A 288,358-nucleotide genomic window follows, 5' to 3' on the forward strand; every position below is an offset into this window, starting at 1 on the left:
GATTTCTTCTGCCCAGCGCATTTCTTCTGACAGTGGGTAGGATTGCTTTCAGTGTTTGTGGCTTGGTAATTTTTGGACTCATTTGCGAAGCAAATGCAGGCTATTAAAATTAAGTTTCAGTCATGTGGGGCGCTTGTTGAGGATATCTTTTGTTTGTTTTGTTTGAAAACCACAGCCTTGCTCTACAATATCATCTCAGATCTAGCAAGAGGGTCGATAGCTTTTATTCACCGTTCCCTGCTCCTGTCAGTGAAGCTTCCATGAACGTGTCCTAATAGAAGAGACCATTGAGATAGGGTGTTTGGCTGGTGGCATCTGAGTGCCAGTGCTGTTAGGGACAGGCCAGGCTGGAAAGTTGGCCTGGCCTAGTGCTGGTCTCGGTGCTAGTGTTATTGGTCGTGGTGCCCAGTGGGGAGACTCTGGGCTCTGATTCCTCCTAGTGCAGTGTTGAGTGTCTGTTCAACTTCAAGGCCCCATGCAGCTTCCTCAGATCTGTATTTTAGACACAACCCTAGTCTGATCCAAATGTGGAGGATCAGGGTGGGGCGGGGGTTGGAGGGGCACTGCCCTGTTCAACTTAGTTTACTCTTGGCAAAACAGATTCTTCCCAAGTCTCATGGGGGAAAAAGCAGCTTAGACAGACATAAACAGGCTCTGAGGCCCTCTGGACATCAAATAACACTAGCAAAACAACATTTAGATGAGTTAAGTGTAAATCAATCAGAAACATATGGACTACATTTCCCTGAAAATACACAGGGGTTTACAAATTACAGGCACAGGGTTTTGGCAAAATGCAATTCAGGTTTTGCCAAACCTAAAATGTTTGGAGAAGATTTAAAGAAAGTAGACTGACCCCAAATGCCTTCAATTCTGCTCATCCCTGACACTGATAATATCCCACACAACCACAAGCATTTAAGTGCATGGGTTTTAAGAGATTTATATGTTGAATAAACTTAGCTATTCACAACAAGCTGAGATTCTTTTCCATGTGAATGTTCACAGAAAGCTGAAACTGCCCAGTGACCGACTCAAAAGAGAAAAAACATCTACATTTTGAGTTGGGCCAAGGAGGTATACCTGCAGGTTTAAATTACCTACAAAATAGAATACTCTAGGCTTCACAGCCTTTAATTGCATATTCATGAAGCACAGGCTCTGCTTTTCCACAGCACAGGTCTGTATTTGCATGGCTTGTGGAATGTGTCCGTCTGTTGTGTAGGTGGATGCTGTGTTGATAAAAACACTAGTTACAACTTCCGTTTCATGGTGACTCTCCCACATTTGGCAGTGGGCCAGGAGGCATTCCTATCTTGAAGGAAGGTTGTTCCAGTGGAACCAGGGCAACCAAGATCCAAATGTTTAGGTTTTAAGACTCAAATGTGAAAATATAAAAGATTCAGTGAACCCCACGGTGAGATGATCAAGTCCCCAGACTGGATGGGGGACAAGGAGAGCAGAGGGAAAATAAGAAGACCCTGATGAGGGTCCTGCCTCTGAGATGTTGGATGAGAATGAAGGAAACCAGAGTGGTTCAGGAATGGAAGAACAGAGGACACCTCTGCCCTTCCCCTGATGCCCCAGAATAGCGACATCACAGGGGAGCTGCCCCTCCCTCCGCCCTGCATGCGCAGGAGCAACTGAGTAATTCCTAGAGCCCACAGATGGAGAGGACTGTGACTGCTCCCCGGAGGCCCCACAGCTCAGGAGCTCTATGGGAAGGAGGCGGAATCCCTCCAGTTCCTCAGAAGAGGCGGGCGGGAAGTAGCAGAAATGAGTCAACTCTGTACAGGTCTTGCTACAGGGAGTGACTTAGTGCCGCTGCAAACCTATTGGGTTGGTGACCAGGAACAGAGTGGGAACTTGGGAGGATGGCGTGGACAGCTGACCTGGGACAGAGGCCCCTTCTCTCCACTTTCTGCCACCACCACCCTCTACGCTACTGTGGCAATAACGAACCCTCCAGAATAGGGACACAATCTCCAAGGATAGGAAACAATCTAGAAGTAACCATAAGTGTCTGCCACCAAGCAGAATGGGAACTGAAATGGAACTGACATCGCACACTTAAGCTGTGGTTCTAGATTGGGGCTCTCTTCTCACGTGGGTGAGGTCACAACGTTGGGCAGAGGCAGCACGCCCTTCAGACTGTGCAGGGCACACCGTGACCTCTAGGGGGCAGTCAAAGCTTCCCCTACCTCCTTCCATCCCAAGGAAGAGAAGAAGGACTCATCTGGGTCCTGAGTGGGAGAGGGAGTAGGTATCAGCTGAGGACGGAGTGGTTAGCAGAAGGGGAGCATGTGGGAAACCCCCTTTCATCATTTCTCTCCTCGGGGAATCCCAAACCTCTGAGCAAGGGATGGAGGGAGGCGGGGTCCAGAGACAGGAGAAAGTCTCTTCCCACCCTCCGCGGAGAGAAAGTCTGGAAGCAACCCCTTCCCCACCCCCACCTCCTGCAGCACTCAGAGAGGCTGAAAAGCTGGGCGTCCGGTGTTTTGTCATTTCTTTGGGGCTGGGCTCCTCCTTCTGCCTCAGAGGCCTTCAAGGCTAAGGCTGGGCAGGGACTAGGAGGCCAGGAAGTGGCCTCCAGCGGGGGAGACCAGCACCTGACATTTCACTGAACAGGGAGGAAGTTTGGTTTCCGGGCAGAGAAGATGCAAATAACAGACATTAATAATAATAATAATTCAGAGGATATACATTTTGTGTGTGTGTCACTTAAAATCTCATAGTGGGGATCCCTGAGACCCGGTCCTGGGATTCCCCATAGTGACTCTCTGGGTCATGCAGGTGTCAGTCAAGTGTCTCCTCTGGTTCTGACCTCAAAGAAGCAAAGAATGTACTTCAGACTGGGGTTACAGGAGCAGAAAGTCTTCATTACTGTATAACTCTGGGACAACCACTTAATAGGAAACTACTTAAGAGAGAACATTTACAATAAACAGAAGGTGGGGGAAGAGGGTTGTTTGGGGCTTGAACTTGAAAAATAAAACTCAAAATTATGAAATTAAGCTTTTAAAATCTTATACTGAATGCAATTTCAGTTATAATTACAAATACACAATCTTAAACTGAAAAAAACGAGCCATTCATTTTGGGGAAAAAAATTTCAAAATACTTATACAATAGCACTGCCTTCTTTGCTTTGTATTTTACTTTTACAACCAATCTTACTTGAAGGGACGTTTATACAAAAGTATGCAAGCGCTTCATGAGTTTTCCCAAAGGCTTCTCATAGTGGTTGATAGGTGTATGTTTCCCTTTGAATTGTCTCTGGGGTCACTATCTCTGCTGATTCTTAATTTTTCCTGTTGTTAACTGGTGCACCTCCGTCATGCCCCTATTTTTCATTGCTATGATTTGAGCAATTTTCCAATTGCATTCTTCTTGATCTTTTGCAAGATTTGAAATTTGACTTTGGAATAGATTTGCATATCCTGCATTGTCCTGTCAGATGTTTGTAATATCCCACTCATCAGAAGACTGAGCCAAAAAGGGTTTCATGGGATTTATGGTGGATGTCCATGAACAAATATTTTTGTGTTATCATGGCTTTCATGTCCCTCCACAATCTTCTAACTACAGGGACTCCAATAATGAATATTTGGATAACCTTGATAATTCTATTATTAAATAAGGGGGAAAGCACTACATTTCCACAGGAAGAGCTGCTATTTTGTGGTTTGGTTTGGTTTTGAACTCTTCCCTTTCCTTGTTCCTTCCTCTCTTGGCCTTTTGGAGGAGGACCTCCAGCAGCTTCAGCCTCTAGTTGAGACCTTAAACTGGTAGTTTGGAATAAATTCCCAAGCATTTTCATGAGATCCAAGGAAGTTCACCAAGTAGGAGCTTCAAGGCTTCCCTGGTGGCCCAGTGATTACGAGTCCACCTGCCAGTTCAGGAGACACAGATTCGACCCCTGATCCGAGAAGATCCCACATACCTCCAGTCAACTAAGCTGGTGCCCCACAAGTACTGAGCCCATAGGCTGCAACTGCTGAAGCCCACAAGCCTACAGCCTGCGCTCCACAAGAGAAGCCACCACAGTGAGAAGCCCGCACCCCACAACAAGAGAAGCCACCGCAGTGAGAAGCCTGTGCCCCACAGCAAGAGAGTAGCTCCTGCTCATGGCAACTAGAGAAAGCCCTCCCACAGCAACAGAAATCCAGTGCAGCCAAAAATAAATAAATACCTTTTTTTTTTTTTTTTTAAAGGTAGGAGCTTGAACAATGATAGGAGGTGGAAGCTCTCATTGAAAAGAGCTTGTCTGGGTGTCCATGGACCTAGAAATAAAAAAAAAACAGTGAAGAGGACAGTATGAATAACATAGTCAGTATCTTTAACAAGTAAGAAATAAAGAGTGTCATTAGAAAATACTTGTATTTGTTCCTGCCTTGCTGCCCATTTAGGCCAACACTGTGGGCTATTGTCCCCTGCATCCCTGTGAAATCTCAGGCGCCCTAGAGCTTATCCTTTCAGCTGAGATAAGTCTCTGGTCACTTCTAATCACAGGAAGAGACACAGTCCAGGAATCGACATGTCTGGTTCCACCTAACAATTGAAAACACCAACTCACTTCTCCCCTCCTGCTTCCAGTGTTGGGAGATGGGGTGGAGGTGGGGCTAAGGGATCAAGGGCTCTTTGAGAGTGAAAGATGGGCAGGGAGCAAGGGGTTAGCGGGGGAACTGCCCCTGGATTGGGCGTGGTCATCTGTGACCGAGGGTGAGGGTGGTTCTGTAATTTCTTTTCCAAGCTGGACCTAACTTCAAGATCAGAAGTAGAGAGAGGGGTTCTGGCTTTGGCAGACTTCACAGCTTGGTCCTCTCCTGAAGCTCTGCTAACCCAGACCCTGAGTCCTCCTCTGCCCAGATGCTTATGCCCACCTGCAGCCCCTTCCTCACCCATTCTCTTATGGGGTCCCACTGATTCTCCAGAAGTTCCTCTTAGTCCTGGAAGACAACTCCAGGCCGCCCTTCCATGCAGCTCCTCAGGTCTTTGGGAAACTCCTCGGACCTGCTGGTGAGGGAGAGGGTGCCAGCGAACACACACAAAAAATTCTTTTGAAAGAATTTTTCTCTCTAATCTCTGCTACTTTTTTTGGCCTCTTAATCTTCTGATGATCAGTCAGCGAATGGTTGGAACACCAGTTGTGGGTCATCTTTGCATGTTCTGCTTTGGTGGCAAGCACCTCACTACGAAAAACTGAAGAAATTGGCACTTGTCTTAAGTTGAAACTATCACAGAAAGGTTCTGTTTTACCATCCTTTATAACAACAAAATTAATGGTAACAGTAGTAGTTGCTTTCTCCTCCCATTCTTATAAACTAGTGACTATGCCACGGGCTTATAGGATCATCTCATTTAATCCTTACAATTCCGTGAGCTAGGCTCTATTATTAACTATATTTTAGAGATGAAGAAAATGAAAGAGAAGTTAATTTACTGCACATCACACACTTGGTAATGAGCAGAGATTCACACTCATATTTCTCTCCCCATGAGGCAATGTTGGAATTCAGAACTCTGAGTCTCTCAAAGAGACTCTGCTCATGAGTAACTGTTGGGGTCAATTAATTGTACCCTTCTGCATAGTAGGTTTAGAACCAGTTGAGGGATCAAAACATCAGCTCTATTGCTGGAAAAGCTGGCTGGGGGGATGCGGCTGAGTTTATAACCAAAGGAGGCTTCCTACTCCTTTTCCTCTGAGTTGATCTTACTCCCCTTCCCCACCCAACCACCAGTCAGATGCTCAGTAATAGAGCCACTGAAGTTCACTTGCCATGAGGGTTGGAGCGGAGGCACGCACAGGGTGAAGTGCAGTCTCCTTGTGGTCCAGCAGATCTCAAAGGCAGACTGGTGTCCGCTGCCCCTCCAATAGGAATCAGCTTAGGCTGTTAGGCCAGCCAGCCACACCTGTCTGCTCTGGGAGGACAAAAGATGGGGTTGAGAGACGTGAGGAGTTCTGACAGGGTTAGTGTACTAGAACCGGGGCTCTGTTTGGAGAGGAAGAGTCTGAGGTCAAGACGGGCCTAGAAACAAAGTAAGAACTTGGAATTGTTCATGTATGTGCCATTGGCTTTAAAGGGCTGGCCTGCAAATGGGAAGTTAACCGGAAGAGTCAGCAGCAGCAGAAGAAAGTCTAGGTCTTTTCCCTGCTTCTGTGGAGCACAGGATGATTGAAGGGCCAGCCCAGATTGTTCCCATTTCCCCCCCCACCTCTTACCTCTTGGGTAGAATGTGGTACTAGGCATAGGGATTGGAGCCACTGAATGTTTTGTCTATGTTCACAAAATCACTCAGAGGTTTTATACATCTACCTCCTCAGCAGGAGGGGCCCAGTGAGCTAGAGAACCACCCTATCCCAATCTCTTCCCACCCCCATATTAGTCCTCTACAGCTGCCAAATCTTATTACCACAAACACAATGACATAACAGAGGTTTATAATTTTACAGTTCTTAAATTCAGATGGCTAAAATAGGTCTCACTGTGCTAAAATCAAGGTGTCGTCAAAGCTGTGTTTCTCTCTGAAATCCATTTTCTTACCCTTTTAGCCTCTAGAGGCTGCCCATATTCTGTGGCCCCCTTCTGACAAATCCAGAAACAGCAAGTTGAGGTTTTTTTCACATTGCATCCCCTGACACTGATTTTTCTTCCTCTTCCCACCTTTTAAGAAGTCTTGTGATTACACTGAGCCCACCTGAATAATTCAGGCTAATCTCCTGATTTTAAGGTCAAGTGATAAGCAAACTTAATTCCATCTGCAACCTTAATTCTCCCTTGCTATGTAGCATCGCACATTCACAGGCACTGGGGGTTAGGGCATGGACATCTTTGGGAGGTCATTATTCCCACTAGCATACTTCACTCAACCCTGCCAAGAATAGGCTGGAACGCACACACACACACTCTCTCTCTCTCTCTCTCTCAAAGAAGACATTTGAACAATGAGCTCACTCATATCTACTGGCTTCTGCATCTGCTATGTATGATCCCTCCTCTACATAAGGCTGATTTTTACTTCTTCAGACATTAAAGATTCATTGTTTGGTGATTTTTTTTTTAGTCTTCTATTAAGTTGGGGAGGCTTTAACCCAATTAGGAACAGCATGTCACATTCAGATGTGATCTCAAGCCAGTTCTTACTCTATTTCCATTGCCATCAGCTGAGCCCGTCCCCACCTGCTCTCCCCGGGAAGCATGCTCCAGAGAGTCTGTCCCAACCTCCACAGCCACATCTGCAGTTTTCAGAGCAGCTTCCTAGCCATGTAGGTGTTAACTGCATGATTAAAGATCATGAGAAGAAAGAAATATTTTATATTTTTAAAGCCCCACAGTTATCAATCTTTATTACAAAAAACATATGTGCCTCCCCTTCTGCAGTAGACGTGTTCCTCACTGGGTATATGTAAATCAAATTCTTTACAAATTGAGTCATATTTTAAATACACTAGGGGAGCTGGCTATTTAAAGGGATCCTGCTGTGAGTCTTTTTGTCAAGCCAAGAGGCTGTTTGTGATGCTAATTTTCACCCCTTAATTTGTCTGTTTTGTAGGTGCAGATTTTCATAAAATCCCCCCAATTCACAAACCAAAGCCAGACACACCTGTATCCTATATTTCAAGGGTATCTTTTTCATAAGAGCTCACAAAGCTGTCAGGTGGATTATCTCGTTTATCTTCCAACATTCTTCCAAAGGAGTTTGGGGCAGTCATTATTATCCTCAAAGGAGGTGTAACTCTCTCCCCAACAGCCACTGCCTTGCAGGGGGCCCCATGAAAGGAGAAGGCTGCTCAGCTGAGAGCCATTTATTTTCCAATTAACAGCAGGCTCCATCCTGGGAGGAGTGCTTGGGGAGGTTTTCTTCAGAGTCTAGCATGTTCTTTTTGGTTACTCATTGTCACTACGGTTCAGAGAGAGAAACTGAGGAACAAGGAAATCAAGTGCTTTACAAATGTCCGAAATGTCTCCTAAAGGCCCAGTATGCACGAGACACAGTGTTGGAGTTGCGTGGCCTGTCACGATGGCCAGCAAGGCCTGACCGAGAGCTGACCACTCGGTGGGCAACACAGTCAGGTTGAGAGCACCTGGAATGCAACATTAGGAAACATCAAGGCCTTCAGTTTATCCACGATTTTCTTCTCCCAATGATTTTATAGACAGGACTTCATTCAATCCTCACAGCACTATAAGGTAAGTTTGCTGTTGTTCAGCTGCTCACCTGTGTCCAACTGGAGTGGACTGCAGCACTCCAGGTAAGGTAGGCTTTGGTTTTACTTTTTGTAGCACAAGGAAACTTAATGATTTATGATTATCCAAAAGTCACACTGTTATAGCCACGCGTTCCGGGAAACAAACTCACTCAGAATGACAAGGCAAATAGTGGAGTGCAGTTTATTACAAGGCAGCGTCTGCTGTTAGCCAAGGACTCCGACTGACTTTTGTGAAAACCTTCAGAAGAGGTGGCAAGAATACACAGAAGAACTATACAAAAAAGATCTTCATGACCCAGATAATCACGATGGTGTGATCACTCACACTCACCTAGAGCCAGACATCCTGGAATGTGAAGTTAAGTGGGCCTTAGGAAGCATCACTACGAACAAAGCTAGTGGAGGTGATGGAATTCCAGTTGTGCTATTTCAGATTCTAAAAGATGATGCTGTGAAAGTGCTGCACTCAACATGTCAGCAAATTTGGAAAACTCAGCAGTGGCCACAGGACTGGAAAAGGTCAGTTTTCATTCCAATCCCAAAGAAAGGCAATCCCAAAGAATGCTCAAACTACCATACAATTGCACTCATCTCACACGCTAGTAAAGTAACGCTCATAATTCTCCAAGCCAGGCTTCAGCAATATGTGAGCAGTGAACTTCCAGATTTTCAAGCTGGTTTTAGAAAAGGCAGAGGAACCAGAGATCAAATTGCCAACATCCACTGGATCATTGAAAAAGCAAGAGAGTTTCAGAAATACATCTATTTCTGTTTTATTGACTATACCAAAGCCTTTGACTGTGTGGATCACAATAAACTGTGGAAAATTCTGAAGGAGATGGGAATACCAGACCACCTGACCTGCCTCTTGAGAAACCTGTATGCAGGTCAGGAAGCAACAGTTAGAACTGGACATGGACCAACAGACTGGTTCCAAATAGGAAAAGGAGTATGTCAAGGCTGTATATTGTCACCCTGCTTATTTAACTTACATGCAGAGTACATTATGAGAAATGTTGGGCTGGAAGAAGCACAGCTGGAATCAAGATTGCCAGGAGAAATATCAATAACCTCAGATACGCAGATGACACCAACCTTATGGCAGAAAGTGAAGAGGAACTAAAAAGCCTCTTGATAAAAGTGTAGGCGAGTGAAAAAGTTGGCTTAAAGCTCAACATTCAGAAAACTAAGATCATGGCATCTGGTCCCATCACTTCATGGGAAATAGATGTGGAAACAGTGTCAGACTTTATTTTGGGGGGCTCCAAAATTACTGCAGATGGTAATTGCAGCCATGAAATTAAAAGATGCTTACTCTTTGGAAGGGAAGTTATGACCATCCTAGACAGCATATTAAAAAGCAGAGACATTACTTTGCCAACAAAGGTCCGTCTGGTCAAGGCTGTGGTTTTTCCAGTGGTCATGTATGGATGTGAGTGTTGGACTACAAAGAAAGCTGAGCACCGGAAAATTGATGTTTTGGAACTGTGGTATTGGAGAAGACTCTTGAGAGTCCCTTGGACTGCCAGGAGATCCAACCAGTCCATCCTAAAGGAGATCAGTCCTGGGTGTTCATTGGAAGGACTGATGCTGAAGCTGAAACGCCAATACTTTGGCCACCTGATGTGAAGAGCTGACTCATTTGAAAAGACCCTGATGCTGGGAAAGATTGAGAGCAGGAGGAGAAAGGGACGACAGAGGATGAGATGGTTGGATAACATCACTGACTCAATGGACATGGGTTTGGGTAAACTCTGGGAGTTGGTGATGGATAGGGAGGCCTGGCATGCTGCAGTTCATGGGGTTGCAGAGTCAAACATGATTGAGCGACTGAACTGAACTATATACCTTAAGTGTACTGCTCAAGCCTACATCCCCAAATTCCTTAAACCTAGCCTGGAAAGTGTTAAAGGGAGATACAATCAGGTTACAGCCATGATTTATAATCAGAAGGGTCAGCTGGTTATACATTGTAGCCAGTGGGTGCCATAAAGATGACTACAATGTGATTGACTACAAGGGGATTATTACATTCTTTTTGGCAACGGGAAATCTTGGAATGGAATCTGGTGTTTATCATTCCAGGAGGCTAGTTCGGCCATGGGTATGTTATCCCCATTGCTACCAGTCACATAGTCCAAAGCTCACTGAAAGTGCAAGATGGAGTTTCCTTCTTTTTCAAGATGGAGTCAGCTCGGCCTATTCCTTTCCTCCCTCAACACAACAGGTCTGTCTCATTTCAAAGCATGAGCTTCACATACCACTGTTACTAAACAGGTACAACCAGTGGGTTGTGCAGGTATAGTGGCAGGAACAATCAATTCTAACCCCCAGGAATGCTATTTGATCCAGGCCTTGAATGGTGAGAAGGATTTCCGTATAGAATTAAGAAGAAAAGAAACTGGTCAAAAACATGAAAGTGTGTTTGAGTGGTCTGGTGTGCCCAGGTTACGAGAAAGCGCCAGTGCTAAACAAGGCTGAGAAAGAAGTTCATATCAGACATATCGTAGAAGGTCCTGCATGCTTCTTTACAGAAGCTGAAACCCCTTCCCACAGTGGTGGGAAGTGCTGAGACTTTTTCAGGGAGGGAGCAAATTGTCTGTGGAAGACAATTCTGTCATCGGTGTAGAGAATAAGGTTGAACCAGATCAAATCTTGACAGTTAGCTAGTATTCTCCCCCAAACCAACAGAAAAGAAACAAAACCTGGTAGATGTTGCCCAACCCCCCCACCCCCCGCCCCCGATGAGAAGAGGGGTGGTCAGAACTGGAAGTGACGTTGTCTGACTCCTAGTTCTTTGCCTGTCCTAAGCCACACAACAATAAGCTGGGCCCTCGAGGCACCAGAGGCAAATGTGAGCATACTGAACTTCATCTCCTCTCCCAAGACCAAGCCTGCTAGACCATCCACATGAAGTTCCAAGGTCTTGGAGCTGCCAAGCCCTAGAAAGAGAAGATGGAAAAGTGGGTGGGATCTGAGGCCATAAGAAGCCTCAGGTCTCCTTTCCCCATCCATACCCTCCCACCCACTCAAGTTTATAAATTTTTAACATCCACCTTCAAAGCAACTATACAAAGCCTTGAAGGAGGAATAGAATTTGAATAAGGTGCATGTTTTCTCTCAGTCTCTATTTTTTGGCCTGCAGCATAATTCTTGCATTTGTGAAAGAACTTTAGGCTCCTGGAAGAAAGGAAATTTAAGAATAAAAGCCATTGTAATCGTATTGCTATTAGTAGTAGTGGGTTTGGCATTAGGCCTGGGCCACCCGGACTCCAGAGGCCTAAGTGACTAAATAGGAGGCTCAGGCTGACTCACACGGTTGATCTGTCAGCCGGGGAGGTGCTGGAAAACCTCCCGGATACACAAAGGAAATGTTGGGGGTGGGGGAGAGGGGGTAAATTGCACAGTGGCATGGGGAGAAGCTGTAATAGGGGATATAACCAGATTCTCAGATCTCTGGAGAGTTCAGAGCAGGTACCACCTACCAAGAGAATTCTTGGCTCACTTGCCAAGGTGCCCCCTCCCTTCCCCAGGGTGCCAGACTCCCACAAAGAAGAGGTTTTAGTCCTTTGGCTTCAGGACTTGTATGCACTGCAGATTTCCAACTCTGCCCACTCTGAGAGGGCTAGACTCACTAGCCCTGGATATCTCCACACCCTTCTTTGCAGAAAGGCCCTGGGTATGTAGAGGGAAAGAGTGTGGGAGGGGGCAGAGACGCTGGGACAACCAGACTTTGCTGGGTCCCCAGGTTGAGTATGGACCAAGCCCACTCCAAGTAGCAACTGGAGGGAGGTTTAGCACCTTCCACCTCCCCAGAGCAGCCTGGACCACCTCCTGCCATCATGGCTGTTGGGCAAAGGCAAGGTTTGCACTTGGGGTCCAGTCAGAACCAGAGAACCTGGAAGAACTCTTAAGAGGCCCCAGGCTGGCCCAGGAACCCAGGACTGGGACGGCCTGCACATTAAAAGGCAGACCAAGGAACTTCCTTGGTGGTCCAGTGGCTAAGAATCAATGCTCCCAATGCAGGGAGCCCAGGTTTGATCCCCGGTCGGGGAACTAGATTCACATGTCACAACTAAGGGTTAGCATGCCACCTGTCTTGCAGATCACTGAACCCAGGGTAGAAAATGCACAAGCTAGGAAGCAGATAGGAAGAAGCTGGAAGAAGATGCTAGGAGCCATAAGAACTGCAGACATTCTTTTTTTCCGTAGCAGCAAGGCAGATATACTTTATTCTCTAATGGTTGATGCTGCAACACAACATCAGGAAGTTTTCAGGGGGTGCTTATATAGGTCCATATGCCCAGTGCTATAAATGATCTCAGCTGTTACATCATTATTTACAAAACATGTGGAGAGAGCGAGAGGACATGGGGCGAGAAAGCCTGACCGCCACCATCTTGCCTGGTCGTTCTTTTCCTACATCACAACTAAAGATCCCACGTGCTGCAACTAAGACCCGGCACAGCCAAAAACAAACAAACACTTGAAAAAAAATAAGGTGGACCTAAAGCACCTACAGTGATTTTCCTAACACTGAATCTGGGAATCTGCTTACTCACTAAATAGTAACAACAAAAAACTACCATTTATTTACAAATAACTTACAAAACAGAGACTCACAACATTAGAAAACGAAATCAAGGTTGTGGGGGTGGAGGGGAGTGGGAAGGGATAGCTAAGGATGTGGGGACAATGATGTACACACTGCTATATTTAAAATCAATAAGCAACAAAAACCTATTGTAGAGCACATGGAACTCTCTGCTTAATGTTATGTGCTCAATGTTGTCCCAGCCTGGATGGGACTGGGGTTTGGGGGAGAATGGATACATGTATACTTATGACTGAGTCCCTTCACTCTTCACCTGAAACTATCACAACATTGTTAATTGGCTATGCCCCAATACAAAATGTTTTTGTTGTTAAAAATAAAAAATGAAATGAAAAATCACCTAACAGATTAATAGAAACCCTCTGCCATGGTTAACTTCAGATATTGATCTGTTATTATTGTAACTAGAAATTATTTTGAACACAAATAATAAATCAGAAAGTGATTATTTGTTTTAAAAAAAAACAAAAACAACTACCATTTATTGACCAGGGTATGAGATATCAAGAAACAAAAACTCGGAGGAAGCATTTCAAAGCACCAAAGTGGCCTAAGCGTGCTTCCCCCAACTCCTAGTTTCGAGCCTCCCCGGTGGAGGAGCCCTTTGCTGAGTTACAACCACAGCTGCAGCCCACATGGATAGTGCCATAGCTCCAGGGTCCCACTTCTCCTGGTGCCAAGCCCTGTGGGACTGTAGGAAAGAGGCTGAAATAGACATGTGGCAAGACTTTCAAAACAGACCTCTCCCCTGCCATCCCATCTGTCAGAGCCTGTGTCACACGATGGTTGAGGCTAGAAATTTACAGTCAGACCTGGATTTGAATCCTACCTCCACCACCTCCCAGTCATGTGATTGTGGGAAAGTGGACCCCTGTGAGCCTCATTTCCCTCATCTGTAAAACAGGGCTAATAGTAGCATCTTCCTTGGAGTTTCAATAGGATGAAATAACACATGCAAAGCGCTGAGCGCCAGCATGGAGGAGCTCTGTACACGGACAGCAGTTTCCTTCTTTCAAGAAGAACACGCATTGCACCTAAGGGCTCAATCTGCCGCATTGCTGATCTCTAGAGCCTGTGGAGGGAATAGCCTTGCTATGCAGGGTAGGGATCAGTTCTGAGCTCCTGGAAGATCTTTGAGCTATGGTCTAAGCCTTGGTTTGGGCTCTTGCTTCAAGGAGGAAAAAAAAATGCAGATGAAATTCATGAGAAATAGGTGGGTGCTTTTGTTTACCCCACACAGCTAGAAGAGTCTACATGGGACCATAGCCTATGGATCTCAGCTGATGAGGAGAGCACTAGGGATTTCCAGGTAGCTGCAGGTACCCCCAGGCTGCTTCAAGCCGTAGCTGCACAAATATTTTGCAAGGCAGGGTGCAAGGAGCCTGCTGCCATGAACTCCATCACAGTGCAGTGTGGGGAGTAAACAAGGAGCTTGGGCTAGGAAAGGCCCAGTTCCAGTAAGCAACATGCTTACTGTGGATAGGAATTTTGGACCTTCTGGTTTATTTCTGGATATCCTGATTTGGACATTCTAGTAATCATTTTGAGGACCATCCCACCAGTTCATCTCATCCAGAAAACAAAAACTCACTAGATGGGGCAGAATTTGTGCCTTACTCCACAAGACATCCAGAGACTTTTATCTACTTATTGAACTGCCTGTCTCCCAAGGATTTTTCAGAAAGGTATTTACCAAAATGGAATATCTAAGATAGACTATAGTTGTTGTTTTAGTCGCTAAGTCTTGTCCAACTCCTTGCAACCCTATAGACTATAGTCTGCCAGGTTCCTCTATCCATGGAATTCTCCAGGCAAGAATACTGGAGTGGGTTGTCATTCCCTCCTTCAGAGGATCTTCCTGACCCAGGAATGGAACCCATATCTCCTGCTTGACAGGTGGATTCTTTACTACTGAGCCACCTGGGAAGCCTCAGACTACAATAAGGAACCCCAAAACAATGATGTTGGAGCCAGACAACATTCTGGCTCACAACCTTTTATTATGGGAGGTCTTATACAGGTTAACCTGAGTGAGCTTGCCCTCTCATCTTTGGACCAGTGCTCTAGTCCCATGGGTCTTGAATTTTAGTCGGTGTCAGAACCACCTGGAGGGTTAATTAGCATACAGATCACTGACCCCACTCAGAAGGTTCTGGGGCTAAAGCATTAGCCTTTCGACAAGCTCCCAGGTGATACTGATGCTGCTGGTCCAGAGATAGGACTACACTCTGAGAACCACTGCCACTGTTAATCTGTATCAGAGCCTTTGTTCGCTTGGAGAGACAGCAACATAGCAGGAAGGACATCAGAGTCTGGTGAAACAAGACTCATGGGGGACAGGTTAGACCCTCTTCCTCTTACCATGTCAGTTCCCTCAGTTGTAAAATGAAGACGATGATACCCATCTTTTAGGTGACAGTGTTATGTGAAGATAAATATGAAAGTGCCTTATAAACTATAACATTCTATACAATGATAAAGAACTAAACATGAGGATTATTCTAAGGGTTAAATTTCATAGTCCATGGAGGTTGGTGGAGCAGGGACTGGTGTATTGTGGGGCTTAATAGACATTAAATGGAAAAAACCCCAGTAAGTAAAAATAGCCACTGACTCCATGCCAGATATTTCGGTCTCTGTCATATGTTAAACAAAAAATGGTAATAAAGTTACAACACATGAAATTCATATTCCAGTCGTGGGTGGCAGAGACCTCCTTCTTGGCTTCTGATCCAATTCATTATTCAAACCCTTTTACCATCGAGTGCGCCGCGGCTTCATGCGGAACCAACTGTGGATCTTGATAAGAGGAAAAGACTGGGCTCTGTTTCTGCTTTGCTCTTGGCAGTCCTCAGGCCTGCAGGATAACTTTTCTTACAAAATGAATAGTGTTGGCTCCCAGAGAGACCAATCTAATCTCATCTTGTCCACTCAGAAGATCTGTATCAAACGTTACAGACTGTCTGACTGCAGTAAGGGGCATCTAATTCCATCTGGATTTGGACCAGTGTTTAAATGATCAAATAGGGAGCCATTAGCCTGGTAGAGACAGAGAAGCAAAATATAACTGGCCCACTTTTTCACCATTGCTCTTGTCTAAAGTTTGAAAAGCCCCATTTGAGAGTCAAAGAGAGAAACAGAGAGTGAGAAAGAGCAAGAAAGGAGTTGAAAGCCCATCACCTCCCTTAAAAACACTATGAATGAATCAATGTCCTACATTTTCAGTGTTTACGGGCATGACAGTCTGATCAGATAACCATGATATGCCAAGAGACCTAATTACCAATCCCCTGGAGATTTTTAAATTACTTTTAAAGGAAGAAAAAATAAGTCTCCAGTTACTCTTGGATGAATAAAAATGTCACTTATTTCCCCTCAGCCATTTTCAGAAAGGCGCTGCTCACTTCAAATAGAAGCTCACTTCAAATCACTGGTGAGCTCTGTTACCCAGAAAACATATACTTCACCAGTCAGTTTTGAGAGATGCTTAAAAAACATCAGTTTCTAACATGTAAGACTCTGAAAACACTACTTTTTTTTTTTTTTAATATCTCAGTCTCACCATGTTATTAAGGCAACACCCAGAATCTGTAAAACAGATACAAATTAAATGTTATTGTCACAAACACTGTAAGTAAATCTCTAGGGATGCTATGTGAAATACACGGACTTAGGCCAAATTGGCCCATATTTGTGAACTAAAACCAAAGTTTGGATGCCAGATCACATGGGGACTGTAGGTCTATCTTTGCCAGATTCTAACAATTAGATACAGGTTAAAGATGCAACTTGCTCCTTTAAAAAGGCACAATCTTTTAAAAAATCACAAATTGATTTAGTGTCAGGCTTTCTTTGATGTCAACTTTCTACCAAAACTTTGCAAAGAAAGAGAGGGAGAGGGAGAAAGAGCGAAACCATGGTTCTAGAATCTCAGGATAATGTCTTGAATCTGTCTGACTCCAGCCTCTCAGTGGACTGCTGAGAGAGAGGAATTTCTTAACATTCTTACAGTTCAAAATACACGTCATTATGTTTCCTGTTTACTGGGAGGGGTAGGGAGAGGTAGTACTTAACAGAAAGTCTGGGCAGAGTCAGTCTGCTCTTCAAGCTCATCCTGTTTCTTTTCCAGCATCACCGATAGGCTGACAGCTCTAGCAATCCAGTTGCCCAAACCTTTGACTGAAACCCTAAAATTCTGTTTCCCTGTAAACTCTCTCAAGCACTAATGATGTGAAACATCTCTAGGCATGACTTTAATTTTGAAGCTTCAGCTTTAGGGAAGTCACAAGAGATGAGGCTGAAGTGATTGGCATGTTTCACTAGATGTCTGACATCAAACCCAGGGCAGTAGGGTGTTTGAAGGAAGTTCTTTGCCAAACCCTAACCCAGGTCACAAAATCTGATCCCAAAGAGGCGTGGGAATGAAATACTTAATAGTGAGACAGTGAATCCTGTCTTTGTGGTCCTAGCTTCTCTGGACAGACACTGGTCTATTTTATAAATTTTTAGATGGAAAACAACCATCACTGCATAGCTGCGGCAAAGCAAAGGATGTTGAGCATCTGTATAGACACAGTGTTTTGCAAACCCAAATATTGCCCCCTCTCTCCATTTACTAATCACATCCCATCTGTCACCAAGTGCTGTGTCCTCTGTCCCTGAGATCCATCTGCTTCTCCCCAATGTTATCACCACTTCCTTTGACAACTGCAGTAACCTCCTCAGAGGTTCTGTGTCCCTAGCATTCAGCCCGAGCACACATTTTCTACACTGCTGCATCTGTTTTTCAAAACTCAGAAGCGATTACTTCATCCTCTGCTTACAAGCCCCACAGGTTAAAATATGAACCACTCATCTTTAGGGCTCAAGACTGAAAAATCTCATTGGGGAAAATGGCAGAAAAACTCATTTTTAAGTTCCCCAATAGGATACCACCCTCAGATTCCTCTGCTCTAACGAAGGGATAACTCCATTAATATTTAACTTCTGTGGATTAGGCTGGCCCACATGTGTAATATTGGTTCCACATGGATTTCAAACAACTGGTTTATAATAAATTCTGAGAATACAACCCATTTTTTAGATTGGGACTACAAATATAGCACTGCTTTGTCTTTCTCAATGTTTAAATGACTTTGGAATTAAAATATAATAGAACTAAAAATTACAACAAAGATCAACAGTGCCTCTCAGAGTAAAAGCTTAGCATTTTAACCCACAAACCCAACTAGGGATCTAGAGAAGTGGGAGGACAGATTTGTCATGAAATGAAGCCTGTCACAGAGATCAAGATGAAACTGCATTTTAGAGTGAAGTAATAGGTACTGTATGTTTAGAACTTGATTTCTTAGGCAATGTGGTGCTTCTACTATTTCAAGGTTAAAATTAAGAGATGAAACCGTTAAGTGTATTAAAAGGTCTGGGGGATAGAGGTGGGTTATGAAACCTTGTGCTGTGCCAAGTCGCTTTAGTTGTGTCCAACTCTGTGCAACCCTGTGGTCTGTAGCCTGCCAGGCTCCTCGCCATTGGATTCTCCAGGCAAGAATACTGGAGTGGGCTGCCATGCCCTTCTCTATGAATCCTTAACAACAACAAAAGGAGGTGGTTTATCAGTAAGGAAAGAGATTTTTGCATGATGCTTGGTATTTCTTCACCTCGTCTCTTATCAACAAATAAAAGTCATTGCTGTTTTGTTCATCTTGCATGTTCCTCATGCCCGCGCACAGCTCAATGAATGACTCCATGGATGCACACTGTGACACAGTATGTCCAAATAGATGTCCCTCCTCTTTTGCTTTCTTATTTATCCTGGCAGGTAATCTTAGCTCTTCTTCAGAGCTTACTCAGCAGTGGCCACAGGACTTGAAAAGGTCAGTTCTCATTCCAATCCCAAAGAATGCTCCAACTACTGCACAATTGCACTCATCTTATATGCTACTAAATTAATGCTCAAAATTCTCCAACCAGGCTTCAGCAATACGTGAACCATGAACTTCCAGATGTTCAAGCTGGTTTTAGAAAAGGCAGAGGAACCAGAGATCAAATTGCCAACATCCGCTGGGTCATCAAAAAAGCAAGAGAGTTCCAGAAAAACATCTATTTCTGCTTTATTGACTATGCCAAAGCCTTTGACTGTGTGGATCACAATAAACTGTGGAAAATTCTGAAGGAGATGGGAATACCAGACCACCTGACCTGCCTCTTGAGAAACCTGTATGCAGGTCAGGAAGCAACAGTTAGAACTGGACACGGAACAACAGACTGGTTCCAAACAGGAAAAGGAGTATGTCAAGGCTGTATATTGTCACCCTGCTTATTTAACTTGTATGCAGAGTACATCACAAGAAACGCTGGGCTGGAGGACACACAAGCTGGTATCAAGATTGCCGGGAGAAATATCAATAACCTCAGATATGCAGATGACACCACCCTTATGGCAGAAAGTGAAGAACTAAAGAGCCTCTTGATGAAAGTGAAAGAGCAGAGTGAAAAAGTTGGCTTAAAGCTCAACATTCAGAAAACTAAGATCATGGCATCTGGTCCCATCACTTCATGGGAAATAAGATGGGGAAACAATGGAAACAGTGTCAGACTTTATTTTGGGGGACTCCAAAATCACTGCAGATGGTGATTGCAGCCATGAAATTAAAAGACGCTTACTCCTTGGAACGAAAGTTATGACCAACCTAGAAAGCACATTAAAAAGCAGAGACATTACTTTGCCAACAAAGTTCTGTCTAGTCAAGGCTATGGTTCTTCCAGTGGTCATGTATGGATGTGAGAGTTGGACTGTGAAGAAAGCTGAGCACCGAAGAATCGATGCTTTTGAACTGTGGTGTTGGAGAAGACTCTTGAGAATCCCTTGGACTGCCAGGAGATCCAACCAGTCCATCCTAAAGATCAGTTCTGGGTGTTCATTGTAAGGACTGATGCTGAAGCTGAAACGCCAATACTTTGGCCACCTGATGTGAAGAGTTGACTCATTTGAAAAGACCCTGATGCTGGGAGGAATTGGGGGCAGGAGGAGAAGGGGATAACAGAGGATGACATGGCTGGACGGCATCACCAACTTGATGGACATGGGTTTGAGTGAACTCCGGGAGTTGCTGATGGACAGGGAGGCCTGGAGTGCTGCGATTCATGGGGTTGCAAAGAGTCGGACACGCCTGAGCGACTGAACTGAACTGAACTAACAGAAACCAAGTACTAAGTTTATACATATCTCACTAATCCTCAAACTAACTGTTGATTAATGTTAATCCCATTTTACAGATAAGATTCAGATGTAGGGAGGTTAATTTGTTCAAGATCAGTTAGCTAGTAAGTGGTGGTGCTCCAGAGCCCATATTCTCACCACCATACAAACTGCCTCTTTCTCAGTTAGTTGTAGAATTCTCTATAGCTTGTGATTGCTTCTTTCTTTTTCGTTGTCAGGCTAAGAGAATCTCCAGAAGCAGTATGTATATGATGAAGGACTAGGGGGAAAGGAGGCAGGTACTGACTCATATGAGTGTATGGGAAATCAAATGAAGTCTGAGACCTCAGTTGTCAATGTAAAAAGCAAAGATACTAAAGTTTACAAAAAAACATATGGTGATCTCACCAAGCTGGTCATCTGGTTTTGAACAAACACAGGACCAAAAGGCGTGAAGAAAGGAGCAACTAGCCAACTCTTAGGGATTATCTTTTCATGAATCCCCATTGTCATTGTTTCCAGACAAAAAAATAACCTATTCAAGGGGCTTAGTATTATCTCTTATAGAAGGAAACAGGTGAAAGAAAGAAAAAAGATCTTTTTTCCTGCTGTGTCTCCTCACAGGTCTTACAAACTAAATATATTATCTAGAAATCCATTTTACTTTACATAGGCCCTTGACATGTTTTTAAACTTTTAGTCTCATGCTACTAGAAGAAATATAGTAAGCCACAAAAACTGTGACTGTATAAACAGTTTTTTTTTTTTTTCCTTTTTTAATTTGTTCAACTGGTCATTCCTGAAGTAGAAAGGGGAAAATTTGCAATTTAAAGTCAATTTTGTTGTTGATGCTGTTCCTGTGTGTGGGCTCTGTGGTAACAAAGGTGAGACAGGGTATAATGGAGGCAAGGTAGGGTAACTGGTGGGCAGATGCCTTCACAGCAAGAAAACAAATGGACAGTGGTTTGCAATTTGCATTTTGGCACTTGTCACTACTGGAAGAACATTCAGAAAGTTCGAACTGCTGCTTTAAAAAAGAGCTAGTGATGGTAAGAGTGTGGTGAAAATATGTCAGTTTAGATTCATAGCAAGTTTATTTTTCAGATATCCTAAAAATGTGAAATTCTAAAATGATTAGTGAATTTATAGCCAAGACAAATGTCCTCTTTTCTTAGAGAATGGATAGTTTCCTTTCTGTTGAAAGAATGCCAAAGAATGCAAATTACCCCAGGTATCCTGAATTTTATGTATGTGCTACTTTACAGTCCACACTGTTCAAGAATATGTGAACACAGCCACTTCTGGAACAAGTCCTCCTTTAGGACAATCAGCAACCCCCCTTTTCTCACAGAAAATTTGTACATGCAAACAACAGCAGGTATCATAATCAGTACTAGCTATGCTATAGGATCTAAGTAAAAAAGGCATTAGTGTGCTGTCGACAAAAAAGTAAAATTCAGTAGTATTTAAAAACATTTATAAAAACATCTTCTCTAAAGCAACTCTACTAGTATTCTGCAGGGTCAGAAGGGCAATATTGTCAACTTCTTGACAATATTCTAACCCAGTACATAAAAGCCATACCAGTTATTGGTCTGCCCTGGGCCAGCACTCTGTATCTACCTTTTCCAACCTGTACAACAAAAATACTGTTTTCTTCACTGATGAGTTACACTGCTAAATGCAGGTCCATTTGACTCTCAAATTCATGCTCCCTGTTCTGCCTCTGTGAGTACAGACCAAATTCCCTGTTTAGACAATGTATTACTGAATTGGGTATTTATTCAACCCAGTATCATACAATACTTGCTTGGAACAATGAGCCAGGGCTGAGAACAGGAAATCTGTTAATTGAGAGTCTCTCCTTTAAGGGTGAAAAGAGAATCAGCAGACATGTGTATTCTCAAAGAAACATTACGGACACGTCTAAACTGTGCAAGAAATGTTAACCAGACTAAATTTTTCTTTCAAATTCCCTTTTTATTCTAAGCTGACAGCCCTTTTCTCTTCTAGTTATGAATATATCCTAAGAATACCTTGTAAATTTTCTGAAATTTCAGTACCAGTAATGAAGTATAAGGCAAAAAGCAGCAAAGGCCTGTCAGTTTGCAAGTCCCAAATAAACCCCCAAATCACGACAGACCAGTGATGACACGTACCTCTCTGCTGGCAGTGATATCTGAAGGTTAAGCTCATGACACTGAACACTGACTCCACTTGGAAAAATCTCCTTCAGCATCAAGGCCATGGAAGAAAATATTAAAACAGGACACCAAACCATTTTTCCCCTTCCCACCGAGTGTTTATTTTATAGTTTTTTCATCAGGTAATCAACTGAAACACTTGAACAACAGAGAGCTGGCAGAATGTTAAGGAAAAGGAGTGATTATCTCTCCAACAGATGTGACAAAATGGTTTAACTTGGAAACAGTATTGTGTAAATGAATCAAGTGAACAGCAGAGGGGGAGAAAGGAGAAAGCAGAGACAGAGGAAGGAGCAAGCATCTTCCAACATGGATCGTGAGGGGGGGAAAGGCACTCTTCTTCAGCTGTCTTGTGTATTTATAAAGTGAAAGTCAAAATATACAATCCATGTTTGCCAAAATTACATTCGACATTGCTTTAGAGATGCTCACACACCTGAGTGTCAGTAGAAAGCTTCAGAAGCTGTCTGAAAAATCAGATAGACAGCACCAGTGTGTCTAAACCATAGGCTTACCAGCAATGGGTTTTAAAAGAGATCATCACCATCAGGGTCCTTTTTATAAATAGTACTGCAAAGGTCACAAAGCTGCATGAACTTAAATTACAGGATAAATCTGACGAACTGATTGCCCATTTCTATCTTTACAGTTCCCTCTCCAGTAAATCAGAAAGCAAGCTCCACTCCAGAGGAGTTGAATTGGCAGTGCATCTCAAACGGGGTGCTTTTCCCCTCCAAAGGCTGCCTGAGCAGCAGGTTAGTTGGCATCATCCAGCAGCTTTGCATAGTGTAAATGGATGCAAAAACTTAACAGCAATTGCCTTACTTCCTCTCAAAGCAAAGAGCACTAACTTATGAAGAGGCAAATTTTCAACTCATGAAGTAGAAGCACCTGGACCTCTTAAAAGACAAACTTCATAAAAGGTTACAATACTGGGTGCCTCTCATAATAAAGGATTTTAGGGCCATAGGTGTGTTTGAGAATGATCAATGGGAAAAACCAGAGAGATGGTTTACACAGATGTTCTCTATGTAGAATTTGAATAGCAATTAAAATACCAGCTATGCATTTGGGAACCAGCCTTTAGTTCAATTCTCTAGTGCTTTTAGAATTTTTATTTCATTTTATTAGAAAAAGAGAATCATTGTCTACAAACTATTTTCTTTCTAACTATGCAAATACAATGAGCAAATCACCTGCAATATCAAAATACTGTTTGTAAATCACAGATGGGACTCACAATTTTAGGAATCTCTGATAGGACATATATTGAGAAAGAGCAACAGTGGACTTCAAATTATAGGCATTAACTGAATTTTAAGAATAGAAAATAAAATGCAAAGTTTAAAAGTCAGTACGTTTTTCTCAGATTTTCAGTCATTTAAATCCAATCATCAGGAATTCAGAAGCACCCAATATGTTCAAAGTTGCACAAATCCATATGGATGATAGAAAAGTAATCCCCATGCAATACTTTATGTGTTGCTGTCAGATATATTTAAGTGATACTTTACAGATTAAAGCTGGGTAAAACCAAAATATGTCCTTTCCATTAAATTTTAAAAGTCACAATAATTTATCAATAGTTGCCATTTCACAGCAATTAGAAAACAGGAGTTGATACAAGTTGAACAAAAAGGTACTTTTCCCTCTCTTAGGAAATAAACATATATAGATATATATATACACATACACACATAACATTATCTTTAAAATTCAAAGTGGTTAATTTGCTATTGTATTATATAAAAAAAAATTTTCCCCTATTTTCAAAATACTGAAAAAAGCGCAGAGGCTGAAAAAGAAAAATCACACTTGCCACTTTAAAAAAATACATTATCATCTCAGTGGTTCTGTTTATTTGATTATAAAGTTAGGTATTACAAGGACTCTGCACTTGTCAGGCTCCTAGGACTATATTAGACCACATGGGATTAAACCTAACCCTTTCTCAGTCTCCAGGAAGGATACTTCTCACCCACCCTGAAAGATGATAGCATAAATGCCCCTATTCTGAACAGCTAAACTGGGAAAGAAAACCTGCCCACCTGGAAGCAATCCAAGTTATAAAAGTTTATGAATCTGTGGGAGAGACCACCTGGATCAGAAAGCTATTCTTTGGATATAAGTTAGGAGCTGTTTTGGAAGTATATAAACTCTTTTAGGCCAGTAGAGTACAGATTCAAAAGTGATTTCTCCATAAATAATAACCTGCTACAGGGGTTGGCAAAGTAAAACCCAGGGTCCATGTTTGGCCTGTCAGCTGTTTCAGCAATAAAGTTTTATTGGGACAGAGCCATAACTCATCACTTATGTGTTGTCTGCTTTTATACTAAAATGGCAGAGCTGAGTAGTTGTGATGGAGACCGATGGCTTGCAAAGTCTGAAATTGCATGTACTCTCTAATCTTTTGACCCTAGATCTATGTGCTACTCTAGTTACCTAAAAGAGCTGATGCACCTTAAGATTTTAGCTGGACTCAGAGAATAACCTGCATCGTAGGGTTCCTTAGCAGATAAATGTCAGATGCCCCATCCCAAGGTGGTGCTTTACTTTTGGGCGAGGAAATCATTTGTATATATTTTCAACAAATGCCTGCAAAAGGTATTAAATACACAAAAAAGAAAGTCAAATAAGAAAAGTATGCCTGTTGATATACTTTTAATATTGTCCTATTATTAGGGGGGAAAGGGTGTTACAATGACTTTTCCTGTCAACTTCTTTTAGCTTTTCTTTAAATTTGTTCAAAATGTCTTTTGATAAGTTGCACTCTCTCCTCCTCCCATACAATCAACAACCTTTAAAGCAACCTCCCTGAAATGCCTACATGGTCTGGTGAGGCCTTATTTGGGGATATTTAAACTAAACATATTAAAGGTTACCCTTTTAGAAAATATTTCTAAAATTCTTTATCTTTGCTACTCTAAGAAGTGGAAGAAATAAAGAATGCACAGGGAAATAAAATTCTGCAACATATACCTTAAAAACCAGAGGTATAAAATAGCTACCATTTCTGAATGGTAATGTAAAATAAAAACAGAAAAGTCTTCCACATTTGAAGAGCAAATTTTCCTCTGCCCTGAGTCAGCTAATGAAATCTTTTTGCAAACAGGGAACAACCTCCTGAACTAAAGCAGCTGCTAGTGAATCTGTAAGAGTTCACAGGTGTTTCCATTTTCAATAGTTGTTGAAACAGGAAAGATAAAACACTGAGAAGATATTTATTAAACACAAATATATATCAAGATGAACTGCTTTTTTCAACCAGCTTATAAGTGAACTTTTCTCTCTGTTAAAAAACAAATGATATGAAACTATATGTTAAAGATGTTTCCATAATACCTTACATTTATATCGCGCATTACAATGTTCAAAGTGCTTTCACATGCCATCTCATTTAATCCTCACAACACCCCTGTGAGGTAGGTACAGCAGGTATTATATCCTCATTTCAAGATGAGGAAACTGAGGCAGAGAGAGGTTAAGTGACTTGCCCAAGGTCACACAGCTGATAAGTGGCAGAGCCGAGTCAAGAAATCAAGATTTCCGACTCCTCGTCCAGTACTCTTTCCACTATAACTACTGCCCCCAATTATGAATAATGTACTTCGTATCAAAATTGAAAGGTTATTGAAGTTCATTTCAGTGATGTCTTAACAGTAAAGTTAAATGAGAAATACAAGAACAGTAGATCTGATGGTTTTACTTGACGTAATAAAATTGGTGCAAAATCACTTGTCTAATTACTTATAACCTTTTGGTCCAAATACATAAAATATGCAATATTTACAGCATTTTCCTTTTTTTTTTTTGTAAATGTAATGCTTTAAAACACATTATAAAGCACCTTAGTAAAAATAGTCTACAAGGAAAAGTACAGAAGTAGGAAAATCCTACCCATACCACAGCTCACTAATGGAGATATAATATGGAGTCACCGATATCTCAGTTTACAGCTTTACAAATAACCCGTGGAGAAACAAACACTAAATTTACTTTTTTGATATTAGTATGTGGAAGCCTTAACTCAAACTTTAGGCAGGGGGGATCCTGGTGGTGGAGAGAGCAGCATGGAGCACAGTGCCCAGGGCTGTGCTTCTGGGGCCCCGGCCAGCGTGCCCCGGGCGCAGCGCTCACCCTGCCGGTCCCACCACCCAGCCCCTGCCGCCGCAGCCGCCCGCACGCTGCACCCGCTGCTGCTTGCCTGGCTGGCTGGCTGGCTGGGGGCCTCCCGCGGCTGCCAGCTGCCCTCTGAGGGGAGACCCCTGAGTGAGGGCTGCCACCCCAAGCAGGCTGAGATCACCGTGTACACCGAGGTGCTGGCGCTGTACCAGGACGGGCATGGCCTGTGCAGCTACCGCCTGCCCTGGCAGTAGGCGGGGCTCCTCCACGGGGCCCAGGTCAAGCAGCTGTGCAACCAGAGTGGGGCGGCATGCTCCAGGCTCAAGCTCACTGGCCAGGGCTACTTCTCCTGTCACTCCCACACTGTGGTCCAGGAGTACTCCTATTTCTTCTTCCTTAGGACAGATGAGGAATATAACCTCCAGCCTCATGGAGTCAGTTTCCAAGATGCCATCTTTCCAGACACTCAAGAGAACAAAAGGATGTTTTCCAGCCTTCAAATTGTTTGCAAGGGCAGCAGCTGGCGACCTTCTCCAATGACTGGGAGGTCCAAGAAGACACCAGGCCCAGGTACCATATCCGAAAGAAGGACCTTGGAAAGATCCACAAAGCTGCCAGCATGGGCAACATAGCCAAAGTGCAGCATATTCTCTTGCTTGGAAATAATGGCATGAAAGACAATGACAAGATGAACAGGACTGCCCTCCACTTGGCCTGTGTCAGTGGTCATTCAGCAGCGGTAACTCTCCTCCTGGAGAGAAAATACCTTCCTAACTTCTGTGACCATGAAAAGAGGACAGTGCTGATGAAGGCTGTAGAATGTCAAGCAGAGGAGTTTGCAACTATTCTGCTGGAACACGGTGCCCACCCAAATGTCACCAACGTCAGTAGCAGCACTGCTCTCTGCTATCTGCCTTTTGCCAGAATGTATCACTTGCAGCAGAGCTGCTTTCATATGACACCAATAACAGAAGCCAGGAACAAGGATGACCTCACACCACTGTTACTGACTATAAGTGAAAGGAAACAGCAAATGGTGGAGTTTTTGGTAAAGAAAGCTGCAAATGCACATATGGTTGATAAGATGAAAAGAACAGCCCTCATGCTTGCTGTCAATTATGAGTCAAATGCAGTCAGTCTTCTTCAGCAAGGTGTTTACATCTTTTCTCAAGATGTCTTTGGATGGACTGCTGAAGAATGTGCTGTTGTTAGTGGTGTTATGATTCACCAACTGATGACTGACTATAAAGAAAAGAGACACCTCCCCAAAATAGCAACTCAGTGGATGAGAATGCTGAGGAAGACTCTTTAAGCAGGTTTTCCAACAATCAAACCTGGTGTTGATTTATGGCCTACATCAGACGACAAAGTCTTAAGATTTTAAAACCAAGGTTGAAGAAGAAAAGCAGCAGAACAAAAGTAGTGAAATGCAAGTATCCAACAACATATGTGATGCTGCTAAAGACTGGATTCATTCAGCAGAGAAAGAGTAGGAAAAAATAGCAACCAGCTGCTTCGTGCTACTGAGAATGAAGATTCTGATAGTAGCGATCCTAGCATGCATATGAAGGAAGTAAAGAAAAAGGACAATGAAAAATGGTCACCAAAATAATGTGTGATTACACCAATATTCGAAATGACCGATTTACTGACTGGTGGCCTGCCGCATGTGAATGATGACAGTATTTTAAGTAAAGTGGATCAGGATGATGGCAAGCCTGCAAAGAAAATATCTAGTGAACAGAACAAGGTCGAAGAGCAAACTAATTCTGTGGATGACCCTGATGACTTAATTCAGTCATCTGAAACCGCTTCCAAGGATGGCGAGTTGAATTCCATGTTGCTAAGTGAACAATTTGGCAAGGGGTGTAAAGATTCTGGTAGCTTGTTGAAAATTCAGGGTGCAATTCTTTCTATGAAAGATTAACAGAACTTCAAAAAAGCCACTGTGAACTACTTAGAGGAAAAATTAAAATGGAAAGTAAGGTTAGTGGGCTACAGAAAGAGCTGTTAGAAACAAAAGAAGTAAAATCACAGAGCAACAGAAAGTGGAGTCGGAATGAGAGCTCCTTAGCTTAAGATTCACCTTAAAGCAAGAAGAGAAGAGAGGAAAGTCTAATATGTCATATGAAAAAATTAGGGAGCAGTTAACAAGAAAAGAAGACCAATATGGTAAGAAGTTGAAATAAAACAACTTGAATTCACTCTCAGAGCACTAGAAATAAAACTGAAGGCTGTGAGAAATAATCTGAATCAGGTTGTAAAAATGCGAAATGACATGAGAAGCAGCTTTCTTGAGAATGGAATGCAAGAATCTTAAAGGATGGAATCCTGACCTTGCCAAACGAAAGGAGTTAGAAATGGCTAATAAGGAAATTAACTCGAGTCTATGTCAGAGGATTCACCGGAAGTGACTCATGTTATTGTGCTAACTTAGAAGATGAGGCACAGGATTTAACGAAGACATTTGGTCAACTCACAAGTCAGATGCAAAAAGCACAGAATCAACATACAGAGGCCCTGAGATGTGCTGAGAAAACACAGGATCACATCCAAAAACTTGAAATTGAAAATGCAAGTTTAAAACCACAGTCAAAAAGCAAGCAGGCAAAATTGAACAGCTTCAGAAAAACCTGTTAAGTACAAGTTCGGCTGATGATCTTATAGCAGAGCTAGAAACTGCATCTTCAAAATGTCTGCACCTGGATGCAAAAAGTCAAGTTCTTCGACAGGAGTTATTATCTATGAAAGTAATGCAAAAGAAATGTGAAAAACTAGAGAAGAATAAAAAGAAGTTGCAGCAAGAAGTAGTGAACCTCAAAAGTCATATAGAAATGAATATGACAGAACACAGTCAAGCAGAGCAGTACAAACAGTAGATTGAAGAAAGAGCAAGATAGGATTTAGTAAACTAAAAGAAGCCAACCTATTTTTGTAGATACAAGCAGCATCTCAAGAAAACTTAGAGCAATCATGAACTTAGAATAATGCTTGAGTAAGAAGTCAGATCCTAAAGGAAATACTAAAGGAATCCCTCAATCAATCCTAAAGGAATCCTAAAGGAATTAGTCAATCCTAAAGGAAATCAGTCCTGGATATTCACTGGAAGGACTGATGCTGAAGCTCCAATACTTTGACCGCCTGATGCGAAGAACTGACTCATTGGAAAAGACCCTGATGCTGGAAAAGACTGAAGGCAGGAGGAGAAGGGGACGACGGAGGATGAGATGGTTGGATGGCATCACTGACTCAATGGTCATGAGTTTTAGCAAGCTCCGGGAGTTGGTGATGGACAGGGAAGCCTGGCATGCTGCAGTCCATGGGGTTGCAAAGAGTCGGATACGACTGAGCGACTGAACTGAAAAAGTCAGACGGAACTCAGAATTAAAGACTTGGAATCTGAACTCTCCAAGATGAAAACCTTTTAAGAAGTTTCTAATAAAAAGCAGAATTGGGAAAATATAAACAACTCTACCTAGAAGAACGAAAAGTTAGAAAGTCACTGGCAAACAAACTAGACAAAACTAATAAAAGGCAGGCAGAGGTCAGAATAAAACTAGAGAACTAGAAGAAGCTGCTGCTGAATTTGAATCTGGATCCCATAGAGTGTCTCCCCTGGGATCCACAGATGAGTCAAATCTATATCAGGACCTACTTTTGAAAACATCACAAGAACATGTGTAGATTTTGAAGAGAAAATATAAGTCAAAATTTCCCTATTGAACTGTTTATATTTCATTTTAGTTTTCTCCCATTAAACATGATGAGAAAATCTTTCTTAAAGGAAAATATTTTTGTGGGGGAAAAAAAAAAACTTTAGGCAATGTCAACATTCTCTGAAGTTTTTCCCCAATCTTAGATACTGGGGGAGACAGGAATAAGAAATACTGCTTTGATTCTTTATACAGTATTAATAATGATTTAAACTGGTTTTTAACACCAATAATCAACTTTTAAAATAAAATTAAAATGACCTACATAAATATGGGCAATTCCAACTACAGCAGAAACATTTTTAGCAACCGTGATCAAACATTCGAAAACAAGGCACACACTGCCAAACAGTTAATAACACTAGCCAGTAGAGGAGTACAACCCAAACCTCAGGCGAAGAAGCAGATGGAGTCATCTTCATTGATGGTTAGTTGAAAAAAATGCTTTATCAAAAACAGAGTATCACAACTTTTCTGTAACTGCTTTTAGCCTTCAATTAGACCTGCTAGGTATTTATTTTAGGTGATGGGTAGGTTTTGTCCAGGCAGAAGGTTATTACTCCCACCAAAATTTAACCAGAAAAAAATAGGCTGAAACTTAAACTTCCTGGACCACTGACGTATCAGCCAGAATCTACTTCCTCGACGTCACTGTCTGTATCCTAACGCAAAGTGTCTTATATATCCATCAACAATCCAAGTTGTGGAGCTGAGAACTAAAGCAAAGACAATGTCGAAGTTGTAGTTCAAGAATCTAACTGCCACGCCTTGTACTCAGTTCGATTTAGGGTAAATTTTTTCATAGAAAAAGTTCTGTGCGAGGATGTAGAGGTCTCCATCCTTTTCTCGTACAGCGTGGGCTCTGATGAACTGGAACTGCTCTAGTGCGAACTCATAGAACTCGTTCTCCATCTTCCAAATGTCAGACTGCTGTAGCTTTGCAATGGTTTGTTTAGTAGGGAGTTTCTTCTCTGTGGTTTTCCTAAGATGAGATTTCTTTCCTACTTACAAAGGCGAAAGAGAAAAGGTAAATAAATTCTGAGAACACACACAAATATCAATGCCTGTTTATTTGAAGAGATGACACGTGGAAAGCAGGTAACATAACTGTTTTGTCTTAAAATCATTCAGGCAAAAACAGTGTCCTAATCAGTGATTTGTTCCTTCATAAGACAAATCTTTATCCTCGTTAAAGATTTAATGAGATGTCAAATAATAAAAGAATTGCCACTTGGTAAAGCGTAGATGGTCACTGTGCATTTTATACTCTCAAATGCTTGGTGTTCTGACTAGTTTGTTTTTAAAGATATAAAATATCTATTTTTCAAACTTTGGACTGATCTCTCATAACCTCTATTCTGTATTCCTATGTATTAAAAGCTAGGGCATATGCATACTCTAGGGGAAAAAACAGAGTCCCTCTGATTGTATATTACCAAAGAATAGGGGGAAAAAAAATCAGGATTAGCCTGGACCAGCACAGTCACCTTCAGATTTTTAATACTGTCAAGGCCACTGGAACATACTTTTAGGAGCATTATAACAGACAAGAACACAGGACCATTACCAGCATGATTCAGTCTCCCAATCCTACCCCCATCTAAAATGGCACCAGACACGTCGAAAGGGGGGAATGCATGGCCAGCATTACTGAGTATCACACAATTTCTAAGGCTGGCACTAGAGTCTGTATCTTTCCACTATACCCACAATGCCTTTTAATTATCATCTCATGCATGTTTATTCATTCAAAAGATATTTAGTGAACACCATCTGTGTGCCATGTATTGTTCTATATTGAAAATGGTGAGGAGAAATGGACAATATACCTGCCTTTCTGGAGTTTTACTCAACAGACTTCATATCATACATATTTTGCAAGTGGAAAGTTAAAGTCAGCTTAAAAAAAACAAAAACAAAAACCATCCTTTATATACCTGTACGATAGAGTTCTGTAGCACCCCTGAAGAACCGGGGTAAAGCTGCCTCCAGTAACATGATAAAATCTTCAAGCTCTTCAGTTACTCCCACCAGAAAGTATTCATTAATTAGGTTATACTTGGCTTGATCCATAGCCCACCTGCTTCCCACATTCCTAAAACCAAAGAAAAAGAATAAAAAACCTGGTTGTAAAATCTGCTAAGTATTTTTGATGACTTTGACACTGTATATTATGGAAAAAACAGATAAACATGTGCTCATTCAAAGCCTTAATGCCCTTTTATTAACGTCCTTCGGGAGGCACACCTGTTCTTAATTTCCTTTGCCTCTGTCTCCAATTTCTGCTGAACCACGCAGGGCTAATTCAAATTTTACCAGGCAACACAACAGGAACAGTTAAAAAATATGTATATTTATGTATCCTCCTATCTGATCTAGGTATGAGGACATCTAATTTTTGTTTACAGTTGACACTTGAACAACATGGGTTTGACCTACACAGGTCCGCTTATATGCAAGTATCTTTCAATAGTAGATACTATTAATACTACATGAACCATGGTTGGTTGAATTTGCAGATCCAAGGAATCATGAATACAAAAGGCCAACTATAAGTTATACTGGAATTAACCCCTGCCTTGCTCAAGGGTCAACTGTACTCTAAACTTCATTCATTTTAAGAGCTCTCTAGGAAGGTCTAAGCAATTTTGTATAGTGGTTATCTTCATTTAATTTATGAATTTAGGTTTTTTTAAGGAATGGCTCTGCTATAGATCTTTTAATTTTTTCATTGTTAGCTAATGACTGTTAATAGAGATTTGGCCCTAGATAAACTACGCCTTTGGATTCTTTTCAGCATTGACATTTCCTAGTCCCAATTCCAAGCTCTGCCTTTAAGCAGTGTGATATTAGGCGAGTATCTTTCACCCTTCTAAACTTGTTTTCTCAGCCATTAAAAAGCTGGGGTGGGGACTTCTTTGGTGATCTAGTGGATAAGACTCCACATTTCCACTGCAGGGGGCACAGATTTGATTCCTCGTTGGGCAATTAAGATTCCCCAAGCCACAGGGTACAGCCAGGAGAAAAACCAACAAAAAAATACTAACACTTGTGAATTCCCTGGAGGTCCAGCTAGGACTCTGTTCTTTCTCTGCCAAGGGCAAAGGTTTAATCCCTGGTTGCGGAACTAAGATTCCACACTGCATGGCCAAGGGTTGGTGGCTGGTTGGGGAAGTAAACAAGTTGATTTCTAAGGTCCCTAAAGAAGTTCAGTTAAAATCTCAGTAACACCCAACAGAAAAATATATTATTGTTCTAAGGTGGGGGTGGCAAGCTTTTCCTATGAAGAGCCAGAGAGTAAAGCCCAAGATGGGCTTTACAGGTCATATGGTCTTGGTCACAATTACCTAATTCTGCTTCAGCAATGTGAAAACTGCTATAGATAATAAACAAATAGATATGGTTGTCTTTCAATAAAACTATTTATAAAAACAGGTATTGGGCCAAATTTGGTGTTCAGGTTGTAATTTACTGATTCCTGTTTTAAGGAAATGATTAAAAATTGAGAAGACATTCTTTCGAAGTGTCCAAGTCTTCTTATGTTATTATAGTTGATCTTTGAACAAGAGGGTTTATGGGTGCCAACCAGACTCAATCCCCCACTCCCCAGTTGAAAATCTTCTTATAACTTACAGTCAGCCCTCTATATCCCGTTTTATATTCAAGGATTCAGTAGTGCATGACTACAGATCATGCACTACTGTAATACATATTAAAAAAAAAATCTGTTTAAGCGGGTTCAAACTTGTGATTTCAAGTTTGAAATCAAAGTTCAAACTTGTGATTTCAAAGGGTCAACTATATTACGTGCTGATATAATCTACTGAGTAAGACCTTAAGGTTCACAGTGACCTAACATTACATTTCAGATGATGATGGAAAAAACAGAAGGCATTCCTTGCATCTCTCATGGTTTTAAGGAAGACACTAACTGCATGTGTTTCTTGTTTTTTTTCCCCTACTTTTCCTTTTAAAATGATTGACTAGAACAAATACATACCATTATTTTTATAAACTGAAAACTCAGCACATCCTGAAGAAATAAATTCTATTAAAGATAAAACATCTTTATTTTACCTTGGCTTCTCCCAAAGTCAAATCAGTTTAACAGTAAAACCAGGTGAATAATTTACCCACTAAGCCTCTTCTTGATCTAAAATGGGTGGCTAAAACAACAAGCTTAGGAGAAAACGAGGTTTATGAAAGGACTCCTGACTTCTAATTAAGAACACTGCTAGAATATAGCAGTACACATAATACCAAAAATCTTTAAAAACCAGCATCTGAGAAATCATGGCAAGCATCTTATACATGAAGAATCTTTTTAAGGCACTTCAAGGTAACTAAAAAACTAGGTATTACTTAATTACATGTTATTTTTGGTCTGGTCTTTCATGAACTTCCTTACACTGAGCCCTTGACTAATGCATCCACCTTTGTGAAATACAGATTATGGAGAAAAATAAGTAGATTATTGATTAACGCTAACTTTATCTCCCTACCAGCATTCCGAGCTGTGGCCACAGAAGAAGGGGATTTGAAGCCAGAGCTTCTCTGGAGCACAGTCTGAGCCTCCCTCGGCTACACATTCATCAAAGGTCTGGAAAAAATACAGAGCAGAACATGTGAGCCATAAACCCGAGCTTCACCTATCAATTATCTTAATGTGGTGAGTTATTAAATCGATGGCAAAAAAAAATAAATAAATAAATCGATGGCAGCAGAGTTGGATAAGATAGTGACTTAAAGTGATAGGTTACAAAAATATACTTGAGACACTGAGCAAAGTTAAATGTGGGCTTTTCTCATATTTTTGCTTCACACCAATGTTTAAGAGAATTCTTCTACCATAAGAATGGAACATCCCCAGATAATAATTTGTCCTTGAAATTAAGTACTGGTTTATGTCAAATCTGTGTATTTATATTTTCTATCCCCTTACCAAAGTAAATTAAATAAGACTCAAGATACTCTTCAGGAAATAATTATTTGAAAATAATATAAAGTAGAACTACACTTAAGTCCTTCTCTCTTTTCTCAGTAAAACGAACAAAAACATCATTGTACAAGCAAAAGTGACCCCAGATACTTAACGACCGATATGGCTCCCTCTCCAAATGCATCTGATTAAATTAATTAAAGGGCTTCCCAAAATGCTAAAGATGCGGGTTTGATCTCTGGGTCAGGAAGATCCTTTGGGGTAGGAAATGGCAACCCACTCCAGTATTCTTGCCTGGAAAAATCCCATGGACAGAGGAGCTTGGTGGGCTACAGTCCAGGTGGTTGCAAAGAGCTGGACATGACTGAGCGATTGAGCACACATACAAATTAATGAAAAGGGAAAGAGACTCACAGGTTATGGGTCTAAAATTAAATCAGCTTCACTTTCTTGAGAACTTACTACTATCTGTCACAGGCATTTTTACAGTGGGCTTTATCTATCTGAAATGATATTAAAATGCCAGAGAACAAACTTGGGAGCTCAGGCTGTTGCAGCAGTCATCTCTAAATACCACCTGTTAATTCTGAAAAGAGAGAGTATGAAAGAGTAGAAGGAGAATGCATCCAGAGTCCAGACTTCTGAGTTTCTAGAACCAGGTGTGACCTTATCTTGAGTAAGTCATTATGGCCTCTAAACCTCACTTTCTAATACATTTCATATAAAATTAGGTAAATTCAAAGGTCCCTTTCAAACAAAACTCTATTGAGAACAGGACCCCAAATCCTTAGATAAGACTATGAATAGAGGAATAGTGGGATAATTATCTTTATTCTGGCAACATTTAAGAGGCAACAGCAAACTGCAGTCCACAAATGATTTGTCCATTTCTTTTACAGACAGCCTTCACCATGATATAGGAAAGTTTTATGACTTGGGCTTGAATCTTGAACCAGAAAACTTAAGTTTTTTGTTAGTCTCTTCATCTAAAAACCAAGGACATAGTCTTATTTTGAGGAAGAAATAAAATGATGGATGTAAAACATCTACCACAAAGACTGGCTAGCTCATTATAACCATTAAATAAATGGGATGTATCCATGTCTGTCTCTCTCTCTCCCCCAACCTGTTCTCCCTAACAGTCAAATACAAAGTTTTATTGGTTCTTATTTTCCTTGACCTCCAGAGCATTTGTCTATTTCTTTGAACACTGCCCTTTTGGGCTTTTTGTTGCTTCTCTGTACCTTTCTAAACATACTATCATTATCTTCTTTTAAGGCATGTTTTGGTCCTTCTACCAAGTATGGAAATTCAGATGTCTTTTCTTACCTACACCTTTCCTTAGCTTATTCACACTTCCTTGTAGTAATTTATGATTTCCAGGCAGAAGCTTTCCAAATCTGTACCCCTAGATGAATCACTTCTTACATATCTTCTGATACCTAGTGTGCCTTTTCATTGAGTTTCCAGTATTACCACATATTTTGTATTTCTGGCAATACAACAATACTGCCCCTTGTAATTCAGACTCAAGATCCCGGAACATTTCTTAATTTTTTTCTCTCCTTCACTTAACTTCCTCGAGGTAATGTCTTTCCATCTTTTTTTTTTTCAATCTTACTTTCATCAGGATCTCATAATGTCATTTCTCCATCCTTACAATCACTTTCTAATCAGGTTCTGTTTCCTCTCTTCCTTCAATCTGTTCTTAGACCACCAGATAGTCTAAGTAGTCACTTGTACATCCTCTACTCAGAAAACGTAAACAGCTTCTAATATATTGAAAGAAAGAAGACACATACTCTTTATCCTGGCTTTAAAGAATGCTTCATACTCTGACTTCAATGTGCTAGTCTTATCTCTATGTATAACTTCTTTACCAGATTAACCTGTTCTATAGTTTCTCAAGCAAGTCATATGTTCCTGCAGATTTATATATTTTTGCTAAATACATTTTCTTCCTCTGAAAGTGCTTTCCTCTGCTAATCTAACAGACAAGACACTATCTTTCCAATGACTACTCTGACCTCAGGTCACTCATTCTTTTAAACTCATATAAATAAATTAATTATATATACTGCCCTGTAACAGTCAACTCTTAGGATCAGGTATGTGTATCTATATAGACATCTTTATCTAAATAACTTGTTTCATGTACTTTGAAAAAATATATATATTATGTTCACTCTTCCAAACTACAGAAAAACTTCTTGGAGGGATCATGCAGTATGGATTTGTGTCCTTCATAGCATACAATATATTGTTATATCAGTTGTTTGCACAATCAATATTTGTAAATGGCTGGGGAAGACTGCACTTCGGAGATTTTGCATGAGTATTAAAGGCACAATTCTGGTTGAGATGAAGACAGAGGCAGTAACATTTTTTCATGAAGCATTTTTACAGTTCCTTAAAGTTCTCCAAAATTATCTTAGGATTCCCTTCCCTGCCCAACACACCACACACCCCCACATCACTCTATTTTTTAAAATGAAAACATCTCAGTTTATACTTAAGACTCATACCCCATTTCCATGGCCATTATATTATTTCTGAAATTTACCAGATGGTCTATTTAGATTTGCTGGTCTAAGTCACTTTCTAAAAAGTGGTTTTATTATCCTTTATGCCAACTTGTAGCTCATAAAAACAAAACCTATGTATCTTCTCTACCATGTTCCAGGTTCCAATAAACCAAGTGATGATATATCAGAAGGTTTCTGATTCCAAGCCTATTCAATTTCAATTTTAAACGAATCCCAGATCATAGTATAGTTCCCTGAAACTCAGAAGAGGTGCTCTGCTTCATTATACCTCTGCCTGAATAGAGTCTCAGATAGAAAAGAAATGAGTTACTAAGGTGATTGTGGGTGAACTCATAAACTGTACCACCATTTTGTGTGTGTAAAATTCAAAGACATTAGAAAGATTTTGTTTAAATGTAAGAAATTAGGGTATTAAAAGAGGTTGCGGTATTAAAAGTTTCCAGAGAGTCACTATATAGACAAATTTGGGAATTAAAATATCCACTATCGGAATCAAAACTGATTAATGAGTAAGCATGTGGGATGGCTATTTTAACCCAAGTTCTCAAGTTAGCCAACTCCCACTTCCTATGTTCTAAACTGCTGAAAGTATTTGTTTTTCAAACAAAGCAAATGTGCTGATAATCTTCAAGTTCACTTTTGGCCAGTAGCTTAAAATCTGCTAAAAAGTTTCCCTGGTGGCTCAGATGGTAAAGCATCTGCCTACAATGTGGGAGACCCAGGTTCAATCCCTGGGTCAGGAAGATCTCCTGAAGAAGGAAATGGCAACCCACTCCAGTATTCTTGCCTGGAAAATCCCATGGATGGAGGAGCCTAGGAGGCTACAGTCCATGGGGTCACAAAGAGTCGGACACGACTGAGCGACTGCACTTCACTTCACTTTAAAATCTGCTAGCCTAACAAACACATGAAAAGATGCTCAACATCACTCATTATCACAGAAATGCAAATCAAAACCACAATGAGGTACCATTACACGCCAGTCAGGATGGCTGCTATCCAAAAGTCTACAAGCAATAAATGCTGGAGAGGGTGTGGAGAAAAGGGAACCCTCTTACACTGTTGGTGGGAATGCAAACTAGTACAGCCGCTATGGAAAACAGTGTGGAGATTTCTTAAAAAACTGGAAATAGAACTGCCATATGACCCAGCAATCCCACTTCTGGGCATACACACTGAGGAAACCAGATCTGAAAGAGACATGTGCACCCCAATGTTCATCGCAGCACTGTTTATAATAGCCAGGACATGGAAGCAACCTAGATGCCCATCAGCAGATGAATGGATAAGGAAGCTGTGGTACATATACACCATGGAATATCACTCAGCCGTTAAAAAGAATTCATTTGAACCAGTTCTAATGAGATGGATGAAATTGGAGCCCATTATACAGAGTGAAGTAAGCCAGAAAGATAAAGAACATTACAGCATACTAACACATATATATGGAATTTAGAAAGATAGTAACCACAACCCTTTATGCAAAACAGAAAAAGAGACACAGAAGTACAGAACAGACTTTTGGACTCTGTGGGAGAAGGTGAGGGTGGGATGTTGCGAAAGAACAGCATGTATATTATCTACGGTGAAACAGATCACCAGCCCAGGTGGGATGCATGAGACAAGTGCTCGGGCCTGGTGCACTGGGAAGACCCAGAGGAATCGGGTGGAGAGGGAGGTGGGAGCGGGGATCGGGATGGGGAATACGTGTAAATCTATTGCTGATTCATGTCAATGTATGACAAAACCCACTGAAAAAATAAATAAAGAAAAAAAAAATCTGCTAGCCTACTCTGAGACACAGATTTACCACCAACATCCACTCTTCCCTTCTTTCAAACCCAATGTTTAGCTTCTCCTGCAGTTAGGTGTGGCCATATGACTAAGTTCTGCCAGTCAGCTGGGGGCAGAAGTAATGTGAGCAAGTTCTGGGTCACTTAGTTAAAAGGAAACTGGTGGGCCTCTACTTTCTTCCTTCCCACGAGCTAGAAGGCAGATGCTGCGGTGACCCAAATTTAACCAAGCACGTAAGAGCAAGCCCCTGAAGGGCAGGAGTGTAACAATATGGCAGGAACCTCACTCCCTGAATGACAGTGCAGAGCAAAGCTGCTCTAAGATCCTGGGCTCCTCACCTTTAGGCTTTTATGTGTGACAGGAAAAAAATCTATCCAAACATCTGAATTTCTTTGTTTTTAAAGCTTAGCATTTACCCTAATTCACCTCCCACACATTTTATTAGACAATATAAAAGTGGAAAAACAGTTTGGGTTTTGCCTCCTTTATAGTTCCTTCTTATCATATGGCAGAGGTGCTTCACTCCTATCAACTTAAAAGAAACAACACCAAGAAGGCCAATAACAAGGAAGATATATAAAAAAAAAAACTATAAACAATCAGAAATTGGTGAACATACATGAGTGTGCCAGATCTTAGTGTACAACAGAAGTCCTAGCTCTTTTATCATTTATATTTTTTAAGCCACAACGTGTGTGGGATCTTAGTTCCCTAACCAGGTGTTGAACCCACATTCCCTGCATTGGAGGCAGAGTCTTAACCACTGGATTGCAAGGGAAGTCCCTCTGCTATTTCTCTATAAATATGTGATGAAAAAAGTACACCAAGTGAGAGAAATCAAGTTAACATAACTCAAAACCATCTTTACTATGTAAAACTTGAGTGAACGCACCGAGGTCTTAATCGAGATGAACTACTCCACCGACTCCAACAGTGACACTAGCCCTCGGGTTTCTCTACTCATATCACATCACAGAAGTTGACAGTCACTCAAATGCTGGCCACCAGAATTTTCCCATTGGTTTGCTAACTTCTATTAGCCTCCTCCTAAACATTTGGGCCACATTTCAGAAATGGAATTTTCTATAAATAAATGTTTTACTCTGATAAAACTTCAAGGTCTTAAAATACAAAATAAAAACAAATGAAACAAAACCACTCTAGTCCAGATCTCTTCTTCTCCCACAAAACTCAGTTCAGCATACTAGAGAAACAAAGTTATAATCACCTTTTTCACTTAAACAACTAGATGTATTTAGATTATTAGCTTAAATATTTAATTTCTATAATTGAAGGTCAATAATTAAACAAAATTTGATGCTTGGTAGTGATGGCATTTACATTCAAACCCTTTTCTACAAATGATCTTGCTTCACATTTTCTACAGAAAATTGGAAGCTGAGAGTGAGCTCCCCCTTGATTTCTGCTTAAAAAAAGGCTATCTGCATCTGTAGGCCCTACTGCTCTCGTATTTAAAACGTAAAATGGAGAAATAACAGCAACTATCCCATAAAATTATTCTATGGACCACCTGAAATGATATATGGTATGTGGCTTAAAAAAGAGCTTGAAACACAGTAAGCACTCAATAGATGTGAGCTGTTATTGTTGGCTATATTAAGTAGAATTATTACCTAATTCCCCAAATGAAATAGGATAGCAACCACAAAACCATGGTATCCAGGGCTGACATGACAAATGGTGGATGTAGGAACCTACGTGACTGTGAATCTTCTCCTTACCAACATTAACATTCCTTTAGTTGAAGGAGGGAGATGGATACTGACAATTACTGAGTAAGAGTTAGCGTAAATGATAGGGCTAAAATTAAAAAAACAAAGGAAGCAGTTGCCACTGAAGTGAATTTAGAAATAACTGCTGATAAATTTTAAAGTATTAGGTCACAAAAGAGTTATATTACTAGAGTTTACAAAATTTTGCAGACTTTCCATAGTAACATAAGTATATATTTTTCTAGAAGATTAAATAAAACTAAGAGATTTTTTTTCAGTGTCCACTGGGAAAAAAAGGGTACTATTTGGATCAGTACCTTCTGCCTAAAGCTTTGAGACCAAGGAAAGAAATAGCAAATTCTAAAAAACGAAAAGGTAAATCTAAAACAAAAAAATTCCACTGCCTTCTCATGCAACAGAGGGCACCGTTAATTTAGGAAAACATTAATTGTTGGATGTTAATTACTATAATACATCAAGTATCCAGCATCACTGCTATGCAACACTAGGTTTAAAAGGTGCAGAATTCTCTCACTGAGCCACTTGCTAAGTGTTTACAGACGACCTAAGCACCACAGTAGATGTGGTGTCAACAAAGGTGAATGAAGTATAATCCCTGCTTCCGGAAGTTCACAGCATTCTGGAGAAGACATATACGTAAACAAATAATTCAAGTACCACAAAATAAATATTTAAAAAATAGTGACACAAATGGGGTGCTCTGGGAGCACTGAAAAGGACATGGCTCTCTGCCAGAAAAGACTCTATGAAAGAGCTAACACTTGAGCTGGATCTTAAAGGTGGACAAAGAGTTTTCCAGAGTGAAGGAGAGACATTCTAAACACAGGGAACAAAACGTGTGCAAAAAGTACGAAGGGATTAATACATCTGGAGCAATGTGACATTTTAGGAGGCTGAGGCACTGGGCGCTTGAGGGGAGAAAATGAGGCAGGAGAGGGTGGTTGCAGGCTGGTCCCAACAAAGGTGCTCCACCAAAAAAGTGACAGAGTTTGGTTTCTTAGGAAAGCAAGTCTGGGGCTGCTCTGGAGGATTCACTTCAATAGAAGACAACTCAAATCTGAACCTGCTAAGTAAGAACTCTGTTGAGCTATTATTTTTGTCTTGCCTGAAAAAAACAGCGGTTTTAACCAAACAGTGTCCCCAAATAGATGAACACAAATCAGTGTCAACTCCCTTCATCAAGATTTAGAGAATCAAAGTATATATCAAATATGTCATACTCATGAACAGCTATAGTGAGCTCATAGAAAACTGTTAACAGGACTATATATAACAGGACTAATAAAACAAATATTCAGCCCTGGAACAAAAGTAAAATACTTTCTAAAAGGACAAAATACACATTCCAAAATATCAACTACAAAATAGTTTTATTTTTGCTTCTTCATACTTTTTTTGGTTCTTTAGAAATGTTCCACAATAAGTAATATATTTATAATCAGTAATAAATTTTAAAAGCATTCACTGTTCATTGCATGCAATTCATAAACAATTACCTTTATAAAAATTTTGAAGCTAAAATACTACCTTTTTGTCTCCTTGTTTTCGTCTTCTTAATCCTGGTCTATAATCATCTCCAAATCTCAGAAAGTAATAGTAAGAAACTAGCCTCTCAATAGGATCCCTTATGACATTAATGTAAATAGGCTTTTTCTTCACTCCAAATCTGAAATAGAATAAAATTTAAATGGTGAAATCAACACTTTCATTCTGTTTGTGATGTCCTGAAATTATAAGTTTGAGGTATTAATTCTGTATGGAAAAAATATGAATTAATTTAAATAGAGCACATGGAGACTGGGAAATATTTCATGATTATTTATATTACAATAAAGTAATATTAAAATTACAACTGAAGATACAGGAGAGAGGGGAAAATTGAATGACAAATAATCTTAAATTTTACTAGCAAGAATTACATAAAACATTTCAATTTTATATAGCAATGAGTTCTCATTTCTGGACCACCAAACTAAGTAACTATATTTATGGACACAGCAGAAGTTCATACAAGTGTGACCATTTGAGCTTACCCTCTGTGGTGCTAATTTTAAAAACTAGATAGAAATGAAAGACATTAAGTCTTCAGCATTATTCATTCCTTAGGGAATGAAGAGAGTTGAAGGAACACAGAAGGTGTTTACTTTAGTAATCCTTGTAGACCCTAGAATTGTCTAGCTGGTTCCTGTTCTCATATCCTCACTTATCTCAGCCTTGAACTTTAGTGTTACCCCAACTCTCCACTTTCCTTTATTCTTCATTTAACACAATTACCAAGTTCTTCTGATTTTTTCTTTTGTAGGTTTTCCACAGATTTGATCTGTCTTCATCACTTCCTTTCCTGTCATAACCGCCCTCTTCGCAGGCCTCTTGCTTAGAGTACTGTGATAATTGGTGGCTTTGTAATAATAATAGTTTTCTTGCATCCAATCTCTCTCCCTTTCAATTTACCTTCATGCCAATTCTCAACTGATATTTCCTAAAACACCACTGATTAGATCATTCTCCTTAGGAACCTGAGATACCACTGTTTATGTTGACATCAAACCCAAACTCCTTTGCTTGGTTGTTAACATCTGCTTGCCTTATGTCTTGGGTCCCACCTTATTGATCTAATTTTATTTTCAACTCTCCTCAAATAAGAAATCATCTATCGGTTATAATTAGGTCCACCTCTTCTACCTCCCACCAATATATCATACTTACTCCCAGTTCTCAATATATGCCTTTGCTCATTGTCTTCCTTAACTAGAATGCCATTCGCATTTCCCTATTCTTTTTATTAATTCAATCATTCAAAAAAATACTTTTTTGTGTATCTAATACATGCCAGGAACTATTTTAATATTAGGAAAACAATAATGGGGGGAAAAAAGACAATATTCCCTATCTTGCCAAAGTTAACATTCTACTTGGGAGAGACAGAATGTAAACTAATAAATAAGTAAATATCTTAATGGTAAAAATACTAAGGAGAGAAATGATGCAGTGAAAGAGAACAGGGAGAAGGAGGGACAGTAAAATTTAAACTAGGGTTTTCCAGGGAGGCAGCACTATTATTACATTTTTTTTATATTTGGCTTCCCTCATAGCTAAGTCAGTAAGAATCTGCCTGCAATGCAGGAGACTCAGGTTCGATCCTGGTTCAATCCCTGGGCAGGAAGATCCTTTGGAGAAGGAAATGGCAACCCTCTCCAGTATTCTTGCCTGGAGAATCCCATGGACAGAGGAGCATGGCAGGCTGCAGTCCATGGGGTTGCAAGAGTTGGACAAGACTAAACCACCACAGCACTATTATTATGTGATGAGAAGAGAGCCCCGTCAAGAGAGCACTGGGAGAAAGTGCTCCAGGAAGATAAGACTTCAAGCAGGAAGGCCCTAAAACAGCTAAGTGCTTGGCATTTTTGAGAATCAACAAGGGGGTCAAAATGGCTGAGGCAGCATCAGGAAGGGGTAATGACACAGCATGAGAGAGGAGAGAAATGGGGGTGATGGTGGGGGAAGTGCAGATCACGTGGGCTTTGTAGGGCACTATAAGCATCAGAAGGGAGCCTGAGTCAGCAGAGAAGTGTCACAATATGGAATCTAATGTACAGCATTGTGATTGTAATCAACAGTGTGTGTGTGCGTGCCCAGTCACTCAGTCATGGCCAGCTCTTTGGGACTCCATGGACTTATAACTTAAATTTCCCTTCTTACTAAAATTTAAAGGCACCCAAAAAGCACATAGCTAACCTAACCAGTTTCACATTTCCCACTTACTTTTGCCTGTTACAATAAATGTCTTACACACACACACACAAACATTCTATAAATATTTTATACTAAACTCTTACGCAAATAAGTAGTGAAAAGAGACCACAGAAGAAAAAAAGCAAGATGCCTAGATAGAACTTGCTTCTCTCAGCCTTTGAATAATTGAAAAGTAACTGAACAGGACATTTCTAATTTACAAACAGGTTGTGTTCTGTGAGAAATGCTTTGTATGTAAAAAAGGGGTCAACTCTGTTGAATTCCAGTCCTTTATCTCACTATTAAGCCATTTGTCTAAGTCATTAAAATCTTTTGTACATATGGAAATACCGAAAACTACAGAGAACTTTAGAGCCTCCTGATGAAAGTGAAAGAGGAGAGTGAAAAGCTTGGCTTAAAACTCAACATTCAAAAAACTAAGATCATGGCATCCGGTCCCATCACTTCATGCAAACAGATGGGGAAACAATGGAAATAGTGACAGACTTTATTTTCTTGGGCTCCAAAATCACTGTGATTGTAGAGATGCAATCACTGCAGATGGTGACTGCAGCCATGAAATTAAAAGCTGCTTGCTCCTTGGAAGAAAAGCTATGACCAACCTAGACAGCACATTAAAAAGCAGAGACATTACTTTGCCAACAAAGGTCCGTCTAGTCAAAGTTAAACAGTTTTTCCAGTAGTCATGTATGGATGTGAGAGTTGGACTATAAAGAAAACTGAGCATCGAAGAATTGATGCTTTTGAACTGTGGTGTTGGAGAAGACTCTTGAGAGTCCCTTGGACTGCAAGGAGATCAAACCAGTCAATCCTAAAGGAAATCAGTCTGAAATATTCATTGGAAGGACAGATGCTGAAGCTAAAACTCCAACACTTTGGGCACTGGATGTGAAGAACTGACTCATTTGAAAAGACCCTGATGCTGGGAAAGATTGAAGGCGGGAAGAAAAGGGGATAACAGAGGATGAGGTGCCATCCAACTTGATGGATGGATGGCATCACTGACTTGATGGACATGAGTTTGAGCAAGCTCTGGGAGTTGGCGATGGACAGGGAAGCCTGGTACGCTGCAGTCCATGGTGCTGCAAAGAGCTGGACATGATTGAGTGACTGAACTGGACTGATCAGAGAACTTTTTGGTAAAATATTATTCTATTAAATTTGTGAGTTGGTTGATCAGAGCTTGGGGTGTATTTTTTCAATGAGCAACTCATAAACCTATAAAATCAACAACAATGCAGTAAAATTTTTCCCACAATTTCTAGAAGAGGAAACATTGTCAAGTTAGCTATCAGAGTAGAAGCATATTATGGCATTGTCAAATTAGGTATCAGAGTAGAAGCTCCGTAAGGGCAGAAGACTTTCTTTCTGGTTCATAGCTTTATCATTAATGTTTAGCATGATATCAGACAGGTGTTGGATATTAGAATTAGGTTGAATGAACTGTTGTGAATTGGCTACTTACAAAGGCCTTTCTGTGGAACAGTGCACTCACTAGTGAGAAGAGGGTTGGAAGGCATTAGGGATAGATACATACCTGCTACCTTAACTGAGAGAGCCAAGAGTCTTATAACAGGAAAGGGCAGGACAGTGGGGCAATGACTCCATTCTTAGATTGTGAGATTCCCTGGGCACCTCCTTTGTCATCTCTATTATTAGCCACTGATCCACCTGAACTATCCCCTTGGGAATTACCTCCTCCCAGACTATCTCCTACCAATGCCTCCTCTTTTCTCCTAGTCCCTGAAACGTGGAACACATGGTGATTCTTACCAAGTAGAAGTGAAAGAGGGATATGGCATTTGACAAAATTCTTCTTGCTATCTGGGAAATGACTTTCTGGGGCATGGCTTTAGGTGGCATTTATCTGAGTGAAACATAATTTTAATGAGATAATCTATGTAAACTTATTCTGAAAATGGATAAGAGTTATTATTTATAAGTCAGAGTATGGGCATGTAGACATGGAAGCAAAGAATTATAACTGAAAATAGGCATGATAAAACAGCACTGGACCATTCAGCTCAACTAGTTAGGAAACAAGCATTCTCTTAAATTTGTACATTTAAACCTCTGGCCAACCAGGTAGTTTTATACCAGTGGAAAAATACGTTCTGTAGTTGTAGACTCAGCTTTAACCCTGGCCAGTCATCTGAGTAATTCCTCAGGAGGGCTCAGATGGAAAAGTAGAAAACTCATCTTCACTCCAGGAAACTAAACTATTACTGACCCATTAGAATGCAATCTTTCTAGGAAGAAAAGAACATATTTCATAAGAATCTGTCATGTTAAATGATGATCAAAAGGGAAAAAATATAATCTGAGCAGCAAGTTGGTAAGAAACCTTATTCTTGCTGTGTTAGCATCCATGGTATAACAATAAGGAAGACAAACCAGGCACATTTCTTTACACCCACACTCTGTATAGCCTGGACAGATGAATGAACATCAAGAATAGTTAAAAGAAGAAGTGCACACTCAGAACATTTGAAAGGAACGTTGACAACTAGAAGATGGTGAAGCTGAAGGAGCGTTGAAGAGTCTTCATGAAGTTATTACACTGAGATTTCTGCTTCACACTAGATTTAACATTTCAAGTTAAGTAGCAGTCTCACACAAGGGACGCTGAAATACAGTTGATCTGCAGTAAGATGAATTCACAGATGTGGAAACTGTAAATAACAAGGGAGGACTGTACACATTTATTCTGGACCCTCTTATCCCTAAAGCGTTCATAGAAACCTCCAAAATTTGCTATAGTAAATTCCCATTGTCTAGTTTCAAAAATAGTGAATAACCTGTTGGTATTTATTGGTCCCACAATGATATGAAGATTGGTCCAATCTCCAATGATATGATATTGGTCCCACAATGATAATGATATAAAGAACAAAAGATTTTTAAAATAACTATTTCTTGAAATGTGCATTCATCTATTAAAATGGCACAATTTTTTTAAAATAGGAGGGGTGGTCTAACACTACCAAATGCTAGTGAGGATGTACAGCAAAATAATAAAAGTCACTGGGAAAACTGCTTAGCGGTGTCTTACGATCTAGCAATCTCACTTCTAGGTTTTACAAAAGAGAAATGAAGACATTGTGTCCACACAAAACCTGTACGCAAATGTTCCGGCAACTTTACTCATAATCACCAAAAGCTGGAAAAAACCCAAGTGTCCAGAAACTGGTGGGTGGACAGAAATTGTTCTGCCTCCATCCCTACTCCTCAGTAAGGAACTAACCACATGCACCCAACTGGATGAGTATCAAAAGCAGTACACTAAGAAGCCATTCAAAGAGACTTGGTGACTGACTATGTCCATGAGGCAAAGAAAAGGGTGATTCAAGATGACTCTAAAGTTTCTTCTTTGGATGCTTTGATAAATAAAAATGGGTAAAATTCTCAAATGACAATACTGGAGGCAAAGACGGAATCTTGAGCAATGCCTGATTTGGAGCTGGAATAAGGAGGGTCAGCACAAGCTCAAAAAGGAAGAAGAAAACACCAGTAAGCCATCAGGTAACTGAACAAAATCAGAGTTTTAAGGGACTGGCTAACATGGCTCTGTGTGAAGTATAACTGCTTCATACTACACTTCAATACTCACAACCACCCATAGAGTAGTTAATTATCCTCATTCCACAAATGGGAAACTGAACATCTAAAGTCAGGTGTCTGAGACTGCTGAGCTGGGAAGGGACTGAGGGAGATTTAACTGCAGATCTGACTACAGGGTCACAAAGAGTTGGACACAACTGAAGTGACTTGGCGTGGCACGGCTGACCTGAGAGATTCCTTCTCAGCATCTACAGGATCGATGTCACAGAAAGAGCTAGTAATATAAGAGCAATAAAAAGGCAACTCTCATATATTACTTAGAATGATTAAAATAATTTTTAAAATGTTTCTACAGTGTTGTGACAGCTTTGCTAAAAGATGTAGAAGGTGGTACAAACTTCAACTGGTTCAGCAGAGAAATATAAGGCAAAAGGCACAATCGCACAGAATCTATATATTATAAACTCTTGGCCTAAAATACTAACACTTTATTACCCTCTAGTGAAGCATTTAATTATTTGTTTCTTATCCTGACATACCTGCTTCTTTACTGATTCATCTCAGTTGTGAAAAAGACAACTGAGGGGATACAGTGAAACCAAAATGATGGTGATGACAGCCCATACTCATTCCTGGGGATGACCAACAAAGGTACATACCTCACATGGGCCTGAATAAAACTGAATGCTGTATTAAAATTTTTTTCCAAATATCTTTCTAAGCCTGAATGATGATGTATGACCCTAGGTAGCTAGATTATTAAAAAAAAAAAAACAAACACAAAACAACTCAGCAGCGTCTGATCAAAACCAGCATTAGTTTCTTCAGCTGGACATTATTCTTGATAAGGGAAAATATTCTGAAAAAGGCTTTTGAAAAATGTTCAAATATTTTTCTTTGTAAAATATGAAGAAAATCAAAGTGGGAGTAGTAGATACTGCTGATAAATGAGTGATATAAATTTTAAATGGAGAATAATCTGAATATTTTCACTGTTTATAATGAACCATAATGAACTGATAATTACAGGAAAAAAAGGGGGCTTCAGTGAACTCACTGAGAATAACAACTGCAACTTGTTCAACTTTATACTGCCTGTATGTAACCTAGGACATTGTGTGTCCTAGGTTATGAAAATGTCTTAACCTATACAATTTTCTTTCCACTGAAAAATATCTAAATTCGTAGTTATTTTACATTATTTTAAAATGGTTTGTCCACCAATTAAAAAAAACAGTAATTAAACACTAAATAGAAAAATGGAAGGAAGAACTAGGAAATGTGCTTAAAAATATAAGAATAGGGTTAAGACAAACAGGAATGGGATAAGGTTAAGACAAGACAGGACAGGAACGCAACTATAACAAGAAGATATTTTTGTTCTTATTCTAAAGTTCTAAACAAAACCAGATAAACATAACCAAAATATAGCTTGAGCAGATATGGGTTTACAAATAAAATGTGTGCTTCCTGTGATCAGTCTAAATTAGAAAGCACTTTTCAATTTTTATTTGTCCATCTTACTGCCTAGGTTTCCTGGGTTTGTACTCTTTTTAGTGTTCCTGCTAAGGCAATTGAAAAGCTATGTGATTAAATATTTCTTTCATTGAATTTGACCATTTTTTTCTTGAAGGCAAGTATTTTAATGGACTCCACAAGGTACTATATCAGTCAAGAATACGTTTTAAAGAATAAAGTATTTTAAAAACTGGTAAGGTGATGTTTCTTTCCTCTTTTCCTTACTTGTGGAGAGTATGACAGTCAAACTAAAAATCATTTTAAAAGATACTAGTTATATCTAAAATAGTTTGTGACTATATACATCAAAATACATTTTCTCTAGTTGATTTTTTTAAGGTATTTATTTAAAATCTTGTAAAGGTCTATCAAAATTTTTCACAATACTTTTTGCTTCCAATAAAATGAAACATATTATGAAAATATTCAAATCCTTAAACGTTCATGTCAGTATTTAATACATGAGATTAATCTTTCCAAGAACTTTGTATTTTTTCAACTGTAAGAACCCTAGCATACACCAGAGCTTCATTCTAAGTATAAGACTTTTGCCAAAAGCAAAAGCACTCAATATTATTTTAATAATGAAAACCTCAAGTATGAAACCAAGCTATGTGTGGGAAAAAAATAAATCATTTAGGTGAAAGGGTAACAAACATTCAATTGAAGGATAATGCAGCCCTGAGGGAAAATATACATATGAATGAAGTTTATGAAATTGGTTCAGTGCCTCTGCAAAGAAAAATAATTAGTTTATTTTAAAGCTGCCTATAAAATGTTTTCAATATTGCTGTATGAATTATTTATAGAAAAATGTACATCTAATTTTAAAGCTAATATTTTACTGAAAGATCCTGAGTGCTGTGGAAGGAACTAGAAACAAGAATATACTGTTTTTATGTATGTAACATTTGGGAGATTCCCTTTAATTACTTGCTTTCCAAAAAAGTTAAGATTTATTATCAATGTGAATCTGTAATATTTCATTCAACTATTTTTCTTTTCAAATTTGAAAAGTTGAAATGATAGTGGGACATCAATTTAACTGTTGGATTTTATACAGAATGCTCTTTGAAGTTGTCAAATACAAGGGGATATATTACTCTGAAGTCATGACTGCTAAAGAAATGACTGAGCAAATGCATCTACGATTAAATAATTTAAAAGTAGGGGACTTCCCTGGCAGTCCAGTGGCTACGACTTTGCCTTCCAATGTGGGTTCAATCCCTGATCAGGAAAGTAAGATTCCACATGCCTCACAGCCAAAAAAATAAAACAGATGCAATACTCTAACAAATTCAATAAAGACTTTTAAAATGGCCCACGTAACAAAAAATAATATTTAAAAACATATTTTTAATGTTTTTGAAATTAGTTTTATTAGGGAAAAGATTTGCATTTGAGGTTTTCCAACAATAATATTCTATGTGCTACAAAAAAAATGTTTAAATAGATTTACCAAACTATACACATTTAAAATATTCCTTTTAATGAGTATTCTGATTAGTACTTAATGTGGCAAAAACTCTAGGGGGAGGGACATAGTGTTCGGATACTGTACAAAGGCCTATACTTTATTAACTTTTCTTGAAAGAGTTACGACAGGAATACCTTGATCCTGTGCTCCCCCAAAACCTGGAAAATGAGAGTTATTTATGTCCAGTTTCAGGCAAATCACTATAAAGAAAAATCACTTTTAAAAAAGTCTTTTTATATCTCAGTTGTAAAGCTAAAACAAGGTAGCCAAAGGGGAAGTGTGTCTTGGCTGACAAGCAGACACTTCAGATTATCCATAACTGAGTAATGGCTTCTTTGCTTTCTCTGTTCTTAGTCAATGATGTGGTAAGTCATAATTCGACTGGCTTCTAGGTTCAAACCTGGAACTCTCCTAAAATAGTGTCATTTGATTGCACATGAAGCAGAAACATAATGATAAATAACTTTAAAAGGCATTACCTAAATTTATCTACCTTAAATTTCTAACATTAATATGACAATAATCAATTTATGAACACTAGAGGGCAGTAAAACACTAGAAGGTATATTTAAATTACGTATCTAAAGTGGCAAACACAAGCCAGGACTTTTTTAAAAATCAAAATCACAATTATTTAATAACTCTATCCCTTTTTAGGTTGCTAAAGTACAAAACATTCTTTTGTGTATAACTCTGGGTATAACTTACTTTGCAAAATCCAAGTAAGAAATGTGCCCATGATAAAACCCTGGTTTCATCTCTTTCCAGGAAGTTATATTCTTTACAAAGCGCACCTAAAAAAGGAGAACATACTCATTACTTAAGCACAATTTAAGGAAAATGAAATTTGGTGATAGCAAAATGCTTTTCATTTAGGCATTTAAAACTGATCATACTACTTTGACAATTATGGAGCTTGAAATACAGGCTTCAACTAAGAAAAGCATAGTGTGACCTGTAATTACTAACGCATCATAGAGAAGCTACTGTCACCACTCTTAGAAAAGAGTGAGAGGATCTTTAAAACAAAATTGCACAATGCAACCATTTATAATACTGTACAGTGAGTACATTTATATAGTGGGGGGGAGGGTATACAAACACACAAGCTGAAGCAGGTAGCAATTCAATATGGGGATAGCCTATGCAAATCTTCTTCCTAGAGACTTGTTATTCATAAAAATTCACATTTATTAATGACTAACAAATAAAACAAATATCATTTAATCCTAAAACCAAATGAGTGAAGAAAAGATGAGTATCAGAAGACTTTAAACCACTAAGAGCAGATATGATATGGTTGAGCAGATATCATTAACTTGTTGATAAAAAAGCTAAAAGGTAAATTTTTTAAAATATATAAATATTACTATTTTAATCTACTAGAATTAAAAGTATACAAAAGATTAGTTAATACTACAATTTAAGTATAAATATAAAAGTTTCAAGAACTGGTTAATATAGAACTTGATAAACCAGCTACAAAATAGTGATACCTAATTCTTCAAAGAAAAATGATATAAATTTCTGATAATCAAATCTCTGCATGATCAACAGCAACTGGTTAAGAATCTCTTCTGGAGACTAGAGACAGGGTGGGGATGGCTGAGGGGTGGGGGCCCACCACCCTACACTGCAGGGGAAGCACCCGTGAGCTGTGACCTCAGCCCCTAACACAGAACTGTCAGTTGCATACTTCTGACAATTTATCAATCCTTTGCTTACATTTTACAATAGTTAGTCACATGGTGATATTCTGGAGCACTTCTTACCAGGTTAGTCAATAAATTAATAGCAATGGATGATGGCTCCTGGATAAGGCCCACTGGTAGGAACAGAATAGGGAAATGGTGCAGAAGCAGCCTTATGTTGGAGGATGTGAACTAAGGAAAAATGGAAGATTCTGGAAGTAGGATTTATAACTCAATTTATAACTCAAATACTAAGAGAAACAATGGAGTTTTTGGAGGGGAAATGAAAAGAAACTTATGTTATTATTTTACATATACACACACATTCTTAAAATCTGAAAATTGGATGTAGATAACAAAATTATGTTGTATTAGAGAATACACAATTATATTTCAGCAGATATTTACAATTTGTCTCCACCAAAACGAATGAGCCAAATAAACATGTGATTTGAGATCCTCAGGTTCTTTCCTATTTGGTCTTCAAGACATCAAATAGAATAAAAATATCAAATGGCAAATGAAAAAGAAATAGAAAATAAAATACTACTTAATCCATAAACTGAATCCTTAAAAAAGTTTACATGTTGAATATGAAAAATCCTTATAATTTCTACTTAATGGTAAATTATACAAGCTTTTGATTCTGTGAAAATCAGTTTCAGTATTTCAGTCCCAAATGAGGAAGAAATACAAGGCAAAGAGAATAGGAATGGGAAATGGTGGTTCAAGGGTGCTTCAGACACTTAACAGCTGAGCTCTTCAGAAGCTGAGATTTAAATGGGTGTGATGGTATAAGAGGGAAATGAAAGGAAATGACAGATTGAAACCTGAGAAAACAGAGTTATATAAGCCAAATGTTAGAGGATCATAGAACACTGTGATGAAAGACAGGTATAAGCTTCAAGTGTCCTTTTTTCCTCCACCCTTACAAAGGATGGTCAAGATCAAACTAAATTCTCCTAAAGACACACTCCATCTGCTGTGTGTCCTACACTGTGAGGTGAAGAGCCCTGGAAGCTGGGTGAGATCTGGACTGCTACTGGGCTTCCCAAACTCAGTGTATAAATGAATCATCTGGGGCTCTTGTTAAAATGCAGATTCTGACTCAGCAGGTCTGGAGTGGGGCCCAAGATTCTGCATTTCTAACAAGGTTCCACAGCATGGCCAGGCCAGTAGGTGACACTGAGGAGCAAGCCTTCAGCATGTGTGGACCCAGGACCTAGCTCTTGGTTTTACCAACATGAAGCTCCTTCTGCAGTGCCTGCAAAGGAGGCCTGCGGTCTATAGAGGCTTTTTAGCAAGGATATACTCTCAGTTACTGCTTTCATGATACGGGGAAAAAAAAGTATACTGAACTAGAACAGTGGTTTAAAGGTTATCCCATACATATACAATACACACACACACACACACAAGCTACCACAACATATAAAACAGAACGGGGGGGTGGGAGCGTAATGCCCCCGCCTACTCAGTCTTCTCCATCTGCCCACACAGTGATGCCTGAAGCACTCTGGGACCAAAGCATTCCAAGAAACACAGAAAGTAATAAAATAAGTAAAAGGGTTGTGCCTCCACTGGACTCGGGGAAGTTTGGTGAAGGCAGAACAGAACAAGGTATGAAGCATCCACTGATGTCTCAAACTTTCCTGTTTGCAGAATCAGCATTTTAGAGGTAGAAGGGGCCTAGGGTATCCTGTACTCTTTATGTTACAGATACAGAAACTGAAGTCCAAGGACCACATACCTCAGATTTTGGTCCAATCATCCTTCTATACTACTGGCTAATTTCTTTAATCCATTACTGTCCAATCTAAACAAGGTGGGGGGCGTGGGGGACCAAAAGGCTTGAAAGGATCAGACCAGATATCTTTCACATCATAAAACTGATCAACAGACTTGGACACTACGAATTTCAGGTTCTGTCCAATGCTCAGGAAATCCCTGAAATCCAGACATTCAAACCTCCAAGATCTCAAAGCTCTGTTGATATATCTCTCTCAACTGTTTATTTCCCTCCTTACATTCATTATAATCTCAACCTCCAATCTACCCTGTGCATTATCTCTTGTATTGAATAACCATTTTTCGACAATGGCCGCTGACTTATTCTTGCCTTTTTATTGTCCTGGGTAACCTCAAGGGTTGCTGAACAATGCAGGTCAAAACTAAGAGACCCAGTCTAAATGTAGGACTTTGAATCTTACTATACAGAATACATTCTGAGGCATATTCAGGTATGTTAAATTCTCTACAGTCTATTTTTTTTTTTTTTTTTGACCATGCTGCACAGGATGTGGGATCTTAGTTCCTAACCAGGGATCGAACTGGTGCCCCCTGCATTGGGAGCACAGACCATCTGGGAATTCCCTACATTCTATGATTGCTAGTCTCCAAACACACAGAATCTTTCTCTAATCTCCAACTAAGAGAATACTGAAAGCTACAAACTTAATATATATGTGTATGTATTTTTTTTCTTTCATCTAATCAACATTTAACTAAGGCAATCTGTTAAAATCTCATTAATAAAGCTGTGGCTGATTTGCAATAAATCAAAAGATGCTGAGCTGAGATTTACCTCCCCTTCACAGGGAAGCAAAAAGTGCGAAGTAAACAAATACTGTCAGTAAGGTTAAAGCGGTGCTTCACACTACTCTGGAGAAGAGTCTGAGCATTCAGAAGTGTCATTTACATAGGACTGAATTCTATACCATCCTAATCTCCTCTTCAAAAGTAATCTCCCAGGACACAAAAACCTAATTAATGCCCTTTGAAGAACATACTTTTTAAAAGTTTTCCTTTCAAAGTATTAATTTAGCAACATTTAATTTTTATCGTCCGAGTTCTCTAGAATTTCCCTGCCGCTCCTCGGTCACATTCTCCATGCCCTTTCATTTTCTGTGTTCTCGTCTCTTCTCTACCACTTGCCTTTCAGTTTTTCTTCTAATTTTCCTCTACAGTGGAGCATTCTGCCCAAGACTGTGAGATAAAGCTCTGGGATAGAGAGGAGTAAGGACAGAGGTAGATCAGGTGAGCAAGCTTCTACTCAGTTCATGTTATGGATTCTTACTGGCTACGATACTTGGCACTAATGAAAGATAAAGAGAGGGGCACAAAGGAGCAAAACTAATAGTATCAAATGAAGCTGAGTCTGAAGACACTGAAAACTACTGGGGAAAAGAAATACAGTCACCACAGCGACTTAAAGAGAATTTCCATACTCTGATTGCAAAAGGCTATCAAGAAAGATGTTTCAGAAATAGTAGTTAGATATAACACAGGAAAAAAAGATGTTTTATGGCTAGCCTGGAGCAGATTTTAAACTGTGATTTTTGTCAGATTTTATAACTCTTAAGCAGAGTTAGGCTAGCAAGTAATCAGAAGAGGCCTTTAGGGAAAACACAAGCAATGTAGTGAGTGGTGTTGTGATTTATTTGCTAGTTGAACCAGAATTGAACCAATGCAATAGGAAAAGCTGAGAAAGCACCCTCTCACTAACACTATATCTAGATTTATATTCTCAATAAGAGGAATCTCAACATTATGATTAAATGTGATCACAAAAGAACTTGTTTTCACTATCTAAAAGTAGGAATGTCATCCTGAACATCCTGGTCAAATTCCAACTTTGTAATTACTACCTATTGAGTGAACATTACTATTAACTTGGGTAATTATATATACCAAACTCCCACTCATTCATATACTTAAAATAAACATTCACTGTATAGCCGTGGGTAGTTTTATGAGACTAAATTGGAGAGGAAGTTTTCTATGCAGAGAGAAAAAATGAGTAATAATTGGATACCATATAAGAAAGGTTTAGCAGCAAAAGAACATAATATACTATCTGCACTAAAGCTCAGAATTGTGTTGTTCAATCCTACTACTATCAATCAGAGGCACTCCTTCTGCCAGTATTTACCACCATGGCACCAAGCTCAGCTTAGAATTACCTTCAGAACCTAAGCAGGTTCATTTGTTCATTCATTTATTCAACAAAAAATTTATGGAGTATCTACTATGTATCTACAATACATACAACATGATACGGAGCATCTACAATAGAATGGGAAAGACTAGAGATTTCTTCAAGAAAATTAGAGACACCAAGGGAACATTTCATGCAAAGATGGGCACAATAAAGGAATGAAATGGTATGGACCTAACAGAAGCAGAAGATATTAAGAAGAGGTGGCAAGAATAAACAGAAGAACCACCCAGATAATCATGGTAGTATGATCACTCACCTAGAGCCAGACATCCTGGAATGCAAAGTTAAGTGGGCCTTAACTATGAACAAAGCTTGTGGAGGTGATGGAATTCCAGTTGAAGTATTTCAAATCCTAAAAGATGATGCTGTGAAAGTGCTGCACTCAATGTGCCAGCAAATTTGGAAAACTCAGCAGTGGTCACAGGACTGGAAAAGGTCAGTTTTCATTCCAATCCCAAAGAAAGGCAATGCCAAAGAATGTTCAAACTACCACACAATTGCATTACTCTCACATGCTAGTAAAGCAACGCTCAAAATTCTCCAAGCCAGGCTTCAACAGTGCATGAACTGTGAACTTCCAGATGTTTAAGCTGGTTTTAGAAAACGCACAGGAACCAGAGATCAAGTTGCCAACATCTGCCGGATCACTGAAAAAGCAAGAGAGTTCCAGAAAAATATCTATTTCTGCTTTATTGACTATGCCAAAGCCTTCGACTGTGTGGATCACAACAAACTGTGGGAAATTCTTAAAGAGATGGGAATATCAGACCACCTGACCTGCCTCTTGAGAAATCTGCATGCAGGTCAAGAAGCAACAGTTAGAACTGGACATGGAACAACAGACTGGTTCCAAATAGGTAAAGGAGTACATCAAGGCTGTATATTGTCACCCTGCTTATTTAACCTGTATGCAGAGTATATCACGAGAAACACTGGGCTGGATGAAGCACAAGCTGGAATCAAATTTGCTGGGAGAAATACCAATAACCTCAAATATGCAGATGACACCACCCTTATGGCAGAAAGCAAAGAAGAACTAAAGAGCTTCTTGATGAATGTGAAAGAGGAGAGTGAAAAAGTTGGGTTAAAATGAAATATTCAGAAAACTAAGATCATGGCATCTGGTCCCATCACTTCATGGCAAATAGATGGGGAAACAGTGGAAATAGTGACAGACTTTATTTTATTGGGCTCCAAAAACACTGCAGATGGTGACTGTAGCCATGAAACGAAAATACGCTTACTCCTTGGGAGAAAAGCTATGACCAACCTAGACAGCATATTAAAAAGCAGAGACATTACTTTGTCAACAAAGGTCCGTCTAGTCAAAGCTATGGTTTTTCCAGTAGTCATGTATGGATGTGAGAGTTGGACTATAAAGAAAGCTGAGCACAGAAGAACTGATGCTTTTGAACTGTGGTGTTGGAGAAGACTCTTGAGAGTCCCTTGGGCTGCAAGGAGATCCAACCAGTCCATCCTAGAGGAAATCAGTCCTGAATATTCATTGGAAGGACTGAGGCTGAAGCTGAAACTCCAGTACTTTGGCCACCTCTTGTGATAACTGACTCATTGGAAAAGACCCTGATGCTGGGAAAGATTGAAGGCAGGAAGAGAAGGGGACGACAGAGGATAAGATGGTTGGATGGCATCACCAACTCAATGGACATGAGTAAACTCTGGGAGCTGTTGATGGACAGGGAGGCCTGGCATGCTGCAGTCCACAGGGTCACAAAGGGTTGGACACAACTGAGTGACTGAACTGAACTATGTCTTAGGCCCAGGGATACAAAGTGAACAAGACAGACAAGGTCCCTGCCCTTAAGAAACTTAAATTATAATAGAGAAAATGACAGACAGTAAATAAATAAATCAGTAATAGGAAAGATAGTGAAAGAATAATGGTATCCAGTAACCTGGAAGAAGTATTTAATAAATAGGATGGTCAACTAAGGCTTTGCTATGAGGATGTCAATAAGCTGAAACCTTAACGGATAATATAAAGCCAACTGTGAGGCAGGGAGAAGTGCCTTCTAAGAGGAAATGTTAAGTACAGAGGCCCTGAAGTGGTAAAGGCTTGGGGCATTCAACAAATCAAAAGTTCAGTGTGGCCAGCAAATAAAAGGTTGAAGCAATGGCCAATGGGCAAGGGTCTGATCAAGAAGGAGGACCTGCTGGCAGATTTTGCTGGGGAGGTAGGAATGCTAATTTAAAGATAAGTAACTCACCATCCTGGGAAGATTACAATACACATCTCGTATGATTCCATCACCCCACTGAGACTCTTGTTCTAGATCTTTGCTATTCAAACTGTGGGTCAAGGACCAGAAGTATCAGTTTTGGCATTAATAGGAAGCATCTGAGAAATTCAAGTATCAGGCTTTATCTCAGTCCTTCTGAATCAAAAACTGTACTTCAACTGGTATTCAGTATACACATTCTAAGTCAAGAAGCATTCACCTAAAGTGTTGTTCTGAAAAATCAGTATTTGCAACTATTAATATAAAACCATATGCTTTAATGCAAATAGCTAGAAGTTGGTTTAACAGTAAATTTTGTAAAAAAAAAAAAAAAACAATAATATACTGTCCTGTAAAAGAATACAAATTCTGGGTAATTCCAGAAAGGGGTTAAATATGATCAGACCAGACCAGATCAGAGATTTATTTATCTCAAATAAGTATATGAGAGGAGAAAAGAATAAAGAAGAATCATAAAAGATGATGCCATTTAAACCTATTTGACATAGTTAAAGACAAGATGTTCCATAATATAAAGATACTTTTGTGTACTAGAGTCAACTTCATTTTCCAACTAGAGGAGCTGATTACCTGTCTCCTGCTGATTCCTGTCTATTAACAGAGTAAAGCCCATCTCAAAAACATAAGCTACATGACTAAGTCTACCTCACACTTACCACTTAAGTCCTTTCATGCCTTATATTCTCAAATGATTACCTCCTAATCTCCTTGTTCTAACTGTTCCTCTTATTTTAGCCCAACTTCTTAATTCTGAAAAACTCTTATTAAACTACAGAAAGTTGAAAGAACAGTAGCCAGTATTTGTATTCTTCACCAAGAGTCACTGTTAACATTTTGCCACGTCTGTGATATATCTCTTTCTTTCCTCCCCTCTCTCTATGCACACACACACTTAATTTTTTTCTGAATCAAAGTAGCAGACATTTTTGCTCAAGGATCCAATCATGGGTCATGAATTACATTTGGTTTTCACGTCTCCTTAGTTTCTGCTAGCCCATCACTTCCCCACCCACCCCCCCCGCCGCCTTTGGTTGTCATGATATTGACACTAATAGTTCAGGACAGTTGTCCTAGATATATATGTTCTATATAACATTCAACAATATGGATTTGCTTGTTTTCTCAGGATGAGGTCCAAGTTAAACATTTTGGTTATACATTTTGGTGAGAACACAACTTGATGCTTTCTTTGAATAGTTCTCATAGTTCCTTCAACTATGTTTTATGTTTCCTAGTAAACTATAAATAAGCTCTTTTAAAAACATAGCCTTATTTTTAATTTCTTTGGTAATTCCCCAAGGAATGTAGCATAATCTCAGTATACATTACATGTTCAATAAAGGAAAACTTGAAAGTAGAGTTGAGAACAGTGTCTAAGAATACACATAACTGTTACATAGGGAATATTTTATATCAGACCAGAAATATTCTGTCTTTACCTCTAAGATTTTTGAGAAGAATGATTAAGCAGATAAAAAGTTCAGCACAATCTCCCATACAAAAATGAACTAGGAAAGAGCTGGGGATATTAAAGGCAGATATTAAGCAGACTGGACTGCTGAGGTTGGAAGATGACAGAATGGAGGGCATGGATCATCTACTATATCCCTAAGTATTTTGACAAGTAAATTGGGCTTTAAATAGAAGATCAGGACAATAGCAGATTTTAAAAAAACCTCATTTTTTAAATCTCACTTGAGTTAGATACTGATTAGAAACTATTTCTCAGAGAAGAAAGAAGAGCAAAATAGGTCATTTATTAATTCTTATTTAAATAATAGGGCAGTTCAGAACAGTTCACAAGGACAATAAAAATATGGTATTAAAATCAAGTATTATACAAGATGATTTTCAGGAAATATTTTTGAAATTATTTTCAAGGCATCTAATATTATAATTCAAAAGTTTACACTTAGAGGAAGCTTATACTAGGCTGAAAGTAAAATTAAAATGCTATCTAATATGTCATGCAAAGGGAAAGGAAATAGCACCTATGACTTGTTTGAAGAACTGTTTCAATTTAGAAGAAAAGATCAGTTAAAAAAAAAATTAGATATGGTGTATAGAGAACATTTTGTATATTAAGCCAGCCCTACCTAATTAACTACAGATACTGAACTACCAGCTGACATTGTAAGTATGTCGGCTGGTGATTAAGGCTATTCTTCCACTCTGTCCCCACAAATACATTTTAAGTATTGTTCATTTTGTAACCCAGTTGCCTTTAAGATAGTGTCTATGCATCTCTTTTGTTGCATAAACACATACACATACACACGACAAGCTATTGAAAGGAAAACAGAAGTTTTATGTCATCTAAATGCAACTGGAAAAATGTACCAGTACATGATGCCTATAAATGTCTTATATGGTGAGCTTTGGCAGATTTATATTTCATGGTCTGGGGTTGGGGGGGAGGTCTAAGTCATTATCAGATATATTACAGCTACAAGACAACTTTCTAATGCTGGACACATAATAATTCTAAAAATTTGAACAAATTAACTTTATTTTTCTAAACAATATTACTGAAGAAATGTAAAATTATTATGTGAGTGTTAAGAATTGTTCCTTGTAAACCAAGATATATTCTGAAAAGTAATCATGCAGATTTAAAATCTACTACACACTGTATAAAATCTGATAATTTAGGACACTTGCCCTTGAGATATACAAAATTACATAGTGAATAGTTTTTATGACCCACTTAGCTAAATAAGCTCATGTTTCTTCTCATTTACAAAAGAGTTATTTGATTTGGCTGATGAGTGTAGATTTTTGGTTCTATAGAAGAGAATAATTGAGGATACTGCAGAGAGCCAAGAATTATATGGGCACATGATATGCCATATACAATTAGCCTTTACAAATGGCTCTCTAGTAAGAAAGCGAACCTAACCGTGTGTGTCAATGTTATTCTCTTACTTCAATGAGAGGATTAAAGCTATGCTAAATAGTGGAATAACAGCAATTCTGTGACAATAAAACAAGGTCAGCCATTTTCAAACAGATAAATACATTTTAACTGCATGACTATCACAAATACCTGTCTAATAAGCTACCTCAGTATGGTATTTGATCCTACATAGTATTTTCAAATATTATCTTTTCTTATCATGGGGCTCAACTCCTATTCCCTTTAATATTTGTGGAAAGAACTATACTTATAATTATAGTCAGAACTCCAGGTGTGAAGAAAATATCTGAAGCTACTGCTAAAGAGGGGAGTCAGTTCCAGTTTCTGAGATAACTTCCTCCACTTTTCTTAAAACCATTTCATAAATTATCTACCCATCTGTTTATCTAAAGAGTCTTAACAACTTGAAAGATACTGCAACCCAATGTTCACTGCAGCACTTTTTATAAAAGGATACAAATTAACTTAATTATAAAACAGTTACAGATGTGGAAAACAAGTTTACTGGTCACCAGGAGGTAAAGAGAGAAGGGATAAATGGGAGATTAGGACTGAGAGAAGACATGCTGCCATATATCTAAAATGGGTAACTAATAAGGACCCACTGTAGAGCACAGAGATCTCCACTCAACACTCTGCAATGATCTACATGGGGTCAGACTCTAAAGTATACATGTAAATGTATAGGCGATTCATTTTGTTGAACAGCAGGAAATAACACAACATTGTAAATCAACTATACTGTGATAAAAATTTTTTAAAAAGATTCTCAATAACTTGAAAGGAAAGATTATATTAAAAACACAAGACATAATCCCTGTTCCCCAGAAGTTTATAGCTAATACTTACATGAATAAAGATAAGATTAAATTCAGGAGTCTAGTCACAAAACTGAGCTATATAGAATACAAGTATTCATCAAATAAAGATTTCTCAGTGATGACTTGAGACAATATAATGATTTTTATTGCAGGGCACCTGCTAAAAATATTTCACAGTTTTAAAGGGCTAGCATACTGAAGAGCATCAACTTTCTCTTCAAAAATTCAAGCTGTTAATTCATTTATTTCACAAGTATTTGAATACATATTGTAGGCAAGGAAATGTACCAAATACTGTGAAGAATGTAAAACTACAGAGAAGTTTGGTTGATCCATTCCTCCAAGAAACTTACAATCCACTGGGCTCAGCATACATATCCCTTAAAATGCTTTACCTTCTTGAAATGCAAAACTTGAGTTAGTGTCAGAAAACATTATGAATCCAAGTGGTATTTACCTGATCTTGCAGTGACATCACTGGATTATTTTTGGTAGTGTTGATGTGAAGAACGTGGTATTTATTCTTTGCACACAGGTCATAGGCAATATTGGTAAAAGAGGTGCTTGCAGTTTTGGGGACTCTGTTATAAATGATCACCATGTCGTCTTCCTCATCTAAAGCTACATCTTGCCGAGGGCCATCCATGGTATGTCGCTGCTCAATCTCTCGAACTTCATGTCGTGCAATAGCCCTTTCTGCAAAGAAAAATATGAACTTAGTTTCGAAAGACACTATAAAGAAAGTTGTAAAACACTGAAAATAATTTCCTATCCCTGGAACATAGTTCTCCTACTCAAGAACGGGGTTAAGAAATGTTTTAAGGACCAAAACTTCAGAATTATCTTGGAGAGATAATACGCATGCATATGAAGAACTAAAGAAAAAAAGTCATTGAGTTTAGAATACAACAGATTAGAGTTCTTTCATGTAGTTCAAAATACACTTTCCATTCCAATAGAATTTTTATAGCCTGAATTAATTCTCAAACACACAAAGACAGGTTGCATGGAATACTAAACTTCACAGTAAAAATACACTTAGGAAATAAATCACTTATAATTTAGGCAGTGATTTAGAAATTTACTACTTAGGATGTAGTTGTGTGTGTGCTGAGTTGTGTCTGACTCTTTGCAACCCCTTGGACTGCAGCCTGCCAGGCTCCTCTGTCCATGGGATTTTCCAGGCAAGAATACTGGAGTGGGTTGCCATTTCCTCCTCCAGGGGATCCTCCCCACCCAGGGACCCAACCTGCATCTCCTGTGTCTCTTGCCTTGGCAGGTGGATTCCTTACCACTGCACCACCTGGGAAGTACACAGGATGTAATAACCCCCTGCCTTATCAGAATGTACTAGGGCAGTGATTATAAATGCTTGTGTGATTTTAGGTAACAAGAATAAAGATGATATCAGAAAACCTTTTTCATTTTGGTGTTTTAAACTACAGATAAGTCCTGGCTATGTTTATTAATTAAACTCTATGGTGCCTCTAATTCAAATGACTGTTCACCAAGCAGTTTGAAAAGCAAGTTACATTTTTTTTCTTATTATTTATTTTTTAATTGAATGATAACTGCTTTACAGAACTTTGTTGTTTTCTGTCAAACCTCAACATGAATCAGTCACAGGTATACATATGTCCCCTCCCTTTTGAACCTCCCTCCCATCTCCCTCCCCATCCCACCCCTCTAGGTTGATACACAGCCCCTGTTTGAGTTTCCTGAGCCATACTATTCTCTATTTAATCTAAGCTTCAACTTCAATATTCTTTAGAATTAAGAAGCAAGAATATGGGAAGGAATGGTGGGGGGCGGAGAAGTAACAAGACTGCAAATTACTCTGCACAAAGACAACTGCTCACACACGGTAGGCACCCTCCTACCACCAGATCTCTGTGCCAGCTACCTTACCCTGCCTTGAACTCTCATTCATTCTCCCTCTACTCCAATTCTGCCTAGTGAACTCCTCAAACGTCACACTGAATTTAATCATCACTTGCAAGGGAAGCATCATCTAATCTCCCTAACTAGGTCAAACCTCACACATACACCTATGATGTATGTATATATACCTCATAATGCACATCTCATTCGTACACATAATTGCAATTTTACATTTTACGTGTATTAGCATCTATCTACCATACCAGCAACAATTTAGTAAAGTGACATAAAAAAGCAATGTGGTATAATTACAGTAACAAGTTCAGGCTTTTGACTATGCATCTTAAATTTTGATTCAGAAGATATGGCCACTACATTATAGAGTATGCTCTGAGCTGAGGATTCACCTTCAGAAGACTTGAAGTTCCAAGCCTGCTGCTTACTGGTGGTGGTTTAGTCGCTAAGTCATGTCTGACTCTGCGACCCCATGGACTGGAGCCCACCAGGCTCCTCTGTTCATGGGATTTCCAGGCAAGAGTACTGGAGTGGGTGGCCATTTCCTCCTCCAGGGGATCTTCTTGACCCAAGGATCGACCCCACGTTTCCAATGTCTCCTGAGTTTCAGGCAGATTCTTTACCCACTGAGCCATCAGGGAAGCCCTACTAGCAGCAGGCTTTCCAAAACAGGAAGAGAAGCACACATTTGAATACATACTATGCATATATACGTATCTTTTTTCAGGGGGGAGAGTTGGTTGGGAATACCGAGAAAACGAGATGAGCTTAATGTAGAACATATTGTTGGACTGCCTGGGATACCCAGGAGATGTAGGTAATTGGGCACACAGCTCAAGTGTTGAGAATAAACATTCATGTAGAAGAAAGACATCTGGGAAACCATAGGAATGATGAAACTACATAGATATTACAGAATATATAGCATATGAGGAGAGCTTAATCTTAGAACAGAATCTCAGGAAATATAAACATCTAAAGGCCAAGAAAAAAAGACAATCAATAGAAAAAGACTAAGAAGAAACAGAAAAAGAAACCTGGACAGACTTTTAAGAACCACATACCACACGTTTGGAAAGCACAATATTTCTCAAAATTTAAAGTAGTTTACAAATGAGTCTGTAATCGAGGTAATATATGATGCTCAAGAATCTACACAGGATTTGGAAGTTCTCTCACTAAATTCAGCATGTATTTATGGAAAGCCTAAGAATGTAATTATATTCAGTAATTTTAAAGGAATTTTATCTTCTAAGCAATCCCAAACTGTCACCATAATCCAAAACTATTACGGTACTGTTATGTCCTTGATCTCCCTTTTCCACTATGGGAAATAAAACAGTACTGTTGACATTTAAGTGCTGACAGAAGTTTAAGAGCTTGTTTCCTACAGCAGCTCAGATATATATGAAATTACCTTTACTTTTAATGGCTACACCAACAACCAATAATGCTGCATGCTTTCACTAGTTTTTCTGAACTCAGTATTTAGAAAAGAAACAGATTTTGTTATTCTTTAAAAGAAGCTATTATTTAGTTTATGGATTTAAAAAAATTTTTAAGGTGCTAAAACTCTATCTAGAGCATGAAACTAGCATGTTTTTAGAATTAATCATTATTCTTGGTTCATTATGTGTATTAAAGTATATGAACTGTATATTTGACATTTCCTAAATTAAAGACTAGAGATCTCTTCAGGAAAATTAGAGATACCAAGGAAACATTTCATGCATAGATGGGCACAATAAAGGACAGAAACAGTATGGACCTAAGAGAAGCAGAAGATATTAAGAAGAGGTGGCAAGAATGCATAGAAGAATTAAACAAAAAGATCTTCATGACCCAGATAACCACGATGGTGTGATCATTCATCTAAAGCCAGATATCTTGAAATGTGAAGTCAAGTGGGCTTTAAGAAGCATCACTATGAACAAGGCTAGTAGAGGCGATGGAATTCCAGTTGAGCTATTTCAAATCCTAAAAAAAGATGCTGTGAAAGTGCTACACTCAATATGCTAGCAAATTTGGAAAACTCAGCAGTGGTCACAGGACTGGAAAAGGTCAGTTTTCATTCCAATCCCAAAGAAAGGCAATGCCAAAGAATGTTCAAACCACCTACTGCACCACTGAACTCATATCACACGCCAGGAAAGTAATGCTCAAAACTATCCAAGCAACAGTGGCTCATGATGATTTTTTGGGTCCTCTGAGGATATGATGAAAACAATAGATCTGGTCTCCAGAACGGCTGATGCGTACATGTCAGAGCTTCCTCCTAGAGCCCAACCATGGGCAGGCAGCTCCATGACCCCAAGTTAACTATTTCCAAAAAAAGAAAAAAGGCTCATGGACATCAAGGCCTGATAGTAAACTGCCTAAACGTATTAGTATATATATCGAAAACAAGAGGTTACTCACAAATTAGAATTGCAGGCAAAGAGAAATCATAGAGGAAATAGGCAGTGATGATTAGAAAAATGTCCACAGCGAAGGCGCCTTATCACAAAATTTGACCTGTCGGAACTCCCTGGTAATTATGCCTTTTTCAGAGCCAGACAGGAACTAAGAGCTTGGAGCTATCAAACACCTGAGTTAAAGTGGATCCTTAGCACACTCTAGGGATAAATCCTCAGTTGTGTAAATCCCCAAATACTGTTCTGGTATAATTTGTTCCCCATAAAATGTGCACACAATGAGAAGTAGGAAGCAACAAGTGGATCAAAAGAAAGCTATTAAAAGGTTAACTGAAAAAAAAAAAAAAAAAAAGGTTAACTGATTTCTTTTCCACCACCACTTACTGTGAGTGAACTGTGTAGTCAGACAGTATCTGATCTTCATGGAAGTAGGATTTGGTAATGACTATGAATTAAACAAACTGGTTGTCCAATTGTATACATTGTTTTCTCACGAATATGTTCAGCCTGAGTCAGCTTCCTTGATTCAATCACCATGGGGACTGACAAATTCCAACATGGATGATTCAAGGCTGGACTCTCAACACTAGTAAGTGCTTTCTTGTGTGGTTTCCAGGCAGTGAGCAAGAGACGCACGTGTTGTCCTTAAAACTTACAAGTGGACTTCCCTGGTGGTCCAGGGGTTAGGATTCCACCTGCCAATGCAGGGGACGCGAGTTTGATCCCTGGTCCGGAAGATTCCACATGCTGCAGGGCAACTACTGAGCTCACGTGCCACAACCACTGAAGCCCACACTCCCTAGAGTCCATGCTCCACAACAAGAGAAGTACCACAGTGAGAAGCCTGCAATCCACAACTAGAGAGTTGCTCCCACTTGTTTCAGCTAGAGAAAGCCTGTGTGCAGCAACAAAGACCCAGCACAGTCAAAATTAAATTAATTAATTACTTAAAAAAATTCTGCATATACATTTAACTGGATCATCCTATAAAAAGGAGTTGAGACTACCTTCTACTTCAAGGAAGATGCTGTAAACTTATGTTTTTGCTACTCCTCTCATGAAGTACAACTAAAACCCTGGACATTATATACATGACAAACATGTAAACGTTGGAGAGAAGGAAACAGACTAGTTACAGCCCTTAAGATTCAAGGAACAACGTGGTGAGTTCCTTAAGTTTTCCTTAGCCTTACATATCCCAGTCTTGGAGCAGTAGAAGCTGGCAACCCAGGAGCAGGCATACATAAAAAGACGTCCAACAAAAGCCCTGCCAGGACACCAAGAAAGGGACAGCATGGTAAGACAAAAGCCTTTCGGACAATAATCACCCTGCTTTAGCTAAACTCCACAGAAAACCGGTGGCCCCACTTCCATGCTCACAGGCCAAGTAGCAAGCCCAAGACTTCTACCCTCACAAGGCTGGAATCAGCTGCCCAGAATCTCTGGTGGAATGGTGTCACAGGAGACAAGGTAGGGAGCCAGGACTTTTATCCTAGGCAACAGGTAGCAAAGCACCTCTGCAGAGTCAGTGAAGACCAAGCAAGGAACCAGAATGTCCACTTTCACACAGGGGTGATGACAGGCCCCCTCACCCCCGCTTGGTGCTGTCAGAGACCTAGGGGAGAATCACTCAGAGTGACAAGGCCATGCCCATCCCTGCCCGAGAGAAACAGCGAGCTCACCGGCTGTTGATGGCGGCCTATTTGGGAACCTGAACTCCTACCTCCACTTCTTAGTAACAAAGCAGCAACCCCTTCCCTTGCCAGAGCAGTACTGGAAAAAGTCAACTAAAACAAAAGGTATTTTTAAATAAGAGTCAGAGTACCCACAGATACAGAGAACAAACTAGTGGATACCAGTGATGAGAGGGAAAGGGGGAGGGGCAATACAGGTGTTGGGGGAGAAAAGGGATATTGTGGATTATATGACATCATGTGTATGAAACTTTTGAAAAGTGCAAAACCCTATAGAAGTTAAAGATTATTTTATTCAACTGAAGAAAAAAAGATCCAAAGTCTCACAACATAAAAATATCCATGTTTCAATTAAATTGTACTCAGGATATTAAGAACCAACAGGATCTCAAACTCAATGAATAGAGAAAAGAAATGACAATATAAAAAGGACAGCGATGTTAGAATTACCAAAGATTTAAAGCAGTCATGATAAAAATGCTTTCAAGAACAAGCTTGAACCAAATTAAAAAATAGAAGGCCTCAGAAAATAAGCTCAGTAATGAAATAAAATATATAAATAACTAAATGGAAATTTTAGAACTCAAAGAAAAACAAACAAACAAACCCAAAATAAAAATCTGAGTGAATGGGATCAACAGCAGAATAGAAAGGAAGAAAATATAGTGAACTGGAACATGGAACAAAAGAAATTATCCAATCAGAATAACAATGAGAGCATATAATAGGGAGAATAAAGCAACAGAGCCTTGGGGAACTGTGGGATATAACAACAGGATCTAAAACTGGTGTCACGGTGTCTTGGAAGGAAAAGAGAAAGAGAGCAGGGCTGAAAGAGTTCTTAAAGAAATGTGGCTGAAAACTTGACATCCGACAGAAGATAAAGACTTAAGACGCTGAACAAACTCCAAATGGCATAAACCAAAACCATCCAAGACAAGACACATCATAATTAAGCTTCTGGAAACTAAAAATGAAGAAAAAAAGGCTTCAAATCAGGCCAATAAAATGAAGCATACTGTAGAAAAAAACTGGAATAACAGCAGATTTCTCATCAGAAGTCAAAGAGCCAGAAGGAGGTGGCACAATTTTTCAAGTGGTGAAATAAAATAATCCTATACCCAGAGAAAATCATCCTCAAGAATGAAGGGGTATAAGATATTCCTATATGAAAGAAACCTATAATAATTTATTGCCACTATGATTAAAGAAGTTCTCTAGGCAGGAAAAAAATAAAAGAAGAAATCTTAAAACACAAGGGAAAAAAAAGGGAGCAAGAAAATAGAAAGAATAAACATATAGGTAAATACAATAAACTTTCCTTCTTATGTTTTCAAAAATATATTTGACATATAAAGCAAAAATTATAACACTGTGTGATATGATTTTAAATGTATGCAGAAGAAATATTTAGTACAATTATGTTGTAAGTGGCAGATAGTAAAAGTATGTAAATAGAGGTAGTTTCCATACTTCACTTGAATTGGTAAACTGATGACACCAGTAAATTGTGACAAGTGATATTTATATGATGTAATACATAAAGCAACCATGAAAAAATGCTGTATAAAGACTCAGAAACACATTCCAAGTGTTTTAAACTCAAAAACACTATGGATAAATCAAACTGTAACTTTTAGTAAGTATAAAAGTAATTTATAGGAATGAAGAGAAAAGAAAAGAGGTAAGAAGAAAAACAGAAAACAAAACTGAAAGAAATATCAAGGAAACTTAAATACATAAGTGAATAAAAATGAAAATAAAGTAAGAGGAATTCCCAAGACAGCAAAGACCCTGAGCTTACTTCCCCTCATAAGCACATCAAAATAACAACTATTTACAGAATAACTATTGATGAAAAAGATTTGAACCTACCAGAAAAGATCTTCTACAACTAAAAGTATAAAGAAGGAACCATAATGGAGATGGATAGGAGAAGTGGAGTTGTAGTAGAGTCAAACCTCAACCCTTGGGTTGGGTGACCCACAAATGGTAGAATTATTACAACTGCAGAGGTTCTCCCCCAGGGAATAAGGGGTCTGTGCCCCACAATGGGCTCTGTACCCCAGAGTCGTGTACCAGAAAGATGAGCCCCCAGAGCATCTGGCTTTGAAGATCAGTGATGCTTATTTTCAGGAGACTCAGAAGACTGTGGGAAATAGAGACTCCATTCTGAAAGGGCAGACACAAAATCTTGTCTGTTGTTGGAACCAGGGAAGATGGCAGTAAGGAGCCTGGGTCAGACCCACCTGCTGATCGTGGAGAGTCTCCCAGAGAAGCAGGAGGAAACCAGAGCTCACACTGAGGCAAAGACACTGGTGGCAGCCATTTTGGGGAGCCTGTCCTACCATGTGGACACTGGTGTTGACAAGCGCCATTCTGGAATACTCCCTCTAGCGTATTAATGTCAGGACCCAGCTCCCTCCACCCCCCACCCACCAGTGCTGGGACTCCTCAGGCCAAGCAACTAACCAGGTGGGACACAGCTCCACCCACCAGCAGACAGGGCACCTTAACACCCCTGAGCCCACAGCAGTCCCGGAACATGACCCTAGCCACCACAGGGCCCAGGACGCAGCTGCACATACCAGTGTGAAGGCACCAGAGCCAGATCTTCCAGAGCTTCACAGCCAGAGACACTGAGACCCAGCTTTGACCACCAGCAGCCAGGCAAAATCCCCAGAATCCTCTGAGACTCACACCAGCAAGCCTGCTTTAGCATTAGGACCAGCTTCATCTATTCTTTCTAAACTATTTCAAGAACTGCAGAGGAAGGAATGTTTCCAAACTCATTCTATGAGGCCAGCAACACCCTGATACCAAAACCAGATAAAGGTATCACAAGAAAAGAAAATTATAGGCCAGAATCATTGATGTACTTAGATGCAAAAATCCTCAACAAATATTGGCACAGCAAATACAAAATACATTAAAAGGAGCATACTTCATGATCAAATGGACTTCATATCAGGTATGCAAGAATGGTTCAACAGCCACAAATAAACTAATGCGATAAACATTAATAAAGTGAAGAATAAAAACTATATGATCATCTCAATAGGTGCAGAAAAAGGTTTTGACAAAATTCAACACCCATTTATGATTTAAAAAAAACAAAAACAAAAAAACAACGCTCCAGAAAGTGGGCATAGAGAATATACCTCAACATAATAAAGGCCATATATGATAAGCCCACAGCTAACACCATACTCAACAGTGAAAAGCTGAAAGCATTTCCTCTAACATTAGGAACAATACAAGGATGCCCACTCTCTCCACTTTTACTCAACATAGTATTAGAAGGCCTAGCCATAGCCATAGCAATCATACAAGAAAAATAAAAGGAATCTAAATTGGAAAGTAAAACTGTCACTGACTGCAGATGACATAATACTACATATCGAAAACCCTAAGGAAAACTACTTAAGAGGTTCATCAATGAATCTGGTAAAGGTGCAGAATACAAAATTAATATATAGAAATCAGTTGCACTTCCATACCCTACCAATGAACTATCAGAAAGAAACTTAAAGAAACAATCCTATTTACAATTACATTGAAAAGAATAAAATACCTATGAATAAACATATATAAGGGGTAAAAGACCTGTGCCCCCATATACAAGGACTCTTCTAGACTTTTGTAAATACATGGCTTACATATTTATTATGCTTGTGCATTAATTATATATTGACTCTTAAGATTAATGAAAATATATTACAAAATAAAAATCAAATTTTCTTTCCAAATTTCATCTCACTAATGAATTATGACTAAAAATTTATTGGTTAATGTTCTTAAGAGGATCTATTAGGTAAGAATATTAAAGTAGCTGATAAATATCCCAACAATCTGGTAACTACCAATATAATTATTTTCTTTTTATTGCTAAGGTTACTAAGTTAAAGGAATATGTATTATATTTATATTGGCTAGTTTTTTACAGTTATTACACAAATTTTAAAATGTGAAATTCTTATAACAATATTCCTTTATATTACCAATCTGAAAAATGCATTAATCACCTATATGAAATATAATATTGTTAATAGCTAACAGTGCATTCTCACTATGTGCCTTAAATGTATCATTCTTTATACGCATACTCTGTATTAAGTGTTTTATATGCATTATCTCAAGTTTGGTTCTTAAAACAACCCTAAGAGGCAATATTCTTCTTCTCATCTAGATGAGGAAACAGATTCTCAAAGAAGTTAATTGATCATAAGCTGAATACTAATGTTAGGATATGGTCTCAGGTCAATCTGACTCTAGAGGCTGTGATTCACATTATACTTGTCATCTGAGATTTAATCTGCTTCGAGAAGAGGAAGGAGTAGGGGTGCACAATTAAATACAGCAGGATATTATATAAAAGCACCACTTTTTTTGCAAGTACTCATTTTTAAAATATAGAATATTATAGTTAAAAATCACGGGTGAGCTGACTTCATTCTGTACATATTTCAATCACTTGAAAAGAATATTCTGATAGGAAATGGGGATTCCAACTAATATTCTTTTCCCTTTTCTCGTTCTACTAAGACATCTCAAACATCCCTCATACCTTTTTATACACTTCTCAAGTAATCTATTCGTATTTTAAAAAGCTGGAGCCCCTTATACAGAGTGAAGTAAGCCAGAAAGATAAAGAACATTACAGCATACTAACACATATATGTGGAATTTAGAAAGATGGTAATGATAACCCTATATGCAAAACAGAAAAAGAGACACAGAAATACAGAACAGACTTTTGAACTCTGTGGGAGAAGGTGAGGGTGGGATATTTCAAAAGAACAGCATGTATACTATCTATGGTGAAACAGATCACCAGCCCAGGTGGGATGCATGAGACAAGTGCTCCGGCCTGGTGCACTGGGAAGACCCAGAGGAATCGGGTGGAGAGGGAGGTGGGAGCGGGGATCGGGATGGGGAATACGTGTAAATCCATGGCTGATTCATATCAATGTATGACAAAACCCACTGAAATGTTGTGAAGTGATTGGCCTCCAACTAATAAAAAAAAATAAAAATAAAAAATAAATAAATAAATAAATTTACATCTTATACAAAATCAAAGAAACGCCATAACAGAGAACAAACTAATTCAGAAACCAAGAAGTGGGGTAAAAAAACTTACGGAGAAAGATACACTGGATAGGTTGAGCCTTGAAAAGATACTGGGTTTCAAAATACAGAGATGATCATTTGGGAAGCCATAAAGGCCTGCAGAGTGATTAAGTTGACAAGTAACACACTAGTAAAATTTGCTTATAAAATTATTTAACCAACAGTGTTCTGTGACAACCTAGAGGGGTGGGATGGGGTGGGAGGGAGGTTCAAGAGAAAGCGGACATATGGATACTGGCTGATTTCATACTACTGTACTCAGTTCAGTCCAGTCACTCAGTTGTGTCTAATTCTTTGTGACCCATGAACTGTAGCATACCAAGCTTCCCTATCACCAACTCCCAGAGCTTGCTCAAATTCATGTCCATGGAGCCAGTGATGCCATCCAACTATCTCATCCTCTGTCATCCCCTTCTCCTCCTGCCTTCAATTTTTCCCAGCATCAGGGTCTTCTCCAAAGAGTCAGTTCTTCACATCAGGTGGCCAAAGTATAGGAGTTTCAGCTTCAGCATCAGTCCTTCCAATGAATATTCAGGATTGCTTTCCTTTAGGATTGACTGATTTGATCTTCCTGCACTCAAAGGGACTCTCAAGTCTTCTCCAACACCACAGTTCAAAAGCATCAATTCTTCAGTGCTCAGCTTTCTTTATGGTCCAACTCTCACATCCATACAAGACTACTGGAAAAACCATAGCTTTGACTAGAGAGACCTTTGTTGGCAAAGTAACACTGCTGTATGGCAGAAATCAACACAGCACTGTAAAGCAATTATGCTCAATTAAAAGTAAATTAAAAATTATTTAACAACAGTAATGTAAAACAGCTTTAAAAAAAAGCTATGACAATTTTAGGCTATACTGATAAGCATATAATCATCAAAGTAACAGTTCTAAGTAACTGTTCCACTTATTGAGCCTTTATTATGGGCCAGAAGCAATGCTGCTATGTGTTTAAACATGTATTACTTCATTTAATTCTTAAAGTAACCCTATACCTATTACTTATAAGGTAATAATATGGAAACGTAGTGTCAGATTAGTTAGAGTTTTGAGGAACAGAGTCAGAACCCAAAACTTCAATCTGATACCAAAGCCTAACCAAAATGTAGTCAGTACTGTCTTAAACCACAGGAAAGCACTGTTCCTAGGAAATCCATATTTGTCACACATGTAATATTATGTATCATTTCAGGCATACACAAAGAATAGAGTACATTCAGGATGGAAAAGAGCTGGATAACCCATGCCATACACAAAATGGCTTTTAAAACACCCAGTACACTTAACTAGAGAGGAGAAATTTCATAAATGTACTAAAGTTATCTTGAAATATTTGAAAAGTTATTATGAAAAGGAGGCATCCTTTCTATAGAATCACTCTAGAAGACAAGATAGACTATGTCTCAAGACGAAATTATCTTTTTAAATAACTAGTAGTGCAAAGAAAAGATATGTGCAGTTTAGGGGGAGGTAAGCTGTCAATCTCCAGAGATACTCATCTAGAGGCTTCATGTGTCTTAGTCACTCACTCGGGTCCGACCCTTTGTGACCCCATGGACTGTAACGTACCAGGCTCCTCTGTCCAAGGGATTCTCCAGGCAAGAATACTGGAGTAGGTAGCCAAGCCCTTTTCCAGGGGATCTTCCCCACCTAAGAATCGAACCCAGGTCTCCAACATTGCAGGCAGATTCTTTATTGAACCACGAGGAAAAGCCCCAGAGGCGCTTCATGAGGACCCACCGAAAGATGTAGATGGGATTTCTGCACTGACGAGAGCTGAAACCATAGGACATCTGGCGTTGGTTAGACACTAGGTATCTAACTAGGTAAATACCTGTGCTTAGTTGCTCAGTTGTGTCCGACTCTTTCCGACCCCACTGACTGTAGCCCACTGGCTCCTCTTTCTACGGGATTTTTCAGGCAAGAATACTGGAGCAGGTTGCCATTTCTTTCTCTGGTGAGTTCAATCCATGTCTCTGGTGCCTCCCACATTACAGGCAAATTCTTTATCCACTGAGCCCACTGGGGAAGCCTGCCTGCTAGCATACAGATTGTTTGAAGGATTCTCTCCACTGAGCCTCTAACAAGGTAGGAAAGAGCAAAAATAAAGACAGAAGCAGGCTAGTGACAATTAACTAAGAAGAAGGAGTGGAATGCTGACACACTCTTTCCATAACTCTGTCTTGAATAAGACACTGAATAATGTTGTTCAGTCATGTCCGACTCTTTGCAACTCTATGGACTGGAGCATGCCAGGCTTCCCTAACCTTCACCATCTCCCAGAGTTTGCTCAAACTCATGTCTACCTTGAGAAAGACTAAGTATGTATCTCTTATGATTATGGCAAAAATTCAGATAATGAGCAGATTGATACTGCACTTTATGCTTTAAGTAATTAGAATATTGTGATAATTTATAACCTAGTTCTTCACACTAGATTCATTAACTAATTCCATTAATATTTACTAAGAATCTATTAATTTATAATTCATCTGGTCCTGGAGATAAGCCTAATCCTGGAGAGTTTGGTGGCATGGCATTATAATAAAATTTTATAAGATTCAATAGAGGTCCCATAAATGGGATGCTTAGGAAAGGATTCACAAAGAAGATTGAGAAAGAAAGCATCTCCTGAGTAGGAAAAAGAAAGCCATTCTAGGCAGAGAGAAAAACTTGAGCAAAACCCTTGGAGGTATAATACTGCATGATGCATTCAGATCCTAAAAGTGGTTCTTGATAAGTTCAGAATATGAAAGAATGGGTAGGGACAAAGTAAAACATGATGCAGACAAGAGGCCAAACACAGTGTCTTAATCACCATACTGGGATATGAACTGTAACTTGAAAGTCAACAATTATCAAACTCATTAAGCTCAGAACCTCTCTTTATACACTTAAAGATTAGGGACTCCAAAGAGTTTTCATTAGTGTAGGTTATATCTACCAATATCATATGAGAAATGAAAACTATAAAACTTAAAAATACTTATTAATTTAAAAATAATAATATAATAAAGTATGTTAGCAAAAATGACAGTTCTCTGAAAATACCATTTTCAAAAAAAAATTTAGTAAAAAGAGTGACTTTTTAACATTTTTGCATTTACTTTTATATGTCTAACAATGGAAGATAACTGGATTCTCATAACTGTTTTTCCATTCAAAATATTTCCACATAGTATTTGGGCTGGAGTCTATGAAGCAATCAGACACACATATTTTGTACAGACCCACAGATGGAAACTGGAGAAGGAAATGGCAACCAGCTCCAGTCTTTTTGCCTGGAAAATCCCATGGACAGAGGAGCCCCAGGGCTACAGTCCAGGGGTGCAAAGAGTCACACATGACTGAGCACACATGCACAGCTGGAAAAGGATTATTTTAATAATATTTTCTGAGAGTTGTTTGACACTACACTAAAACTCAACAAGTGTCATTTCTCAAAGGCTAGTTGTAAAGTGATAACCCATGTTAGTAAACTTTCTATACACTGTGTATTGATCTACCTTGTACCATCACTTAAAAAATACTGGTTTATGGAGTTACACAGATCCACCAAAGGTGGATCCATTATATCATCACCAATCTCATCAAAATACTCAGTATTGGGAAGCTCATAGTGACAAATACAAGTTTTCTTGAGTTTTCTACTGGGCAATAAGTATTATCAGCTGTTTTCCTTCAAGCAACAAATTTACTTTGTACACTTTGTAATTCAACTAAGATATTAATTTTGATATTAAACTGGCAGGAAGACTCAGAGACTTCCTCAACTTTTAGCAGAGGTTCAAACTGCTATTAAAATAGATGTGCTTTGATTGTTGAAATAAACGCCATACCAAAAAGATGAAAGCATTTTCAAAATCAAGAAAGAAATGCCAATATTGTCTACAAAGCTGAATTATTTTCACACTTCAACAGCTGCACCTGGTGCTTCATTGACTAGTAAGTAAAAAGAATATGGAGTAACTAGGCATCAACTCCAGCTGGGCTTGGAGATCATTAGCTAAAACCTACGCAGCAGCTGTTTGAAAATGAGAATTAGTGATGCTGAAAACTTGCCATTATTTCACTGGAGCTTGATATATATCATATTCAGAGCAGTGGTTTTCAATCTGAGCATGCATCAGGATGACTTGCAAGGTTTGTTAAAATACAGATTCCAGATTCCCCACCATCTCCAGTTGTTAATTCAGGGTCCAATAATTTTCTATCAAGTTCCCAGGTGATGCTGACATGATGGTCCAGGAATAATTTGAGAATGAATACTCTAGAGAATATTTCTACTGGTTTATTAACAAGATAGGTGGCGATAACAGTCTCTTTTCCATGTGACTAATTAATTAGTATCCCTATTAATTTGGAATTTACAGTAATTTTAAGTAGTTTAAATATGTAGAAAATAATGCTACTCAATTTCCTGGTAGAAACTAGTTGTGAGAGTGTTGTAGTCAGGACAAACTTTACCCTTTAACTCATGGCATTGATTCTGCTGGGCTGGGTGGGTGTCCCATCTCCTTCAAAGAGCTTTTTTATAAAAGCTACCTTGTTTCTGGAAAAGAATGGTGATGACCATTACCCAGCATAGAATAGGTATTAAATTTGCTTAATGAAAATAATATAGTATTATTAAGTTAATGGATACAGAAGATAAGAACTCTTCACTAAGCAATCTAAGAAAGAACTACTTTTTAAAAGAAGTGAGAATGTGATATGATGATTTGAACCCTTCTAACATAGCAATCAATGTTACACACAGCATAGTCAAAGCTGAAGCTCCATACATATCACACTTTTTCCTATAGGTTTGATATTCTAGGTATGTCAATCTTATCCTCAGGGTTTTTTTCCTCTAATGGTGTCAAGACTATGTGAGAGAGGATAAGGAGCAGGGAAGCTGAAGATTAAAGGAGTTAAAAAACAGGATAGGACTATAATTTTCAAGTCTAGATGAAGCCAAAAGTCACAAGGAGAGTTAAGTTATCTTAAATAGAATCCAGGGCATAATAGATTCTGCATGTCTGGGAAAGTACTAGGAATAAATACTTTTAAAAAGCTCTCAGGGTGAAATGAGTCTCAATGACCTGAAAGCTAAAGCAACTGGAGACATTACAAGGCATCCTAGAACAACACTGGAACCTAGCTAATACATTTTTGTTAACTCTGGTTTATGACTCTATAGGTATCATTCTCCATTTCGTACATAACTAACATTATGGAAGAATTCCCCATAGCATCATTTCTCATCTTTGGAGGCCACTGTATTTGTTACTGAGTTCCAGTTAGTTTCTCCATTTTGGCTTTTTTTGGGGGGTGGGGGTGGCCTAAGATAAATTGGAAATAATGAGTCTAAAAACAAGGTAGTTTAAGGAAAATTAAAATTTAGGAACAAGGCTACATTATAAGATGTGATAATTATAATCCTTAAAACCTTATTTATAACTACAAAAATTAATATTTGCACATTAAGAGTAAATGATCTATACACCCCAATGAAAAGACAAGAGATTTTCAGACTGGATAAAAAAAAGTATGATTCAACTATATCCTGCCTACAAAAAACTCATTTTAAGATGAAAGATATAAATGAACTTCAAAAATGGGGGAAAATGTATCATGTTAACAAAATTCAAAAGAAAACTGAACCGACCATATTAAACACAAAATGGATTTCAGAGAAAAAAATATTTCTAGGAATAAAAAAGATTATTTCATAATAGTAAAGAGGTCAATAGAATAACAATCTTAAATATTTGTGCATCTATAAGAGAGTTTCAAACCACACAAAAAGCTCAAAACAGACAAATCCACAGGTACAATCAGTGATATCACCATTATTCTCTCAATAACTAACTGAATACGTAGTCAGAAAATCAGTAAAGATACAGAAAACTTGAACAATACTATCAATTAATTTGGGTCAACTGGCCTTTATAGAACAGTAGAGAAGACTGATATACATTCTTTTCAAGTGCACTTGAAAGTTTCTGAGTCATAAAAAAGTACTTAATATATGTGAAAGATTCAAATCATACAAAGTATCCTCCCTGATTACTCCAGAATTAAATGATCAATAACAGAAAAGACATTTTAAAAGCTAACAAACATTTGGACTAAATAATGTTTCAAGTAATCCTCAGGACCTTTTACACAGTTCATGAGGTTCTCGGGGCAAGTATATCGGGTTGGTCTGCCTTCACATTTTGTCAGAACGCTCTGCTATGATCCATCCATCCTGGGTGGCCCCGCATAGCATAGGTCAGAGCTTCACTGAGTTATGCAAGCCTCTTTGCCACGACCAGGCAGTGATCCATAAAGACTCCTCAAAGTTCCTTGGGCCAGCAAGATCAAATCAGTCAATCTTAAGGGAGATCAACCCTGAATACTCACTGGAAGGACTGGATGCCAAAGCTGAAGCTCCAGCATTTTGGTCATCTGATGGGAACAGATGACTCTTTGGAAAAGACCCTGATGCTGGGAAAGATTGAGGGCAGAAGAAGAGGGTGTCAGAGGATGAGATAGCTGGACGGCATCACCAATGCAATGAACATGAACTTGGGCAAACTCCAGGAGACGGTTAGGGACAAGGAGTCCTGGCATGCTGCAGTCCATGGGATCGCAGAGTCAGACATGACTGGGTGGCTGAACAACAACAACCTACAGGACAGAGGAAAAATCTAAAAGGAAATTAGAAAAGCACTTTGAACCTAATAAACATGAAATATACCAATGTTTGTAAGACATAATTAAAGCAGTACTTAGAGAAAAACTAATACTATGATATGATTATTTTAGAATAGGTCAATATCAATGGATTAGGCCTCACCCTAAGAAAATAGAAAAAGAAGAGTAAACAAAAGCAGAAATCACTGAAATAGAAAACATAAAAACAACACAGAGAAAAATCAATAAAACCAAAGCTGGTTGTTTGAGCAAATACAATAAAAACTGATAAACCTCTAGCTAAATACAGAAAAAAAGAGAAAAGACACAATTATGAGCATCAGGAAAAAGGAGAAGGCACTATAGAAAATGGGGGTATATTATATAACAATTCTATGCCAATATACTTGACAACTTAGAAAAAATGGCCAAATCCCTTGAAAATCAAAAATTAACAAAGTTCACTCAAAAACAGATAACAAAACTAAACAACCTTTTAGGGAACCCTCTTACACTGCTGGTGGGAATGCAAACTAGTACAGTCACTATGGAGAACAGTGTGGAGATTCTTTAAAAAACTGGAAATAGAACTGCCATATGACCCAGCAATCCCACTCCTGGGCATACACACCGAGGAAACCAGATCTGAAAGAGACACGTGCACCCCAGTGTTCATCGCAGCACTGTTTATCATAGCCAGGACATGGAAGCAACCTAGATGCCCATCAGCAGACGAATGGATAAGGAAGCTATGGTACATATACACCATGGAATATTACTCAACTATTAAAAAGAATACATTTGAATCAGGTCTAATGAGGTGGATGAAACTGGAGCCCATTATACAGAGTAAAGGAAGCCAGAAAGAAAAATACCAATACAGTATACTAACACATATATAAGAAATTTAGAAAGATAGTAATAATAATCCTATATGCAAGACAGAAAAAGAGACACAGATGTACAGAACAGACTTTTGGACTCTGTGGGAGAAGGCGAGGGTGGAATGATCTGAGACAATAGCATTGAAACATGTATATTATCAATTGTGAAACAGATCGCCAGTCCAGGCTTGATGCATGAGACAAGTGCTCAGGGCTGGTGCACTGGGATGACCCAGAGGGATGGGATGGGGAGGGAGGCGGGAGGGGGGTTCAGGATGGGGAACACATGTAAATCCATGCCTGATTCATGTCAATGTATGGCAAAAACCACCACAATATTGTAAAGTAATTAGCCTCCAACTAATACAAATAAATGGAAAAAAAAAAAAGTAATAGGAATAAAAAAAATAAACTGAATAACCTTTTATATACTAAAGAAATTAAATTTGAAGATAAAAACCCTCCCACAAAACAAAGTACAAAAAGCTTCCCACAGGAAAAACAATAGGCCCAGGTGGCTTCACTAGAAAAATAGCAGTCCACACACACTCAAAACTGAAGAGAACACTCCCAAACCCATTCTATGCAGCCAGCCTCACTCTGATAGCAAAATGAGAAAGATATTACAACACTAGGTACCAAATCCCTTATGAACACAGAGGCAAAAATTAACAAAACTTAGAGAGGTGAATACAATATATACAAAGGTAATTATCATCCATATAGTTTATCTCAGAAATGTATGGCTGATTTAATATTCAAAAGTCAATGAAATTCACCATATTAACAAGCTAAAAAAAGAAAAACCACCTTAATATATACAAAGAAAATGTTCAACAAAATCCAACACCCATTCATGACAAAAATCTCAGCAAACTAGGAATAGGAGAAAACTTTCTCAAAATGATAATAGAGTATCTTTAAAAAAAATCCACAGCCAACATCATTCTTTATGGAAAGACTATATGTTTTCCCCCAAGAACGGAAATAAGGCAAAAAAGTCTACTCTCACCTCTTTTGTGCAACACTGGCCTACAAATTTTAGCCAACTCAGTAAGGAAAGAAAAAGCAATTAATAAGGAACACAGATTAGGGAGCAAGAAGTACACCTATCTTTCATCACAGCATGCTTGTCTGTGTAGAAACCCCTACGAAGTGTACAGAAAACCTACTAGAGTTAATATTTGAGTTTAGCAAGACTGCAGAATACAAAAATCAGTATACACAAATTAACTTATTTCTACATACTAATCAGAAACTTTAAAAAATTTAAAGACCACTTGAAACAATATTTTAACAAGGACAAATTCTCAAAAAGATATGCAAGACCTCTACAGTAAAAATTATACAACAGTGCTGAGAAAAAAAGTAAATAAGACCTAAATAGGAAAGTATATCATGTTCACAGGTGAAAGACTGTTGTTAAGAGGCAATTCTCCCCAAATGTACATAAAAGATGTCATAAAATTTCAATCAAAACCTAGCAGGCTTTTTTGGTATAAATATCTGGTACAATTCTATAATCTTTATACAAATGCAAAGGATCTAAAATAGCCAAAACAATTTTACTAAAGAACAGAACTGGAGGATTTCTACTACTTTATCTCAAGACTTATTATCAAGTTACAGTAATCAAAATGGTATGGTACTGGTGTAAAGACAGACATCAAAATCAAAACAGAATAGTAAATCCAGAAATATAACCACACATATATGTTCAACTGATTTTGGACAAAGTTATTTAGTATGACAATTTAAATGAACCTACATTTTTTTAAAAAAAGGTATCAGAATAGCTTGATAGCCATACATTTAAAAAAATTAAAAGGAACCTTCCATCTTACCTTATACCATGCTCAAGAAGGAATTCAAAATGGATCATAGACCTAAATCTAAGAACTAAAATAATAAAACTTCTAAAGGAAACATAATCCTAGCAATCTTGGGTTTGACCAAAAAAACACAAGAACTACAAAAGCAAAAATCAATATACTCAACTTCACTGAAATTAAAAGACACAAAAATCAGAAGGAAAGCCACAGAATGGGAGATTGTATTTATAAAATACATGACAAAGAAAAGCTTTGCATCTAGTATATACAGAAAACAACCAATATAATTTTTTTAATGGATAAAAGACTTGAACACTTACTCAAAGAAGAACTACAGAACGCAGATAACAATGTGAAAAGATGTTTGAAATTCCTCATCATTATGGAAAATTATTAAAAGCACAATGACATACCACACATATTGAATGGCAAAAATTAGAAACTGACGATACCACATCTTCACAAGAATGTGTACAAACTGGAATGCTTATGAACTGCTGGTGGGAATACAAAACAGGACCACCACTCTAGAAAAGTTTGACAGTTTTTTAAAAAGCTAAACATACATCTAACAATAAAACCTAGTCATTCCACGTCTAGGTCTTTATGCAAGGAAAATAATTAACAATATATATATTCATTTAAGTCATGTCCAAACATTCACCTTTATGGGAAACACCAATATGTCCATCAGCAAGTAAATGCCTAAACAAATGGAGGTATATACATACAATGGTTTACTACTCAATAACAAGGAAAGACTTATTCATATATATACACCATGTATAAATCTCAATATCATCACACTAAGTTAAAGAAGCCAGACCTTGTCTCCCTCCCCCACAATGAATACATACTGTATAACATTAACATAATATAGAGAGTAATGAACAACAAAGGTGTTAGTTTCATAAAGTTCACCTTTCAGTCAACTGTTTGCTCCCAAATTAGTTTAAACCAGTCATATTTAATAGTGTAATTGCATAAATCAATGATATATGCATGCAAAAAACGAGAGAGTTGTTGCTTTTGTAAAAATCAAGCTGGAAGACTGGGAAGACCCAGCAGATCTAAGATATCTCTTAGATCAGATATCAACAAGACAACACAAAAGACTTGAAGAAAAAAATCTAGAGATCTAGATTGCTTTGCAAAGGTCTTAATTTTCTTTACTACATTTTATAGAAGCCCAAAGTGGACATAAATTATTCCAGATGTGCTTTCTAAAACTGTTATAAGTAGACCCATATTTAAACAAATGCATACATGTATTTTGACTCAAAATAATTAAGGTACAATTCTTACATGCATCAAACAGAAAATAGGGGCTTAATCTCATTGAATAAGAAGGGTTCCCCTAGGGCCTTTTGAATTCACTTTTATTTAATGGAAAAGCTAACAAACTCCTGGAAAAGACAGATTTAAAGCATCAGAAAGAAGAGGAAAAATAATATATAATCTCCCCAGCCAAATGTAACCCTATGAATATCTGCAAACATTTCTTTACTGTCTTTTTTCCATACTTTTAAAAATAGTGATCATAACTTGAACATTTTCATATATTGCCTTTTTCCCCTTAACTTTACAAACATGATAGTTTTCCCCTATTATTGAAAACTTTTATTTGGAACAACTGCAGCTGGTACAGGCTTTGAAAAGTACACACACCAAGGATATACATATTGATGTCTATCTGTACTGAGGGACAAACAAAGTCACTCATTTCCCTTCTTGAGTTGAACAATAGGAATCAAAGATAATATGGATTAAGGAGAGCTACAAATTGGATTCCTTATGAAGATGCCATAGCTAATAAATAATTGCTTCCTTAAAAAAAAAGGCCTGACCTGACCTATTATTTCTCTTTATTCTGATTTATTACCTCAGCTTATTCATATCTATACAAATAGCTTCTCAGAGAAGACTAAGACAACCAGAAGATTGCTGTTACTCAAACAACCACCTTTGGCAATTATCAAAGCATTTCCCACTTCAAAGGAGAACAGTAAAAACAATTACCTATGTGGAGATTTTTAGATGCAGCTTCAAAAACATCTCTCACTTCTGTAAGACAGAAGTATATTCTGAAATTTCATGCCTGGTAGCTAGCGCCTGCTTTTCTAGCTTTGCATTCAAGGGAATCAATAAAATAAATACAATAAAGATGTCAGCAATGATAATGGTGTCAACTAGAAAGCTAAGAACAAGTAGAGCTGTAATGTCCAAAAATGTGAGCAATGACTTTAGCTGCTCTTCATTTTCTTAGTTTCTAGTTCCACATAACAAAAGTAATGCCACATTTCAAAATTATATGACTGAATACTGATATTAATGCCGCTTCTCCTGCTGAGTGTTTTTGCCTATTGATTGTTTATCAAAGATCTTTTCTAAGCCCAATTTTCAATGGTGCTACAAAAATTTTAAAGCATTTTACCTAAGTTGCTCTAAGACTTAAAAATACAAGGGTGCTTTTCAGCTATTTCCAAGTTTTCTAAAATAAATATTATTTTTGGAATCCAAAGAAAATTTCTTCTCAAAGAATGTATTATAGCACAAATATAGTCACCAGCTAAAATTTAAAGAAATACATTTCCATTCATGCATTTTGTGGCTATATATAGACATTTGTTGATAGATATTAAAGCTAATATATAGAAAGACAGAGCTGATATATTTAATAAAATCCCATTTTAAAAGCAGTTTTTATACATATAAACGTACACATCCACTTTTTTCAATGAGAAGGATATCAATTTGGTTCCAAGTGATCACACACAAAGCAATGGATACAGACTAACAACCCAGAATATTATACATCTGACTACTTCAGGATATAGTAACACCAAATTGCTGTTAGTTGGTTCTTCGAATAGGAGAAAAAAAAATGAATCTAAATTTAATAAATTTAGAATAAAAATTTTGATTAAATCATTTAAGCACTTTTATTTGATCTCATAAAATGGTTCAAATTAAAGGTTTAACTTAGAGTCACCTATAAATTAACCACATAGGCTATATTACAAGGCTAACCTTAATAGTTTGAGTTCTCAGATTTTCAGAATTTCTTGCTTTCTATACAGTATCATCAATGGGAAGTAGAATTCATTCTAAGGATACAGATCTAGGTTATTATCCCTTCCCATCAGCCTGTCTCTCCACAAAACGGTACTTAAATTATCACAAAGACACTGCCTTTCTCATATCACTTCTTTCTCTTTTAGTATATTTTGAGTTGATGGCATAATTAATGGAACTGTTTTCTATATGGAAAAATTTGTTACATGCATACCCTTATAAAAAATGGGTCTGCTATTCCATGGGCAAAATTTAATCTTGAAAGGGGGGGAGAGAAGGAGAATAAAATAATAACATGATTCCTCTTAACCTTCAATTTTTTGAGTTTTTTTGGCCACCAAGGAATTCCTTCACCTTCAGTTTAAATGGCCACCATGAAGACAGCACATTTCAGACTTGCTTTTAGCAAACATGTAGTCATTTAATTTTTCATGTGGCATTAAACTTTAAAAAAAAAAAATATGGGAAGGAAATTCCAATTAATCATATACTTTTTACACAGTATTTTATTTAACATATTACCAAACATAAAACATAGCCCATTTGAATCTATGCAATGATGACTACATAAATACACAATTTCAATATATTTGCCATCTTGATACTCCAGCAAAACTAAATACTATACCAACTCTCATAATTTGTTTTGAAGGAAAAAGTCTTATGTGTTTAGTGGGCAATGCAAGAGACACTTCCCCTCTATTTAGCATAGCTAAAATCTAACTACCCCAAAATATTAAAAGCATAGAAAGAAAATGGACTTTCCATGCCTATTTTTAAAATAAGTGCTATAAAAAGAAATAGCAACTCAAAATGGATTAGAGACTTCAATATAAGAATTAAAATCATAAAACTCCTAGACAAAAACACATAGAAGACATCTTCATGGTCTTGGCAATGACTTTGTGTATATAATAGCAAAAGCACAGGCAACAAAAACAGAAAGAGACAAGCAGGACGGCATCAAACTAAAAAGCTTCCATACAGCAAAGGAAAATGACATAGAGTGGGGGAAATATTTGCAAACCATATATCTGATTAGGAATTATTACCCATAATTTATAAGGAACTCCTATAACTCAACACCAAAAATACAAAAATCCCATTTAAAAATGGGCAAAGGACTTGAGTACATGTTTTTCCAAAAAAGACATACAAATTACCAATAGGTATAGGAAAAGACATTCAACATTATTCATCATGAGGGAAAAGGAAGTCAAAGTCACAACGAGGTATCCATACCTGATAGAATAAACATTATGAAGAAAAAAAATCTAGAAAATAATAAGTGTTGATGAAGATGTGGAGAAAATGGAACTGTTGTGCTCTGTTGGTGATGTAGCCACTTATGGAAAACAGTATTGAGGTTCCTCAGAAAAATATGGGAACATGGTATGTTCCACCAACCCCACTTCTGGGTATTTATCCAAAGGAATTGAAATCAGGACAGAAAAAAAGATATTTGTACTCCTATGATCATTGCAACGTGATTCACAATGTCCAAAAGGTAGAAACAACCTGAATGTCCAAAGACAAAAAAAGGGATGATGTGTGATACACACACCAAACTCTACCCACAGGAATACTATTTAGTCATGAAAAAGGAAATCCTGTCATGTGTGACAATATGGATGAACCCGGAGGATGTTACACTAAATAAAATAAAGGACAAATAGTCACAAAAGGACAAACACTACATGATTCCACTTACATGAGGCATCTAAAGTAGTCAAACTGGTAGAAATGAAAAGAGAATGGTAGTTGCCATGGAATTAGAGGAAGAAGAAATGGGCAGTCGCTGTTCAATGTGTCTTATTTCAGTTGTACAAGATAAAAAAAAAAAAGTCCTAGTAGAGATCAGGTGTAAAATTATGCTTATAGTTAACAATTAACAATAATATACTGTATACTTGTTTGCCATGGGGGCTAAAACAAGGTTCATGATTATTTTTACCAAATATTCTTTCCATCAGAAAATTAAAAACAATTTACAACTGTATGTAATTGGAATTATGTTAAATTTATACATTACTAGGAAAGGAAAAAAGCAATATATTCAAGTGATTCAAACATAAAGAAATATTTTTCAGACTATGCAACAAAAAGTCTCAAGAGGTCCTATATCTATCCACCCAATTTCCACCATTCACAATATGTAACCACTATTATTTGTTATCCTTTCAGAGATCATTTTATGCATATATGAGCTAAAATAACTAAATTTTTGACACCAATATTAGAATATATACCTTGTCTTTGTTTCTTTTAAATGTAAATATGTCTTAAAGATTTTCCCACATAGAGATCTTCCTTGTTCCTTTTTATTTTTTAAGGAGCAAGGCATTTTAGTGTAGACATATCATTATTTACTCAATCTTAATGATGAACAGTGAGCTGGTCTCTTTTCTTTGGCCATTAAAAATATTCTAACAACTGGTACATTAAGTTACGGAATTTTTCAGATGCTCAAGAAAAATAATGAGCACTAAAGTCTTTACTGAAACTTTTTTCCCCAACATGTTTGGCTGACACCCTTCAACAGAATTTTCACTTTTCTATAAAATGGAGGGTTAGGGTTAGATAATCTCTATGATCTTTTCTAACACTAATTTTTACCAGATTTTCCAGAACATGAAGTGAGCACAAGATGGCAGAGTATAAGGATGTGTGCTCATCTCCTGCGAGACTCCAAAATTGCAACTCACTACTGAGTTGCGATCCTAAAAGATGATGCTGTTAAAGAGCCGCACTCAACACATCAACAAATTTGGAAAACTTAGCAGTGGCCACAGGACTGGAAAAGGCCAGTTTTCATTCCGATCCCAAAGAAAGGCAATGCCAAGAATGCTCAAACTACTGCACAATTGCACTCATCTCACATGCTAGCAAAGTAATGCTCATAATTCTCCAAGCAAGGCTTCAACAGTACACGAACTGAGAACTTCCAGATGTTCAAGCTGGATTTAGAAAAGGCAGAGAAACCAGAGATCAAATTGCCAACATCCATTAGATCACTGAAAAAGCAAGAAAGTTCCAGAAAAAATCTACTTCTGCTTTATTGCCTATTCCAAAGCTGTTGACTGTGTGGATCACAATAAACTGTGGAAAATTCTGAAAGAGATGGGAATACCAGACCACCTGACCTGCCTCCTGAGAAATCCGTATGTAGGTCAAGAAGCAACAGTTAGAACTGGACATGGAACAATGGATTTGTTCAAATTTGGGAAAGGAGTACATCAAGGCTGTATATTGTCACCCTGCTTATTTAACTTCTATGCAGAGTACATCATGCAAAATGCCAGGCTGGGTGAAGCACAAGCTGGAATCAAGATTGCCGGGAGAAATATCAATAACCTCAGATAAGCAGATGATACCACCCTTATGGCAGAAAGCAAAGAGGAACTAAAGAGCCTCTTGATGAAAGTGAAAGAGGAGAGTGAAAAAACTGACTTAAAACTCAACATTCAGAAAATTAAGATCATGGCATCCAGTCCCATCACTTCATGCAAATAGATGGGGAAACAATGGAAACAGTGACAGATTTTATTTTCTTGGGCTCCAAAATCACTGCAGATGAAGACTGCAGCCATAAAATTAAAACACGCTTGCTCCTTGGAAGAAAGTTATGACCAACCTAGATAGCATATTAAAAAGCAGAGACATTACTTTGCCAACAAAGGTCCAGCTAGTCAAAGCTATGGTTTTTCCAACAGTCATGAATGAATGTGAGAGTTGGACCATAAAGAAAGCTGAACGCCAAAGAATTGATGCTTCTGAATTGTGGTGTTGGGAAGACTCTTGAGAGTCCCTTAGACTGCAAGGAGATCAAATCAATCAATCCTAAAGGAAATCAGTCCTGAATATTCATTGGAAGGACTGATGCTGAAGCTGAAGCTTCAATACTTTGGCCGCCTGAAGCGAAAAACTGACTCATTTGAAGACCCTGATGCTGGGAAAGATTGAAGGCAGGAGAAGAAAGGGACTACAGAGGATGAGATGGTTGGATGGCATCACCAATTCAATGGATATGAGTCTGAGCAAGCCCCGGGAGCTGGTGATAGACAGGGAAGCCTGGTGTGCTGTAGCCCACGTGGTTGCAAAGAGTCAGACAAAACTGAAAAGCTGAACTGAACTTCCAGAATATATCACGTACAATAGTCTTAGCTTCCACTTTCTAACTTTCAATTACTTTTATTCAACTTGTTTTCACTTGACATTTAATTTTGAAATATTGTCATGACAGTAACCCTAAAGGTAGATGTTGCTGCTGTTGCTAAGTCACTTCAGTCGCGTCCGACTCCGTGCGACACCACAGACGGCAGCCCACCAGGGTCCTCCGCCCCTGGGATTCTCCAGGCAAGAACACCGGAGTGGGTTGCCATCTCCTTCTCCAATGCATGAAAGTGAAAAGTGAAAGTGAGGTCGCTCAGTCATGTCTGAATCTCAGCGACCCCATGGACTGCAGCCTACCAGGCTCCTCCATCCATGGGATTTTCGAGGCGAGAGTACTGGAGTGGGGTGCCATTGCCTTCTCCAAAGGTAGATATTAGAATAATATATAAGAGTAAATAAATTACATACATTTATGTTGAGTTTCCAGGATGGAACCCCAAACTCAAAATGCATGAACTGTCAAATATTTCATTATACTTAAAATAATTATTTCATTGATAGTGATGGACTTTGCTCATCTGTACATTCATTGATACACTTCACTATTTTTCTTAGCAGTAAAAGACTCATTATGAGATAACTGCTGAGTGTTAAGGACACAGCATATTTTCAAAGAAGAGACCAAAGCCATCTTGATCAAATGGATGATCATGACCTAAGCAAACATAAATTGAAGTTTTTTAAACTGCAATATTATGAGGGAGTATAGTTAAGTCTATGGCTATTAATAGGTAAAATTCCATTGGTTAAAATATATTCATCACTAATTCTATAAAGTTTTTCATTGCTTCTTCTCCCATAAAAATATCCAAAATCAAATTCTTAGATGAATGAATAGAACACTGACCAAGAAAGAAGCTCCCAATAAAATGTTAAATGAGAAAAGAACCCACAAAAAGAATACAGACAGAGGATCTCGATTTTACTAAAAATAAAAATTACACACATACACACAAAGACACATAATATCTTGTGAGTAAAAACTGGTACTATCGCTCTGAGGGCAATTTGGCAACATAACAGCATAAGCCCCATGCCAAGCAATTTTATTTCTAGGTACCTACTAGAAAAGCATTTGCTTGTGTGTACAAAGAAACATGAATCATAATGTTGACAGCTGAACTGTTTATAATTTGTTTAAAAAAAAACTGGATAGAAGCTAAAAGTCCATTAGCAGAATAAATAAGTGCGTATATGCTACACAGTAGTTAAAAAAACTAGATTTAGAAATATCAACATGGCTAGATGTTAAAACTATTGAGTGAAAAATGCAAACTACAGAATCACAATACACTATGATAAACATCTCTGCAAATAAATATAACTATTTTTTCTATGGTTACATACATATGAATAAAAATATTGACCAAAATATACTAGATGAATATACATCCCATATATAATAGTTATGTTAGCTCTGTAAGAAAATTGCTTCCCAGGAGGCAGAACCTGCCTGCCAATGCAGGAGATATAAGAGATGCCAGTTCAATCCCTGGGTTGGGAAGATCCCCTGGAGGAGGGCATGGCGACCCACTTCAGAATTCTTGCCTGGAGAATGCCATGGACAGAGGAGCCTGGCGGCTACAGTCCACTGGGTTGCAAAGAGTCAGATATGACTGAAGTGACTTAGCACACACACAAAAGAGAAATAGATGAGAATTGGGATGGTGTCAAAATAAACTTTAGCATTATTTGAAATTACCTATATTTTAGGAATTATTTTGAAAAATGTAGCTATATTTAAAAGTCTGGAAGTAAACATGCCTGTTAATATTTGATAATTTTCACAGCAGTGATTTATCTCCTTCTTTGTACTTTTCTGTATTCTTTTAATTTCTAAAATGTTAAGAGAAAAATACTGAAGACAACTTATTGGACCACATTTACTCATACAAACATGCAGAATAAATGGAAAGAATAGATTACATTTTAACTTGTGTTTTTCAAAAGCAAGATACAGTGAGTAATTATAACAGTTACTCAACTCAAACCAACTTTGCAATCTTCAATGGTTAGCGCACATCACAGGGAGATATTTTTCATTTTTGAAGCAAAAGAGAACTATCTCCAAGACTTTTACAAATCACAATATAATTAGCAAACATTCAGGTACCTCTTTTACAACTAGAAAATGAGCACATTCAAATAACAAAAAAGCAAAAGTTTGGAGCTCATAAAGAAAATGTCAGTATATCCATGAATGTGATTAAATTAGACAATGAGGGAAACAAATACATTTATATTATTCATTTCACTGGAACAGGAAAAACATTTCAATTACCAAAATGAGTAACACTTCATTTAACAAATATTGTTGGGAAATGAAGTGACATATACAAGTGAATTTTCTAGATAACTGGAGCTTATCTGTTTAAAATCAAAACCTTTCAATTTAACCATTCAAATAAAAACCTCTCAAAAATCACATACTTCACTGTGGTTTAAAACACATATTGAATACATCCAAGGTTTTCCTTAAAAGATATAGGTCAGCATTCATTCATTCACTCACTCATTCTGCAAATAAGATTTGTTTCCAAGGAGTTTGCAATACAAATATTCAAGATTAAACAATCTAAGATAATTTTACAGTTAGTTCATCAACTGAAAAATAAAATTCTACAAAAAAATTAAATATCTAAGTACTTCATCCCTGTATTATCTCCCACTTCTTCCCTAAATAAACCTTCCAGTCAAACTATCAGTCTCCATCAGGTAGTCTATGTTTTTACATCTTTGAGCCTTTGCTCAGTATTCACTCCACTTGGAACATCCTCCCTCTGACAGCTATTAGAAACCTACTGATCCTTTAAAGTGAGTGAAGTTGCTCAGTCGTGTCCGACTCTTTGCGACCCCGTGGACTGTAGCCCACCAGGCTCTCCGTCCATGGGATTCTCCAGGCAAGAATACTGGAGTGGGTTGCCAGTTCCTTCTCCAGGGGATCTTCCCAGCCCAGGGATCGAACCCAGGTCTCCCTCATTGCAGGCAGACGCTTTAACCTCTGAGCCACCAAGCCATCTCAAATTTCAACTACATTGTGAATGGTATTTCTTATCTTCCCAATTAAACCAACTGTGCTAAAAATGTAAGATATTCACTTTCCTGAACAATCTGTTTTACAACAGTACTGGAAGTTGAATTTTATATCCTGCAGGAAGATGAAGATTTATACAAAAAGTATTAATTGAGTAACAGGGTCATACTCATACTCCTCACTTGTAAAATACAAGCAGCAGCAAACTTGCAAGGTTACTGTGAAATGTACAGCTTATACGGTGTCTATAAGCAATGGTGGATACACAGTAGATGTATGAAAAAAAATGCATAACTGCTCCTGAATAATTCGTCTCCCAGTATATACTGTATATTGGCTATTTTCCTATAATTCTAACATTTGCAGTATAAAGAATTTGCATTTTCATTTATCATGGCATAACTTACTATGACCTTCACTGGTATCACATTAAGCTGTCATTACCATAAATTCAATTTTTGTTTCAACACTTTCAAACAAATTAAAGGGTAGGTGGTCCACTCAATTTTTACTCTGATCAAGATTAAGAACTACTTCTTTATCTTTGAAAGCTAATAATCCTTTTATATTTGCCAAATACTACTCACTAGACAGGTAAAACAATCTGTTCAGCTACTGTGTCTCAACTGATAAACCACTTTTCCACTTCTTTGTTATACTTAAGCTCATAATTGCTCAATGTGGTACTGAATATTGCTATTCACTATAAGGAATTGTAAGTCCACTCAACACAGTACAATAATGGCATTATAGAAACTAAAAACTTAACCATTTTAAATTAAAATTAGCATTTAAGAGTCAGAGAAAGAAGATAAGTTCAGAGTTCTACTGTGGAGCTACTGGGAGGGCATTTCATTCTCATACTAAAGCGTCTTAGTAGTAACTGTGTGACAGTCTTGGAACTCCACGAGAAAACTCATATTCCCTTCTAGCAAAGATTCTTTATTACCTATTACTTCTGAGTACCCAACGGGGTTTTTGGACTTCATCCATTCTAGTTTGCCAATTATGTATCAGTCATCAGAGGAATATTTATGGATAAAATGATATGATGTCAGATATGCTACAGTGGGGGAGGTACAGATGAAGCAAGATTCTGTGTGAGCTGATTAGTTGCGACAGCTTAGTGGTATAGAGATTCATCTTACTATTATGTATGTCTTGTAAATGTCCATAATAATTCAAAAATATATATAATCTCAGCTTCCACAATTTATTAAAACATTTAAATAATGGCATTTATCATTATTTTTCAACCCAGAGGCTCATCATGATTAGAAGACTGGGTTTACAACACATTAAATGGATTAGAAAAAAAGCAAAGATTGGGAATGAGTCAGATGAAAGGAAGGAAATTATTTTTATAAAGGGCAGTAATCACAGATGGTCAAATTGAACCAGCTGTTCATCCAGAAAATCTGTGGGAGTTAATCTGGAGCCTATTCAAAGCTTAATTATACTGGTCTTTCATATATACATTTCATAGCTTTTTAGGCCAAGAATATCTGTTATTGGGACTACTTTCACTGTCAAAATAATTGAAAAAAAAAAAGGCAATAAAAGGAAAAGAAAAGCCAAATGCATTTTTTTTTATTAAAAACAAGAAGTCAGACTAGATAAATAGTAAGCAGGACTATGAATAAAGAGAATACTGATTACTTTGGAAATTAACCTCTGCCACTAAAAAGCTGTCACTGCCAATATAGAATAATCTATGAATATCTGCTCCAAGATAAAATAATTTGTCATAATAATTTATAAAAGGATCAAAATAACAAACAAGAAAGCCTCAAATTTATCAATAACATAAACAAAGATGTCTTAAATTTATCTTAAAAGTTAGTGGTTAAAATTAAACCTTCAATTAAATTAGCATTTTAATATTCAAGTCCATTTTTGACTTTTAACATATAAAATTATGCAGGGCTGGGAAAGAGAACTTACATACCACAGTTATTTCAAAAAAGATTAATTTTCATTCAATACTGTTTATAATGCTATCTTCAAAAACAAAGAAGTTTGTAAATTTATAAGCTTCTATATCATATAATCAATTCAAATGTTTCTCTATGATACTGAAAAATTTCTCATAAGCCTGATATTCTTAGTCCACTCATGAACAAACCTTTTCATATGAGCTATTTGCAGAACAATGTTTACTGATTAACGAATACATTTAAGAGCAACTATTTTCTTAATTTTCTCTAGCTATCATTACTGGAGTCTTATTTAAATAGGACTTTTTTACATTTTAAAACTGCTTTACAATCATTTTAAAAAATTAACCATGTGTAATTCAATTATCTCTTGTAACCATGAAAGAAAAATGGTGCACTGAAGCAGTAAAGTATGCCATAAAATATTGGAATTATAATATCATGGTGGTACAGTGGAACATTTTCCATCTTAGAAGAAAAGTGAAAGAAAGTGAAAGTGAAGTCGCTCAGTCGTGTCGGACTCTTTGTGATCCCATGGACTGTGGCCTACCAGGCTCCTCCATCCATCGGATTTCCCAGGCAAGAATAGTGGAGTGGGTTGCCATTTCCAACCAACACCTAAACTTTCTCATGTGTTCTTTAAAAAAATGGTCAGACAACGTTTTTAACCTTTCAAACTTTGTCATCTCCACTATCTAAGCAATATTCTTCTGTCCATTATCATCTTAAATAGTATTTCAATCGCAGTTTAAATCAGTAAATTTTAAACAAATTTATATTAAGTATTCAGTCAGAATTAAGAACTAGGAAAGATCTTAGAGAAGTGCTACTCAAAGTGCCCACCTCAGACCAAATAAGGACCTTGCACATGAGTGTAAATCAAATTCACTACTTCTTTAACCAAGTCTTCTACAAAAAAAAATTAGCCAAATTAAACAGCGTACTCATGCTTTAGCTGATGTGCATCCTGGCACAAGCTCCACATATCCTTGTGGACTGGCAATAAATAGTTCAAAGACTGGCAGACAGTCTGTAAACCACACTCAGAAGCACTGTCTTTGAGATCAACTGGTTCAGTAGATCTTAACCCAGGCTCCATATGAGAATTATTTGGGAAACTTTAGAAAATGTGAACACCTAGGATTCACCTTCAGAGATTCTGACTGACTTACTGGGTTTTGGTTTACGGTAGGGCATAACCAAGCCCACTGGGGCATATTTCTGCTGATCTAGACCCATTTCATTCTACACATGAAAACAGAAACTTAGAGAAACAAAAAACTTACTCTTAGTTTACAAGACCAGAGAACCAAAGAACCGACATTCAATACAAGACACTTTCCACTATATCCCATACTTAAGATCAGTTACAATTATTACAGCACCATTTTATATTCAGGATACTACGGGAACAAAAACATTAACTTTCTGCTGTCTTATTAATAAAGTAAGGAATGACAAAGTATAAGTATTACAGGGTTAAATTTAGGTCACTTGAAGAATTAATATCTTCCTCAAGATATTAATTAACTTCTGTTACTTAGGAAAAATTTAAAAAAAATTAGTAAGTTGTTTTAGAACAACTACAAATATTCCTTATAGACAAGAACATATCTCAGTGAAAAGGAAGGGTTAACAAACAACAGTGGCTTCAGTGGGAACTGCATAACTAAGTGAAGTTTAACGGAGAGGACTAGTTGTAACAGAGCTGTGTATCTTAATTATATCAGCACATCAGCTGTGGATACCAGTATCTGGGGGAAAAAATGACTTTTTTCAAAAATACCAAACTATTCTTAATAAAAAATGCAATCATAAACTATTGGCTCGCTATTGTAAAGGGGGATAAGAGAGCATCTTTTTTTAAACACGTTATCTTTTAAATCATAAAGACAGCTGTATCTCTGTAAGTCCACTGTGCTCTAACTGCAAGAAAAAAAACCCACACTAGTAATTTTACTCAAGTGATAAGGCTGTGATTGCAAAAACAAAGTCAAATTTTAGATTATAATTTTTTATTCATTTACATTCTGCAAATCTTAATACCTGAAGAATCACAGTTAATAAAGAAAGGAAAGGTTTTCAAGAGACTCATGAAACTTTAGGTTAAATTTTTAACAGAGAGTTGAGGCGTTGGGGGTGGGTAGTAAGTTGTGTGGAATTTTCAGTGAACTCAGTAATCATCCTGAAAAGAACACATCTTAAATCACTGATACAAAGTATATGCACAGTTAAGTCCCTTCTAGAGACAAAAGAATTTCAAAAATGCAAGTTTCTTTTTTTTCTCTTTCTTTTTTCATTTATTTTTATTAGTTGGAAGCCAATTACTTTACAATATTGTAGTGGTTTTTGCCATATATTGACATGAATCAGCCATGGATTTACATGTGTTCCCCATCCCAATCCCCCTTCCCGCCTCCCTCCCCATTCCATCCCTCTGGGTCTTCCCAGTGCACCAGCCCTGAGCACTTGTCTCATGCATCCAACCTGGGCTGGTGATCTGTTTCACCCTTGATAGTATACTTGTTTCAATGCTATTCTCTCAAAACATCCCACCCTCGCCTTCTCCCACAGAGTCCAAAAGTCTGTTCTGTACATCTGTGTCTCTTTTTCTGTTTTGCGTATTGAGTTACCGTTACCATCTTTTTAGATTCCATATATATGTGTTAGTATACTGTATTGGTCTTTATCTTTCTGGCTTACTTCACTCTGTATAATGGGCTCCAGTTTCATCCATCTCATTAGAACTGATTCAAATGAATTCTTTTTAATGGCTGAGTAATATTCCATGGTGTATATGTACCACAGCTTCCTTATCCATTCGTCTGCTGATGGGCATCTAGGTTGCTTCCATGTCCTGGCTATGATAAACAGTGCTGCGATGAACACTGGGGTGCACGTGTCTCTTTCAGATCTGGTTTCCTCGGTGTGTATGCCCAGGAGTGGGATTGCTGGGTCATATGGCAGTTCTTTTTCCAGTTTTTTAAGGAATCTCCACACTGTTCTCCATAGTGGCTGTACTAGTTTGCATTGCCACGAACAGTGTAAGAGGGTTCCCTTTTCTCCACACCCTCTCCAGCATTTATTGCTTGTAGACTTTTGGATAGCAGCCATTCTGACTGGCGTGTAATGGTACCTCATTGTGGTTTTGATTTGAAAAATGCAAGTTTAAACATGAAAGGAACATATAACTGTGATACTAAAATATAATAATAGAGATATTCCACAGCTTTCAGTGCCACCTCTTAAGCTACTGTCTCTTAATTCCAAATTTACCCTTCTCTACTCTGCCCTGTGATCCTGAGGCTGGAGATCTACAAATGACATTTGCTCATTCAACCCTCCAATACCTATGCAACCAATTACCTATATTAATTCCCTCTGTTAAAATGCATAGTGCATTTCTGTTTTATTGACGGAACCCTAGCTGGTACCATCTCTACTGTGATACTTGTAGCCATTTAACCTTAAGTAATCACCTTAATTGGAGAATATATCTTTCATTATTAAAATATACGTTAAGCATGATTAGCACACTATAGGGATATTCACTAAATGTATACCTAAAACAATATGTAAAATAAAACATACAAAATATCAGCTTTAGAATGAACGGTATAAACCAAGCAGTATAAAATAACACCATACTGAACAGCTCAGTTCAGTTCAGTAGCTCAGTTGTGTCCGACTCTTTGCGACCCCATAAACTGCAGCACGCCAGGCCTCCATGTCCATCACAAACTCCCGGAGTTTACCCAAACTCATGTCCATTCAGTCAGTGATGCCATCTAACCAACTCATCCTCTGTCGTCCTCTTCTCCTCCTGCCCTCAATCTTTCCCAGCATCAGGGTCTTCTCAAATGAGTCAGCTCTGGAGTTTCAGCTTCAGCATCAGTCCTTCCAATGAACACCCAGGACCGATTTCCCTTAGGATGAACTGATTGGATCTCCTTGCAGTCCAAGGGACTCTCAAGAGTCTTCTCCGACACCACAGTTCAAAAGCATCAATTCTTCTGTGCTCAGCCTTCTTTATAGTCCAACTCTCACATCCATACATGACTACTGGAAAAACCATAGCCTTGACTAGACAGATCTGTGTTGACAAAGTAATGTCTCTGCTTTTTAACATGCTGTCTAGGTTGGTCATAACTTTCTTCCCAAGGAGTAAGCATCTTTTAATTTCATGGCTGCAATCACCATCTGCAGTGATTTTAGAACCCCCCAAAATAAAGTCAGCCACTGTTTCCACTGTTTCCCCATCTATTTGCCATGAAGTGATGGGACCGGACGCCATGATCTTAGTTTTCTGGACGTTGAGCTTTAAGCCAACTTTTTCACTCTCCTCTTTCACTTTCATCAAGAGGCTCTTTAGTTCTTTTTTACTTTCTGCCATTAGGGTGGTGTCATCTGCATATCTGAGGTTATTGATATTTCTCCTGGCAATCTTGATTCCAGCTTGTGCTTCACCCAGCCCAGCGTTTCTCATGATGTACTCTGCATATAAGTTAAATATACAGCCTTGACGTACTCCTTTTCCTCTTTGGAACCAGTCTGTTGTTCCATGTCCAGTTCTAACTGTTGCTTCCTGACCTGCATACAGGTTTCTCAAGAGGCAGGTCAGTTGGTCTGGTATTCCCATCTCTTTCAGAATTTTCCACAGTTTATTGTGATCCACACAGTCAAAGGCTTTGGCATAATCAATAAAGCAGAAACAGATGTTTTTCTGGAACTCTGTTGCTTCTTTGATGATCCAGCGAATGTTGGCAATTTGATCTCTGGTTCCTCTGCCTTGTCTAAAACCAGCTTGAACATCTAGAACTTCACAGTTCACGTATTGCTGAAGCCTGGCTTGGACAATTTTGAGCATTACTTTACTAGCCTGTGAGATGAGTGCAACTGTTTCCTAGTTTGAGCATTCTTTGGGACTGGAATGAAAACTGACCTTTTCTAGTCCTGTGGCCACTGCTAAGTTTTGCGAATTTGCTGACATATTGAAAAGAGTTCCTATTTTAATGACAACAATGACCCCTAACTGAGAGCTCAATATAACATGGTGTTGGGTACTTTACCTTTTCTTAATCCTTATATCACCATTCTAAGATACATTATACTTGTTTTATAATTGAGGAATTTTTAAAGTTACTTTTTGCCCAAGGTTATAATAGTAGCACAGCATTCAAATTCAGATTTGAATCTTCTTGATGCTAAAAAAAGGAATAAATCTCTCCTTTTCACCGCTATTCCTGACAGGAATCTCTGTACAAACTCTTGCTACCAAATGTGTTTATAACAATGCTCTTTCAATTGTTAATAGCTATTAGCAAGTTGGTCTGAAATCTGTCTCCCTATATCTTCTATATCCATTAGCCATACTTTTGTCCTTTGGAGAAACACTGAACTTAAATTAATGCCTACTAATGACATCTCTTAAAATATTAAAGACTCAACATGTCTGCCCTTGGTCCTGTTTTCTCTTTCTCTAGTTTCTCCAGTGGCTCTTCACTTCTTAGCTTCTCAAAGATGGAAACGTCCCTGTAGTATGACCCCAAAGACACATTTAAATCAAAATCCTGGAAACGGAATAATGTCCTAAGTACAGGAGAATGCCTACTGCTTGAAGAAAACAGGAACACAAATATGTTAGTGATTCAATCATCCTTAGTCTGTTTTACATGTGGAATTCTGTATATCAAATTTTCTTACAGACATGCACGTTAAAAGGCCCACTCACTTATTCCATTCAACATATCCTTCTTTTGCACCTAGTAAGAACTAGGTATCATGCAAGCTGTTAAAGAGACATAACTAAGACACATTTCTTGTCTTTAAGAAATTCAAAGTCTGGCACTGTCAAGGTACTAGCATGTGTCTCAGTTTCATTCTCTTCATGTAAGCACAGGAACAGGCATTACTTTTTATGCAAGTAATAGCATATTATACATACTGTTCTAAAACCCACTTTTTAATCACAGCTTGACAACATTACACATCAGTTTGTGTAAGTGGTTATTCTTGACAGCAGCACAGTATTCCTCAGAAAGCATCAACTATAACTTATTTAACCAATGATCTGTTAATAAACATTTAAAGTGTCTTACAATTTCTTTTATGACAAACAATTGCTGCAATCAATAACCTTGTAAACACATCACTGCAAGGTAAGAACACACACATCACACATACCTCAGACATCAACCAGCTTTCTGAGTTTACTGCCTGTGTCACAAGACATACCCACTGATACCAGCTATCATCACATGTTTCCATCCCACTTCAGGTAACCTTCCTTCCACCACTCCACAGTAACTCACAGGGTACAACTCTTTTAGGACCCACTTCCACAAGCAAACTTCATCTTCTCTTCAAGGCAAAGTACTGTATTGATTTTAGTATAACTGTTTTACACACGTAACATATGTTACAATTTTATTAGAATCATATATTTTATGTGTGCCACTGATGGAAGTTTTTGAGCATTATGCCTCTAGCCTCATTTTTCTTGCAAGCCATGTTCGCCTAGTGCAGTGATTTTTAGGAACACATGCCAAATTATGGAAAAACTGACTGTACACTCTCAAAACAATGCATGAGGATAAAGTAGTGTACTGGAAATATTTTAAATCTTATTGGGTTGGCCAAGAAGTTTGTTTGGGTTTTCTGTAACATGGAAAAATCAGAGGGAACTTTTTGGCTAACCCAATAATATGATAGGCAACCCACCCACTCCAGTATTCTTGACAGGAAAATCCCATGGACAGAGCAGCCTGGCAGGCTACAGTCCATTGGGTTGCAGAGTTGGACACGACTGAGTGAGCATGCAAACACACAAAAAGTATCTTAGAGTTAGCTTGCATTTAAATTATATTTTCAGTATGAAGAAAAATTATCTTCAACAAATAAAAATATATATTATCTACTTAATGAAACTAGTTCATCAAATTAAAATAATCTCTGTCAAAACAGATCTATTGACTTTAGCCATTCTATTATTTTTCCTTTCTAATCTTTCAAAAGAATTTTGGAAAGCCTGTTTATCTCAAAGCACAAAACTGTGTTACCTATGGACAGTTCTATGATCTTGCACTCCACATGTTATAAGAAATAGGACACCATTTTCTTACTGGTTAAGTGAAAAGACAACTTTTGGTTGAAATATACAGAGTTGATGGATCTCTAATATCACCAATTACACAAAAATAATATGCCAACTATCAACTTCAGATTTTTTTTGTTTAAGAATTATGAACAGGACAAGCAAGCTAAGTACTCTGGCTTATAAGGCTATAATTCTTCATTATCCCAAATATGGATTCATCAAAGAAGTTGGAATTTTTGTAGAGCAAGCAATTATTGGCTGGGAGGACTCAATATCATGTAGTCTCTGAACAAGGTCTAAATTGTGTGCTTCTTGAAAACTCAAAACAAGCATGCTAGGAATGAGAGGAGGACATATCTATAAGGCTGGTGGGATGGGCCTACAAGGAATCTATTTGTATGTAATGAAAGAACATGCTACTAAAGACAAATCAGCGGAAACCTTCAGGTAAACTCTCCACTAAATCCCTTAAATTACCCCTTAAGTAACTTCCTAGCCAGTATGTGGGCGGCGGGGAAGCCACCCTAAATAGGCAGCAAGCTACAGTTAGGAAACAAAGGACCTTGATATTAAAGCTGGGGCTTGTGGGGGAGGGCAAGACTCTTGGGTGTATCTTTACAGAATGTTTATTGTCACATTTCATTTGTATGAAGTCTAAAGATCTTGTTATGGGCTTAACTGTGTCCTCCCTGTGATGATATAATTTATATACGATAAATTTAAATTCAATCGACCCTTGAACAACATGGAGATTAGGGGCACTGATCCTTATGCAGTTGAAAATGCACATATAACACAAAGTTGGCCTTTCTTTTCCGTGGTTCCTCTGTATTCACAGTTCTGCATCCATGGTTCAACCAACCATGAATTCTGTAGTGTTGTTATCATTCACTATTGAAAAAAACTGCCATATAAGTGGACCCGCTAGGTTCAAATACATGTGTTCAAGTGAAAAGTGAAAGTGTTAGTCATTCAGTCTTGTTCGACTCTTTGCAACCCCACAGACTGAAGCCCACTAGGCTCCTCTGTCCAGGCAAGAATACTTGCTCTTCTCCAGACAAGGATACTGGAGTGGGTAGCCATTCCCTTCTCCAGAGGATCTTCCCGACCAGGGATCTGAGCCATGAGGGAAGCCCTGTGTTATTCAAGGGTTAATTGTAAATATTTGGTCTTCACCCCAGCTCCTGGCCAGAGCTCCTAAAACCCTTATAATTTCCTAGGTGAAAAGAATGAAAGGAGCATCTTTTGTTAAAACATCTGGTCTTTTGTCCTCTATTTCTGAAACAGCTCCAGAACCTTAATAAAGGTGAAAAGAGTCTCTTATGTTATTTATAATAAACCCTTTAAAACCACATTTGAGTATTCGTTAATGAGGTGATTTTTGGAAAGCACCTAGGCAACCTCGGGACGGTGCCTGGTTGTCAGGGGAATCTGGGGAGGGCTGGAGGTAACCGCCGATGATTTAATCACTCATACCCATGGAATGAGGTCCACATTAAAACAAACAGAAACCTAACCGACGGGGTTTGAATACATGGAGGAGCTAGCTGGGTGGCTGGCGCACCTGGAGAGGGCATGGAACTCCACATGCCTCCCCATTCCTTATTCCATCCATTGCTTTCATTTGGCTTTCCTGAATTGTATCTCTTTCTAATAAACCAATAATCAAGTAAGTCAACATTTTCTGAGTTCTGTGAGCCATTCTAGCAAATTATCAAACCTGAGGAGGGGATGTGGGAACCTTTAAGGGTGGTGACAAGTGATCTTCTGACTGGCAGGAGGAAGGTGGGTGGAAGCAGACCTGTATGACTGATGCTAACTCCAGGTAGTTAGTATCATAACTGAATTTTACTACACCCAGCTGGTGTCTGGAGTTAGAAAACTGGCTGGTGTGGACAAGCTCACACACTTGGGATCAGTAGTGTAGAAGAGCAGTGAAGGCAGGAGAGCTGTCTCCTTTCACCCCTAAAATTTGTACGTTGAAGTTCTAACCTCAGTACCTCAGAATGTGACTGGGTTTGCAGATAGAGTCTTCAATTCAGTCACTCAGTTGTGTCTGACTCCTTGCGACCCCATGGATTGCAGCATGCCAGGCTTTCCTGTCCATCACCAACTCCCAGAGCTTGCTCAAACTCATGTCCATCAAGTTGGTGATGCCATCCAACCATCTTATCCTCTGTCATCCCCTTCTCCTCCTGCTTTCAATCTTTCCCAGCATCAGGGTCTTTTCCAATGAGTCAGTTCTTCCCATCAGGTAGCCAAAGTACTGAAGTTCCAGCATCAGCCCTTCCAATGTATATTCAGGACTGATTTCCTTTAGGATTGACTGGTTTGATCTCCTTGCAAGGGACTTTCAAGATAAGAGTCTTGAAAGAAGTAATTATGGTAAAATGAGGTCATCTGGGTGGGCCCTAATTCAAGTTGACTGGGATCTCTTTAAAAAGAGGAGATTAGGACACAGACAAGCACTTTCTGAAGACAGAGGGAAAAGACAGATATTGTAAAGATGAGGGGAGAGATCTCAGGCAAAAAATCAATGCTGCTAACACCTTCATCTTAGTTCTAGCCTCCAGAACTGTAAGAAAATAAATTCCTGTTGTTTAAACCACCCAAATTGAGGGAATTTGCTATGGCAGCCCTAGCAAACTAATGCAGACAATAAAACAAGGGACAATTAAAAATTAATCAAATTAACTACAGTATCTAAAATGTTTGAAACTCAGGAAACTTAGTGCTGTGTTGTGATTAAGAGTGCTGTAGCACACTGATTCACTTCAGCACTGCATCTAGTGGAGCAGGAAGAAAATTCGCAAATGACCAGAGAGCTGCTACTCAGACCTGAGAACAGGAGACACATCTGTAACAGTGGGCTAGAGGCAAACACACTCCGTGGGAACTAAAAACCATGGAATTGCCCAATACTTTATGACACAATAAGGACCATCGTTTTTATCTCCTTTCTTCTGCCCCTCAATTTTAGAGTCAAAGAGATTTGAAACAGCTATAGTTCCATGTGACAAGGAAAATGATTTCTATTTAATAAATGTGAACATACTCTCAGAATAAAATTTAGCAAAAATTATAATAAAAATCTCAAAACAGCCCGACCCCCAGAGTTAAGCCATACAAAATAATGTATGAAACAAATAGAAAAAAAATTTTTTAAGATATTCAAAAGAACTCTGTCTCCCTGACTGCTCAGCTTCCATTATTAGTATCCATGTGAGCAAACTGATCAATTTCTATGGAAGTCAGAAAAAAGCTTTTACTGTTGACAGCACACACACACACATTGAATAGCAGATGCTGTCATCAAATTGTAGCATTCAGTTACTCTGCTTTGAAATTAAGTGAAGTACTTGTTTAAAAATGTTTTCTCATTAGAATATACAATGATCATTTTAAATTCTATCTGCCATAATAGGACATTTCTATCACACTGCAATCTGGACTATGCTATAAACACTATTGTACTTGAACAGATGGAAATCATAAAGTGATATTTAGCTACTGATTTCCTGTCATATAGTTTTGCAAACTGAAAAAAAGAGAAATCAACATTTGCAATCAACTAAAAACAAAACACTATCTAGTACGCTAAAGACAGGCTAATGTGACATAAGAATATAAATGCTTTTAACTTAATGAACTGTGGCTTTCAAGGAAAAAGAAAATATTAAAGTGATACCTCACAAAGTTAGTCAAGACTGTGAGGTGTGGCAGCAGGGCTCAGGGAAGGAAAGAGGAGATATATGCCTGGTATTGTGCACAACAGTTTCAACAGATCAAGTGATAGATTGAATGTGTTCTAGTGAACTTACCATTAAGTTAAGAAATAGCCAAAGGTATTAAGGAATACTCTTTGAACTTTAGAGCTTTAATTTCTTTACAAATAGGGAGATGATACATACAACCTACTTTATAAAATCACAAAAGAAATTAATAAATTTATGCCCAGTACTATATAATGCCAAGTGATTTTAATTCCATGGAGGGTTTTTTTAAATCTCATTGGTAGATGAACATCTAAACTATTAACCACACAACATAAGTTCACACAGCAGACTGGCTACTAGGAAGTAAAGAAAACATAAATGAATATAAACATAGCAGATATAAGGAGCAACCACTACCCCCAGGACTGAAATAAAGAGACCAGAAAATAACCCCACATCCCATGGCTTCCTAAGATCTAGTGTTGGAATAAGGAAAGCCATTCATGGGGAGGTGTCTTACAGGAAGCAGTCCACTGTGAAACCACCCAGAAGCTGCTGGCTCCATGTACTGCAGAAGTCAAATGCAGTTACTGCAGCAAGGGTAGCAGCAGAGGTACTCTGCTAGGAAACAGCCAGATGTGTGGAGGTGGGAGTGGTACAGCACGCAGGAAGAAGCTCCCGGTTATCAGGTGTTGCTGACCAGCATGTACTGCAGAAGTCAGAGAAGCTGCAAGCACTCCAGAACCATGAAAGACCCCTTCCTCCTTCAGTGTGACTGTGCCAGCACCTTCAACCTGACAAAACCTGACACTGTGCTGGCAGGCAAAGGAGAAAACATCTAAAGGGTTCACCTCATTTTTTCCAGACCAGCCAATGAAGGGTGACTACAGAGTTGAGAGGTAAGAAATTGATGAGTGGGACCCTCAGCTAGAATTCCAAACTGCTGTACATTTCACCTTGAAAACTAAACACGTAAGTGAAAGAGTCAAGGATGGAAAACCCTAGATAGAATTCATTCCTTGAACCTCAATTTCCCTAATAATGAAGGAACAACCATTCATATTTGACTCCTTTGAGTGGGACAGATTAATAAAATACAAAATCTGAAGTTTCCAATTTGGAGCCTGTTTTCCCTCTGAAACTTAGGCTGAGACAGGGGAAAAGGATATACTAGTTAAAAAACACACAAACAAACAAAAACATGTACCTTATATCTAGTTACTATGCAAAGAACTGTTTTTACCAGGTCTCATTGAAACCTTTTGCTGACCTAATGTTTCCATTCCCTTTTGCCAAGCACAGCCAAGCAAGAGTAGTTAATGTTTAGAATATTCTCCTTGCCGAGTAGGTATAACACACTGGTTATAATAGTTCAACTCTAGGATACAATAAAAATGAATAAAATGATCATTTAAAATAGAGAAAAAGACATAGAAACTACTAATGAAAATTTTGTTACTGGTTCCTTTCACTCCCAATTTTAGACTCCTGGCCTAGAAACTTTATTCACTCCCACACTGATGACTAAATCTTTATCTCTAGCCTAACTTCTTTCCTAAATTTCAGGCTTGTAGATACCTTAAATACAACATATCACGTTGAAATGACCAAGTATCTAGAAAATGTGGTAAAAACTGACACCTCCACCTCCTTTGTCAAAGAAAGAAAACCTGAAAAAAGAAAAACAAAAAATGATAACCATGAAAGAAACTAAACTGGCAATGAAAAATTTCCACCATCTTTACATGAACACACACCTTGCCTCAAAAGTATTCTGAAAGATGACTTCCTCCCAAATAAACTTTTAGAAACTTTTCATATGTCAAATTATATATTGAACAATGTCCTCAACAATAGTTTTCAGGCAAATAAAGGGATTCACAAAGCTGGTTTTTTCCAAAGACTTTTAAAAAAAGTGGAAAGTAAAAAAAAAAAAAAGTGGGAAGTGTAAAACTGAGGCTCAGCTCAGTAATTTAATAGAACACCAGGATGATCTGGCCCAAGTATGTATTCTCTAATCAACCCAAATGGATCTAAGGAGAGTCTTTAGAGTGCCTAAAAGGAAGATGGGCTGCCTATTCTTGAGACAAAAATGTAAACGTGAAAGTATTAGTTGCTCAATCATGTACAACTCTGCAACCCTATGAACCGCAACCCGTCAGGCTCCTCCGTCCATGGGATTTTCCAGGCAAGAATACTGGAGTGGGTTGCCGTTTCCTTCTCCAGGGGATCTTTCCCACCCAGGGATCGAACCCGGGTCTCCTGCATTGCAGGCGGACTCTTTACCATCAGACCCACCAATTATCTTCTTCACCAACTTCATTCAGAAGTTGACCTAGAAAGCCAAAACAGGCATGTTGGTATGGGGCAACTAGTGAGAGAAGACAAGAGGATTCTAGTCCTCTCCTTTCTATGTTTACATACAAGCACTGAAGCTATTATTACAAGGTAATGAGGTCTTTCCTCAATAGCCTTGGCAGATTGGTTCCTGGACCCCCACAGATATCAAACCCGAGAATGTTCGAGTCCATCATGTAAAATGGCAGGTATTTGCATATAACCTACGCACATCCTTCTAAAGACCTTAAATCATCTCTAGCTTACTTATAATAACTGAAGTGAAGTCACTCAGCCATGTCTGACTCTTTGCGACCCTGTGGACTATAGTCTACCAGGCTCCTCCATCCATGAGATTCTCCAGGCAAGAATACTGGAGTGGGTTGCCATTTCCTTCTCCAGGGGATCTTCCCGACCCAGGGATTGAACCTGGGTCTCTTGCATTGCAGGCAGCGGCCTTACCCTCTGAGCCATCAGGGAAGTCCAGGGAAGTTATAATAACTAGAGCAATGTAAATATCATGTAAATAGCTGCCAGCACACTGCAAATGCAAGCTTGCTTTTTGGAACTTTCTGGAATTTTTTTTTTCAGACGTCTTTCCCTTCCTTGGTTGGCTGAATGCACAGACGCAGAACCCACAGATAAAGAGGGCAGACTATAGCTCCCAGGAAAAGCCTTGCATTCTGCAAAGGCACACATTATAAATAATTGGACTTGGAGGAAAAGCAGGGTTAGTACAGGCCACTCAAAACCTATGCAAATTGAACCAGAGAACTAAGAGGCACAACAACTCTAATAAAAAGATGTGTGAAGTTCCTAATAAGTAATCACTTTAGTAAATATACAGCATTATTTATAAAGCAGAAGGAAAGAGCGCTTGACAGAAGGGGATATAAGAACCAGTTGGGTTATGGAAAAAAGGTCAAAGTGAATGAAAATTGTGAAACGCAGAGAATAAATACTTCTAAGATAGTGTGTGTTTTCAAACAGAACCAATAGGCAGAATGAGAAGTGAATGGGCTGCAGTTTTCAACCTTTGGTCTGTTTTTTATTCAATTGCTCCAATTTGGAAGTGCTGGGAAATACCACTATAAACCAATTCTACTTCCATATTGTACTGACATCATTCCCTTATGTGCCAATAGCGTATAAGCCATATTATTCTCTGAAATGGACAGTGTAACAGAATAGATTGTGCTGTGTTTCTGTAATATTTTATTCAAAAAAGAATTCTACTGAAGAGAGGGAAGAGGGAAGTAGAGGAGGAGGACAGGAAAAAGTGAGAGGAAGTGAGGGGGAGAGGAAAGAAGAAAAAGAGGGTAAGAAAGAATGATGACTCTGTTAATTAATTAATTGACTGATTAATTTGGAAAGCAATTGCATTATGCCATCTTCCCTAAAAGTGACTTCTCCTATCCAGGTTTACAATGAGAGATGAAAGGTAATGACTTCAAGGTTAAGCATCACGAATGAGAAGCTATGATACTCTAAAATGCTGCCTTCTGTTTTTAACTGGTTCTGTGTGGAGTAGGCTGGCACATTTGCTTTATATTCTGAATTACATAAAGATGTAATAACTAGAAAAACCTACATTCTCACTGAGAAGAAGAGCTAAATGACTCTTCATGGCTTTGAATTTTCAAATTCAAAACTGTATCACTCCAAACCAGGCAATTTAACTTAGAATAAGATGGGCCACCCTAGGCATTTTCTTCCAAATGCCCTTCCAGAAATTATCTAACCAAAAGAAAAAAAAGTGATACCAAAGGAAGGTATTGCTGAGTTACAGAATGTTTACACTAATAGAAAAATTTATTATTTCAATACTAGTGTCAATAAAAAGGGAGAATATGATGGGGGAGAAATCCCCAAATGAAGAAAAGAAATGTGGAAAACGTCCAAACACTACTGGCAGTTTCTGTTCTCTGAAAGCACTGCAAGACAATATTGTGGAGAGGTAAGAATCAGTTATGAATAAATGCATTGCACACACACTGAAGAAACACCTTGATAATTACGTTCCTACGCAGATACAAAACATGAACTAAGAAAGAACTCAAGTGAGCCTTTCCCAGCCACTGAAAATATAAATTCCTATGTCCTAGGTATGCTATCTGCACCTCCAAAATCAGGTATAAAGACGAAAGTTACAGCATCAATTCCTCCAAGCCCATACTTGAGACCTAAATCTGTCATTTTGATAAACTACTTTTGGCTTTGGACCGTACTGTTACCAAGTAAGAAAAATTCTTGTCAACCCTGATAGAGGTGCTCAGTATCATATTAAGATTTAAATTATGCTGATTTTGCTAGATAAGACAGATGGCTGTCCTATAAAATAATGCCCAAATTCTATTACTGTTGAACAAATTGAGAAATGAAAGAACATGTTTATAGAATTAAATCTTTCAAATGGTATTAAGAACACTAGGGATATAACTTTTGTAAAGTAAACGTTAATAACTAAACAAAAATATAATGGAACAGGTGCCCTGCTGACTTGACAGAAAGAAAAAGTTCAGGATCTCTATTTCATGTTCAGAATGATTTGTTGTTCATTAATAAGAATATATCTCTTGAAAAAGCCTGAAAAAATACCTAGGTTATCAGACTGTCACTATCACACATCCTAAAATATTTTTATGAGGGTAATTCTTTATTTTACTTGGTCATCACAGGACAGCATCCTGCCTAAAAATTCCCTCAAAGATATTAACAAGAACACTACAAAGTATTACTGTTCTTATAGATGAAAAAATTATACCATGGAGAGGTTTAGGAACTTGTTCAAGATGACAAAGCCAGTAAGGAACAGAGCTAACATATAAGCCTAAGATAAAAAAAGTTTCTGGTTTCTATCTATCTTGTATAATTAATGTCAAGAGCAGTTACTTTTCTGGGTGAGCTGATACTGTTTATTAAATGCAATTTCCCTATGAAAATAAACTCTGAATTATAAATAAATAACAAGTCTCACAGGACAAGATCTTTTTTTTTGTAGCTCTGGAACTCATTCTGTATTTCATCACATCTGCTGTCTTAGATGTAATAACTATGGGGAGTGAGACACAAGCAGATGCCTGTAGGAACTTTAAAGAGCAGAGTCAGGCAGGATGGCATTGTAATATAACAAATGCTTTTAGGCTTAGCAAGCACATAATTCAATTAAGTTTGGCTCAAATATTAATTCACTTCATTTTGTTTTCTTTTAGCGTGAAGACTATACAATTTGAGAATTAGAGGAAGCAAGAGAACTGAGTTTTTCTGTTGTGTCTATCTGATATTTTAAAATCTCTGCTTTTTACTTTGCTGCTTTTTTATCCTTCATTTTCCTGCCTCTACCAATTGCCTATGGCTCTATAGGGTGCCTTTTTAGTATCTCCCACCTTACACTTTGATTTGGCTATTGATTCTTGTCTTCATCCCAGAAATCTTTGTCAAAGCCTATCTTTCCATCCACAAGGCCACTGACATGGTCTCAACTTTTTATCTTCCATTTTATTTATTTATTTTTTAGCTTATGGTCTCATTTTTTTTTTCATCTCCAACTTGCATGTTGCAACTGATTCCCCTAAATGCAGTATGCATTAGTTGTTAATTGTTGTTCACGTTCCACAAGGGAGATAGAATTTTATGAACAGAGACGGTGGTTATTATTTTATACTATTTTAAAAAAACTTCCTAATGTCCTAAGTTCAAACTCCTTAGGTTCACAAACAAAGCTCTTAGTAATCAAGCCCAGTTTTTTTTATGTCCACTTCCAGTTTTTTTCATGTCCACTTCTTTCTCCTTGGTAGAAACACCAGTTTAGCAACAACAAAAAGACCAAAATACCTTTATGAGATTTTCAAATTCCAGTTTAGAAGTTCCAGGCAGCACAAAGCCAAGAACAAACGCAGCAAAATGGGTAAGAGGAAAGCTTCACTGTACCAACAACAGTTCCTCCACCAAGTCAGAACAAATCAGTCTCAGGAGAATACCCTGGCTTGGAACTTCTGGTTGCGAGTAGCGGTGGGAGATGGAGTGTGCATCCAAGGTTCCGGCTTTATAGAAAGAAAACTTGAGGAACTCATTTCTGTCTTGCCCAACTCTTAACCAAGAAGCAGAAAGACTTGTACAAGGACAACTACAAAACAGTGTTGGAAGAAACTAAAGAAGATACAAATTAATGGAGAGACATCCCATGTTCATGAACTGGAAAACTTTATATTATTGAAATGACTCAAAGTGATTTACAGATTCAAGTCAATTCCTATCAAAACCTCAATGGCATTTTTTGCAGAAAAAGCAATTCTAAAATTTATATGGAATCACCCAAATAGCTCCCAATAGAACCCCCAATAGCCAAAACAAACATGAAAAAGAACAAAGCCGGAGGCCTCACACCTCCCAACTTCAAAATAAATTCTAAAACTACAATAATTAGAATAGTATGGTATTGGCATAAAGACAGACATATAAACTAATGGAACAGAACTGTAAGCCCAGAAATAGAGCACACATATACAGCCAAATGATCTAAGAGTGCTAGGATTACAGAATAGGGAAGGATAGTTTCTTTAGTAAATTGTGCCAGGAAAACTGGATATCAACATACAAAAGAATAAAATTGGATCTTTATTTTACACATGCAGAAAAATCAACTTAAAATGTATTAAAGACTTAAATGTGAGACATGAAACTAGAAGAAAATATAAGGCAAAAAGTTTCATGACAACAATCTTGGCAATGATTTCTTGTATATCACACGAAAAGCACAGGAAAGAAAAGCAAAAATAGAGGAGGACTACATCAAACTAAAAAGAATCTGCATAGCATAAGAAACAACAAAATAAAAGACAATCTACAGAATAATGGAAGAAAATAGTTGCAAATCATATGTCTGATAAGAGTAATTTATTACCCCAAATATATAAGAATATCCTACAATGCAATAGCAAAAATACAACTCAATTTAAAAATGGGCAAAAGACTTGAACATATATTTCTCCAAAAAAGATATGCAAATGGCATACAAAAGATATAAGATGTATCAGAAAAAAATGTTTAATATCACTCACCATCAGGGAAATGCAAATCAAAACCCACAATAAAACAATGTTACCTCACATCTGTTAGTATGGCTTTTTTTTTTTTTTTAATGCTGGTGAAGATGTCAAGAAATTGGAACTCTTTTGCACTTTTGATGGAGAATGTAAAATGGTGCAGGCTCTGTGGAAGACAGTGTGAAGATTTCTCAGAAAATTAAATACTGAAGTGCCATAATGATTCAGCAGTCCTACTTCTGGGTATTTAACTGAAAGAACTGAAGCAAGGATCTCAAAGAGATATTAACACTTCCATATTCATGTAATATGATTCACTATATCTGAGAGTGGAAACAACATAAATGCCCCTTGATTCCACTGATGAATGGACAAAGAAAATGTGATATATATTCATCATATATATATAATGAAATATTATTTGGCCTTAAAAAGGGAAACCCTATACACACAATAAAATGGATGAACTTGGAGGACATTATGCTCTATGAAATAAGCCAGTTACAGAAGGTCAAATATTTCATGATTCCACCTATATGAAGAATCTAAAGTAGTCAAACTCATAAAAGCAGAAAGTAGAATGGAGAATGCCAGGGACTAGGGAGAGAAGGAAATGGGGAGCTGTTGCTTAATGGGTACAGAGTTTCAGCTATGCAAGATGAGAGATCTACTACACAACATTGTTATTATAGTTATAAATATGTACTTCACATTTAACAGTTTGTTTAGAGAATAAATCTCATGCTATGTATTTTTTTAATCACAAAAATCAAACAGAAAAACCAACTACAATGTTCATGACTTATCTGTTGGAGTATCTACAAACTATCTCAGGAAAAGGCAAAGAGCCTGCTTTAGGTCAACTACTAACAGGTGGCTCAAGGTTGCTAGAACTAAAGTGTATAATTTCACCAGAAGAAAAACTGTAAGCAAACACAACTTCCAGAGTGGAAATACCATTCAGAATGGAGACTTTGTCCAGTTACTATCAAGGTAAGTTAGGATATGTAATCATAAGGAAGCATACATAAAATCTGAGCAGAGAGAAACTGGGAAGGAAAATTTATTTTGCTTGATAAGAGTTATCCATTTGAGAGGAGCTTGAGGCTCATTTTCACTGTGCAGTAACCACGAATAAGGAAGCTATAAATAAGACAGGGGTGAGGGGAGGATGGGAGGCAGGAGATAGGAACAAATATCCCAGATTCTGGATGGTATTTAAGTGAGCAGAGCCAAAGGCCTCTGTGGAATTTTTAGAAACTATTTCAGTATCTAAGCCAAGAATTACTAAAAAATTTGATTTATTGAGAACAGAGTAACCATCATGAAGCTTGAGGATATGAATTCTTAAGTGCTGGCAAGGATTCTCTCATTAAGAGAGAAAAAGTTAACTTGGGACCATACACAAACTATCAAACTCTATTCTAAATCCAACATTCTCTTAAATCAGACAACACATATAAAAGTGCACTGTAAACTATAAAGATGTATCTATATTTCTATATAATTTATCTTTAACTTATTATATCCATAAGTTAGTTACACAGATTTATAGTTAGACATTAACAGTTCAATAATATTCATATAACAATATTCATATATTGATAATTTCTAATCTAATTTGTGAGTTCCATTATTTTATGACACCTCAGTTTTAATATCATGCCAAAAAAACCATACTAATATGCTTACAGTTATTTTTGGCTTACTTAATAAAAAAGGTGAAAACTACCAGTCATTATAATACTACATTCTAGTTGAACTAACATTCTGTTTAGCTAGCATTTCATTATTTTTCTGTACCTTGCATCAATCTTCTGTACCAATCCTCCCAAAGTAGCTAACATAACACTAGATACAGGACTTCAGACAGGCAGACAGGCGCACGCACACAAACACACACCCTGTCATTCTCTCAATAGCATTTTGTAATTCCACATCCTGGAATCCAAAGTCCTTTACATTCATTAGGTGGCAAGTATTTGTTAAGGATATGTTTCTAATTCTAAGCAGAAAATACAGCATTGTTAATGACTTATTAACACAAAAGCCCCTTTTTTATTTTCAAATCTCTCTACATTAAGTAATGTAGCCTTCATGGGTTATACACATGTTCAGTCTTTTCATCTTTCTTTTCCTGTAATATAATTGTAATAATTTATAATTTATAATGTTATATTCATTTCTGCGTACAATGAAGTGAATCAGCTATATGCATACACACACCTCTCTCTATCAGCTGTCCCCTCCCACCTGTTCCCCACCCCACCCATCTAGGTCATCCCAGAGCACCAAGCTGAGCTCTGCTTTATAGCAGCCTCCCACTAGCTAGCTACCTCATACATGGTGGTGGGTATACGTCAATCCTATCTCCCAATTCATCCCACTCCTCCCTTCCCCCGTCTGTCAGACAGAGTGAGGTGAGTTGGAAAGAGAAAAATAAGCATCATATATTAATGCACATATGTGGAATCTTTATCTCTAATTTTTTTTCTAGTTCATAATGTTTCCTCCTGTAAATTGCCTCCCTATGTATTCAGGGAAGTTATACATGTTTTAAAATAGCATTTAAAAGTAAAACAAATTACATATAATTATTTAAAAATTCTTTTTAATGTCCACAAATATTTTGGATTAACTCGATGATATTCTGCAGTGATGCAAAATGAGAACTGGAATTTATACACCAAGTAAACCAACAATTCTGTTTCAATTACTTTAGCAACTAAACACGGCATTTATTATTACAATCACAACATCTGAAATGTGCTGACAACAGAAATCATCAAGGATCTTTTTTAAAAGGAGAAAAGCTATCTATTTAATATGTGGCTTATTAAGGTTTATGCTATCACTAATTTCCCGCTTTGCCTTCTGTCTATACCTAACATCTTAAGACCAATTTTTAATCTTAGGAAACTGCCTGAAAAACTAATCAAGAAGCAAAAGCACTGTTTTCTATCTGTTTTAGTAAAAGATGAGCAGAAGATCTGAAAAAATCTGAAAAAAGATCAATACCAAGTCCCAGTCACTTTAGGCTTTGTTGGACTTTGTTCCAATGAGATAATGTTCAGCTCAACAATCCCATTAATCTGTGTGGATAAAAGAAGCACTTTCCATTTACAGGGGAGAGAAATGTACTGAAAACTTGGTACTGTGAGAACACTGTTTCACTGCTTGTGTTCGTAAGTTCTTAATGAATCAGTCTTAGGAACGGGGCACCATTATAATGTTATCAAATTCTCAAAACAGTTTAAAAACTAAAATGGAACCTGGTTTCATTACATATAAAATCACTAGGACAAACCTCTACTATAGTACTTACATTGTGTATTGATCAATCAACCTTTCTCAAGACAACATCCTATGACCTAAAAGATTGTAAACAGCCAATAGTCTACTGAATGGATGAATGATTTTGCTTTTAAAAACACTTTTGAAAGAGACTACTTTCCAAAATCTACCAGTTGATTTTAAACCAAATAAATGCAAACCAAACAAAACTCAAAAATAATATTTAAAATTAAAAATAACAAATTCAACATACCCAAACCAGGTGGAGGAAATATAAAAAGAATCCATAGAACTATTTTGATATACTAAAAAGCAAAATTCCACAATCTACAAATGAAATGGGATTCAAAATATATTAAGATGTACCATAAGGTATGCTTTTTAAAGGACAATAAGGGCTTATAATTAACCCTGACAATTTTCAGGGTAGAGTGATTTGTATTTTAGACAGTTGGCTGCTAAATTTGTATGACAGATAATACATGTAGCCACTAAAATTACAGTACTGACCTTTTTCAAATGCTAATAAATGCTTGATTAGCATTATGTAACTATACCTCCTATCTGATCAGGACCAGGCAGAATATTTCATCAAAATATGCATACAATATACTGAAATCAGTTCACATTACCACAACGACATTCTACAGTATATAACTAAGTATTATGCAGACTGCAAGTTGGTCTATGGAGGGCAATACAAAAAACAAACCTAACAGCAAAAATAAGAAAATGTATATTACTTGTACTAAAGTGAAAGCATGGAAGTCTATTTTTATGTGCTTTTATTTTAAATAGTAAACATAAGAAACTTTACTGCAAAGGTTTAGAACTTCAAAATGTTTCAAATTATATCTATATGAATATAAGAGCAGAACATAAGATATAAAAATGTGCAATACAAACTAATTGGTTAATCTAAATTTCTCTACTGGTTCCTTAATCTCCTGAAAGGTACTCTAGCAAAAGAAAAGAGGAAAAGGTCATTTTTTCTGCATTACTGTCAGCTTTTTTTTTTTTTTTTTTGCAGTAACTCAGAAGAGGTCACCAGTATGAATATGAATGACTTGATATGCTCTGTAAACTAATGTCTCTACATTTACCAGTGTCACTGATTATACTAATATTTCCTAATTTCTATTCTATAATATATAAGTAGTAATTAAGAAAAAAGTCATTATCTATAAAAGCTAAAAAAAATTTCTGTACCTCTCCACCATAAACAGTAGAGACAAGGACGGTGGTTGGGGAGAGCAGGGAGACAGGAATGTTAACACCCATGTGATAGATTTTATTACTGGCCTCTGGCCTAATGTTACCAGGCCCGTCCCTAGAGGAGAGTTACAGTTCCTGCTTCCAGTTGAGCTGCTTTTCTACCAATGAACTGTAAAAGTGGCATGTGCCAGTTCCAAGCAGCTTTAGAGCCATCATACAAGTTCCATCGCTCTTTTTCCCTCTCCTTGTATATCTCAGGAAGAGGGCACAGAGCAAAGCCACAGCAGATCTGCAAAGTATTTATGAAAATAAAAAACCCGCTGAGTTTCTGGAGTTGTCTGCTATTACAGATCACCAAAAGCTGCACAGTATACCCTATCAATGGCAAGTGTGAGGTACCTAGTATGACAGACATTAGTCAAATGGTACACAGCCATGGCAGCCAAAAGGCCCTCTGGTGAACCTAAGTACTAGCCTAGTTGAAAGTCAGGAGACCAACATAACAAGGCCAGTAATAAAATTGGATATGTTATTCTTGGATTTACCTCTGTTTGTGATTGCATTTAATTTGAGCCTGCTTACCTTCTCTTTCCACTACCTTCCAGCCTACAATAGGGCAATGATCACACATTATTATTAGACACAGAGTAAGGGGATGGGAAAAGGAGCACGTCAAGGCTGTATATTGTCACCCTGCTTATAACTTATATGCAGAGTACATCATGAGAGATGCTGGGCTGGAGGAAGCACAAGCTGGAATCAAGATTGCCAGGAGAAATATCAATAACCTCAGATATGCAGATGACACCACCCTTATGGCTCTTACGGCAGAAAGTGAAGAAGAACTAAAGAGCCTCTTGATGAAAGTGAAACAGGAGAGTGAAAAGTTGGCTTAAAGCTCAACATTCAGAAAACTAAGATCATGGCATCCGGTCCCATCACTTCATGGCAAATAGATGGGGAAACAGTGGCTGACTTTATGTTTTTGGGTTCCAAAATCACTGCACATGGTGATTGCAGCCATGAAATTAAAAGACACTTACTCCTTGGAAGGAAAGTTATGACCAACCTAGACAACATATTAAAAAGCAGAGATATTCCTTTGTCAACAAAGGTCCATCTAGTCAAGGCTATGGTTTTTCCAGTGGTCATGTACGGATATGAGTTGGACTATAAGGAAAGCTGAGTGCCGAAGAATTGATGCTTTTGAACTATGGTGTTGGAGAAGACTCTTGAGAGTCCCTTGGACTGCAAGGAGATCCAACCAGTCCATCCTAAAGGAGATCAGTCCTGGGTGTTCACTGGAAGGACTGATGTTGAAGCTGAAACTCCAGTACTTTGGCCACCTGATGCAAAGAGCTGACTCATTTGAAAAGATCCTAATGTTGGGAAAGATTGAGGGCAGGAGGAGAAGGGGACGACAGAGGATGAGATGGTTGGATGGCATCACCGACTCAATGGACATGGGTTTGGGTGGACTCTGGGAGTTGGTGATGGACAGGGAGGCCTGGTGTACTGTGGTTCATGGGGTCGCAAAGAGTCGGACACGACTGAGCGACTGAACTGAACTGAAGGGGATGGGAAAATGTAAACAGGTAAAACATGTTGTACTCAACTGGCTGGTAGTGCCAGTCAGCTGGGCATTAGTAATATTGAACAGAATTGTTTTTTAATCTCAAACTCCTTCTCCATTTGGCTAGTTATAGAATTAGCACCTAGATTAACATTAGCTATGAGAAACTTTTACTATAAACGTGAGTTGCCTTACCTTCTTAAGGCAGAGTCAGCCAAACATAAATTACAACTATTGTCTTTTTAATTTTACTTTGCATTGTTTCCTAATAAATTCACCTATTTACCTTTTTAAAAGGCTTGTCAAAACATTAATTTATGTACTGGGTCAAAAATATTACTAACTGCTGAATTTAGGAAAATTCACTGAAGAACTATGTTGTAGCTTACAGATAACTGATAGTGGAGTAAATGCAATTAAGTAAGGCATTAGCATGTCATTTTTGCTAAGCAATTATATTTCAAAATATTACAGTGAATAAATGCTCTGCCAAAACATGGCAGAAGCAATCGTATTCATTTTTGTTTCAGTGCTAGATATGACTTAACCATCAATTTTCAAATATGAACCATTAACAAATGGTGTATGCCTGCAACTTGTCATCATTATTTTTCCCTAAAATCATGGGTTATGAAAAGAAAAATATGAAATGGATTTCCCTATAAGACTTATTGAACTTGTCTATTTTTTTAGTCACCCGATTATGCAGATTCTATCTACAGAAGATTTTAAATATGTGGACTTGGCTTCTCTGAGATTTAATGCAGGAGACCTTTGATTGAAACCACTTGTTAGGAAAACTAGACCTAAAGCAGGGCCCAAGAATGCCTGATTTAAGTAACCCTTTTTCTGATACAGTGTTATTTTCCTTTCTCCACATCTGAGTCCAGTTTTTAGCCATTACATGCTACAATTTAAAGAAGCAAGTTTTACTTTTAGATTAATTTTGCAAATCAGGTTAGAAGGTAGAATGGTTTATACTATTATGTTATTGAAAATAAATATAACATAGTTAAGATTGTTGGTGATTTTAAAAATGGATACATAACTATACACAAAAAAAGTCCTAAATATAGCATTTAAAGAAGAATTCTATGCATTAAGTTTAAATGAAAGAGAAGCAAGGATATGGGCACCAAGAGGGATGGCATGCATTAGTGTTGTGCATAAACGATAAACTGTCACACCATTAACATTCTACTCAAAGAAACACTCAGAAGTCATGTATTGTGCAGTAGGCTTAGAATGGAAAAAATACTGTGTAGCTGTGTGTCATTGGAGATGTCAGATGAGTGCCAAGTGTTTTGAGATTTAAAAAAAAAAACAACAACTGAATGGAACATAACAGCCAAGAAGTTAAACAGAAGTAGTTGTTTCTTCTATCACATTTTAACAAGACTTGCTATGATGGCCGTGCATGGGCACCACATTAACTGCCTCATACTTCTTCAGTTCAAGTCCTTCTGTGTATTCTTTACAATACCCAGAGGCACAAGCTCATCCTTGTGGGAATCTTGGCAGGATCTACAAATTAAACTTGGTAGATCTCTTTATTCACACACCAGGAAGCCAAGAACAACAAGATCTAAAGATGGAAAGATGCACATACACAGACAGTGTAGCTCTTAGGATTTTACATGAGTATGTGTGTAAGAGTGCTCAGGATTTTACATGGATATATGTGTGTAAGAGTAACGTGTATGAAAGTCTGTTCTAGAATATAACTTTTTTTTAAAGCTAGAACAAAATTATCTCATAAATTCTGATGAATCTGAGTTCCTAAATGACTTCCATCAACTTCTGGTGTGACCAAGGGCTGAAGGAAATAAATTAAGAGGTCGCTGTGCTGTGCTTAGTCGCTCAGTCATGTCCAACTCTTTGCGACTCCATGGACTGTATGTAGCTCGCCAGGCTTCTCTGTCCATGGGGATTCTCCAGGCAAGAATACTGGAGTCTTGTTGCCATGCCCTCCTCCAAGGGATCTTCCCAACCCAGGGATCAAACCCAGGTCTCCCTCATTGCAGGCAGATTCTTTACAGTGTAAGCCACCAGGGAAGCCCTTTAAGAGGTCATTTAGGTACAATTCATACAGAATTTGTTGACCAGCAAGCATTCACGTTGTTAGGAAAGAATTTAACCTTCCTACTGCAGAGAACAGAATTACCTGCTTAGTTGAAAACCCCTCCTTTAAAATGCTTTCTCTTTTACAAGATTGCTATTTCACTCAGTATACACTACAGAGGCAAAAAAAATTTTGAGTTAAAATGATACTGATAACAACACAATGAAAAGACTAGAGAAATTACACAACAGCATATTAATAATAACAACTTTAATTCAACAGCTACTGGTGGACAAAAATATTGCTAATAAAGACATTAAGCCAGTATCTTTCATTAGCAAAATATCTGAAAATCCATTTCAGATTAATATGTGTTACTATTAGAACTGATTAAAATCATTCAGACTTTCTTAGAACATTCATAGCATGACAACTTTAAGTAGTAATTTTAAGTTTTAATAAGTTCAAGTTGTGTAACTCAATATAATGAAATGATTCAATCCATTCCATTCAGAATTTTCATCCTGAACTTTCTAACTAACTAAAATCAATAATCATTTGGCTATTAATCATTTGTGCAAAGAATTACTGAAGTGTTGCCTATAATAAATACAATCTCATGATAACAGGCCTAATTAATCAGAAGGCAGGCATTGCCTATATATGCAAACTAGCCTCTCTTGAGGCTAATGCTATGCATGCATTATTTACCTTGATGCCCTTTGTTAGGGATTCCCTGCGTATCTGGGTAGTAGCATAAAAAGTGAACTACCTCAGCAACTCCTATGGCTCACAGCATTATATAAATGTCTTCTGGATATTTTGGCAGCAAAAATTTAGCTAAGTGTGTTAAGTCAATGTTTAAATTTTTCATTAATTCACTACTATCCCTAGACATTAATGGTACCTTTTAAGGTAAAAGAAAACTTCACAAAGAAAACAAATCTCACTGGGTTACTGAACAGCCTATGACAAAACTTGTCAGTACTCACAAGAATTCCATAAAACTATTTATTTAAAATTTCATTTTAATAGTAGAGATTAGACAAGACTTTCTGTTTTATCTAATATTTAAAATATTATAAAATATCACATTTTTATATAAAAATAAAATGACTCTGGAAATACATCTTTCTCTTCACTCAAAAATTTAAAGAAGATATTTTTCTTTATATGGGAAGAGGTACAGGCAACAGTAACGTACTTTTTCACTGCTCACAAAATTGTTACTAGAAATCTACTTTTCTCTGTAGCTACATTCATAAAATATCCTAATAAAAATGTATCTTGCTGGAGGAGAATCCTTCCAAATACACTAAATTTTAGTAATCTGACTAGAGGAGAACAAAGATTGGCATGTGATATAGTTCACTAATTAAATTATAATTAACCAATATAGTTCATTAATTAAATTTAGAAGCATCTCAGTTCTAACAAAAGAACTCTTAAACATACAACAAAAGTAATCTAAATCTCACATACCCAACAAGTATAATAAGAAGAGTATTAAAAATATTTATCTCACTTTTACTGTACAATCTATGATTGAGTGTGCTGGAAAAATGTACAGAACTTTGCTATTAATGCCTCAACACAATTTTGTTAACCATATTTTTCTTAAGATTCTTCTCTTTATAGCTACTCGGCACCTTCCTAGAATCTTTTCTCCCTAGTTTTCTTCATTAATGAAAACTAACAAAAATAAATATTCATGTAATCTCTAATTACTGAATACAAGGACAGCTACAGAGAAATTAAGTATAGTGTTAAAGTTTTGCCAACTGGAGTAAATCACTGACATCTACCTAAACACAGAATTTCTAATATCATTCAATTTTGACTTTTATTAATTTTTACAGATTAAACCTTAATATTCACTGTATCACTAAATGTAATAGTTTTTAAGTCAGTTTTTTTAAATGCATAAAAATAGATTAAAATATTTTCTTAGCCTAAAAAGTTATCAGGACTTATTTATTTGAACATTAGGAAAATTATAGGATCAGACACTCCCCCAAAATTCTCAAACTATCAATACATAAAACATAAAAAGCTCAAGAAAAACTGACAAAGCCAACATATACAGAAGTCTGCCTCTAAGTGAGCAAAAGAGAATTCATACATTATAAAATTATTCCTCTAAATTTGAGTTTTATGGCAAAAGAAATACACTAGATGTTAAGAAAAAAAAAAAAAAGCTTACTGAAGGAGCATGATAACTATCTTCAAACATGTCAACTGCCACGTATGGAAGGACAGATTAGATCAGGATTAAACTGCTAACCCCAGAGGTCAAAACTGAGACCAAAGAATGGAAAATAAGAAACACCTTTAGCTCAACTGATAAGGAATTTTCCAATCATGATAGTTACTTAAAACTAAAATTGATTATCCTTTACTTATGTTACTGTTTCCAGAAATTTTTAGTTGAAGACTGATGCTCACCTATCAAAAAGAATATGGAGTCAATTTCAATATTGCTTGACAGGGTAACCTCAGATGGTAAAGAATCTGCCTGCAATGCAGGAGAAACGAATTTGATCCCTGGGTTGGGAAGATCCCCTGGAGAAGGAAATGGCAACCCACTCCAGTATTCTTGCCTGGTCAACTCCATGCACGGAGGAGCCTGGCAGGCTCTAGTCCATGGGGTGGCAAGAGTCGGACACAACTTAGCGACTAAACCTAAGAGGGTAAACTATGTGGCTTTTAACTCCCATTCCAACTTTTGATATTCTTTGAAAAACTTGAAGCTCTACAGCATCCAGTGTTCACCATGAATCCCTTGCAGAAGGGGTTCCTATATAGAATATTCTTTCTTACATGTTCTCAGGTCAAACTGTGTATGTAGTTCACAGAACACACACATTTATTTTGTCATTCTTCAGATGACAGTGACTCCAATAAGAAGTAAATATTCCTTTATAAAAAGCCTGTAAACAATATTTGCTGTAAGATGTACTCCTCTGACAGAGAAGCACCTCCTTAGTCAATAATGACACATAATCACAGTTTAGGTCCTAAAGTTAAAAGTTTGAGATATACGGCTGACACTCAATAACTATTTTTTGATCAATAAATGAACTGCAAAAAGTCATTTGGAAACAATGTTTGGTGGCACAAACAAACATATTCCCTAGCCACACACTAAGAATTCTATCACCAAAAACACCAAAGGCTGATGACTAAAACACAAATACATACTTGACAGTGTCTATAAAGGTAACAGCATCAAGTAAAATCCAAGACAGGCATACAAGAAACTACAAAAATTGACTATTTTTGTTCTAAAACAAAACTAGAATATGCACCACTAAGCACTTCAATTAAATGGGTCAATGGTAATATACACACACACTACTTTACTTTATCATGCTATTCCATGAAAAGAGAAAAAAATAGCCTTTATTCATGAATACTATATGCATTCACAACTTATTTTTAAACTTTGGTTAACTGTATATAAAATCTCATCTAGTACAAACACTGATGGTGTTCCTATCTAACTTCAAAACTGGGTACACATTATTCTGTTTTTTTCTCCTGAACTTTTTCCTCAACTAATTTCATATCTAACACAAAACAGAAACAAAACATCCTAAACAGCTCTTGATTTAACCTGTGTCCCACTTCTAAGAAATCAACCATAACCAAGTATTTCCTCAAAACTTGAGGCAGCAGCATTTTGCTTTCCCTTGCCAAAGATCCTTCTTCACCTGACTCATCACTAACTAAAGATTCATTCCACAGTCTGGACCGGGATTCATGGAGCCCAAGGAGCTTGGGTCACACACTCATCTATGCTCACACAAGTTCTTAGGGCTCAAAGTCCACCTCTACAGCTACCACTTCAAAAGGACAATAATATACTTATGTACCTTACATTTATACATGCTAAGCATCCATGAAAGTTTTAATTAATTAATTTGGTCTTAGTTAATGCATGTGGGCTCTCTAGTTGTAGCACACAGGCTCAGCTGCCCTGTGGCACCTGGGACCATAGTTTCCTGACCAGGGATCAAACTTGTATCCCCTGTGTTCCAAGGCAGATTCTTAATCACTGGACCACCAGGGAATTCGCTCCATAAGAGATTTTAATTATAAAGTTCCTCTACTAAAAAGTCTGAAGAGCAGTTAGTCTATACACTAGCCTACTGAGCAATTATTCCCAAAAGAAGTAAAACAAGGATTCTTGGGATCTTTGGTGACCAAAAAGTGGACTTCACACAAAGTATTCAGTGGAAAATGAAAAAGAAATTAATATTTTGATGAAAAAGCAAGGAAAACAGTAAGAATTTTATATAATAAAAATATTACTGAGATTAAGTGAGATACACAGACTTAATATTTAAGACTCTGAATAATAGCTACCCACAAAGTTGTCACCTACCAAAAGATCTAGAAATGTTATAAAAAGAAAATAAGAATTGATATCATATTAAATACTTTTCTCAGTCTTTTTTAAATTATACTTTATGTTTTCAGTTTTTTTTTAATTCTAAGCCTAAAGTTCTAAAAGGCTCCTCCTCTAAATTTTCAGAGCATGACTGTTTTGGATTTTTCTTTAACCATTTAAAGGTAAATATTTAAAGTCACATTAAATTTAATTTCAAGTTTCCTCCTTTTCCTCCTTACAGACAGCCCATATAAAAAGGGACAAGATAAGGAAGATGTATAAAACAAACACCAAACAGATTTTTTTCCAAACAGAAATAAAGATCTGAAACTCACAATATTAACAAAATTCAACTCGGAGATTATATGACTATGTTTTAGAGAAAGGAAGTTGGTTCAAAAAAGATGAACAACATATTATGAAAAATAGCCTATTCATAGTAAATCCAAAGATATTCATATATAGCACCCCTCTTTTCCTGATTGTCCTCTCTAAACATTTGAGCATTTCAGGAAATTAAGTTTTTAAAAAATATTTCTACTCCAGCTTTTCATCTATTTTCCCCATTCCCTAAATTAATATAGTAACATTATCAGGGTTATGCCCATTTGAATAAAAACAAAAAATATAATGGGGGAACCCACTATAACTGAAACCAACTGTCTATGTACAGCTCAATGGGAACCCCTCACTGCCTTGGCCCTCCATATGTCTAGGTGGTGGAAGATCTAGATGACCATCTTCAGGTGGGAGTTATTGTGACTCAGGCTTGCGCTCATGTCGACTGCAGAAATCCCCTCCCCAGCTGGGGCTGAAAATTCTCTTCTTCTTCACAGTGTCCTATGCTCACATGGGAACCCCCACAATCCACCCACTCCACTAATGAAGGCCAAGGGACCTGGAGCTAAAAAGAAAAAAACAAAACCAAAAGCCTAGCAACAACAAAGGAAAAAACTCTGTAAACCAATATATTGTAGATATTAATTTTGATTCTGAGTTAGGGCTATTTTAAATATCTTTAAAATAGTAGTGAAAAGTGAAAGTCACTCAGTCGGGTCCATGGACTATAACCCGCCAGGCTCCTCTGTCCATGGGAATCCTCTAGGCAAGAATACTGCAGCGGGTAGCCATTCACTTCTCCAGGGGATATTCCTGACCCAGAGGTTGAACCCGGGTCTCCTGCATTGCAGGTGAATCCTCTACCACATGGGCCACCAGTAGTATGGGGCTAACGACTGAGGGTAAAATTGTTAAAATTATTCCAGCAGCTCTAACCCAGAAAACAGGGGAGTAGTTTCCCAAGACAAAATTGAATATATTAGCACTGTGCTATTATACAGTTGAAGTATACAAAAGCTATAAAAGATTAAATGTTTGCCATACATAAAGACAGTGAAAAAAATGCAGAGTCAAAATTGGCAAAATCTTACAAGCTTTTCAACACAATTTTAGATGTCCCAACAATCCATTAACCTCAAACTACTAAGTACCTCCTACTCTTGGATCATTTTTTTAGAACATGAAGTCTTCATGTTAAAGCTACTCACGTGCACAGTCTGATGCCAAATGTTGTCATTTAATCCAAGAGCTAACTTTTTATTCCAAATTGAAAGTGAACATAATTTAGAAATTTTATATTCTCAAGCTTCTGGAGTTTAGACTGAAACTCAAAAGCTGAGAGATGTGCTCTGCATGCTATTCTGACATATGAAATGTGAAGTGTTAAGTCGCTCAGTCGTGTCCAATTCTTTGCAATCCCATGGACTGCAGCCCGCCAGGAATTCCTCTGTCCATGGAATTTTACAAGCAAGAATACTGGAGTGTGTTGTCATTTCCTCCTCCAGGGGATCTTCTTGAACCAGGGATCAAACCCAGGTCTCCTGCATTACAAGGAGATTCTTTACCATCTGAACCACAAGGGAACAGAAGCAAACTCTTGTGTCAGTTTTCTTTAATATAAAATAAAGGGGTCAGGATCTTTAACTTCTATCGCCAAACTGTGTTTAAATTAGTATGTATTAGTTTCTACTTTCTGTATAATCTTATTCAGCCTTAAGAAATAACTGTCTCCCCATTTTATGCTAAGCAATCATATGGAAATATTAATTATTCTTCTTAGGTACCTAAGGGTGAGGGCACTGATTATTTGCTTCATAAGAACCATTCTATTTCAGGAGTTTTCAGTTAATTTTAGTTTTTGGTGAGTCAAAATGTGTTGAGTTCATTACTTCATAACATGGAAACCTTGCTAACTGTAAAAGACAGAAACTTAAAAATTAATATCCAGTCATCAATTGGTAAGACAGACTTGCTAGCATACTGTTTTCAACTAAATGATCAAAAATAATTTTTTTTTATTTAAAAAGGTGCATTCCAAATACTGCTTTCCGCCAGAAACTTTACTTATACAAGGATGTATATTGTCACCCTGCTTATTTAATTTATATGCAAAGTACATCATACAAAATATACAGCTGGATGAAGCACAAGCTGGAATCAGGATTGCCAGGAGAAATATCAATAATCTCAGATATACAGATGACACCACTCTAATGGCAAAATGCAAAGAGGAACTAAAGAGCCTCTTGATAAAGGTGAAAGAGGAGAGTGAAAAAACTGGCTTAAAACTCAACATTCAAAAAACTAAGATCATGGCATCTGGTCCCATCTCTTCATGGCAAATAGATGGGGAAACAAGAGAAACAGTGACAGATTTTATTTTCTTGGGCTCCAAAATCACTGCAGATGGTGACCGCAGCCATGAAATTAAAAGATGCCTGCTCCTTGGAAGAAATGCTATGACAAACCTAGATGGAGTATTAAAAAGCAGAGACATTACTTTGCTGACAAAGGTCCGTACAGTTAAAGCTGTGGTTTTCCCAGTAGTTATGTATAGATGTGACAGTTGGACCATGAAGAAGGCTGAGCGCTGAAGAATTGATGCTTTTGGAACTGTGGTGTTGGAGAAGACTCTTGAGAGTCCCTTGGACTGCAAGGAGATCAAGCCAGTTAATCCTAAAGAAAACCAACCCTGAATATTCACTGAAGGACTGATGCTGAAGCTAGTTCCAATACTCTGACCACCTGGTTTGAAGAGCCAACTCATTGGAAAAAGACCCTGATGCTGGGAAAGTCTGCAGGCAGGAGAAGGGGGCAGCAGAGGATGAGATGGTTGGATGGAATCATCAACTCAAAGGACATGAGTTTGAGCAAACTCCGGGAGATGGTGAAGGACAGGGAAGCCTGGCATGCTGCAATCCATGGGGTTGCAAAGAGTTAGACACAACTGAGCAACTGAACAACAACAGAAGCAATACAGAAACGGGGAGTTATGTTAAAGACATGAATTCCATCTCCATCTCTATAAAAGGGGTAAAAGGGGTTATAGCAATAAAGAAAGGGGGGAATCACTGAACACAAGAAAAGCTCTGAAGAGATTCAGAAAATAGGAGACTTCACTGGGTCTGATACAGATAGGTAATGAACAAAAGCAAGTTAAAAAAGAAAGCACAGTTTGAGAAGGATAGCGATACATCTATTTAGGACATGATGAATGTCAGAAATGTAACAGTCCAAGTGAAAAAGATAGGGCTGGTTATTAGTTTAAAAAGTATGGCAAAGAGCTAAACATGTGAGACTAGATAGGGGGGAAAAAAGGCATAATAAAATGACATAGTACAATCACTAGGGAAAAAAATTATTTTCTAAAAAGTACAGATCGTATCAGCCTCCAAGATACTCTTGAAAGCTTTTAAAATACCTTGATTTTTTTTTTTTTTTTTTTAGTAAGTACTAGTAACTTTATTATGGCATAAAGATCTATTTGTATACATTAACTCAATTTTACAGTAAAAACACTTTATGTACAACTGTAAAGAAACTGCTGCACAGATAGTTCCAACATAAAAACTGGTTGTTTTTTACAAGTTCATTGAGTTGTCTGATACATAAATTGCAAAATACTTTCTCTGTAGAAAATGGTAAAAATGGTATTATTTCCCAGGCTAGCCCAATAAGCCCATTTAAACCATACAGTAGTTGAATTATACATTTATAAATGTGGTTTGAATTCTTGGACCCAGGAGAAACTTTAGCTTCATTTATTAAGTCAGTCATGTTGTCCTAAGCCGTGTAAAGTTAAATTCCCATTCATCTTCTCCCTTACTCTCTTGAGTATTTTCTCCTAAAGGACAAGTACACTGTCCTACTTGATAAACCAACCCATTCCTATCCAAACTTAAATGTTTGGGTTGTTATTTAAGTATGCTCAGTATCTCAGCAAAAGCAGAATTTAATAAAACGTGATCCACAAGGCAGGAGTTGTCGGTCATCAACTACCTAACTCCCTCTGGTTTGAATGGGAAACCATGAGGAGGTCAAGCGATAAAACTGACAAGTGGATCAAAGAAGAAACCAAGAGAATGTAAGAACACAGACATCCAGTCAGGATTCAAAGAACTGAAATCTTAATAGAAAAAGAATGCTGTCTCAAGAACCAAGGAGTTGGTTATCTGAGAGCCCCTTACTGAAAAGGTGACTGAATAAGAAGCAGTTGGCTACAAAGACCCAGTCAGAGAAACCAGTGTCTAGCAAGATTTCAGTTGTTCAAAATAATTAAATGAAAGTAAGATAGGCCATGTGTTTGAATTCCTCAAATCATCGTTTATTTCCTGAAATTTCCAGTAAGTAATATCTAGGAATCAAGGCAGGAAGACAAAGCTACTTTTAAGTTTCTGTATCTTGTGCGAAGTTTCCCAGAGAAATAACACAAGACCTTGCAGCAATACTGGCCAGGGGCTATATTAGGTTCTTCAGTTCCCTCAAAGCAACAACTTAAAAATAACTATAGTTTGCTCTTAAAAAGAATTCTAGGTAGCTGCAACCTTTCAATGGAGTAGCAGTCTGATAGGAAGAGATTCTATACTGTGGCTATAGCAGCTAGGCTTTGAGAAACTAAACTGGATCGTTGTACCTAAAATCCCCAGCTTGCCCATTAGAAGTTAAACTCTAGAAACAGTAATGAACCATTAAGTTTTCACCGTTTAAAAAAAAGCTTTATCAAAAAAAAAAAAAAAAACTTTATCATGCACCTTCACTCATTCTTCTCTTTGCTCTCAATATACGTTTCCTTCTTGCATGTAGAAAATATTTTCAGTGGTTTTTTGACTCTTCAGCAATGCAAATCTCTGCCCCCTATTCCCCTAGTTCTTTCTTGGTAAATAAGGTTAATTTTCCAATAGGAGGTGGAGTACATTATCATCAAGCACCATTTATCTAGCCTCCTTACGCACGAAGCAAGTTATGGGGCCATGTTATACACCTGGAATTCCTTTAAGATACTTACTTTCTAGTAAAATACTTGTATTTACACATATACATTATTTTTAAAATCTGTGAGGAATTCACTGAAGCATGAAATCACCTTTTATTGAGAAGCTAAAAATGTATCAAAATGCATATAACAATAGCTAATCTAAATACTATCTCCTATCAAATGCATCACCATCCTCCAAATTTAGAGCATATGCAGGCATAAACTGTATTAATCACAGTTAAGTGTGAAACCTTGCTTCGAAACATTGCTATTAATTCTCAGAAGATATACACTAGAACCACAGGAGTAACTGGAAGGCAAGTGGCTGAGGAATACAGTTAGAAAACAAAGCTTTGAGTGCTTAAAGTGCTTCTCTAGAAACTACTGTATTCCCCACGGTATTCAGGAAGGGCACTATTAAGAATGAGTGTGAGTGATAGTTGCTCAGTCATGCCTGACTCTTTGCAACCCCATGGACTGTAGCCTGCCAGGCTCCTCTGTTCATGGAATTCTCCAGGCAAGATTACTGGAGTGGGTTGCCATTTCCTTCTCCAAATACCTTGATTTTTAATTGTGCTTTGTATACAGCTCTTTACCTTTAAGACTTAGGTAGATTAAATATAAACATTAGGAAATATGCTTTTAGATCAGTGCTTCTCCAACTTTTATGTATATAGATATCACTGGAGCTTATCAAAATACAGATAACAAATCAGTAAATCTAGGGTAGGGCCCAAGACTCTGCCTTTCTAATATGCTTCCAGGTGATGGCCAGAGAATGCTATTCTAAGGACCACAGTTTAAATAGCTAAGTTTTAGGTGAATTTCTAAAAATCAACCAAGACATTAGATTTTTGAGAAAGTAATAAAATACTTAGTGAATTTCACTTTAAAGTTCAATACAAGATGTTTGAAACATGGCAAAAATTAATTCTAATTAGAAAGAACACTTTTTAAAAGCTGTATTAAATTTGCGTGTATGCAAGAAAAAAAAAAAAAAAACCTAAGAAAATTCAAGACCCCAAGACCCAATAAAATCAATCTTATTTTTAAAAGAAACAAGAAATCAATAAATCCCTTTTAAAAGAAAACAGGAATGACTTTAGTGCTTCTGTGATACAGTAAGTAAAAGAGAGACATTATGTCACTTGAGAAAGTAACTATTTATTTAGTGTTTTGCTTTATGTATTGCCTGGCAACTTTCTAGTACTAGAGACTTATTGACTTAGACAAGCATATTAGAGAAGGTACTTTAAAAAATAATTGTCAGCAACAACTCTGTAGAAAATTCACTGACCTGTAAAAAAACATACTCCTGAATGCTGTATGTTCCTGCGAATGCTGAATGCATCTGGTCATGCATTAACTGTGCTGGTCAATCCTGAGGACATTTTAGAGCTTACAGCAAATCTTCCCAAACATTTAAAAGTAGGTTGTATATGAGAAGAAAGATAAACTGGAAACTGAGCTAGATTTTTAAAAAAATGACTGAAAGACTTACATACAGACCAACACAGCGGTATTCTTGACTTCTACTTCTCACTTCCTGGAGCAGTCAGTTACAACAAATCAAGTCAGTAGGCATCATACACCATACTGTTCAGATAATGCACAGTTATGACTAGAAGGTGTTTTGTTTCATAGACTACTCAAAGCAGCATTTGCATTTGGGACACAGCCTAACTCTTCTATATTTTATAAGATAAAAGATCACAACGTCTGGCTTATTTTCGTGTTTCTTTAAACAAATTCATTAGCTCTTAAACTATATTCACACAGCTGAATATATCTTGGAGGTGTACAGACACATATATATTAGCTAATGGCTTAAGTGTGCTTCTCACTAGTTTTTGACGGACTTGAATCCAAATATGTCTCCCCCAAGGTTGTGGAAACTTCTGCTTGGCTCTGTGTCCTCACAGCCAACATCGTCTGATGTCTGAAGTCCTGTCCTAGGTCTGGCAGCTATTAAACCACTACACTTGAGGGAGTTTATATGTGGGCACTTTATGTAGAATGTCCAGTTCTCTCTACTTCTCTCATCTCTAGGATCTGGTCTCTGACCCCAGCTTCTCTGTACCCTGAGCCCAGTAAAGCTGCCACTTCTGTTCTATCCGGCACTGAGAACTGGAAAATTCCCTCAAGGAAAAAACTAGATACAGAGATCACTTCAAAAGCTTTCCTTTTCTCAGGAATCATAGTTCCCCACCCAAGTCCAGCTTACACTGGTTGCTCTCCAGGGACTTCAACTGGTTGTTTTACAGACACGGCCCAGCTTTCATATTGGTTTCAACAGGAGGGTTCACTTGATACAAGCCAACTGAAAATGCCTGAACCAGAAGGCTCACCATCTTTTCACTGTGCTTTTCATTTCTGACGTATTTAGTTTGGTTCCTTTACAAACATGCTGTGCTGCTTTTCATGGTTTCCATGCAGATATGCCGTAACTTGTAAGCATTGTTGTTTCAATTCTGTGGCTAATAATTTCAGCATCTGAAGTCTATGAAGTTCTGCTTCTGCTGTTCATTTCCACTGCTTCCATTCATTGCCTGCTTCTTCTCATGCCTATTCTTTCACTTTTTGCTTGAAAATGTATTTGTAGGGGTTCACTGTAAGATAACGTGCTTCAGCTACAGAAGTTAAATTTTGCTTTAGGGGAACACCAGAAGATTGGACCATCTCCAGTCAATCGGGCGACACGTACCTGGAACACACACGTGTATGAAAGGCAGCCTGCGGCCATACTTCTCAGTTACTTCTTTAGAAGTTCTTTCATTGCTTTATTCTCTTATTCTGCTCAGCATCCAGTCCTATTAAGTTATAGGATGCTATGCAAAAAGTGGCTGGCTATATTTTTAGAGCTTAAGTATTTTTAAAGCATTTAAAAATATGCTCTATCCAGCATTTTTAAAATTTCACTGAAAAAGTTGATCTAAATAATTTAGCTCACCATTTTAAGAAACTAGACACCACAGGGGCCCTCTCATCACCTTAATTATCACATCTTCTGTGAGACCACCCATGAGCACTGAATTAAAATCCTCCCCTAATCCTTCTTTATCACTCCATCCTCTGTTGTTTCCTTCATAGCACTTATTACTCTATGAAATTGTCTTATTTTTTTTTTGCTACCCCTGAACAGAATGGAAGCTTGTTATCCTGGTTAGTACTGTTATCTCCAGAATGTATCTAGCACAGCTATTCATATACTATAGCTGTTCCAATATATATTAAAGGAACATGTTAAATCAATAACATAAACTAGGTAAACCATTTCAGTTCTCTCTTTAGACAAACTAATTGCTAACTGCTGAGTCCCAAATAGTCAAACCTAATCCCCTCTATCTTACTCTCCATGTTATCTCTATGTCTGCCATCGAACTGCTAAATACAGAGATAAATAAAATACTATGTTGGTGTTTTTAAAAGATTTCAAGTATCAGACTGTGAATTACTATAGATCATATCCTGGTAAACAGATTAATACTCACTGGAACTCTTAAACACCAAGGTAATCACGCACAAAGTTTAAGAGTAGCTATTTTTATATAGAGATGCTATTGCTTAGGGTAGTAAAAGGCTTACAAGAGATTTAAATGTTTATATTTAAATGGCTCTTTTAAAGAATAATTATAAAATCAATTGTAATTTTTTTTTTGTTTTAATTTCCCAGTCAGGAAATAAGAACTTCAATAGTTAAATATACCAGTAAGGTTTGGACTCTTTCATCTCCAAGAGTAATAATAAGATGCCAGCGCTGAGAGGAAAACCTCCTACAACCTTTATCAAATGGAAATTTACTGTCTTTAACACACATAGCACCTTTTATGTTTTAAAAAGCGTCAGGAGTAACTAGCTTTACTCTTCATTCTGAATTAGTATGGTTAATCTCCAGGGCTGCTGCCACGTGGTCCTGGCTCTGAGTCTGGGTGGCAGCCACAGGGCTCAAGGCTCAAGAGTGTCTTGAGCAGGAGCCTGCTTTTGTAGACAGCTCTGTGGTTTGAGAGGGTTTCCCAGATAGAAATGCAGGAGACAGAAGAGACAGTTTCTATCCCTGGGTTGGGAAAATCCCTGGAAAAGAGCACGGCAACCCATTCCAGTATTCTTGCCTGGAGAATCTCAGACACGACTGAAGAGACTTAACATTAACACAAAGAAAGTTTTGCTCCCCCCACAGCCCCCCCCCAAAAAAAAACAATCATTAAAATTTGAAATATTCACATTCCTATTCTAAGTACCCTTACTCAGTTAAGAGAATTCCAGAAAAATTCATTTAACAAAAGTATATACTTTACATTAACTGAAGATACATGAACAAAACACTGCACATCAGAGTGTTAAGAAACATGTGCATTTTCAGTTTGTTAATTCTTCAAGAAACAATACAGCTTACACTTTGTAATAAAAAACAGAGTCTAAAACATCAGCTTTACTTGTCCTGGCATTATGCTTAATCATTGCAAGCCCAACAAACTCATACATGTCACAGTCGAAGATTACAGTACACTTTCACATTTCCCCCCTGAAATCAGCACTACTATTAAATGATTTTTAAAGAAACTGAATCCTCCAAAAAGGGGTGTGGGACATACTTTGTCTTGAAAATTTCAATCTTACATTACAGTTCTTATCATCATAAGTACTTTAGTACTCTAGAATTAGCCAACAGTCAATCTGGAGCTGTTGTCACTATGGGACCTTAAGATGTAATAAAGCAAAGGAATTTTGTTGCCCATACTGAAGAGAAAACATGTAGCTCATCCAATTCTCTCCACACCATTCACATACACCCAACTGAAGAGCACTGAAAAAACATAAAACTGCATATTCTGTGGAATATTACTTTGTATCTATACGAACACCAGTTTACCAAATTGCATCAAGAGAAAATGCTATCATACTGAATAGATTATATGATTATGAAATGATTGTATTAAGTTTTCCCACTTGGTATAATTTGGCAAACGTACATTTATGTAAATGTGCAATGATGCTTCACAGGTAATGTAATTCACACAGAAATGGGACTAAGGTCTTTCCTTAACATAGTTCTTAACACACTACATTTATAAACTGTAAATTTCAATGTAGTTGTGTGTGTGTAAGTACTGTTAATATACAAGGACATGATTTATATAGAACCCAGATGGATCAAAGAGTAAGCATATACATTAGTAGTAAGATTGCATTTATAAGCCCCTATGAAGAAGGTATGTAACCAACTTTTAATTTAGAAATAAAGACAAGAAAACAAAACTTTAAAATAGTATGTTCTAGTAGACATATAAATAGAAGCAAAAAAAAAAAAAAAAATACTCCTGTATTTTCACCAAGGGAAAACAATTTTGGTCTAAGTACTAGATACACTCCAGTATTCTTGCCTGGAGAATCCCATGGACCGAGGAGTCTGGCGGGCTCCAGCTGGACACAGCTCAAGTGAGCACACACTAGATAAGCATGTAGCAGATACAGGGGCAAACACCACTCTCCCCTCTCCTCCACCCCATCCCTCAAACACTCTTCTTGGTTTTTAGATCTAAGTATGGCTGCATAAATTACCAACAGGACCTTTTGTATCAGTGTATGGACTGCAAGTAATATGAAGCAGATCTATCAATTTCAATGTATCTTATATGAATAATGCTTGAGATCCCCCCATGATCCCTCACAGGAGCCATGATACAGTCAAATCATGGTCCAAGCTTTCTTTATATATCATAAGCCATACCTATGTGGAGATACTCTTCAGGTTAATATCATCTAGTCTTGAAAACAGTGATGGGAACAAGGGAAAGACAGTTGGTGCTCTTTTCTTCTCTTACTAGTATGGGAAATATATAGCTTTTGATATTGAATGCTTAAATATTTGGTCTATGTAGGTGATTTAGGGAGATCTGGAATAAACTTGTTCTGTATCATTAATTCTCCTGGTTTATAAAGATCAGTACCACTTACAGGGTAAACAACATTTAGCAAAACAAATAGAATAAAGCAGACTATTCCTTCTACCAGAGAATACACATAAAAGACAAAAAAGACTGTTTTTAGTTGATGTACAATGTTGTGTTAGTTTCAGGTGTATAGCAAAGTGACTCAGTTATAAATATGTTCTAGTCTTCTACAAATTCTTTTCCATTATACATCATTACAAAACATTGAATATAGTTCCATGTACTATACACTAGGTCCTTGTTGTTATTTTATATACAGTAGTATCTGTTAATCCCAAACTCCTAATTTCCCCCTCCCCACCTTTACTCTGTGGTAACCATAAGGTTGCTTTTCTAAGTCTATGAGTCTACTTCTGTACTGTAAATAAATTCACTGGTAGAATTTTTAGATTCCACATATAAGTGACATGATATTTATCTTTCTCTTTCTTCACTATTAGGATAATTTCTAGGTTCATTCACATTGCTGCAAATGGCATTATTGCATTATTTTTTTGTGTCTGAACAATATTTCATTGTATATATGTATGCATGTATATATGTATACCTATATACATACATACACACCACATCTTCCTTCTCCAGTTACCTATCGACAAGATATTTAAGTGGCTTCCATGTCTTGGTTGTTGTAAATACTACTGCAATAAACACAAGAGTGCATATATCTTTTCTAGACATACCCAGTAGTGGGACTGCTGGATCATATGGCAAATCTATTTTTAGTTCTTTAAGGAACCTCCATACTCTTTTCCGTAGTGACTGAACCAATTTACATTCCCACCAACAGTGTAGGAGAGTTCTATCTTCTCCACAACCTCTCCAGCATTTATTATTTGTAGACTTTTGAACATTGCCCATTCTGACTGGTGTGAAGTGATACCTCATTGTAGTTTTGATTTGCATTCTTTTAATAATTAGTGATGTTGAGAGTCTTTTCACATGCCTCTTGGTCATCTTTATGTCTTCTTTGGAGAAATGTTGATTTTGGTCTTCTGGACATTTATTGATTGGGTTTGGGTATTTCTGTTTGTTGTTTTTTTGTTCTTATTTTTATGGATATTGAGCTGTAAGAGCATTTGTATATTTTGGAAATTAAGCCTTTGTTAGTCACCTTGTTTGCAAATATTTCCTCCAAGTTCATAGCTTGTCTTTTTGTTTTTGTTTATGGCTTCCTTTGCTGTTCAAAAGCGTTTAAGTTTAGTAAGCCCCATTTGTTTATTTTTGCTTTTATTTCCACTGCTTGAGAAGATGGATCAAAAAAATCTTGCTGTGATTTATGTCAGAGTGTTCTGCTTATGTTTTCCTCTAAGAGTTTTATACTATTCAGTCTCACATTTAGGTCTTTAATCCATCTTTTTATTTTTGTATATGCTGTTAGAGAATGTTTTAACTTCATTCTTTTACATGTAGCTGTCCACTTTTCCCAGCACAATTTATTAAAGAGACTGTCTTTTCTCCACTGTATATTCTTGCCTCCTTTGTGGTAGACTGACCGTAAGTGCACGGGTTTATTTCTGGGCTTTCTATCTTGTTCCCCTTATCTATGCATCTGTTGTTGTGCCTGTACCACATGGTTTTGATGACTCTAGCTCTGTAGTATAATCTCAAGTCAGGGAGCATGATTCTTCCAGCTCCATTCTTTTCTCTCAAAATTGTTTTGGCTATTCGGGGTCTTTTGTGTTTCCATATAAATTTAAATTTTTTTTGCTCTTGCACTGTGACAAATGTCATTGGTAATTTAATAGGGATTGCACTGACTCTGTAAAGTACCTTGGGTAGTATGGTAATTTTAACAATACTGATTCTTCCAATACAAGAATTTGGTATACCTTTCTGTCTGTTTGTGTTCTCTACAATTTCTTTCATCAATGTCTTATAGTTTTTGGAATATAGGCCTTTTACCTCCTTAGGTAGGTTTATTCCTAGGTATTCTTGATGTGATGGTGAATGAAATTGTTTCTTTTTCTTTTTGATACTGCATTGTTAGTGTAAAGGAATGCAACAAAATTTTGCATATTAATTTTGCATCCTACAACTTCACTGAATTCATTGATAAGCTCTAGTAGTTTTCTGGTAGCATCCTTAGGATTTTCTTAGTGTAGTATCATTCCATCTACAAACAGTGATAGATAATTTTACTTCTTTGTATTCCTTTTATTTCTTTTCTTCTTTGATTGCTGTGGCTAGGACAGCCACCACCACTAGCGAACATGAACGCAAAACTTCTCAACAATGTACTAGCAAACTAAATCCAACAATACATTGAAATGATCAAGTGAAATTTATCCTAGAGATGCAAAGGTTTTTCAATATCCACAAATCAATCAATGTGATATGCAATATTAATGAAGAATAAAAAAACGTGATCATCTCAGAAAAGCTTCTGATAAAATTCAACATCAATTTTTGATTAAAACAAAAAAACTCTCCAGAAAGTGGTCATACAGGGAACATTTCTCAACATAGTAAGGTCATATAAGACAAACACACAGCTAACATCATATTCAACAGCAAAAAGCTGAAAGCATTCCCTCTAAGCTCAGGAGCAACACAAAGACTTCCACTATCATCACTTTTATTTGTGGGTTGAATTTTAACATAGAACCAAGGAGAAAGCATTGGTATTTCTTACAATCTACTCAATTAAGTATCTGTGATAATACAGTATAATTGAAAAAACTGAAATATACAAACAAAATTCTCTAATCCTGATCAACATCTTCTAATTTAGCAGTCACAAACTTTTCTTCAGTTCTTAAGAAGTTGTAAGACTAATCTAAACCTTAATTACCACTCACTGATGGGCTTCCCAGGTGGCACAGTGGTAAAGAATCTCTCTGCCAATGCAGGAGATGTAGGAGATATGGGTTTGATCCCTGGGTAAGGAAGATCCCCTGGAGTAGGAAATGGCAACACACTCCAATATTCTTGCCTGGAAAATTCCATGGACAGAAGGCTACAGTTCATGGGACTGCAAAGAGTCAGTCACGAAATGCTAACAAACACATAAAGCCAGATAACAGGAACATGAAAGAGAGGTTCTGTTTTTTTTTTTTAAACACCTACATCTAGATAATGAATCTTTGGGTAAACAGACAGCTCATTTCACATGTCTACTATGAAATAAAAGTCAAGTATTGCTTGTTTTTCCTCTGGGCTAAGCAAACAATTTTTAAGATATCTGCATCTAATAATAATGGTCCCTCTGCAAAAATAAAAAATAAAGGTACCTTTTGGGATTTAAGCTCAGCTGCTCTATCATATTTTTGGACAAATCATATCAGTAAAAAGATTCTTACTGTATCATCAATGAACATTAGAATTTATACAATACTAATAACTGTGTGCAAAGACTGAAAAGTCACCTCATATTCTGTTAAACTGAAAGATTTAGATGTGCATGAAACATACATGTAACAGTAAATACAGTAGTATAAGAAAACTGAAAATAATTCCTGTAGCATAAAGGAACACTCCAGTAAGCTATTTATATTTTACAATAATAATCAGTTAGAGATTAAAGATTATTACAGCTACACATTCAGTGTTAAGTCTTATTTAGCATCAAAGAAACTCATGAGACAAAAAAAAAAAGGGGGGCATGATGAATACTCTAGTCTTTCCAGTACCTGCAAAACCAAAAGCATTTTCAGGAACATGTACTCATTTCTTCAATAAATATTTAAACACCCATAATGTTTCAGCACTGTTACCATCACTCTTAGAGATGTATCAACAGAGAAAAATAATTTCTCTATTGAGATGAAGCAGATAATTTTTTTCTATCCAAATGAGTAAATTCCATAGTATAGTAAAAAGTGATAAATATTAAGGAGAAAAACATAGCTAAGAGGATTGGATGTATTCAGATAGGTTAGGATTCCAAGTTTAAACTGGATAGGCAGGGGAAGGTCTTATTACAATAGTGTCATTTAACCAGAGTTGAAGGTGAGAAAGTAAATCATCCAAAGGTTCCAGGAAGAAGAGCAAATGCCCCACTCCAGGAGCATGCCTGGTATGGTCTAGGAACAGTAAGAAGACAATGTTTCTAGACTGAAGTGAATGGGGACAAAAGAACAGCAGATGAAATCAGAAAGGTAATGATAGGGTCGGACAGTTAATGGCAACGTGGGTCACAGTAAGATTTAGATCACGGCAGAGGAAAAATGCCACAGCAGTCCTTGTTGTTCAGTCACTCAGTCGTGTCCAACTCTTTGCAACCCCACTGACTGCAGCATGCCAGGCTTCCTTGTCCCTCACCATCTCCCAGAGCTTGCTCAGACTCATGTCCACTGAGTCGGTGATGCCATCCAACCATCTCATCCTTCGTTGTCCCCTTCTCTCCTACCTTCAATCTTTCCCAGCATCAGGGTCTTCCTCAATGAGTCAGTTCTTCACATCAGGTGGCCAAAATATTGGAGCTTCAGCTTCAGTAGCAGTCCTTCCAATGAACATTCAGGGTTGATTTCCTTTAGGATTGATTGGTTTCATCCCCCTGCAGTCCAAGGGACTCTCAAGAGTCTTCTCCAGCACCTCAGTTCAAAAGCATCAATTCTTCGGTGCTCTGCCTTCTTAATGGTCCAACTCGCACATCCATTCATGACTACTGGAAAAACCATAGCTTTGACTATACAACCTTTGTTGGCAAAGTAATGTCTCTGCTTTTTAATATGCTGTCTAGGTATGAAAATACCTAATATGACGATAGCTTTTCTTCCAAGGAGGAAGCGTCCTTTAACTTCATGGCTGTGATGGCCAACAGCAGTGATTTTGGAACCCGAGAAAATAAAGTCTGTCACTGTTTCCATTGTTTCCCCATCTATCTGCCATGAAGTGATGGGGCTGGAAGCCATGAGTAGCCTCCAGATTTTGTGGCTTCCAGATCAAACAAAGGTAGCAGCTCCTTATGCTGTCTCATTCTGCAGTGTCGTTTTGAGAGCCCTTCCTGGAAGCTCAGCCTGTTCCTATAGCCCTCCCAACAACTGCTTATATGACAGTCTTTCAAAAATTCATCTGTGCTGAAGTTAGCTGCATTGGATTCTTCTGTCTGAGACTAAGTACCCTGGCCAGTATAATCCTAATAACAGAAGGGAATCGAAGGACTGTCAAGCTGACAGAAAAAAAGTAGTCTAGAGAAGAATAAGGAGTCTCTAACTAGGCCTACTGTGAGTAATAAAAAGTGTAAGTCACTGGACTCAGATGTATTATTTTTCTGCAGATCCCATAACAAAGTACCATTAAATATAGTGGCTTAAGACAATACAGATTTATTATCTTACAGTTCTGGAGATGAGAAGTCCAAAACTGGTCTCAATGGGTGAAAATCAAGGTGTCACAGGACTGTGTTTCTTTCTAGAGTCCCAAGGCTCCAGAGAATCATTTTCTTGCCTTTTCCAACTTCTAGAGGTTGCTCTCAATGCTTGGCTCATGCCCCAGCTTTATCTCCCAAACCAGAAATAGACATTTAGTCTTTCTCATATGGTACAATTCTGACATTGACACTTCTGCCTCCGTCTTACATTTAAGGATCTCTGTGTTTATACTAGGGCTTCCCAATACCGGGCCCATCTATATAACCCAGGATACTCTCCCTATTTTAAAGTCAGTTGATAACAACCTTAATTTCACCTGCTACCTTAATTCCTCTAAGCCATATAAACAAACTCCAGAGATTAGGGCAGACATCCTCGGGGTACCATTATTACACCTACCACAGGCAAGAGAATCAGAAGATTTGTTGGGTATCAATGTATTTAGGAAAATTATTTAACAGTAAGATAACAATCTCATGAAACTAATTCAACTCTAAAAAAATTGACCAAGTATATAGCTAAAATAACTGTAACAAACATGGACCAAGAAGGAATTTTTGTTTTATGAATTTGTATACATACTTACATAGTCATTTTTAAAACCTATTAAACGATATAAAACTTAAATCACATATTAAATGAACCACTCAGTAAAAATAAATTAAGAAGTGAAATAATATTTAGTAAATACTTCAGAGATAATAATCTTTGTATGAAATTAGGGCTGTTCTGAAAAATCTGGGAGGGGATCAATTGTAAATGTGTACCAAGATTGGAGTTGGGATCATTTAATGTCAAAAATGTACATAAAATGCATATACTTTTACAAACTATTTGACCAGAAATATCAAAAACAACACTGCAGAATAGGTTTAAATGAACAAATTCCAACACTTTTATCTAAAGGGGATTGGAGCAAAAATAAAATCAGCTTAAGATGAACCAAGAACTGGCTTTACACAGATTTACAAACAACTTTGAGGAATTAATTCATATTAAGCAAACAGAGAGGAACCTAATTTATAAACCAGAATGCCAATTTACAATATTAATTAATGGATAAAGCTAAGACAGGGGTGTCTATATACCTATCTTTCAACGATCATTTTGATAACTATCTCCACACAAAAAATATTAGGCTGGCCAGAAAATTCATTCAGGCTTTTTCATAACATCAAATCAACTTTCTGGTCAATCCAATATACAGGTAAAATAATTTAACTGATAAGGATACTAGTAAGACAAAGTGAATGGATATCAACATATGGGAAACTATGGGAGTCTTATACATCTTTTAATTTCCTCCAAATGCTCATGGATACTTAATAAATAATTTAATCACATTCCATTAAACTATTATCTGTAAAAATGGCATACACATTTAACTCAAATAAAGCTACTAAAATTCCATAAGAAAACAGGACTAAGCTCAGCCTATCTTGTGTGCATGTGCTCAGTCACGTCCAGACTCTGCAACCCTATAGACTGCAGCCTGCCAAGCTACTCTGTCCATGGAATTTTCCAGGCAAGAATATTGGAGTAGGTTGCCATTTTCTACTCTAGCAGATCTTTCCAACTGAAAGATTAAACCCACATCTCCTGAGTCTCCTGCATGGGTAGTCAGATTCTTTATCACTGTGCTACCTGGGAAGCCCCATGAGGATATCTTAATCTCTCATTTTTCTTTGTTTTCAAGCCCTAATCAACTACCTTACTTCCACTCCTGTGATTTCAACGTGAGTGGAGGGGATGCAACATTCTATGAATGAATCAGAATTCTATGAATATATCTAATTGTAGGCCTTATTGGAAATTCTATCTTCGGTTTCTCAGTAACCATTCTTTCAAACCTGAAACACATTAACTTGTGACTTCAGAAAATATAGCACTGCTAAGGCCCCAGTTTTCACATATGCAATATCTACTTTTACAAATTTAAAGGGCATTGCATGCTACATGTTCAAGCAGTGCCTGGTAATTATCACATGCCTAATAAATGGTTATTACTCGGTTGAATTTTATTTCTAAAGAAGGTAGCATTCTATCTAGCAAGTAGAAAGGTACTCCACGGAGTTACACAAAAGGCAGAAGAGGAACACAGTGGATCATTTCAGACTTAGGTAACCTACCTAGGAAGAATGAAAAAGGGCAATGTAGCAGATTATCTCACTCATGCTGACCAGAAGATTCATTACTGACCAGTTAAGATTACATTCCTGGGGGAGGCTTAAAACTGCAATTAGGTGAGGTAGGTGTTGGTTTGCTGACATGGGGGTTAGCGAAAGTGACTTCATTTGAGGCCTGTCATTTATTTTTAATATCATATATTATATGGAAATACTGGGTTGGCCAAAAGTTTCATTCATATTTTTCCATAAGTTGGTACGGAAAAAAACAGAATGAATTTCTTGGCCAATCCAATAGCATGTAAGAAAAAGAATATTTATCAAGGATTTCACAACTGATATTCTAGACCTAAAAAGAAGAAACAAAAATAGAAAACTGCCCTTTATTAATATCAGGTATGCCCTACCTATCAGAGTAAAATCCAGTACAAACACATTTGAATTTGCTCCACCCTTTGACACTGACCAACATTATTTATTAAGACATACAAAGTATGTCATAGTTAATAAATTCTTAAAATTCTCTAAAAATTCTAGAATATTTATAGAGTTCTCAAAGATTTTTATTAGCTTTTATGTGTGTATGAACACAATGCTCTGAACTTTTCTTCAGCTCCTTTTCAATTTCTGATGTATACTTCTACATTTCTACATGTCTCAAAAGCAGGAAATCAGTGTTACCTTCAACTACCATATTCACTGTCTCAAGTACTAGGCTGCCAAAACAGTAACTGTAGTTTCAGACCATGAATTTTAAATCATTATAACTAGGCTCAAACACATCTTTATTAATAAAAATAAGAACCATTAAAATCAACACATTTTTACCAATGAAAAATAAGTTTTACTTCTGTAGCATAAAAATCCATGTTTCAGGATTTAACAAACTCTTGGAAAGAATTTTCAGCATTCTGCTGGCTGTGGAAGCATTTTTCCGCAAAAAGTTGTCTATATGCTTAAAGAAGTGGTAGTCGGTTGGTGAGAGGTTGGTGAATACAGCATATGAGGCAAAACTTCATAGCCCAATTCATTCAACTGTTGAAGCATTGGCTGTGTGGTCAGGTGTTGTCATGGAGAAGAACTGGGCCCTTGCTGCTGACCAATGCTGGCTGCAAGCACTGCAATTTTCAGTGCATCTCCTCAATTTACACTCTTTTCAGATGTAATGGTTTCATCAGGATTCAGAAAGCTGTAGTGGATCAGATGGGCATCATACTACCAAACAGTGACCATGACCTTTTTTTTTGGTGCAAGTTTGGCTTTGGGAAGTGCTTTGGAGCTTCTTCTTGGTCCAACCACTGAGCAGGTCGTGTGGGTCCTATACAGTGCACTTTTCATTGCCTGTCACCATCGGATTGAGAAATGGTTCGTTGTTGTTGCACAGAAAAAAAGAAGATAACACTTCAAAATGACAATTCTTTTCAGTTGCAATCAGTTCATGAGGCACCCACTTATCAAGCATTTTCACCTTTCCAATTTGCTTCAACTGCCAAACCACCACAGGATGGCTGACACTGAGTTCTTGGGCAACTTCTCATGTAGTTGTAAGAGGATCAGCTTCAGTAATCCTCTCAGTTGGTCACTGTCAGCTTCTGTTGGCCAGCCACTGAGCTCATCTTCAAGGCTCTCATCTTCTTTACAAAACTTCTTGAACTGCCACTACACGATACGTTCATCAGCAGTTTCTGGACCAAGTACATTGCTGATGTTGCGAGCTGTCTCTGCTGTTTTATGACCCATTTTGAACTCGAATAAGAAAATCACTCAAAATTTGTTTTTTGTCTAACATCATTTCCCTAGTCTAAAATAAATATAAACAGCAAGTAGTAAGTCATTCGGAGAAGGCAATGGCACCCCACTCCAGTACTCTTGCCTTGGAAAACCCCATGGATGGGGGGAGCCTGGTAGGCTGCAGTCCATGGAGTCACTAAGAGTCGGACACAACTGAGCAACTTCACTTTCACTTTTCACTTTCATGCATTGGAGAAGGAAATGGCAACCCACTCCAGTGTTCTTGCCTGGAGAATCCCAGGGAAGGGGGAGCCTCGTGGCTCCCTATGGGGTCTCTATGGGGTCGCACAGAGACGGACACGACTTAAGCGAATTAGCAGCAGCAGCAGCAAGTCATCAGCAAAAAAACACAAAGTGAGAAATGAGCATTAAAATGATATATAACATAACCATACTTATTTAGGAATGTATTCCAATATAAAACAGCAAAGCTCAACAATGCAAAACCACAATTACTTTTGCACCAATGTATAACTATCTTTAAAAACATTACCAAATGGCCAAGAGAATGGAGACAAGACTTGATAAACTGATGACATTGTCTTGACTTTCTTTTAGGCTTAAGATTAAAGGGCCTTCCTATTTGAAAGGTTTTGTAAGTATTTAGTGAGTATCCTCATTTAAATACAAGACTTTTGATATTTTATTAGATGGTCTTTCACATGCTCAGATAACCAAGAAATCATAATTCTGTCTCAGTAAATGTCATTCCAATAGCTATATTATCTCTGGACATGATATTACAAATACGTAGTATGTTTTAAAGCTGCTAAGCCCCAGGGTAACAAGAATTTTATCCATTTTACTATATATGTACTAACTTAAAATTTATACAATTTTGTATATTTTGTGTATTGAATATTTAAAATCTGAGATATATATATCACAAATTATTTGTGCTTTTCTAGTTCAGAAGCAATTATTAAGTTTTTCATCACTCTTTAAGTATGTATGAGGATATGATCGGTGAAATCCATAAGATTTCATAAACTCTGGGTCATTTACAAGTGACTATTTGGAGAACTGTTAATATTTAAGTCGATGTTAAGAGACTAATTTGTCATATTAATAAAGCTGACACTTAAAAAAGCAAAAACAAAAAGGCTGCTAAATCACTATAATGCAAAATATTTACTTCAAATTAATCAAAAGTTAATTTGGTCTGTTAGCCTCAAGATGCACTTAGACACTGCATATTGCTCAATCTGTATATTAAGAGTCAAAATCACATAAATTAAAGATAATGGCAAATAGCAAACAGTCATTTGCCAGGAAAGGCTTCCAGAATACACAAATGTTACTTTTAGAGGCACACAATCAAGTGAGATCTTCTCCAGCAATTCTACATCATCAAGAACAAGTAAAGAAAAAGACTAGGTTTTGATTGGGGCAGATAATTATTAGTCTGACAAGAGTTAAATTACTATACTTTCTATAAAAAAGAGCAACACAAAACCAAATGTTCAGTTGGTCTTCAAAAATCACTTGCACCAGCCAGATTATGATTTATGGCTTTCAAGTGAAAATGTGGAAAAATAAGGGGCCACGGGCCCAGGAGGCACTGTCACTTTCTTTAAAAAATATGGATACACAATTTTATAAAGATCAATGCTGCCTCATGCTCTAAAAATAATACTCATTCAAATAAAACCCTTTCATAATAGATAATTTGGATATGTTATTCATTGAATTAATAAAAAGTAATGTTAAATTAGGTTCACATTTTTCTCCTTTAAAAATGTTCTAGCTTTATCTTGCCTGTTTTAATTGAGAAGAATCAATTCTAATTATAACCTAACAAAGCCAATGGTTTCAGAAAGCTTTAGTGTCTCTAACTTATATCCCATTAGGAAGACTTCAGTTCAGTTCAGTCGCTCAGTTTGTGAGGAAGCCTTCAGCATTGTCCTAATGAAAGCTTTCCAACACAACACTTCATCCTTTCCACTCCTGGGAATGAGCAGCCAGATAGATCACTTCAATGGCAAAGATAAAAGATGAGATAGCAAGTTACTTTGCCATGGCAACAACTTTTAAAATTCTAAACAGATCACTTTCTCCTATTTAAATATAAATGCAGTCTAAAGCAGCTGCTACAATGACTGACAAGTTCTCAATCAAAATCTATCACCATGAGGATTTCCAACTTAGTATGTATAACAATTATTGATTACTGAACAGAAACAGAAGCTTAAAACATATCATGCCAAATGATGTTTCAAATACAGGTATTTAAATTACAGTATTAGAGTCCAATTTCAACATGTCTTTAATAAATGTATTTTGGTTTTATTCTAGAGAATCAGGACAACACAAAAAATCTTACATGGCATTTTAAGTTTGGGTTTGCAAACTACATCTCAAGAGAACTATTTAAATCCTCCAAAGTATTTAATCAAAATATACAGCCTGTAGAAATAGCTAGTGAAGCATGGTATTTTTTAATCTATTAGCCCTTTTATCATACCCTAAAATATTAAGGTTCCTACAGGAATATAACTTAGGAACAAAAGTTATAAGATTTCTCTACCAATAATACTTAAAGATTTACTTAATGTCATAAGTTACATTTAAAAAAAAACACAATTTTGGCAGAAGGTATAAAACATCCAGCAACTTACAAATGAACCTAAATCTCAGATAAAACTGTGTTAAAAATCCAATCCTGATTTTTTTTCCTTCAAATTTAAGCAGAACACATATTTGTAATTTATCCAGCAGTTCAGGGTCATCTTCATATCATCAAAAAAGTTTTTATTAAATACTGGCTACAAGAAGTGTGAGTCAAAAGCTCTGTCCTTGTCTTGAAGCAGTCTATTATTTAGTAGCTTATTACAGATTCGGAATTTCTATTTAAATGTATTACTACCTAAAAAAACTGTATGTCATTGTTTGTGCTTATCCTTTCAGCCTTTGATCTTTCCAGGGGAAGAGTTACCAACTAAGTTTACTTCAGTTGGGAAGAGCAAAATCAAGCTGCCTTTTCTACATGGGTAATTAGCATTTTGAACACCACCAATCCCAACAGGACTCCTTCCTTTCCTAGTAACAAAATAAGAAAAGCCAGAATTACAAAACACTGATATCCTTTCCATAGGATATGATTTTTAAATTATATGGAAAGCAACAAGATTTTAAAATACACATGTAAAAATTTCTCCATCAAAGTCCTTAAGTACTCTAGGAGAGAATAAATTAGATGTAAGGTGTACACATACACACACACACACACACACTGTTGTTCAGTCGCTAAACTGTGTCTGATTCTTTGTGACTCCATGAACTGCAGCACACCAGGCTTCCCTGTCCTTCACTATCTTCTGGAGTTTGCTCAAACACATGTCCAATGAGTCAGTCATGCCATCCAACCATCTCATCCGTTGTCACCCCCTTCTGCACCTGCCCTCAATCTTTCCCAGCATCAGGGTCTTTTCCAATTAGTCGACTGTTTCCATCACGTGGCCAAAGTATTGGAGCTTCAGCCTCAGCTGCAGTCCTTCCAATGAAGATTCAGGACTAATTTCCTTTAGGATTGACTGGTTTGATCTTGCAATCCAAGAGTCTTCTCCAGCACCAGTATTCAAAAGTTACCAATTCTTCAGCTCTCAGCCTCCTTATATGTGTATAAATAAATACACATCATACATACACACATATACACAGAGGTAAACCAACAAAATCAATCTTAAAAACCTACAGATTACCAAATAAGAAGTTCTGGGAGCTTGTCAGGATCCAGGTAGTTCTGGGGTTGCAAAGGGAAGGATAAAATTCTGTACTCAAAGAGTCTCAAGAAGTTTATTTCAGTCAATTTAACCTCTTAATCAATAATACCCCCACTGAATAATCAACTTGAAAGATTCTAAGAAAACCAAAGGCTTTGGAGTCAAAGAAAACCAAAGAAGATCCTAAGGGCTTGGAATCCACTTAAGAAAAATGCACAGTAGAATGAGTTTTGGAAAAGTAATTAAGATATAACATATTTCCTCATCTCAAAAAACTTCCTCAGTCCACTCTGAGATCAATTTCTCACTCATGGCCCTAGGCACTCTATACAATGTCAGTACAGATTAGTTTTGCCTTTTCTAGAATTTCATATTTATTCCTATTATTAATTCTGTGAGATAATATGTGGCTCAGTGAAGTTAAGCAATTTGCACAGTTTCACACAACTCTAAGATTCAAACGGAGGATTTGAAATCAATAGTCTTCATTTTTGCATTCCCAGCATTTTTGCATACCTCACCTCTGAAAAATGAAACAAAGGGAACTGACCTGAACGTGGGACTCAAGAATAAAAGGTCCATTTTGAAAGATAAAGCAGTAAGTCTCAATCAGTGTTTAAAGGGAAAAGAGAAAGATAAAGAGTCCTAGGAGGTTATTTAAGTATCTCCCAAGAAATTTATTAACAATGGGAGAGACAGTAACTTTCCAGTGGAGAAACCCAGCAGAAACCACTGTAACCAAAGGATCAAGATGGACATTATTAGTAACAAAGATATACTGCCTTCAGGAACACCACAATAAAAAGCATACACCATGGTAAAAGATACACATCACTTTTGTCAGTAAATAAGACATACTAACTTCATGAATACCAAGATAAAAGGCACACACCATTTCTGGATTCTTGGAAAACAAATAACTTTAGTCTACTCATGAGAAAAAGCTGGCTTGAAACTCAACATAAAAAAATAAAGATCACAGCATCCAGTCCCATCACTTCATGGCAAATAGAAGGGGAAAAGCAGAAGCAGTGACAAATTTTAATTTGGGGGCTCCAAAATTACTGCAGACAATGACTGCAGCCACGAAATTAAAAGACACTTGATCCTTAGAAGGAAAGCTATGACAAACCTAAACAGAATATTAAAAAGCAGAGATATCACTTTGCCAACAATGATGTGTACAGTCAAAGTTATAGTTTTTCCAGTAGTCATGTGAGACTTGTTTTCCAGAGTCATGTGAGTCATGGATGTGAGAGCTGGACCATAAAGAAGGCTAAGCACTGAAGAATTGATGCTTTCAAATTGTCAAGGTTCCGGAGAAGACTCCTCAGAGTCCCCTGGGACAGCAAGGAGATCAAACCAGTCAAACCCAAAGGAAATCAACTCTGAATATTCATTGAAAGGACTGATGCTGAAGCTGAAGCTCCATACTTTGGCAACCTGATGCAAAGAGCTGAGTCACTGGAAAAGACCCTCACGCTGGGAAAGACTGAAGGCAGGAAGAGAAGGGGGAGGCAGAGGATGAGATGGTAAACAGCATCACCAACTCAATGGACATGAATTTGAGCAAACTCCAGAAGACAGTGGAAGTCAAAGGAGCCTGGCAAGCTACAGTCCATGGGGTTGCAAAGAGTCAGACATGACTTAGCCACAGAACAACCACCATAAATCACAAGAAAACACTGGACAAACTAAATTGAGGTCATGAAAGACAAAGAAAATCTGAGTAACTATTGCAGAGTGCAGGATAATAAAGATGAAATAACAGATAAATCCGATGTGGGATCCTAGATTGGATCCTGATCTGAAAAAGGGCACTAGTGGAAAAACAAGTGAAATTCAAATAAGGCATATAGTTTAGTTTACTTTGCCAACAGAGGTCCGTCTGGTCAAGGCTATGGTTTTTCCAGTGGTCATGTATGGATGTGAGAGTTGGACTGTGAAGAAAGCTGAGCGCTGAAGAGTTGATGCTTTTGAACTGTGGTGTTGGAGAAGATTCTTGAGAGTCCCTTGGACTGCAACGAGATCCAACCAGTCCATCCCAAAGGAGATCAGTCCTGGGTGTTCATTGGAAGGACTGAGGCTGAAGCTGAAACTCCAGAACTTTGGCCACCTCATGCAAAGAGTTGCCTCACTGGAAAAGACCCTGATGCTGGGACAGATTGGGGGCAGGGGGAGACGTGGACAACAGAGGATGAGATGGTTGGATGGCATCACCGACTCGATGGACATGGGTTTGAGTAAATTGCGGGAGTTGGTGACGGACAGGGAGGCCTGGAGTGCTGCGATTCATGGGGTCGCAAAGAGTCAGACACAACTGAGCGACTGAACTGAATTGAACTGAACTGATAGTTTAGTTGACAATATTGCGCCAAGGTTAATTTCCTAGTTTTGATAACTGTACAATCCTTATGCAAAATGTTTACATCAGATGAGGCTGGTGACACATAGAAACTCTGCTACTATTTTTGCCATTTTTCTGTAAGTCTGAAATAATTTCAAAATAAAAAGTTAACAAAGGAGGGACCTTGAATATTTTCCTGCAACTTGTGAAAGGAACATAAAAAATGGGGTGGATATTGCCAAGAGAGCTCTCTACAATGGAGCTGGGAGGCAATGAAAAGTGTGGGTTATGCACATCTCAGTCTGGACAGAATCTGATCTTTAACCATTCACTGTCCTCAAGATACTCACCAGACCCGCCCTCTAAAATAATTCATGACAGCCTATCTACTTATCAGACCCCTAACCCAAAATAACTCATCATGATTCTTTAAGGACAAATATTCCCTGACTCGCACTAGAGTCAATCAAAAATCTCATCAGGCAACTTTAACAAACTTGGGGGTTTTGTCTTTATAAGCCCAATTCTTTGTCTTTCTCAGAACACACTTTCGGTTTTGCCCAAATCCATGTCTCAAAATGCAATTCTTAAGACCCCACATAAAGCTCTTTTGTTCTTTGAAGCCTCAGTAATGATCAAAACATACTTCATACTTGTTCAACATACTTCATAATCTTGCAATAATGAATACATTTAAACCAAACCTATGATGAAACTATAATATATATGGTCAATTTTTGTTCAATTCAAATCATGTCAAGATTTATTGAACATCATCTCTATGTAAGATAGTATAGATTGTGGTGACAGTGACTGTCCTCAAGCTATATGTGATATAATAGTGAGCTATGACAAATACAAAAAGTTGAAGCCCAAAATTTTGAAAGAACTAGTCCAAAACACAAAACCAGTTACTCTGAAAAGTATAGCTTTCATATCTTAAGACCAGAATATTTTTATCTTTTTCGTCTCTCAAGAACAAACAATTTAACCTCAGACTATTAAATACTAGATCTTCTCTTTGCACAAAATTCCACAAGTTCTTAATAAAAACATGATACCATGGAATAAAATTTGGAAGTCATAGCCAAGCACAACATCTATGATGGATATACACTGTTAGAGACATTGCTTTGTCTACAGAGAATAAAACAGTGCAAACTTCCTGCTGTGAAACACCCATTTCCCTAGGTTGAAATTGTAAAGAAGCTACCATTTGTATTAAAATCCTGACTTTTCATGGCTAGGAGTCTGGAGGGTCTAGGAGCAGACACCTGACCAAAGTTGAATCTATCATAAACCCCATCTGCTCTATGTATTAGTTAAGCTCTTTTGATTTAAAAAAAAAAAAAATCTGAATAAATTGAAAATAAGATTGGGAGAGAGGCAATCAGTCAGCTTTAAAGGAAAGCTGGAAGGATCCTGGAGTAGTGCCCAGAACTGAAGAATTAAATCATCAGGCTTTAGTATGGAAGATCCAGGGCAGCTCTGCAGAACTTAGCAGCCTATGGGCCTTCCCTCTTGGATGCCACCATCTCTATGTCAAGCCACAATCTATTTGTTTCAGGAAGATAAGAACAGGTTTTCCATCACTGTATCTCTAGCAAGTAAAACAATGTGTATCATATAATGGCCCTCAATAAACTTTTGCTGACTAAATGAATGAATAAAGTTAGTTTTATAAGTAATCCCTAGGTAAAAAAATGCAATTAGCCAAGTTTACATCAGGAATCTACTCATCAATCAATCAAGTGATCCAGGGAAGCTATATGAGGGTCTTTTCCATAAAAGAGAAACATGTAAATACTAAATGGCACTTAATTGACCTATATTTCTTCCAACTTCTTCTCAGTATTTAGACAAGAAATTGTACTAATCATAAATATGATAGATAATATGGTAGAACAAATAACCTAAACAAGACTTGATCATTCTATTATAAAATGTTAATGCTGTCTCTTTAAACACACTCTCTTTTTCTGAATTATCTTTTCTTAAAAATAAAGATTGACTTACAATATTATATTAGATTCAGGTGTACAACACAGTGAATCAATATTTTTATACATTACAAAATGATCACCAAGATAAATCTAGTTACCTCTGTCACCACACAAATTACAATATTATTGATTATATTTCCTTTCCTGTATATTATATACCCATAACTAAATACTTTTAATTAAAAGATTTTATGTGTCAGTCTTGTTAGTAAATAGGTTTAGTAACTGTTAGAGCTAAAAATCAAAAGCCAACTAAACAAAGAAAAATTTATCAGATTCTGTTTCTAAATTTATAAAATTAGCTCTTCTACTTCACCTGATCATAATTCTAACTTTTGATAATACCTATATAATTAATCTACTTGTTTATAGTTTTAAAATATAACACTATTATGACAATCTAACCTTTAGAAAAAACACCATTAAATCATCTCAACCTTGGAATTGAAAAGAATTATATGAAATTAACTAAGAAGGAATGATTTGCAGCCACAACATTCCCTCAACCTGGAATCTTTGTACACATACACAATTGTTTATAAAGCTTCTACAGCAAGTAAGAATTAAAGAAATGGGCTCCATTAGACAAATTAAGAGGTTTATTTCAGAAAGAAAATGCACAGAAAGAAAATTCATTCTTAAAAGAAATCCTACTTAAGATCTCAGAGGAACCTAACTAGATACTTGTAACTGGATATAGAATTAAATAAAATTTTAAACCTGAAAGACAATTTTAAACCTGACAAATTAATGTAACTTTGTTTATGAACAGGCTTTTAAGACAAAAACCTCATAGATCAAAATAAAATTGTTGCGAGTCAAGTAAGAAAAGTCCACTTTATACTTGTGATTCTGGAGTACAAAATGTGAAATCAAACTGACCTTTAGGTCCTGGCTGACCTTGTATCAGCTGTATAATCTGGAGGAAATTATTTCACTTCTCTATACCTCAGTTTCTTCATCTGTAAACACTTCTTAGATTTGTTGTAAATATCAACGTAATGACACAGCAAAAGGCCTGTAATGAGGTCTGGCATGAGCTCTTCAATACAGACTGGTGATTTTTTTCCTTGGTAGATAACGTAAGGGCTCCTCTGGCGGCTCAGATGGTAAAGAGAGTCTGCGTGTGATACAGGAGGCCTGGGTTCCATTGCTGAGTAGGGAGGAACCCCTGGAGAAAGGAAAGGCTACACATTCCAGTATTTTTTCCTGGAGAATTCCATGGACAGAGGAGCCTGACGGGCTACAGTCCATGGTGTCAAAAGACTTGGGCATGACTGAGCAACTAACATTTTCACTTTCAAAACAAGTGAAATTTTTTATATTATAAAAAGACGGTGCTGCTATATTTTTCTAAGAACCAATTTGTTGTCTCCACATAAAGCTCAAACCTGGAATAAAAATAACCACATTAACTTAACAAGATAATTTTCATGAGAGATAGTTCTCAGAAGTTCCTTTTAATGTTTACTCCCAACCCTAATTTATCAAATAAGATTAATGAGTTAATACTACTTCAAGGAATTGGAGAAATTTATAAAAAATTATGAAAATAAAGCAAAGGATATAGGGAAAGATAAAAAAGTAAACTACATAATGTTAAAGGATCGATACAAGAAAAATATTTTATACTCATCAACATATATGTACCTAATACAGGAGCACTCAAATACGTAAATACTAACAGACAAAAAGGGAGCAAAAATAGCAGGAGACCTCAACATTCCACTCATATCAATGGACAGATCTTCCAGACAGAGAATCAATAAGGCAACAGAGGTCCTAAATGATACAATAGAACAGTTAGACTTAATTGATGTTTTTAGGACTCTACATCCCAAAAAAAAAAGGCAGAACATGCATTCTTTTCAAATGCACAGGGAACATTCTCTAGGATTAACCACATCCTAGCGCACAAAACTAACCTCAACAAATTTAAGAGTATAGACACTATTTCAAGCAACTTCTCTGACCACAATGGCATGAAATTATAAATCAACTACAGGAAAAGAAACAAGAAAAACACGGAAACTAAATAAATAAATACACAAACAGCTCACACAACAACAACAACAAAAAATGGGCAGAAGACCTTAATAGATATTTCTCAATAGAAGACATACAGATGGCCAGTTGGCAGAAGAAAAGATGCTCAACATCACTAATTATTAGAGAAATGCAAATCAAAACTACAATGAGGTACCATCTCACACTGGTCAGAATGGCCATCGCTAAAAAGTCTACACAAAACTGGTGGAGAAGGCATGGAGAAAAGAGAACCCTCTTACACTGTTGGTGGGAATATAAGTTGGTACAGCCACTATGGAAAACAGTACGGAGGTTCCTCAGAAAACTAAAAATAGAATTACCATATGATACAGCAACGCCACTCCTGGGAATATATCCAGACAAAACTATAATTCACAAAGATACATGCACCCCTATGTTCATAGCAGCACTGTTCACAATAGCCAAAATGTGGAAATAACCTAAATGTCCATCAACAGATGAATGGATAAAGATGTGGTACATATATACAACAGAATACTTTTAGTGTTAGTCATTCAGTCGTGTCCAACTCTTTGTGATCCCTTGGACTGTAGCCCACCAGACTCCTCTGTCCGAATACTACTCAGTCATAAAAAAGAAAAAGATAATGCCAATTGCAGCAACGTGGATACCAGAGATTATCATACTAAACGAAGTCAGAGAGAGAAAGACAAATATCATATGGTATTACTTATATGTGGAATCTAAAATACGGCACAAGTGAACCTATCTGTAAAATAGAAAGAGACTCATGAACATACAGAACAGACGTGTGGTTGCCAAGGCGGAAGATGAAGACAGCGGGGTGGACTGGGAGTCTGGCAGATGCAAACAACAAAGTCCTAATGTACAGCACCAGAACTGCATTCAATATCCTGTGATAAACCATAATGGAAAGGAATATTTTAAAAGAATGGATATGTGTGTACAACTCAGTCACTGGGCTGTTCAGCAAACTGGCACAACATTGTAAATCAACTATATTTCAACTAAAGAAACAAAAAAATTTATGAAAATGGTTATCAGCATTATTTATAATTTTTAAAAATTAGAAATAATATTTCTAAAAATAGAGGATTAATAGTTAAAACTGTAATCAAAACTAATAATTATCACCATCAATACCATCACAATCACCATGGCTAATAATTTTCAAGTGCTTACTAAGATCCAGGCACTGTTTTAAGTGCTTCACATATGTCAATGCATTTAATCCATAACTCCATAATGGAGGTAGCTTTATTTCCTCCATTTTAGAGATAAAGTGATAAAATATTTTACCCTAAATCTAATGTCTAGGAAGGGAGGGAACAATTTAAGCCCATGTGATTCCAGGACCAAAACTCCCATTAGGCCATGAGACTAACTGCAAAAAAATTAGATTACTATCTTAATTGGATTGGACTACAAAGTCAATATTCTGGACAGCTTGTGCTTTGTTTTTAAATCTTTGCCTGCAACGTCGATTCCAAATGTTCACTCAAAACAAAGAAAAATAATATACAGAGATCTTTCATAGAACTCTGATATGATCAACAAATTTTATAATACCTGTTTAAGTCAATAGTTCTTAATCTTGGCTGAATGTTAAAAATCATCTGGAAAGCTTTTTTATTTTAACAATTTTTCATTTATTTATTTTTGGCCGTGCTGGGTCTTCCTCGGTGCGTGGGCTCTTCTCCAGCTGCAGCAAGCACGGGCCGCTCGCGAGCTGCACGCACTGCCCGTGTGGTGGTCTCCTGTCACGCAGCATCGCAGCCCGAGGACGCGTGGGTTCAGCAGCTGCGGTTCCCAGGCTCTAGGGCACCGGCTCAACCTGCAGCACACAGGCCCAGCTGCTGAGCGGAATGTGGGAATCTTCCCAGACCAGGGACTGAACCCTGGTCTCCTGCACTGGCGGGCAGACTCTTTACAACAAAGCCAATGGGAAGCCCCTGGAAGGCTTTTAAAAATACCAACGCCCAGTTCCCAAGCCCAGAATTCTAGTTTAAAAGTCATCCTTAGCCTAGTCCAATTAAATCAGAATCTCTGAGAATGGGGCTTAGGCAATAATATTTTTGTGAATTTCTCAGGTAATCCTAGGTGGAACCAAAGTTGAGAACCAGAACTTTAAGTAGTGAGGGTCTGGGGGAGGAGATAACTTACCTGAGTTTTTTAGCATTTCCTGTCAGCAACCATGAAAAATAGACATTCCTACCTAAAGGATACACATATTCAAAAAATCATATATCTGGAATATACTTATTTATGTGAAACTGATACAAAGAGAAATTTTATAATATCTTTATTCAATTTCTTCACAAAAAAAACCCATTTTTCTACACTATTCAGCTGAATGGCACTAATGATTTCATATTCATGCCTCTATGCAATGAAGAGATTAAAATTAGTTTACACTTATTTTTAACAAGGTTGAAACTGAATTTCCAAATATATGATTTCTTAAATCTTAAAATATAGCAGCATAATGTTTGAGTTTTGCTTTTTTTTTTTTAAGCAAACCAAAGACATCAAAGACATTTAAACAACCCACAGAAACAGTTAGAGAAACCACATATGTTTCAAAGACAAAAGAAACAGGTAAGCTGAAGATGACCTAAGCCAAAACCATTCAAATATCCACTGTTTTTGCCAGGACTTCACAAACTCTGCTACCAAATGCATGTATTTGCTTTGGGTATCATGCAAAGGTTACATCTGAATAAATGAATCCCACAGGAAAAGAAACACAGTAAAATGGTCACATATTGATGAGCTAGTTAATATGCCACTTAAAAAAAACCTAAAGACCCTAAGACTTATTTGAGGATTAAATTAAGAACTATAATCATATTAATAAACTTAGCAAATATCACAAGAGTTAGCTAACACTAAAGCTGTTAGCTTTAGTACTGTATTTTCAAGAACCCTAATGGTTTAAAAAAAAAAAATCAAAAGAATCAAAAATTTCTCAGTATATGCTTTAACAAATAAACCAATAAATTTTACTATAATCTTCCTCTGAAAAAAAAAGAGGTTCTTATTCAAATAACTCCCTTTTACACTAGAGTGCTAATCCTAAATCCCTAAAGAATTAAATACATTCTATTATTTTAAAAAATAACCCAAATTTAAGTTTAGTAATAGAGATTTAACAGATAAGAGAAATTTGTACCATGGGCTGAAATGTGAAAACAAGAGAGATATCAAAAGTATCCTTAACAATGTAATTACTGGAGAAGACATTATTAATAAGATGCTAATTACAACTTGTATGTAACAACAAATTTCATTTAAGAAATCGTGATGCATATATATTTCCCATCAGGTTTCTAACCCAAGTAAGAAGTATAAGGGTTCCCCCTACACTTATGAGTATCTTCCAATGGCCAAATCCAGACAGAAGCCTCAGGCTGAACCCCTGAGACAGAAAAAAGGAAGTGAAAATTGAGATATGAATCTTAAAGCAGGAAAATGATAGAAGAGAGTACACTCCAAAACTTCTTCTAGTATTAGATATTATACAGATCTTATATTTTATAAAGTCTTATCCACATCATATCTTTATCTAAACCATGACTCTTCTGAAGTCCTACATTCCTCAATTTAAATTCTTTAATCTACTATGATACCTAAAAACATAAGGACTATATCTAAGTAGTTCAAGTTGTACAGGATTCCAAGGGGCATCTATTCCAGTGGTTAGATTTTAATCACTAGCCAGAGATTTTAATCATCTGAAGCAGGGGTTCACAACTCCCGGGTCACAGATGGTACGAGTCCCTGGCTTCTTAGGAACTGGGCTGGCAGCAGGCGGTGCTTCATCTGTATTTACAGCCAATCCCTATTGCTCACATTACCACCTGAGCTCCACCTCCTGTCAGATCAGTGGGAATAAAATTAATGTATGCACTTGAACCATCTCGAAACCATCCACACCATCCCTAACCCCCATCTCAGTCTGTGGAAAAACTGTTTTCCACAAAATCAGTCCCTGGTGCCAAAAATGCTGACGACTGATTTAAAGAAGTAGAAACAAAAACCAAAAACACCAACACCCAGCCCTGCCAAACACACCCTCAAAATCAATTACACCAAAATCTCCAAAAGTGAAGCCCAGGCACTGGTACTTTTTTCTAAAAACTTCCCAAAGTGATTCTAATGTGCAAATAATCTTGAGAGCCACTAATCTATCCAAAATATTGCTAGAATTCTAAGGATTAAAAACTAAAACATACTCAATGACAAACTAAAGCCACAGCCAGAAGAGGGCAGTAAGGAGCTATTTTGGAAAGCCACAGATGTTAAACTAGGTACTACGGGAGCCTTCCTCCGGGAAAGACCACTGGGAGATTGACAGGTTCAGGGAGAAATGCCATGCCTCAAGTGGGAACCATGAGCAGTAGGAGCCAAGCAGAGATAAGCCAGCAAACAGAGTGAGCTGAAAGAACAAGAAAAAGCCTGAAAATGAAGTACCTAGCACAAAAAGGACCACACAATAGATAAAGAGGCTAAGATACATTGGCAAGCAGAAGGAAATTCTCCAAAATAAGAAGGCACAAGTTAGAAGAGTCTCTTGAAGCCTCCATCTTCAAATATAACAACCCCAACTGAACTGAAAAACAGTGTGAATCATGAGAGGTGGCTTTGGTATTCACAAAAATATAATAGGTTTAGCATAAAATAAGTAGCTTAAAAACAATACTGGACAGTATAAGATAAAGAACCAATATGAGATGTCAGAGGGACCCACAATAAAAACATATCTTCATTTTAAAACTGAAACTACATATACTAATAGATGATCTTATTTGCAAAGCAGACATAGGGAACAAACTTATGGATACCAAGTGGAAGGGCACGGTGGCATGAACTGGGAGATCGGATTGACATATATACAACATTATGTATCAGATAAATAGCCAATGAGAACTTACTGTAGAGCACAGAGAACTCTTCAAAGCGCTGTGGTGACCTAAATGGGAAGGAAATCCAAAAAAGAGGAGATATATGTATGCGTGTGCTCAGTAGCTTCATGTCTCACTCTGCAACCCTATGGACGGTAGCCCATCAGGCTCCTCTGTCCGTAAGACTCTTCAGGCAAAGAATATTGGAGTAAGTTACCATGCCCTCTCAGGGATCAAACCCACATCTCTTGTCTCCTGCATTAGCAGGTAGATTCTTTACCACTAGCGCCAGCTGGTAAGACTGGATATACGCATGCTGTGCTATGCTTAGTCACTCGGTGTCGTTCAACTCTGCAACCCACAGACTGCAGCCCGCCAGGCTCCTCTGTCGTTGGGGATTCTCAAGGTAAGAACATTGGAGTGGGTGGCCATACCCTCCTCCAGGGGATCTTCCCAACCCAGGGATCAAACCCAGGTCTCCTGCATTGCAGGCGGATTCTTTACCTCCTGAGCCACCAGAGAAGCCCAAGAACACTGGAGTGGGTAGCGTATCCCTTTTCCAAGGAATCTTCCTGACCCAGGAATCAAACCAGGGTCTCCTGCATTGCAGGCAGATGCTTTACCAGCTGAAGGGAAGCCTGGAAATATGCACAGGTATGATTTATTCACTCTGCTGTAGAGCAGAAACTACCAGTATAAAACAACTTTACTCCAATTTTAAAAAAACAAACTACAAAACTTACGACCTTTAGCAATGTGTGATTTCATAATCCTCTTCTACAGAACAAGTAGCTGTTCTAATTTAGGCACTTATCTCAACTATTTAAGACCCTTAAGTATTTTTTGGCAAAAAAAACCCCCACCACTTCTCTTTTAAACACTAATCCCTCTTTTCATTGGCCATTTGGAAACTCGAGGATTTTAAGTCTTTTTTTCTGAGTCTTTTAAGGCTGCATGTCATAGCATACATTTTTGAATATTCATTTCATCCTTATAACTACTTATATTCTTTATGCTCCAGTTACCCAGATTTCCTTAGCCATTTACATTATCTTACTATATCACTGAAGAATGCATACAATTCTCTTTGCAATGAGACCGAGATTAAGGGAATCTATTAAAATATGACCCAGACTCACAGAACCTTAGCTATTTAGTTCATTTAGTACTTTACAAACACTATCATTAATACTATAAATATATGGCATTCCAAAGGGGTTCTACTGTGAATGTAACAGTATAAATCCATCATGACTACTAAAAAAAGCAGCTTTAAGCACACGGTAGAGTTTCTCCTCCTTTATATATTAAAATATCACTATCCATATCTCTGCTACTAACCCTGTAACAATAAAAGCAAGACTGGGGGGTTCAAGATGGTGACGTAGCAAGAGCCTTACTTCCTCCCACAGACATAACCAGGTGGCATTAGTGGTAAAAAGCCCGCCTGCCAAAGCAGGAGAAATAAGAGACGTGGGTTTGATCCCTGGGTCTGGAAAATCCGCTGGAGGAGGGCATGACAACTCACTCCAGTATTCTTACCTGCAGAATCCCCATGGACAGAGGAGCCTGGCAGGCTACAGTCTATAGGGTCTCAAAGAGTCAGACAGGACTGAAGTGACTGAGCACATACACGTGGATTGATAGTCTATGAAAAGAAATTGAGAACTAGCTGAACACCTATGCTACAAGAAAGGAGAGAGGACCACATCAAAATGGGTAAAAGCAGCAGAGAAACACGCTTGCCAAAACCCTCTCATCTGCAGCTACACCCAGCAATAGGGGATCTCATTAGGTGGGCACTTCCCCCCGAGGGGTGAAGGGTTGGCACACCACATCAGGCACCCCAGTCGCTGGGATCTATACCAGACAGACAAACTTTTAAAATGCCTGGCTTAAAATTGCAGAAGAAGGTAAACTTCCAAACTCATTGTATGAGGCCACCGTCACCCTAATTCCAAAACCAGAAAAAGATGCCATAAAATGCCTGGCTTAGAAAACCAGATGCTAATATCCAAGGGTCCCAAAGTGCTATAGGAAGCTGAGAATCTCCCCTTAAAAGGCTCTCATGCCCTGAAACGCAGTGAAACAGCAGTTTTAAAATGTGCCAAGACCGTATGAGAAGGAGAGGAGTTTTTCAAATCTAAAAACTTCAGCTGGCGGGGTGGGGGGTGGCATGGAAACGCTCCCTGTAGTGTGTGGCACTATCTCGTCACGTCACTGAAACTGCAGAGCTCCAGCGTTGGACGCAGCACTCCCCAGCGCCCCTGGTGAGAAAAGAAAGGGTCCAAATAAAACCAGAAATGAAAGAGAAGTTACAATTGATACCACAGAAATACAAAGACTCGGAAGAGACTGCTAGTCACAGTCATATCCCAATGAATTGGACAACCTAAAAGAAATGGATAAATGTAAGGAAACAGACAATCTTCCAAGACTGAATCATTAAAAATCTATATACAAAACCTGAATAAACCAATTATCAGCAATGAAACTGAATGAGTAATTTAAAAACTCCGAACAAAAAAGTTCAGGACCAGACAGTTCACAGGTGAACTCTACCAAACACTAAAGAGTTAATATGTATCCTTCTTAAATTATTCCCAAAGAATAGAAGAGGAAGGAATGCTTCCAATCTCATTTTCAAAGGTCAGCATAACCCTGATGTCAAAACCAGACAAAGACACCATGACAAAAGGGAATTACAGGCCAATATCACTGATAAACATAGAAGCAAAAACTCTCGATATTAGCAAACCAAATTCAACAATATAGTAAAAGAATCATATACCATGAAAAGGCGGGATTTGTTTCAGGGATGTGAGGATGGCTCAACATCCTCAAATCATTCAATGTAATATACCACATTAACAAGGTAAATAATAAAATTCATATTATCATCTCAACAGGTACAAAAAAGCTTTTGACAAAATTCACCATCCATTCATGATAAAAATTCTCAACAAAGTAACCTCAACATAATAAAAGCCATATATGACAAACTCACAGCTAATCTTATACTCAATGGTGAAATGCTGAAAACATTTCCTCTAAGACTGAGAACAAGAAGGGCCACTCCTGACACTTTTACTCAACATAAATCTGGAAGTCTCAGCCACAGCAATTAAGCAGGAAAATTGGAAATGAAGAAGTAAAACTGTTTATATTTTGTAGATGACATGATATATATAGAAAACACTAAGAACTCCAACAAAACAACTATTAGAACTAATAAATGAATTTAGCGAAGTTGCAGGATACAAAGTTAATATACAGAAGCCCGTTGCATTTCTAGACACTAATAACAAGATACCACAAAGAGAAATTAAAAAGAAAATCACATATACAACTGCATCAAAAAGAAGAAAATACCGAGAAATAAATTTAACCAAGGAGGTGAAAGAGCTGTACTTGGAAAATTGTAAGAAACTGAAAGTGACATAAATAACAAAATCAAACTGAAACAGACTTACAGGTACAGAAAGTAAACTGCTATTTACTACAGGATAGGGAGTTGGGGAAGGGGTAAAATAGGTAAAGGGAATTAGTAGTATAAACTTTCAGTTATAAACAAATAAATCATGGAAATATGGAGTATACCGTAAGGAATACAGTCAATAATACTGTAGTAACTTTGTATGATGACAAATGGTAACTAGATTTACCAGAGTCACCATTTTGAAAATGTATATAAATATCAAATCACTAACGTACACTGAAACTAACATGATATTGTATGTCATTTATATTTCAATAAAAAATGAGTAAACTGAACTCAATATATACCTTTTATATATATATACCAATACATACACTCAGGATGGCACTGAATCAATGGTTACTTTTTCATTACTAAAAAAAAAATACAAATTTATCGAAGAGTATTTTATTTTATTTGCATTCATTTTCTGCGGCATTTATTCCCGGGCCATAAGTTTCTTGTTTCTTCAGTTTCTTCTGGGATATCTTTTTCTTCTGTGCAACCCCCTCTTCTGGTTTAGGAAGCATCTGTTCTTTTTCAGTAAGGATCATCTCAATGTGGCAGGGAGAGCTCATGTAGGGGCTGACTGTGAGCTCTTTAAGTCCTGCGCCGCGTCTTGGGGGCTTTGTTCACTTGGATGTGCTCAATGACCAGAGAATCTACATCTAAGCCCTTAAGTTCAGGATTACTCTCTGCATTTCTGAGCACGTGTAGTAAAAATTCAGCACTCTTTTTGGGCCACCGACCCTGCATCCAGCCCGTTTGGCCTGTGCACACCTACCAACTCCACCAATGTAACGAAAGAATGGCACATTTGCTTCTTTAAAGTGACATCCTTCAGATACTTGGTGGCTTTTCAGATATGCATACCCTTTATGGCCTGGGCAGTTTCACGAGTGTTCTTAAAGTGAACACGAAGATTTGAACCTCTTGATTTGCATGATTTTGTGGGGTTTTCTGGGTCAAGTGAATAGCACACCACGTTTAGGGGTCAGCTCAGGCTGCTTACCGGAAAAGCGAAGAGTATTTTAAAAGATACTTTGCCTTAGGATTTAGTAAACACAAATTTTCTCATTTTCTGACAGAAAAGAATATAGAAAGGTATTCAGAATTTCTCAGAAATTTCTTTAAGGTAAAAACTGAGGCCCTACTCTTTAGTTTGTTCAAAAATAAACACAACAAAACCACCTTTTTTTATACCACCTCATTTTTCTACAGTTTGAGGAATAGAGAAGAATCACAACCTTGGAAGAGAAGAAATGAATTACCACAGATTTTCACTTCTAATTCACTTGTAATCACAAATGCCTAACTGATCACTGTATCCAGGTGATCTTAACATCAATCAACTGAGTACAAACTGTATGTGTTATAACTATATTAAGTCAATCTCAATTACCTTAAAATCACTCCATCAGTTCAGTTCAGTTGCTCAATCATGTCCAACTCTGTGAGTGGCAGCACGCCAGGCCTCCCTGTCCATCACCAACTCCCAGAGTTCACCGAAACCCATGTCCATGAGTCGGTGATACCATCTAACCATCTCATCCTCTGTCGCCCCCTTCTTCTCCTGCCCCCGGATCCCTCCCAGCATCAGGGTCTTTTCCAATGAGTCAGCTCTTCGCATAAGGTGACTAAAGTACTGGAGTTTCAGCTTCAACATCAGTCCTACCAATGAACACCCAGGACCGATCTCCTTAGGATGGACTGGTTGGATCTTCTTGCAGTCCAAGGGATTCTCAAGAGTTTTCTCCAACACCACAGTTCAAAAGCATCAATTCTTCGGCGCTCAGCTTTCTTTACAGTCCAACTCTCACATGCATACATGACCACTAGAAAAACCATAGCCTTGACTAGACGGACCTTTGTTGAGAAAGTAACGTCTCTTCAATATGCTGCCTAGGTTGGTCACAGCTTTTCTTCCAAGCAGTAAGCATCTTTTAATTTCATGGCTGCAATCACCATCTGCAGTGACTTTAGAACCCCCCAAAATAAAGTCAGCCACTGTTTCCCCATCTATTTGCCATGAAGTGATAGGACTGGATGCCATGATCTTAGTTTTCTGAATGTTGAGCTTTAAGCCAACTTTTCACTCTCCTCTTTCACTTTCATCAAGAGGCTCTTTAATTCTTCACTCTCTGCCATAAGGGTGGTGTCATCTGCATATCTGAGGTTATTGATATTTCTCCCAGCAATCTTGATTCCAGCTTGTGTTTCATCCAGCCTGGCATTTCTCATGATGTACTCTGCATATAAGTTAAATAAGCAGGGTGATAATATACAACCTTGACGTACTCCTTTCCCAGTTTGGAATCAGTCTATTGTTCCATGTTCAGTTCTGTTGCTTCTTGACCTGAATACAGATTTCTCAGGAGGCATGTAAGGTGGTCTGGTATTCCCATCTCTTTAAGAATTTTCCACTAAAATACCACAAGAAAAACCATGGTATTTTTCCTGGTAGGAAAATCTTTGTGGCACTCTGTAAAGACACCAATCCTTTACACCTAAAGGATAGTTGTTGTTTTTTTTTCCCCCAAATCATAACTCAAGACAGCAGAACAAAAAGTAGAATCATAGAAACTGACTGGAAGTAAAGGCATCACAAGAGGATAATCTGAAGCAAAAAAATTTCCTTTTACCACCAATTCTCTTTCAGTAGGATCACACAGTTCAACACCAGATTTTTATGGGAGCATTACTGACATTTTTCTAGCCATGATGACCAACTGGGAATATTTGTTTGAAACTATCTTCCAGCCAGAAGTATCTAGGCCATCTATGTTTTAAAGAACTTTGAGGACACTAAATCAGACAAAGAACTGTTCCCTCAGAACAATCCTGGCTTTACCTGCAGATTCTCTAATGGCCTACTTTCCTCTGAATGTGGGATGACTTTGGATTCAAAAGGGAAATTTTAAAATTTTGAATTTCCAGAAAAGGAAATTATCTTATTTATTTCTTAAAGCAATAAATTCACTCCTAGTTTACCCAAAATAATTGTACTCAATTTCCTTGCCCAATTCTTATCAAAGAGATTTAGTGAAATTATATATATATATATATGTATATATAATAAATATTACACAAACCTTTATATATACATATATAAGAGAATGTATGTGCATGTATGTACACAAACATACAGAGAGAGAGAGAGGTATCAACCATTTCTTGATATGCTCTAAGTTTTATTTTTGAATAACGATTACTTATTTAGGTCCCAAACCTTCACCCCCAATAAAAAAATTACACCTAAGAATCATGACATTAGCTTTCACTAAAGATGATGTAAGAAAAGAGCTTTGTGAAACCCACCACATCACTCAATACTCCCTTTATGAGACTCCATTCAAGAAGTTTCTTTCAGAAATACGCACAAGGAAAAATTCTGCCCTTTCCAAGGAACTAGTGCTTTTTATTTTTGGCTTCAGATAGAAGGAAATTTTCAGAATCAAATTCCCAGCCCCAAATCCTCAAGCTGTACACTCAAGCTGTACACTTAAGATTTACACATTTTACTATAAGTAAATTATAACTAAAAAAAAAAAAAAATTTCCAGCTCAGCTTTAGAAATGTTCAAGAATTCTAACATGTGTTCTGTTACTATAGTCTTGACTTTCTAATTTATATTGTACCTTGATCCTAAAACTGTATTCCTTTTTCATCTATTTTATTTTCCATTAAGATATCCATGCGGGAAGCATGAAAATGCCTTTCAACATACATAAGAAGCAGCAGAATAAAACAAACTAGGTCTTTGACACAGCCAATCCTACTAGTGAAATTATCATCAATTTCCTAGAGAAGGGGGATTAAATATATACTGTTTAATGTGTATATTTATAATTAGTTTAACAATGTATAACTAACCAATTTAGCAAGCCTATTGACCCAAGTATTTATGGATACATTATTTTGAAATAAATGTATTTTTATCTTAAAATCCCAATTCAGAAACTTACCCAAATATTATTTGCTACAAAGCATAACATATCTGAATCTAGGTGGTCAACAAAACGCTAAAAAGGCTGAAAACAGGCAACCCCTAATTGATTCTACCTGCAGCTGCCTACCTGTTAAGACTCCGAGCATCTGAGTCACTGGAAAGTCACTATTAAGAGAACTGACGTACAAATAGTTCTTACATGCACTGCAATTTGCCCTAAAAGGAAAAGAACAAATCTGAATAATCTACTGTGAATAAATTCTGGTGAAACAACACCAAAACATACAAACTGCATATAAACATATATGTAATATATAAACGAAAATACTTTTACTTATAATGCTTCTTTGCTTGAAATGCCTGTCTTCCTACTCACTGGCTGAATCAACTTACAACTCATCTGAGGTTCAGTTCAATACCACTTTCCGTTGAAAGGACTACTGAAACTTCACAAATCCATTCCATTGCTATCATAAAGCAGAAAAGACAGAGGGGAATTTCCTGGAATTGTCTGCTAAACAGACAAAATAAGAAGCAACCTTTTTTACTCCAACTTTATATTTTTAAAAAATTCAAACCTAGAAAAAAAAGGTTGTAAGAAAATATGATGATGAGCACCCTTACAACCTTTATTGAGATCATTCAGTATCAGTGGGGGAAATATGACCCCAAAAGGGCAAAATCAGTTCATGGGTTGGGGGGGTGGCAGTGAAAAAACTCTCTGAACATTACAAAAAGGTTGAGTATTCCACACTGACCAACTGTTAACATTCTACCACATTTGCCTTCTCTTTTTATACATACATACTATTTTTCTTTTTGGCTGAACCATTTTCAAGTTAGTTGCAAATTTCATGACATTCACCCCTAAATATATCAATATGTACTTCTCTAAAAGCATTTTCTTCCACAGTCATAATAATATTAAAATCTATTATTACCATCCATTCTCAAATTGGTCCAATCAGTCCAAATTTGTCCTTTATGTTTTATCTTCCAATCCAATCTAAAATGGGCTCAGCACACAACATGGTTAAACTGTCATGTCTCGTTAGTCTCCTTTAATTGCCCTATTTATTTAATCTTTCATGTTACCAATATTTTTTCACGAGTCTAGGCCAATTGTTTTGTAGAAGATCCCCTATTTGGATTCCCTGGGTTTTTTTCTTCATTAAATTATCATTTTTAAAAAACTGGCAGAAATTTCACCCAAGTGAAGTTTTATTCTTCTTGGTGCATCACATCAAGATGCATATAATATCAGTTCACGCTACAGTGTTTGATTGTTTGGTTGAGTAACCAGTAATTTCTCCATATCCTGTCCTCACAATCTTTCATCCAGTGGTTTCAGCATCTTCTCTGAATCAATTATTTCTGTAGTGTATATTCTACTTACAGATTATTCTAGTTCTATAATTCTTGACATATTAGTTGGATTTTAAAAAAAAGTAAATAACCACTTTCCAACTATGTAACCTGCGTTGTGAGGGCCAAGGAGAGGTAAAGTGAAGTAGTGGAGTGATTCTTAAATCTCCTGAAGGGCATCTCTGCATCTCACTACCTTTTATATGGGATTCTGTTTAAAATCTCAGGAATAAAGGGTTCAACTAACTGGCAGAAAATCACTATTAGAAGAGCACCGTTCAGTACAACTCTCTGCAACAATGAAAAGGTTCTACACCACCAATATTGGCTACTAGCCACAGGCAGCTATCAAGCACTTGAAATGTGGTTAGTAGGAGCAAAAAACAATTTTACATTAAATTTAAATTTCCATATGTGGCTAATGTACTGTATTAGACTATGCGTGCATGCGAAGTCACTTCAGTCATGTCCAACTCTTTGCAACCCCATGGACTGAAGCCCGCGAGGATCCTCTGTCCATGGGGATTCTCCAGGCAAGGATACTGGAGTGGGTTGCCATGCCCTCTGCCAGGGGATCTTCCTGACTCAGGGTTGTAACTCACGTCTCTCATGTCTCCTGCGCTGGCAGACAGGTTCTTTACCACTAGTGCCACCTGGGAAGCCCAATCTCTCAACTTTTTATCACATTCGCCACTTAAATCCAAACACATGCAATGCAAACTTTTAAAAAACAGTAACATGGCAAGAGAAATAGTAACTATCATTTGGGAACTTTTTATATTACATAAGGTAATTTATACACATCTTCATTTAATCCTCACAATGACCCTCTAATTGAGAGTATACCTTTCTGAGAAAGGTTTTATGATGAAATTAACCCTGTAATAAGAGCAGAGTTCTCTTTAACAAAATACACTTAGAAAAACTAGGGTCAGCTAAACTGTTAACTGAATCACTTTTTAATATGCTAAAAATTTTAATACTACATTAAAAGCATTAGTTGGAAGAAACCAAATAGCTACTGAAAACCTCTAACAGCTAGAAGCTTTTAAAAAGTTAGCAACACCTTTACTGCTGCTTAGTCGCTAAGTCGTGTCTGACTCTCTGCAACCCATGGTCTGTAGTCCAACAGACTCTTCACTAGCCTGATTAAAAATAAATGGCATAGGGAAACTTTATTTAATCTCTACTGTCATGGATAAATATATATGAACTATATTGTATCTGGAGCAAGTGATAAGCCTTTCAAATGAAAAACAAACCACAATTCTGGTCAACAGGCAAATATAGAGGTCTGATTGAATAAAGCTATTTTGAAAATTCTGCAACTGATATACAACTATACAGGAATGAAAACTTTCCTTTAAACAGCAAACTCATAAGCAATCTTATCCAAAAACTGATACCCTTAATACTGCAGCATTCTAACACTAAAAGATATATAGTGAAATCTCTCTCCCTCCCCCATCCTCTCCTCCCAAAAAAGAGATTTTAAGAGTCTGCATGAAAGGTTTCATATACGACAAGCACAACCCACTGAGATCCATAAAAGCAGAACTTCACTCCCTAACAGAATACAATTTGCAAAGACCTCAACAGGTTTGAATTTGAAACTCTTTAAAAAAAAAAAAAGTATCAATATCATGAAGTACTCACAATTCTACCTTCTCTCTCACTCTCCTGGACCTTCACATGTATTACTCTTTTTGAAATACTCTTTTGCCTATTACCTGTCTTTTCCAACTCCTTGAATATTTTTCACTCTCCCAGGAAAACCATTCTGAACCTTTAGCCTATACATCTCCTTCCCTCAGCTGGTGCAGGACTGGTGTGAGGATTAAATAAAAACAGAAATAGATGGCATGTAACAGTTCTGAATAGAGAACATGCAATCTTCTATTGTATATTACCCTGCTAGCATACAAGTATCTTGTCCATGACAGGCACACAAGTATTTGCTGAAATAAAACAAAACAACACAGAGGGAAACTGTTTCAAGATAGAGAGAGAGCGGGGAGATAAAAGAATCAGGTGTGCTCTTTTGGAATAAAGGAATGTGAATATTTTAAAAGAAAATCCAATTAACCAGAACACCCTTCATCAAAACTAATAGAGTTAACTCTCTGGTTATTATAGTTACAAGGGTATGTAACATGCAAACAACAAAAGTATCTCTTCAAATAAAAAGAAAGTCAACAACAACAACAAAAAAGTGAACAGAGGTCACACTTCTGAAACTTTATTATTTTTTTTTAATAGCCTTGGAAGATAGAGTACGTTTCTCTAAAGCAAAATGTGTGCTCCCTAAGTTAAGGGGTCCTCTCCACTTCCTGTGCACATGTCATTCAGCCCGCTTCATGTCACCTATGGCAGGTGGAGCTCAACAAACTCGTGCAAAAACGCTGATACTCACGTCTTCTTACCAGCTTCCATAAAACTCCGGCAGGCTAATTTGTTGGTTTACAATGAAATCTCAGAATCTGTATATCCATAAAAGAAATCATGTGAAAAAGTCAAAGGTCTCACAAGTCTATTTTTTTTACTTAGGTTTTCAGAATATATATGATAATCCAATCAAATGTCTTGTGAGCACTGGAAAGGATAATTTTATGGCATCTGTCTACACAGCTACCATTAGATTTTTAAGCTACCTGGTTTCTAGATACCTACTTCCAAAACACAGTAATAGTTTCCATTTTTCTAGCCACAGAGATATGCTCAATGATTAAAGATGCTCTTGATATGATGGACTCTCTAGCCAAGTGGTTTTCGAAGAGCAGTCAATATATGCAGTTTGTGAAAGATGCCCAGAAGAGTCTGATATAGCAACCTACATCTCACCCAGGTAAAACCATTGCTTTTGGAGTCCATCCTCATGAACAGTAAGAGACTTCTACCATTAGGGTGACAGTCTACATAACACCCTGTTATAAACACTGGAGGCAGTACAATTTGATAAAAAGAGTTGTAATTCTAGTTCTAATAGCATTAAATGAATAAGTAACTTCAGTCACATCATCTTGTTTCCATGCTTCGTTTGCCTGACCTGTTTAAGAAGACTCCACTGGACAATTACTAAGATCCCTTCACCTGTAAAATTCTTTAACTCACATGCTACCAGTTACTAAAACTGCTGTGATTCAATGGAGGATATTCACCTACTACAATAACAGTAACAAAAATAGTTTGACATCCCTTTAATATGCAAACAATGCTACCTCTGGGTTAGAAAACAAAACAAACACATATAAGTCAGCTCTATATTCACCGAGCTAAGAGGCAGTTATTAGACACATTATTAAAACCTGATCCTTTTCAGCCCAGACCTAAACTGTCAAATATTTGTGGACAGACAAATGAGGGTATCCCTGAACATACCAGTCTGACCATTTGTCTCAGACTTTCTTGTTTGTTTTTTTGTTTTTTGAAGAGCCTTGGCTACCAAGAGGGTATTTTGTTATCCAAAACAGTCTCCTCCTGTGGGCCATCAGTTCATGTTCATGTTCCTGCAGCAGTGTATCTGTGAAGCAGTGTAGCAGTGTATATTTGAAGTTCTTCCAAAGCTAGGCATCTTAATAATCATGGTTCTTCCCTCAGGCCAATATGTCACCTAGTCTATAAGAAGTTCAAGATGTTGCAAAGTTCTTGTATAAAATCTACAGGTCACTGCAAGGCAACTTTACCTAGAGAGGACTAACATGGCAGCATATTTTAAGAGACATGTAGATTCAAATCTAACTTATTAGCTGTTTGAGCCTTTTCAACCTAGTTAAAAGGCAACACAGGACTGTTTGTAAGAATTAAATGAGACTATTTCATAAAGGGCCTAACAAACTTGGACACATTTAAATGTCCAATAAATGATAGGTAGTATTATTAAATGACCTGGAATTTGTGATATTCCATGATCGTTTCCTTTAACTTCCCGCTTGTTTCCCACTATTTCCTAACAAAATTATACATTCTTAACATGCCACATCACATCTCACATGTTGAATATACCTTAGGTGCCTTATGTTCATACCTTTGATCACGTCATTCTCTGTGCCTGAATTTTCCCTGGCAAATTCTTATCCATTCTTAGAACTATTGATCAAATCCCATCCCCTTTCAAGAGAACTTCAAATACCTACTCCTTTCAGAAAGTCAGTCAGACCCCTGGGTACTTGCAGCTGGGGCTCAAAGGGAGACAAATTATTAACCCCTAAGAAAATTTAGACGACTATAAGAACAGGTGCTGGCTTTGTAGAAAGTATAAACTATCAACTCAAACATTAGTAATAGGCTAAAAGAAAAAAAATCTTCATTGTGAAACTAAACTTATATTGAAAGCAGGGCGAAGACAGCAGAATATCCAGAATGTCCACAATACAGACAGGAGTTGCCTCATGACTACTTGAATTAATGAATTTATGAAAAAAGCCTGGGGAATTAAAAATATTATTTTGCATGGTTCCTGATAGCTATGTTGGAGGAAAAGGCTCACAAGAGTGTTCAAGCAAGTATGCTTCCCACATTAAAAAATAAATAAATAAATAAATTTTTAACAATGCTTCACTTTTTAAAGCACTAGGTCAAAGTTATGTCATTCTGGCAAGTTTGCACCATTTTGGTTTATATACTCAACTTTACCCCCCACCTCAAAAGTCAAAACCTCAGAAGCTACCTAACCTCAAAATTTTTTTTATGCTTCCTATAATCTCTCCCAGACATCTCCTTCCACTAAAATTTTTTTTTTAATTTTCTAATATTTGCATTAAGGCCAACCTAGAGAGTCTCTTTTAATAATTTAGGATCCCCCCAAAAGAAATGACAAACATTAAATTTTTCAAAGTAATTTTTGAAATCTTTTGTAAGAAGTGTTCAGAAATAAAAAGTCTGAATTAAAAATTGTTATCACTGGGTACATACCGATGGTGTGATCACTCACACTCACCTAGAGCCAGACATCCTGAAATGTGAAATCAAGCGGGCCTTAGGAATCATCATTACAAGCAAAGCTAGTGGAGGTGATGGAATTCCAGTTGAGCTATTTCAAATCCTAAAAGATGATGCTGTGAAAATGCTGCACTCAATATGTCAACAAATTTGGAAAACTCAGCACTGGCCACAGGACTGGAAAAAGTCAGTTTTCATTCCAATCCCAAAGAAAGGCAATGCCAAAGAATGCTCATGCTACCACACAATTGCATTCATCTCACACGCTAGTAAAGTAATACTCAAAATTCTCCAAGCCAGGCTTCAGCAATATGTGAACCGTGAACTCCCAGATGTTCAAGCTGGATTTAGAAAAGGCAGAGGAACCAGAGATCAAATTGCCAACATCTGCTGGATCTTTGAAAAAGCAAGAGAGTTCCAGAAAAACATTTATTTCTGCTTTACTGACTATGCCAAAGCCTTTGACTGTGTGGATCACGATAAACTGTGGAAAATTCTGAAAGAGATGGGAATACCAGACCACCTGACCTGCATCTTGAGAAACCTGTATGCAGGTCAGGAAGCAACAGTTAGAACTGGACATGGAACAACAGACTGGTTCCAAATAGGAAAAGGAGTATGTCAAGGCTGTATATTGTCACCCTGCTTATTTAACCCAGAGTATATCATGAGAAACGCTGGGCTGGAGGAAGCAAGCACAAGCTGGAATCAAGATTGCTGGCAGAAATATCAATAACCTCAGATATGCAGAGGACACCACCCTTATGGCAGAAAGTGAAGAACTGAAGAGCCTCTTGATGAAAATGAAAGAGGAGAGTGAAAAAGTAGGCTTAAAGCTCAACACTCAGAAAACTAAGATCATGGCATCCGGTCCTATCACTTCATGGCAAATAGATGGGGAAACAGTGGAAACAGTGTCAAACTTTATTTTTTGGGGCTCCAAAATCACTGCAGATGGTGATTGCAGCCATGAAATTAAAAGACGCTTACTCCTTGGAAGGAAAGTTATGACCAACCTAGACAGCATATTAAGAAGCAGAGACATTACTTTGCCAACAAAGGTCCGTCTAGTCAAGGCTATGGTTTTTCCAGTAGTCATGTATGGATGTGAGAGTTGGACTATAAAGAAAGGTGAGCGCTGAAGAATTGATGCTTTTGAACTGTGGTGTTGGGGAAGACTCTTGAGAGTCCCTTGAACCGCAAGGAGATCCAACCAGTCCATCCAAAAGGAGAGTGATGTTGAAGCTGAAACTTCAATACTTTGGCCACCTGATGCGGAGAGCTGACTCATTTGAAAAGACCCTGATGCTGGGAAAGATTGAGGGCAGGAGGAGAAGGGGACGACAGAAGATAAGATGGTTGGATGGCATCACCGACTCAATGGACATGGGTTTGGGTGAACTCCGGCAGTTGGTGATGGACAGGGAGGCCTGGCGTGCTGCAGTTCATGGGGTCGCAAAGAGTTGGACACGACTGAGCAACTGAACTGAACTGAACTGAACATACCAGGTTCTCTCAGCATCAGTGGCTGGGAAGTCTAGTCCCACCTACCTGGATGCTGATTTATTAAGAATCTAAATTTACTCTTCTTATTCAGTAAGAACTTTTTTCTTGAGAAAAAGTTAGATGTAAAGCTCAATATTAAACATTTAAGCTCCACTGATAAATATTCAATGATTCATATGTAATTTTAACACTAAGACTCACACTAAGTACAAATTTCTAAATGTTTTTATTCTGAAATTTTAGGATACTTTAAGAGGAATCTGATCTAAAATCTGTAGTTTTTATTCAGAATTATTATTAATATTTCTTCAAAAAGGCTTTAATACTATACTTCAACAGTTAATTTTAGATATTAAGGGTCACCATAGTATTTTAAAACTGGAAGAAACCTCAAACATCTCTTGATTATAAAATGTAAGGCTAAAATATAAGACTGGAAAAGACAAAGAAGTAGAAGCCACAAAGTTTGATGACTGACTATATGTAAAGGGAAAAAGTCAAGGATGACTCCTAGTTTTCAAGTCAACATAGAGTTTAGAAGGGAAACCAATTGGGAGGGCAGGAAGAGGGGAATAAGAGAAAGGTTATTTTGCTGCTGTTTTAAATAGAGTATGACACTAATCTTACCTTATCAAATGGAGAAAAGCTCATTCTTCTGAGATGAATGGGAGGGGTGTGGAGAGGGTGGGAGCTAATCACTGCCTCAGCCTGAAGTAGGAAATCGCTGCCTTCAGCCCATACACAGATCCTTTTTCATTTCCCACAAATAAATACCTAAGTTAGTGCCCAGAAATATAGCCCTCACAAAAGCACTCGGTTCTCTTATAAATAATACAAAATATTTCCATTATTTCTAAAATAATTTACTCATATTTTGAACTCTAAAAAGATGTTCAATCTTTGTTCTACCCTCTTTAGTATTACTTCAGTCCTTTTCATGTGAACCAAACAGAATAGCATGTAGAACCAAGATAATCCAATCAACAATACCCTATTTTAATTGTGCACTGTAAATTAAAGTCTAAATGAATTCTATTCATTATCTAAAATTTAAAGGGACTGATCTCTTATTTGACAGAGAATTTATTAAAGATAAAAGAGTTGGCTGGTTTCGGTGGTGTGGGCACCGTTAATTGTGCCTGCCAACAAGTTAGTCTCATAAACACTGGATTCTGTTCATCCAATGTTCCTTGTCAACAAGCCATAATCACATTTCGACACACATTAGTAGATTTTAACAAAGTAGAATTAATCCTTTGTGTCTCCTTAAAGTTTAGGTTCTCAAGCTTTTACAATTTTTTAACAGGAAAGCCTTTAACAATCAGTACTGAATGTTCATATACAAAAAGATGAAAAAAGTTTATATGCAGAATTGGTTTCATCACTAATTAATAACCTCCAATGGGGTATCAAGTTTCTGCTCATAAACATTTCTCGTCTAAATTTCACCTCTTTTATTACTTAAGATTTATGAAAATATTTGGTTTATGAAAATATTTCTGGAAAAGATAAACCCCACACAGTGGTTACCTCTGCAGAAGAACAGAGGGAAGTAAGTTCAGTGAAAAGGCTTTGACCTATCTCTAAAGCTTTATTATGAATGTGAAAATAAATGACTGTTTCAATAAATCCAAGTGGTGTGTACACAGGCTATAAACTAAGTATATGGTTGGGAGGGAAATGACAAAAATTACTTTGTCTCTCAACTCACCTATTCCACCTCCCCCACGCACTGCTCCCCACCCCCCCCCCCCACCACAGAAAACTTTATAGCTATAAGCAATCTGGTCAAAGGGAAAGAAGACATAGTTTGATAGTATTATACATTTCATAGGAAGGTAAATCTTGGGAGTGCAGAGAAGGAAAGATTCCTGAAAACAGGCATCCAAATACAAATTATGACATATTTTTGCCAAGAATTACCTTATCAGTAACTGTCTCTGGACACACTTCTAAAATTATCTTTAGTATCATTTTCTTTACAGTTTTACAGCAGATTACCAATGTTTGGGCCACAAACTTTTGATTATCGTGGGAGCAGCTTTTCTACCTTTTGATGTGTTTTTAACAGTCATCATTTTCCAAAATCATGAGAATTTTAGTTTAATTTTCTCATAGCCAAATATGCTGAAATAAGACTGCCAACAGCCTTTACCCAACTGACATCAATTACTCTGAATAGAACTTTAAATATAACTTTAAATCTAATTGGACTCTCTAGTATAGCCTACTGAATCTGAATATGAGAAGTTACCTACACAAGAAGTTCTTTAACACATACCTTTAGTAAGCAGTAATTATTAGAATGATGAACTTTTTTAGTAATGTTCGCACACACAACTTCAAAAATCTCTGTTCAGATTTTGAGACCGAGGGAAAAACGATTAGAATACACATAGTGTATTTACAAAATCCTGTGGAAAAAATACTGCCAGCAAGAAATGGACTGACTGGGATTTTATTCATCTCCCTGAATTACATAAGTTGTGGGGCTGACCATGAAAACAGTTATTTCTCGGCAGATCTTATTTCCCATATTTTGAAGGAAATAACAATTCACTATTAAAGTTAACTGTTAAGCCTTTTGGTCTTTTGATCAAACCTGGCAACCAATATTCAAAATTTGGGCAATAAGAATGCCAATTTTAAGGTGACCATGGTAAACTCAAAAACATAATTTAAAATATTCATATTAGTGTTATAACTATGACAAGAATTCTGAGGAGCTTAAAAAAAATGACAAAAACTATTATACATCCGAACTGAGTAGATTCAGAATGAGTCCCTAGAATAGAGTCTTTCAACCTTATCAACCTCACCTGCACAAGAGAATCACATCACTGGGGGAACTGAGGCGCAGGCCACACCCCAAACCAATCAAATGAAACTTTGAAGGGTGGGACCCAGGTATTAGCATTTTTTAACATTTCCAAGGTAATTCCCACAAGTAATTAAGGTTGGGAACCACAACACTAAGATTCTAACAGTATAAACCTGATTTTGGTACCCCACTAAATCACAAACACACATGATATGGAGCAAAAAAAATTAGGCAGTCTGCTTTTTTTGTGGTACAACAGACAGGAACTTTCGTGCCCAGGATCCTGCTGCACTTGAGCTCAAGTGAACTTCCCATCACAAAAACAAACACTGCAAATGCGTCAGATACAGGAGATAAGCCAGAGAAGGGGATGAAAACACCTTTCTATACAACTGATGACTGCACACACCTGCAACTAGTTTTTACCCTGAAATAAGTGAGAGATGAAACATTTACTTTGCCTAAGGCTTATACTTCACGCCTGTCCTTAACGAAAATAAAAGTCCAAGCGATAATGATGAAAACTCATCCCTATCAATGAAAAAAGCAGCACATCTGAAAGCAAACCTCAAGAAGCCCTCCTACACATTTTATATGGCAAGAAATTTCAATTGAACCTACTTGCATAAACACTTCACAATTTTGTGTATATATATATCTTTTTTAAAAACCAACACTTAAGTTTTACATATATTCAGGTACTAACTAGTATTACAAGGAAAAAACCATACAGAAATTCAAATGCAGTTTCCTCTTTAAAAGAGGAACAAGGTACATACATACATACATGTTGTATGTTGTACTACATACAACAAAGTAGAGGCTGGTAGCCTGCATTTATACTGTTCTGACATTTCCTAGACTCTCTAAGAAACAAGCCATCCAACATCTTTGTGAGATGGAAACTAATCAGTTACCCACACATTATTCTCAACTCCTTATTTCTAAGACTGAAAAACTTAATTCATAAGCAGGTACTTAACCGAGCCAAGGTGACTGAGACCAAAAAAAAAAAATCTGAACACTTGCCAACATTCAGACTGAGACCAAAAAAAAATATCTGAACACTTGCCAACATTCACCGTTCCGTTGTTCTGTTTTGTCTTACTAATCCACACCACCTCAGCCAAAAAAAGGGAAGTTATAACATGTGAACATTTATCCCACTGTTTTTCATAACTGGGGTACCACAAAAGCTACACAGGGAGTCCTCGCTTTCCAAAAAAAAAAAAACACAAAAAAAACCCTGTCGAAAGAGAGCAAGTATAAAGAACTCAATAGGGAAGAGAATGAAAAAACTGAAAAGAAATGGACAAGAAGAATTATTCACAGCAACTTAATTGAAGGTGATTGATATTTTAACTATTAAGAAAAAAGATTCTCATTAAAAAATTAAGCAACAGTGCATTAATCAAATCTAGAAGATATCCCATTCCCATATGAGTCTATATACACTTTAATTTCAAATTTTCAATTTGTTTACAATAAGCTCACCCAGTTTCTCATTAACTTAGTGCAGAACTTCTGAAAAAAAGATGTCTCTACATACAGTTTATCTTTAAAAATAAAACAGAATACACTTTAGATACACTGTTCCACCAACGTACCTTTCATTTGACTGGAAGAAATCAACATATAATCTTACCTTTCCTTCCAGAAGATTTCAGAGCAGTATTACCATGGCAACAACTCAGTATAAGGAATACAAAACTAAAATCATTTAACAAGTGACCTAGGTACATCTCAAGAGAATGACTGCTGTTTGAATGTACATGTAGATGAGGTTAATGACAAAAACAAAATGCATTTTCAAAGGATTCGACACATTAAGATCTAGAAGCACAAGTCTGGTATTCACAGCTTCTACCTAATGAAGTATCTGAAATAAAATAAGAAAGAGGAGAAGGTATCAGTGAATGCTAAAGCAATAGACAAAAGCACTCAAAGAAAACAATACAGCTACTAAAACTAACTGATCAGCTCAGATTTGAAAGGGATATATAGGCACAAGGTAACAGGAAAGGCAACCTGACAAGGACAAATATAAGAATGACACAGAATTAAGAAAATTGTTAAAGACTGCAACCATGGTTAAAAAATTAACCACTTTCCCACAAATAATATACTAAAAAAATGTAGAAACTTCCAAAATGTAAAAGAAGACCTGACTAAATAAAAAGAAATAACTTTCCAGATGCGGAAGTCCAAACACAACATTATCATTCTAATCATATTATTAATCTTAAGGAGTTTTGCTTATAATACTAATGCTTTTTTCTTTTACTTAATAAAATGATTCAGAGGTTCAAATGGAAAAACAAATAGACATATAAAGCAAAGAGCCATGCAGGAAGGATTAACCCTAAAGACTAAAAGGCTGTTAAGAATGCAAGTAACATAACCCTAACACAAAAATTATTAGATAAAGCAGTGTAACAGGATGGCCCAGAAGCACACCCTATTCCTTACACCCTTACAAACTTAAAATCCAAAAAGAATGGACTGAAAAATAAAAGCCAACAAAGAAGTGAATAAAATTACATCACAATTCATAAACTATCACTAAGGGTTTGACATGTAAGTGCTTATAAGTCATTACCACTGTTCTCACAACAAGAAAAAATCTGAACAAACTGAAAATTAACAATGGTTTTTAGGTTTCCCCTAACACACATGGGTGATTTTCATTTAAGACATATAACTAAAGGCAAAAAACCCAAAAGATAAATGATTTTGACTATCTCAAAACCAAATTTATTGCATATATAAAAATACTACGAACCAAATTAAAAAGCCAACCACTATCTAGGGAAAATTATGAAAATAGTCTTATTACTTTTTTTTTAACAAAGCATCTAGGGAGAGCATGAAGGATTGATTGCTTTGAATATAAAATAAATGAGTTTAATTTTATGTACTATACCATGGACAACCAGAAGAATGTTTGGAGAAAAAAAAAAAAAGACACCAGCTCTCTTCAAAACTATCTTTAATTTAAGCTTTGGCAATTTCACATTAGACTTTAATATTAATCTAACAGCACTTACTTTAAATCACACATGAATGCAGTAGTTCAGAAATGTCAACTCAATCCACGTTTTTCTTATTTAAGCAGGCTACATTAATCAGCCATAAACGACTTGATCAGATTTTCTTAAATTAAAAACCATCAAAGAAAAAGATTACTTACATACAATATACAAATTTTTCTTCAAATAATTACATGGCTTCAAATTCTCTGTCAAAATGTAATTAGTAATCAATATGTAAAGTTCTACCTTGATGGATTTTACATTGGAAACAAACTTAAAGCACAGTTGGAGCTTCCCAGTAAGAACAGCATTATTACAAATAATTTCTGCTACAATATCCTGGTCTCAGTTCTCATGACTAGACTTCTAATTTTCCCAAACTGTCCAAAAGAAAATGGGCTAAGAAACCTAAAATGGCAGTTAATATTTACACAAATACCTTCTCCTACTTCATTCTGCCTTCTTCCCTCATTCTGTATTACATGTACATCTGGAAATCTCCTCAACAATTTTTCAGGACAAGATAAATGAATAATAAATGTGGAAAAAGTGTATAATATAACTCAAATTTAGAAAGTCAGCTGCAAACATTTAACTGTATTCAACACTATTTAAGTAAGACTTAGTATTCTTATTTAGAATTACCTCTCTTCTCAAAGAACATTTTTAAAAGAGAATAACTCCATAAGAAGACAGGGGAAGGTTAGGTGAAATGCAAATGGTTTATGGAGTTCTTCAATTCTATCATCCTCAATTCTAGATTGGCAAACTCACTAAGAAATAAATTAAGTCTTAAAGGTACAGCTACAATATAAGTAAATAGAGCCCCTAACAAATGCAGCATCTTGGTCAAAATATTTTCACTGCCAGTTAAGAAAATAAAGTCTTATGTTTCATAAACATAAAAGCTACTATAATATGCAAATCAAAAATCACTGCTTATTCACGAACTTGTATATCACAATTTTATATCAAACCTTCAGCAATGTTGACCAATACTTAAGAACAGCATGCTAATGCAAGAAAAAAAGAAAGTAATAATATATGATCAAAGAGGTGATTGCACTAGTTTGTTTCTCACAGCCTCTATCACAAAGGCCTACCAAATTTTCTGATTGCAGAGTGGGAAGTAACGTTGACCTGAGTTAAGGAAAAAAAAAAACCTTTGAAGCTGGGTAAGAGCCAAGAATTCTGTTCTTTGGAATTCTCATAATCCCAGCAATTAGTATAAAAGTACAACCTATTCTATTCTATTCTACATCCAAGTGAAAAGAAAAAAGAAAAAATGGAAATTCCTAAGTAAAAATTAAGGATTCAAAACAAGTGTTTTCTCTCTATTTGAGAAGATGACAATGAATCACTGTGGGAAAACTGACAATAAAGGAACTACCACAGAAACTTTTTCCATAGTGGAGAAATACATTTTTTTTCCTTCACTAGTTTGATCATCATTAATGCTTTTCAAAAAGAAAAGTACTTAGAATCTAAGGGGTAATTTTATACATACATGTGCATACACACACACACTGAAATTCCTCTCATAATCCAAATTTAATTAGCATTTTTAAAAAAACAGACCTTTAAACAGCAAAGTTGGCAAGGATCAGTAGGAAAGAGGGAAGGAAGTCTGGTCATGTTAAAAGGCCAGGACTTTTCTATAATTTATAGGCAAGTAAACAGATTTATACCTTTAAGAGAAAATAATGATATGAATTGATAGAGATTTTTACTTCATCCTAAGAGGGAAACAAAACGAACAGCTAAACTGAATGTCAAATCTATAACTCATGTAACATCATCATTTATCTGAACCGTTATCAGACAAGTGTGATCCTTTGAGATAAGCCTACGGCAGGAAGAAATGAAGTCTAAACTACATTAAACCAAAAGAGAACATCAAAGAGCAAGCAGATGTATTATTATCACTACTAATAACAACTTAAATTGTAGTTTTTATAGTTTACAAACCTTTTCATATTCTTTCTACCATTTGAGGATTAACTGTTCTTCCCAGTATCTCTGAGGATAGTACACACCCTTCATATTAAATAAGTTCTGTATTTATAAAACACTAAAAATATGCTCAGTACACGGTCTGATACAGTAGGTTTAGAGATCATGACGACTTGCCATTGGTAGGGAAAGGAAGAAAACCACATAAGAAACACTGGTTCATGGGCAAAACAGGGAAAGATTCTAAACAAGTAAAACAAAAGACCAAAGGGAAGCGCTCATGTGCAAGACTAGATTATAACTAGTCACAGGCTTAATCAGTCACAGAATTCCAACCAAGGGCAAAAGAAAAAAAGGCACATAATGACATCTCTTGCATCAGACATTCCTGGACAGGTTCACCCCAAGCCAAACAGAAACTATCATCACTAACAACTCCCAGGTTCAGAGGCAAAAGTCATACATACCCCTAATTTTCCTCGCTGGGAAACCTATTTTGAGAACTAAAATAGCATCACAAGTTTGCTTTTTTTCTGTTTTAACCTTCAAAACATGAACAGAAGATATTTACGTTCTAGAGGACAAAACTGAATGGTTTTTATTCTATCCTCTTCAACAAAATGAAGAAGTTGCCTACAAAAACATACCTTAAGATACATCAAGTCAGTTTTTCTAATCAGCTCTTCTATGGGGGAAACAATTTGAACTAAGTTGGTTTTCCGCCAGATGTATAACACATTGGGAACAAGCAACACTTTACTACAGAGATGGGTGCATATGATGAAATAAAGAAATGCTGGCAACTGGAAGCAGCTTTCTAACATTCAAATACAAAATTATCACGAATTTCTCAGTCATATTTAAGAACCACTGTGTCAAAACTGATTGCTGAACTAGTTTCAATAAGACACAGGCAAAGCTGAAATTACTAACAAATACAAGGCTGAGGGAAGATTTTATTGATTTTATTTAACTCCAACAACTTAATTTACTCAAAGCTCCAATATTCCTCTAAATACTCTAAATATATTTATCACTAAATTTTTAAGATATTGTCCCTTTATATTACACATCTTAGGAATCTGAAGAACCATAAATAGTCCTAATTAATCACCAAGCTCTTTGGAGGAAAAAAAAAAAAAACAGCAATAGGGAGAATTTACAACTCTGTTTTTTTGATGTGGACCATTTCTAAAGTCTTTATTGAATTTGTTACAATACTGCTTCTGTTTTTTATGTTTTAGATTTTTGGCCCCCCAAAATGTGGAACCTTAGCTCCCCAACCAGGGATTGAACTCATACCTGCTGCACTGGAAGGCAAAGTCTTAACCACTGAACCATCAGTGAAGTCCCACAACTCTCTTTATTGAAGAATTCTGGCATTATGATTTTAGTTACAATGTTTATGCTATGCAACTAGGTTTTTTTTTTTTTAAGACTTTATATTTTTTTAAGTTACCATTAACTAAAATAAAAGTATACTGTAACAAGGTATTATTTTGAAAGCACAATAGTAACAGAAAACAATACAAGAGTCATTGTTTAAAGACAAGTATGGAGACTCAGATACCAACCTTTTGACTTATTTACCAGGAAAAAGAACTACATTGATCTGTTCATTTCCTATACTCTTTTGCTTGAAAGCATAAAGAGAATATATAACAAGAGGATGTTATCAATGAACCAATAACAGCCCTAAATTACATTCATTAATCAACTCAAGCATAATTTATAATTAGAAATAAATATGCCAAGAGCCAGTCTGCACCTGCATAGCCCCTTTGCTTCATTCTGCAAACATACTGAGCAAAAGTTTAAGGTATTTTCCAACTTAGACAACATATAATGAGTCTGTAAATTCATTTCTCTGTGCTTAACTGTACAAATCACTTATTTTCAGCTATGTTACAAACATAAGAAATAAATAACAGAAACATATAAGGTGCTATGTGATAAGGTGACAATGGATGATTTCTAAATTCTATTGGAATTTAGAAAAAAGGGCATTTCTTTCCCTCTAAATTCAGTTTTAAATTGCTACATAAGTACCAAATTGATTTTCAAATTTTCAAACCACTATCTCCCAAAAGGAGAATCCAACAATTTCAATTAAAAGCAGTTGTTCCTCACAGTGGGGGAAGGAGACCACGGGAGGAATTGAGAGAATAGCACTGACACATATATGCTACCGCGGGTAAAACAGAGCTGGTGGGAAGCTGTCTATAGTACAGGGGGCTCAGCTTGGTGCCCTGTGATGACGGGTGGGACTGGGGGTGGAGGGGCGGAAGAGAGGCTCAGGAGGGAGGGGCCTGATGTATACTTACAACTGATTCACACTGTTGTACAGCAGAAACTAACATAATAATAGAGCAATTATTCTCCGATTTAAAAAAAAAATGGTTGTCCCTGATATTTTATAGTACCCATAAGGATTCGGTACAACCTAACTACCTTTAGCAAGAATTATTTCATGAAAAGTTGAAAATCTGGTAACTATAATAATAATGTTCATCTTAAGGTAAACTAGGTCCATTTTCTGTTGATGCAACATAATGACCAGGCTTCCCAAGTGGCGCTAGTGGTAAAGAATCCTGCCAATGCAGGAGATGCGGGTTTGATCCCTGGGTCAGGAAGGTACCCTGGAGAAGGAATGGCAACCCATTTCAATATTCTTGCCTGGACAGTCCCAAGGACAGTGGAGCCTGGGGGCGCTATAGTTCCTGGGGTCACAAAGAGACATGACTGAGCACACACAATGATTACAGTTACTACTGGTATCAACATCCCTTAAAATTTCCTTCTCTACTGTTTTGCTTGCAATCAGGGTATTACAATAGGAATAGAAAAAGAAGCCTATGAAGAGGACTACGCATCCACCCACCCCAGCAAGGATATGATCAATTAGCTCCAGAAGCATACTGATAGGAAAAGTAGAAAGCTCTTCCAGAGTCAGAGATTTCACTGCCCAGTTTGAAAGAGCCTCCACTGGACTCAGCTGTACCTCAAGGGATGCAGTAAGAACTGGTTTCTTGAAGTTAAGTAAAATTGGTAACAAGCAAAAGATATAACTGACATCCACTTGAAACTTCAATGGGGACGTGAGGAGATCCAGCTATTGGGACTAAAACTTGCCTCTAACTTGGAACAAACAATTTACTAAGGGCCTGTGTGCAATACCATGCTAGAAGTTATGAGGAAATAGAGAAAAATAAAACATTATTTCACCCTTAAGTTTATAATATTAGCTTTAGTTGTCAAATATAATTCAATTTATCCAACTTTATTACTTTCCCCTAAGTCAACCTAGGGACACACAATCAGAGATAACTAGGCCACCTGGCTTCCATTTCCAGCCAAGATGGAGTAACAGGGGATTTATCCTCCCACCTGAAACAACTGAAATACATAAAATATATAACAAAAGGCTTTCAGACACTGGACACTAGACAGGAAATCTGTATAGGATGGGGGTCACTGCAAGAGAGAAAGGAAATGAATTGAGTCATATGACTCTCCAAAGAGAGTTTCCAGGCTAGAGTACAGAGAAGGGGAACTCAGACTCCAAAAGTCTCCCTGAGTTAAGGGGCCAGGATTGGGAGTTCAGGGAGGCCAAGGCAGCTGGCTTATGCTGGGCAGAATACTAAAGAAGACAAAGCTGCAAGAAGAGAATTTTCAGCCAAGTACCAATCAGTGCATATGCGTGAAGAAACTAATAGGCCACCCAAAAGAGACAGGTGGAAAATTTTCTGGGGTTCATTCAACCAGCATTCCCACTAGCCAGGATGGGGAAATCTTAAAATACACAGGGTACTGGGTGGAGTACTCTGAAAGGAACTGCAAGGTTACTGCCTCAGTGGTAGGGCAAAGTTAATCATACATTCTGATCCCATCTAACAAACATAAAAGCAACCCTAGAAAGATCAAACTGTTTCTAGGAAACTTGAATGTGTCCCAAATCAAGGCTTACGAATATGTTTAAGAATCTGAAAATATCTAACACCTAAATACCAGGCATATAAAAAAGAAGGAAAATATGGTCCACAATGAAGAAAAAAGCAAACCAACAGAAAAATATCCAGAAATGACACAGATGATAGGATCAGTAAATAAGAACATCAAAAGAATCATTATAACAATATGTCATTTGTTCAACAAAATAAAGTAAAAGCATGTTAAGGAGACAAACAGAAGTTCTTTGTTGCTTTTGTTTTTAAAGATCCAAAATGAACTTCTAGAAATGGAAAAAACAACTGAAATGAAAAATACACTGAATGGAATTTAAAGCAGAATTGCATACTACAGAAGAAAGGATTGGTGGATTGAAGACACAGTAATTTTTAAAATACCAAAAAGCAGAAAGACTGGGAAAAATAAATATCATTGTACTGCTATGACAAACTAAATGTAGGCAATATATATATGTGACCTGAATTTTTGAAGGAAAAGAAGTACATAAAAATTATATGTAGTATACTACTTAAAACCGAGTGAAAATCTCATAGGCAGTCAAAGGAAAAGATATTACGTACAGTTGAACAAAGATAAGAACAATGACAGACTTCTCATCACACAGAAGGCAGGCCAAGAGATAATGAAGCAACAGCTTTAAAGTACTGAAAGAAAGAAAATGTCAACCTACAATTCTATACCCAACAAAAATTTCTTATAAACATTAAGGTAAATACACACCTTTTATACATACAAAAGCAAAAAGAGCTCACCACCAAACTTTCAGTACAAGTAATTCAAAAGACATCCCTGAGGATGAAGGAAAAGAGTACCAGATGGAAATCTGCACCTCCACAAAGGAACGGAAAGCATTAAGAATGATGCATGTATGAATAAGTTCTCTAAAAAATGTTTTAATCTTTTTAAAAAGATAACTGGGGGAGGAAGAAAAAAAAAAAAAAAAAAGATAACTGATTGCTTAAAACAAAAATAACAACAGTGTATCATGCCTTGTTGTTGTTCAGTTGCCCAGTCATGTCCGACTCTTTGCGACCCCATGGACTGCAGCATGCCAGGTCTCCGTGTCCCTCACCATCTTCTGGAGTGTGCCCAAGTTCATGTTCACTATATATCAGTGATGCCATCCAGCCATCTCCTCCTCTGATGCCCTCTTCTCCTCCTGCCCTCAATCTTTCCCAGCATCAGGGACTTTTCCAATGAGTCATCTGTTCACATCAGACGACCAAAATACTGGAGCCTCAGACAAAATACTCGAGCTTCAGCATCAGTCCTTCCAGTGAATATTCAGAGTTGATCTCCCTTAAGATTGACTGGTTTGAACTCCGTGCTGTCCAAGGGACTTTCAGGAGTCTTCTCCAGTACCACAGTTAGAAGGCATCAATTTTTTGACATCCTACCTTTATGGTCCAGTTCTTACAACCATATGTGACCACTGGAAAGACCATAACTTTGACTACATGGACCTTAGTCATCAGAGTAATGTCACTGCTTTTCAACACAGTCTAGGTTTGTCATCACTTTCCTGACAAGAAGCAATCATGTTCTGATTTCATGGCAGCAGTTACCACCCGCAATCATTTTGGAGCCCAAGAAGAGGAAATCTTCCACCTTTCTGTCACTACTTCCACCTTTTCCCTTTCTATTTGCCATGTAATAATGGGGCTGGAGAGCTTCCCTGGTGGCTCAACCAGTAAAGAATCTGCCTGCAATGAGGGAGAGCTGGGTTCAATCCCAGGGTTAGGAAGATGACCTGGAGGAGGGCATGGCAACCCACTCCAGTCTTCTTGCCTGGAGAATCCCCATGGACAGAGGCACCTGGCAGGCTATAGTCCATGGAATCGCGAAGAGTTGGACACAACTGAGTGACTAAGCACAAAGGGGCCAGATGCATGATCTCAGGTTTTTTTTAATATTTAGTCTTAAGCCAGCTCTTTCACTTTCATCAAGAGGCTCTTTAGTTCCTCTTCTCTTTCTGTCATTAGAGTGGTATTATCTGCATTATCTGAGGTTGTTGATTTTTCTCCCACCTATTTTGATTCCAGCTCGTAACTCTTCCAGCCCAGCATTTCTCACGATGTGCCCAGCATACAGGTTAAACAAACAGTGACAGCAGATAGCCCTGTCATGTTCCTTTCTCAATATTAAACTGATCAGTTGTTCCACACTGGGTTCTAACTGTTGCTTCTTTACCCACACACAGGTTTCTCAGGAGACAGGTAAAATGGTCTGGTATTTCCATCTCTCTAAGAGCTTTCCACAGTTTGTCATGATCCCCATAGTCAAAGGCTTCAGCACAGTCCAAACAAAGACAGGTATTTTTCTGAAATTTCCATTTTCTCTATAAGCCAGTCAATGTCGGCAATTTGATCTCTGTTCCTCTTCCTTTCCTAAACCCAGCTTGGACACCTGGAAGTTCTCAGTTCACATAATGCTGAAACCTAGCATGCGAGATTTTAAGCATGACCTTACTACTAGCATGGGAAATGAGTGCAACTGTCTGATGGTTAGCACATTCTTTGGTACTACCCTTCTTGGGGACTGGGATGAGGATCGACATTTTCCAGTCCTGTGGCTACTGCTGGGTCTTCCAGATTTGCTGACATAGGGAATGCAAAACCTTGATGGCATTATCCTTTAGGGATCTGAATTGTTCTGCAGGAATTTCATCACATGCACTAGCTTTATTAACAACAGTGCTTCTTAAGGCCCACTTGAGTTTGCACTCCAGAATGTCTGGCTTTGGGTAACTAACCACACCATCATAATAATTCGGATCATTAAGATCTTTTTTTATATAGTTCTTTTGTGTATTCTTTCCATCTTTTCTTGATTTCTTCAGCGTCTACTAGGTCTCTACCATTTTGATCCTTTATTGTGCCCATCGTTGGGCAGAATGCTCCCCTGAGGTTTTTAATTTTCCTGAAGAGATCTCTAGTCTTTCCCCTTTTGTTGTTTTATTATTAAGCACTGTTCATTGAAGAAGGCCTTCTTGCCTCTTCCAGCTTTTTTTTGGAACTCTGCATTTAATTGGATGTGCCTTTCCCTCTCTCCCTTGCTTTTCACTTCTCTTCGTTCTTCAGCTACTTGTAAAGCCTCCTCAGATAACCACTTTGCCTTCGTGCTCTTCTTTTTCTTTGGGGTGGTTTTGTTAGCCACCCTATAGAAGCCCTATAGGGCTTCCCTGGTGGCTCAGAGGGTAAAGCGTCTGCCTGCAATGCGGGAGACCTGGGTTTGATCCCTGGGTCGGGAAGATCCCCTGAGAAGGAAATGGCAATCCACTCCAGTATTCTTGCCTGGAGAACCCCATAGACGGAGGAGACTGGTAGGCTACAGTCCATGGGGATGCAAAGTCAGACATGACTGAGCGACTTCACCTTCACTTTCACATAGTATTATGGACCTCTGTCCATAGTTCTTCAGGCACATTGTTAATCAGATCTAGTCCCTTGAATCTATTCATTACTGCTACTACAAATTCATCTGGAATTTGATATAAGTCATACCTGGCTGGCCTAGTGTTTTTCCTGGTTTTCTTTAGTTTAAGCTTGAATTTTGCCATGACAAGCTAATGATCTGAGCTACAGTCAGCTCCAGGTTTTGTTTTTGCTGACTAAATACAACTCTCCATCTTAGGCTACAAAGAACATTGTCAATTTGATTTCGGTATTGACCATTTGGTGATGTCCATGTGTAAAGTCATCTCTTGTGTTGTTGAAAAAGGGTATTTCCTATGACTAGTGCATTCTCTTGGCAGAATTCAGTTAACCTCTGCCTGGCTTCATTTTGTTCTCCAAAGGCAAACTTGCCTGTTACTCCAAATACATATTGACTTCGTACTTGTGCATTCCAGTCCCCAGTGATGAACAGAACATCTTTTTTAGGTGTTAGTTCTAGGAGGTCTTCTAGGTCTTCACAGAACTGATCAACATCAGCTTCTCCGGCATCAGTGGTATGGGCATAGACACGGATTACTGTGATGTTGAATGGCTTACCTTGGAAATGAACCAAGATCATTCTGTTATTTTTGAGGTTGAGCCAAGTACTGTATTTTGGACTCTGATGATTATCAGAGCTACTCCATTTCATCTATGGGATTCTTGCCCACAGTAGTAGATATAACGGTCATCTGAATTAAATTCGACCATTCCTGCCCATTTTAGTTTGCTGATTCCTAGGATGCTGATGTTTGTTCTTATCTCCTGTTTGACCACATCCAATTTTCCTTGAGTCATGGACCTAACGTTCCAGGTTCCTATACAACACTGTTCTTTGCAGCATAGGATTTTACTTTCATCACCAGACACATCCACAACTGAGTGGCGCATCTGCTTTGGCCCAGCTGCTTCATTCATTCTGGGGCTATTGGTAATTCTCCTTCGCTCTTCCCCAGTAGCATACTGGACAAGTTCGACCTGGGGGATTCATCTTTTGGTGTCATATCTTTTTGGCCTCTTATATAGTTCATGTGGTTCTCATGGCAAGTATACTGGAGTGGTTTGTTATTTCCTCCTCCAGTAGATTGCATTTAGTCAGAACACTCTACCATGACCCGTCTATCTTGGGTGTCCCTGCTTGGTATGGCTCATAGCCTCACTGAGTTACACAAGTCTCTTCACCACAAGGAGGGATCCATGAAGGGCACAAAAAGACACAAACAGATTAATATTATACTAAAAGAATGGGAAGGATACACTATGCTAAAACTAATCAAAACTGAAGTGACTAAATAAATAACAGACCAAGTAGGTTTCAGAGCAAAGAATATCACTAAGGATAAAGAGCATCATCTCATAATGAAAAAGGGGTTAATCAAAAGGATATGACAGTCCTAACATTCATGCAACTAATCACAGTAGTTCAAAACACATGAAGCAAAAAGTAACAGAACTCTAAGGAGAAATAAACCCATTATCACCACCAGAGACTTCAAAATCCCTCTCTATATAACTGAAGAAAGGAGTAGGCAGAAAGAAAATCAAGGATACAGAAGATACAGAAGACTGGAACAACTCGACCTGATAGTTACAGCACACTTTACCCTGTAACAACGGAATATACATTTCACATGTTCACAAAGAACATTAATCAAGACAGTTTATATCGAGTCACAAAATATTCGAAAGGATTCAAAAGATTCAAATGTATGCTCCCATCTTCCGCAGTACACAGCCACAAATGTTAAAGTGACTGCCAGCTAAGAAACCCACTTTCCACTCCCTCCCCACCACCCTTGCATAGAGATTATAACTAGTCCTCATCCATGGCTTCCCTGGTGGCTCTGCGGTAAAGAATCCGCCTGCCAATGCAGGATACAGGTTCCATCCCTGGTTTGCAAAGATCCCTTGGAGAAGGAAATGGCAACCCATTCCGGTATTCTTGCCTGGGAAATCCCATGGACCAAGGAGCCTGGTGGGCCAGTCTATGGGGTCACAACAGAGTCAGACAAGACTCAGCAACTGAAACAACAAAATCTCATCAATAGACTGAGGGTAAAAGAGGTCAAAAAAGTTGAGAAAAGGGCACTTGTCTCACCTTTCTCTTGCCTCTTCCCCAGACTGACAGCAGAGAACTTCAAACCAGAGGGGATGGCATAACTAATAACAGAAAGTACCCAAGACCTTGAATAACTCATGAAGGGGAAAACCATCCACCAAAATGATCACCTAAAACATGATGGGGAAAAAAAGAGTCATTTACTATGTTTGGCCAGTAAAATTGTGGACTTTGTTTTAAAAACAGCTAGCATTACTCTAATTCAGGAAGCTTCCGAAGAGCTTTATGCAAAGGAGTGACATGATTTTTTTACATTTCAAAAGGCTCACCAAGCTGTTATATTAAGAATAGTCTGTAGGGAAGCCAAGTGCAGAATCAAACAGACTAGTTAAGACATGGCAGTGATCCAGGGAAGAGACTATGGTATCCTGAATTAGGGTGATAAGAGTGGAAGTGCTGAGTAGTAGTCATAGTCTACAAATATTTTGAAGGTAAAGCTAACAAGATATTTCTGAAAGATTAGATGTAGAGTGTGAGAAAAGAAAAGTCAACTAGCAAATGGAAGGCTAAAGCTACTATCAACAGAAATAAAGGTCAGATAAAATTATTGGGGGGGTGTACTGGGTACTGAGGCATTATACAGAAACATCAGAAGATTCATTTTAGCCACACTGAATTTAAGTCCATTAATTGTTCAAGTGGGCAACTCAATTACATGAATCTACACAAATCTAATGTTTAGGAAACAAGTCTCAATTAGAAATACATATTTAGAAGTCATCAGCACATAGGTCACCAACGAAGGAAGAGTAGAGAAGAGTTTCAAGGACTCAGCCCTTTGATATTCTTATGTTAAAGGGCTGAAGAGAGTGTTAAAGAAGAATCTAACACAAGAGACAAGAGAAATGACCACTGAGGGGGGAAGAAAGCCAAGAGTATGATATATTGGAAGCCAAATGAAGAAAATTGCTCAAAAGGAAGAAGTGATCAACTGTGTCAAATTCTGCTGACTGGTAAAGTAAGATGAAGACCAAAAACTGACTGTAGGACTGAGGGAAGTTACTGGTGATTGTGGCAATTAGCAACAGTGAAAATAGACAATTTTTAAGTTTTACTGCTAAGGGAAACTGAAATATGAAACAGACATTGGCTGAGAAACAGAAGTCAAGAGAAAAATACCATTCTGTTTTTGCTTGGGAGAGATAATAGAATGTTTACATGCTAATGAGAAGAATCCAGCAGAAAGGGACTACAGGAGAATGAGGGAAAACTTCTGGAACCACATCTTTTAAGTCGATGAGGAAACAGGATCAGGTACACAAGTGGTCCAATAGGCAGTTAATCTATAATTAACAGGCAGAAAGGCAAAGTACATAAACACAGTTACTAGTAGTTGGCCAGATAATTATAAATAACTGGACTATAGTGAACCATGATTATAAAGTCCATCTATAGAAACATCTCTCAAAAGTAGTCATTCTGGAGAGCAGTGTTTGAATACTTATTATTTCAACTTCACTAAGTGCCCAAAAAGCTCTTAGAAGGCTTAGAGAGGTAGAGAGACCGCCTATTATCACTTTAATTGAAATCAACCCTTTCACTTAACTGACTACTCTATGGCACTAGATATCCTATCCGGGACTCAAGTGAGACACCAATTAGCAATTCTAGAATAACTGCATTCCAATTAAACTGTTAAGTCCTCTAAACACTAACTACTGTAAACTTTGCAAACAATTTTATAAGTAGAGAAATCTATCATTCTTGGGAACATTTTACAAGTATGTATGGTTTCAGGTGGGCTTTCCTGATGGCTCAGTGGTAAAGAACCTGCCTGCCAATCAGAAGACATGGGTCGGGAAGATCCCCTGGAGAAGGAAATGGCAACCCACTCCAGTATTCTTGCCTGGGAAATCCCATGGACAGAGGAACCCAGTAGGCTATAGCCCATGGGGTTACAAAGAGTCACACACAACTTAGCAACTAAACAAAAAGAACAGTGGCACTTGTAAAACCTACCAAATTTCAGAGAGGTTAAGTCCCAAGCTTGGCCCTGGAAGTTGGTTCATTAGTTAAGGAGGGTTTCAAGAACATAGAGATTAACATACTTTTGACCAATGAAGACAGCTATATAATCCATTCTGAGTTACTGTCTTCATTGAAAACATTTGGTCCTAAAGCATTCATTTATTTAGTGGTGTTACAAGCATATGAACAAAAAATATTATTTTAAATGTTTAGGCCCTATAAAAAATAAAGTTATCAAGCACATAATTCTGACATTTATATAACAAAAGTTTCATTGACTGTTCCATCAGTCAAAATTAACAAGTGTGCTCTTGACATTCAGAAATAACTACTTAGAAAAAGCAATAAATTCTGTAAAGCAGAGTTCTAACAGCTAAGTAACTAAGCAGTAACCTAAGTAAGTTTTCATTTTGACTCCATGTTATGTTCTATACCTCATTAGAAAATTTAAGTTTGTATACATTTTAATACTTTTCTCAATGCAATACCCACATTAATAAGTTTGCAATGTAACACCCACATTAATATTAATGTGCTTGCATCCTAAATTTAACTCACAAATTGCATGTTGTAATAAGTTAATATTAAAAACAAAAAACACGCTCACTCTATTAAATATAAACCATCTACTGAAAATCAGTGATTCTTACCATTAAGGGGATTGTGTACTCCTTTGCAAATGTGATAAAAGATAATGTATATAATTTCAGGGAATTCATAGATGCCTTGAAGCCTATATATGAGTCCCTAAGACCAAAAGAATCTCTGATTAGTGAAAAATAATGGAGTCCCAAATTTATCCAAGAACACATGAAAACTTAATATGTGACTAAAACAAGAACTGTAACATACAGAGAAGGAAAAAAAAGATGAATCATTAATATAATATTTGCCATAAGTGGCCATTCACTGAGAGAAATTACAACAAACATATGACTGCTTTAAAGAGCTAAATGTAAAAATATAAGCTATAAAACACTAACAAAATATAGAGAATAATAACATAATCTTGGTTGGGGGAAGACTTCTCAAGCAATGTAAGGCACCTACTTGCCTAAATTGATAGATTTGACTACATAAAATTTTTAACTTCCATACACCATAAAGTCAAGGGACAAATGACAGAACTGGAGAAAAACAGATACGACACAACAGATAAATGATTACTACATCTAACATCCTTTTTAAACCCTAAAAATTGGTAAGATAAAATACTACCGAACAGACATGAAAATGAACAAGTAAATTATGTTCAACTTAATTAGAAGTCAAGGAAACATAAATTAATACAACATACTATTTCACAGCTTTAGGAAAAAATTAAGCGCTAGCAAAAATTAAAAGCTGACAATATCCTGTGCTTGTGTGTATGCTGACAGTACACATTATTATAACCCTTGGGAAATAAATTAATAAATTTTGGGGGAAGTAACAGATTTTAAAATCTGTTAAATTACAAAATATATATATCTTTTGTCTCAGTAATCCCTTATTAAAATTTATCCTACTGAAAATAGTACCAACAAATAAAGAATTAAACTAATATAAGCATGTTTCTTGTAACACTGTTTTATAATATTAAGAAATAAAACAGTTTAAAAAAAGTGTGAAGGGGGATAAACTGAATGTTCACTATTGGCATAATGGCTTAAGAATTTATGATTCATGCATACTGTGGAATGTTATACAGCTATTAAAATGAGTAAGTCAAATGTATATTTTTTGACTTAGAAAGATGTTCTTTGACATTAAATGAAAAAAGCAAGATGCAAAACCAGTATTACGTATACTGTCATTCAATATTCACTGGGGAAAAAAAATAACTCTATTATGTGACACTGGTTTTCAGGAATTCCTGTTGATATACTTAATGATGTTTAAGTTTTTGACACTGGTTTTTAGGAATTCCTGTTGATATACTTAATGATGTTTAAGTTTTTCTTTTTTTTAAGCCATAAATGCAAGATTTAATAAATACGACAACACTTTAAGTCAACATTCTGTGTGACAGATGACACCACAAAAGTTTCTGAAAAGTGAAAATTGTGTGTTTAAGCTTTTCTGATGGCAAAATAAAAATGCTTTTATTGTTTGTGATTTGACACTTACAGAACACAACAACAATCTTTTTTTTCCCCCTGTAGCAAAAGTAAGCTATTTCAGTCCTTTCATTAGATAATATAATTATGTTCATTACATGGGTATAAACAAGCCACAGACATTACACTAAACTAATTCCTTTGTGGCAGAAATTGAATTTTCTAAGAATGATATTCATTCTTGGCAATAAATGCAATTAAACATTGGTGCTAGTTTAAAAATTCTATTCAAACCACTACATCTTAGTGTAATGTCAATATAAAGTCCCAAGCAGCCTGGTACAATTAAAGGGGAACATGATTTGAAATCAGACATACCTGGGTTCCAAGAATGACTTTGCCACTTACTAGGTATGTGGTCAAGTTATATAACTTTTGAACTTGTTCCCGCATTTGTGAAAATGGCTTTCTATGGTGTTCTCGGAAGATCTAATAAGAATAGCAAATATGAAAGGGTCTAATACAGAGTCTGATTGTCAAAATACGCCTCCTTCTGTGTTCCTTTCCGAAGGAAGATTACTTACATCTGCTTTAATACAGCCCGTTTCAGAAGACTTTTTTTAAGTCAAAAGACTGCTGATGTGAAGCTATGCATTTTATTTGCCATAATTTTACATCTGGAAAAGAAAATGGCAACCACTCCAGTATTCTTGCCTGGAGCATTCCATGGACAGAGTGTGGCAGGCTTACAGTCCATGGGGTCTCAAAGAGTCAAGTACGACTGAACGACTATCACTCACTCAATTCCACATCTCTATTATTAGCTCCTTCTAGCTTTTTGTATGAGTCTCCTTTTCAAGAATTATTTCATTTATTCCATATTTACTATTTCTAATAAAATGTAAGAGTTTCTTTCTTGTAAAAAGTCTTAAAGAATCACGTCATCTACCTAGCCACTACCTGTGGCTTCCTACATCCTCAAATAAATCTTTTTAAAATCATTCAGGTTGTGCCTATAGAAAATAATTTAAATTATAATGGGAAAAAATGTTAGACAAGGAAGGAAAATTAAAATCTGAAGTTATCCCAACCCACCATAATATGTATAAGAAATTCAAAGAGCAATACAACAAAGAACAAATATAAAGTTTAATTTAACATAACTTTCAACTTTCTTGAAGAGGAGTCTTTTTTTCTGTAAAGCTGGATCATTAACCAGACTAGAATATGACCATGAATGCTGCTAAATGGGTACAAACAAAAAGAGTATATTGGCCAACCTTCAAAATTTAAAGTAAACATTTTTCCATCGTATACTGCACACATTAATAAAATCATAATAAATAAATTTGGTATCTGTTCAAAATTACACAGGGCAAGTTTTACCTTAGAGTTGAAGAGTGGAATTATCCCTATCTTCAAATTTATTTGCACTTGTTGGTTTATTTGATATTCTTTGATAAACTGCACTTTAAAATAGTCTCCAGTGCTTTTTTCAAAGTATAAAAACTACAAATGGCTAGCTATTATTTGTAATATTACAATTATTTTCTGATAGATTTTTCCAAAATATTAATCATCACAGCAGCATACGTTACTTCTGAGTCTAAATTATAACGCTCCTATTTGTTTGCATTTCAAAACTTATTTTAAATGATGCGGCGGTGAAAGTGTATAAAATATACTTACTAAACATTATTTTCCACATTCAAATTACAGCCTCTTGGGCTGATTTTTAAGTGCCATGTACATTTAAAAATCAAAATGTATTGCTGACATTCTTTTAACACTCCCTCCCCATTCAGACTCTTCCCAAATGCCACAGTTCCTTACTGCTCTGAAAGTACATATCTGTGCATTCGTCTGGTCTTTCACAACATCACACTCCAACTTTTTGTACTTCAGATCTCTCCCCCAATTAAAGCAACAACTGTTAACTCTTTAAGGTACTTAACCATATGGCAAACTTTCTGCACTTTTCCTTTCGTTAACTTTAAATCTCATTATAGCAATTCCCCCTCAACGTTTCCTCCCCTTCTAAATTCACTACACCAACACTGCCGCGAAGCAACATACACACACAACTCCGTTCTTAAGCTCAAAATACCAGTTTAGCGCCACTAAAAAACAATTTAAATGCCTGAATACCTCGTTTCAGAACCTCACGGGAGCTTTTTATTTGCTTTCCTGTCCTACCTGGACAGTCTATATCTCTCATCAGTTGTGCGGTCCCTTGCTGCCCCCAGCTCGAGTGCAACTCACTACAATGTAATTCTTTTACACACCATCACTCCAGTATCTCCCCTCCATTTCAGCGCATCTGTCCCTTCGCGAACCTCCCCATTCCCAAAAGATTCAGTATCGAGGTGCTCACATCTCAAATTACAATACCCCTTGCCTGACACTGCTGGAGCTTTCAATATGACTTCTAAGAGAACAGGCAAGCCTGACCGTTTCGGTCTCCTCCAACAGTCAGTACCGGCTCCCCAACGAATTCGATCTTCTCTTGCTCTCTCCGCGTGGAATGCCTACTTCAGGGTAACCCTTTGGCTCGAGGAAGTCCAACCTTGCAACCTCTGCCCCTTGACCTCATGAACCCAGCATACCACCCAAGCTTAATTCACCCCCATTCCAGGGGCTTGTGTTCTCTTTCAGCCTCCAGCCTCCAAGCCAGATATCAGGTTAGATAAACGCCCACTTGCTCGGCTTGCAGTGCCTCCCCAGCCTGGCCCCTTCCACACACCACTCAGCCCGGAGTGACCCGGCTCCTCACCTAGCTTCGACCGGGACTCCTCCAGTTTCTGGATCTGGTTCTCCAAGAAGAGCATCGCCACCGCGAAGGCCACCACCGCCAGCAGCTGCAACTTGGGCGGCATCATAATCCTGAGGAGCCCCATGAAACCCGCTGCTCGGGATCAAGACATACCGCGGGGGGCGGGGATCGGGGACCCGGGGGCGAGGGAGACGCCGGGAGGAGCCCACGGAGCCGGGAGAAAGGCAAGAAGAGCGCGACAGCGAGAGAACCACCGCAGCGACCCCCCTTCGCGCCTCCCCAGTCCCCCGCCCCCAGGCGCCAGCAGCAACGCCGCCGGTGCCCGCTTCTCCTCGACAGACTCCACGGCCGACTCCCTCCAAAAGCCCGTGCAGCAAACACAGCGCGAAGCAGCTGCCGGGCTCTCGCCTCCTTCTACTGCCTCAGTCCCCGACCCCGGCGCCCGCCTGCCTATCCTCCTCCTTCTCTTCCTTCCTTCCCTCCCTCCTTTGCTCTCGGCCGCGCGCTTCTCCGCCAGCTCTGCGGCTGCGGCTGCGCCGCCCTCGGCCCCGCCCCCTACCCATCCCTCTCCGCCTCCACGCGCACGCCTCCACGTACGCTGCTCGGCAACCAGAGGCTCCGCCCTCTACTCCCTTTCGGTTGAGCTTATTGGACCGAAGAACTCCAGCACTTCGCTTGTGGTGCGTGTCACGGTTGGTTTCCTTTGCCGTAGGTATCAACCAAGTCGGCATTCGATTGGGTAAACTTGGAGAAGGAGGCAGGCCGAAACTGGCGAAGGCGGGGCTTCTTGACTGCTTAAGGAAATGTCGTGAATGAAAGGATGGAGCCCGGGAATCACAGATTTGAGGAGTTTAGGGAGATGCCTGATGTGAATTATCGAAAGGACCCCGTGACTTCATATTTACACCAAGTGTAAAGTTTTTGATCACCTTTAAGCTTACATATGCCCGTAGTTAATGCCCGTCTCCTCAGAATAAGAGACTTGATGGCAGCAGCCTCTAGCAGCCTGTTTTGGATCAGGCTCTGGAGTAGACGCCCCTAGCAGAGGGGTCTTCTGGGCAGCCGGAGACCTACGGAAGGTGGCAGTGATGGCGGCCCGGCCGTATGGATGGCTTGGCGCGGCGTTTGTGCTGCGGCTGCTGCTGGCCACCGTGCTTCAAACGGTGAGTGGAGGTCACCTCTGCTGCAGCCCCAGGGCGAGCGACAGGGATTGCGCTAAGGAAAACGGAATATTCGGTCCCTTTTGGGAGACACAGCTGAAAAGGGCGAGCTCCCCCAGCGGTTGCTGCGGCCGGCGTGCGACGTGGCTTTATTCCGGGTTTGACGATTATCTTTCCCCGCCCTGGGTTCCTAGCGATTCCTTCTCCTGACCTGAGTCTATCTTGAGTACAGTCTGTAAGACACGCCGTAAAAGCGGGTGAGGGGGTGGGGGACGGGAAAGGCACTAAGTTTTGCAAAGGAATGAAGATTGTTACTAAATTGGCAGAAATGCAAGGAACTGTCGTCTTTATGACAAAGCTTCCTTTCAAGTCTTAGAGGAAAGCCCTCAAGACTTTGGTCCAGGGTACACTTCCTTTTTACTTCTTTCTGTCATTTGTTTGTGGTCTCTGTGTCACTCTTACTTTTTTACCTCTGTTCTCTGGCACTCACAGGCCGCTGGGTACACCTCAGCATCATTTGTGGTTTTTAAACAACACTGTTGCAATAAAAGGAACTACTAAAGCATAATTTATTCTTGAAATTGATTTTCTAAAATGATAGCTTTCATCTCGCTTAAAATCGATCGTTGTCTAACCAAGTTTTCTTTTTTTTTTTTCGTTTTTATCCATTAACAGAAGAGATACCTTCTTTACATTTGAATGGGAAGAGGCTAGTTTCGACTTACTTTCCTATTCACTCACAAACGACTTATTAGAAGTTTTTAGTTCGTTTAACTGTGCATAATAAAACTTTTTAATAGGCACCACACTTGGAGTTTTCACAAGTGTCTTTTATCAGCCTAATTTTTCAAGTGTTCTCTGTTTTGAGTCTGCTGAGTATTCTCCTAGAGATCTGGTTTAATTAATTTATTCAAGGTTTGGAGGATTGAGGGTCTATACTGAAGGCCTCCACAAACACCTGGGCTTTTCTTTCATTAAGGAGTTTAAAGATCTGGCCTATTTACTTTTACAGCCTTACCTAAAAAGTGGATTATTTACTTCTCTCATTAACTTTATAGTACTTCATTATTCAGTCATTTGGTGCCTTAGAAATTACTGGAAGACCCCTTTCTAAACTTTGTACTCAAGAATTTTTTGTCAGTCTTAGATAATTTGTACTCACCACCATGAAAATATAAAGAGTAACATTTCAAGTTGACTTCTTCTGATCTCATTATCTCTTCAACTGTTTGATTATCTGTGGCTGTGTAAGCACCCCCTACACTTAATGGCTTAAAATAATGATTTCTCATGATTCTATGTGTCTGTTGAGCAGTTTCCCTGTTGATTTCCTTTGGCCTCATTTATACCTTCCCTGGTGCCCTGGTGGCTCAGACGGTAACGTGTCTGTCTACAATGCGGGAGACCTGGGTTCAATCCCTGGGTCAGGAAGATTCCCTGGAGAAGGAAATGTCAGCCCACTCCAGTACTCTTGCCTAGAAAATCCCACGGACGGAGGAGCCTGGTGCAGGGTACTGTCCATGGGGTCGCAAAGAGTCGGACACGACTGAGTGACTTCACTTTCTTTCATTTATACCACTTTACTGAGCCAGTAGGTCAGCTGAACTGAAGGGTTCTAGATGGCTTCATACTTAGTGGTGCTGTCAGCTAGGGTGACTTAGGTCTCCCTCATGTGACCTCTCATTCTCCAGTAAGGCCAGACACAGAGCAAAAGTGGCATTGCCTCATGAAGCCTAGCCTCAGAAATCACATCACTTCCACATCCCAATATTTGCCAAAGCAAATCACAAGACCAATCTGGATTCAAGGGTAGGGAAATAGATTCCATCTCTGCATGAGAAGAGTGACAGAGTCACATTGCAAAGAAGCATACATACAAGGTAGGAGGAATTTATGGTTATTAAACAATCTTTCGAAGTGATCATCCACAGAATTCACGCCAAAGAAATTTGGGTGTCATCTTCATTAAGGCCACCAACCTCTCTCTCCTTATATTATAGAAAACTTAACAAATTTCGTAAAAAAACATACTTACCTATTTGTCTGCCTCGGATCTTACTTGCCGGATGAGGGCTCAGTAGTTGAGGCACCTGAATGGGCTCAGTTGCTCCTCGGGATGTGGGATCTTAGTCTCCTGACTAGGGATCTAACCCAAGTGCCCCGCATTGCAGGGCAGATTCTTTAACCTCTGGGCCATCAGGGAAGTCCCTAGAAAACTTATAAACTTTGGCCTAACTGAAAAGCTTATGACATTTTGACTCTACTTGTTTGTCTTAGTATGAACAGAATGCTAAGTTTCTAATTAAAAAAAAAATAGATATGCAACAAGCAACAAAGGTTTACTGTATAGCGCAGGGAACTATAGTCAATATCTTGTAATAGTCTATAATGGAAAATAACCTGAAAAATAATATGTGTGTGTGTGTATTTATATATATATATATATAAAGAACTGAATCACCTTGCTGTGCACTTGAAACACTGTAAGTCAACTATACTTCAATAAAACCTATTAATTAAGGAAAAAATACAGTTAATAGCAGCTCATGGTTATCAGCATTCCAATGAAGTGACAACTGGGAGGATATAAAATGATTTAATCTGAAAATACATTCTGAGTATGCTTACGCATTAAAAAAAAAAAAATAGCATAGCCTAAGGGAGCTGTTTTCTAGAGTCTCCAAGAACTAAGTGGTATTCATTTTTTCATTCTGCTTGTATGTAATATTACTTTATTCAGAAAGGTCCTGTACTGAAAGCAGTGAGTATAAAATGATTTTCTGTTTCACAGATTCTAAGACACCACACTCCATCCCCTTTTCCTCACAGATTATCATCTGGATTGCTCTTACTTCAGTCAGTGGCATAACTGTCAGCGTGTTTGTTGTTTTTAGTAGTACATACAATAATGGCACATCATGGATTCTGTGAAAGGTGGTAGTAACAGTGGTTAAGGGTTTTGAGGGCAGGCTGGAATTAAAGCTTTTGTTTCCTTCTTTATAAGGTGAGGATAATACCTCTTTCATAGGATAAGATTAAATGAAATAATGATGTAAAGTGTTTAGCAACACTTTACAAAGTATCTGGTACCGTGTAAGAGCTTGTCATTATGGCTTGTCATGTTTCTGGTACTTATTTTCTTGGGGCTAATCTGTAAACCCATGTATTTGCTTTTATCTCAGATTTGAACCTTTTCAGAATTATGTGAGAACCCTGTGAGTTTTCTGAGTAAAGAGACAACCAGTCATGTGAATGTAGAAGTGGAGTAAAATGAATAGCAATACCAGACTTTTGCCCAAAGGGGTAATGTTCCATTAAAGTTATTACAGTTTCTCTGCCAACAACCCTCATGTTTTTAAAGAACACTAATACCAGAAAAATAAATGAATGATGCATTGTCTTTTAGCCTGTGAATCCTACTTAGAATTGGAGAAAGTTGTAAACTGTTAAGTAGTTATCTCAATCAGGGTTATCCCACCCTGCCCTTAAAATCCATGTCTTTCTTACAAGGGTGGCTAATTATTAGAAAATTCAGGGGATTTCCCTGGTCATCCAGGCCTCCATGCTTTACTGCCAAGGGTGTGGTTCAGTCCTTGGTTGGAGAACTAAGATTCCACAAGCACTATGGCAGAGCCAAAAAAGATGTGTGGGTGTAATTTATAGTTGAACTCTCCAATATTATTTAGCATTTTGTACTTATAAAGTGCTTTAATATATGTTCTGATGTTCTTACTTGAGTCAAAGCCTTAAGTCTGCAAAAAACGAATTATGGTAGGAAAAAAGATTCACTCATGAAACTCAAGATACCTTCTATCTCCCCTACACTTACCTCTATCCCGTGTCTATTATAATGATTTAAATATAAATAGTGTTTTTGTTTCCACAGTGGAAGGTAAGAATAATTCTAACATTTATTAAGTACTCACTGGTGGAGCCTGGTGGGCTGCCGTCTGTTGGGTCGCACAGAGTCAGACACGACTGAAGCGACTTAGCAGCAGCAGTGTACTGGACAGGTTACTAAATGCTTTCTGTACTTTTTCTCCTTTAATCCTCCAAACTCTGTGAAGTAAGTGGTAATTATTCCTATTCAGAAATTCAGAAATAAGGTTGCTCTGAGTTGGTATTTGAATCACGATGTCATCAGACTCAAATACGTTTTGCATGTTCACTCTGCCTGTCAGTAGGTGCTCAGTAAATGCCAGAATAAAACCAAGTATTATGATCCCATGATTTTTCATTTGAGATTCTTGTTTTGTAAAACATGCTTTGGTAACAGTTTCTTAACATTTGTTTAGCAGTTCACTGTTTCAAAGTGATTTTACTTTTATTGCCTATTTTAGTTACCATGGCTGCAAAACAGATCACCCTGAAATTTAGTGGTATAAAACCATTGTTTATTTTGCTTTCAGATTCTATGGGTTAGCAATTCAGACAGGCACGACAGCGTGGCTGTGTGTTCCACGATGTCTCAGACCTCAGCCTGAGACTAAAGACTAAAGTGTGAAGGCTTTTTACTCACACATCTAGTAGTGGATGCTATTTGTCAGCTGGAGGCCTCAGTTCTCTGCATGGGCCTCTCCACATTCTCTCTGTAGTTTAGGCTATCTTACAGCATGGTGGCTAAAAGTTGAGTATTTTAGAGAAACAGAGACACGGCACCTGCAAGCCCTAGTCAAGCAGAGATGGCTTTCTTTTTTATGGCCTACCTTCAGAAATCACATAATTATCACTTCTTGACACTCTGTTTGAAAGAATAGTCACAAGCCCCTGCCAGTCACATTTGGGATGATGTATATATTTTGGTATGGCCATCTTTGGAGAAATAGAAATTAACCTGTGAAATAGATGAAGCAGATCACTTTACAAGTAAATAAACTGTATTCAAAGTACTAGTATGGGAGCAAGGTTCTTAGATCCCTATGGCTAGACTGGTATACTTGATATGTTTTGATACATTATGATATATCCTGCCCACTATTACTTAGATAAGGTAAAGGATGTTTGTATAAGGGATCAAATTAGGATGTTGACTTAATGTAAGGCCAGTGGGATGATTAGTATTTGGAAGAGTATGCCAGCAACACTTTTAAAGTTTTTTTACAACGAGATATGCCATTTGATTTTATCAACTTGATTAATTAGCTGGTGGGCCAAATCCAGCAAGCCTTGTTTTTGTAAGTGAAGTTTTATTGGAACACAGACACACATTCATTTATTACTGTCTGTGACTGATTTTGTGCTGCAATAGCTGAGTTGACTAGTTCAACGGAAACTATATAGCCACCCAAGCCTCACACAATTACTATGGGACCCTTCACATAAAATCTGCAGACTCTTGGTCTAGATCAACCCATTACAGTCAATCTGAAATTCCCCCTACTTGAGTCTGGTTTTGACCAATTCATCTGCTTAACACGCCTGAGAACTAGCATGTACCTGCGTGCAAAGTCGCTTTAGTCGTGTCTGACTCTCTGCAACCTTATGGACTGTAGCCTGCCAGGCTCCTCTGTCCATGGGATTCTCCAGGCAAGAATACCGGGGTGGGTTGGCATGCCCTCCTCCAGGGGATCTTCCCAACCCTGGGATCAAACTCCCATCTCTTAAGTCTCCAGCATTGGCAGGCAAATTCTTTACCACTAGTGCCACCTGGAAAGCCAAGTGCTGGAAATACAAAGAAATAATTTAATGCTTGCCCTTGAAAGAGTTCACAGCATTATTGGGGAATCAAACAATCATAGGTTTACATAGTGCAGTGTCATAAGTGTGCTGTTTTACAGCTATGCTTAAGTTTCTTAGAAAAGATAGTGGCTAAAGATTGGAATCTGCTTTTTCTCAGAGAAGGCTTCCTAAGAAAACTGATACTGATCAAGTTCTTGGAAAGAAGTAGAATTTAACAAGGTGGAAAGGTATAAAAGAGCCTAACGTAAAAAAATATGAGCAAATAAATGTATGTTTGAGTAAGGGTTTTGTATTTTCAGGTACTATAGGAATCCATTGTAGCTGAAAAGTAGAATGGGATTGGAGGTGTAGTGAGAAGTAGGACTAGCTGACCATTTAAGCCACTGAGGCAGGAAAAGATTTGAGAGTTCTTTTACAGACTTGAGGCTTGAGAGCTCTTCAAATTGTCAAAACTTAATTGATTGGTTCTCAGTTCAGTTCAGCCGCTCAGTCGTGTCCGACTCTTTGCGACCCCATGAACCGCAGCACGCCAGGCCTCCCTGTCCATCACCAACTCTCGGAGTCCACCCAAACCCATGTCCATCAAGTTGGTGATGCCATGCAGTCATCTCATCCTCTGTCGTCCCCTTCTCCTCCTGCCCTCAATCTTTCCCAGCATCAGGGTCTTTTCCAACGAGTCAACTCTTCACATCAGGTGGCCAAAGTATTGGAGTTTCAGCTTCAGCATCAGTCCTTCCAGTGAACACCCAGGACTGATCTCCTTTAGGATGGACTGGTTGGTTGGATCTCCTTGCAGTCCAAGGGACTCCCAAGAGTCTTCTCCAACACCACAGTTCAAAAGCATTAATCCTTTGGTGCTCAGCTTTCTTTATAGTCCAACTCTCACATGCATACATGACCATTGGAAAAACCATAGCCTGGACTAGACGGACCTTTGTTGCAAAGTAATGTCTGCTTTTTTTGGTTCTAAGAATGGTGAAGAATGTGGAGTCTAGGTTGACTGACCTGGACAACTGGGTAGTCAGGGCAAATGGTACCATTTTGCTAAGATATTCTGAATATGAATACATTGGAAGGAATAGATTTTTAAAAGATGTTTCACTGTTGGAGAATTTGAATTTACAGTGCCTATACATCTAAATGAGAAGATGTTGGAAGCTTGATGCTTAAGAAAAAAGACTTGAGAGTTTTTAATAAATGAATATTTGAAGCCATGGAAAAGCCATAGTTCTCCATGGAAAATATGCAAAGAGAGGACTAAAAATAGACATGGGGAACATTTAGGAGACGCACAGCAGAAGGAGGAGAGGGCAAGCAGATCCTAAGTTCTTGAAATGAAAATTCATTTTTCTGCAAGATATATATGTATGTATATCACAAAGAAATAATATATGATCTTTTTTGTGAATCCATGTTTTAGCCAAGCTGCAATATGACAAGTTTTTAAGAAAAAAAAAAAATTGGGGGAGATGGGAAGAACCAAAGACTCAAGGTTACAGAGTTTTAAAATAATTTTAAAATTGTCTCCAAATGAGGTGTTTCACTAACTCTCTAGTATGTGTGTTAGATTTTGACAACTCTAGCTTGTTCTTTTTGGAAGCTTTGTAATGTAAAGATGACTTTTTTCCCCCCTTATTTTTTGTTTTCAGGTCTCTGCATTGGGAGCAGAGTTTTCCTCAGAGTCTTGCAGAGAGTTAGGTTTCTCCAGCAACTTGCTCTGCAGCTCCTGTGATTTGCTTGGACAGTTCAACCTTCTGCAGCTGGATCCTGACTGTAGAGGGTGCTGTCAGGAAGAAGCACAATTTGAAACTAAAAAGGTACTGCTTTCTAGTATCTCTTTTCCATTAGATGATTTAGTTGAGATGAGGTAAAATGTTAAATTGCTTAATCAACTTAAATACAAAGAAGTCATTAGCTTCTGCATTTTGTAGTTTTAGAAACTGGACTGATTTCTTGCCTGGGGCATTAGATCCATCAAAGCAAATGAGGGGGAAAAGTATGGTTATAGACCAATAGACCATCGTACCATGGCTGTGCTGTCCACTCTTCCTTACTTCTGGCCATCTGAAACCAGAGAATAATTAACTAGATGGTTTTATTCAGTTACAATAAGAACCCAGTCTTACAAATGAAATTTGAGATGAAAGTAAAGCACCTACATAATTGTCAACAGTAACTTATAACTTTTAATCTGGTTAACTAAAGAATATGGTCGGTTAATTTGCACACCTGTGACTAATATTTCCTGATACCTGCTCTCACCTTTAACACCTGAAGACAACCAGGACTAGGTAGTTCTAACTATCTGGTAAAATCTGCTATGGTTTTACCCACTGTTCAAATTAATAGTAAACTTGCTCAATTTTTAAATCTTTTCATTAGACCTGTAGATTAATTTAAAAATTATCCTGAAAAGGTCGTTTATATCATCCAAATCAAGCTGAATTGATGAAGTCCCTGTGTTTGAGAAAAAATGTCAGCATCTCTCTGCTTTCTTTCCTTTTAATATTCTTTCAGTTTTACTTATTGAGTCCTCTTTGAGGCATTATGGTTTGTAAAGCTTTCACACAGTAATTGTATCTTCTCATTACTAGGTAGTAAAGGTTTATTTCTAACAATGAATACAGTTTTATAGGTTTGTAAGAAAAACAAGCAGACACGCTTTAATGTCAGTATTCAACTGAAAGTTACACTTGATTTCTCAGTTGAAAACCTGAAATTCCTGTGTCCCAGATGTGGCTTCCGAGTCTACCATGGTTTTCATTTTCTTGGTTCACATACACCCATAATATATTTTAATGTTTAGAAGATTCCCATATATAAAAGTTAGTCTTTATTGCAAGTAAGTAAAATCTAAACAGATTTTTAAAACTTGATTTTAAATAGACTTAAGACATAGGACCTAATTCGTAGGCTCCTTCTTTCTTGTTTTCTGTTTTGTTTCTTCATTGATATATTCACATGAGTCAGGTGGCTGCAGTGTGATTGATCCTCTCATCTTTAAGCTGTTACTCTATGGTCTGTACACTCACTCGGCCAACAGTAATTATTTCTTGAGACACCAAACAGATGGATTGAACAACAAGGGGTGTTTTAAAAGAAATAATCTTTATCACACACCTCCTTTGTAATCACGGGTAAGCTGAGAAAGTCTAGCCTTTGACTAATATCAAATATGCCTAAACTATAAACCAAGTGCATATAAAAGCTGTTTTTACTTAATTGCCCTTTCTCAGTAATTCTTTATAATATACAAATTTTGTGAGTTTTTTTTTTAAGCCACACTGTGCCACATACAGGATCTTAGTTCCTCAGCCAGGAATCAAACCCATGCCCCCTGTAGGGGAAGTGCAGAATCTTAATCACTGAACTGCCAGGCAAGTCCCTATGATATAATTTTAGTAGAACCAAACTTCAGTCACATGCTTCTTAAATTAATCATATTCCTGTTCAGTTTTCATTATTAATTGAGCTCTGTTTGATATCTTGACACGTTGCAGCAGTTACAGCTCAGCATTATCCAAGGGGAAATAGCCCACTGTTTAATACATGCCTAACTAATCACACAAACTGAAATGTTTATTATATCTAAGTGCAAGTGAGCCTGTATCCTGATACACCTTTTATACTGTACTTGTTTTTTCTCAACTCCTTGCTTATAATCTGTAAGATGTACTTCTCATTAAGTATTTGCTCAGACAGTATTGCACAAAATCAGTGAATGATTTTCTTTAAGAGGCCTGGTGGAACCAAAATACTTAAAATAGTAGTATAAATATAAAAGTATGGCAGGTCAGGCAAGCCTCCATGTAGATATAAACCACATTCTTATATAAAAGTGGTAGACTTCAAATTTAATCTGTGCAGTACTGCTCTCTGGATTGTTGGTACATAATCATAGGTGGTCATGTATGGATGTGAGAATTGGACTATAAAGAAAGCAGAGTGCCAGAGAATTGATGCTTTTGAACTGTGGTGTTGGAGAAGACTCTTGAGAGTCCCTTAGGCTGCAAGGAGATCCAACCAGTCCATCCTAAAGGAAATCAGTCCTGAATATTCATTGGAAGGACTGATGCTGAAGCTGAAACTCCAATACTTTGACCACCTGATGCAAAGAACTGACCCATTTGAAAAGACCCTGATGCTGGGAAAGATTGGAGGTGGGAGAAGGGGATGACAGAGGATGAGATGGTTAGATGGCATCACTGACATCATCAATGGACATGAGTTTGAGTAAACTCCGGGAGTTGGTGATGGACAGGGAAGCCTGGCATGCTGCTGTCCATGGGGTCGCAAAGAGTCAGACACGACTGAGCAACTGTACTGAACTGAACTGAATCATAGGTAACAATATACACAATAGCTTTTCTGTCTCATTCAACTCTGACTTAAGGCTTAATTTTAAAATTATAGTTTAATTTAGTTCTACTTTGAAAGTAAAAAAAAGCAATATATAGACTAGTTTGTTGTCGTTTAGTCATTAAGTCACGTCTGACTCTTGAGACCCCACTGACTGTAGCCCACCAGGCTCCTCTGTCCATGAGATTTCCCAGGCAAGTTTACTGAAGTGGCTTGCCGTTTCTTTTTCCAGGAGATATTCCAGACTTGGGGATTGAACCTGCATTATAGACTAGTGCCTTATGTCAAAAATATTAAGAATACTTAAACATGGCTATGTGTAAATCATTGGGAATATAAATTTTTTAGAAGAGGAAATTTGTAGTTTATTTGCAAGAATGTCTTGGCAATTTATAATAAAGAAATGTTACCTGAGTACTCATTTTGGCTCTTATCTTAGTTGCATGCTTTATAAGTCTGTTCAGGGATGAAGCTAATCATTTTTCAAATGCATACACTCAAGTCAATAGGCTAAATTTAGCCTTTGATAGGCAAAAATATAAAATTCGCTTTTAAAAAATGTATTTATTCCCAACAAATGCAGAAAATATCTTCTAAGCCCCTTATTCTGCAAGTAGATATTCCTATATTTGTTTGTATTTGGTCTTGTTTCTCCCCCACTTTTGATCGTAAAGGACCTAAGTAAACATCACAGATAAAACTAGAACAAGATTTTTTGGTTAGCTGGTTTACTACTGTTTTAACTAGTTTTGCTCATAACTGTGTACCTAGGTACAATTTACAAACATTCATAAGGATATTGACTGAATTATTAAGAGCATACTAATTTGTTGTTGTTTAGTCAGTAAGTCATATCCAACTCTTGCGACCCCATGGACTGTAGCCCGTCAGGCTCCTCTGTCCACAAGATTTCCCAGGCAAGAAGACTGAAGAGAGTTGCCATATTCCTTCTCCAGGGATTGAACCCATGTCTCCTGCATTGGCAGGTGGATTCTTTACCACTGAGCCACCAGGAAAGCCTGTGTACTAATTTGTAACTTAAAGTAAAAAAACGGTAAACTAATGAAAGAAAAATGTTTAAATCTTGGTGCTATTAGTATTTACTAAGTAGTGTAAGTGACTTCTGCTTTTTGTACATAGAATCTTATGATGGAAGGGAAGGAACTATTCTCTTCACTACTGACTGACTCTCTGCTTGTGGTGGGAAAACATGTAACTGCCGGTTCTTGCTTGTTGTATCTTACAGCTTTTCCCACCAGAAAAGGACTAATTCTTCTCCTGTTAGGTCTTTGAAGTATTTTAGACAAGGACTGTTACTAGCTCAAGTTGGGTCACTAACCAGTTATTAGCTAGGATTGTGGAATAATGTAAGAACTGCCACAAAAGCTGCCACAGTAGCCATGTGAGAGGTTACACCAGGGAGCAGATGGATGATGCGCTCTTAGGTAAAGAACAGACTGGTTTTTCCCCTCAATTACTAGAGTATACCACTTCTACTTAAGCTGTTTTAAAGATTTAGCTCAAGTGTCCCCTTTTCTGAGAAGTCTTCCCCAATTTCTCCTCCTTAGCCACCACCACTGCCACTTGCAAGTTACATTAAGCTACACCTAGGTCTTCCCTCATAGCTCTGTCAGTAAAGAATCTGCCTGCAGTGCAGGAGACTCAGGTTTGATTCCCGGGTCAGGAAGATCCCCTGGAGAAGGAAATGGCAACCCACTCCAGTATTCTTGCCTGGAGAATCCCATGGACAGAGGAGCCTGGCAGGCTACAGTCCATGGGGTCGCAGGAGTTGGACATGACTTAGCAACTAAACCACCAACCACCACTGCATTCCCAAAGCACTTAAACATGCCTGTGGTGTGCAGTTAACTATGTTTCTGAATCCCCAGCCTTTAGCTTACAATATAAGTTTTTGCCCTTGAATAAGGCTCTTTTTACTAAGAAATAATACATGAAATTCTGTAGCCAACTTCACAGTAATTTAGAAGTCAGCTTAAGCAGCATTATTCAAAACAGTGGCAAATTTTAAGCTTTAGCCTATCAGAAGCTGAATGCTACTTGTGTGTAAAGCATAGAAGGATGAAATGGAGGTTGGGCTAACTGCGTGAAATTGTAGTCCCTAAAGAGATTTCACCATTGCTTAAAATAGATTCACTTTTGTAGTGCGTGTAGCATCAAAACTATGAACTGATTTCTTCAAAGGAAACAAATTTAATTCAACAGGTTATTCTAATATAATATAAAAACACTGTTCAGAAAGTTTTTTTTTTTTTAAAAACTAAATGTGTAGCAACAGTTCAAATTCAAGACTTGTGAATAGCAACAATACTAAATAAAGAAACAAATTTACTTAATAATAGCTTCAAACATTCATTAAGTTCTTATTATATGAAGGTGCTCTTCCAAGACTTTATATGAATTAACTTATATAATCCTCACAACAACTCCATGAGGAAAGTACCATTATCATCTCCATTTCATAGCTAGGTCTGAGACAAGGAGATCTTGCCTAAAGTCATACAGCTAACAAGTGACAATAAAGATGTATGTCATATATTTGTGTAAGAAAAGTTTACAAGTTTCTTTTGTGCAGTTATTCAGTTGAACTGAAAATAGTTTAAATTTATTTTTTATAGTCTCTATATGTGGCATTTCATCTGCCTTTAATATGAAAATTAAATGTGGTGAATTTTCTTAGGTATTTGCAAATCAGAATCAGCTTCTGTCTAAGCATGTTAAAACATTCTGTCACATTTACAGATTATAATATTTATAAGGAAAATAAAACCTTAAAGTAATCATAATCAATTTCCAGGCTGTCTTAAAACTGCATTTCTTAGACATACCTTCTTCAGAGTCAAAATAAACTTTGTTTATATACTAAATATTACTTCATACTGTAGGCTCTGAAAATGCCAAAATAAGACAAAAGTCACTGTCCTAGAGGACTCAAAGAAATAGACATGGAAATTGGACTACTGGAATGCATTTGGCAGGATATTCTGTTAGGATGAAACATAATATCCACTAATGTAGCTGCTTAAAAAAAAATTAGAAATTAAATAAAAATCAGAAGGAGGAGGGAATCAATAAATTTCTTAAAGTTGACATAATCAAGAACTATAGATACAACCGTGTTAATCACTATGGAAGTGACCAACAGAAGAACTAAAAACAGACAGTTTAAAAGTTATTGAATGAGAGATAGGAGGCAAAGGAAGATTTTTAGTTGTTATTTTATACCCCTCTGTACAATTTCTTTTTTGTTAATTTTCCAGATGCATTGATTTCTTTTAAGCATTCACAGAGATAAGTTCTGTAAACAAAGTAAATGGTATAAAAGCACCACAGAAGGAAGGATATAACCATCTGACAGGTCAGATAAATGTTACCCCTTGCTTATGTAGAAGTTGATGCTTAAGATAAGTTGGAAAGTGATTAGGAGAACGTCATCTCTGGCAGAAGGAAAAGTATTTGAAAAGGAACAGAGTCGTCATGAGGGAGATGACCATCTAAGATGAATCAGATAGCTTATTATGAAGAGAGAGAACAATAGGTAAGTAAGTAGGGCCTGTGTGCCTTGATGGGAAGTTTGAACTCTACCCTATAGGCAGATGATGACAGATGAGGACTATAAACAGTAAATTGGCATCAGATTTGTGTTTTAATAACTTTTGTTGGTGTTGTGAATGATAGTTGACAGAGCAGAGAGGAGTACCGTTGCCAGAAAAAGAACTTAGGATGCCAGCTTCCAAAAGAAAGATGCAGGAAGGAGCTTAAACTAACACACTGTAGTAAAAATGGAGAAGGGACAGATCTGAAATAGATTTAGGCAACAAGAAACAGGATTTGTTGACTGACTGGATTGAAATGTGGAAGGGAAGAGTGAGGACACTTTCCAGTGTTTTTATTTCAGAAACTGCTAACCTCAACACAAGGCTGCAAAAGAATTCCATCTAGCTACAAGGTAGCCCCTGAAGGCAATGATGGTGGATGGGAAAAGAGGCAGCGACAGAGGATAATTTTTAGTAAAGTATACATCCCTTAGTTCCAAACTGCCTTTTCAGTTTTCTTTTTGAAGATAGAAGTGTTAAGTTCTACTGTAGCAGGCCATGAATTTTATCTGGGTACCATAATAAGTTCTAAAATAGATAGTATACTCCTCAGAGAGTAGGCAAAAAGTAAAAATGTGTAGACTGGCCTAATTTCTTTTTTTCTAATTTCACATTGTTGCTCTTCATTTTTGTATCCTGTTTAACTTTTGAATTATTGCAGCTCTTTTGGTATCAGTTTTTAAATTGAAAATACATTAGTTGATTAATTTTAATAGAATGAAATCATTTAATTTGAGCCAGCTCTTGTTTTTTATTTCAGATAATTGTAATCTTTCTTGCAAATGATAATAATTGCCTCCTTTTTTATGACAGTGGTGTTCACTATTGGATGGTAATGGAAACACACGAAGAGTTGAATTCTCTTTTGAAAAGCAGCTTTTCCTGCTTTATCTTTAATATGTAAAATAAATGTAGCCAATTTTTTTTTAGATATTTACAAATCAGGATCCGCTTCTAAGCATGTTAAAACATTCTGTCACATTTTCAGATTGTCATATTTAAAAGGGAAGTAAATCCTTAAAGTAATTCATAATCTATCTCCAGGCTGTCTTTTAGCCACATTTCCTAGACATACCTACCTCAGAGTCATTTTGGCACTTTCATGTTCATTTTTTGAGACTATTGAATGGATATTGAATTGTTTTTTAATAGGATCTCAATCTCAGATTTTCAAATTAACAGAATTCTAGGTTACACTTTTCAAACACTTAGGAGCAAAAATTAATTAATTTTTTATTAAAATTTTTTATGTATATTGATTTTTTTTATTGAGTACTTACATTAAATTGTTTGCCATTTTTGTTACTTATACATATTCCCAAGGGGCTAGTTGGTTTTGTTTTTAAAACTACTTACCTTTAAGATATTCAAGCTTAGGGTCATTTTTACCATTTTCTGGATATTTTGACCTCAGGAAATATAGTGGCATTGTGTCATTATTCTTTACGTTGTGTGATATTCTTTAGGTATTAATAGGATTAAATATATTGTTCCCAGACTATACCCTGAATTATTCATACTTACAGCTGAAGTGTGTATGAGAATGTGTGTGCTCTGTATCTATGAATATATTTGCTTCTAGGTGGAAATCTGATCGTTACAGTCTTAACCTCTTGGTAATGAAATTCTCTTTGTTTTAGGTATACATGCAAATTCTGTTTCTTACCACAGTATTGAAAGAAGCCTTGTTCTTTTCCTCAGATTTCATAGTTGGAATGGTCTAATTTAGATTGTGGTGATGTCAGAGAAACATTTTTTTTTCTTTTTGTACATTTTCGTTGAGCTTTTTAGTGGAACAGTGAAAGACTCCCTTAGCGTACTCTTACTTTCTTCAGAGCCTAATTTAAGGTAGATGTTACCTTGCTTGTTTTTAACTTAGAGGAAGCTTCCTTAGACACAGTGATTGTTTTATATTTTTGCAGAGTTTGGTAGAAAGCACCTAAAAATGAATAGTTTGATCTCAGGCATATGATTTTAGAGCATTATATTTACCAGGTTGGTTTGCTAAAATTGTAAAACCCAATTTATTTCCCTAATCCTTTGTATTCGTTCATTGTTCCTATACAAGAATGCCATCAGTCAGAGTGTGTATGAAAGTGTTAATAAATACACAGTTTGCCTTATACATTTAAACTGAATCTTGACAAAAGCTTACTATAAGATCACAAATATTTAGTACTCTAGTTATTTGCTTATGTGTAGTTGTAGCTTTTTGTTTCTAACACTACAGGCACTTTAAAAAATATTAGGAAATGTAGGAATGACTTTGATAAATAATGAATTAAAATTTAAAACATCAGCAGATCCCTAGACATAGTTTTAGTTGTAAACATTTTCTCTGAGAATTAACTGACTAAATTTTGCTGAAAAAGAAATAGCTTCTGCTTAATATTTTTTTCCTCTCCAGATGTATGTGAAACGAGTAAAGTTGACTTTAAGAAATAACGTTTGTGTGTACTACGTTGCCTCAGTCATGTCTGACTTTGTGTGACCTTATGGACTGTAGCCCACCAGACTCCTCTGTCCACGGGATTCTCCAGACAAGAATACTGGAGTGGGTTGCAGTGCCCTTCTCTAGGGGATCTTCATGACTCAAGGATTGAACTCATATCTCTTAGATCTCCTGCACTAGCAGGCAGGTTCTTTACCACTAGCGATGTAATTAATGTTTTAAGAGGGTCACATATACTTAAATGTTATCATAATAGTTTTTTCATTTAAGATCTCTAAATATTATAATACTTAGATTTCATCATTTTATAGCCATGCTTCCTTATTTTTTTAAACTCCTACATTTTAATTAAGAGCAGGTAAGCCTTTCTGCTTTATTGACTATACCAAAGCCTTTGACTGTGTGGATCACAATAAACTGGAAAAGTCTAAAAGAGGTGGGAATACCAGACCACTTGACCTGCCTCTTGAGAAACCTGTATGCAGGTCAGGAAGCAACAGTTAGAGCTGGACATGGAACAACTGACTGGTTCCAAATAGGAAAAGGAGTACGTCAAGGCTGTATATTGTCACCCTACTTATTTAACTTACATGCAGAGTACATCATGAGAAATGCTGGGCTGGAGGGAAGCACAAGCTGGAATCAAGATTGCTGGGAGAAATATCAATAACCTCAGATGTGCAGATGACACCACCCTTATGGCAGAAAGTGAAGATGAGCGCTGAAAAACTGATGCTTTTGAACTATGGTGTTGGGGAAGACTCTTCAGAGTCCCTTGGACTTCAAGGAGATCCAACCAGTCCATCCTAAAGGACATCAGTCCTGGGTGTTCATTGGAAGGACTGATGCTAAAGCTGAAACTCCAATACTTTGGCCACCTCATGCAAAGAATTGACTCATTGGAAAAGACCCTGATGCTGGGAGGGATTGGAGGCAGGAGGAGAAGGGGACAACAGAGGATGAGATGGCTGGATGGCATCACCGACTCAATGGACATGAGTTTGAGTAAACTCCAGGAGTTGGTGATGGACAGGGAGGCCTGGCGTGCTGTGATTCATGGGGTCATGATGTACTCTGCATATAAGTTAAATAAGCAGGGTGACAATATACAGCCTTGATGTACTTTTCCTATTTGGAACCAGTCTGTTGTTCCATGTCCAGTCATTGCTTACCTGGTTTACCTTTTAGAATTAATTTAACTAGTCTCTTAAGCAAAAGTCTACTACCATTTGATTGTTTTGTAATTTTGCCTCATTAATAGTTGAGGGTAGTCCAAGGCATCCCCAGCTGCACATTACTTTAAAAGTAATATATGTTAACTAAAAACCTGGTGCCTAGACCACAACCCAGCTGTCCTGATTTACTTGAACTGGGGTAAGTTCCAGGGATCAGTAAATTTCAAAATCTTAGATGATTTAAGTGTATAGTTGTACAGAAAGGCTTGAAAACACTACTCTAAGGTCATTTGAATTTGAAAGCTTGAGAAATTTTGAAGTGGAGAGAAAATTTTGAAGAAATTCTAATAACGGGAACAATGAATAACATCCTTAAACAGGCTATTAGGGCTTCTATGAAAATGGATACACGCCTTAACCATAACCGATAGCGTCAAAGAAAATATTCACTATTCTTACTGTTGAGCATCTAAAGAATCCAGGCTTTTTGTGTGTCTTGTGATTTTTTTTTTTTTTTTTTGCTTTGTTTTAGCAACTCTGAAAGGTAGGGAATATTTCTTTTTTTTTTTTTTTTTTTCTTTTAAAGGTTTATTTTGTTTTTTGGTCATGCTGGACCTTCCTTGCTACAAGCAGAGGCTTCATTGTGGTACACAAGCTTCTCACTGCAGTGACTTCTCTCATTGCAGAGTACAGGCTCTAGGGCCCAGGGGCTCCAGTAGTTGTGGTACATAGGCCTAAGTTGCTCCAGGGCATGTGGGATCTTCCTGAACCAGGGATTGAACCTGTGTCCCTTGCATTGCAAGATAGACTGTTAATTACTGGACCACCAGGGAAGCCCTGGGAATATTTCTTGTTCAGACGGTAAACTGAAGCCCAGAGAGAATGACTTGCTGTCTGTAACTAGCAGAAATACAACTAGACCCACATACACATTTGATTTTTTAACTTGAGCTCTTTTCATTATACTCTTAAAAGATACAATGAGGCCTATTAAAAATTTTAATGGTTTAAGCATAAATCAATTCAAACTGGGTAACACCCAACTGGAAGTAGTTAGAAATGCCCCACCAACAAGGAATTAGGGATAGAACTTAGAGATGTGGAAGCAAAGCAACAGATATTTTTGATTGGCTATAGCTTAAGAAGCTACCTTATTTGGGAAGACCTAGTTGATGACTGGTAATTTTAGGTTTTATTTCTTAACTTTAAAGCATTTATAGGCTTAGGGTTTGGTTACATAAGTCACTCATGCCCTAGAACCACCTCTGTGTGATGGCCTCCTTGTTTAACAATACCATGCTGTATGAAAATTTGATAGTTTGACTTAGTTTAAATAGTTTATTTTTTCACTGTAATGTTTCTTCAGAGCCATTGATACCATCACCAACAAAAGTATTAAGTATTTAGTGTTGAAAAGTAGCAGAATATTTCTGACTTGGACAAGGTTTATAGGTTTGTTGTAATGGTGGTGATATGATGGTGGCAGTAAAAGTTAAATGCAGTACTTTTTAAAAATTCTTTAGAAATTTTACAAAACTCACATATGTTGCCTTAACTTACCTAGGAATCTAGCTGTCTGGTAGAAAACAGTATAGAATGATCTTTTTGTCTTACTATTAATCTGATCCATTTTATAGCGACATAGTAAAACTTTAATTGTGGCAAAGTTACCACCGCAAAGTAAAGATTTCAGCTGTTTTTGTATGAGAAACCTCATTTTAGGCCCTAACTAAAATTTTGTAACAAGAGGTTGGTCAGGTAGGAAAGAAATCATTATATTTCAACAGTAAATAAATTACCAGGGAAGTCTTTCAATAGTGAGGGGAGTACATTGTCTCAAAATATTAGGAAAATATATGAAATGTACAGAATTTAAATTGAGGTAGCTTATAAATAATAGTCTTGGTAGTTCTCAAAATATATTTAAATTGCAAAAAATTACTTAACTGCAAAGCTGAAATTTATTTTAAGAATAATAAAAATCACTTATTTTTTAAATGAAAGGGAAATTGGAATATTCAAAATTCCTGTTACAAATAAGGTAAATTAGTTATAGAGCTCAATTAGTTAGATATTTCCACTTCCCATTTGGAGGATGCTATTAGAAATTTAGGAGAACTAGCAATAAGAAGTAATATGGAAATAGGTACGGATGCCAAAAGGGGAAGTGCAGTTTTGTGCATCATTTTCATATTTTTCTAATTTAAATTATTTTTCCATTTAAAATATTTGGGCCAGTGTAATATAATCCTAATGGAATAGTGCCTAGAGTTAGATTATCAGCGCAAATAAGGCTTCTCTCTAATGCATATAGAAGAAAGGCCTACCAACTTGGTGTTGGTAATAGAAACAAATAAAAGCTTGTATGTAGAAGTTATATAACTTGCTTCTTTGATTTTTCTTCAACTGGTATTTTTCCACAAATGTTTGAAGGTCAGTTTTTATATGTTTATGATGTTACTTTAAAAAGTAAAAACACTAAAGGTGAAATTCAAGGAAGTTTCAAATTTTAACTTTTTTTAATCCTTTCATACTTCATACATTTGATAAATTCTGAGTAGCATATATTTCCTCGTATGTGAATGAATGTGTTGCCAAAGATTCTTATGATTACTAAATAAGGCATTGAAAATTTACCACAATTTGTAGTTAATTTACTGTATTTATTCACCACGAAAAACATATTTTCCTATGAGCACTGCAAATTCTTAAATAAAATACCAAACTAGCATCACAAATTAATGCTTTAAGCATTTGAAATTTTCCTTGAGAAGCTCACATCTGAGCTTGCGTAGTCATTAAAAAATACGTCTCTAATATTTTTCATTTATCAGTTCATGTTTTGTGGTGCAGAAAATGGGTTACAAGAGTGCTCGGATCCTTCAGTCCTTTGGGACAACCAAATGGGAACTCAAGTGACCAGAGGTCCCCAGGCTGCTGCTGCTCTTAAGTCGCTTCAGTCATGTCCGACTCTGTGCGACCCCATAGACGGCAGCCCACCAGGCTCCCCTGTCCCTGGGATTTTCCAGGCAAGAGTACTGGAGTGGGGTGCCATTGCCCTCTTCGGGCCCCCAGGCTAGTCATCTCCAATTATAAGCAGCAACTTCCTTTTACCCCAGTGCTCCAAACAGTTGTTACTGTTTTTGCTGTGTAATGATACAAAGAATTTAGGGAAACAGTGGTATAGAGGAATGCCATCATATAAGGTAATGGAATCTCCACTTAGAGTTTCCAGGGGATCATAAACTTGGAAGCAGAAGATAAATCTAATAACCAAATTTGTATATAGCCTTGTTTTTTTAATTATGGTAAAGTGTACATAAAATTAAGTATTTTAACTGTTTTTAAGTGTTCACTTCAGTGACATCAAGTACATTCACGTTGTAGTCCAAGCTTCATCACCATCTATCACCAAAACTTTTTCATCTTCCCAACATGAAACATAGTTATTAAACAGTTCCTCCCTGCCACCACCCATCAACCCCTGACAACCACCATTCTGCTTTCTGTCTCTGAATTTGACTACTCAAAGTACCTCATAAAAGTGGAATCCTATAGTATATATACTTTTGTGGCTGCCTTATCTTAGGATAATAATGCTTTCAATTTTCATCTCTGTTGTAGCATGTGTCATAATTTCCTTCCTCTGTATGTATATATACTGCATTTTGGTTAGCCATTCATCTGTTAGTAGACATTTAGGTTGCTTCCACCTTTTGGTTATTGCGAATAATAACACAAATAACTATCCCAGTCCCTGCTTTTAATTCTTTTGGGTTTGTACCTAGAAATGAAATTGCTGGATCATATAATTATATTTTTAATTTTTAAAGGAACCACCATTCTGTTTTCCATAGTGGTGGTACCATTTTACATTCCCAACAGCAGTGCACAAGGATTCCATTTTCTCCACATCCGACTCAATCACTTTTTTTTTTTTTCTAATGAGTGTGAAGTGGTATCTTATTGTGGTTTTGATTTAATTTCTGTATTGATTAGTGATGTTAGAATCTTTTTATGAGCTCATTGGTAATATGACCTTATACTTTTAAAGATTTGGGGTGCAGGATTAGCTAACCAAGATTAACCAAATCTTATTTAAGAATCTTAGAGATCATCAGAGTTCTTAATCTGAAATCATCAGTGGTTCAGAGAGTCCATGAGTAGTGTGAAGGAAAACAAATTCAATCAGACTCTCAGTAGCTGTGCCCCTCAAAAACTTAAGAACTTTATTGATCCAACCCAGAATCACCAGAATGTTTTTTTAAAGCCATTATGTTGGGAGGAGTTGGAATTAAGGTGATTTTTTTTTAATTTCTGTTTTGTGCTTTTATTTTTTAGTGTCTGAAAAAAAAATTCATAGTGCACATGATTCTGTGCTATTTTAGAACTTGAAAAGTAAAATTTATCTTTAGCTCTTGGACATACAAAAGCTCTTGGACATGGAAAAAAAAAAAAGACTAAAAGCTAAGAAGTAAAATGGATGTAGTATGTTCTTATAATTGCCTGTCTTTTCAGAGTCACAGCATTCCCAAGTCACTACCAGAAGAATGGACAATTCTCTACAGCTACAAAAAAGTGATCTTTACTATTGAATCCATTTCAGCTGAATTCATTGCAATAAAATCATTGCATTTGAGTTTTTTATAATAAGCTTTTTATTATAAAGAGAATGTATAGGTAGAAAAGCAACATTTACCATTGAATTCATTTCAGCTGAATCTCATTAAGGGAAATATTTGCATTTAAGTTCTTTATAATGAGATTTTACTGAGTTTTCAGTAATATCTTTACATAGTACTCTAATTACTTTTTAAAGGTATTGATTGGGGTTTTGTATTATTTAATTTTAGAACATTGATCACTTAATTTTAAAAGCAACCAAAAGGAGTTCTCATTAAATATTTTTGTTGAATAGATGATGGATACACACCTGGATTCACCTTAGCATCCTTAAAAGAAAAACTGTAGGAAATCTTTAAAATTTTGTAAAAAACTTCCTAGGACAGCTTACCTATTCAATTTCATTGTCAAGTCTTCATATCTTCTTCAGTCTTTTTTAATAAGTTTGAGTGTACTCCAGGAAGGGCTTGAACACCTCTACTGTTTAATACCCTTAGGCTTTCATTTTCTCTTCTGATGTTTGTTTGATATATATATCTGCTTAACTGGAATGTTTATACTATGAAATTTTATATTTATTTTATAGCTACATTTTTAAAATTTATACCAGTTTTTTAAACTCCTGTTTTTTCTTTTGCAGCTGTATGCAGGAGCTATTCTTGAAGTCTGTGGATGAAAATTGGGGAGGTTCCCTCAAGTCCAAGGTATGTAAAATTAACTCTAGTATAAATTTTAGTTAATAACTTAAGATCAACATTTCACAAAAATAATTTCATTAAATATTTCAAAGAATAAGAAACTTTAAGGTTATACTTTCTAAAAAGTATATGAATATTTTTTCTCCATTTGTTTTCATGGGGAGGAGTTTTATAATAACTGTTAAATACTAGGTTACTTTAAGCAAGCATAAAACATGAAATTTAGATTTAAATAAAGTACCTAATGAGATGATTATTTTCTTAAGAGACTTTACTGAGTACACATTTTATGAGAGCCTTTCTTTTACCAGGTGTAATCTTTCTAAATAATATTTTCAGTATAACTGAATTATATAAAACTCACAAGAAACAATTGCATTAAGTGAAATTAGACTTGTACAAAATAAAAATAATCAAGAAGAGAATTAAATACCATAGAACTTGAGGTGTAGAAGAAAGGAAATCATACAAGTATATCTTCACAGGAATTAAAGATAAGTATGTGAAAGGATAATTGTGAAAGTGTATTCTTTTGGTTGACAGCTAATAGTAATGGAGATTTGTATCTCCAAAAAGACTTGAACCTTTTCTATTCCATCCTTGCATGTCACTTGAAAATCAGTTTTATGAAGGTAATGAATTTTTTTTTTAACTGGAATGCGTAAGTGCTGTATTTGTATACCTCATTCTGTTTTTGTTTCTGCTGCCTTTCCTGTGGTTTCTTGACTTGTTTACTCAATGGCAAGAGAATTTTTTGGGTTTAGTATTTTGTAAAATTGCCCATGTTAACACATGCCTTTTATTGCTGGCCTAGAATTACTTATAATAAAATATTGCTCCTTTTGGCACAGAAATGTAATCAAACAGTTTGACTTGGGGACATTTTATTTGAGACCCAGAGCAGATGCACATCTAATTAAATACATTCTTTATTAGAATAAGAACATATTCTGATATAACACAGAATATAACAGCTTCTACTTGGGGAGAAAATTCCTTGCTCTTAGGATTAATTTTGCCTCAAACACTTAAACTCAGAATTGTACCAGAGTTGTTTTAGCTTTTTTTATATCAGTTATCTGAATGATAAAGTGATCATTCTTATTCCTAAAATGTTTTGACATTTGCTCTTCAATTGTATTGATTATTCATATTTACTGACTTGTCATTAATAATCTTTTGTGACTCATGAGGTCAAGAGTAGCTTGCAGTTAGCGCTTCTATTTGTGATATCAGGTTTTATCATGTCCATGATAATAATTTCTACAGCTGCTAGTTCAGTCTTTAAAAGAGTGAGTGTAGTTTATTAATCTTTGGATTACAACTTAATTATATATATATTTCTTATGTATAGTTAAATTATCAAACTTGTGGGTATATGTGGTAATACTGTCTTTTCCTTTTGAAACATTAGGTTTTTAATTCTGTGTATAAATATCTAGTACAAACCGATTTAAATTAAAATGATTGTATAATTCTATAATCCATAGCCATATTTAATAATATTATCAATATTTTCTGAGCCCATGAGAAACTAATACATTTTTTAAGTTTATTTAATTTAAATTAGCCATGTCATGAAACAGAAGGAAAAAATAATGTTAAACTATTCTAGAAGAGAGAAGGATTAAAAATTCAAAATGTCTTATCCACATTAATTAACTCAGGTTTTGTGAGGGGAAAAGAAGTCCCAAATCATATTAGCTAATTCCAGATATACCTCCTAAAATACTTTGGTTTTTCCATGTTATGGTTGCTTAAGTAGGAAAGTCTATATGTATAAAAACTTCTCATTGTATGTTGGATCTAGTGTTTTATCACTTACAGTGACATCAAAGCAATGATGTTAAGTATGTTTTCCTTCTTATGCATGAGTCTTACCATGATAAGGATGTGTCTGCAGTCTATCTCTCTCCAAAATAAAAGATGTAAATTTCCCCTGATTTTGTAGGTCTTAGCAGACATTTTCTCTAAAAGACCAGATAGTAATGCTTTTCAACTTTAAAGCCAACAGTATCTCCATTGCAGCTTTTGAACTTTGCTTTTGTAGTACAGAAGCAGCCATGGAAAATATTTAAATGAATACATATGGCTGTGTTCCAGTAAAACCTTATTTATAAAAGCAGGGAGGCCAGTGTGGCCTGTGGACTACAGTTTGCCAGCCTATGTATTAGAATCATAAATCTTTGGATACAGAAAGGAATTTTAAAATAATGTACAACTGAGATAGCAAATAGATTTTCACTTCTTGAGTGATGCCTAGGATTATGATGATACCTCGGAGTTTTACTGGAAGGAATACTGATTGATTAGCACTAGCTTCATCAATTTACTCATTTATAAAATGGGTTAATAGGTGGTATAAAATCAGTTAATATCTACCTTATTGGACTGTTTTGAGAATTGAATAACAATAACTTTCTAGCATTTGACTCTCTCTTCCCTTCACTTGTGTGAACAGGTTTTTTTATTCTCCTTTTTTGGCATCTCATCTACCACCCACACTTCAAATATTGGTGTTAGTCACAGTCTGTATTCTTATTTTCTCTTTTTCTTACTTTCTTGAATGGTGTCCCACTCCCTCAGTTTCTACTGCAGTGTTCACCTGGTAACTCCCAGTTTATGTCTTTAACTCAAACTGTTCTTTTGTTTATCACCACATTTCAGACTGTGAACTGACATTTCCACTTAGGTGGTCTTAAACCAACATACATATATGTCACCTGGGGATCTTGTTAAAATGCAGAGTATAATTCTGTAAATTGGGTTTATATCCTGAGATTCTGCCTTTATAACAGTTGTGTAGATTGTGGCCTACATTTTTAGTTGTTGTTCAGTTGCTCAGTTGTGTCCTACTCTTTGCACCCCAATGGACTGCACCATGCCAGGCTTCCCTGTCCTTCACCATCTCCCGGAGCTTGCTCAAATTCATGTCCGTCGAGTCAGTGATTCCATCCAACCATCTTGTCCTCTGTCATCCCCTTCTCCTCCTGCCTTTAGTCTTGCCCAGCATCAGGGTCTTTTCTAATGAATTGGCTCTTCACATCAGGTGGCCAAAGTATTGGCACTTCAGCACTTATGAATATTCAGGATTGATTTCCTTTAGGATTGACTGGTTGGATCTCCTTGCAGTCCAAGGGACTCTCAAGAGTCTTCTCCAACACCAGAGTTCAGAAGCATCATTTCAGCATTCAGCCTTCTTTATCATCCAACATCGATACATGATCACTGGACAAACCATAGCTTTGACTAGACAGACTTTTGTTGGCAAAGTAACGTATCTGCATTTTAACACACCGTCTAGGTTTGTCATAGCTTTACTTCCAAGGAGCAAGCATCTTTTAATTCCGTGACTGCAGTCACCATATGCAGTGATTTTGGAGCCCAAGAAAATAAAGTCCATCACTGTTTCCATTGTTTCCCCATCTATTTGCCATGAAGTGATGAGATGGATGCCATGTTCTTTGTTTTATAAATGTTGAATTTTAAGCCAGCCTGTTCACTCTTCTCTTTTACCTTCATCAAGAGGCTCTTTAGTTCCTCTTCGCTTTCTGCCAGAAGGGTGGTGTCATCTGCATAACTGAGGTTATTGATATTACTCCCAGCAATCTTGATTCCACTTTATGCTTCATCCAACCCAGCATTTCACATGATGTACAACTGTTTGAATTTGTTAAAAACCCATATTTTGGAAGCCTCATTATCTTAGAGGCTGAAGTGGTCCAAAGGGGTTCCTGAGAAAAGGACTGCCTGATTGGTGGGTGCAGATAGTGGGCTGACAATAGAACTGCTTTGTACTTTATAATTAAGGTCTAGAATGATCGATTTCTTAGTAATTTTGAGTTTATTTTCTTGTGCTTCCATGTGGAGGAGACAGGAATCCTGACCTCAACAAGGAAAGATAGCTCCATTCAGTCCTGCCCACAGTTTGAAGGACACACACTTTAATTTCTCATTTCCACTTTTCCAGCCCCTGGTGGCCACTAATCTGCTTTCTATTTCAGTGGATTTTCTGACTCCAGATAAATGGAATCATAATATGATGTCTTTTTTGACTGATTTCTTTCACTTAACGTGTTTTTAAGATTCATCATATTGTGTATTTCAGAACTTAATTCCTTTTTATGGCTAAATAATATTCCATTATACAGTTACCCTGGGGGCTTCCCTGGTGGCTCAGATGGTATAGAATCTGCCTGCAGTGGAGGAGAGCTGGGTTCAACTCCTGGGTCAGGTAGATCCCCTGGAGAAGGAAATGGCAACCCACTCCAGTATTCTTGCCTGGAGAACTCCATGGACAGAGGAGCCTGGTGGGGTATAGTCTGTGGGGTCGCAAAAAGATGGACACACTGAGGCATGACTAACACTGTACACTCTGCATGTAAGTTAAAAAGCAGGGTGACAATATACAGTCTTGATGTACTCCTTTCCCAATTTGGAACCTTCTGTTGTTCCATGTCCAGTTCTGTTGCTTCTTGACCTACATGCAGGTTTTGCACGAGGCAGGTAAGGTGGTCTGGTATTCCCATCTCTTGAGGAATTTTCCACAATTTGTTTTAATCCACACAAAGGCTTTAGTGCAGTCGATGAGCAGAAGTAGATGTTTTTCTAGAATTCCCTTTCTTTTTCTATAGTCCAGTGGATGTTGGTAATTTGATCTCTGGTTCCTCTGCCTTTTCTAAATCCAGCTTGTACATCTGAAAGTTCTCGGTTCACCTACTGTGGAAGCCTTGTTTGGAGAATTTTGAGCCTTACTTTGCGAGCATGTGAAATGAGTGCAATTGTGTGGTAGTTTGAACAATCTTTGGCATTGTCCTTCTTTGAGATTGGAATGAAAACTGACCTTTTCCAGTCCTGTGGTCACTGCTGAGTTTTCCATATTTGCTGGCATATTGAGTACAGCACTTTCACAGAATCATCTTTTAGTATTTGAAATAGCTCAGCTGGAATTCCATCCCCTCCACTAGCTTTGTTCCTAGTGATGCTTCCTAAGTCCCACTTGACTTCACACTCCAAGATGTCTGGCACTAGGTGAGTGATCACACCATCGTGGTTATCTGGGTTGTTAAGATCTTTTTTCTGTAGCTCTTCTGTGTATTCTTGCCACCTCTTCTTAATATCTTCTGCTTCTGTTAGATCCATACCATTTCTGTCCTTTATTGTGCCCATCTTTGCATGAAATGTCCCATTGGTATCTCTAATTTTCTTGAAGAGATCTCTAGTCTTTTCCACATTGTTTACTGAGGAAGGCTTTCTTATTTCTCCTTACTGTTCTTTGGAACTGTGCATTTAGATGGATATATCTTTCCTTTTCTCCTTTGCCTTTTGCTTCTCTTCTTTTCTCAGCTGTTTGTATGGCTGCCTCAGAAAGTCATTTTGCCTTTTTATATTTTTAGTAGAGAGGCCTTAAAGCCAGCACATTCAAAAATTAAATTAATCCTCTTCTCTAAAACTACACTGTCTTCTTCACTATTTCCACAAATGGCAGTATCATCAAGCAAAAGTGTTAGCATGAAACCCAAGACTCATGATTACTATTTCTTGCATACTTTATACGCAGCTAGTCATCAAGTTGTGTCTCTTCCTCCTCCTTAATAACCTTCATATCTTACTCCTTTGGCCTATTCTGTAGTTTTAATCAGCCCTTAGCATCTTTATCTGAAAGAATTAGTTACTTGTTATCTAGCCTACCTGTCTTTTCCCTTTTCTTGCTTCTATTATCTCTCCTACACAACTACCAAAAAGACCTTTCCCATAAGACAGATTTTATTATGTGACCCTGTTATTTAAAATTCTCTGTGGTTCCCCATCACATAGAGAATAAATGTCAAACTCAGCATCATATATAAGACCTATCGTGGCATGGACTCTCTTTTCTAGGTTTATGTCTCTAGTTTATGTGCAGAACTCTTGCAATTCTCTGCACTCTGACCGCTAAGTCTTGGCACACACTGCATGTTTTTCCTGACTTGTGCTTTTTGCCCATTCCTGTGATGAACCCCTATTCATTCAAAATTCAGTTCAAACATTATTTGGGGATTACTTTTGCACAGGATTTTTCACTCTCCGCATTGTGTTCCATAGCATTTCCCGCATAATATTTTAATGTATTTATTTGCCTTACTGGTCTCCTGCCTCTACCAAACTTTGTTGTTCAGTCGCTAAGTCATGTTTGCGACCCCATGGACTGCAGCTCCTCTGTCTTCCACTGTCTCCCAGAGTTTGCTCAAATTCATGTCCATTGTGTCGGTGATGCTATCTAGCCATCTCATCCTCTGCCGCACCCTTCTTTTGCCTTCAATCTTTCCCAGCATCAGGAGCTGTCTAGTGAGTGGGCTATTCACATCAGGTGGCCAAAGTATTGGAGCCTCAGCTTCAGCAACAGTCCTTCCAGTGAATATTCAGGGCTGATTTCCTTTAGATTTGACTGGTTTGATCTCCTTGCAGTCCAGGGTACTCTCAAGAGTCTTCTCCCACACAATTCAAAAGTATCAATTTTTCAACACTCAGCCTTCTTTATGGTCCAACTCTCACATCCATACACAATTACTGGAAAAGCCATAGCTTTGACTATATGGACCTTTGTCAGCAAACTGATGTCTCTACTTTTTATTACATTATCTAGGTTTGTCATAGCTTCCCTTCCAAGGATCAAGCATCTTTGGATTTCATGGCCTCAGTCACTGTCCACTGTGATTTTGGAGCCCAAGAAAATAAAATCCATCACTGCTTCCACTTTTTCCCCTTCTATTTGCCTTGAAATGACGGGACCAGATGCCATGATCTTCATTTTTTGAATGTTGAATTTCAAGCCAGCTTTTCTGCTCTTCTATTTCACCATCATCAAGAGACTTTTTAGTTCCTCTTCACTTTCTGCCATTAGAGTGGTATCATCTGCATATCTGAGGTTGTTGGTATTTCTCTAGGCAAAATAGGTTGGTCTGGTATTCCCATCTCTTTAAGAATTTTTCAGTTTGCTGTGATCCACATAGTCAAAGGCTTTAAGCATAGTCAGTGAAGCAGAAATAGAGGTTTTTCTGGAGGAACTCCTTAAAGTTCAGTTTTTAAATTTTTTAATCACTAATATACTCCCAGTCATCCTAACACTGTACCTCATATTAACAGGAATTCAGATATTTATTGAATGAAGGAGTGTATTTACTAGAGTTATCCAATTCAAGGGTGGTTCCACTTTTGACAAATGGAAATCTGGTTAAAAGTCTATGTTTACGTTGGTTATATACCTTTTATGAATATACAGTCTTCAGTGGTCCTTTCCTGACTTTTTCATTCTGATCTGAAAAGGGATCATCTTTTTAGTTTGTCTTGTCTTCGGTATTGTACCTCTAGTCTTCTCAGATTCTTTTAATTATTTAAATTGCCATTCTCTGAATGTTTTTAAATGCTTTTAAATTGTCTTGTTGGAAGGACCAAAATAAGTCATGGTTTTGCACTCTAGATAGTTTGTATACAATAGTAAATGTTCTTATTTTAGAATTATATGGATACCCAGTAGTTTTCATTGAAGACACTTCAGAATTCAGTTCTCTTGTTGTTGTTGCTGGTGCTCTTCTCTTTGTATTATTGTTTCTGGATATGATATGAACTTTTTGTTTAGAATATATACTGATTCAAATGTACTTATTTCTAATCAACAGTAAAATATCTAATTATCATTACATGTAACTTTGTATGGCACTTCACAAATCTTAATTGTACCTGCTGTAAGCCTATTTATTAAATCTTTAAACCAATAGAGTACATTGTATGACTGCTTCTAATGTGATCAAAGATATATCACTAGATCTCGCCAAGTATATTTTGCTTCTGTATTTTCACTTGTTTATGATTTTGAAAATAATAGTTCAAACTTTATTTCTAGACATATCCTTCCTATTACCCCTCATCCCCATTTTCCTCTTTTGGAAGATAGATTTTTATTTTTTAATACTCTTCAAGACTCTATGACTTTCTAAGCAGTGTATGTAGTAAATATTTACCCTGCACAAATCTAGGCAGCTGCACAAATGCCGTGCTGATAAGAATCTTAACTGAATCATTTAACCTGTTTTCTAATCATTTCTATATGTTTGATCACTTTAAAGTGTTATTTGCAAATCTGCCTTCCTAATTGACAAATAGTTAAATTGGCATAAGGACATTTTCTTGAAATAGTGACTGAATTAATCTCTAGGATTCTTCAAGCTGATATCATTTAGTTAGTCATTTTTAGAAGAGCAGAGGGCTTCCCTGGTTGTGCGATAGTTAAGCATCAGTGTGCAGTGCAGGGGACACCAGTTCAGTCCCTGGTCTGGGAAGATCCTCCATGCAGCAGGGCCAGCCAAGGCTGTGTGCCACACCCGCTGAGCCCACGCGCTGCAACTGCTGAAGACTGCGCGCCGGAGAGCTTGTGGTCCACAACAAGAGTAGCCACTGCTTTGAGACACCCGCACACCGCAGGCAGAGAGGAGCCCCCGCTCTCCGCAGCTAGAGAAAGCCTGCACACAGCAGCAAAGACCCAGTGCAGCCAAAAATAAATAAAAGAAAATTTTTTTAAGAAATTAAAACAAAGTACAGTAGAAAAATAAGTTACTCTGGGATGTTTTTTGCAAGTCTCATATTCTCATATAGTCTATCCTAGTGCTGTGTGTATATGGTGAATATTCAAATATCTTTTAAAAGTTTAGTTTACTGCCTGTAAAATGTGTTTTGGCACTACAGTGTATTTAATGGATATTCCCTTCATTCAAAATTAGGAGCTTGTGGATTTATACATAGCAGAGAGAAGAGAAAAGAACAGATGAAGATAGTCATTATTTCACCCTCCATGAGTCATTATGTAACTCATCTTAATATTTCTTTTAAATTTATTTCTCATTCCAGCCTGTTAAAAATCTTCTGAAAGACAGTTATAGTTGTTGTTATAAATACGAAAAAGTATTTAAGAGTAGTTCTTTTCTCTAGAGATTTTTTTTTTGTAGTTGTGAATGATGTGTTAAATGATGCTTTACACAAGTGTGCATTATAACATTTGCCAAAGGAGTGGTATAAAACCCATAGGATATCATAAGCTCATTTTCATTTGGGGACTCAGGAGTTTTTGGACAAATCTGAAAGGATAAAGGTAATAGAAAAGACATTCTAATAAGCCAGAATAGTAGAATCAATTTTATTTTGAACTAAATATAGTAGGGGAAAATCAGATGGGATATCTAAATCTCTTCCAATAGTTCTGCAAAACCTTGAAAAGAAAAAGTATTTATTAATTTTTGTTTTGTTGTCCTAGATGCACATATATAAAGATCTTCATAGTGAAACATGTCTATAGTTCTATTGCTAGTTGATTGTTAGTTTAAAAAATAAGTTCTCAGGACTTCCCTGGCACTCCAGTGGCTAAGACTGCACTCCCAATGCAGGGGGCCCAGATTTGATCCCTGGTCGGGAAACTAGATGCCACATGCCACAATTAAGACCCAGTGCAGCCAAATAAGTTAAAAAAAAAAAAAAAAAAGTTCTCAAAAACATGCCTGTCACTATAAAATCTAATTGGAAACTAATGCAAATGATTACAGAACGGGTATTAAGAACTGTCTGTTATCTAAATGAAACATGTTACTTGTATTTTTTTTTTAATATATTGTAAAATTTTCTAACTTGGACAGTTAAGATATGATCATTACTAAAAACTTGCTAAAATGTAGATCAACAGTAACCCAAAAAGGAAGGCATTTATTTAAAACTTCTCCAAACCCTGTGCTCCAGATATAACTCCTATTAAAATAATAGTTATTGTTTTGAACTGTTAGGAATATTCTGCTAAGTATTTTGTATTTTCTCACTTAATTTTTTTTTAAAGATTTCATTGAATGCTTCCAAGCTGTTTCCTTTGCAAATATATATTTATAGATAAATATATAAATATATTAATGTAAATATATAAAAACAATGTATCTGTCTTTTTTTAACAACCATGGAAAACAAACTGATCTATAAACCTTTATATGCATTTGTGTCTATATCACTAAATATAGATTAATACAATTTTTAAATGATTGGATGTGTCTCGTAGTGAGGTCGGTGTTAATTTATTTAACAAGTAGCCCTTTACACACTTAGATTATTTTCAGATTTCCAGACTTGGTTAGCAGGACCTTGTATCTGTGTTTGCCTTTTATAGTGTCATTGTTTCCTCAGAATAAAGAAATTCTGAGAAAGATACTTGCAGGTCTAAAGAGTATGCCCATTTTGTTAAATACCTTTCAGGAAGGATGTGTCCATTTATATTTCTCCCACAGCTAACCCTCAGCAAAATGTTCTGTACCCCTTCTCTAACCTTAAATAATCTTTTTAATTTTTGCCACTCCAAATAAGGTTACCTCGTTGTTTTGACAGTTCTTGGATTATTTTCTGAGGTTGAACATTCATTTCAAATGTTTAGTGACCACCTATATATTTGTATATTACATGTTCCTGTCCTTAGTCCATTCTAGTACCTAGTATTTTTTATTATTATTAATAGGAGCCCTCTTATATACTGCTAGAAATAATTTTCCCCATTTGTCATTTTTACTTTTTTAACTTTGTTTCTAGTGATGTTTTGCTGTACTGTTTCCATTTTTATAGAGGCACATCTAGAAATCATTTTCTTTAGAATCATTTTAGGAATGATTTAGGAAATCATTTAGGAATGTAGGAAAATTTTATTTTCTTTATCCAGGTGTCTTTGTTAAATGCCATGGTAATAATCCAAATCTTTTTTTTAAACACTTATCACAATTCAGATTATCAGTTAGTTACATGATTACTTGTTTAGTATCTTTCTTCCCCACCAGACTATAAACTCCCTAAGACCAGGAGTCCTGTCTGTTTTATATAGCTTTATCTCTGCTGTCTGGTATACAATAGATATTCAAAAGTATTTATTGCATAATACACACACACACTCCCAGACACATGCATACATAATCTCTCTTTTTCTCTCTCTCTCTCTGGCTTGATATCTTTACCATATAAAAAAATAGAGGTGGTTTTATCTCTCTGGTTTTCCTAATCTGTTTCTTTGTCTTATCCATTCTGATAATAAGTATCACATTGTACATTAAATAACAGTTGAACAAATTCTCCCATATTTTACTTTTTATAAACTGCTCTATTCTCAAACATTTACTCTTATATACTCTTATAGAGTTTTGTTGTCATTTTGTCAAGCCCTTAAAATCCTATTGTAATTTGGGATTTTTATTAACTTGAAATGATATCTTAAAATATTTAGTCTTTCCATTGAAGAATATGGGAAGTCTTTCTACTTATAGGTGTTTTAACTTCCTTGGTTTTCCCATATAGAAAAGAATCTAATTTTTTTATTTGTTGCATTTATTTCTCCTTTCTATATTGATGTTTATAGTCGCTTGTATCTGGAAGTGAACAATTTGAATGTTTCTTTTCTTTTAAGCTTTCGTCAGGAGTGATAAACCCAAACTATTCAAAGGACTGCAAATCAAGGTAATGTAATTTTAATGTGATCCTTTTTTCCAGCGTTTTTTAAAATTAAAAAATTACTCATTTTAAATTAAATTTATGTTTTAGAACAATTTTAAGTTTATAGAAAAATTGATTCTAGAGTTCTCACATACTCCCATCTCCATCCTCCAGTTACCGTATTAACATCCTGCATTGATATACATTTGTTATAGCAGATGAACCAATATTAATACATTATTAACTAAATTTCATAGTTTGCATTAGGGCTTATTCTCTGTACAGTTCTAGGAGTTTTACCCAATGCATAATGTCATATATCCACCATGACAGTATCATACAGAAGTTTCACTGCTCCCAAAACTCCTTGGTGCTCCGCAGCCTACCCCCTGCCAAACACCTGGCAACTACTGACCTTTTCACTGTCTCTATAGTCTTGGCTCTTCCAGATTATCATATAGTTGGAATTACACAGTAGACAGTTTTTTCAGATTTCAGACTTAACTTGATGTAGGTTTACATTTCCTTTGTGTCTTTTCTGTAGCTGGACAGCTCATTTCTTTCTAATGCCGGATAATATGAACAATATTCTGTCATATCCTGGTTTGTTTTCTCTTCACCTCTGCAAGGGCATGCGTGGTGGTCGCTTCCAGTTTTTAGCAATAGGAGTAACAGTGCTGTGTACTTTTTTATGTAGACACAAGTTCATCTTATGGGTAATTGCCTGGAAGCACAATTACTGAATCATGTAGTAAGACTGTTGGGCACTTCTTACAAAGCTAAACTGTTTCCAAAAGTAGCTATATCATGTTGCAGTCCCACAATAATAGATGAGAGTTCTGTTAATCCACATTCATCAGCATTAGTTAATGTCAATGTTTGAATTTTAGCCATTCTAATAAGTGTGTTATCTCGTTTTCATTTACATTTTCCTAATTGAGCATCATTTCACGTGATTATTTGCCATCTGTATATCTTCTGTGGTGAATCTGAGATCTTTTGCTCACCATTTAAAATTTTAATTACAGTTAAAAAATTTTTTTAAGAAATTTCCCTGGTGGTCCAGCACTTAAGACCCCATGGAGACACAGGTTTCATCTCTGGTCAGGGAACTGAGATCCCACATGCTGTGCAGTCAAAAATCTAAAAACTTAAAAGCAGTTAGGATGGTAAGTTAAATGTTAAGAGTACAGTTCAATAGTGTTAAGTATATTCACACTGTTGTGCAATAGATCTAGAATTTTTTTGTCTTGCAAAACTGAAACTCTATAACCATTAAACACTAATTCCCCTCTGTCCTGCCTCCAGCCCATGGCAGTCACCTTTCTGCTTTGTTTCTGTGGTTTTGACTGCTTTAGATACTTCATATGAGTGAAATCATATAGTATTTGTCCTTTCACGACTGGCTTATTTCACTTTAGCATAATGTCTTTAAGGTTCATCCATGTTGTAGCATGTGACAGGATGCTTTCTCTGCATCTGTTGATACAAGATTTCTTGCTTAGCCTTTTGGTAATAATGGATTACATTAATTCATTTTCAAATATTGCACCAGCTTTGTATACTTGGAGCAAATCCAAATTGGTCATGGTATATGATTCTTTTTACCTTATTGGGTTTGATTTAATATTTGAATATTTTTGCAGCTGTGTTCTATGTAGTTTCTAATTTTGTGACTAAATGAGTTTTTTTAATTAAACAATGAACTTTTTAAGCACAGTTTATGTAGATAGCCTGATCCAAAAGATTTTGGTAATAATGTTACTGCTTCATTAGCTTAGAGGGCCACAAATGGATTGAGAATATACCCAAATGCTAATAATCACATCAGAGCTTGTCTCCATCTCCCAAGTTCACAACCCTAGAAAACCTAGAAAAACTGAAGCATAATTGCTAAAAGAAGTTCTCAGAGCTCCCTTTATCATCACTGCTACATTCTAGTTATATGGTCCTTAATTTAGCATTGAAGATTGATCGCTTAATGAATGGGATCATGTTTGTTATCCCACTTAACCCAGAGTAAGAATTCCTCAGAGCCCTCTGGCAAAATATTGGACCCCGCTACTTAGGTAGGTCTGAAGTTTTAGGAATCCAACCAAATTATAAACTATTTACAACAAAATTAATATTCTCTGGTTTAAGAAATCGAATGAAAGTCCAGTGCAGAATTACCTGATAATTGGTAGGCACAGTCTTTTAACATTGCTCTTAGTTATCATTCTCTTCATGTATGCAATAAATACTTGTTATATTCAAAAGTAAGCTTAAACCCCAAGTAAAATTGTCTTGATACCAGCAAGTGTTTCTCTTCAAAAGTAAAGTGTGGGTTTTTTTCCCTACTTCTTATGAAATCCCTAAAAGACTTTAAAAGCTTATTATTATTAAATTTAGTTAAGCTAGATTAAATTGGTTTGGATTTTGGTTGAAGCTTAAAAAGACTACTTCTAAGCAGAAAATTATATTCCTCTTTTTTGTAGTATGTTCGCGGTTCAGACCCTGTGCTAAAGCTTTTGGACGACAGCGGGAACATTGCTGAAGAACTAAGCATCCTCAAATGGAACACAGACAGTGTAGAAGAATTCCTGAGTGAAAAGTTGGAACGCATATAAATCTTAAATTTTGTCCTATCCTTCTGTTTACCTTGTCCAGTGAAATACTATAGAACCTAGAAAATAATTTAGTTTTATTGATCGGTCTTTTACTGTGAGGCATTAAACATCTAATTAAAAGTTGAAATGGCAGCACAGCCCATGATAGGTAAGAAGTTAACAAAACCCTTTTTTTATAAGTTTCCATCCTTCATTTGTTGATACCACTAGTAACAGAATGCCTTGTAATAGACTTGTGGTTAATTATGCAAATGATACTTTGCGATAATTGGACCAGTTTTATGAACAACAGATTTTTAAATTAGGGAGGGTAATAAGGGAGATGATTATGGTGCCTCGTGTGCTGTGTGCTCTTTGAAAGTAACGACAAAAAACTTGAAAGCAAGTAAGACATACCGAGCCTCAACAGATTGCTTGTTTCCCAGATCCTCTCATATTTTTTTATCACCCAGCCTTCCTTTTAATAGAAATGTATAGTTTATAATGAATGCACTGCATAAAAACTTTATGGCTGCATTGTAAAAGAGTTTCAAGATCTACAGTAAGAGTGAAATATTTACATAAAGATTTGCATTAATGAAGACTACACAGAAAACCTCCCTGAGGATTTGTGTGGACCTGATACTTAGCAAATTTTTGGCCTTTACATTCTTATGGAAAAGTCAATTTAAAAATGATCATTTGTAAGACCAAAATATAAATAAAAAGTTTCAAAAATCTATCTGAATTTGAAATCTTTCATGTTTAAAAAATGACACATTTCTCAGTACATTTTTATTTTCATATAAACCTTTGTTTCAAGCCAAAAAACACTTAAAATGAACACATTTTCATTAATACCTTATTATATAAGGAATATCTCTTAAAATACTACCTCTTTTTTTAATGAGCTATTAGAAATGACTTTGCTTAGTCTTTTGTGTGATGAAAGTGACCTCTTAAAAGATGGTTCAATAAGATCAGCATTCATCCAAATGACTTTAGGTCATTTACACCTCTTACTAAATTAAATTGGTCTGAAATCTTACTGTATCAACTCAAACTTAAAATAAATTCTTAAACTATCTTAATGAAGGGTATTTGAAATTCTTTTAAATAAGACAGCTCTGCCAGGAAGTGTTTGTAGAATATTTAACAGAGGTCAATTGTTAATCTTTACTGGCATTTCGTGGCATGTCATTTTAATTAAGACATTTTAAAAGCCAGCTGGAAAATGAAAAAATACTCTAAGTTCTGGCATACAAGCTGTGGTCTATTTTTGGTCATCCATAGTAATGGAGAGAGCCTTCACTTTGATAGTACAAGGCCCTGGATAATATACTCATCCCTAATGGTGGTTATTGGGCTTCCTTGGTGGCTCAGTGATAAAGAATCTGTCTTCCAATGCAGGAGCTGCTGCTGCTGCTGCTAAGTCACTTCAGCCGTGTCCGACTGTGCATCCCCATAGACGGCAGCCCACCAGGCTCCACTGTCCCTGGGATTCTCCAGGCAAGAACACTGGAATGGGTTGCCATTTCCTTCTCCAATGCATGAAAGTGAAAGTGAAGTCGTTCGGTCATGTCCGACTCTTAGTGACCCCATGGACTGGAGCCTGGTGGGCTTCTGTCCATGGGGTCGCAAAAGAGTTGAACACAACTTACCTACTAAATTACAGCAACTAATGGTGGTTATTACTTCAGAACAAAAGGGAAGTGAATGAAGCCAATCATGGAAAGCGGGGAAAAACCAGCATGAGAGGAGTTGCTGCCACATACAGAGAAATAGCCAGATAGAAAGGGTGAAACTTCAGAACTTCTGGGGTTGGCACAGAAACCTAATTGGACTGTTCTCTGAGCAGGAGGAGCCAGTCAAATGAGTTATCTGGCATTGAGAAGCCTGAAAACTCTATTATATCCAAGTTGTTATTAGAGATCAAAAGAGACTGAAAAACCTTAAACTTGGAAAAACTTTTAAGTTCTTGAGTTGGTGAATAAATGTGTTATCTCCCAAACTCCACTATTTTAATTGGGAAGTTTGAGTTAATTAGCCAGTTCCAACTCTTTTTCACCAATTCCAATCAACAGCTAAAACCTTTTTAAAGAAACAAATCTTGATTACCAAGAGGGTATATAAATACTGATCCAAAATAGTACCATTTTATAGCCAAATTTTGACATTTGATTAAGCTTATTCAAGTTCACAGATATGGATATATAATAGTCACTTGATATTTATAAATTTGCTCCCCATGCCAACATTTTGTTACTTATAACCTAAAGCAGTTAAAATGTGTCTCTAAATTCCTGAATTTGGCAAAAGGCTCTTACAAGGAGCTATGAGCAAGAGCTGACATTTCCTGTTTTAAGAGGATTTGAGACTTGAAAGCCAATCTAAAATTAAAGTTAATAAAATGCATAAAATATTTTTTGAAGCAAAACTGAAAAACTTGGGAAATTAAAATTGGCAGTAGCTACCATGTGAAAGTGTGTCTACAAATATATGGAAAGTAGGAGTACAGATTACAGATATGAGCACAACTAGGTAAGTATTTCTTTTACTTAAAAATCAAAGTATATTCTAATTACATCCTGTCATGACAGACAACTTTTTCTAGGAGGAGAGCACATGCGTTTGTGATAAGAAATTCAGATTAGACTTTTGCTGACTAAAACATTTTCATTTTGCCTTCAAACTGGTCTTTAACCCAGGAATCAGTAGCATGAAACATGATTACCTAGAAGTGCCAAAGGAATAAAACTAAGAATGATCTGAGGCCTCTAAAACTAGTTCTTTCCTGTTAGTCTTGAAACAGACTACAAAGATATACAAAATTTTATCTAGTATTATGAGAAGACTGAAGTTTAGACCTTAAAATTCAAAATGTTTTTAAAAAACCATTTTGGTAGACTAAGCTAAAGTTGATCCTTATTCACAAATTACATATTTGCAAATTCACCTGCTCATTGAAATTTAATTGTAACCCAATCACAATACTCTTGGCGCTTTTGAAGTCGGCCACGGATGTGTGCGAAGCAGTGAAAAATTTGAGTGCCCCAATGCACACATTCCCAGCCAAGGTCAGACAAAGTGACATTCTGCCTTGCTTCAGCTCATGCTGTGAACAAGCATCCTTTTCACAGTCGATTTAATGCCACATATTTTGCATTTCTGGGCTTTTTGTTGATGATTTCACTCTTTAGAATGGCTCTCAAGCGTAGTGCTAAAGTGCTGTCTAGTGTTCCTAATAAGCGCAAGAAAGCTGCTATGTGCCTTCTGGGAAAAACTTCAAGTTTTAGGTAAGCTTTGTTCAGGGTTGAGTTACAGTGCTGTTGGCCATGAGTTCATTGTTAGTAATATATTTTAAATAAGCAATATATTTTAAATAAGGTGTCTTTAAACAAACACAAAGCAAGGTTATGTACTGATAAGTTAGCAAAAATGTGACCAGAGGCTTCCAGGATTCTAACCCTATGTATCCCCTAAAAGCAATAGCTTTGTGTTCACTAGTTAAGTGCTTGCAGTGACTTTATAGCACATAATAACTACTGTGAGTAATGAGGATTGACTATAATTTAACATTTTTATTGAGACATATTTCATATTTAAAATTCACCCACTTAGAGTATGCAATTCACTGGTTTTTTAGTATATTCACAGAATTATCTAGCCATCACTACAATCTAAATTTAGAAGATTTTCATCACTCCAAAAAAGAAATCCTGTACCTGTCTGCGTCAATCCCACACCCAAACAACCTCAGTCCTACACACCTATCCAGCTTGTCTCTGGATCTCTCTGTCTATGAATTTGCCTATTCTGGACACTTCATATAAACAGAATCATATTATGTGCCTTTTGTGTCTGATTTCTTTCATTTAGTATGTCTTCAAGGTTCATTCATATTACAGCATGTATCAATCCTTCAGTTCTTTTTGTGGCTGCATAATAGTCCTTTATATGAATATACCATGTTTTATCCATTATTTCAGAGAAGGCAATGGCACCCCACTCCAGTACTCTTGCCTGGAAAATCCCATGGACAGAGGAGCCTGGTAGGCTGCAGTCCATGGGGTCGCGAAGAGTTGGACATGACTGAGCGACTTCACTTTCACTTTTCACTTTTATGCACTGGAGAAGGAAATAGCAACCCACTCCAGTGTTCTTGCCTGGAGAACCCCAGGGACGGGGTCACACCGAGTCGGACACAACTGAAGTGACAGCAGTAGCAGTATCCATTATTTGGTAGACCTGGGTTGTTTCCACTTTGTGGCAATTATGAATAACACAGCTCTACACACTGATGTATCACTGTGTGGAGATGTTTTCATTTTTCTTAGAGACATAACCGGGGAGTGGGGTAATATACTGTCAATGTTTAACTTTTTGAGGAACTGCCAAACTTTTCTAAAGTGGCTACACCATTTTACATTCCCATCAGCAATGTACAAGAGTTCTAATTCCTGCACACCCTATATTCTACATCTCTCATTAAGGGTAACTCATTTTACACCCTTATCATCAGGGGACATTAAGACGTGTTAATAAGCACTATGCCCTCCACTAAAAGTGAATTAAAGACTGAAATTCTTTTAATTCTTTAGATGGTGTTTTTTTTCTCTCTCTCAATTTTTCCTGCTTCTTGTGCTTTCCCTCACTTTACTGGATTTTAGCTTATGTTTCTCTTCCCCAATGGCAGTCATGAAAAAAACTTAACTGTTCCCATATCTACTAGAGGCCACATTCTCTAGTGTGAGAGGCAAACATTAAACAAATAAAGGTACAAATATAACATTGCAATTATGGTACAAACAAGAAAAAAGTTACTCAGAATTACAAAGGAAACTAGCGAGTAGTTCAGAGGCCTCTGGAGGATGTGATATTTAAACCGGGGCCTGAAATATGAATGGGAGCTATTTAGGAAAAGAATACTTTGAAATGCCTTACAGTTAGAGGGAAGAGTACGTGCCAAGACCCAGACTTTGTAGGAAGTCAGGCACTTCCACACACCTGCAAGAAGTCAGTACGTCTGGAAACTCGTGAGCCTCAGAGGATAGTAGGAAGTGAGGTGGGGAAGGTAGGCAAGGAGGGTCTGTGCTGCCTTACAACTTGAGCTGCGCTCTGAGCTGCTTTTAGAATAAAACCAGAAAAGGAAAAACACCTCAATCAGGGGAGTGACAAAATCCGGTAAGATCAACTCTCATGGGCACGCTCAGAAAATATGTCTACATAAACACTTCAGTGCTTTACCTACTGCACTAATAGCCTCTTTAGGAGCATCTAGTGTATAATTTACACTTTAAAATCACTCATCAACTTTCTTTGAGAACAACAAAGACAACCCTAAGCTAAGATGTTAAGTTTTATGAGATTTCAATGTTTATTTGTATCTATGCTCACGGATCCTTGGACCATTCACTAGTTATACAGACTCATAGAGGGTCCTATTAGTGCACACCACACCGGGCATTCTACCTTGCTCCTTTAAATTGAGCATTAAACTCAATTCTAGCTCCAAGGGAAGAACATGGAGCTCCAGCCTTGAAACTATGTAACTCCATATCCATGGCAGTCTTTCTTCACCACCTCCACTGTAACTCGTACCAGAGTTCTTGGGTCTGGTTTCACCTCCTACATTCAAGCTTTTGACCCATGTCCATGGCTCCTGTTTCACCTGATCTCCCACATCATAAATACCTATATGACTCAACAAGACTGTTTCAGCTGCCATTCCAAATTCTGAAATCTATTCTGGCCTGAAGTGTGTTTCCATTTCTTTCTTCCTGGCTTGAACATCTGGACCTATAGCCCAGACTCTGATCTGATCTCAGTGTTTCCTGCCTAACCTAGTCCTATGAACAATGACTAATTCATCTACTTTAAATTCATATCTCTTCATCGTAGCCTAACAATACAGGACTCTTCCGTTTCTCCCCATATACAGTGAAATCTTTATCCAGCTGTACACCTTGCCCATCCACTGTACCCCTTGCCCATCCACTCAGAATCAGCGCAATCTTATCCCAAAGTCCAGCCCAGGTCCCAGCCAAGCTCTTTTGGTCTAGTTTCCATTGCTACATTACAAATCATCCCAAAATTTAATGATTTAAATATTTGTATATCTCTGTACAAACAAATAGAGAAGGGAAAAGATTCCACTGATTCTATTCCCCTAGAGAAGTCTAATATACCTCTTGCAATTCTCTGTGCATTAATGATTAACTTTCACTTAGAAAGATTTGCAAGGAAAGGGTCAACATAAGTCTAGACTATACAGGCTCTTTAGAATCCTCCTGCAATGCAGGAGACCCAGGAAACTCGGGTTTGATCCCTGGGTCAGGAAGATCCCCTGGAGGAGGGCATGGCAACCCATTCCAGTATTCTAGCAGGAAAATCCCGTGGAGAGAGAAGCCTGAAAGGCTACAGTCTGGACACAACTGAAGCGATTAAGCACATACAACCTATGTTCAGAGATTGTCAGACTGACAGTGTTTCAGTTTTAACAGAATTTTGACAGGCTCCTCTTCATAGCCCCCTAGCCAACGTGCCTTTGTCAAGGTGGTGGTGTTTTCCTCATTAGCAGTAACACATGAGATTGTGTTTATGTTTGACTCTATACAGGATATACCATCAAAGCTGATTAAATGAATCATTTAACACTGTTTACAGGAAAAGACTTAACAGATGTCAGAAAGAAGAAAATCATCTTTTGAGTGTAAACAGTGATGTCAGTACAGAAGTTTCTGAAAGGCAAAACAATAGTGGGAAAAATACGTTTTGTAACTGATTTGCAAACAGAAGGGGAAAAGTTAGGAAGTAGTAAATTAGCCTGCTCTGGAAGAAATACTTCTTGTCAAATCAGTGTAATCTTTCTCCACAGAGTTACTGGCCTGTTAGGACAGAGATGTATATGTATATAATCTGTCCTCAGTGTAGCCGGGTATTTTATCCTAACTTCACAGAGTTATTTATAAACTAGGAGAAATATCATCTAATATCTCCATTTTTTTTTAAGTGGGTGCATTTGAGAATGAGAAGGTATTGTTTCTGAATTATTTTCAATAGTTCAGTATCAATGTAGAGCAAAGCAAGTGGCATCTTCAGGTTTCCATTATGTATAACTTACTAGAATCACAGTACTTTTCAGTGAGAAGCCAAGAGGGGGGAAAATATTCCAACAACTGGGGATTCTCGTACTCCCTGTCATTTTGTGACAAGTCACCAGTGTCTGACTTTTGTTTCCCCTTCATGTGATGTCTCTTGGAATAAATGATACATTTGCTTCAGACTCACGTTCCCTGATGCCAGCTCTCTATGCCAGCTCCCTATGAAGGTAGCCCCTCTGCCCTCTCTTGAGTATTTTGCCTCACGTGATTTTTCATGATCACTGGGGCACATTAGAGAACTTTGCCTCTTCTGTGTCCTCATTGCATTCTGAGGCACTGAGGGTTAGGATTTCACCACATTTCATCATAAATGGAAGGACTCAATTCAGCCCATAACACTGCCTGAAATTAAATTTCAGGGTGGTGAGGGGAGAAGTGAGCTGAAGAGAAATTGGAAGGTGGGACACAGAGACTACTGTTTGGAGAAATTTGAATGGGAAAGGAAGAAGCTAGATTGGATTTGAGAGTTGAAGGATACGTTTTTTTTTTAGCCTGAGAGAAACGTGAGTGTGTTATAAACAGAGGGGGAAATGCCAGGGAAGAAGTAAAAAGAAGAGAGGCAATGTGTAGAGAGACATGCCTTTGAGCAGAAGGGAGATCATGGAGGACAAGCAATGAGGATGGCATCCATGACCCAAGGGCTTACAGGATACGAGGACAACGTGGGCTGTCTAGGGACCTCCGCTTCCAGTGACGCAGGGGGCAAGGTTATTCATCAGGACTGGAGAGAGCAAAGGAGTGAGCACCAGATTTGTAAAGAATGTTCGGAGTGGTTGCTGAGGAAGGCAAAAGAGGAAATAGGGGATCTAAAATGGCCCTGATCTTATCGGAATCTAGCCCTGCCTCTTCACTAACCTACTATGTGAGTTTGGCTCAGTTATCTAATTTTTTTTTTCGTGTTATTCTCATCTGCGAAACAGGTTTAAAAATAGCCACTGTGAATACTCGACATTATTATGAGGATTAAATCAGAAAGAGGTTAAACTTTCAGTGACACTATTAGTAGCATTCTGGTTCTCACAGTACCCAACACTGGCACCCTGGTTTAGCAAACTGCTTCTAACTTCTCATTTTCTTATTCAAGCTTCATCTGGGCCATTTATCAAGGATTCATTTGTCTGACTGCATAGATTTGTTGATGGTATCCCCATTTCCCATTCAAATGTTAAGCCAGGAGGTATTCCCTTGCCTGTTTAGTCTTAATCATTCCCAGAACATCCCAAATAAAGTCTGTTTTTTCTCAAAGAAAATAAAACATACGCATACCAAGACATTCTCAAAATAGGCACTAAACAGACATATTTCTGCCAAGAATAATTTCTGCTCTACTCAAAACTGGTTTACAGGATTGTAAATTGAGATCAGCCTTTGCTTCTTACTCTATAGGGGCAATGAGTCAGGATTTCCTGACATTAAGCAATCATGTAAAACGCATTAGTGGCTTCTAGAAGACCTTAGGTGCTTCCTTGTGCCAAGAAATTAACCTGTTTAATTCTTGGCATCTCTTTCATTTCCCCTGATGACTTAGTTAAGATCCTTCCATCAGTCTCAGAGTCAGTATGACAATGTAGCCAAGAACAATGAAATTTTGTTTTCTAGAAACAATTCTGGTTGATAACTGCTGTGTATCAATGAGAAGGCTGGATTCTAAGTTTGAATAACTATTTTTTTAGTCAAAACTACACTGGTCTCTAGTCCTAGTTCAATTCCTTGCATTGCTTAATCCAATTATAATCTAGTTTTGCCCCACGTCAAACAGTAATCTAATTGCTAATCCTTTGTTCTCATTCTATTAATATTTGAATTTTCTATACTGATTTCACTTCTGTCTTAGAAAACCTTTTGCTTTCAACACACCACTTTTTCTTAGTTCTCTTCTATCCTTCATTAGTTACTTCTCTGCCTATCCCACAAATAATTGCAAGTTGTCCCTCATGGCCCCTTCCCTCTGCCCAGTGTTAGAAATTTAAATGGCATTGGGGGCCAGGCTAGGCAGGTAATACCAAGTCAGATACAATTAATAGGGAGTGATAAAAACTCAGGCAAAGAGAAAAGGCATATTCCATGTAAAACCACCCACAGCTGAAAAAATTTTAAACACCCATCTTAGCCAAAAACTTTGCATGGACTGGACTGGACAGCTGTTTTATGACGGCCATTCTCAGAACCCAGGTCTTCCTGTCCAAGACTCTGAGGATAGGACCCATTTACAGGGTGTTTTGTGTACCTCTTAACCCCTGTATAACAAAACAACAGTCATTCCTGACTTTGAGTTCAGGAATCTTGTGTAAGTCACCCAAACCTGATTTGTTTTCTTTTTTTTCAAGAGGGTATTAAATCTTCTATTGATTACACAGCATAATGGATGATACACAAGCTTCATTCCTATAACTTTATCCGGTACCATAATTCAATTTAGATATATTGCATAGGATGCGCCAACAATCATTAATCACCAAAAAAACAAAACTCCATAACTTTGCATGGATGACTGTCTTAATGGTGAACTCCAGGTCACAACACAGTAACTGTCAGTTCAACAATACCAAGGTTCTGAAGACAACAGCTTCTCCACCAAAGCAGGTTGTAAATAAATTTCAAATGGAACCTGGCATCACCCTGAAGGAATTCTAACTTCACACTGTTGGGGTAATTTACCAAAATGACTTCAGAGTAGTCTAACTTTACACAGCACATTAAAAAAAAAAAAAAAAGACCTTTATTCTATGTCATGATCAGGCTGTTACATTTAGAAATCAACAGCATGGGTGCAAAAAAAAAAAAAAATCCACATTAAAACCTTTTGTTGGAATGGTTTATACTTTCCACAGAACAGAAACTAAAATAACCTGCCATACAATTAGTCACAAGTACAGTCTTCGAGTTTTTTGCCCATACACATGAGTATTGTCTAAAGCATGTCTTCTTCGTAGCAGCTGGGCCCTGCCACCGCTGTGCTTGGCTGAGCTCACAAATCTCTTGCAACCTGGAGCTTCCCGTCACTTCTCCGGCTCTCGTCTCCTGCTGAGCTCTGTTTCGGGGCAGTAATTAAAACCTTCTGCCACTGCCATAGCGACTGCTGCTGCTGGAACCACCGGAGCCACCTTGGTTTCATAGTTTAGCAAAGTATTGGCCTCCACCACCACAGGGGCCAGAACTTCTGCCTCCAAAGTTTCCTCCTTTCATGGGTCCAAACTTTGAAGATTGATTGTTGTAACTGCCAAAATCACTGTGGCTTCCACCACCTCCAAAATTGCTTCCATCATTACCAAATCCATTATAACCATCCCCATTGCCACCATATCCGCCACCACCACGGCTGCCACCAAAGCCACCTCGACCACTGCAGTTTCCTCCACGACCAAAGTTCTCACTCCCACCCAACCTACCTCCACGACCGCCACCAAATATTCCAGAACCACTTCGACCTCTCTGGCTGGATGAAGCGCTCGCCATCTCTTGCTTAGACAGGGCTTTTCTCACTTCACAGTTGTGGCCATTCACTGTGTGGTATTTCTGAATGACAATCTTGTCTACGGAGTCGTGGTCATCAAAGGTTACAAAAGCAACGCCTCTCTTTTTGCCACTGCCTTGGTCAGTCACGATTTCAGTCACTTCAATTTTCCCATACTGTTCAAAATAATCTCTCAGGTGATGTTCTTCAGTGTCTTCTTTAATGCCACCAACAAAAACCTTTTTCACAGGTAAGTGGGCACCAGGTCTTTGAGAATGCTGTCTTAGGAAGGCCCTCTTTGGTCCCACAACTCTTCCATCCACCTTGTGTGACCTTCCATTCACCTCCTCCACCGTGGCGTATGTGACAAACCCGAAGCCTCTGGAGCACTTGGTGTTTGGATCCCTCATTACCACACAGTCTGTGAGCATTCCCCATTGCTCAAAATGGCTCCTCAGATCCTCGTCAGTTGTTTCAAAGCCCAATCCTCCGATGAAGAGCTTCCGCAGCTGTTCGGGTTCTTTGGGAGACTCTGACTTAGACATGACAGCAATGGAGGTGGGGTGGGGGAACTTTAACGCTTTCTCGGTGGCAAACACAGGCAGAAAGCCTGATTTACTTTTAATCTGTAAAACAAAATTCCTCAGGGGCTCACTTAAATTTCTTAATATGAGGCAAACATTTTGCTAAGAGACAATGACATCATTTACTTTTTAAGTTTTCCAAAGGGCCCATTTCTATTTCTCTAACTTAGAATTGTCACCTCCACAGTACAGAAGTGTTCTCTCCCTCCTGTGTCACCCACCCAGAGTTTACACTGTCACGTGACACTTGTGCAGAACTCCTGAGGGAATATCATAGTCCATCTTAAAGGAAGCCCTCACCTTCTCTATCCAAAGATCTTAGATTTTTATGCTCTGCCTGTAAGGTTTGGAAAACTCTATTCTCTTGGACTTAGCACCACAAATAGTTATTTCTTTAACATTCTTCCTCACTGAAGTTCAATTTTCTATGAGAAAACTTGTTTTAAAGAAGAATCTGAATTAGAACTGTACATCTGAAGGTCCTTTTTCTTGTACACTCAGACATTTTAAAAATTACAGCATTTTGTTGAGAAAGTTCTTGAAATGATGTACAGTCTTATACAGTAATTTTCATGTTTGTTGAAGCTGCTACAAAGACTCCAGAGGAATTCCTCTTGGGGGCAGAGACTAAGAAGGCAGAGTTGCTTCTCCGTAATATCTTAGCACCAGCTCAGCAGTGCCAGTTCAACTCAGCTCAAGAATCACTGGTCCTCATTTTGCAAGATTCTGAACAAGTGAAACAGTCCCTACTCGTAGTTTGAAATGAAAGAGGATCCAGGTTGTCAGGGTAACAGATAAAAAGAGATATAGAAAGAAGCCCCAGGCCAAAGTTCAGGCTTCCCACCGTCCTCCCACACTTGGCCACCATTCCCCCACCTCAATCCTCTCTGTATATTATAGATTAAAATTCCACGCATTTTCATCAAGTCCTCTCTTGAAACAGTCACTCCATTTCCATTTTCCTCCAGCTCATCTGGCCTGTTCTTTCCTTCCCAGTTCATCTCTAACAATTGATAGGAATAAATTCTGTCTCCTTACACTGGTGTTTCCTGCATAGCCCACTAGAGTGTAAGTGCCATAAGAACAGAGAACCCTGTGCCTATTATCACTATTGTATTCACAAAGCTCAGTTGAGTGTCTGGCACAAGGGAGGTGCTTCATAAAAACTTGTTAAAGTAAATGAAAGGTTCAATTACAGCACCACGTCTTTGTCCCAATAATTCTCTCTACCCAGTATGTCCTCACTCTTCCTCTCCAAAATTCTCAAACCCACACTCATCCCTGCAATGGACTGAATGTTTGTGTTTCCCCACCCCAAATCCACATGTTGAAATCCTAACCCCCAATGTAATGGTATTAGGAGAGGAAGGCTCTAGGTCATGAGGGTAGAGCCCTGGTGAATGGGATTAGTGCCCTTCTAAGGCCTTCTAGGGCCCTGAAAGATCTCTTGCTACGTGACTCCACAACAAGAAGATGGCTGTCTATGAGACAGAAAGCCAGCTCTCAGCAGACACCACATCTGTGTGGTCCTGAACTTCTCAGCCTCCAGAACCGTGAGAAATAAACCTATGTTGTTTGGCCAGGCAGTCTCGACGTTTGTTATAGAAGCTCAGACTGACTAATCTCATTCTTCTGACAGCTATATAATTTCAAGTTTGCTCCGTATAGCTTAGTGTTTGAATATACCACACACTGGTGACACTCATTCAATTTTCAGGAAAAGATATAGTTGACTGTTAAGTTCTTTGCTGCTCCTAACACATTGAGTTGCTCAGTGAAGACTGGAAGTCCTCAAGTAGACACTTACCTATAATATCTGCAACTTGCCAGAAGGAGCTCCACTTAATATTTTGAGATCAGGACTGCAGGGTTCAGCTTTCAAATAAGTCAGCTTAAGTCCAGGAAAGTCTGAGTAACAATAAGAAGTCAGAAAAGATAGAACAAGCTGCTCTGACCCAAGAAACAAGAGATCTTCCTTAAAGTCATTTCCGAAGAAGGGCGATAAATTCCCTCAACAGGAACATTTGGGCCTGACTTTTCTAAAGATCCAGTTCTTCCCCTCCGCAAAACAAACCCTAGCTCTCATTTTAACATGAACTGAATAAGAGCACTTCTGCAGGGTTCTTGAGTATTTGTGTGTGTCAGCCTCTGGGATCATTTTGTCCTGCAGTCAAGTGAGTATTTTGGTCTCTTGTGGACCACTTGTTCTAAGGCAAAGATTTTTCATAGGAGTACTTGTTTCTCTTTTGTGATAAGGAGGAGATAAACACCAGTTAAAATCCAACTTCTGTGGCAATAGTACATGACCCTGCAGAATGGACTTACAAAGGGATTTTTTTTTTCTCCTAAAAGTTTCTATTTGGTGACAGAAATGACCAGTTTTTCTACCATTAGGCCATCTGTGACCTACTAGATAAAGATCATATTTTATCAAATGGAAATTTGTATCAGGACTTTTCCCACTGTAGTGTGAGAAATCTACTCAAACTAAGCCAAAAAGGGAATTTAATGGCAAACCTAACTAAGAAGTCCTAAGGTTGTCTGGCTTTAGGTGTGGTTTGGGTAGGAGCTGGCGAACTATAACTCATTGCCTGTTTTTGTAAATAAAGTTTTACTGGCACAGCCGTGCTTGTTCTTTTACATATTGTTCATGGTTCTTTCAAGCTACAACAGCAGTACTGAGTACTCACAAGAGAGACCTTACAGCCAGCAAAACGTGAAGTATTACATGGCTCTTTCTAGAAAAAGTTTGCTAGCCCCTGACCTAGGAGCCCAGGTGATGTCATCAGGATTCTCTAAGCTCTTGCCTTTGATCCTACTCTGAGAGGACTTCATATGTGTCTCCAGCATCCCCATGCTGATATCATTCCTTTCTGCTAACAGTCCTAGTTGAGAAGAGCACCTCTTTCCCAGTAACTCTTGCCAAAATCCTAGGGTTTACCCTAAACTGACAAGTTGGCTAAGGTACCCATTCTTGGATTGACGCCTCATGGATTGGAGGATGGACTTTTCGCTGATTGGCGTAGGCCTGGGTCACACTATCCCTGGTGCTGGAGTTGGATCAGTCGCCCCAAGCAACAGGGACTAGGAATAAGGAGAGTTTCTCCAAGAGGGAAGAATGCTAGGAAGGTGAAAATCTACAAATGTCCATTATGAGCCTTTTCCCTGATTGGTCACCTTTTGAGCTTGGGCATTTCTCAGAGTATGTCAATGAGCTATCTGCATAATTTTAGAGACCCTTAAACGGAGTTACTATTAATAACAACCAGCTGTTATTGATGAGATTTCAGTACCAGATACTATACTAAGGATTAAATATTATCTTGTTTATCCTCTCAACAGCTATAAACACTAGGCATTTTTATTTCCAGTTTACCAATGAGGAAAAGAAGGATGAGAGATTTAATAATAAGTTGGCTTAAAAGTTTCACAGTCAGGATTGGAACCTAGAGCTGTCTATCTGAACTTGAATTATGCTGCCTGCCTTCACCCCTATAGCCTTACTTTTCTGGGAATTCCCTACTCACCCCTCCGTGCCCGAATAGTGCTTGAGCACCGAACTCGTGACCAACGGGTCCGAGTTCTAGTGAACTCAGCTCTGCCATTAACCCACCGGATGACTTTTAGCAAGTTACTTAGCTTTTGGAATTTCAGTTTCCTCATCTGTAAAAATGAACAGCTTAAACTATCAGTGACGTTCAAACTATGTTCTACTAGCAGAGGGGGTTTGGGGCAGTGCCCTAGAGTTTGCCATAGAGAGTGAGGGACTCTTGACCAGCGGTCTCTCCATACTCACCCAATCTCATAATCTCCATCGCTTCCCATTGGGCTCCTTCTTAAGTCTAATATGTAAAGAATAAACATTCCTGTTGTCAAAAAAATAATAATAATAATAATAATCATGGGACTAAAAGACCTTTAAGATCTGTCAATACTTTCTGCCTGTTCTTGCACCTCTCTCTACCTGCTTGTGTCCTGGGAGGCTGACCTGTATGGATGGACTACATCAACAGGTTTTCTGTGCTCTGGCTTCCTGTTGGGTTCAGCCAGTGGGATAGTAGTGGAAAGGGGATGAAAGGAGAGAGAGGTTGGGGTATGGATTCCCCTAGCTCAGTGGCTAGGTTCAAAGACTACAGCTCTTGCTGGATAACTCCCTCCATCAGCTCTGTTTGGGTTTGGGAAACTGTTCCATTCTCTGCCCCAATCCTGTCTAAGAGTAGTAACGGTTCCTTGCTGTCACTAGCCCTGGGGTACCTTGCCATTCCTTGGAGTCTTGTTATAATGATAGTATGTCTGGTTATGTAGATACGGTTGTAAGTAGTCCCTTCTTTAAGTATTCCTCACTGGGGAAGGTGGTCAGGATGGCAAAGTAGGAAGATCCAGAACTCATTTCCTCCCATGGACACACCAAGACTACAAATACTTTGAGAACCACCTGAAGACTGGCATAAAAGATTTTCCATGACTAAAGACATAAAGAAAACAACAATAACAATGAAACAGGTAGGAGGGGCAGAGATGTGGTATAGTCAGGACTCACACTCCTGAGTCAGTGATCCACATATGGGAGGAATATCACAATCACAGAGGTCCTCTCCAAGGAGCAAAGAAACTGAGCTCCACTTCAGGCTCCCTGGCCCTGGGGCCCCAAAGGGAAAAAAATGAGAACGCCTGGCTTCAACAACCAATGGGATTTACAGTCAGAAGATCTAGAAAGCTAAAAGAAACAGATATTTCACTCTTAAAGGGCTCATTCAAAAGCTCACATGCTGAAGTCTCAGAGCAGAGGCAATATTTGAAAGGAGGCTTATTCAGACCTACTTGCCAATCTCAGGGAGCCTCCTAGTGAGACAGGAGGCAACTGGGACACCACCTAGAGATGGAGATGCTGGTGGCAGCCCTTCTGGGGAGCTTATTTAATCACAGTAACACTGGTACTTGAAAGAGCCATTTTGGAATACTCTCTTTAATCTATCAGCACCAGGGACCCGGCCCCTCCCAACAGTGGCCTGGCACCCCCCACACCCTCTCAAGATACAGCAAAAGCAGTTCTAAGAGCAAAGCTTATAGCAATGCAAGCTTACCTCAGGAAATAAAAATCTCATCAACCTAACTTTATACCTAAAGGAACCACAGAAAGAACAAACAAAACCCAAAGTTAGTAGAAGGAAGTAAATCATAAAAATCAGAGCAGAAAGAAATGAAACAGAGACCAAAAAAAAAAAAAAAAGAAAGAAAGAAAAAAAAATTAATAGAAAAGATAAAAGAAACTAAGAATTGTGAAAGTCAAGGAGACAGTGGTTGGTAGAGCTTGGAGAAATGTTCCAGATGAAGAGAACAGTATGACCATAGGCCTATCAGCCAGAAATTACAGGATGTGCTTCAGACACCATATAATAGTTCAATCTGACTAATGCAGACATGTGAGAGTTCTGTTTTTGCCACTCAGCCACAATTATTCATCCTTTTTCTACTGGAAATAATATGACATATTGTACTTTGAGAATAACCCCTCCCTGTACTTATCTCATTAGTAGTAAGATATTGACAACCTTCAGCTTCTAAAGCAGGTCCCAAATGGGTTCAGTTAGTCAGCATAATCTAGCCCCAGAGTGACTGATTCAATAATGGGCATGTAACTCAATTTGGACCAGTGAGAATCAGATGCAAGACCTGTGTTGAAAGTGACAGAGTTTTATCCAGAACTTAACTGTAAGTTCTCTTTCCACTGGATTTGAAATTAAGAGGATGTAGAGGCAAAAGCTGCTGCAGCCAGCTCGTGACCATGAGGGCAGAGCTTGACTAAGAATGGAGCCAGCACAGCTGAAAGGCATCCTAAAGGTGGAAAGATAGAACCTTATTTCTGATCAATTTACTCCTGAAGCTCAAACAATCTGTGAGTAATCCATTAGCCAGTCAATTACGACATCAATGAATTCCCTTTATCTCTTAAGCCAGTTTAAACTAGAATTTCTATGTCTACTTAAAAACACAAGGGTTAAGACTAGGAAGATAGTTTGAATGTAGGACAAAGGATGTTGAATAGCAAGTCTTGAACTAGATTTCACAGGAAAAATTTTTAACAAGGATTGATGTAACTCTTCAATTTCCCTTTAGGCTGTACAAAGCAGTTTTACATAAACTATCTTATTGAATCTTTAGTTTTCCAATATAATACACATTGTCTTCCATGAGGAAATGGAGTATCAGAAAGTCTAAATGACTTGCTTTAAAATCATGCAACTCATGAAAGAGCAAAGTGTCAATTTTGGATCTTTCAAATCTGAATCGTGCTGCTAAGATCTCCTGCATTGCAGGTGGATTCTTTACTGTCTGAGACACCAGGGAAGCCCAAAGCTGTTTCACCAAAATGCAAAAGAAAAAACAAAAGCAAAACAAGCAAACAAAAAACACCGCTGAATCTGAAGATCTGTGGATCCTTACCCCGAGATACCTTTCTGATTTCATGACCTGTCAGTGTTGGAATTCACATTTGGACAGAATGAGGTGATGTTGGTATAGATCTCTTCTGATCCTTGGAATCATCTAGAGTGTATTGCCATGCAAAGAAGATGGGCTTCAAGTACATAAAGCTTGACTACTCCTTATCACTATGGCCACTGAGCAATTCATTTAATATTTCCTCATTTGTAAAACAGGGATGACAGTTGCTACCTCGTTGGGTCAACATGAAAACTGAACATGTAAAGCGCCTGTCACAAAATAGGCATCTGTAAAAGTTAGGTCTCTTTATTATGGAAGGTAGTAGAAGCAGGTTTTTTAATTAGCCTTGGTTTTAAATTTTCACTCTTTTCCTAACTAGCTATATGCACCCACCTGTAGAGTTGGTTCTTTTTTTTTAATCTGCTGTTGTTTTTTTTTAAAAATACTTATTTATGTGGCTGCATTGGATCTTAGATGCATCATGTGGGATCTTTTGTTGCAGGACATGGACTCCTGATCAGTAGTTGTGGCGCTCCAGCTTAGTTGCTCCTCGGCATGTGGGATCTTAGTTCCCCTACCAGGGATTGAACCCTGATCCCCTGCATTGTAAGGTGGATTCTTAACCACTGGACTGCCAGGGAAGTCCCTAGAGTTGGTTCTTGAAGGACAGGTACTCTGTCTGTCCTTATCTCTGCTGAATCCACAGTGGCCCTAGGAGGCAGTCAGTAAATGTTTAAATTTAAATGACAAGTTTCCTAAGCTTTAAATTTGAACAGTTGAGATAAAATATATAGTACAAGTGTAGTATAAGAAATCAGGATATAACATAAAACAGCCCAATGCCTGGCCCATAGTAAGTGCTCAGTAAATAATAATTACAGTTAATTTCTACTGAACACTTACTATGTACCAGCCCCTGCTCTAAACACCACAGATATTCATATAATTCTCAAATCCCCATCCCTGTTTTACAGATAAAAATCAAAGCCTTATTTTTATTATTATCTAAATACTTGATGTTACTTTAGGCCCCATGACTTGTGAGTCCAACTCTTTCCTTTTAAGGTTTGGGACCCTCGAGGAGTCTGATTCAGGGTCTCTTAAATTATGGCTTCTCTTTTTCCTCTTTTGCATTATTAGAACGAAATAAAGCCTTCTTTCTTTAAGAACACAATGAAGACTTTCTTTTGATTTTCCTCCTCTTTCTCCCATTATTTCCAGAGTGAGGTTGGACTGCCTGAGGTTTTGTCTGGCAGGAGCCCTTTAATTCAGAGACGGCCAACAACTCAATGAGCCAGCAGGCCTTTGCCCTCCGTTGGCTGACAATGAAGCAGCAGTTGGACCTCCCAGTTGGGGTTGTCTTGCATTCTTTCCCTGAAATTGCCTGCTGCCATCTGCTGGCCAAATCTAGTCATCACACCGACGTTTTCAAGGTTTCCAAATACAGCTCCAACTGTCTCTCACAACTGCTTCCCAAAACAACTTCAGGGGCTACCCCAGAGGTGAATTTAGCAGACAGACCAACGTGACAAGTCTGTGGATCTTGGTTCAAAGCTAAGGTGCTCAGGCAAAGACAGTAGGTGGCTGATTTCCACTCAGGAACGTAGAAGTGAGTTTCCATTTCACTGCACTGGTGAAACCCCTACACTAACCCTCCTTCTATCCTACAAGTATGCTATCTTGTCCAGAGTCACGTGTTTTATACCCATCTCCATCTCCCACCAACCTGACATTCTTCCATCCATGAGACTTGAATTACCATAACAATCATTTACAGGAATGTTTGGTAAAACAGCCACACTCAGAGAAGTTACAAGGTTAGCACAGAGTCTTCAATATCCTTCCCCCAGGTCTCCCAGAGATCCCGTTCAAGTTTTCCCAGTTGTCTCAGTGGTTCCTCTGCAACAATGGATTTAATCCAAAGGCGGGTGCTGTTCCTCCTGTTCTCTTAGTGTCTTTCAGTCTGGAACATTCCTCACTTTCTGACTTTTATAACCTTGGCATCTGTTGGGGTGCCCTGCCCTACAAGCCTTGTAGTTGCCCAGACTCAAGACCAAAGAAAGAGCCCAGAGACAGTGACAGAGACATCAGTGGCTTTTTGGATAAAGGATCTTACATGTCCAAAGCGAAGGGGTCCTGGAGCAACATCCCACCCTGGTCAGCAGACAGCAGGCAGGGCATGGCAGCAACCTCTGCTTCTTGGGGGAGAAGGGGACTACGATTTATAGGTGAATTGATGTCAGGTTGGTTCATCTGTTATGAGGGAAACCAGCAGCAAGCGCAGGGGGCAAGCATGTAACCAGTTACTGATTAAGCCCTGTAATTAAGAGGCTAGAATAGTCCTGAGTGAAGCAGGAACTGGCAGAGCAGGAAATGAGCAGAGAGCAAGAGAACAGTCATCTTGAGTGACCTGACCATGCATTCCACCCCTCCATACCCTTACCATCTTGGTCTGCCCCTTTTCCATGCTATCCCTGGGATCAGGTATGTAGAGGTGCACTGCAACCCAGAAGCCACAAATGCAATACAGAGATCAACAGAGAGTAAAAAGATGGGCAAACTTTGGAGCCAAGTGCTTATTGGGTCAACTTTTTTCATGAAGGAGGATAACAAGAGCGTCTTACTGACAACCGCGCAAACTCTTTTCACAGTGATGCCACTGTTATCCCTGAATCCTCAAATCCTAGTCATCGCTCTGATCAGACTAGGGATGAAATGGAGACATTTAACAGGCACAGTACAGTGAAGATCATGACCATTAGGCAGACTTCAATCAGTAGCAGCATTCTAGATCACACCACTCCTGTCCATGGGTTTTGTCCTGGCCAGCAGCACCATCCCGCCTGTCCACTCTCGGTGCCCACAACTGGGGTTGAATCCAGGAGAGGTGGCGTAACAACAGACCACAGGGTTAGTACAATGGTGCCTGTCTCCAGGAGAGGCCCGGATTAGTTACCTTTGGAGTCTCAGACGGGCCAGGTAGAAGATAGGTGAAACGTGTTAGGTCTCTTTCTAATCCTATTCCCCGTGAGGAAGCAAACCCAAACCAATGGGGACTTACCTGCCAGCCCCAGGGCCTTTCTATAGTGTGTTCCCCTCAGTGTAGACCTTGTGGCCAGGGTAAACGTGACTTGTTGCCCTGACCCAGAGTTGGCAGTGGTCCTTCAGTGGGCAGCAGTTGAAGTCAGATGGTGTGGGCTGGTTGCCTCTGGGTTAACACGGCGCAGACACTGGGACAATTGCTCCTGGGGTGTGTCCATGTGTTGGGGGCCTCAACTGTTGTTGACATAGCCCCTTCATCCTTCCCATTAGTCTGGCAGCAGCAGGGTGGTGAGGCAGGTGGAAACACCAGTATATGCCTTCTTATCAGCCCATTCCTGATGGGAATGGACTTCATGGCTGGCAAAGTGGGATCCTTGGTCACTATCAGTACCAATGGGTGCCCTGTGCGTCATGCACAGCTCTTCTAGACCCTGAACGCTGGTTCTTCTGGTTGCTTGATGACTCGGGTATGCCTGTTGTGACATCTTCCGCCGGTTGTAAGGCACTGTAGGGTGCATATCGCGGCTGTTCCATCACACTGTATCCTTCCAAAGCTGAGGACAGAAGTCTAAGGGCACTCTATTATTTCGCTGTTACCATAGTTACCACAGGCCCCACACAAACCCTTCCAGGTAACTGTGTATGTACTTAGTCGCTCAGTCGTGTCCAACTCTTTGCAACTCCATGGACTGTAGCTGTAGCCCAGCAAGCCCTTCTGCGCATGTGATTCTTTAGGCAAGAATACTGAAGTGGGTTGCCATTTTCTTCTCCAGGGGATCTTCCCAAACCAGGGATCTCCTACATTTCAGGCAGATTCTTTATGGTCTGAACCACCAAGTAACTGGCCACGTCCAATTTTCAAGCCTGTTCCTGAGTTAACATCCCTAAAGCCTGAGCCTAAAACTGTTTAGGAGTGGTGGGTCCTGGGTATCCCTGTATTTTGTAGATAATCCAAGTCCTTTCATTTTGTCTGTATTCACCAGCCACCCCCAGGCCGTCAGATGAGCCATGAGCCTGGTTTAAATTGGAAAGAGATGAAGGTTTACAGACTATCATCAATAAAATGGAAAAGGAAAGCATCTCTCCTAGTGTTCAACTGCCACAGGCCCCACAGGCTAGTGGACAATCACCTTGGGGCTACCTGCACAACCTTCTGTTTCTTGTCCTTATTTCCTGGCTTCTCAGCCCCCACGGGAGTTTCGTTGGCCTCTTGACTGGCTCACCAATTGCCAGGTTGCACCCACAGGCCTGCAAGTCTTGCAGCTGCCCAGCTTCAAGACCAAAGATGGAGCCCAGAGACAGTGACAGAGACGTCTGTGCTTTAATAGATGGGGAACCTAACATGTCTGAAGCAAGGTCCTGGGGTGAAACCCCATCATGTGTGGCAGAAAACAGTCAGGATGTGACAGCAATCTTTGCTACCTGGGAGAAAAGGAGGCTACTATTTATAGGGGGAGCTGACATCAAGTTGACCCATCCATCAGTTTCCAGGGAAGCCAGCAGCTGGGGCACCTGCTTCATAGCCCCTCAAGTTAACAACCATCACGAGGGGCAGAGATTTCCCTTTAGTAAACAAGCAGGTGGAGCTGTTCTGGCCTCAGGGCAAGGTGCAAGCATGTTGGTGAGTAGGGTGTAGGTGAGCAGGGAATGTACAGAGGGCAAGAGAACAGCCATCTGGAGTGGCCTGACCATACAGCATTTGGAAAAAGTGAAATCTACATTCATTTTGTAGAATGTCCCTCAGTTTGGGTTGTCTGATGCTGTCTCATGATAAAACCCAGCTTATGCATTTTGAGCCAAAATAGAGCACATGCTGTTTTTTCATTGTCTCATATCTGACGGAACACAGATGGTACGCTATTTGTTTATGACAGTGTTAATTTTAATCACTTTCATTCAGATAGTATCTGATTCCTCTGTTATGAAGTTTCTTTATTTCCCTTCATGACTATGTCAGTTTTCTATTGCTTCTGTAACAAATTACCACAAACTTCATGATTTAAAACAATACACATGCATTATGCTACAGTTCTGGAAGTCAGAAGGCTGACCGGTCTCACTGACTTAAAACCAGTGTCATAGGGCTGTGTTAATTCTGGAGGCTTTAAGGGAGGATCTGGTTTCCTTGCTTTTTCCAAATTTTATAGGACACCTGCATGCCTTGGCTTGTGGTCCCTCTTCCCATCATCAAAGCCAGCAGCATAGCATCTTCAAGCCTTTCTCCAACTCGGATCTCTTCTTCTGTCATCACATCTCCCTCTCTGACTCCCCTGCCTCTCTCTTTCATTTATAAGGACCCTTGTGATTCACTGGGCCCACCTGGATGAACGCCCCAGATTAACATCATCACCTTCATCACACCTGAAAAGTCCCTTTCACCAGTTAAGGAAATGTATCCACAGCTTCCAGGATAGTATCTGAGCATCTTTCGGGGACTATTATGCTGCCTTCCACGGTTACTAATTTTATTATGTGGAAAGATACTTTGAGACCATGAAAATTTCTGTTACTTAGCCTACTTCCACCAATTAGCTTTAGCATCCTTTGATGTTTCTTGCCTGATTAATGATTGCCAGTTGATGGTTTTCTACTACTATCATCCTTTTACATTTATTAATTGGCTTTCTACTATGAGGAGGAGCTTTTTCTTCTCTCCATTTATTTATCCATTTCATTCATTCATTTATATAAATGTGGACTCATAGGTTCATTATTTTGTTCAATATATTATGATCCATTACTATTGGCATTTATTTTGGTGTTGAATTATCTCAGATTTGGCCAGTGGAAACTCCTTCAAGCTCCCTTTCATGCCCTTTTAATATTTCCTGTCATTCTTTGAGCACTTTCTTCCTTTGTGTTAAAAGATATTTTAGGCTCATCTTTTCATTTCTCTGCTCAATCCTGGAATCAGCCATTTTCCAAGGAGCCCTAGTTCCTTTTAGTGGAGAGAAGTGTTTGGAAACCAAGATCTCAGCACTACATGTGCTCATTGCTACTAGGGTATCACTGCTCCCAAATCCTTTTAATTGACAGAACTAGGAAACATATGTACATACACACACAGTCTCACACACACACACACACACACACACACACACACACACACACACCCCTCTCTATTCCTTTATCTATATATGTTGAAAACCAGGAGTTTGTAGTGACACCTACAACTCTAATTTACCACCACAGGTTCATTTTAGGTTTTCTTCTTTCCATATTGCTGCCACCTTTGTGAGAAAGGTGATTCAGAATCACCCTCACTTAGGCTTCCCAGATGGCTCAGTGGTAAAGAACCCCTCTGCCAATGCAGGAGACATGGATTCGATCCTTGGGTCAGGAAGATCCCCTGGAGAGGGAGATGGCAACTTGCTCCAGGGTTCTTGCCTGGGAAATCCTGTGGACAGGGGAGCCTGGCAGGCTACAGTCTCTGGGGTCAGAAAGAGTTGCACATTCATGAGCACGAACCCTCACTTACACTCAATCCATTTACTTATCTGCTCGATCTTCCTGCATGTAAATGATTTTTTGACCCTGCTGTATGCTTCCCTGTCTTGTGCAGCTTACAATCCCCGGCTCAAGCTGCCTTCTCCACTCTGGCTGACTGCCTTATTTGGGCCTGTCTAATGGGATCCCACCAGTCCATCCTAAAGGAGATCAGTCCTAGGTGTTCATTGCAAGGACTGATGCTGAAGCTGAAACTCCAATACTTTGGCCACCTCATGCGAAGAGTTGACTCATTGGGAAAGACCCTGATGCTGGGAGGGATTGGAGGAGAAGGGGATGACAGAGGATGAGATGGCTGGATGGCATCACCGACTCGATGGGCATGAGTCTGAGTAAACTCCGGGAGTTGGTGATGGACAGGGAGGCCTGGCGTGCTGCAATTCATGGAGTCGCAAAGAGTCAGACACGACTGAGTAACTGAACTGAACTGAACTGAATGGCTTTTTAAGGAAGACAGAAAGGAAGAAAGGCAGACAGGCGATATATATATATATATATATTTTTTTTTTTTTTTTTAAGGGAAAAAAAAGGAAATGAAAGAAGAGAAAATCATGTACATTTCTAATAGAACTATTTATCACTGTTGTAATTATTTACTTGTTTAATGGTAATTTTCTTTGCTAAAATTTAAACTCCATGTAGACAATGATCATGTCTGCCTTGCAGACTATGGATTGAATCTCCAGGGCCTAACACAATGCCCAGCAAGCACATAAATAAGTACTTAATATGCTTTTGAATAAATGATTGTCATATAAAGAAACAATAACAAAATTATAACTATTAAACAATTTATAATACAACCAAGTGTCCACAACCTAAACAATTACCACTGTCTACATTGCTCAAATCATCTTATCATCTTCATCTTTTCTCAACCATAAATTAAAATTTGACACCTTAAATAAACATGCTTCCTGCCACCCCCCCCCCACCCCCACACACAACTTTTTTCCTTCCAAGGATGAGTTCCCTAGGGGAAAGAGATCTCTTCTCTTTGACTAAACTTTTGTGAAATATTTCTTTAGTTTTGGAGTCTAATGTTATTTCAAACAGATTTTCAAAAATAAGAATTTCAGTACAAAGTCATATCTTAAGACAACTTCAAATGTCACTGTCCTGAAGTATTTGGTAGAATGGATGTTGGCACAGGCAAAACAATGGAATGTTCCAGAGTCTTGTTGTGAGAAATAACTGCTGTCATACCTAGCCTTGCACCAACATAATAGGCAAACTCCTTCATGCCAGGCCTGTCCCTTCATTCTCCTGCAAGCAGCTTTTAAATGACTGTAATTATTTGTTGCCAGCTTCTACCAGCAAATGTCAAAGACAGTCTTAACTATATAGTGTTTGCTTCTCCCCTTTGATTTCCTCTCAGAGATGAAGTCCTAATGCATTTGTGCTTTCCTCAAGTGAAAGGCATCCTTTTCAGTGACTGATGAAGTAAACAGCTGGCCCCTTCCAGAAGGCACTAGAAAGTGAGGGTCTGTGCTGAAGCACGGCTGCTATAAGTTCTCAGAGTGGTGCTCAGCACAAAAGGCTCTAACTTTGGGCAGAAAGAGCCACACTTTTCCGTCTCTCATAAAACCTGCCTTTCAGGGCTTACTCTGGTTCAGTGGAAGACAAGCCTAAGTGGTGCTGCCTCCCAGAAATGATAACATCAGCCAGGAGAGCAGGAAGGGAGCTGAGCTCAAGAATTCAGGTTGCTTTTTGTGCCAGGACCTCTCAGTTGACCACTGGTCTCTGTGATGAGCCCACCTACCAAGCCCCCAACATCCCAGCTTCAACCATGTAGACTGTGTAGACCCAGAGAAAGTAAAAGATTTGAATTCCAAGGGCTGCTTCTGACTCCAGGCCCTGGGGAGAGCAATGAACCTACCTCCCCATTATTAATTGTCATCTGCAACCAGACTTTCTAACCTAGCGGTTCTCCACCCTGGCTGCTCAGAATCATTTTATTAAAATCCTAGTGTCCAAGAACCACCTGCAAAGATCCCAAGTTAGTTGGTTCAGGAGGGGCCAACCACAAGTTCATTCAAAACTGGCCCAGTGATTCCTCTGTGCAGCCAGGGTTGAGAACCACTGTCCCCAGCCCTGGTCCTCCTGTAGGCTTGTGAGGGTGAAGCCAAGAAACTAGGGAGCCTAGCTCAATGACTCTACCTTGGTGCATATTAGAATCACCTAGGGAATTTCCTCAAATTCCACTGCCCCAGATGAATTTTATCTTATCTCTGGGAGCAGTTCTATGATCTGTACTTTTTAAAAGCCCTCAGGAGATTAAAATGGGCAGCCAAATCTGAGAGCCATGGAGCTCCTCTGAGTTTCCCAGTATGCTCTGAGATGGTGCTTCTCAAACTACTGCTGAAAGACTAGCTTAGAGTTTTGTATTTGTTTTTAAACTTTTCATCCTTTGCTGATAGATACTTTTGTAAAATAGAAGAAAAATAAATCACTAGCAAAATGGAAATTTTAAAAGCAGACATAGAAGATAAACCCCAGATATTTTAACTATTAGATTGAAAGACACAGTATTGCTTTTGGAACTTTCTAAACGGTCTCCATTTCTGTACTTAGGGATTGTTTACAGTTTGTGAACCTGAGCTGGTCTGTGGGCCACACTTTGAGAAACAGTGCTCTGAGGAACACCGTTGCAGGAACTGTAGATAGATGCTGTATGGTGGGAGGAGGGATTGGATAGATTTGATAAATATAGTAGATTATATCCCAAGTTTAGGACATCAAGAACTCTGGGCTATTATGGGCTTTGACAAGTTCTGAAGTAACAAACGGTTTAGTTTTATGTGTTTCCCAATCTTATAGAGTGGGGACAGTGTCCCCCCACCTCCCCCAACAACCCTGATACACATATATGAAGTGTAACCTGTTGAACAATTCAGTCTCCATCTTATGAAGCAAGCAGACTCACCAAAGAGAGAGACACACAATTACAGAATTACTTCCCTGGGTACTTCACTTTGTACCCAGCTGTGCCTCATTCATCTGTGGCTCCAATCTCAGTGACTGCCATAGGCAGCCACCAGTGATATCCAGTCATCCAGTCCCACCAGGTCTTCCCTAAATGGACTGGGGTCTGTCCATTCCTGCCCACTGGCTCTACCTGAACACCTGCTCTTTACCCTTCAAACGAGAATGATAGTGCTGAAATCCAAATCTGATCATGTCATTTCACTGCCTATGAACTTCTTTGGCTACCACTGTTGGCTGTCTTAATCCATCACTCCCCATCTGTCCACACTCAGTAACAATTCCCTCTGTACACAGAAGCTTCTTCTAGCTGTTCCCACCTCTCCATCTCACTCTGTTCTCTCTGGCTAACTCAGCCTTCAGGGTCAGTCTAGATGTCCACTCCCCGGGAACCTTTCTCCAATTTAGGATGGGGATCCCTCTTCTGTGATCCCGCAGGACCAGTCATCATACATTCTGTATTGTGATTGGTTGTTGACCCACTGGATGTGAATTCCTTCAAGATAGGGTTTATGTCTTACTCACTGTTCTATCCTTAGCACCTGGTATCCTGCCTAGAATAGATAAGCTAATCAATAAACACTTATTGAAAAAAAATGGATTAATCAATAAACAAAATGAATCCAGGCCTGAACCATAAGGGGCCCTAGAAGAGCTAGAAGACTGCATCTCAGCATCTCAGAAACTCCCCAGATCCAGCAAGCACCTCCATTTCAAACTTCATCATCAATCCAGTAACCCAAGGGCTTTTCTTTTTCCTGTTCTTAGGATTCTGACTGTCTACTCAGCATTTCAGGCTGATACCTCTGTTGGACCATTGGCCTGATTTGTAGTTTAGGTTTTACTTTTTTGAAGCTGCCTCTCAGATCATTCTTAGAGTCATAGTTCCCACCCCAAGGATCTGGGGTCCTCATTTCCTGACTCTAGATCAGCAGTCTGGCCTCCTATTTTTCCTGGTGGAGTCAGGGCATCATCACTAGGCCGCTGCACCTCCTTAGAACAATCATCCAGGCCAGGTTGATCTGGCCAGTGCAGAGGGGTCTTTCTGAGACTTATGAAATTATAAACCTGCTGGGCTGGTTATTCTCTGCTTGTCCCTCTGCACTCATTCTCCATCCTCCTCTGTCTGCTCTGCCCATCACATTGGCTCCCATGCCCTGTGGGTTCCTGTTGGATTGAGCTAACATGGGGACACCAGAGGGGATTGGAGGTAGGGAGGAGGAAGTCTGGAACGCATTCCTTGGCTCCATCCTGTTGGGTAGGGTTTGGTAGTGCCTGGATTCCTCCACCACCGCAGCCCTTGTGGTTTCTCTTCCAGGGTTGCAGCTCTCACAGCTTCAGGTCGTGGTGGCAACAGCTTCCGGCCTCTGTGAGCCCGTGGTACTTCATGGACTCCTGTTGGTTCACTTCACTCTGCTCCATACCTCTGTTAGTACTCTCTCCATGAAACCTTCTCTAATTCAGCCTTTGAATGCACCATCTGTGTCTTTTCAGGACTCTGATGAGATTCCCTTCTTGTACAGCAACTAGAACCATTTCCTGAACTAGTCCAGTGCTTTTTCCACCCCACTGTCATCACTTCCCTTACTCTGGAATCTAGAACCTAAATAATACATGTAATAATAATACAAAATAATAGCAACAACAATAATTATAGTTATCATTTGAGTTTTTCTTATATGCCAAGCTTTGTGCTAACTGTTCTACACGAATGAGCTCCTTGTTTTCTTACCCCAAGTCTGTGATGCAGGTATTACTTACTATCCTCATTTTAAAAATAAAAACCCTGAATCTTAGAGAAAGTGAGTAATCTGGCAGAATTCACACAGAAAGTAAATAGCGAGCAGTGATTTCTGTCTGGCTCTTTGACTCCAAAGCTGGTGCTTTGATAACTCTGAAGACATTTGCTCTTGTGACGACCCCATCGCACTGTTGACTCTTTGAGCTCCCTGTCAACTTACACTCCATGAGATAATAGATGTGGTTTGGTTGGGACCTGCTGGGGGATCAGAATGAGAGAAAAACCAGCCCTGAAAGCAGCGATGAGACGAGATAGCTCTGCCTCAACTAAGAAGTTGGTAAAGAGTCAGAGTTTAAAAGGCTGTGCTGGCAACTCAGTAAAAGAAAGGGCAGAACAGGCTTTCAGGTGGAAAAAAAGTTGCAGGTGGTTTATATTACATCCCAAAAGTGACCACCCTCCATGCCTGTGAGGCTGGGTAACAAGAGCCCCTGGAGTTCCCAGAGAGAAGGCAGAACTTGGCTTGGATTTTTAAGAGTAGGAGAGCAGAGTTTGCCATTGTATATGCTGGGAGTCATCGAAGGGCATCCAGGCCAGAGTCAATGCTTGTCTATTTACTAGCAACATCTCCAGGTGAAGGGGCAGAAAATATGAGCCTTTGAGCATGAAGAGACCAAATTTCTCTCTTGCATTCCTCTATTCTCAAGTGGCCCAAAAGTGATTAAAATGAATCCTTTATTTTGTTTCTTATTTGTCCTTCATTTGATGAATGAAAAATAAAAATGTTTAATAAATATCTTCACTTTTGCACCTCCCAGTGAGTTCAAAACTGTGGATGAACCCCTGTATTCTTCCCTCAAATAGAAAGCAAACTACTCTAAGATGTTTTCCTGTGAAACATGGATAGTTGGAAGAGTTTATTTTTCCTATTCTAAATTACAGAATGAAGTTCTTGGTGTTGGTGGTGTTTCTACATTCTAGGGTTTGCTACGGATGAAGAAAATGGACACCTGGTGCTATAACCATTTTCCTGAGCTTCTTCCATTGTTTATTCTCTGAAGAGTGAAGTTATCATCAAGTCCTTACCATCATGAGTACTTTTCAATGGAGAACTATGATTTCAAAAGTACATTTCAGTTCAGTTTACAAGGTGGTAATTTTGGAAAACAGTATTAAATATATGATGAAGGAGTCAGCATGCTGGTGAGAAGCAGTGAATGCCCTCAGCAACTCAGCAGAAAGCATACTTGTAGAAGGAAGGGAGAGGCCAAGGAGTGAGGGGAGGAGAGAAAGAAAGAAGAGCTCACAGTAGCTGGCCAAGAGGCTGCTCCCCACTCTTTGCACAAATCCCAGTGTCTTTTAAGAGGCTCAGCCTGCATTATCTCTCAGTGCCTTGAGCTAAGGTTGAGATACTACCTTCCAGGCCCAGCCCAGTTAAGAAGAGCATTTTCTTTGTAGAGGGGTGACTTTCAGATCTTGCTCACTGTTTTTTGAAGTAGCAATTTCCTAATTCATTATTCCAATTTTAGCAATTTTACTTCTACTTATAATTGTGTAGAGACATTTTAAAGCTTTAATTCATTTTGTAATACTAAATAGTTCCCTTTCATCGCTCATGTCAGACACCTATTAACATTTCTTAAAAATTTATAAAACAATTCTGAGCTGTCAGAAAAAAAAAGCCTCTTTAAGATTCAGATTATTAACTTGCTGTCTGTTCTCCATGTTAATGTATTTTCTATCAGTCACTGGTGTCACAAAACTGTTTGTACAAGGCTTAATATTCAGAAAGTAATTTTGTATTTTTACACATGGGAAATGTTTTCCTACATTCTCTCCATCTCAAATATGCTGTCTGTCAACCTCCCCTGTTTGTTCTATTTTGCTTTATCTTTGACCCTTCTCAATGTCTTTCCTCTGAAAGGGTTGATCACCACTACCTACAGGAAATGAGGCCACCGCAGCACGATGGTTAAGCGCAAGGCTTGGGAATGGGACAGGCCTGGGCCTGAATCTTGGTGAGGCCTTTGCCGAGCTATGTGAGCTTGCGTAAGTTAAGATCTTCTGAGCCTCAGGTTCTGCAGCTGGCAAACTGAGCAATCAGTTTACCTTAGTCATAAAGGTCAGGAGAAAGCCCTAGTATGGCTCATAGTAACTGCTTCACATATTGTAGCTACACACGTACACACGCACACAAACACACACACGGCAGATGACTGTTGACATTGTCACAATTACTGTCTATCCTTCCTTTCTAGGGTAGGATAGTTCAGAACTATTTCTATCCCTCACAGGGAACAGCTGAAAAAAAAGCAGAAGAGAAGGCAGAGACTGGGGGTGGAAGTCATAAAGGTTTGTTATCTTAATCTATGGTATTGGAATAGGCTAGGTGGGTAGGAATTGTGGGCAGGAATACAAACTTATCTAGGTAAATAATGTGGAATGAGGTACAAAATATTAGCCATTAAGAAGAATATGGCTTATCCTCTTCCATTTATAAATACTCTTGGTTAGCTACCAATCAGAGATTTCAAATAGGTATGGTAAATGTGTAGTTAATTAGCAATGATGAGTATTATTGCATACCTAACACATGCTGAAGAGAATATAAAAATGTGAGACTATTCTTGCTGATGCAGTGGAGAAAAAGGTCCTAGAGGTTGAGTAAAAATCCCCGCTGCGTACCTTTTGCTCTGGGATTGGGGTGAGCAACTTAAATGTTCCTCATCTGTGAAACAGAACAAGAGAAGATATCATACAGAGCTGTGTGGATGCACAAGTACCCAGCCCTATGCTTGGTCCATAGAGAGTGCTCAGTAAATAACTGCCCTTCGCTTCAGGTTTTGTGGGGAGAGATAATTAGAAAAGATGGTTCAGATGCTAAGATGCTAAATACAAGCAAGGGAAGAGAGAGAAAAATATGTATGTAGAATGGTAAGTGAAGGTTCTTTGGAGCAGGGGTCTTAACCAAGTGAGGTGGTGCTAATGAGAAAGGTATCACTGATGAACCCAGAAATCCTCCAATTTTCTCCTCTTAAGAGAAGTAGGGGCTCAGCTTGGGCACCAGTGCCTCCCCCAAACAGATCCCTGTTTGCCTCAACATAGAACAATTTGGGTTGTGACGCCCAAGCAGCACACTGACATTCCTAAGTGTCCCCTTCAAAAAGGCAGGGTAAGTAAGAGATGCTCAGGGCCAGTAGAGAAGGCCCTTTTCCCCTGCTTTCCAGACAGAAAATGAGAGGCCCCTGCCTGCTGCTGCCCAGTTTTTAAACTGAAACCTTGCTCTTGTCTTCAACATTCATATTTAATCAGCCAGAGCTTAGGAAAAAATGAATATAAATAAAATATTTTTCATAAAGCAAAGAAGGATTGAGGGTGCTTCAAACAAAACAAACCTCCTCTGATGTCTCCTTTCATGTGATGAAGTGCCCATTCTCCTCTCTTCTTGCCTGAACCAAAAGAAGTTTAGCACCCAGCAGCAGGATCTCATTGGATGTCACCGCGGCCCCGATACACAGAGCGCAGCTGTCCCTCTCCTGGTGAGCTGGTGCTGTCCCTGGCTGCCCTGTGCTCACACCTGAGCTTTCCTTTTCCCCTTCTCTCCGCCTGCAGCTGAGGAAAAGCTCATGGGAGGGGAGACAGTCCTTTGAAGCAAATTGAGGACCACATGGGGCTTTTGAACTTTAGCAGTATGTGTTTACACTCATGCCCACTGCAAATGGCTCTTAAGGCCACAAATGGATTTGCTTCCTCAGATTACACTCCCCAGCAGCTAGGCATTTCTGTTCGTTCCGGGACACCCACTAAAGACAGAACTGTGACCACATCTTCCCTTTCCTCCAGAGAGCAAAAATATGATTTCAAGGGGAAAATAGCCATACATATGTTTTTGAGAACTTGACACTTACCAGCACTGCTATGTTTTGTTAGGCACACCAACGACCCCAATCAAATTTTCATGGGCCACAGCAACAAGAAACAACCTCCCTGCCGCCAAAAAGAGCTGGGCCCAGAGCAGTAGAAGGGGAAATCTCCCTCCCAACATAAAGGCCTCTCCCGGGGGGCTGAGCAAACCAAACAGGTGGTGAAGGATCATAAAACTCTGTTACTTGGAATAGCTGAAGGGAAGCAGGACAGTGGGCCGCAAATATGAAAAGAGTTGCTAAGGAGAAGAGAGGTTAGGTTTGCTCTAAATGAACTTGGACCAGGTCATGGATCTACCTCCAGGGTCTAGATCCAAATACCTGTATCCTCAAAAGCTGAAAAGGAGTATTTCAGGAAGAAGCATCATAAGAGAGGCTATACTGGTCAACTTTCAAAGTCCCTTCCAACCCTGAGATTCTCTGAGGAGCAATGGAGAGAGGAGCTGTAAACCCAATCCCTGCCTTTCTCTTCTCAACATCCTCAAGTTTGGTTTGGGCACCCCACATGAAACTAGGAGCTCATTTCATGTGACTCAGTTGGTGAGCAAGGCTAAACCAGTTAGCCCTCTCTTGCTCGCTCTCTCTCCCTCTTTTTCTCTCTCTCTCTCACACACAGAACCACAACAACTGATTCAGTGATTATTGGAATTATTTAATCCCTTTAGATTAAATTATAGGAATTTGTTAGGGATATTAAAACAAATCAGAGCTTCCCTGGTGGCTCAGACGGTAAAGAGTCTGCCTGCAGTATGGGAGACCTGGGTTCAATCCTTGGGTTGGGAAGATCCCCTGGGGAAGGAAATGGCAACCCACTCCAGTATTCTTGCCTTGAAAATTACATGGATGGAGGAGCCTGGCAGGCTACAGTCCATGAGGTCACAAACAGTTGGACACAACTGAACAACATCAAAGAATGAACGCAAAACAAAGAATGCTTTCTCTTCTCTGCTAGATATGAGTAAGGAAAGCAAGAAGTCTGAACGGCTGTTGACAGATATTTGGGGCCACCGCAGAAACCATCTTTCAGAGAAGACAAGATGAAGGAAGGAAAGGGAACTTGGTGACTAGCTGAATCTTGGATCAACCCCTGACCAAATTCAGACCTAGCTTTGGACCTCTTGAAGTTGATGATAAATAAAATCCATTGATTGTTTAAACAAGTTTTTGTTAGGTTTTTTTCTAATTTGGAAATAAAAGTCTTAATCAAAGTGGGGCAATAATAAGAAGTTAAGTCTCAGTCTTTGCCCTCAAAGAACTTCCGACATAGCTGAGAAGATGATACATTTATGGGATAAATAGCAGTAGATAGGAGAGGAATGTAAGCAATGTAAGCAGGAATGTAAGCAATAACCACATGGGATAAGGCAAAATGGGTGTCACTGAAAAACATGAAAACCACAGGGAAGACTGAAAACAATTCCATAAGCTCCTGAAGCACAGGCACTGTGCCCTGTCCCCCTCTGGCCTTATTTCTGGAGATCTTTGTCACCCAGTGATTGAAAGCATGGTCTCTGGAGACACATTGTATAGACTTGGCTTCCCTGTTAGCCACTTAGCACCTGTGTGATCTTGGGCTAGTAACTTAATCTTTCTGTACCTTCATGTACCTTTCTGTACCTTTTCTAATCTGTAAAATGAGTATAAAAACATTAACTACTCCTTAGGGCACCATGAGTATTAGTTATTTTGTTTGTGTGTGTGTATGTGTATGATCAGTCACTTCAGTCGTGTCTGACTCTTTGCGACTCTATGCACTACAGCCCACCAGGCTCCTCTGTCCATAGGATTTCCCAGGCAAGAATACTGGAGTGGGTTGCCATGCCCTCCTCCAGGGGATGTTAAAGATCAAGGGATCGGAGGACTGAACCCACGTCTCTTGCGTCTCCTGCATTGGCAGTCAGGTCCTTCACCAGCAGCATCACTTGGGAAGCCCTAAAGCTATGGTTTCTCCCGTGGTCATGTTTGGATGTGAGAGATGGACTATGAAGAAAGCTGAGCACTGAAGAATTGATGCTTCTGAACTGTGGTGTTGGAGAAGACTCTTGAGAGCCCCTTGGACAGCTAGGAGATCAAACCAGTCCATTCAGTCCTGAATATTCATTGGAAGGACTGATGCTGAAGCTGAAACTCCAATACTTTGGCCACCTGGTGAAAAGAACTGACTCATTGGAAAAGACCTTGATGCTGGGAAAGATTGAAGGCTGGAGGAGAAGGGGACGACAGATGGTTGGATGGCATCACCAACTCAGTGGACATGAGTTTGAACAAGCTCTGGGAGCTGGTGATGGACAGGGAAGCCTGGTATGCTGCAGTCCATGGGGATGCAGAGTCAGACATGACTGAGCGACTGAACTGAAGTATTGGTTATTACCATGATTCAAAAAAAAGTTTGTGAAAACTAATATGTTAAACTCTCTATTTGGAATATAATAACAATGAATGAAACATAGTCTTCGCCTCTAATGGGGTTACAAATTTGATGAAGGATACAAAATAGTGAACAGGCAATTAAGGAGTATGATAAATAGACACAGAGAGGATAGATTAGCTAATACTCTTTGGTTATGAGAAACAAAAAACAACTGAGTGCTTTCTTAAGCAAAAGAGGAATTTTTAAATAAGGTGTAGAGATATGTCAGATGGTAGTAGAAGCAGGAACTGGAAAACCACTGGGCCTCACAAGTACTCTTACTTTGGAGCTTGGCTGCATTCTTTCTTTTTTTCATTGCAGCTGGGCCTCCTGCTTCCCTTTTCTCACAGAAAAATATAACCACCCCACATCTTGCTCCTGAGTTTGCAAACTGCTCCCTTACCAAGAGACTGGATGCCTGTCTCTAGGTCCTTATTTCAAATTCATGTGGCAGAGAAACTTATGCACCCACTTAGGTGAGGGTCCTGGTCTCATTTGGCAGGGTAAGGGTAGAAACGTGGCTGCTAGCAGCCACTGACTGTAAATAATGGGGGAGGTGCCAGTGGGTGTCAGTGCTCAGAAAAGAAAGCATGGCTCATGGGTTAATTCGATACCTCCAAAGGAGTCAACCCCAGCAGGAATCTAACCCAGCCTTGAGTCAAAGGAAGCTTCAACATCACGTATAGGCTGAAATTTCTAAACCTAGTGGGAATGGGAAAAGGAAGGAGGGTATGGGAAGAGAATATTCTTGTAACAGAGAGATTATTGAGTAGAGGGAATCTAGCATGTCTGAGGACCATCATAGGGAGGCCAGAGATAGGAGACTTCTGCATGAGCAGAAGTTAGATCATAAAGAGTCTTGTAAGCTTTTTACTCTCTTAGGACTTAAGTGTCAGTTCAGCAGGAAAGCGTTACAGATTTTCGAAGAGAAATGAGGAACGTGATCAAATGTTTATGTTGGAAAATTATTTGAGCAACAATATGGAGAATATATTAGGCTTGGGTGAGTGATAATTAGGTGAGCAGGGTGATGGTAGTATGAACTGAAGTAGCAATAGAGAGAATGAAGATAAAGGTTGTGTGCAACTTCAGATACCCACAATAACACAGTACCTGGTTTATACTGGGGCTTCCCTGGTGGCTCAGCAATAAAGAATCTGCCTGCAATGCAGGAGACATGGGTTTGATCCCTGAGTCAGGAAGATCCCCTGGAGAAGAAAATGGCAATCCATTCCAATATTCTTGTCTGGGAAATCCCATGGACAGAGGAGCCTGGTGGGCTATAGTTTGTGGGGTTGCAAAAGGGTCGGACATGACTTAGTGCCTAAACAACAAAACTGGTTTATATTAGGATGTTTGCTGAGTAATAGCAACGCAGAGATCAGATAAACTAGAGCTGTTACCTCTAGTTCAGATATTGCTTGTTGCTTTGGTAATCAGTGATGCTAGATTGGAGGACTGGCTAGTAAATTCTGGTTGTAGGTCTGCACCAGAAGAGATAGATTAATGTTGTTTTCTCCCATCATCATTTGTAAGTGTTTGTGTTCCTTGATGTGCCAGGGAACTTCAGCATTGTAACTCAGGAAGGAGAAAAGTGTTACGGATCAGGGCAAGGCCAGAGGAGGAGTGGGGAGAAGAGGGGTGAATGGCATGGATCTTCATCCTGATTGGTCTCTGACTGAAACAAACAGAAAGAATTATTTTCCTGTGAGTCTTTGTGAGGCATGAGAGGGGGACAAGGACCAGGTGACAGCTGTTCATAGGCAATGCGGTGGGAGCCAAGCAGGAAAAAGAAAACATGGGCCTGCCGTGGGGGAATGCAGCTGTCAGAGTGTTTCAGGAGCCCACGTGGAATCCCCTTTGAGAAATATCTGGGGAGAATAGGAGGGGGCCTAAGGGGAAGAACTGAATTCCTGCTTCTGTGTCTGTGTGCTTGTGTGTGTGTGTGTGAATGAATGCAAGGAGGGTGGGGTGGAAGTTCATTTCTGTTCTTGTAATTTGGGCAAAACTGTAAGGAAACATTATTTTCTAGACTGGAGCCATGGTCATTGAACCAGACAATCAATCAATATGGGGTTAAGAAAACAAATAGAAAACACACTGGGCAAATACTTAAGCATTTTATTATTTTGTTCCCATGTCTCTTTTGTGGGAGTATTTTATTCACTCTCTGGGTCCACAGGACACTACCTTGCCAGTGTGGCCTCAGTGTGAATCTTCCTTATGCCTGAGCTGCAGAGCTGAGCTGAACCACAGATAAAGTTCCCTAAGCTCACAAGGACATTTCCTACCAATCAGGCTACATAGACCATTTCCTTTTATAAATATGATGGTGGGATCCATAGTCTTCCATTTGTTTTTAAAGACTCTCTTAAAGTAAATAATATTTATTAGTTTTTTAAAAAGCCACACTAAGTCAATATTTTAAAAAGTAATTTAAGATAACATCTTGTAAATGACTGCTTAATTATGAAAAATCCTAGATACTTAGTAAAAAAACTGACGATAAAATATTTGATCGGAAATTTCCATTCAGGTTACAAGAATGAAGTTGGTGCATTTAATTTATGTTCTATCCCCTGATAGGTAGAAATGCTTTTTCTATAAGTCAGAAAAAATCCTTGAGTGCCCTTTCTACATCCCTTGGACTCTACTATTTCAGTAAACTTCAAGATTTCCAAATACTTTTATCTATCTCTATGCCTGAGAACTTTCTCCAAAACTGAGATGAGCTGCCACTGAGCAGGCAGGAAGTACTGGATAATTAATACTATTCAGGAACAGACCTCAATAAATGACTCATAGGGATTGGTGTGTAAATACTCTAGTTCCATCTTCTTTGGGTAGGATAATTCTGACACCATGTTTTAAATAGTTTCCTTGTGGGATTAAGCTCCAGCATCACCCACAATGGTAGCAGACATAATGATCCACTCTCAAATTAATCAAACAAATAGGCCATTAGACTGAGGTGGTTCTAAGGCCTTAAAAGTGTATGTAAGTCGACCAAGACCTCAGTCTGTAATGCCTCAAGGCCAAGAATATGAAACTAGGGACAACTAATCACAAATAGTTAATAAGTGTTGTTTAGTTGCTAAGTCATGTCCAACTCTTTTGGGATTCCATGGGCTGTAGCCGTCCAGGCTCTTCTGTCCATGAGATTTCCCGGGCAAAAATATTGGAGTGGGTTGCAATTTCCTCCTCCAGGGAATCTTCCCAACCCAGGGATCGAACCTGAGTCTCCTGCATTGGCAGGTGGATTCTTTACCATTGAGCCACAGCTGCTGCTGCTGCTAAGTCGCTTCAGTCGTGTCTGATTCTGTGCGACCCCAGAGACGGCAGCCCACCAGGCTCCCCCGTCCCTGGGATTCTCCAGGCAAGAACACTGGAGTGGGTTGCCATTTCCTTCTCCAGTGCATGAAAGTGAAGTCAGTCAGTCATGTCCGACCCTTAGCGACCCCATGGACTGCAGCCTACCAGACTCCTCTGTCCATGGGATTTTCCAGGCAAGAGTACTGGAGTGGAGTGCCATTGCCTTCTCCAACTGAGCCACTAGGGAAGCCCAAATAGTCAATTAGGCTTTTCCAAAAACACAACAACTTCGTATTAGTTGCTCAGTCGTGTCCGACTCTTTGTGACCCCATGAACTGCAGCCCGCCAGGCTCCTCTGTCCATGGAATTCTCTAGGCAAAAATACTGGAGTGGGTTGCCATTTCCTTCTCCAGGGGACCTTCCCAACTGTACATAAAGGAGACTTCATTAATGTGCATTACAGGATACCCCAGGTTAACCTGTTATAGAAAACTGCCTCTTTTTTTTTATTTTTTTTTGAAAACTGCCTCTTGAGTCTTTGAATTCTATACCAATTCTACACCTCTGGTTGGCTGATTGCTTGTTTCTTTATTTAGGTTTTAAGGTGAATGACCTGGGAATATTTGTTTCCATCAACCCAATTGTGAATCTAAAGGCACCGTTGAAATGTCTGTTTTTCTTGCTATCCTCAGAAGAGACTGCTGCACATCTACTCCATGATTCTCCTTCTTTTCAGCTTACAATATAAATAGCTTATTATTTTTCGCAACCTATGTTTTATAATACAACAACTTAAGTTATGCCAAATCAAATAATTTCTTTGCTTCGCTTTTGTCTTTTCTCTGTAGAAGTCTTTCCCCTAGTTCCTGTCAGTAGAGCACTCCTAACCACTTCTGTTTTGGCACTATTGAATTCAAATCAATTTTTGCCCAGATAAATTCTTGAAATGTTTAATGTGCCTCTGCTTATCTTTCAACAAACTGCTGTTAGCTGCCTTATGTGGGGGAGGAAAAATTGTCCCTTCTAACCTTCTAGTTTCTGTGGCTGGTCTAAGAATTTAAAAGACAGATTAACAGGGGAATGTTTTAAAATTACTTACCCTTGCACCAGAGTAGGGAAAGGGGTTTGGACTTGTGAGGGGCTGCTGGGGGAGGAGGCAATTCTCTGGAAGCCAAGAGGAAACGCATGATAAATAAAGTTTGCCTGGCTTTACAGATGTCTCTTAAGTGAAAAAAGAAAAAAAAAAAAACAAAAAACCTCTAATCTCTGGCAGTAGCTCTCTTCCTGAAACAAGTACTCTTTCTAATGGAAATTTGTTTTTTAAATGTAGAATTCCCTCAGAAATGGGAAAATTTTTACTTTCTTTTTGGCATCTAAAGAGGAGGTAAAATACTTCTATTGAGTCTGGTGGGTCTTGATTGCTTTCAGCTCAAAATATCCATCTACCGAAGGGGCATGTATCAGGGTGGCATGTTCTGAGCCCCTTCACTTCAATTGTCTGAGTCACTTCCTCACTTCCTTTCCAGTGGTCCTCGTACCTCCAAGATAAGCTACTGTGCTCTAATTCTTGTCTAAGATCTACTTCTGGGGAATCCCAACCCAGACAAGGCGGTTTGTTTAAAACGGGATTGTTCTCCTATTGCAAATTCTGGTAGATGCTGGTTGAGTATCAAAGCATACTTTTCACACTATTAGAAAGATAACAGTCATACAATAGATAACTTGTGTCAAGGTTTTATTTAATTCATTTATAGCAGAATAATAACGCTGACTCAATGTAATGATATATCTGCAGTAGAAAAAGGATTGCTGAATAGATGGCTAAATTAGATGTAAAATTAGTTAATCCTGCAGCAGGGCAATAACACCCTAACCCTTGAGGTGTATTATCAACCAGAGGAACAAACATCATCATAGCATCAGATTTTCTACAGAGATAGAAAGCTCTAACTTTACAGATTTCTAAGAGGTCTGAGCCACCAGTCAATTGGTTGTGCAGGGGAGCAAAATTTGTCATCACAAGTTCTGTCTCTTTGGTATGAGGATTAATTTTGGCTGATAATTTTTAAGGCCCCAAAGACTCAGGGATCTTCGATCTTCCTCCCAACTGCCTAAAAGAAGGTAGGTAGAGTACCTATTCCAGGAAGTAAACTATTATCATAGGTAACTACAATGTGAACTAGGTTCTGTGGATATAGTTATAACTATAAGGAAGAACCCAGCAAAGTCTGTTTGCTAAAATTTCTTTCTGCATCTCATTGTCTCTGCATAGCCTAGCAAATATTTGTTTGTCAAACATACGCTTTTCGATCTTCATAAAATTGCCTTTCCTGCCTTTGAAGCTCAAACTCTACTCCTAACATCCTCTTTTGTCTTAAGCTGAAGAAGGTATTTAAGGTTAGGGCTTTGGCCATTTTGGCAGGTTACTAGCTTCTCCTGGGTCTCTCCTGTATCCATGTTATTAAATTTTTGCTTGATTTTCTCCTGTTTATCTGTCTCATGTCAATTTACTTCTCAGACCAACCAGAAGAACCTAGGAGGGTAGAGGAAAATGTCTTCCTTCCCAGCAGTAATAGTAAGTCAAATAATGTTACACATCGGATGGACTTATTAGAAAATGCCTGAGCATGATCAAAATGTCACTCAATATATATTTTTTTTTTTTACTTATTTCCAAGTTTAGAATCATTTTTATGAACAACAGGAGAATTTTAAGGTTTTTCATAAGTGATCTATGGATTAATGAATGCAATATTCTTAGTAGATCAGTAAGTTGTAAAATATACATGTTTTAAAGTACTTTAAAATATTAATTTTACTTGTTTGGGACCAAAATATGTTTTTAAGACATTTTGAAAATAAGAGATGCTGCACATTTCAATATAGATTTTTAAAAATGGAACATAGGCTATCAAAAACAAACTTCCCCTAATCTAGGTGTTGTTTTTTTCTGTTTTAATTTTTATTAAGTGTATCTAATATTTTGGTGAGAAATGTTAGTTGCTCAGTCATGTCCTACTCTTCGGGACCCCATGTACTGTAGTTCTCCACGCTCCTCTGTCCATGGGATTCTCCACCAAGAGTGGATTGACATTCCCTTCTCCAGAGGATCTTCCAGATCGAGGGATCGAAGTCGCCTCTCCTGCATTGCAGGCAGATTTTTTTTTACCGTCTGAGCTACAGGGAAGTCCATATTTGGTGAAATTATCTATAAATTCTAGATCTGGAAATTGGTTACAGATGTACTGTCCCCAGATTTCCCTTACTGGTAAAGGATCTCTGTGAAAACATCAAGTATACTAGTTTTAAAAACAATGCAATAGACCCAAAATGGAGTCAGTTGTGCTGAACCTAATGACACCAAACCTAAACTTAGTTTCAGCATCTCCCAGAAATGGGATCTTAAACCAATCCATCAGGAACCACCTAATCATTGCACTAGATAATTTGCTTGAAAGACTCCTGTCATACCCTAAAGGAAAGTAAGCTGGTAGTAATCAATCCACTACTTTTTTTGGGGTGGTGGTTGTGGGCGGGGGCTAGTAAAACATCCTTGTTGCTACTCCTTTCTGTTTATAAAAGTGTTTCAACTTCTACAGCTCCTTGGAGCTCCTTTCTCCGTGCTACATTACATGCTACTCCATTCATGAATCACTGAATAAAGCCAGTAAAATCTCTATAGAGGCCTAAAAGTAAATAAATAACACAGGGTGTTTATCACCAGCCTCTGAAAATTGTAGTTCTTTTGGTTTTGTCTTAAAAGAATCTGAATGGACTTTTTTAAGGTCATGATACTTTTTTCCCCTCCCATATCAAATTGTGATTAATGATGTAAAAAAGACAAAGATAATCTTCTTTCCACTCTATTGTTAGAGAACCCTGAAGGATGGTCCCATTATCAGCTAACAAGATCCACCAGCAACACTCCATTTGCAAACTCAGAACAAATAAGCAAGGAGCACCCTCTGCTCTTCCACACCAGGGGATTTGGAGTGGAAAACCTCTGCATAGTTTCAGGAATTAAGAGGAGGTAGTGTCAGAGACATTCTCAAAGCCTGAGCTCAAATGGGCTCCTCTCTTCAGAGTTCTCTTTGAAAGCCAGTGTCTCTGAATGCTGGCAGGAGACAGGAGCATTCTCTTTTTGTAAATGGAATGACCTGATTTTTATCTCTAGTTGAATTCCAGGAGGAAGCATGATGTCATTTCAACCACTGGCCAGCAAACTTCTTGCTTAATGAGCATTTTGAACTTACTGGCAGCCAAGAAGGCCTTTGTTTACAGTGCTTCCAAGCAGAGGTCAAAGATCCTGTTTCTCGGGCTCTAAGAAACAGAGAGACAGGCTTGCTAACCAGCCCCTATCAGCACGTAAGTTTCAGACAATGGCAGACAGAGAAATACAGAGGGCTTCCCAAAAGGTTATACAGTCTAAGAGGCCGATAGGCAAGGAGACAGAAGGAGCTGGAATGCCATCAAAGACAGGTTTTCTGCCTCATTATGGTGCATAAGTCATCCGTATCTGACCCTGAGTAGGGGCCGAGTTTCAGGCCAGCAACCTGTGGCAGGTGTGCACCAGCCCCCCGTCCCCCTCACTAACTCCTGCTCTGTCCCTTCCCTTCCTCCCCCTCCCCCAGATTCCCTCAGCTGTTTGAGCAGTTGCAAAGGGCTTGGACAGTCTCCACCCACTGGCAGCTGTTGAAATGTATTCTGTGGGTGGAAGCAGATCTCTGGAACTCTGGTTACTAACTACCGAGGGCAATACCAGCAATACAAGCAGAGAAAAGGAGCTGTGGATTGTGAAGGGGTCTTTTGGGCCTAGAAAAGAGAACAACAGTCTCAAAGGCCCCTTGCTGAATCATCTAACTTCGGAGAAAACAAAGCATAACTTTAGTTCCATCCTGATGCTCCAGGCCAGTTGCATCTATCTGGGACTTATCACCCCCTGTCCGGAAACCTACCACCCCCTCCACCCGCCCAGAAGACTTATCACCCCCTGCCCAACTACAAGTGTCATCTCAACAAAAGAATACTCAAAATATCCCTCCTGATTGACGTTTCCCTTACCGCTTCCACAAACCTCCCTATAAGTATGAAGCCTCCCTGATCCCTCTCGGCGCTCAGCCTGGTCGTTAGGCCGACTGTCGCCCCTCCTTGCCTGAATAAAGGTAACCTACTTCTGTTGAGGTCGTCTTTCCTTTTCTGCCTCGCCAGAACTATGCCTTACAGATTGATTCCTGCTGTGATGCCTAATAAATTATATATCAGGCAAAAAGGAAAGCACAGTGAAGCCCATTTTCCAATAGAAATAGAAATTTTTCACTTTGAAAAAAGAACAGCATTGTTGAATTGACATACAAAAAAACTGAGCATGGTTAAATTGTACAGTTTGATGAGTTTTGACATATGTATATGTTTGTGAAAATCCATCACCACAATCAGGATTGTCAGCTCCAAAACTTTCTTCCTGTCTCTCTGTAACCTTCCTTTCTGCCGCCAGCCCTTCCCCACTCCATTTTCCCCATCCCCCTGTGACCATAGCTGCTTTCTGTCACTAAAGGTTGTTTTGGATTCCCTAGAGTTTTATGTAAGTGAACTTATATGCTCCTTTTTACCCAGCTTCCTGCACTCAGCATGCTATCCATGCTGTGGTATGGTGTTCATTCTTTTTATTGCCAAGTAGTATTCCATTCAGGGCTAGATCACAATTTGCCTATTCATCTATTGATAGACATTTGGGTTGTTTCCAGTTTGGGGTTATTACACCAAATCTACTATGGACATTTATGTATCAGTCTTAGTATAGACGCATACTTTATCTCGAGTAAATATCTAGGAGTGAAATGGTTGAGTCACATGGTTTATATTTAACTTTTAAATATACTGCCAAAGGGGTTGTACTATTTACATCGCTCCCTCACCCCAGGAGTGTATGAGGTCCCAGTTCTTCTATATCCTCATCAACAATTGGTATGGTCAGTTTTAAAATTTTTGGATGTAGTAAAATAGGTGTGCATTTATCTTTTAAATTCTAGATGTGAATTAAAAGTGATTTAGGCCCACCATGATAGTACTCTAATATTCTATATTTGTCTGTATATTTATCTTTACCAGAGAGCTTTCTATTTCCCTACACTTTCATGCTGCCATCTAGCATCCTTTTATTTTAACTTGAAGGACTCCCTTATAGCAATTCTTGTAAAGGCAGATCTAGTGATGGTGAATACCTTAGCTTTTGTTTATCTAGGAAATTATTTCTCCTTTAATTTTGAAGGATAGTTTTACCAGATACAGTATTCTTTGTTGGTAGTTGTTTTTAATTTCAGCCCTTTGAATATGTCATTTCACTCCCTTCTGGCCTGAAATACTTCTGCTGAGAAATCTGCTCATAATCTTAAGGGAGCTCCCTTATAAGTGATGAGTCACTTTCTCAAGAAGCAACTTATCACCTACAAGGGAGCTTCCAAGATAAATGAAAGCTGAGGGGGTTTAGCATCACCAGACCAGTCGATGCAGTTTAAATTAGCTTTTCTTACTCATTTTGATGTTGTTTTTCTTGGTTTAGAACTTGCCTCAGGTACCATAACTTCCAAACTGATTCTGGAGTTTTCATACAGGCTTTTTTGACTATATATTGTTGTTTAGTCAGTATCTCTACTGAGGGACAAAGTCTGGGGCTTCCTATTCTGCCATTTTGCTTAAGTCACTTCATAACCTATGCAATATTTTAAAAAATGTTTAACCTGAATCTAAACATGAGGAAAGAAACAAATCCAGGGACAATCTGAAAACACTTAGTATGAATATTTGAAAAATAGTAATGTCATAAAAGTCCCTCCCCACCCCCCTGCAAGAAAAAAGCAGAGAGAGTGCTTAAAGAAAAGAGGTATGGCAGTCGATGAAGTGCATGAAGCTTGATGGATTCTGAATTTCTTTTAAACCATAAAAATCATTTTGTGTATAATGAGGAAATCTGGACTATGTACTATTTACATAAAATCAATGATAAATGTCTTAGGTGTGATAATTGTATGGTGAGTATATAGAAGAATGTCCTTGCTCCTAAGAATTGTGTGTTGAAATATTTAAGAGGAAAGTGTTATGATGTCTGTAGCACACATACACGAATGAACAAATTTATGACAAAACATTAACTCTTGGTGAACCTATACTAAGGTTATAAAAATATTCTTTAAACTTTTTATAGGCTTAATTTCAAAATAAAAAGTTGGGGGAGAACCCTATGAGACATTATTCTTATCACCTCTACTTTACAGATAAGAAAACTGAGGTTCACAGTGATTAAGGAGCTTACTCTAGGTCACACGGTAGCAAAGCTGGGAATTCAACTTCAGTAGATTCATGCAATGTTTATATTTTATTAAAGTGAATCCACAGCACTTAAGGTTGAAATTGTTGCCATTTTTCATAGAGAAGGAATCTGAGGCCCAGAAGTGAGGTGGAACCGCCAGGATCAGCATAGGAGGCTGAACCAGAGCATCAGCCAAGGGTTTTCCTCGGGGGTTGGTACTCATTCCATTACGTGTTGCTGAGAGAATGAGGGTGAGAGAGGAACTGATTGAATGATTGATTGGACAGGGCTAAAAGCCTTAAAATTTCTCTCCCCGATAAACTCCCCATCCTTTTCTCTGACAAATATTTTAGTAAGATCTGGGATGGGGCCAGTCATGAGGTAAGTCAACTCTCGGCTCAGTTTACAGTCTGATGCCTCCTACATGTGTTCTGTTCTCTTCGCCTGCCCCCTCTCCTCCCGTCCCCTGCCCCCAGTCTCCTAACATTCTCTCTGTCTGCCTGTCTGTCTCTTTCTCACGTACTCAGTCCTGCAAGCCTTGTGTGTGTGTGTGCGTGCTAAGTCACTTTAGTCGTGTCTGACTGTCTGCAATCCTGTGGACTATAGCCCACCAGGCTCATCATTAAGGCTTCATTTTAAACTCCATTTACTTCAGGAAACTTTTCTTAACCCTCAAAGGCCCTTGCCCCATAACCATCCCTATAGGTTAAGATCCCGTTTCTTTCAGAGTTCCCTGTTATCATGGTTAATATTTATTGGGCACAAATTATGAGCATTTAACATGCACAAACTCATATAATCCTCAAAATTTGTAAGATCTATAGCATCTATATCATCCCTGAGGTGAAAGTGAAAGTCCCTCAGTAGTGTCTGACTCTTTGTGACCCCATGAACTATATAGTTCATGGAATTCTCCAGGCCAGAATACTGGAGTGGGTAGCCTTTTCTTTCTCCAGGGGACCTTCTCAACCCAGGGATCAAACCCAGGTCTCCTGCATTGCAGGCAGAGTCTTTACCACCTGAGCCACAAGGGAAGCCTAATATTACCCCTAATTTATGGCAAAGAATCAAAAAGTAGAAAGGTTAATTAGCTTCCCTAAGATCACACAGCTAGTATAAATTCAAACCCAGGTATCTGGTTCAGAGCTTAAATGTTTGACCACTATGTGGTAATTGTTCTTAGCACAGGCAACAGTAGCAAGTATTTGTTTACTTCCTACTTCCCTGTCTTCCCTGTGTAACTGAAAGCTCTGCAGGTTGCTCACTAGTATTTCCTAGCACCGAGCCTGGGGCCTGGTATCCCTTGGGCCCAATAAGTATTTGTTGAATGAACGGTAATTCAGGTAGGATGATGGGGAGAGCAAGGCATCAGGAGCCAAACACACCCGAGTTTATCCCTTGGCCCCTTACCCATGAGGTGATTGTGGACAGGTCAGTTGACTTTTCAGTGCAGTAGTTTTTGCATCTGAAATGAAAATGGGAATTAAATTATTGTGTGAATTTTTGCATCTGTGTGGAAAAACTATGTGATGAACTGAACCCCTGCATACATGTCAGTTCAGATGGCTTATATGCCTGACGAGTAACAGGAGTTTGGTTCTTTATACTTCCTAAAGAGAAACCAGGGGGCGCCTGTGTCCTGAAAAAAGTCACTCCCTGCCTACACCAAGCAGACTTCCAGAATGAGCCTGAAATTCTAAGTCAGGCCCCAAGAGGCATGATGGAGCACTGGCCAAAGTGCCCACCTCAGCTCCTTGCTTTGTGAGCTGTTTAGGGTGTGAGACTCAGAGGGTCCATGTGGAACCCAGGGCTGTACCTGGTGAGAATGCAGTGCATGAGGATAGTGCGGGCGGAGCCCAGAAGTAGGGATGGAGGGGCTGTGAAACCACTGTCCCCGCTCATGCACACATCACCCAACCCCAAGGAAGGACTTGACAGATTGAGGACTCCGCTGACAGGGATGCTGGGCGCGCTGTGAACTCTGTTCCCTACACACGCCCTCTTCTAGCTGTCCACGGGCCACTGCCTTACCTTCAGACACGGGGGGAAGCTCAGGGCCAGCAGGCGGCTGTGAGGAATGACGTGATTAGGCCCATCCTGAATGCTGTTGGGGAAGTAAGGAAAGCCAAGAAATCCCAGAAAGGCTTGGGTTGTATAATGCCTAGAAGTAAAGCTAGCTCTTAAAACATATTTCTTAGGTGTCTATGTCTATGAATCTTAGATTCCTTGTAAGTTTCGCAGGATCCTAGAATGATGATTAAACAGAAGCTTTGTGAAGACTAAGAGAAGAAAGTGGCACCACTCTGAGCCAGGATGAACATGGCAGGAACAAATGATGCCTTTGTTAAAGAGGTTGGCTACAGACCATGGAAAGGTGCAGACTTCCAGGCAGATGGAGATTTCGGAGTTGGGTAAGACTTCCTGAAGGATTTTGGGAGATAAATGTGGATTGGATACAGCTGTCTGCCCACCCCTGGGCTAGATGATAGGAATATATAGACATATAAGCACAGTTCTTGCCCTCAAGAAGGTTAATTGAGTGGATTTGTTTTCAGATTAATTCTGAGCAGTTAAAAATATCACAAGGTGGGAGTATAATGAGGAGTTAACTGGGTTCCTATTTCTAGTGTAGTGCTATCCCTTTAAAAATCAAAGGTATGCAGACACAGAAGTCATGACAATTTTTAGGTGACAAAAACTTGGGAGTGGTAACTGGAAGGTTGGAAATCTGAATCTATACCTTTAAAAAGTTCTGACAGATCTATTTTTAATTTTTTTTGAGCTTCCTTATCATTTTAACAAGTGTCAGAATAATTTTTTCTTTAACACCATGCCCCATAATTGTGGGTATTTTTTTGAGTGTTGCCATCAGCTTATTTGTCCCTCTTCCTTCTTGAGAATTCATCTACTCCTGTTGTTTAAAATCTCTTACTTCTTTTAACCTTGGTATCTCAGTTGCATCTTGGCTCTCTCCCTTGAACTTAGAAAAATGGGACATAGGATAAGAGACCTAAAATTTTTTGATCAGTGCTTTACCTATGTTATCCCATCTAATTACCAAAAGAACCCTGTTTTGTTTGGGTATTAGCATACTCATTTTTCAGATGTGGACATGGAGGCTCAGAGAGCCCAGAGACAGACATTTATAGAAAGACAGCTTGATGACTTGCACTTAGGTCTTTTGGACCCTCTTCCTGGACTTCTCCCACCACAGTGCTAATGCATCTCTCTTAGAATGCATGGTCTGTTTTGGGCATTGA

At 38.1% G+C, this 288,358-nt stretch overlaps 3 protein-coding genes and 2 pseudogenes across 4 annotated transcripts; 2 read left to right on the plus strand and 3 right to left on the minus strand.

Annotated features, from left to right (window-relative positions):
* Positions 1–23,326: 23,326 nt before the first annotated feature.
* On the minus strand, positions 23,327–201,910 carry HS2ST1 (heparan sulfate 2-O-sulfotransferase 1). Of its 2 annotated transcripts, none has more exons than XM_061121470.1 (7): positions 201,405–201,910; positions 63,548–63,786; positions 52,112–52,197; positions 42,622–42,760; positions 34,564–34,661; positions 31,999–32,156; positions 23,327–31,065 (listed from the first exon to the last, which is right to left on the minus strand). In XM_061121470.1, exons 1-7 carry the CDS (start codon positions 201,526–201,528, stop codon positions 30,836–30,838), a joined length of 1,074 nt encoding a protein of 357 aa, XP_060977453.1. In that variant the 5' UTR covers positions 201,529–201,910; the 3' UTR covers positions 23,327–30,835. The 2 variants fall into 2 exon arrangements, with proteins under 2 accessions (XP_060977453.1, XP_060977454.1); XM_061121471.1 differs by having other exon boundaries at positions 23,327–31,062; positions 201,405–201,909.
* LOC133074537 (ankyrin repeat domain-containing protein 26-like) lies at positions 26,297–28,762 on the plus strand (annotated as a pseudogene).
* On the minus strand, positions 165,663–166,526 carry LOC133041171 (large ribosomal subunit protein uL22-like; annotated as a pseudogene).
* Positions 201,911–202,411: 501 nt separating the features above from the next.
* On the plus strand, positions 202,412–239,972 carry SELENOF (selenoprotein F). Its single transcript, XM_061121472.1, has 5 exons — positions 202,412–202,567; positions 209,893–210,060; positions 225,107–225,170; positions 236,617–236,666; positions 239,120–239,972. The coding sequence occupies exons 1-5, from the start codon at positions 202,493–202,495 to the stop codon at positions 239,249–239,251; spliced, it is 489 nt and encodes a 162-aa protein (XP_060977455.1). The 5' UTR covers positions 202,412–202,492; the 3' UTR covers positions 239,252–239,972.
* Positions 239,973–249,192: 9,220 nt separating this feature from the next.
* LOC133040246 (heterogeneous nuclear ribonucleoprotein A1-like) lies at positions 249,193–250,413 on the minus strand. Its single transcript, XM_061119989.1, has one exon. It carries the CDS (start codon positions 250,390–250,392, stop codon positions 249,505–249,507), a length of 888 nt encoding a protein of 295 aa, XP_060975972.1. The 5' UTR covers positions 250,393–250,413; the 3' UTR covers positions 249,193–249,504.
* Between the last annotated feature and the right edge of the window lie 37,945 nt (positions 250,414–288,358).

Source organism: Dama dama, chromosome 20 (genome assembly GCF_033118175.1).
Source record: "Dama dama isolate Ldn47 chromosome 20, ASM3311817v1, whole genome shotgun sequence".
NCBI lineage: Eukaryota > Metazoa > Chordata > Mammalia > Artiodactyla > Cervidae > Dama > Dama dama.

Coding starts and splice junctions, on each gene's coding strand:
- HS2ST1 (XM_061121470.1), bottom strand. CDS start 201,528: ATGGGGCTCCTCAGGATTATGATGCCGCCCAAGTTGCAGCTGCTGGCG. Junction 34,662..42,621: donor GAAAACAAGGAGACAAAAAG/GTAGTATTTTAG, acceptor TATTTTTTCCAG/ACCTTTGATGAATGTGTAGC. Junction 32,157..34,563: donor GGCCACAGCTCGGAATGCTG/GTAGGGAGATAA, acceptor CTTTGGTTTTAG/GAATGTGGGAAGCAGGTGGG.
- LOC133040246 (XM_061119989.1), bottom strand. CDS start 250,392: ATGTCTAAGTCAGAGTCTCCCAAAGAACCCGAACAGCTGCGGAAGCTC.